We start from the raw sequence: 288358 nt of genomic DNA, 5'->3' as shown, positions 1-288358 counted from the left end.
CTTGTGTGGCTTGGCAATATTTTATTTATTTAACGAACTTTCAGCTAGGATTTCTTAGGGGTAGATAGAGATAAAAGTCCTAAAGTAGGATATGAATAATTTCAGCAAATACATTTAAATAGTAAGAAGAAAAAGAACATAACATCAGTATTTCGTAACTGTAGTTGTCAGCTGCGTATTTGTCAGCCGCATCACATCAGGCCCACAGCTGTTTGAGGACCACTCACTATGTACAAAACCTTGCGTTCAATGCTGAGAAACACCTGTGCCGTGTTCACGGAGTGCAAGGTTATGCTCACTTGCAACATGGTCCACCAAGAAGAGTCAACTTCAAATCACAATCATGGTAACACTTAATATGATGTGTGTGTGTGTGTTTGTGTTTTCCAGTTGGATTGCAAACTGCTATAGGGAGAAAATTCCATCTTCTGTGTTTGAGACCTGCTATCTCAAATACCAAGCATGGTACTTTACTTACACTAGAAAATGTTAGTGAAGTGAGATGGAGTTTCCACTGAGAATCGTCTAAAGGATTTTAGACTAGGACCCTAAGATCGGTAACAGTGTGCACATCTAAGACGCTTTGTGTCTCTACCTGTTTGAAGTGTCAACCTGCCCATGGCTTGGAAATGCTCAAACTAAGTTGAGTTCTGCTATTCATTGAAGTCTTTCAATGAGTTTATGTAGTTTTCTTAGGAATGGGTCCCTAGTGACTTTTTGCTATTATTTTTATTATCTGATCAGATTTATATTATTCCCTGGGGAAATTATTTTCTAGCTATCTGACACCTGCTCCTATGGTCTGTTTGCTCGTTGACTGTTTTGGGTGGTGCTTACTAAAAGGGAAATAATCTGTAGGGGAGAAGGTTGGCACATGGCTGAAAAATATGTCCTTGAGCTGTCCCTAGGATCTGAGGATTTCAGACGGTTTCTTCAAATCAGAGACCATTGGGAAAACTTTGCCTTTGATCAATCACCATCACAAAACTTTCTGGAGGCTTTTTCCTGTCTTATCTTTGTATCCCTGAGAACTGCTTTTATAGTTTCAAGAATGTAGAATCAGGTTTTGTCCAGCCCCTGATCAGGCCTTTGGTCAAACTCTGGAGACAGAGGGTTCACAGCATGACCATTTGAACCTTTGCAGTTCTGATGGGGTCCTTTCAGTCTAAAATTCTGCCTCTTCCAGGTCAAACACCTGTTTCCTTCATGTTTCCTCATGATGATGCTAACTGGTATATTTCTCTCTCTGAGGGGCAAAGTAGCACCAGGGAATTTCGATGGCCACTTCAGGGAGTTTTTGACTCCCCCCCAAAAATTATTAAATTGAGATTAGTTTAAAACAAAAAGCAAAGACACCCTCATGAGAAAGTTGTCTTGTTTGTCTAAAAGATTAATTTGTTTAACAGAGGAGACATACCCTTCTATATGGGTTTTTTACTTTGTTGTCTATTTCAGAAATTAATAAATGCTGGCTTTTTAGTTGTAAGTGTTAGTAAAGTTGTCAAGAGCCCAAGCTATGTCCAAATCAGTTATGCGCTACTCTCTTTTGTCTGTATGTGCATTAGGAAGTTTTTCTACATTTAAACTTTCTTTGCTTTTCTTGCAAAGGAAATATAATTGCTTTTGTATATTAATCTTCTATCTTGCAACCTTGCTGTAATTGCTTATTAGTTCAAGGAGTCTTTTTATTGATTCTTTATAATTTTTTTCTATATAGGCAATAATGACATATAATTTTGTGAGCAATAGTTTCATATTTTTATGAAGCTGACTCCCTCTTATTTTTTCTATTCCTCTTCTTTTTTTCTCCCTCCAGAAACATTAAAAACTAACAGATTTTACAAAATCATTCAGTTAAGTGCCCACTCAAGAATATAGCCTAAAATGTCCAAAGGACTGTGGTCTAAAATGTCCAAAAGAAAGGAAAAATTAGTTATTAAACTGTTTCTTTTTGCATTTGGTTTTGTATTTCTCTTTATACATATTTACATAGTAGCCTTTGTAACTGTAGTCACAAGATAAGAAGAAAAGACTTTAATTCTAAGATAAAAGATATGTTTTAGCATGATTCAAATACTTTAAAAATTAGTTTACTGATTCAGAATTATGTCACCACAGTAAATTTCTCATGATTTTACCTTCCTAAATATCCTACATTAGTTTGGTGAATTAAGTAGAGTATCAGTGTTTCCATGATTTGTTTAAATTTAAAAATTATATGTATAAAATTTTATTCAACTAAATGGAATGATAATGATGAATAATTTTTTAAAGGATTCATTTTATAAAATTCTTACAAACCTCCAAATCATACGATTTAATGTGTTAAATAAAATCAGTTATTTTCTTAACTAAATTTAAGACCTTAGACAAATGATTGTTAATCATAATAAGTAATAAATAATTTTTGGAAGCTTGTACAATTTCTAAATAAGCAACAGACACAAACACTCGTTAGCTGAACCTATTTTTAATTTACTCATGTCTTAAAAATGACAATAGATTAACAAAATACTGAAATATCCCTTATTTCTTTACTTTTTGTAATATTTCCTCTCGTGATTTTTCTGCTACCGTTGGTTAATCTAAAACTCTTGCCATGATCAATGTCAGATTTTTAGACTTTTGCTCTCTGAGAAACACTAGCAAAGCAAATACACTTAATCTTATTTATATTTCTTAAATTATTTTGCCTGCATTGTACTGCCTACATAGTCAAGAGGCCCCAGGATATTTGAAATACATAAACAAAGAAACAGGAAATAGTTAATGGCTGCTTCTGCAGCAGCTTAGTAAATTAGAATAATCAGATGCATCTTGGAGTAAACTCATGTGCACATAGCTGTAAACAGTAATCTCCATTCTTTTAAAAGTACAAATCATTTATTACAACAATTCATAACCATTCTCATCTCAAATTCTAGATGGGAATAAATCATAATGAGAGAATTTGTACTTTCTAATTAGAGTTGATTTTTAAAGCAGAGAAATGAAATGGTGAATTACTACGGAGAAAAAGTCTACAGTCATTTAATGGAAGAAAAAGAGAACTTAAGACATGTTCAAATCAAATAGAGATAAAAAGTTCCAGTCATTCAGGGAAATCCACAAAGCATATATCCTTTCTCCCAGAATCCCCCAGAATTTTGTATAATAGAGGTAAGACAGTACCATGAGTTGCTGTGGAAGAGGAATTTGATGGGTTGGTCACGCTTTGAAAAGGCCTCCATTTTGGGTGTGTGCCAGGTTTCTCTGAGCACCCAGTGCACACAATTACTGCATTTGCATGTGTAAATTGGGTAATGGTGTGCCTAACTATCAGATTTGTACGTGAAAATGCTATCAGCATATGCACTATTGGTTATGTGCCCACTAAAAAGAGGACTTTTAATGGGGTTGCATTAGTTGGGGAGCAAAATTTCTAAAAAGTTGAGACCAGGTTCTACATCCCCTGATCTAGTGTAGATGATGCCCCTATGGATAATTGGCACCCCCGATAATTACTTTGTTGTTATATATCCTCTCAAATTCTGTCTAGGGGAGGAAATTCATCAGAGGATCATTTGACCAACTCTAATTAGCACAGAGCAAAATTGTACCCAAGTTACTCTTGGCAGTGCCTATCTGAGCCAAATGAACAGACTGCAGCACAACCAACCCATTCATCTTGGCCATCTTAACAATCAACATGGCTCTATGCACAATTGACTTAGATTTTGTTTGCTGCTTTTCTCCCTAAGACACAATATTCCTCAAATATCTTTTTCGTCACATCCTTTTAGATTTCTGAAGACTTCAGTGTTTCTCATAAGAGTAACAGACAGAACTCTTGTCCCTATATCCTCCAAAATAGGTACTACATAGCGATAATTCTTTCACCCTACCTGAGTGGATTTCTTCCTTCTGGCAGCTTCCCTACTTATTTATTAGTACCCTAGAATGTAAAACACAGTGTGAGAATTTACCCAAGAAACACAGCAATCATATTTCCTAAATCAAAAATTGGTACACACGGTACAGATAGGAATAATGGAACTGAATATTTCAAATTGGAATTCGCTAAAAAATCTGGGAAGTTTGGCAGTTGTAGATAAAAGGTGCCTTATCCTGGGCAGCTCCCTTCTCTGATCTCACTTATTTCCTGTCTTCCTCCTCCAAAAAAAAAAAATAATAATAACCTCCACGTAAAACAAGTGTCATAATACATCCCCTGGGGACCCTGCTGTCTACAGTGACAATTTGTGCACAAATCGCTCATCCCAACTTGGAATTTACGCTCTTGATAGAATCTTTTGTCTAACTGACAGAAGCAAACTAATTATGTATCACTTTGTCATCTTTTCCCTCAGTTATCTTTCCAGTAGTCTTTCTCAAAGTTTGCTCTGAGTAACATTCAATAAGAAGTACTGGGCAAACTCATGAGAAATGTAGATACCATGTCTCATTCCAGACCTTCTGAATTGGAAATTGGGGGAGGGAGGCCGGGGAATCTGTAACTTAACAAGTTCCTGAGTTGAGTTTCGTGGACTGAAGTGTGCGTCTTGTGCAGTCTTATCTTAGTCTTGTTATTTGCCTCCTTTCATTTAATTGTCAGAGTCCTCGGTATTGAGTTGCAACCAAAAAAGGCACGTGTAACATACCCCGATACCCTGCCCTTTAATATGGACAGGTTCGTCATACTGGCTTGTAGTTATGAGAATGACTTCTTAGTGAGAAAATACAGCATGAATATTCACAATAAATGTCACAACATAAAACACATTTCTGTCCAGGGAGATCACTGCCTTACTCAATCTGCCTGCTTCGCCTACAGATATTTTCAAGAAATGGCAACCTGAAGGACCCAAGATCATCTCTACTTAAGGTTTGCCATGTAATGGGCATCTCTCAAGCAGTTATCTCTGCCCCAAGAATGCAGGCAGTAGGTAATAAGAATAGACTGATTTATGACCACTCAATATCAGAAAGGTGTAGCATTCCATTTCACAAATAGTATTCTGCTAGATTAGAAAATACCATAAACACATTGGAGAATCCTCAGCCCGAGAACCATAAACCACTGCATCCCCACCACCACATACACACACATTTTAATTTGGCTATCTGTTTTGGATTACATAAATAAAAACGAGCCTGTATTTTCTTTATAAAATAAATCAGTCTCTGTACATAGGAATCACTCATTAGATTGAGCATTAGGGCACATATAAAATTACATCCTTAAAAGACACAAAAACATTTCTTAACGATAAAGAAGCTGCTCACGGTGACCTTCCTGTTGAATAGTGGGGGGTCAGCACTGGCACTAAGTCATTTTGATTCACAGATGAGATCAACATATTCATATTTGTTTGCCAAATGTGTATTTTAATTTAAGCTTTCTCTGATTGATGCATGTAATTTATGCTGCCCAGAACTAAGGCATCATATTTTTCTTTTTTCCTAACTAACAGGGGGAGACTTTCTTGGAAACAGATAAAGGAAAGAGTCCAGTAATTTGTAGCAATGTGACTACAGCCACACATGTCCTAGAATTAATGTTCTTCATTAGGATGAGTAGGATCAGCTGTATGTATACATCAGGTTTTTAATTAACTCAGTCCCCACAACAGGATTCATGATTCAAACTGTTAGCATTTTTTCCTTAAATCACAAAATAAAAAAATTTGGGTGGCACATCTTTTTCACATGCAAAAAAAAAAAAAAAAGAGAGGGGCATACTCATAGAAATGAAAGGCTCTTTGTATTATACTGAGAGTGCTTAGAATATCTTTATAATCCTGTGTTAATCAGATAAAGGACAGCTTGGCATTGAATGATTCCAAAGAGATACTGAAAACTCAACCATTGTGACACGTTTCTCTCTCTATAATAGGTATGATTTCCGTTTCTTTGTAGTGATGTCTCTAAACTAACATTTGGAATTTGTTAGATATTTTTAACTGCCTTGTTCTTGCAAAACTGACCTGCTGATATTTTAATAAGACACTACCAATTTAAAGAAACTTCAATAAGGCAACATGAGGCGCTTAAGCGAGGGGTGAGGGGAGAAACTTTTTATAGCAGCTTCATTCTCTGAGATCATATTAACATAAATTTGACAGTTAATTTCCATATTGCAAAAAGGCTGCCCAGACTTATTTAATTAAACTTAGAGCAAATATGTTTCTTTATTTGCTAAGTACAGCTTTTATCTTAAAATATCCACTTCTAATTATGATACAGGACTGTGGTTTAGGGCAGGAGCACTGGGCAGTGAAAGGTGAGACCAGCACAGGAGGAGGGATATGCAGCTAAGGAGAGAGTCTGGCTGCTAACACAGGGCTCCTGGTCTCCATGATCCTGAAGAAATTCCATGAAAGATGCTGGTGATTTGTGAAAGTTACTTCTTTTCTTTACATTTTAAATGATAGGATGAATTTTTTTTTAAATTAAAGTTTACCGGAGCGACAATGGTTAGTAAAGTTACATAGGTTTCAAGTGTCCAATTCTGTAATACATCATCTATAAATCCCACTGTGTGTTCACCACCCAGAGTCAGTTCTCCTTCCATCACCATATATTGGATCCCCTTTACCCTCATCTATCAGCCTCCTCCATCCTTACTGTCTGGTAAACACTAAACTATTATCTGTGTCTATGAGTTTTTGTTTATTTGTTTGTCTTGTTCCTTTTTTGCTTTCCATTTTATATACCACATATCAATGAAATCATATGGTTCTTGACTTTTTCTGTCTGACTTATTTCACTTAGCATAATAATCTCAAGATCCATCCATGTGCCAACTTGGGATGAATTTGATAGACATTTTTTTTTTCTCAAATACATTTAAAATCTGTTCTTTAATAAATATTTGTTGAATATATGTCCAAACTATTCACCCAAAGAGCTAGCTCAAAGAATGTACATGAAAAGAACTGTGGAGAGATGAGCAAGGCCTTTGACATCAGGAGGCATTGAATCTATACTTTAGATCTGTTCCATAATGAACTGCAAATAATTTAACCTTTATGAACCTCAGGTTCCTTTTCTGCTAATCGAGATTAAGAATATTTTATAATTTTTGGTAAGGATGAAATATGATTCATTCATTCAATAAATATTTATGGGACACCCTGTTCATGCCAGTCCCAGTTCTATAGTGAACAATAGTGAGTTCAATAGTATGTTCAATAGTGAACACAATAATGTCCCTGCCTTCATGGAGCTTACATTCTAGTGGAGGAAACAAATCAATAAATGGATTCCATTATGTCAGACAGTCTTAAGTTCTATGAAGCAACACCACAGAATAAGAGGATAGAGGTGGTGGCAGTGGGGAGGTGATATTTAGATCAGAGGTGGGCAAATGTCTGTCTGAGAAAGTGACATTTGCTCAGAGTGAAATGAAGTGAGAAAACCTGAGATTTATGGGGAACGAGAGTTCCAGGTACAGGGAAACGTAAGCTCAAAATTCCTGAAGGGAAGCTGACTTAGCTTACTGAAGTTATAGCCAGGCCAGCAGAGGGTGAGACTCTAGTGGGAGGAAGTGAGGCTTCCCACGCCTGGCTCCGCGTTGACTTTCTCACCTCATTTCCTATCACCAATCCTCTTAGACCCCACAGCCCCAGAAGGCTTCAGTATGACTCTGAAGCTATTGAAGGACTGATGGCAGGGAAGTGACACGATCTGGTTTGTTTTTTACATGCCTCTGGCTGCTCTGTGGAGCATAGAGTGACGTAGTAAGGGAGCAGGAGAATAGGAAAGACATAGGAGATGAGTGCTGTTTTCTAGGAAAGATGGTGCATGAAAGAGATAAAAGTGCTCAGAGTCAGGATATATTTTGAAGGTTAGAACGGACAGAATTTACAAATGAAATGGTCCCATTCCTCTTTGACAAATTAAACAAATAAAGAATGTATTTACTCAAGGTCACTCTAGTGCAAAATAAACCAATAAGAAAGCCAAAAGTTTTCAGAAATAAATGCAGCAAACAAGCAAGCTTTCTCAAGAGAGACACCAGTATGGTTGGGTGTCACAAAGCTACAGTGGCATAAAGGCGATAGAAAGCCTCAGCCTTTGTTAACTGTGTTAAAATCCTGAAGTGCAATGAAAGATTTGGAAAATCCCTGCAGGGGTTCCTATGTAGGCTCATTGTTATGACTATGTGGGACTCCAAGATGAACAAACAAAAGCAACCACCTGAAAGTGGAGACAATCGCAGGAAATGCACATGGTGATGGAGTAATCTCCACCGCTCAGGTAGAAATAAGGTCAGACTAACTCAGTGGAACTTTCACACGAACAGAAGATAATCCTCCATGTCATAAATCTCAGGAAGACAAGACTGTGTATTCTTCTTCTGCAGCTCATTAGGGCCTACTTCCTGCTAGATGGTCATTTAACATTTGGTGGAATGAACAGCAGTGAAAAACTAAGACCTAAATACTAGCTCATAAAAACAACTTTCAAATGTCTAGCCTCTCCAAGCAACATTTTGGGTCACTATGAGACCTGAGGTAATTGTCATTTACCAGTTCCAGACACAAAATGTTTGTGGTCTTTTTATTCCTTTCAATAAAACAGCCTTCTGTCATATCACAGCCTGGGTGCTTATACAATTTGGAACTCTTGCCAATCAACTTGGATGCCTAGTTTCCACGTTTCTCAGTGTGGCCAAAAGCCAATGCAAGTGTCACTTACCCACAGAATAACTTGAACTCTACATACCATAAATATATCCAGGACATGGTTTCAACTTGAACAATCCTGGTCATTTGTCACAAATGAAGAGCAGGAAGTTGTAACCCTCAGGAGAGAAGATGAACTGGGAGGATTTCCTAAAGAGAAGTGAGTGTCTTCCCTTCATGACATGAGTAGGGTGGTCACGAATTTCACTGCCCTACCCATGCACTCAGGCTCATTGGCCTATCTTCTGACATGCTGGGAACAGACTGTTGAGGGGTATGTTTTTTGCTCCCTGTTCCCCAGCTGCTGATGTTCTTCTATATTGAGTTTTAACCTCCGGGAATACTTTGGCTTGTCCATCACACAGAGAACTGGCTGAGTAGTTTCCTGGGGCTTCCTAGTCCCCGGAGAAACTGGGAGGAATAAAGAGAGAGAATTTTCTTGAACAGTGTTGAGCCATTGTGTCTTGAAAGTACAGAAGATGATAGCAGAATATAAGAATTATCATATTCTGGGTAAACTGTACCTTTCATTTCTATAACAAACCACTTTACATTTGACAGAGTAATTTTATGTGCATTTACTTGATTGATAAAAAATAAGTAAATGCACATAAAATCACTCTGTCAAATGTAAAGTGGTTTGAAATGAGGAAAAAAAAATTCATAGACACAGACAATAGTTTAGTGGTTACCAGAGGGTAAGGCGGGAGGGAGGTGGTAGATTAGGATAAAAGGGATCAAATATATGGTGCTGGAAGGAGAACTGACTCTGGGTAGTGAGCACACAATGGGATTTATAGATGATGTAATACAGAATTGTACACCTGAAGTCTATGTAACTTTACTAACAATTGTCACCCCAATAAACCTTAATTTAAAAAAATTAAAGTGGTTTGTTATAGGAATGAAAGGTACTGTTTACCTAGATCACCCATTTACCTAAAAGTGGATGGGATACAAATTATTTCTGCAATTTTATAGATATAAAATGTGCTCATTTGGGTAAACTGACATGTCCAAGGTTACATAGCATGTGATGAGTGAGGACTCTGCTTTGGGTCCTCATAGTTGACTAGGTACAGAAACTTTGCGTCTATTTACTAAAATTACTGTATGAATTAAGGTTCTTAGTAGCCCAAATCACTTTGGGCTGATTTAAGCAGAAAGTCAATTTATTCAAAGGCTCTTGGGTGGCTCCCACAGTTGCCAAAAGGGCTGAGAAATGGTCCCATTTATGTCCCAAATCTTTGATGGGGCATAGACTTTTGTCCCCTCCATTAGTAGTCACACTCCTTGATCATTAAATATCCATTTAAGGAATGCTTCATTCACAGAAATATTTAACTATTACTCATGGGCTAACAGCCTAGCATAATCTATCTTTGCTCTTTCTTCTCTCAGTAGTACTTAGTGAACCTAAAAGCAGAGGAAGTCAATGATATGTCTTTTTCTTTTAAGTTCTGCATATCAATCCACAAAAAGCAGAAGATTAAGTACCATGAGATCTTATTTGAGTCTCAGATCAGCACTCACTGCCCATGTGACTTCAATTCTCAGATTCCTTACCTTTCCTATTCACCTCAGAGAGTTGACTGTTCATTCATTCAGGAAGTATTTATTGAGGCGTTGAGATAACTACTGTGAGAGTGATTTGTAGACTATAAAGTTCAATGACAATTATTGTTACCATACAATTTATTATTGAATCCTGGCACTTACTTGTAACTGTTTGTATTTCTGGTCTTTCCCCCTGAAATGCAAGATTCTTTACTATGGTCCATTCCTTTCTTTTCTTTTTTTTTTTTTCAGTTTTAATTTTTTTTTTTTTTTTTTTTTTTAGTTTCCGGTGCACAAAACAATGTAATAGTTAGACATTTTTCATTTATTTTTATTATGCAAGGAGAGTGCTAGACCATAGGAGTCTCAAGCTATGCTACCCACTGAAATCCCAAGTTGATCTCCACAAAGTGTAGCTCTGACCTTGATTCTCAGCTGTGAAAAACCATCTAACTTTTCCATTGCTCAGACTCACATCTGAATTCCTTAGACCTTCATTCAGAACCCTTCACAATCTGGCCTTAACTTACCTGTCTTTCTTCCCTTGCTCTCCTTCACCACCCTTCAACTTTCTCTGGCCAGATTACCATATTTTGCCATGTATAATGTGCACTCACATTTTTAGCCCAAACATTCAGGGAAAGAAAATCTTTTGTTTTTATTTTTTAATTTAAATTTGTTATATGGTGATGGAAAGAGAACTGACTCTGGGTGGTGAACACATCATGTGATATATATTGTGTTTCCCTGAAAATAAGACCTAGCCTGACAATCAGCTCTAATGCATCTTTTGGAGCAAAATTAATGTAAGACCCAGTCGTACTATATTATATTATACCCAATATTATATTGTATTGTATGGTATGGTATGGTATGGTATGGTATGGTATGGTATGGTATGGTATGGTATGGTATTGTATTATATTACATTACATTACATTACATTATATCATATTATATAAGACCCGGTCTTTATTTTACTTATAGTAAAATAAAGACCGGGTCTTATATTAATTTTTTCTCCAAAAGAGGCATTAGAGCTGATTGTCCAACTAGGTCTTATTTTTGGGGAAACATGGTAGATAATTACAGAATTGTACACCTGAAAAACTTTACTAACCATTGTCACCCCAATAAACTTTAATTTTTTAAAAAATTGTTTACATTTAGGTACTTGTTTTTTGTATTATAAAGGAATTATTTATTTTTTAACATATTATGGTACAAGAAATATTATGTGACAAACAATTACAAAACACAAGAACAGATACAAGGTACAAAAAATTTTTTGTACCAGTAACAAATGTACAATATTTACACATCATAGAAGTCCAAGAACTCTTTGTCGTTGCAAGTTCGTTGTAAGTTCAACAAAACCGATTAACATATTCCAGAGTATTATTTTGCATACATATATTGTTATTGATTTCTAGAGTTACACTTTTAAATCATAAGCAGAAATAAAAGAATTAAAAACATATAGATATGGAATTAGTACTGTCCATATATAATACACATCCTTAATTTCCCCTCAAAAATTTGAGCAAAAACGTGCACATAATAGATGCAAACTATGGTAACTTAAAAACCCCTCACCCCTGGAAATGCCCTGTGCTCTCCTGCCATCAAGCTTGTCCTACATGGGCTCTTTCTTTCCTGTGGAAACACCCCATCCTATTGAATCTCCACATTTCAAACAAAGCCCAGCTCAACTGCTAACTCCTAAATTACTCTAAGTAGGCACAATGTACTTGTCTTCCAAACAGCAATTTCTGTATCTATAATATTTTTACTATCGTGAAGTCATCATTCATTGGGTACCTTAGTCATCGCAGGGAGGTAAGTTTTCCTGGAAGTTGCATCTCCTGTGTCAGAATATCAGGGAGTCTGGGACAAACTCATGAGTGAGGAAGAGCAATATTATTTATACCTGGGTATTCTATAGATTTCTAGTCCTTAAAGATCATTGTATTTCTTATTATGACAGCCTTGTGGTGCATATTACTTACACTTCTCAGACATAAAAATTAAAAAGTGGGCTGCAATAAAATCAGGTAGTAGTGATGGAAACAAGACTAGAAGCCAGTTTCCTTTCAAAGTGAACTTGTTGCTCATATTCAGGTTTTGCCTGCATTTCTTTCTCCAAATCAGAAAAAACTAAAAATAGTAATAATTGCAGATAAATGAATGTCCATGGCTTGTCTGGTTTATAAGTGACTCTATTTCTCCAGCATTTCTTTCCTTCTTGACATGATATGTTATGTATTCTATCAGATTTCAAACTTTCCTTTGCTAAGGGCATTGACTCTGAGAAGCAGGTCAAATTTTATGAATGAAGAGAAACTTTCCAAACAGCAAGAGTACAGTATTTTGTTACACAAATGGCAGGTAGCATCAATCCTCATGATACAGGCAAGAGTGAGGTAGGAGTGGATCACAGAACACTTAGTGGGCTTTGTAAAAATTTTACTTTTATATTGATAAAAAGGGGATTATGAATCTCTCATATTCCTGTTCCTGGTCATCAGGGGAGAATTAATCCTTGATACTTATGACTAATGTAATAACATGCTACAGTAAATCTACCCTATGCCTAGAGCTAGTGCCCGGAGCCATTTTTGCAACTGAAAACTGGGTTATGTATTTCCTTTGTTTAAGAAAGTTAGACACTTCATTTTCAGTCATCAAAGCAGATATTATCAACCATGTATGGGGAGAGGATTATCATTGTGGAACTATGATTTAATATATGTTTCTAGTCACCCGTACTAGGGAATGTCGTCAGATATTTCTGAGAAAGCTCACACTGTCTTCGTAGGTTGATTAGACGAGCTTTCCTACATTGGAAACCTGACGACTTTCCAACAACTTGATTTCACAAATGGAAAAACAGCATCTGTTTTCCTGCAGCTTCACATATGGCGATCATTGTTGCTAAGACAAGCTGGAGCAGGTAGAGCGTGTGACAGTGCCCCTCTGGAGTGCCATAGTCTCCTGGGACCAGATAACACTGGTCTGCTGTGAGGGGCTCTGGCTCCCCAGGTAGTGGAAAGTGTATATTTAATCAACATATGCAAAGCATCCGTATGAACAGCAAATTACAGGAGAAAAATGATCAAATGTAATATTTAGAACTGTTCTATTTGCATTTGCAGTGGCTAATTTTGATAGGTGTACTTCATGCCATACTCTCCTAGTTTGAGTATTTAAAAAAAATAATCAAAAGGAATTGTTTTTACATTTCTTTTTCTGAGATTTCATTGGGAGCATATAAGAATGCAATGGACTTTTGTACGTTGATTTTGTAGCCAGCAACTTTATTGTATTCGTTGATTGTTTCTAATAGCTTTTTGGTGGAGTCTTCAGGATTTTCTGTATATAGCATCATGTCATCTGCAAAGAGTGATAATTTAACTTCTTCATTCCCAATTTGGATGGCTTTTATTTCTTTCTCTTGCCTGATTGCTCTGGCAAGGACTTCCAACACTATGTTGAAAAGCAGAGGTGATAGGGGACAGCCCTGTCGTGTTCCTGAACGTAGAGCAAAGGGCTTCAGTTTTTCACCATTGATTATGAGATTAGCTGAGGGGCTTGCCATATATGGCCTTTATTATGTTAAGGTAGTTTCCTTCTATGCCTATTTGATTACGTGTTTTAATCATAAATGGATATTGTATCTTGTCAAATGCTTTTTCTGTATCAATTGATATAATCATATGTTTTTTGTCCTTTATTTTGTTTATGTGATGTATCACATTGATGGATTTGCGGATGTTGAACAATCCTTGTGCCCCGGGGATGAACCCCACTTGGTCGTGATGAATAATCTTTTTAATGCATTGTTGTATTCGATTTGCTAGAATTTTGTTTAGGATTTTTGCATCTGTATTCATCAGAGATATTGGTCTATAGTTTTCTTTTTTGTGTGTTGTCCTTACCACGTTTTGCAATTGCAGCAAAAAGAATAAAACACCTAGGAATAAACTTAACCAAGGATGTGAAGGACCTATATGCTGAAAACTATAAGACATTTTTGAAAGAAATTGAAGAAGACACAAAGAAATGGAAAGACATTCCGTGCCCATAGATTGGAAGAATCACATAGTTAAAATGGCCATATTACCCAAAGCAATATACAAATTTAGTGCAATCCCCATCAAAATCCCAATGGCATTTTTTAAAGAAATAGAACTACAAATCATCAGATTTGTTTGGAACCACAAAAGACCCCGAATAGGCAAAGCAATCTTAAGAAAAAAGAACAATACTGGAGGTATCACACTCCCTGATTTTAGCTTGTACTACAGGGCTACAATAATCAAAACAGCATGGTATTGGCAGAAAAAACAGACACATAGACCAATGGAATAGAATTGAGAACCCAGAAATAAAACCACATAAATAAGGACAGATAATTTTTGACAAAGAAGCTAAAAACATACAATGGAGGAAAGACAGCCTCTTCAATAAATGGTGCTGGGAGAATTGGAAAGCCACGTGCAAAAGAATGAAACTGGACTGCTGTCACCATGTACCAAAATCAATTCAAAATGGATCAAAGACTTAAGCATAAGACCTGACACAATAAACTGCATAGAAGAAAACGTAGGTACTAAACTTACGGACCTTGGGTTCAAAGAGCATTTTATGAACTTGACTCCAAAGGCAATGGAAGTAAAACCTAAAATAAATGAATGGGTCTATATGAAACTTAAAAGCTTCTGCACAGCAAAAGAAACCATTGATAAAATAAAGAGGCAACCAACTGAATGGGAGAAAATTTTTGCAAACAGTGCCTCCGATAAGGGGCTAATATCCAAAATATACAAGGAACTCATGAAACTAAACAACAAAAAAAACAAACAACCCAATTGAAAAATGGGCAGAGGACCTGAAGAGACATTTCTCCAAAAAGGACATACAAATGGCAAATAGACATATGAAAAAATGCTCAACATCACTAATCATCAGAGAAATGCAAATAAAAACCACAATGAGATTTCACCTCACCCCAGTCAAAATGGCTATCACCAATAAGACAAATAGTAACAAGTGTTGGAGAGGCTGTGGAGAAAAAAGAACCCTCATACACTGTTGGTGGGAATGCAGACTGGTGTAGCCGTTATGGAAGGCAGTGTGGAGGTTCCTCAAAAAATTATGAATAGAATTACCATACGACCCAGCAATCCCTCTTCTGATTATCTAGCCAAAAATTCTGAAAACATTTATACATAAATGTTATACATATACATATACATATACATATACATAAAAAACGTGTGCTCCAATGTTCATTGCAGCTTTGTTTACAGTGGCCAAGACATGGAAACAACCAAAATGTCCTTCGAGAGATGAATGGATAAAGAAGTTGTGGTATATATACACATGGAATACTATTCGGCGGTAAGAAAAGATGATATAGGAACATTTGTGACAACTTGGATGGATCTTGAGAGTATAATGCTAAGTGAAATAAGTCAGACAGAAAAAGCAGAGAACCATATGATTTCACTGATATGTGGTATATAAACCAAAAACAACAAAAGAACAAGACAAACAAATGAGAAACAAAAACTCATAGACACAGACAATAGTTTAGTGGTTACCAGAGGGTAAAGGGGGTGGGGGGAGGGAGATGAGGGTAAGGGGGATCAAATATATGGTGATGGAAGGAGAACTGACTCTGGGTGGTGAACACACAATGGGATTTATAGATGATGTAATACAGAATTGTACACCTGAAATCTATGTAATTTTACTAACAATTGTCACCCCAATAAATTAAAAGAAACAAAAGAAAGGAGGGATTTGACTTAAAAGAAAAAAATGAAATGCAAAGAAGAAAAATGTTTTCTTACCTATGTTTGAAGAGCAGACCTATCCTGTAATAAAGAAAAGAATTAAGTGGAAAAAAAAAAAGAAGTGTCTGGACACTGATGGTAACCACTTTGAGCACCTCTTGTAATTGCAGAAGTCAAACGTGACTTGTATTCATCTTTTGTTATCGGTATATACTGAGTATTACAATTAATACAGTTTTTTCCTTTCTTAAAAAAAATAATAATCAGCCAGTGGCTTGCAGAGGGAAGGAGTTGAAATGTTTATATATATGCAGGAAGGGGGGTAGTACCTGTTATGAGAGAATACGACTTTGTTAGCAAGCAACGAAGTATGTAAAAAGAGAATCACTATTGGACCAAGATGGGAAAGCTGTTTTGCATATAAAACCAGACACCTCTAGAATTTCATTAAGGGCTGTCTGACCCTCTGGATGCTGATTGTGTTTTAAAATCTTTAATGAATACAATGGAAATAAGATTCCCTAATCCGTGGCCCATTTGGGGTAGTGGGATAGGGGGATGTCCTGAAACTGAACCACAAAACCCTTTTTTAGGATCAGTGTATGTGTTTGGAAAGCCAAGAGTTGGACAGCAGTAGAAATTAAATTCCAGCATATATCCATAGCCAGGTACGTTGCAAGCAAATGTTCTTTGTCTGAAATTGCCACGCCAGTGACCTGAACCCTGATTTGGAAGGACAACTCAATCAACTACAGAAGGAAGAGCTTCGGTGATTGTGGAGCAGTCTTGGACTTCTGAATATCATTGTCATTAAACAAATTGTCGTTTATCAGGAGCTATTTCTCCAGCAGATAATTATCACAGGCTCATAATGGATTAAAATTGGAAAATCTAAATGTGCTCAGTCTTTACTTATAAAATAAAAGCCAGGATTTCTGACTTGTCCATACTTTTTTTTTTGTTTAGATCAACTTTATTCTGCAAAATATCCAGTGAAATAGTGATAAGTTTGGAGCTTTTTGCACGGTTAAACAGTAACCTTCTTTTGGCATATGAGAATCAGGAAGATAAAGGGAAAAGGTAGAAATTAAAGGCACATTAGAAGAAGTATATCAGTTCAAAGGCTAAAAGGAGCATACAGGTTAAAAGATGTCGGGAAGAAGACAGCTGAGGCTACCGTTCCTTAGTAGAAGCTGCAAAATTAGATTACGACATGCAGATAAAAGGCAGAGCGCCTGTCTGGGGCTAAGTCTTACGATTTAGAAACGTATACACTTTACAACTTGTACCTTGGAAGTACACAACCTGAACAAAATTGGACATTGTACTTAATATGACTCTATGACTGTAGGATGCCCATGGATTTCATTCAGAAAAGGCAATTTTCAACGATTAAAAATTGAGTCTTCTACACATGTTTGTAAGTTGCAAAAGACATCTCCAAGCTTTGTCAACATCTTCTCAGATCATCCCTGAGCCTCTTGTGCTGGGAATTGTCCCTTCAACAAATTGGCCTCTTCATGCTAATGGCCCATCTTACTCCAGATATTACCCTGACCTTCCCATGCTTGGTCTAGGTGATTTCCCCATATCTGTATTATTGAGTTTTAGGCAAAGCATAGTTTAAGCTTTACTGTTCTCCTAACCAGCCTGAATTCTGACAGAAAGAATTGGAAGGTAATATATATGAATTCTATTTTCAACTCTGTACCAATGTAACCTTGCGAATTCAATTTCTTAATCTCTCTTGGCTTCATTCTTTTCAACAGTACAATGAGGAAATTTGGCGTGAGCAATGAAGCTCCTCAGAAACCCAGGAAGAGAATTGCTTCCATGCACTCTTTCAGCCATATTTTACTGAGGAAATTTTTATTTCTGTATAAATTTTTGTTTGAAAAAAGGCCTAGTCACCAAAAAAGAGTCGGCAATTTTCTGAACCAAATTCCATTTTAGAGACAAGAATTTAGTTCTTTATCCAATCATTTATTTGTTTTCATTATCAGTCTTCAATTGAAAATTGAGGAGCTGGCATCCTGCAACATTGCCTGATGAAAACGTCTGGGATCAAGGTGGATTGTACCCAACTTGAGAGCAAAGAATATACATTTTAGCGTCCTGCATTTATATTTTTATCATGGGCTAAGCTGTACTGTAGACACTTAACACAAGTCAATAAACACCTATCGAGTACCTGTTTTATAGCAACATCTTCTTGTTTCTGAGGATGCAAAGATAATTTAGGCCTTTTTTAACAGATCCAGCTGTTGAATGTTGGCAGCATAAAGAAATGAATATAACTAAAAGAAGACAGAAACCCCAGAGCAAAATTTTAGCAAAGTTGACATAAGATATAGATTGGCCACTCACTTAATTATGTAATATATTTTATTATTTAAGTTTCAATGAAAATTAAAGCCCTGATAAGACGGATTATACTAATTTTGCTTGAGGAAAAATTTCCTTTCTTGGCTTTTTCAAACTTAATCAAAGTCGTAAGTGTCTTATTCCACCCTGCAAGAGAATATGCTTCATGGCTGAGACTGTGACATAGTTCCTGACCCCTAACGACTCTCAAATTTTATGAATAAGAGGTCTGACAATTAAGTTGGTGAACTTGTTGCAATGATGTTGCTAACCTTTTTTGATATCAGAGGGATTATTCGTTACGAATTTGTACTAACTGGACACACAGTTAACCAAGTTTAATATTTGGAAGTGCTGAAAAGGCTGAGTGAAAAAGTTAGACGACCTGAACTTTTTGCCAACAATTCATGGCTTTTGCATCACGACAACGCACCAGCTCACACAGCACTGTCTGTGAAGGAATTTTTAGCCAGTAAACAACTGTATTGGAACACCCTCCCTATTCACCTGATCTGGCCCCTAGTGCCTTCTTTCTTTACCCAAAGATAAAAGAAATATTGAAAGGAAGACATTTGGATGCCATTCAGGACATCAAGGGTAATACAACAGCTCTAGTGGCCATTCCAGAAAAAGAGTTCCAAAATTGCTTTGAAGGGTGGACTAGGCGCTGGTGTCGGTGCATAGCTTCCCAAGGGGAGTACTTCGAAGGTGACCGTAGTGATATTCAGCAATGAGGTATATAGCACTTTTTCTAGGATGAGTTCACGAACATAATTGCCCAAGCTTAAGTTAGGGGGAAGTTTTGATATTTACTGTTCTTCAGGCTGCTGCACTATTTCCTCTTGAACTCAGAATTGAAGCACCCTCTAAACAACTAACTATCCAATGCCTGATGACCCATTCTGGTAGTTTTCGTATCACTAAGCATATTTCAAAGGAAAGCTTCTAAGCTTCTGACGATCTGACGGTCTATTTGTTCTGACTGTCTACTTGTTTCCCAGCCAAATGACTTCCAGAAACAGTACTGTGTGTGTACTGTTATAAAAGCCTCCAAAGCCAAACTATTGTTCAAATTCTGGTTCTTCCCTAGTTTCTTAATCTGAGTAGTAGAGATAATAATAGTACCTAACTGATCAGCTGTTTGAGGATATAACAGAAGTGAACCACTTAGAATGTTATTGAACTAAGAGAGCTCTATTAGCAGCAGCTACTATTATTATTATCTAAATATTTGTTAAGTGAGCTCCGTAAGAGATATGATGTCTTTATGGAAATTTTTTCATCACTGCCTTAGGAAACACATGGAAACAACTATGGGGCTCTCTGGGTGAAATGTGAACTTTCTAGAGTAGGAAAAAGCAAGGGCTTAGAAGTCAGTATGCTTGAGTACTGGCCCTTCTTCTACCACACCCAAGACTCACCAGAGATCTGCAAAACGCAGACTCCAAAAGCCCATCTTAAACCTCCCGAGACAGAATCTCTGGTGTTGGAGATTCATACACACAGCAGACTCTTGTGCACACTGAGCCATTCAGGGTTTGTGCCCCAGTTCTGCCATTTACCTGCTTCTAGCTTGTGACGTCGGGCCAGTTACTTGATCTCTTCAAATCTGTTTCCTCATCTACAAAATGTGGTTAATCGCTCCCAAAGACATGGAAGTTAAATGAGACAATAGAAAATGTTCAGCTGGTCTGGCACGGAGGAAATGTTTGCTACCTAATGGGAATCAGCTTCTTTCAGCTTTGTGCTTTGAATTAAATCATCAGAAAGCACATAAAAATATATAGGCAGCACTAATGTATGAATTGAGTTCCATAGAGAAGTGAGTGTCCAGATAACGATTTTTTCTCTTAAACATGAATCTTTCCTGTGGCGGGGTTGAAGGTGGGCTGGGGAGACACACATCCTTCTATAATAAACAAAATGCATTTACTGATGAGAGTGTGGTAAAGCCCTTGTTGTGTTACAGCAGAAAAACAAAAGTTTGAGTACCACTGCCCTAGATGGACTTGTATCCTTTTTGGGTTTTGGACAGTACCATCCAACTCTACTCTCTCTATTCCATCTTTGCTTTTGTCTTCCACTCTTAGGAACTTGGTACCTGATGAGAGTAACTCACTTCTCCCAGATTTCTGGTTCATTTGTCTCTTCCCTTTCTCTAATGTCTTTTGAGCTTGATTGAAATTTAAAATTTTGGACTATCTGTCTGATTTTATATTTATTTTAGGAATTTAAATATCAATTTATTTTATATAAGAATGAACGAAACAGATAAAAAAAGAAAGCCATAAAATGTATAGAAGATATATTTATGTTCCCTAACTAGGGAAGCTAAAATGAGAGTAAGAAGAATCAAAGCATTGATGGAAATGAATTTAGGTCAGAGCTCAATAGTCAAAGAAAAATGAAGCTTGTAATTTAATAATCAGGAGGAAATAAATACATCAGGACAAAAAGCTTTAACAGAGTTCAAAGTACCAAATAAAAGAAAAGGCAGTTGCTAATCAGACCATGCTTTTCTTATAACTATGATTATACCTAAACATTGCCAAATTTATAAATAAAAATTTAAAAATCTAGCTAATTATTTCTAATTACTCTGTTTTAAATTAGTTCCAGTTGTACAAAACAATGTAATAGTTAGACATTTATACCCCTCACAAAGAGATAACCCCCCCACCACCAATCTACTAAGTGATGCCAAGATGTATATCAACAAATAGCTAAATGATTGACTGAATGTTTTGGTTTTCATCTATATGTTGGGTGTCATGTAGATAAATACTCTGTCTAAAGAGTATCATATTAGTGAATTGAAAAGCAAAGGAGCAACTCACTGAACAAATGATGAAGGATTTTTAATCTTTGTTTTATCGATAAATAGCACGGAGAAATTTCCAAATCAAAACACCAGCATATACCTGTTAGCATCATTTCTAACTCTTGGTTGTGCTTTTTCTGCACTGATGAATCTTTCTTGAACTCTTACCATTCCTATCGCACTTCTATTTAAATCTTAATATTATTTGTTCATCAAACTCCCAATGCAGACGGCATAAGCAGCCACTTGTGCAGAGACTTACACACAAGGCTTCTGTAAAAATGGGGTTTCTTTTTGAGGGAAGCATAAATAGCAACACATTGTCTTAAATGTATTGACAAGGATGGCCCCCCCAAAAAATTACAGTATTTACATATACACGTGACTGCTTGAAGGATGGCTGGTCCCCCATCCAAACTGAATATACACAAGCATGACTACTAAGGCTAGCATCTCTATACTTGAAGGAGTGAGGTTTTCTTTTGGGGGAAAAGTTCTAGGAAAAATAGTGAACTTCCTCTTTTATTCTTCCTTGATGTCCATCTCCCACCCTTTCTAATCCTTTCTACCATCACAGCCTACTAGATGCACAATGTATAGAATGCCAGATGTCGCTCAGTGGGTGTCACCAGTGGAAGAGGGTGAGGGGTCGTCTCGTCACTTCTCATGGCTTGGTGTCATGCCCATATTTGTTTGGTACAGGGATACTGACGATCAACATACGTATTTCCATGTGAACTCTTTCCTACCAATTGAATCAGATGAAATGAATTTATTTTTTTTTTACTATATTTGAATATTGTTCTCAAAAAGAGACTATCTGGACACTTCACGGGCACAGAACTCCAAAACTAGAGATGTATTAGGCAACAATATGCAGAAAATCAGTTCCTAGTCCTCTGTGCCAATGGGTGATGCAGGCTGTCCCAGACTGTAGCTGGTAACAGCCTTTTGCGTCTGCCATTGATATGCTTTTGGATTTAGTTTTGCCAGACATTTTTCTTTTGATTTAGGCAAAAAGCGAAAATGTACTATTTCTTGAGCATACAGGAGTGATGCACATAAATAACAGGTTGAAGGAAGGAGGAGGATTCAAATTATATAATCGGGTCACTGTTACAAGTAAGCCATTTAATCTTAAATGTAGGGGAGCTAGAGAGGAAGCCAGTAGTTATTTGATACCTGTGTTATACCATGCATTTTACATTCAATATATAAGAAAATCCATAAGATAACCCTAGGTAATATTAACCCATTTTGTCGATGAGAAAACTGATCCTCAAAAAGGTCAATCAATTTTTCAGACCTTATGTCAATGAGGTGTTTATTCATTTTGTTTTGTTTTTGGACTATTGTTGTTTGCATTTATTACTTATCTACAAGGGGTTGAGCTCTATGCCTTTACTTCTCCATTCTTTCATCTTTCAAGTTCATAATTATCTCAAAGAAGGAAACCTCATGGTTTCCAAGGAGCAAAGTTGAAAACCACTATACGAGGGCATTCTACTTCCCTAATAAAAATATTTCTACCACTACTGGTAAGAATTTTTTAAGATTTAATTTTTTATTTCACAACCTCCTGACTATTTTGTAACTACCAATTTGTACTTCCATATGGAATATAGTTAATGGTATTATAATAGCTATATACAGTATTAGATGGGTACTAGACTTGTTGGGGTTTCACTTTGTGAGGTGTAAATGTCTAATTATGTTGTTCTGTACACCTGAAACTAACAAAAAAAGATTTAATTTTTTAGAGCAGTTTTAAATTGACAACAAAATTGAGAGGTAGGTACACAAATCTCCCTTATACCCCCTGCCCCAACATATGCACAGCCTTTCCCATTATCAACATCACTCTCTAGAATGGAACATTTTTTGCCAAGGATGACCCTACACGTCATAACTGCCCAATGTCTATAGTTTACCTGAAGGTTCACTGTTGTTGTACATTCTATGGGTTTGGGAAATGCATAATGACCTACATCCATCATTGTAATACCATACAGAATATTTTCCCCAACCTAAAACTTCTCTGTGCTCTGCTTATTCATCCCTCCCGACCACCACCCAGCAACCATTGATCTTTTCATCATCTCTATAGTTTTGCCTTTTCCAGAATGCCAAATAGCTGAGGTCATACAATATGTAGCCTTTTCAGATGGCTTTTTTCACTTAGTATATGCATTTACGATTTCTCCATGTCTTTTCCTGCTTGATGGCTCATTTCTTTTCAGTGCTGAATAATATTTCATGTTCTGGATGTACCACAGTTGGTTTATCCATTCACCTACTGAAAGACATCTTGGTTACTTCCAAGTTTTGGCAACTATGAATAAAGTTGCTATAAACATCCTTGTACAGGTTTTTGCATGGACATAAGTTTTCAGCTCCTTTGGGTTAATAACAAGGAACACCATTGCTGGATAATATGGCAAGAATACGTTTAGTTTTGTAAGAAACCACCAATTTGTGTTCCAAAGTGGCCTGAACTATTCATTCCCACCAGAAACGAATGAGAGTTCCTGTTGTTCATCCTCCCCAGCGCTTGCTGTTGACAGTGTTCTGGGTCCTGGCCATTCAAAAAGACGTTTAGTGGTATCTCATTGTTGTTTCAATTTTCATTTCCCCACTACCTCTACTCTGCTTGGATATGTATTTGCCTGATATATAAATGAATACACAATTTAAGTGTTTTTATTCTATGTGAGTCTCTTGTAAGAGATTATAATCGTTATAATCATTAATAAATATACTAATCTTTACTAAACAATGACCAGAAACTAATCCTGTGATTTAGTCCCTTCTTAATTCTCATTTTGCGTATGAGAACTTGGGGCAAAAAAGAATTCTCTCAACTTACAGTTTGCTTTTTAATCTCTAATATATTTTTACTCAATTAGCAAACTTTGTATTTGAAAAAGGGGGTTAAGCCTATTTACATTTTTTTACATGTAATTTATACATTTTTAATCAATTTTTAAATTTTCCAAGCCCTAAGTAATCTCTGCCTGCCACTCATGAGCTAGTTTTCATTTCAGTTTAGCCCATCGACTTCTCAGATCTGACTTTACTTATTTATTGTTAGATAACTTATTGCAGTACAGAGAGGGGTTAAGAACACGGATACATGTGAACTCAGTTAAATGAATGCAAGTGACAGAAGGAGCTATTTAGAATTACATGTTGCTGTGACAGCTCAGTCTTTACAAGACAACAAAAGAACCCTGTGTATTCTGGCTAATGGTAAAATTAAGGAGGAAAAGAAGAGAAAAATGGCATTAGATGCTTTTTAAAAAACTATACAAGAACACAAAACCAGAAAGCAAACACCTAGACCATGTCTTAGCAAGAGACATTGATGTGGATATGGCCAACATCCCATAAATAATCTAGAAAAACTGTACAGAGAGGTAAGCCTAAAGTTAGTCTGATGGGGTCACCATGCAGACAGAACTTGGAAATTAACGTACACGTGATATCATTTGTATCATAGGTTGGCAGGATCTAAGGCTAGAAGGGTTATACCAGTAATCCTGACACTATAACACATTCTATAAAATTATCCCAAACATTCTTACTATGATGCTTTAGTAATCCTATCATCAAAATTTCCAACCTCCTTCTCTCTCTATGGAGATCAGTTAGACCTGAAATGGGCTTTAGACATTAGAATTTGAACTGCAGCCTCTGCCACAGACACTAGTCCCACAGCTGGGTCATTTCTCAAGTTTTGAAAATATCTATTTCAGCTCATTCCCTTTTCTGTGTTTATTACTCTTCTATGTGGGAAACTGGACAAATCTGTAAAATAAACTTCAAGGTTTTTGCCTTTCTCCCTCTGCTTATTGCCACCATTTGTGTTCCTTCTGGAGCAAATACTTTTTTAATCTGAGCTGGAGTTAAAACAACTGGGAAACACTCAGAGCCTCTAAAAGTTATTGGCACTCTCCTTTTCCATCACATTCTTGTTCTTGTTTCGACTCTTCTGTAAGCAAGGAAATGAATCACTTCTCCAGAACTTTCACGTCTATAGTGCCCCCTTGTGCAATGTGATAAGGGCCAGGATGGCAGGAATTCAAGAGAAATAAAAAAGGCCCAAAGATGATTATTTTAGGGTTTTTGTTTCCAAATATAGAGAGGAGCCAAAATGCATTTTCACACAGCAGTTTTTTTTTTCTTTCTTTCATTGCCTATGTAAAGGAAAACACTTTGTTTTTAAAAGGGGGAAATCCACCTCTGAAATTATGGAATACTGACACAGCATCATTCATCTTGGCAAACGTTGACTGAGCAGATGATGGAGATCCACTTAACTTGGACTCAATCAAAGGTTTCGCTATTTTCATTTCACAGGCCAGATGTAGCTCATCATCGGTTGGAATCAATTCCAGAAGAGGTGTTAGAGTCTGTTGGTCCAAGAGAAAGTCTGATCCAGGCACCAAAAAGAGCCATGAGGAAAATGGATACTATCTCCACTGATGTCCCAACAATTTAATCCAATATTCAATTCAGTGGGATAACCTAGAAATGTTGCTATTTTAGTTAACTTATAAGTTATTAAATTCCCAGTCATTGTGAGCTCATCTCCCACGTCCTATTTCTGTGAATTCACTGTCATATCTCAATGGATAGGAAAACTGAATAAGTAATAAGTAGTGGGTTTCTGATAAATAAAAAGGCTAGAAACCAATGACATACTAGGGATGTGTTTCATTGGGCTACTGGACTCATCTGTGTTGACTTGAGTCTGAGCACCAAATGCTTTATCATTTGTTATCACAGCTCCTACGTTTCAAATGGAAACAAACGCTCAATTTATTGAATAGAACACAGTGAACCAATGTTATCTGACTGAAATACATTGAAAAAGTTTGGAATCTTTATATTAATCTTAATATACATTACAACAGAGATTTATTATTCCCATAAGATAACAATGGACACTGAATTTTGAATTTCTCTACATATCCTTCAAAAACCATGCAGATTGGGGGCAGCTCAGATAGAGCGCGAGCTCTCAATAACAAGGTTGATGGTTCAATTCCGATATGGCATGGTGGGCTGTGCCCCCTGCAATTAAAGATTGAAAACGACCACTGGACTTCGAGCTGAGCTGCGTCCTCCACAACTAGATTGAAGGACAACAACTTACAGCTGATGGGCCCTGGAGAAACATACTGTTCCCAAATATTCCCCAATTAAAATAAAAGATTTAAATAAGAAATTATGCAGATCAATAAGAAGAGCAAATAAGACCAACCACAACTCATGCCTACAGCATAACTAGGAAATAGAGAGTGCTGTAAACTTCAGTCTCTCTACATGTGGGGAAAATTTTCAGAAATCAGCAAATCAAGCTTGAAACATAACATTAGGTCAAGACAAGAGAATCTAGTGTAGTATTAGTAACAATTCAGACAATGTTATCTGGAGTTCATCCCCAGAAGGAAAGGATCCTAATAGGAGTGAGGAAATAACATCCCCCACCCCCACCCCCCCAAAAATCTGAGATGTTGTGAGTATCATCTACTGGTATTATGAGTTGAATTTTGTCCTCCCAAAAGATGTTGAAGTCTTGACTTCTAACACCTATAAATACGATCTCATTTGGAAATAGGATCTTTTAGATGATTAAGTTAAGATGTCATTAAGTTAGACCTTAATCCAATGGAACTAGTATAAAAAGGAGAAACTGGGATAAGACTAACACACAGGGAGAATGCCAGGTGAAGACTGGAATTATGCTGCCACAAGCCAAGAAACAGTCAGAAGCTAGGAAAGAGACCTTGAAAAGATCCTTCCCTAGTGATTCCAGACGTAGTATGGACCTGCTGATACCTTGATCTTGAAATTGTAGCCTCCAGAAATGTCAAACAGTAGCATTCTATTGTTTAAGTCACTCAGTTTGTGGCGCTTTTTTGTGGCAACCCTGGCAAACTAATACAACTGGAAATTAAAAGGCACATTTTTGAAAGTGTGCAGGAGCATGGCTAGTTGTGCTTCCTGGAGGGAAGGAGACAACTTGAAAAGGAGAGGAATCTTTTGGAGGCTTAGGGGATAAAGAGTAATAAATAAGTGAAACGCAGAAGATACAGGCTCTATGGAAACAAAAGAGTATCACATTGGAAGACACACAGACCCACTCCCCAAAGGTGCCATTTAGTAAAGAGTAAACCCTATACTATATAAACAAAAGAGTACATTCCGGAATTGTGAAATTGAGTCAGTTACTCAAACTTCTCACATATTACTGGTGAAACATAACACAATTTAAGTGAATAAAAAAATAATAGCCAATGTCCATATGCAGCTACTAAAAGAAGTAATCAGAAAGTGAAAATCGAAATCTTTCAGCTTATGAAAACACTCCTCAGTAATAAAAGCCATGAAGTTAAGGAAAACACAACACTCTAAAACAAATGAAAAATTGTTAAACAAATGTTGTTATAGAAAAAAATCATAAATCATAAACAAAACTCAGGTAAGAAATAAGCAAAAACAGAAATATGTGACATGAGAGTTTACTAAATTCAGGAAGGAATGAAAAGAAAAGAAAAGAAAAGAAAAGAAAAGAAAAGAAAAGAAAAGAAAAGAAAAGAAAAGAAAAGAAAATGAAGGAAAATAATTTCAAAATAAAGATGAATTAGAGACCATCAAAGGTGGAATGAACTTGGAGTGGCCGGATGGCTCAGTTGGTTAGAGCGCAAGCTCTGAGCAACAGGGTTGCTGGTTCAATTCCCACATGGCCAGTGAGCTGCACCCTCCACAACTAGATTGAAGAAAACAAGCTGCCGTTGAACTTCCTGAGGTGGCCAGGTGGCTCGGTTGGTTAGAGCGTGAGCTCTGAACAACAGTGTTGCTGGTTCAATTCCCGCATGGGATGGTGGTCTGCACCCCCTGCAACTAATATTGAACATGGTGACTGGACTTGGAGCTGAGCTGTGTCCTCCACAACTAGATTGAAGGACAATGACTGATGGGGTCCTGGAAAAACATACTGTTCCCCTATATTCCCCAATAAAAGAAAGAAGAAAGAAAAAAAAGATAGAATGAACTCACCAAAAGTATAATAAAGAACATTGACAAGAGGAAGAAAAACAACCGAGAAAATAAAAGCAAAATAAGAAATGCAACAACTAGGGCTATAACATACACAAAGTAGACACTCAATAAGTACTGACTGACTTAACATTTTGGATCATGAAATGATTCAAATGGTAGATGGGTCTTCCAAAGAAAAAAGTTCAGCCTCTTTGTTTTTTCCCAAGGCCCTTCAATCTTTCCCAAGAGATCAGACACACAGACTTAACCTTTATCAAAATCTAACCCCCAAGGTGAACCTGGAACAAAATGAGTTTGGGCAGCATGAAATTCTCTTCCTTGTTTTGTGTTCATTAAATTTTTTAAAAATGTAAGCTCTTTTATCAATTAAAATCCTGAGTGTTTTTGAGGAAATAAAAAAGGAAAGTGGTAAAAATGATTAGGAAGAAAGTGATTAGATAAAGGAGATAGGCAACAAAAATCTCACATATGTATCAATGTATTGTTGGAGCCCCTAAAGAAAAGAAAAAAAAAAACAGTAGAATGAATAAAACTGATATTTATAACTACAATCCAAAAAAAGGAAACTTTCCTATAATGGAAAAGGTCTGAATACACACAAACACACACACACACACACACACACACACAATTATCGATATGACTTATCATATTGATAAGTTTAAGATATTCCACCATATACCAGGGAAAATTGCCCATGAGTAACATTATACTCAATGGTGAAAAACTGAAAGCTTTTCCTCCAAGATCAGGAACAAAATCAGGATGCCCACTCTAGCTATTCCTATTCAACATAGGACTGGATGTCCTGGCCAGAGTAATTAGGCAAGAAGTAGAAATAAAAGATATTCAAATTGGGAAGGAAGAAGTAAAATTACCTCTGTTTGCTGATGACATGGTCTTGTATGTAGAAAATTTATAAGATTCCACCAAAAATAAACTGTTAGAACTAAGAAATACAGAAAACTTACAGGATTGCAAATTAAATACAAAAATCAGCTGAAATTCTGTACAGTAACAGTTAACTCTCCAAAAGGAAATTAAGAAATAAATCTGATTTTCAAAACCAACAACAACAAAAAATAGGAATAAACTTAATTAAGAAGGTAAAAGTCATATCTTGCAAACTACAAATCATTGATGGAAGAAATTAAAGAAGGCACAAATAAATGGAAAGACCTCCTGGGTTCTTGGATCAGAAGTTTTATGTTCTTTAAATGTTCATAATGCCCGAAGCAATCAACAGATTCAGTGCAATCCCTATCAAAATCATGATGGCAGTTTTTACAGAAACAGATAAAACAATCTTAAAATTCACATGGAACAACAAAAGACCCCCCAAAAGCCAAGCAATCTTGAAAAAATGAAGCTGAAGGCATCACATTTCCTGATTTCAAAATATACTCCAAAGCTACAATAATTAAAACAGTCTGTTATAGGCATAAAAATAGAAATATAAATCACAATAGTATAGAGAACCCAGAACAGAATGGAATAAAAAAGAGAGCACAGAAATAAACCCATGCATACATGGTCTATTGATCTTCAACAAGGCTGCCAAGAATATACAATGGGGAAAGGACAGTTCATTCAACAAATGGTGCTGGTAAAATTGCATATACACCTGCAAAAGAATGAAACTGGACCTTTATCTTACAACATATACAAAAATCAACTCAACATGGATTAAAGACTTAAATATAAGACCTGGAATTATAAAATTCCTAGAAGGAAACATAGGGAAAATTTTTTTTTATGACATTTGGCTTAGCAATGATTTTTAAATATGACACCAAAATCACAAGCAACAAAAGCAAAATTAGACAAGTGGGATTACATGAAATTAAAAAGCTTCTGCACAGCAAAGGAAACAATAGAGTTGAAGGCAATGGACAGAATGGGACAAAATACTTTTAAACCATATACCTGATAAGGGATTAATTTACAAAATATGCATGAAACTTCTACACTTCAATAGTAAATAATAATAATAAAACCTGATTAAAAAATGGGCAAAGGACTTGAATAGCCATTTCTCTAAAGAACATACACAGTCAACAGGTATATGAAAATGTACTCAACACCACTAATTAGCAGGGAAATGCAATCAAAACCACAATGAGATATCACTTCACACCTGTTAGAATGACTGTAATAACAGTAATTCAAAAAGATAGGTGGTGGTGAGAATGTGGAATAATTGAAATCTTTGTACACTGTTGATGAGAATGTAAAATGGTGCAGTCATTATAGAAAACAGTATGATGCGTCCTTAAAAAATTAGAAATAGAATTACATTATGATCCAGCAGTCCCCATTTTGGGAATATATACAAAAAAATTGAAATCAAGATCTTGAAGTAATGTCTGCATTCTCATGTTCATTGCAGCATTATTCCTAATAGCCTAGAGGTGGAAACAACATAATTGTCCATTCACAGATTAAGGGATGAAGAAAATGAGATATAGCTAGCTAGCTGATAGGTAGATAGATAGATAGATAGATAGATAGATAGATAGATAGATAGATAGACAGACAGACAGGTAGAGATAAATAGATAGAAAGAGATATATAGATACAAGTACACACACACAATGGACTATTTTTTACTTAAAAAAAAGAAGGGACTTCTACCTTATGTGACAACATAGATGGACTTGGTGGCGACATTATGCTAAGTGAAGTAAGCCAATGACAAAACGACAAGTAGTGCAGAATTCCACTTACATGTGATATCTAAAATAGTCAAAATCTTAGGCACAGAGTAGAATGTTAGTTGCCAAGGGGTGGGGGGAGGAAGAAATGGAGCGTTCTTATTCAATGGGTATAAAGTTTCAGTTATGCAAGACAAAGAAATTCTAGAGATCTGGTGTACAACATTATGTCCATAGTTAACAGTATTGTATTATGCACTTAAAAATTCAAGAGAGTAAGTTTTGTTAAGTGTTCTTACCATGATTTAAAGAAACCTAAAGAATATAAATAAGTCTTGAACAAATAAGAAGGCAAACCCTGTTCTTAAATATAAAGATTCAATATTCTAAAAGTGTCAATTATCCCTAAAATTAATTATTTTTAAAATGATATGCAATTCAAATAAAAATACCAACAGGATAATAATGTAAGGAAATAGGTAGACTAATTCTAAATAATTATATAAAAATACATATGCAAGAACAGCCAAGAAAACTCTAAAAACGTAAAAATAATGAGCAGGTAAACCAAACCTGGGACACATAAAATTATAAAGCAATGGAAAGGAAAACGATTTGATATTGGTGCATAAATAGATAAAATGATCAATAAAAACAGAAGAGAGTCCAGAAACATAGTATCTTTTTAAATGGAAGCAATATAAATGCCCAACAGCAGGCGAAGAGAAAATGTATTTTAATGTATTTATAAAATATAATAGTATACAGCAGTTCAAAGATGTACAACCAGAGCTATCCGAATTAACATAGGTATATCTAAAAAAAACTTGAGCGTGAAGACAAACAAATCAAGAATTAGATGATACAGGAGACCACCATTCATGCAAAATTTTAAGCACAAAAATAATGCCACATAATTTTGGATACGTACACACATAAATAGTAAAAATAGAAAAGTAAGGCCATGAAAGAGACACAATAGCCTTGGAGTATTGGGGATGGAGTGTACAGCTTTCAGTACCATTTTGACTCCTGTCAATGGTTCTGTTCTTTCTTTTGGTTTGTATATATCTGATAAATCTTTCTCTATGAATTAATTTTCAAATATTCATCCTTTTTGAAAACTTTCTCTTCTCAGTGATGTATAGCTAGACTTTGCACTTATGTTAAACCAATCTGATCATTTCTATCCAATGAAAAGGCAAAGACCATGCCGACACCCAGACCTCCACAGGGCACCTCCCTGCGCAGTTGCTCATGTCCTGTTGCCGCTGGGAGTCTCCCAGGAGCCAGATGGGGGGCCTTGGGATCACGTCCCACAGTCGGCTTTCTGAGGTCAGGAGGGCATTATCACATAATGCCTAGGATGCTGCTGGGGGATGGGATCAGGAAACTCCCACCCCACACTTGCGGGAAGACATGCTTTGAAAAAAATGTAGCATGAGGAAAAAATGTATTAGAATCCCAGCTTCACATTTAATCATAATACATAAGATTTGATGCAGCTCAAACCATGTCCTTATACAAAGTGTACATGTCCTTTTCCATAATATGGAAAGAATGATACATAGCATTATCTAATTTATCCACTCAGCACATATTTATTAATACTTAGTACTTGCAGGACGCAGGACACTGCACTAGCCACTAAGGTGACGTAACACTAAGACCGATTTGATGGTGACCTTCAGGAGTTTATAGCTGATCAGAGAGAGAAAGTGCACAAATACCTGACACCACCTTACGTTTGTATAGCACTGTTGAGTTCGTGAAGTGCTTTCCAATGTTTTATTCCAATTAATCTTCATCACACTCTATGAGTTAATTTTTTTTCTCTCAAGAGAAGTGAGTAACAAATAAATCATATGGCTGGTAAATTGCTGGGAGATTGAAGCCTATGTTGACCTCTCCTTAAATCTCAGTCCCACTCCCACGAGGCAGCAAGATGCCCCCTTTGCAGTGACAGGAGATGGCTCACCACACCCTAAACAGCCCTTTCTTGGCTTCCCCTCTATTCCCATGCTTTGCCATCCTCGTGGCTTCTGATTCCCCTACAATACCCTAACTCTTACTCATCTTCAAGCCCAACTGTGAAAAGCACCCAGATATCATAGGTGAGAATGAATTGCTACCCTCTCTGAATTTCAAAAGCTGTGTTGACACTTCTCATAGGCCATTGATTCAATTCCAGACAGAAGAGGATCAATTTTTATCCAGCATTACTAAATATCAGGCACACAATAATGCTGTGTGGTATTATTTTTTATCACGCTAAAGATAATTAAGAATAGTAATTTTAAATGTAGGTTCTAGAAAGAGTCTTCACAAGTTCTAGACCTGGCTTTGTTTACTAGCCATGTTATGTTCCCCTCAGTAAGATGGGATAATAAAACACCCAACTCCAAGGGTTTTTGTAAGAATGAAATTAAATAATGCAAATGAAATGTCTGATGTGCTCAACATATATTAGCTAGTATTAGTTATCATGAAGAAACTGAAGCTAATAAAAGTCAAGTAAAAGTTGTGTAACCCTCCCAAAGCTAGTAGGCTAGTAAATGGTAGAGACTGCATTGAAAACAAATCTAACTCCGGCTTTGGAGTCATGCTTCTTTCTTGAGAGCAATTGTACCTGAACTTTTAAGTTACATATATCAGTAAGGACAAAAGAGTATGTTCCCCAATACTTATTTCAAATTTTATCTGCCATACTCTAATAATGTATTACATTACATTATAAATAACACACAAAAATAGAAATCAAAGGAAGGTTATACCACCAGAAATACAAGTTATACTAAATTTTCTCTCACTTCAGATTATTCTTACTACTTCTATGTGACTGTTTGTCTAATTCTAGTTTGTACCCCTAACCCTAGTGTAAAATACAATATCTTGCCTGTAGCAGATGCTCAATAAATGTTGTGAATAAAAGAATATACTAACATTCTTACATATTTGAATACAAATGTGTTCAAAAGCAGCGTCCTTGAATTGATTTTTAATATATCTGCTAGCTTTCAGCTGCTAAAGGTCAAGCTTCAGTCATCTTCCTCAGAGCATTAGTTAAAAGAGAGAGTTTGCTATGTGGCATGAACAGCTGGTATCCCAAAAGGGACATTTGCAAAAAGCAGGAAGGTCTTCAAAGGCATACATATCCCATTCAAAATTGTTTGCTTAATTCTCCTATCTGGAATCCTACAGAAAATAAATGCCGTTGCTGTCTCTTTAAAAATCCCAGATCTGCTGGGGGAATTTGTGATTGTTTAATAGCCATGGCTCTCAATATTTTCCGATGAATGGAATAAACTATAGGTATAGGTCTTCAACCTGGAGGAGACTGCCTGTGGACTGGATGGAAGTGTGTGTGTTTTATTTCCTTCCCCACCAGATGAGAGGGTATAAAAGCAGTCACCTGTCAACGCACTCCAGCAATGAAATTCAGCAGCCTATTGTCCCAATCACTGCTCTCAATCACTCTAAACGGCCTCCAGAGGCCGTCATTATTATAGGACATGTTCCTAAGAGTAGATAAATGGAACTCCACCTGCCAGCCTGCATAGGGAAAGATGGACACTCTTGGCCAAAAATATGAAAGGGCCTGGAGCTTTATTGACATTTACATCAAAAATAGTTAGCAATGAAAGCAGCTGTTGTGGCGTGCTTTCACCACGACGTGTTTGGAATATGCTGTGAATTGAAATACAGACCTCCTGACAAGCAATTTACCTTCTGTCAGTCTCCATGTGCTTGCAGCATTACTGGGTACTCGCTGTGATAGGCCACTTAAAGCTGCACATGTGTACAGTTTGGATGAAAGATTAACTACAATTTGAGACAGGAAGTAACGAATTGTGGAGTGTCATTCATAATGGCCCGCATTGTCATCGGCAGGGTGACACCACAGCAAGAAGGTGCCTCTGTTGTGACTGCCTTATGGAATCAGATGTCATTCATTTTAATGAAGATCTGACTACAATTCTAATAAGCAGAGTACAAGACAGCTCAGGACTGGAAGCATTAATCTGCCTTGTTTGTTGACATTACAGTGACGACCCAAATGCCATTATGCAAGAAATTCTTTCAGAAGTGATTCAGTAGGAGCAATGGTAGGACAAGGTATAACGGCCCAGAACAAAGGATGGGCCAGGAGTTAATTTTTGGATTTAGTCTTCTCAGTTGATTTTGTACATTGAATCCCCCCTCCCTTGAAAAATTTCTACCAGAGGAAATATTGTGATGTCTCATTAGTCAAGTACTGACTGCTTTGTCTAAGCAAAATCTAACATTCCAGTTTCTTCAATGCAAAATTCTGTACCAAGTTTTGGTGGGACTTTCAGAAAGCAATGTAGCATTTCCTATGAAGAAGAGTAGATTAAATACTTAGCTGCTCTTTCCCTAAAACGGTTGACCAAACCATGCTATCTGCAGTTCTAGAAACAATATGTAGTCACATCTAAGAAATAAATAACTGGAGTCTTTCCTCCCTTGGTAAGGAATTCATCATTTTAAATCCAGTAAGCTGATCAACAGTGTAGGGTCAAAGGGCAACTGCGAAGGTTTCTATTTCTACAGAAATCAAGTGTCTTCTGAGTCATTATCAATTCTATGAATCATTACACATTTTTTCTGAAAGGACGACAGAAGGTTTCGTTTTCCTAAGTGTTGAGAAGTTTGTCTCTTCTCAGAACCTCTCTGATTTTGGAAGTTCCTTGGGGTAATAGCTGATGAGGAAATGATTCACAAATCAGATAGGGAGAAGGCATTTAGCAAATAATGCCTCAAATATCTAATGCGCTTGCTTTTATAATCGCGGGTGTACCCAGGATCCATGCAGTTGATCGTCAATCCTTGAGCTATTGTGGTATCTAATTCTTTGATTTTCACCTTCCTTTACCACTAGAATCACAAGCTGTGTGCATCTAACATTTCTACTTCTGCTTCAGATCCAAGCGTAGTCTAAAATTCTTAGTAAGCTTATGAATCTAGGCTTTCAGCCTCTTCATGCTAGCCAAACTGCTCTGGAAATCTAAAACTACCATCAAAATCAAGTAGTTGTGTTTTGACATTTTGTTAAAAAAAATAAAGAAGAAGAAGAAAGAAAGAAAAAGAAAAGGCAGCTATTATTACTGATGTCTGATGTATGCTGAAAGATTTAACTAAACTTCCTTCAGAAGCATATTCTTGTTAATAACTCCAAACATGTTCCTATGAGTATACATTTAGGCATGTATTTCAGAGACCACGAATTCATGGAATCATTTGTTGTGATTGTCTGTCGGGTGTTTGGTGGCTACTGCTGGCTCAGCACAGAAAATGTATGTGAAGCGAGTTCTAACCAGTCTATGTGTGTCAAAGCAGAGGCGGCGCTGCAGGTGACTTTCACTTACAGTGAAACTGCTTTAATCGAGACTTTTGGTAGCTTCCAGCCAACAAATAGCTGAAGGAGATCACGGGCAGCTGCCTAGCTGCTGGCAGGCACAGGGTTTAAGGCAGCCATGCAAATTAGCATGTTCTTGGAGCCCCTCCCAAAAAACAAACAGGCTACAAATACCACAGTTTCTATGAATGATTGATTTTTGCCTTGCTCAGGCCTACTCCTAATTCCTATTCCTATTGCTGCTGTAAAAATTTATTAAAGATTTAGTGGCTTAGAACCGTACAAATGTATGACCTTACAGTTCTGTAGGTCACAGTATAAAATGAAGCCTTACTGGCCCAAAGTCAAGGTGTCACCAGAATTATGTTCCTTCTGGAGGCTCTAGGGCAAAATTCATTCCTTGACTTTTCCAGTTTCTAGAGGCCACCTGTATACTTTGGCTTATTGTCCCTTCCTCCATCTTCAAAGCAAGCAATCCAACATGGCTCTCTAACTGTGACCCTCCTTCCTTCCTCCCTCTTTCCCTTATAAGGACACCTGTGATTACATTGGGATCACCTGGACAATCTCCCTATCCTAAAACTCTTAACACAATCACATCTGCAAAGTCCCCTTTGCTGCATAAATTAACATAGTCCCAGGCTCTAGAGATTAGGATGGGGACATCTTTGAGGGGCCATTACTCTGCCATCCACTCCTACTTTATAGAAATGCTCTCTGTGTTCATGACCTTTTTCTCCCTTACAAACTTCAGAGGTAGTCAGGGCAGGAAGAGCTATCACTCCCACACAGTCAGGGAGGAAACTGAAGCTCAGAAATGGGGGTGACTTGCCCAGCTCCATACTGCTTTAGGCAGAATTGTATGCCCAGAGTTGTGAAAAGGAGTGTAAAACACATCACTTTTTTTTTTAACACTCACGTTTGTACCTGTATAAACATACTCGTATTTTACACAGACACACAGAGAAGACTTGTTCCCATAGGATGATATTGCATTCTAGCCCTAGTTCTTCCCACGCCGGGCCCTCACAGTTTGATATCTTTGGTCTCTGAAGCTCGGTTTAACAGAGATCAAATCTTTCACTTCCATTTCTTTCAGAGACCAGCTTCTTTCTCTTCTTTCTCTTTCTTTCGTTCTTTCGTTCTTTCTTATTGGGGAAGGGGAACAGGACTTTATTGGGGAACAGTGTGTACTTCCAGGACTTTTTTTTTTCCAAGTCAAGTTGTTGTCCTTTTCAATCTTAGTTGTGGAGGGCGCAGCTCAGCTCCAGGTCCAGGTCCAGTTGTTGTTGCCGTTGCTAGTTGCAGGGAGCGCAGCCCACCATCCCTTGCGGGACTTGAGGAGTTGAACTGGCAGCCTTGTGGTTGAGAGCCCACTGGCCCATGTGGGAATCAACCCGGCAGCCTTCGGAGTTCGGAGCAGGGAGCTCCAACCGCCTGCGCCACCGGGCAGGCACTCACTTTCATTTCTTAAACCCTCTATCTGCTTTTCCTGTTAGGCCTATTCTCCCAGAAGCACCCATGCTCATAAATACCCTTCAGTTCAGACCAGTAAATATCTTAAAAACAAATATCATTTATGGACCACTGCATTAGGTTCAACTTTTCAGAAGACCAGAGGTAAACAGGCACAACATTACAATTCCAATCGTACAGTAGTGAGACCTGGATTCAAATCCCATTAAATTATTTTCTTTCTAGGTGACCTTGGCCAAATTGCTTTGTGCTTCTCTAAATCTGAATGCCCTTTTCTTCAAAAAGGTGATAATCTGGCACAGGTATTAATGATTAAAAAGGATGACGTATAGTAGTACTCTGCCGGTGTGTAATGTTTTACCTATGTTTGTTCCCTCTCTTTTTCTCTTATTGCCCAACAGAAACAGGACAACTGAATCACAGACCCTAATTAGGGCTATTTGCACATTAAAAGGGGGGGATTATGGGAGGCAATAGTTAACATTGGTAATAACTCTAAAAATTTGAAATCTCAAGTAATGTGGCAGGTGCAGATGTGTTTCTAAGTGAGCACCTTTCAACTATTTGTCAAATTTCATCACATGGGTGTAGATCCCAGATTGCAGGGAATAATAGCAATTATAATAAATTACATGGGACTGGGTAATACAAATCTTTTTCATTAAAACCAGAATGTTATTAAAGGGAAAATGAACTTGTCTTATCTTGTCCTATCTCCTTATCTCTTTCATTCCATCCAAAACTTATTCATTAGTGATTTGCCCATGCATTAATTTATTTGGTATTTCTTGAATAAGTACAGTGTGCCACTTGCATGAACCTAGGAATACTGTGATAATAAAACTACGTTCCTCCAAATTGGCACAGACAAGCAGTAACAACTGAGGGAAATGAGTACTATAATACAAGTATGCCAACATGCTTTAGGAGCAAAGGGGAAGGGCATCCATTCTAGTGTAAAGTAAGGGAGTCAGGGAGGTCTTCCTGGGAAAGAAGTATTTAATATGAGAGCTGAATAATAAGTAGGAATTACCCAGATAAGGTGAGAGAGAAGTGAGGGTATTCTAGGCAAGAGGAGAAGATATGCAAAGACGAAGAAGAGAGCACACGACATGTTTGGGGGACAACAAGATATTCATGTGACTAGAGAAGTTTATAAAAATGTTAGGAATTAGGAAATGTGCTATCCCTCTCTGCCTTCCCTACCTCAATATTCTCTTGAATGCCAAATGTGGATCCCCTCTCCCAAGAACTTCACATCCTTCCAAGGAAGACACAACTCCCCAAAATGCAACTGTTTTTCTCTCAGAGAAAATTCCCCGAACGTTATCCAACTATTCTAAATTTTTTCCTTCAGAAATACTGACCACTTTTCCAAATCTCTGTACCTATATTTTGAGGGAAATAGACTCATGCTTTAGACCCTACTACAGTGACTCCAACCTTATTCTACAAGACAAAAAAAATAGTATTGAAAAAATAATGCAGTGAGAGCCCATCATCTGGTCACAAACAGATCGAAAAAGAAAAGAAGACCCCAGTAATGGTACACACTGAAATCTGAGTCTTTTATGTGCTGGGGGACCAAAAGCAGGAAGAGCTGGAGTGCTATCTGCTTAAGGCCCATTGATTTGTATGATCTGTTTGTTGAGAGTATGAGAGCCAACAAACTGGAATACTCAAATACAAGGTCCCATCTGAATGCAACAGAGCCATATTAGATGAAGGTGTGGTGTACTCTGGGAGTTAGATGTCCTAGAGACTGGACATATGAATCAGCTTTCCAAAAACAGATCTGAGAATTAGATTTAATGAACCCCCAAATGGGCAGGAAATAAAACCACTGCACATCTAGCTAATCAATTTCCTACTGGTGAAGATCAGATCTGTATAGCTATCTCTGGTCTGAGTGAAAAAGAAAAAAAATTAAACACAAACACATACAAAACATAATAAACCAGAGGCAAGGGATTGAAAACAGCTATAGAATGAAGGGAATGTAAAGCTTCAGAGGAAGAAGGGAATTCCAACCGTGATTTACTATGGCTATTGGGGTAGGGGGATCACAAAACTGTTTGAAAACTCTGTAGGATATAAGAAGATATAGCCTTTGTGAAATGGGAACTCACACATGAAGAAGAAAGAGGAAAGTAAAGAGAATGAAATGGAAATGATATAAGCATGTTGAAGAAAAATATAATTAAACACATAAAATGACAATGAAAAGTACAGTAGACACTACATAAAATCAAATCAGCAATAAGCAGGACAAACTTAAGATTGTTCTTCAGAAACAAAAGGATAAAACAAATGAGAGACAAGTTGATGGTGGACCAGAAGCCCACCATTTGTTGTAGTTGTCTGGTGTATTCCTTACGCAGTAATGTAATAGCTTGAGTTACATTACTGCGTAAGGAATACACCAGACAACTATAACAAAAGCAAAAATTCAAAGACAACATTTCAGAGTTAAGTAGTCTGAATAATTACAATGATAAATTTCAGGTATTTGTCAAGTGGGGTGACATTCTTCTTTGAGGAGATCTTATGCTTTACCAGAATCCAGGCACCAACCCACACAATACTGGTGATAAACTTTATAATGTGTAATACAGGACTAGAGAGTTACAAAAAAGTTTGATAATTTAAAGGTCAAAGATATATTTATTGTTTTTCTTCAAGCATTAAGTTCTGTTAATAATTTATTAGTTTGGGTGGGAAGAGACACCATTAGTTTTTCCTCACTTCACTCTTTCCTCAGAATGTTTGAAGAAAAATGATAGAATGAGATACATCAGACAAATCCTAAACAAAAGGAAACTGATAGATTGATAATATCAGAACTAATAGAATTTAATATGATATAATAAAAGACATTTCACCAAGAAAATATGATGTAACCTGCATTCATTGCAACCTTGCCTCTCATATAGAAAGCAAAAATTGTCAAAATAACAAGGAAACATCAGCAAATCTACAACCATAGTTGTAGATTTTAATGTACATCAGGAGCCAAAATCAGTAAAGGTATAGATTTGAACACTCTAATTCATAAATTTAATTCAGTAGATTATTCTCAAGATACTGCTGCACTCCCAAAATAGAGATAATAGTTTTTTTCAAACAGAGCTGAAATAATCACAAAAATGAACCATGTATTAGGCCTCAAAGTGATGTCACAAAATTCTAAAACACTGGGAATCAATAATGAAAATATATTCTCCTAAGCCCCTATGTTTATAAACTAAAGCTAGTCTAAATAATTCAGAGTTGAGGGAAGCAATCATAATGGAAGTTTCAGATTCTATTAATTGGTCACAAAGGAAGATGAAACTCTGTCACTATGTCTGGGTATTTTAAAAGCCACTGCTTTCCTGAGTTTTAGTTTATTCTGCAGCTAAATACCTCTTTGCAAGGCCCGTTCTGTCCTCCAGCTTCTCTGAGGCCTGTGGGAGATCTGGAGAGTGTTTCTTTACAGCTCTGGTTGTCCTTCGTCCCTTCCAGCAGAGGTTTGCCCTATGTTTGTACCCAGATGAGTGTTCAGCACTAATCCAGGACCTTGTGAATCTCTGGAGCTCTTTCTCTGTGGCCCACTCCCCGCACCCTCTGCTTCTCTGCCCCAGCTGCCTCAGCCTCCCCTAACTCCAGCCTCTGTCTTCCTGACCCAGCCAGTGCCCTGCGGCATCACTGCCCTGAATGCTGGTCGGGAAAGTGCCTTTAGGCAGAAAGCCAGGGCAGCCATTCTCAGGAATCACAGTCCTGCACGGCTGTTGTGCAATGTCTGAAAACGGTCCCACACAGTTTTGTCGTTTTTCATTAATTACAGTAGGAAGGCAAGTCCAGTCCCAGTTATTCCCTCATAGCTAGAAGCAGCAGTGTGACCTATAATTTTAGCATTTCCCCCCATTCATTATTTGAATGTAAAAATGCACTTTGTGTTCGTCTTTTTCTTTGTCCCTTGTATTGCCCCCCACCCCCCGCCAGTTTCAAGATCATTTGAAATTTGATTGCTAGTTAAACCATAAGTCCAGGATGACAGAAATATTCAGAATCTAGACACTAAGCAAACTGAAAGTAAAGGAGATGATACCATTTAACTCATTTAAGAGGAGTACAGAGTGTTAACATCCACATAACCCCACTGGCCTAATTTCACCGCCACTCAGAAAAAGCATGGAAATTCTGGGAGAGCCTGACAGTATTTACTGGCCCCCACTATGTGATTCCTACCCCACGTCACCAGTGGCAGCAAGAGATAACCTTCACCCAGAAGTGATAACGTGCTCACATTTATCTTCACTGTTAGTTTTCATCTAGATAGCAACAAAAACACTTACATGGTCCCAGAACTAACTGAACCAAGTTAAGTTACTATAATTTGCATAGCTGTGTTCCTACAGTACATGGTCTTTTTGTTAATACTGCTCAACTCTCCCATGTGGGACAGATGCAATTTGCTTTTCTCATGCTGGGACACTGATCTATTAATGGGGTACATGTGGGTTGGAGGCCCACATGGGCCCCATGTGCTATGCTCCTGTCTCTGGGTACTCACACTAATGCAAGTTTCCCAGTGAGTGCCCCATAACTCACGTTCCTTAACCAGCCCTACTTACTTCCACTGCCTCTGAAGCCTCAAACAATTCACAGTTAGGAAACCCCCGAAGCTCTTTTCCCTCACCTCTGATTTCCACTGAACAAGAGGGACCAGTGTGGTGGGAGCCTTCACTGTAGGTAGGTCAGCAAATGTGAGGATGGCTAGCATTTCAGGTAGATCAGACCTTCCCTTTTGGTTGATTTATTACATGGCCAATGCTTCCATTAGATGAAAAAATGCTGTATGCTGATGAAGGAGTGAGTGTCCTTAGTCCTCTGGCTACAATCTAAACATAAGCTAGTCTCATCCCTTAGTTTCATGGAAACTACTTAAAGTAGGCAAGCATAAGCATGGTTATTCTAAGTTAAAAATAAGCAGGGAAAGAGAAGCTAAATGCTGGAGATGTTTTTGGTTCAGTTCATAATTTCTTGTATTACAAATTAAGCCCCAACTTGGTAACAGCAAAACCTTTCTGTTTTGCTTCTGTGTATTGTCTTTCATTTTATTTCCATTTTGGAGGTTTTAGGTTGAAGATGATTGAAACGTTAACAATTGCTATTTGTTGAATTTTGTAGGGACAGAGCCAGGAGTGCAGTTTCCAGGCTCTCGGCCTCATGTGGAAAAGTGCTGGCTCAGGTAGTAAATGGCCATCAGCTGTGGATAGTTGGCCATCAGCTGTAACCAGTGAGCCATTGGCCACTAATATAACTGCCATGGCTATGCTAGCAGCAAATGGGGGCTAGCAAGAAGATGGTGGCTGGCAAGGGCGGATTGCAGTTTGCATTGTGGAGTGCAGGTTGCGGATTGCAGAGAAGTGGACGTCAGGTTGCAGATAGTGTGGCTCCTGCTTCCTGTGTCTCCAACCCAGCTGCCAGTGAGACTATAGCGGTATGACTCCCCTATCTATGGCTCCGTAGGTGTTCCTTTTTGGCCTAGCCTAATGCTTCTTTGTTATGTGGGGAGCGGGACTAGAGGGCCCCGCAAGCCGCCCTGCCTAACAATAATATTTTGGCTTTTGACTAAAAGATTGAAATTGAACATACTACCTTCTATGCCCTATGTTATTTTCAATTTTTATGGAAGATCAGAATAATATGTACCCTGTATCTATTCGCTCTTTGTGGCAAACATGGAAGAAAAATTTATGCAGATAGAGCATTGTAAAGTATAATATCTACCAAAATGAAAAAAAAAGACAAAATTTACTTATTTACTTAGGAAAATGGCAAGTAAAATCTTCTAAATTGTATAGTTTTTGTTTTCCTGATGAGATTCCCAAAGAAACTGCATAATATCATTTGCAAATGTTTCCGTAAGAAGGAAAGTTTATGAAACAGATTTAAATATTTATGGATGTTAAAAATGAGGCATTAATTGGCAAATAACTTAATTAAAATGCTTTCTCAAGTAATTAGCAACAAATACTTCCCTATCTGTTTTGCATGCCATTTGTCTTGTTGTGTTTGTTAAACAGGCCTGTCAGTCAAACTTTGCTTCAGGTAATTTTTTTGCTCTGTGGGGAAAATCTTCAAAAATTACATCTGAATTTAAAATATTTTGATTATCATTTTTATCTAACAAATTCTCTTTTTCACTTCATCTTCTATATGTCCCAGTAAACCACCAACCAGGGAATTTAGGGCCTGAAGATGAAATTCTGCATCAAGGCATTACTGAGTTTCCAAAAACACTCTCCAGAGAACAAACGGAATCAATCTAGAATCAACAAACAGTGCAGTTAATTAATGAGAACACCATAAGGGAGCTTTTTTAAACAATGTTGACGGCTGCTGCCTCAGGACCAATAGCCCCAGAAGTTATTGCCGGTTTGAAAGAAGTGACTCTTAGGGTTCCCCCAAGGCACCTTTTGCTTACATTAGCTATTTACCACAACTTTTCCTTTTATTTGCACCCTAGGGGAAGTACACTTATTTCCTAAATTACTTTTTAAGTGACGCTTATTCCTGCCAGTAGCCTGAGGTACAGAGAGTGAAGGTACCACAGAGTAAACAAAGCAGAAACAAGTCTGAAAGAGCACAAAACAAGTCTGCAGAAAAATCCTTGTACGTAGGGTTGTTTTCCAAGCCACAAATCCTGAGATGGCTCATAATGTGTGGGGGCTTCTTCCTCAGGCCAGGGGGGTATAAAAAGGGGAGGGGGAAACTGGGGGGACGCCTCAGAGGCAGGTGGTGATGTTTATGTGAACAGTTAGGAAGATGAAAATACTTGTTTTGGGCAACAAACCTCATTAAAACTAAAGCGACTGAAAGATATTTAGACCTTATAATAAAGTCTTGCTACGTCACGGTGTTTAAATGCATCGATCCACAAAAACTTACTGTCTACAAATATAAGTTCCTCAAAAACAGGCACCTGTCTTTTGTTGGCTGAGTATCCCCAGCACCTGAAACAGTGCCTGGCTTATAACAAGCATTCAAAAAATACCCGGGGTTCCAAAAAAAGGTATACACACGACTTGTATTCATCTTTTGTTATTGGTATATATTGAGTATTACAATTTTAACACAGTTTTTTCCTTAAAGTAGGTATACATTTTTTTAGCACCCTCTGTACTTGTTGAATAAATGATTAAATGATTAATGATTAAAGTGAGTGGAAGGTGGTGGAAGAAAATCTTAACTCTGCCGTTGATTGCCCCAGCAACTGAGAGGCACCTAAAGAAACTCTTAGTTTTTACGATTAGCCATTTGCCATCAGTGTCTACTGCCTGGTACAAGAAATAAACCTATAAAGCTCAGTCATTCAGTAAGTTTTAGTATAGAACCTAGTAGATGTCATGTATTGTGGAAGACTTGGAGATAAATAGTCACATGACAGATTTGGTTTTCGTCCTGCATTTGTAGTCTGGTGGAAAAATCAGATCTTACTGTAATAATTATATCAATATATAGTTAAGGAAATGTGATAAGAGTCTTGAAAACAATACTGGGTTCTATGAAAGCACATAGGGACTTCGGCAGGTCAGAGTGGTCATATAACGCCTTTTTTTTTATAGGATGAAAATATTTTAAATGAAGAAGGGATGATTTAAGATGGGGATTTAGAGGTTTATAGAACTAGAATATTTATCTCTGCATCTTTTCTTGTGAATTGCAATTTCATCCAAACCTCTGAAATAGAGTTATTCAAGAGGTCAGCTACTTCACACACTGTTATGCAGTTCTAAAACTTTCAAAATTTGTACCCCCTCATAAAACTATTTTAGTAGAATAAGTAAGCATTAAACTCAGTAAATCTTAATTCCTTTTCCTATAGTTAGGATTTTAAAATATGTTGGCAAAAAAAGAAGATTAATGCTTTAATTAATAAATAACAAAATAAAGTTTCTAAACCTTTTTTTAAAGTTTAGGTTTCATATTAAGCACAATACTAGAAAAAAATAGGTATTTATTGACTGCTTTCTGTGCATCAAGAACAATGCTAGATTCATTTATTCATTTTTAATATTCAATTATATTTTAGTAGTTTTATTAAACTAAATTTTTTTATTTTAATTTCCAGGCAAGATTCCTGTTTTCATACTGTTAATTTTATTTATTTTTTAATGTAAGAAGGAATGAGATGAAAGATTACAAATCATGCTCTTGATTTTTTTTTTAATTTAAAGAAATATTTGGATACAGACACATAGAAAATGCCTGTACCCTTAGTTATATTTATAATTTTGTGCCCAATGCATAAAAGATGCTGGGCAATAAAGGTGATCCATTGTTGAAAAGGGTGAATTCTTGGTTTTTGTGGCTGTGTGTGTGTATGAGAGGGAGAGGGAGAGGGAAAAGGAGAGGGGGAGAGAGAGAGAGAGACAGACAGAGAGACAGAGAGAGAGACAGAGAGAGAAAATCCTAATGCTCATGCTTAATTCTTCCCCATTCTTTCATTATACAGATTTGCCACCTAATAAAATTGAATTTCATCACTGAATAAAGCTAACAGAGTTGATTAGGAACTATATTTTAAAAATTGATGGTGCCATGAGAGATGGATAAAACAAAAGGACCAAAATAATTGCAGCCTGGAGTTTTAGGCATAGTCCATGGTGGACATAGTCAAATGATAGCTTATACGGTAGGATAGCAAACTTCTAGCAGCAGAGTTGGGGAATAAATAAATTGCTCTATTTTACTTCACCTGTTATGCCTCTATTCAGAAACACATAAGTGCTTCTGTTTTGGTGAATGTGGCACTTCACTTCACATTGGTATTCACATGTCCTCCTGGTCTCTCCTACAAGTTTGGGAAATCCAGAGGGTAAGCAAGTTACCTAAAGTGACATACCTAAAGTGATGTGACATTCAGATCATACCGGAATCAAAGACAAAAATCAGTAAGAGCTGGAAAGCCACAGATCTCAATAGGATAATATATTAAAATAAGTGCTTTTAGAAATAAAAAACTTACCTACTTAGCCTCTAATCTAGTATGTACCATTCAATGGTCAAAAAACTAATGGCCATAGACAAATAATGAATATATCATGGAGAAGGAAACCAGGAGAAGAAAAGTGAAAAGCAAGGCATTTGAAAAGTAATTTTTAAGGTGACAATATTTAGGAAAAGCACTCAAGGAAGTATTGGCTGAAACAATCATTAAGACACCACAAATGATAGCTTTACATAAAATGAAGACTGTAGAATAATAGACAGGATATAACATATGTTAAGGAAATAAGGAAGAAAAGGGTTAGGAAATTATTTTTGGGCTCTTTCTTTCCATTTATATAAACCAGCTATTCCCTGGCAAATGGGAAGATTAATGTAATACTACCGAGCAATAAAAATGAACAAGAAGCAATGTTTCGACAGCAACAATAAAAGGTCATATTTCTGTGAAGCTAGTAATGGCTAAACACTGTTCTCTTCTCCCTCCAGAACAAACCACGATTCAAGGAATTGAATTAAGTAGTAGCAGACTTTCAAAGGAACCAAACTAGTAGTATTCAGCCATAGTATATCTTAGCACATAACATTTAGTCTAAATATAATGAAGCAATGTCGGACACCAGGGGTAATCTATTAAAAGAAAAAAGTAGAAATAGTAAATGCAGTAATCATAACCTCTATGAAAAGCAGATAATTTTTGGTAGTCTGTGTAAATGTTAGTCAATAAGTAGCATTAAAATCTTACAGTAGAAATTCCTGAGGAAGTTTCATATGGCCAGGAGAATAAATATAATGTAACTGCAATTCTGAAAAATCATTCCAGTTCTATATCATTCTACAGGTCCTTCTTGACTATGAATACTACATTTAAAAGCCTAGGGCTCTGGAACAAGGCTGGGTCATTCTGATATTATAGTCTGGGTTGTATTTTATCTAAACCCATAAGATTTCCTTTAGCTTTACAGCAAGATATGAGTGATGAGGGTTTGGAGCAAATTAGATTCCCAGATAGCCTCTTTCTTTATGGGAGACTTGCTCTTTTCTAGAATTCTACTGCTGGGGCTTGGCCAGAATTTAACCAAACTCCATGGTGGCAAGGACATCTGGGCATTTACCTCAATGTGTTCAACACGTTGTCAGATCGAGAGAGATATATGCATCACAGAATGGAAAGTTTTAGTATCACAGAGCTTTGGAAATACCTCCTAAGAAGAGAAGTGTCTGTTTGGATTAGATGGTTTCCAGTTAAACAGATGGGGTACCAGCCTCCTGGGTTTAAAACTGGCAGAACCTTTTAGGGCATTCAATAAAAGAATCAACAGTGTTTAAAGAGGAAGCAGAAACACTGGGGTCAAAAACATGACATATTTTTGCATGCCAGAAAAAAAGTTAACATAGCTACAAGTTAAATGTGCCAATAAACTTGATTCTTTGACAAAGTAAAATTATATAAATTAGTGAAAATGTTGACTTTTTTTAGATGTCAACATTTTCATCCTACAGTCACCCAATTTAGCATAAAAATTTCAATTTTATAGGAAAGTTTTAGTTCCTATGGTTTAGCATTAGGATTAGCCATGGAAAACATTGGTCTCTTTCTTCTATCATTCAACCAAGTCTCAAGCTATAAGTAAGACTCAACCAAGAGTGAGTTAAATTAATTTAATAATCATATATTGGATATTTAATATGCTCCAGGTCCTATGCTAGTTTCAAAAGGCAAATAACACTCATTCCCTACCTTCAAGGATTTACTATCCATAACATTAATTCTCCACTTTTTTCTTGTTTCCACATTCATCATATGGGCAAGACATCAAAAAGTGAATGCTAACCTAGAGGTCTGACTGTCTTAAGTTTCCAACGAACTATTGATCCTCATAATTTCCAGTCTTTTATTTGAATATCATTGACCTAGTAGAAGAAAGCTAATCTAGAATCTAGCAGATATAGCAAAGGCTTTTAGGTGCTATTTGGAAATCTAAAGCAAATACAGTTGAAGGAAGACAATAAGCTTTGTTGTGTGTGTTCTCTTAGATTCTTTTGGGATCTCCACATAGACTCTCCAGCATTCTATGTATGTGGAGTTCAAGAGAGAAACTTTCCTTAGAGGAACAGATTGCAGGATGATCCACATATGGATAGATGTTGAAGATATAAATACAGATAATCTTGTGTGTTTGAAGGGCATACAGAGGAGACAAAAATAACAAAGCAGTCTAAGAAGTGAATGTGTTGTGAAAGTCAAAGGATAAAAGTATTTCCATAAGAGAATTAAATGGTTTTAAATGCAAAAGAGGTCAAATAATACGAGACCTGACAAGAATGGATTGGGTAAGGGCAATTTAGGTCCAACTGGTGACTTTTGCCTGAGCAGATTCTATAGTGAGGTGAGGAAGAAGGCCAGATTTCAGACAGAAGTATAGAACAAAGGTGAGTTGTAAGGAACTGGTGGATTTAAAGACTTAACAATAAAAGACAAAAAAGGTGTAAAGTGAGAACTAGAAGAGTATTCACATTTAAGCAAGGAATTAAGCAGGGCAGTTATTTCTTGATTTGCTCGCGTTTGTTTGCTATTGTTATTTAATTAACTTTAACAGAATTATTAGATCTAGTTAAGAATGGGAGGTTGAAAATGGAAAACAGAAATCCAAGAAAAAAACTAAACACACTTTACACTCCCCTCCATTATAACAAAGGAAATTAAAGAAGAAAAAATGAAGAAAAAGACTTTATTTAAGCCAAATCTTTAGCAAAGACCTAATTTTGGATGAAAAAATGCAAGATATATCACATTTTGGAAGAAAAAATGTTTAACAGCTAAGTAGAAACTACTCCGCCAAAGAATTAAAATCCATCAAAAGCATACAGAAGTCCTTGACCTTTGTAGATCCAATAGCATTGCATTTTTATATATAAAGCAAAATGTGTTAAATATATAAGGAGAATTAAACAAAGCCATGGTAGTAATGGAACACTTTTAAAAACTCTTCTATATTTTGGATATTAGCCCCTTATCAGAGGTGTTTGCAAATATATTCTCCCATTCGGTTGGTTGTCTCTTTATTTTGTCAATGGTTTCTTTTGCTATGCAGAAGCTTTTTAGTTTGCTATAGTCCTATTCATTTATTTTAGCTTTTACTCTCCTTGCCTTTGAAGTCAAATTCATAAAATCCTCTTTGAATCTAAGGTCCATAAGTCGAGAACCATGTGCTTTCACTGATATGTGGGATATAGAACTCAAAGCAACAAGTGAACAAGACAAACAAATAAAGAAACAAAAACTCACAGACACAGACAATAGTTCAGTGGTTACCAGAGGGTAAGGGGGGAGCGGGGAGGTAGATAAGGGTAAACAGGATCCAATATATGGTGATGGAAGGAGAACTGACTCTGGGTAGCGAACACACAATGTGATATATAGATCATGTATTACAGAATTGTACACCTGAAATCTATGTAAATTTACTAACCATTGTCATCCCAATAAACTTTAATTAAAAAAAAAAACTTTTAGAATTTGGTAGGTCAAAAAAATCAACAAATAGGTAAAAATACAAATGATTTGAATAACAGTCTTGATTCTATATACAGATGTGACTCAGCTTATGCTGCGATTACGTCCTGATTAACTCATTATAAATTGAAAATACCCTATGTCAAAAATGCGTGTAGTACACCTAATCTACTAAACACCATAGTTTAGTCTAGTCTAACTTAAACATGCTCAGAACACTTACATTAGCCTACAACTGGGCAGTTATCTTGAGCTTCATCTCAAGAAGAATTACCTTCTTTGCACCAGAAGCAGAAGACAGAGATGAACGTTTTGTAGACATGATGGGATGCAAAAACACAAAACACAATATCCAAAAAATGCTGGAAACACGCAACACGGTAGAGTGTCAGTTGTTTGCCTTCATGATCACATGACTGCCTAGTAAGAGCAGCTCACTGCCACTGCCATTTCCCAAGAGAGTATCATACCACATATTTTTAGCCTGGGATAAAGTTTCTACTGGATACCTACTGCTTTTGCACCATCATTAACTCAAAAAATCATAAGTTGAACCATTTCATGTACCATAATTCAGGTACATGAAATATTACAAAATTTAATCGTGTACTAAAAAGTGAATCATCAGGAAATAAAGGAGTCATAAAAAGGAAATTCATAGAGCAAGAAATATAAATGGGTCACATAAATAAGAAACATGCTTAACCTTACTATTAATCAAAGATGTGCAAAATAAAAACAATGAGATAACTTATCTTCCCTATTAGACCTAACATGATTGAAAAATAATAATGTCTAGTGATGATGAGAATATGGGAAACTATCAAGTAATTTATATTATCAGTGTGAGTATAAATGGCACCGCTTTTTGGAGATAATTTAGCAATAAAACTAAATTTTAAATGTTTACACATTTTGGTCAACAGATTCCACTTCTAATAAGTTCTTTAGGAAATAGCAGTTTAAAGGTGCATCTTCAGGGTTGTTTCCTTCAATGATGTTTAAAGAGTCTTACATTGGTATCAATAAGAGTTTAAAAATAAAATGGCAGCGTTGCAAACATAAAAGAAAATAAATCAACCATTTATGTACTGAGAGGGAAAAATGATAATATATTGTTAAGTAAGGAAAGCAGGTTGAATGACAGACAGTAAATCAATAATAATTCCACTTATGTAAATTAAAACTTTACATATGTATGTAGTATGTAGCAGATAATTTTTTTAATTGAAGGAATCTACTTTTATTGGGGGAGGAATCGTTGCTTACGTGTCTCTTAGGCAAATATGGCGCTTTCTGTAATTCAATGAAGACTATGATCTCTTGGTAGACAAAGATGGTTGTAGCTTAGGTCATTAACTGCACAATATTCAGATATGCTCCAAGACCTGCCTCACCAAGGCCCGTGTCTGCGAACCCTTCTGAACAAAGTATTCACGAAGTGTTTTTTGAATGCTTCCTTCATGTCAGTTACTGTTCCGGTGATTTTGATACCACAGTGAACCCAAAATACAAAGCAATAGTAGAGCTTGCTAGGCAGTAGTAGAGTCTACTAGGGAGAAGCAATCAATAAATGAATAAACATATTAAATTAGTAATATTAAAGGCTATGAAATGAAATATTGCCAGGAGTGCAGGCGCAGGATAGGAGTATTGCTATTTTATACAAAGTACTCATTGAAGGCCTAGCAAGAAAAATTTTGAAGAGGCACATGAAACAGGTGAGCAAACAAGTCAGATGGATATCTGGGAACGAGGATTCCAGATTGACAGAACCACAGAGCCAAATACTCAGAATGTGTTACTTATACAACGGATATAAAGAGGCCAGTGAGGTTAGGATGAAACGAAGGCAGGAGACGTAATAGAAGATAAGAAATAGGAAGGCTCAGTCCTGTAGGATCTCCTAGGCCATTTTTAGAATTTTGGCTTTTACTCCGCAAAACAGAGGAAGTCATTGGAGGATGTGAGTAAAAGAGAACACGTGGCTAAGGTCTGCACTGAGGAACTGGGAATATTATTCAAAAGGCAACAGTTGTTTACATAGTGGCTTAGCCACATTTAGGAGGCTATCAAGAATGTCCTGTAAAAGACCACTACACAGAAGCAGAAAACAATAGCAATAGCTGACTTGTAAAATATTATTTTTTAATATGTGTGGAGAACGATTTTTACTCTTCCGTAGAATTTAATCTTTTGCAATGATCATGTTACCAGGTAAAATAATAAAGTTACAATAACTAGCAAAATATAGTAAAAGAAAAATGCAACATAGGAAAGAAGCAATTTATGATTGAAGTCACAGAAAAGAGTAAAGGAAATATATAATGAGTACAGAGGAAGGACTTGGTTTGAACAGGAGAAGAACACATCTTACTAAAAGACTGGAAGAAAGAAAAAACAGAAGCAGAAATAGATGTGTTTTCAGGCATATTGTGGGAGATTTGAGGAATTTCTATTAAGATTCCCTTAATCTTCTCTGTAACATATAAAAAAGGTTAATTTGCTTAGAGAAAGATTCTAGATGTTGGAATTGGGGACTTGAAGAGGTTGGCAAGCATCTGAAATAGCTGTAATGGGAAATGGTGCTAAGAAGGCAGCTGAAATTGAGAACCATAAAAATATAATGTCACTGTTGCTCACATTTATGTGGTTTCCTCCAGCAGCCCACTAGCATCTCAGAAACAGAAGTAGAGAAAGCAGATGTTTGAATTAAACCAAGTTTCTGAATTGCAGTATAACATGAAGCAGACTCTAGGAGACTTTCACTTATGGCCATGATGTACTAACAAGGACCGAATTTGCCCGTACACCTCAAACACGTAGACAAAATACATGAAACAACAATTTCAAACAGTTGATAACAGACAGCCCAAAACAATGATCCCAGAAAAGGAAACAAATAAGGTGAGAACCACAGTTGTCCAAGCTAACTGCTCATAGAAGTTTTCCAGACCTCAGTATAAAAGGAAAACCAATCAAAGCCCCAGAGGTCGGGCTGAGTAGAGGAGTCAGAGTTGGAAGTTCAGGAAGGCCAAGATCTCTAGAATTTGTTGAGAGAGATGGAACTCAGAGAAAGGAACTCCAGATAGAATTCTATGAGACGTTCAAGGAAGAAATAATGTCAATATTGTACAAACTTTTCCAAACACATGAAAAGGAAGAACACGTCTGAGCTCATCTTATGAAGCCAGCATTGCCCTGATACTAAACTCAAATAAAAATATTATGAGAACAACAATAAACCACTATAGACCAATATCCCTGTGAATATTTATGCAAAAATTCTCAACACAATACTGTTAATTTGAATCTATATAAAAAAGATAATATAATCAAGTGGAATTTATCTCAGGAATGCAAGGCTGGTTCATCATTCAAAAATCAATGCATTTAATTCACTATGTCACAGCTTATTTATTTGAATAGATACATGAAAAGCATAACTTGCACCATAAATGAAAATTAACTCCAAATGGGTCATAGATCTAAATATAAGAATCAGATCTAATCTAAAGTATAGCTAAACTAAACTAAACTTAATCTGAAATTATAGACATTTTAGAAAAACCAGAGACAAAAACCTTTGATTTAGGCAAAAATTTCTTAGGTAAATCACAATCCAAAAAAGAAAAGTTGATAAATTTGATTTTATGAACATTTTAACAACTTCAATTCTTGGAAACAATGAAAAATCATGGATGAGAATAATATATTTATAAACCACATTATCTGATTAAGAACTGGTGTCCAAAATACATAAAAATGCTTGAACACCAAAATGAAGACAACAATCTAATTTTTTAAAAAGACATTCCATGTTCACGGAATGGAAGAATCAACATAGTTAAAATGGCCACATACCCAATGCAATATTCAGACTTAATGCAATCCCCATCAAAATACCAATGGCATTTTTTGAAGAAATAGAACAAAAAATCAACAGATTTGTATAGAACCACAAAAGACCCCGAATAGCCAAAGCAATCTTAAGAATAAAGAACAATGCTGGAGGTATCACACTCCCTGACTTCAGCTTGTACTACAGGGCTACAATAATCAAAACAGTATGGTATTGGCAAAAAATAGACACACAGACCAATGGAATAGAATTGAGAACCCATAAATAAACCCACATGAATATGGACAGATAATTTTCGACAAAGAAGCCTAAAACATACAATAGAGAAAAGACAGCCTCTTCAATAAATGGTGCTTAGAGCATTGGAAAGCTGCATGCAAAAGAATGAAACTGGACTGCTATCTGTCACCATGTACCAAAATTAACTCAAAATGGATCAAAGACCTAAACACAAGACCTGAAACAATAAACTGTATAGAACATAGGTACTAAACTTATGGACTTTGGGTTCAAAGAGGATTTATGAATTTGACCCCAAAGGTAAGGGAAGTAAAAGCTAAAATAAATGAATGGGATTATATCAAACTTAAAAGCTTCTGCACAGCAAAAGAAAGCATCAACAAAATAAAGAGGCAACCAACTGAATGGGAGAAGATTTTTGCAAACAACACTTCCAATAAGGGGCTAATATACAAAATGTATTAGGAACTCAGACAACTTAACAACAACAACAAAAAAAACACCAAACAATCCAATTTAAAATTGGGCAGAGGACCTGAAGAGACGTTTCTCCAAAGAGGACATACAAATGGCCAACAGACATGAAAAAATGCTAAACATTACTAATCATCAGAGAAATGCAAATCAAAACCACAATGAGATATCACCTCACCCCAGTCAGGATGGCTACCATCAATAAGACAAATAGTAAAAAGTGTTGGAGAGGCTGTGGAGAAAAAGGAACACTCATACACTGTTGGTGGGAATGCAGACTGGTGCAGCCATTATGGAAGGCAGTATGGTGGTTCCTAAAAAATTAAGAATAGAATTACCATATGACCCAGCAGTCCCTCTCTTGGGTATCTACCAAACAAATCTGAAAACATTTATCCATAAAGACATATGTGCTTCAGTGTTGATTGCAGCTTTATTTATGGTGACCAAGACATGGAAACAACCAAAATGGCCTTTGATAGATGAATGGATAAAGAAGTTGTGGTATACATACACAATGGAATACTATTGTGCCATAAGAAAAGATGAAATAGCACCATTTGCAACAACATGAATGGATCTTGAGATTATAATGCTAAGTGAAATAAGTCAGATCACATGACAAAGTCAAGAACTATATGATTTCACTCATATGTGGTATATAAAACTGAATACAACAAAAGAACAAGACAAACAAATGAAGAAACAGAAACTCATAGAAACAGACAATAATTTAGTGGTTACGAGAGGGTAAGAGGGGAGAGGGTGGTAGATGAGGGTAAAGGAGATCCATATTTTGTGATGGAAAGAGAACTGACTCTGGGTGAACACACAATGTGATTTATAGATGATGTATTACAGAATTGTACACCTGAAATCTATGTAACTTTACTAACCATGTCAACCCAATAAACTTTAATTTTAAAAAATAAAAAGTCTCAACTCAAAAAAAAGGCAAAATATTTGAATAGATGCATTACCAAAGAAGAAACACAAAAGGTAAAAAAAGGTAAAAAATAAAAATACACAAGAAAAGATGTTTAACATCATTAGTTGTTAGGAAAATGCACATTAAAATCATGAGCTACCACCATACATCTATTAGAATGATTAAAATTTAAACAACAGCAGCAACAACAAATAGCGATACCAAGTAATGATAAGAATATAGAGCTCCTGGAACTCTCACTCATTGCTGCTGGGAATGCAACATGGTAGAGACACTTTGGAAAACAGTTTGACATTTTCTCATAAAGTTAAACATGTATTTACCATATGATCAGGAAATTCCAATTCCGTGTATTTTCCCAAGAGAAATGAACACTTATGCTCCTGCAAAAATCTTTAGGCAAATATAGCAGCTTTATTTATAAGCACTAAATCTGAGAACAACCCAAATGTTCTTCAATGAGTAGATAAACTGTGGTACAACCATACAGTTGCATATTACTCAGCAATAAAAAGGAAGAAACTACTGATATGATCAAGAAGATGGATGAATTTCAAAAGCATTATGCTAAATCCCAGAGGTATATATACTGTGTAACTCTATTTATATAATACTGTGAAAATGGAAAACTATAGAGACAGGTATCAGGGGGAAGGAAGAGGGTTGCCCTCAGGGCAAGAGGGAAGTTGTTAGTTGGCAGAATAGCTGTGTATCTGGTTTGTGGTGGTGACTACAGAACTATATGCACACACCGAAGCTCATAGAACTGTTACACTTCAACAAGTGAATTTTACTGTATATAAATTATAACTCAATAAAGCTGAAAAACAGTGACTGTGGAGATCATTATAAATAAGTGTAAACCTATTGGCCAATAGTTTTTATACTTGAAAAAAATTTAATTCACCTAATAAAAAAATACACCTCTTGACTATCACTGTCACTTCTGGGAATCTGTGAAGATATTCACAGATATTCACTAGCAACATGTGGAGATATAAGTATAAGCATGTCTATTATCTCATTGTTTGGATTAGGGAAAAATCACCAAATTAAAAAAATGCAGTAAAAAATAAAGGACTAAATGACAAACGTTAGAGGAATGGATAAATAAATGATGGTACTTAATTGTCTGACCTCGTGTGTGTTTGTGTCTGTATCCTATGTATAGTATATATACACTATATACTGTATATACACCTTCTGGAATACTGTGCTTTTAAGTTACAGAATAATATGTACAGTATGATCCCCTTTGGGGGTTAAAAATGAAAGAACAGAAACCAAATAGAGTTTATATGAATGAGTCAACACACCTTTATATTTGCCACAATGAGCTTTAATTTATTGGACTACTAGTAGCATCATGGTTAAGAGTGTGAATTATTGAACTAGATCTTTCAGTTCAAATGCTGGTTCTACTATTATGACTTATGTGACTTTAGACATATTACTTAACCTCTGTGTATCTCAATTTTCTCCTCTACAAAATGGGAATAATAATGTGTATAACTCAGAGAATTTTTGTGAGGTTTAGATGTATCAGTGCATCTAAAGATCCTAAGTACAGCAGTTGATATACAATAAACAATGTTTGCTGTTATTAGTAGTGAAAGCTGAGATTTCGCCTCATTCTAGAATCTGAAGTAGAAAGAGTTAAGACCATAATTGCTTCAACTAGATTATCACACTCTAAGCAAGTCTCTTTTTCTTTATTATTCAAGGGAAAGAAATAATCAAAAATCCATATATAGAGTTCTTCACCATGTCACTTTAAAAAATAAAACTCTAATAAAACCATCGTACTGAATTATCTTTTCACAAAAAGGGAAGAGTACTCTTGATTCATAATATAACCCTGTATATTAAGCCTGACATTTTTTCCGTTTTCTTCCCTCCTTCTCCAAAATTGTGCCCAGGTGCAGGAAAGGATTTGAGTTAGTGAAAGGGAATTCACCGCCATCTAAACTCCATATGGTCACAAGAGATACCAGAAAATGAAAGAAGTTTCAGTCAAAAAGACACTCGCAGTAAAACTGAATTTTTAAAGCTACATCTGTCATATTATTTGTGCCACATGAATCATTTGGTTGCAATGAAGACAAAAGGAACTCAGTGCTAGGACTGCAGGATATGTGTATATTCCGTTCTCTGTGTGTGTGTGTGTGTGTGTGCCTTTTTCATAGGACATATGTTATCCCACTCAGATTTCACCAAAGGTGAAGTTGGACCGTGTAATCAGATATAGTGTTACATAATCAAAATGCTGGGGTTTAGTCCTCATCTGAAGAAAAGCATTTGATTTGAACTTGGATTAGGCGGCTTTGTTGACATTTTCCTCCGACTGAAAAAAAAAAAAAAAAGATGTTTTTATCTTTTCCAAATTAGCTCTTCTTCTTTTTCCCTCCTCCCCTTGTTTGTGGCAGTCAACAACAAGAAGGGGAACTTTGTAGACAATAAATGTAGCCGAACCATGAAAAAAATAAAATGGAATCGCTCTGCGACTCGCTTGGTGTGTCTACAACAAGGCAGATCCTAGAGAGTTGGAATCATATCATCCTGAGCATCTGCACCACTCCTCCTTGGAGAGTGCATACTAATCATCTCTCTTCATGGTCAGTAACCACATAAGGACAATACCAGACGATGCCAGTGGTTTTGGTCCTGTAGCATTTATATGCTTCCCTGCAAAGATAGTCATGCCAGATAATATTTGTCAACCTTGTCCTTGGTCTTCTCTCTTGATTGAGGCAGATGTTTATTTTCCATCTGTACTATATGTCAGAGCAACTGCAGCCTTCATCTGGCAAAGGGTGCCAGTAATATTATGAGGCCATCACATAAGCTGCTGGAAAGATTACTCTGGTGAATAAAATCAGTTTATGGCTAAAAACATTTATTCTTCATTTTGATAAGCTCTTAACAAATGGAAATTTGCTTTCTTACACTTTTGCCAAGCATAGAACCATGTTTATTTCTCGCTATATGGGTCACGAAGGATTCCCAGCTGTTAGCTAGAGTCAGTTGTGCATTGCTGCACTCAACAACATCTGTTTCACAAAAACAGTATCCAGCTTTTAGCACTCAAATGGAGGTTATACCATATGCCGGCAGACCACTTAGTTTTTACCTTGGGAACCAACTTTACTCTAGTCAAGGTAACAGAGGAAAAACTGAATATTTAAATGTTACCCGGCTTCAGTCACATCTTCATGTGGGCTTGTCATTTCCAACTATATATAGTAAAGTTAGTTCCAAGCATATACCACAAGCTGTTCCTCTGTTTAATTATTAATGGGAAGAAAGTTTGTTAGCAAAACAGTTGAAATGTACTTTGCCATAGATGCTGATGTGGAAAATAGTGGCATTAGATGATTTTGCAAAGAGAGCATCCTGTTGCATTGTTAATATTATCTATGGACAAAAGCAAATTAGGCTAATAGCCCCTAAGTAATGGGTGACATTAAGGAAAACTACAGAATATCAAATATTTTCTGACATCACAAAATAGACTTCATAGCTTGACTTTTGTCTTGGTTCCCTTATCTTAGTCTATTATACTTTTTTAATTAGAAGATAAAACTTGTGACTTCAGTTTATTTTATGAGAAACTTAAACTTTAAAGAAACGTATATTCAAATGCATATTGGTTTTCAATTTGTACCCCTATTAGCTCAGTCCTTAAATCCCTACAAAAAAATAACTCACTTGATTCCTAGAAGCGTAAAAATAGTTTATTGACTGATAATCTAATGTGTCATCATAGAATTTTCTTCATGGGTAATAAATATTTTAAAAATAATACTAAAGAACATTGATATTCTATGTCTAGGTTTTCTAATTTCCTCAGATCCAAAAATGAAGACCTTTAGTCCTATTTGTCTGTAAGGCCCTATTCATGTGCTGTGACTCTACAATAGTACATAATGATTACTCAGAGAAATCTATGTTTTTTTCACCATGGGCAGAAATTTCAGTTTTTGAAAATTTCTTTGATGCTATGATAAAAGCAAATAGATTTTTTTTGAATCAAAATATTAATTATGAAGCAGGAGCATTTCAAGAAGGCCTCACCCGGACCTCAATTGGGGAACATCTTAAATCTCCTAATTTCATTTTCAAATCAAGTTAGAGATATGTCCATCTGGGAGCTGATTTCTGTAAGGACTCTAGAGCAACCAAGTTAGGAATGAGCAATGATGAGCAATGACCACACTAATTATTAGGTTATTCACATTTTCATCTGTGAACTTGTATAGAAGATTATAAATCCATTTTTGGATTAATCACACATTTAAAAGGGGTAAATAAGATGGGTTATTAGCATGTGCAAGTTTCTCCAATCCTTAACTTTGGTTTCCTTCTCCTTTAGACAACTGCCTGTTTTAAAAGCTAAGTCAAGGCCAATTCTGGGTAGAAACGTACATTTATCCAAGTTCATCTCTGGTGCCTCATGTAGCTGAGTTTCTCTCTCTTTTTCTTCAAACCTCCTGAAACTGTCTATCTTTTGAGTTATACCCAATGCATATTTCAACTATTTAGCAATACAACTTTTCTGAAACATTTGCTAATAAAATTCAAGTCCCCCTTATTATGAAAAGTAATTTTATTTTTACAGGTAAACTTGGGAAGGAGGAATAATGAGAATAAAAGTGAGAATGATAGTAAATGATTAATAACCTTGTCCACCATCTTGGCACTGCAATAGGTACCAAGGTGACCGGCGTGGCTTTTGGTTACCCACAACTTGACAGTTTTGGTTATAATAAATAGAAATCCTGACACAGTGGGATTTAATGGAGCCAAGGCAGGAAGAGCAGGTAGATCTTACAATGAACTCAAGCCAGAAACTAGAAAACAGAAATCACAGTCGTTCTCTCCATCTCTCTGAGGCCGTGAATCTTTGCTTTTCTCTGTAGCAGGGCAAGTGATATGCCCAAAGCACGTGACCATGTACTGCAGGAAATGGCTGTGCAAGCCTTGACTGTACACATCAGTCTCCAGTGCTCATGGCATTCTGATTCTAAATTCCAAGGAAGGAGAACCTGATTGGCCCAGTTGGATTTGTGTATTTAACACTGGGCTATTTGGCTGTGTCAGTGGAGGTGTGAACACATAAAAATAACATTGAGGGGAAGCTTGTCCCTTGATTAGGAGTTTTGAGGAGTAAATAGCTCTCAGAAATGAGGCTGTGAACCAACAATGCATTGCAATAACTGTCTGTTATACCACCCTTCCCTTGAGATGCTAATGAGTACTCAAGTGTCAAAATCCACCTTTGGAGACTCAGCTTCCTGTTGTGGTTGAGAATGTGGGCTCCACAGTCCCATCGCTGGGAAGGAAGGCTGGATCCAGCACTCTCCATAAAACTTAACCTCAGTGCCTCACTCTTCTGGCTTGTAAATTGGGGATTGCATCCCTCATGGGCTTCCTGTGAGTATTAAATGAGTCACAAAGCCCTTGGAATAGTGTCTAGTATGCAATAAGAGCTACATAAATGTGTATAAACGTTGCTTAGAAAAGATAACAAAAATAAAGGCACTATAGAAATATGAGGGGAATATGTATAAATGTTAGAAAATTTTATAAAATAAATTTTAGAAAAGAGAATAAAAATAGATAATAAAAATTAAAGCACTATAAAAATATAGAAAAATAACATAAATTACACAAGTATTTCTTGCCCTTCGATTCTAAATGATAGCTTTGCTGGGTAGAGTCATCTTGGTTGTACTTCCTTGCATTTCATCACGTTGAATATTTTGTGCCAGTCCCTCTGGCCTGCAAAATTTCTATTGAGAAATCAGATGGCAATCTTATGGGGGCTCCCTTATGAGTTATTAGTTGCCTTTCTCTCAGTGCTTTTGGGATTCTCTCTTTGTCTTTAACCTTTGCCATTCTAATTATTATGTGCCTTGATGTGGACCTGTTTGGGTTAATCTTTTTGGGACTCTGCACATCCTGGACTTGTATGTCTATTTACTTCACCAGATGAGGAAAGCTTTCAGTCATTATCTCTTCAAAGAGATTCTCAATCCCTTGCTTTCTCTCTTCTCCTTTTGGTATCCCTATGATACAAATGTTGTTGTGCTTGATGTTGTCCCAGAGGTCTCTTAAACTATCCTCATTTGGGGAGATTGTTTCTTCTTTTTATTGTTCTAATTTAGTATTTTCTGTTACCTTGTCTTCCAAATTGCTAATATCAATCCTCTCCTTCATCTAGTCTGCTGCTGATTCCTTCTAGTGCACCCTTCATTTCAGTTATTGTATTCTTCATTTCTGACTGGTTCTTTTTTATGGTTTCTATGTCCTTTTTTTTTTTTAATGCTTGCTGTCTCTTTATTGAAGTTCTCACTAAGTTCCTTGAGCACACTTATAACCAATGTTTTGAACTCTATCTCTACTAGGGTGCTTGCCTCCATTTTGTTTAGTTCTTTTTCTGGAGTTTTCTCCTGTTCTTTCAATTGGGGATGTATTTCTTTGTTGTTTTTTTTCATTTTGGCTGCCTCTCTGTGTTTGTTTCTATGTATTAGGTAGTTCTGCTACACCCCCCAGTCTTGTCCAGGTGGTCTTATGTAGTAGTGCCCTGTGGAGCCCAGTGGCACTGTCTACCTGGTCACCTGCTCCAGGTACTCCAGGAATATCCCTTGTGTGGGTTATGTATGCCCTCCTTTAATAGTTGAGCCTTAGTTGCTATTGGTACATCAGTGAGTGGGATTGACCCTCAGGCTGATTGGCTGTGCGGTATGGCCACATCCACAGTTTACATGTTGCTGTGTGGGGGACTTATCCCACTGAGTGGGATTTGCCCCAGCAGGCTCTGGTGCCTTTTGAGATGGCCCTTTGTGTGTGCCACTTGTGGGGCTAATTGAGTGGTGATCCACTATGGTCTGAAACCAACCTCAAGTATGTTGTTTCTGGGGCCTCTTGCAAGGGGCTCCAGTGCAGGCCCAACTCAGCCATTACCTGTGACCAGCTGGGGTCTACCTGATTAAGAGTTACAAGGCAATTCATGGTTGTTCACTGCCAGTACTAACCCAGGAGGTGCATGGGAGACGCCATGCTGCAAACTGAGGATGTGTGACACTGGTACCAGACATGGGGTAGCTCCACAAATTGCCACCTGCAAACTCCCTTAAGGTTCAGGCACTGATAAAGCCTCAATGCGGTTTGCAAGTTGAGTGAGACAGGTCTAAGGGAGTCACTAGAGTGGAAAGGATTGTAGTAACCAGGTTAATATAAATTCAAGTTTGGTGTCTGTGCTGAGCATGAAGCTACTTGGCAGAAGTCTGAGTACACCAAGGCTTGCCACTGTTCACCTGGGGTCTATCAGACTCTGATAGTTTTCCAAGAAAGAGTGCAATGTGGGTGGGGATGTCTGCTCACAAGAAAGTGCCTCTGGTGTTGGGCAAGTTGGGTGGGGTGGGGTCTCAGTGAATCAGTGGGGTAGGGCTGAGTAGCTCACCTGACCAATCAGATTCAGATTTGGCTGTAAGCTAGAGGGAGGGCTCAACACAGGAAAGGTGGTGCCAGCCTGCTGACTGCATGGGAGAAGAACCTCTTACAGGGAAAATGCCAACTGTCCTCCAGCCATTGTCCCAAGCCACACAATTCAGTCTGCTCCCCATATATCTCCTACAGCACACTTACTGTCCTTCTGCTGAAGCCCAAGGTGAGTGCCTTGGAGTGAGAGAATCTGTGTGTGGGCTGTTTAAGAGGACGTCTGGGTTTTCTGCAGCCTTACGTCCCACCCAGATGTTGTTCACAGTCAGATGTGGGGGCTCCTCTTCCTAGCACCAGTACTCTGGACTGGGGAGGCCGGTGTGGGGCTGGGGTCCCTTGCTCTACTGGGGGGAACCTCCACAGCTGAGATAGCCCTCCAGGTTCTCAACTGCCACACGGAGGTTTGGGATTAGCCAGTTTCCCATCTCTGCCCCTCCTACCAGTCTCGACTTTTTTTTTTTTTTTTTAAGAATCCTTATTTATAAAACTTTTGTTCAGCCAGACATCAAATGGTTCTTCAGCTTGACTGGTTTATAATTTAGTTGTAATTTTAATTTGTTCATGGAAGGAAGCAGGCACAGTGTTTATCTGTGCTGCCATCTTGGATCTTCCACGTACTTCTTATCTCATTGTAAATATGGCAGGATGGAACACTGTCTTTGTATTTGTTCTGAGGCATTCTTAGTACTCTATGGGCACTTGATAAATGTTAATAATAGTGAATGTCATCTAATTTAAACTTGCTGATCAAAAAATACACAAACCTTATGCCATTTAACAGAAAAACCCTCACTAAACAGCAATTTATTTGGTTATTTTCCCATTAACTAAATATTTTAAGATTTTATGAAAGAAAGAGGATGTTGTCCACCTCAAAGGGATTCTTTTGTTACCCAGATGTGATTGTGGAAAAGATGGAGAGATCAAGGGTGTGGTTTGCTGCTGACTAAAGAACTACATAGGGAATTTTTTTTTATTAGTTTCAGGTGTACAAAACAATGTAGTGGTTAGACATTTATACCCCTACCTAGGGTATTTTAATTAGGAAAAGTATATGATGTGGAGAGGGGATTGGGAGTGATGCTTACAGACAGAACAAAGGCTGTCTATGTCAGAGAGTGCAACTTAATAAGCATTACTCAAGTGCTTATATTGCAGTTGGCAAGTTAATAGGTAAATCTCTTTCTTTATTTGCAATATATTAAAATTATCTGTTAAGATGTCTGTCCTGCACACATGCCATAAAGTATTGGAGGGCTGAGACTGTGTCATTTTATCATTCTCACCCCCTTCTTCCCAATAAACTCAACATAGGAAATAGTCAATGAATGTGTATTGAGCTTAACTTTATGTAGAAGTTTATTATAATCCTAACCTAAGAAGCCTTGGAAGAAAGATATGCTGAAACATCAGCAACAGCCAGAGGGAATGAGGAGTAAGTGGGATCTAATTAACACTCATATCAGGTTTATTATTATTATTATTATTACTACTACTACTATTATTATTATTATTGCAATTAACAAGAAAGGAGTCTCATGAGGATGACAAAACCAAGTTTGATTGAGCAGCCAAACATATTATCCCATTGTGAGTTGAACACAGGAGCAGAAGTTCTAAAGTGATGTCCCTGTTCATCATCATATCATGATGACTGATGCTTGTCATGTCGGGCAGGATGCCAATCAAGGATCAGGATTTTAAGGGTCCCTTGGTAGAAAGTGGCATGAGCTAAAAAGTGTATCAGAGCCTCAGCCCAGCAAACTACTGTTCAAGTTCAAATCCCAGTCAAGGAAAAAGAACCAGAAAACATAGGAAGATTTCCAATCTGGACAAATACCACAGGATTTGGGAATGATCAAAATTGGTGAATTCATGGGTGACTGGGATTCACCCTGGCTTGACAGATACCAGGCTTACATGGGTAAAATAGCCTGCTAATATCCTGTCAACTCTGATTCTCACCTGCTCAAGAGCTAAGTGAATCAGGTTCTATCTACAGAAGACTGAGAGGAATTAAGGGAGGCAATGGCTAACACTGTGAAGATCACAGAGCTAGTATGGGTGTGGTTTCAGAGAAATTAATGCATAAAATCAGAGGTGACATTTATTCTTCTTTAAATGCAGGACAATGTGGAGAAACAATAAGAGAGCTCAAAACAGCCTGGCAGAGAGAGAACAGACAGTAGCTTGAAGACAAGATTGCTTTATATTGTGGCTCAACTATTGGTTAAACAGTGGCAGTGAGACATGGAGAAATGAGATGTTCACACCTTTGGTCCTGAGAGTAGATGACCACATGGCATTCATTGCCTCATGTTGAGATCTGGATGGCAATTTCATGACTAGGGTATAACTTAAGCAAGATAACACATGCTGTTTGATTCCCCTTCGGGTAATCTTACTAAACTTACGGTATCCATGATATAATTAACTTCCTCTATGAAAAAAAGCCTCAAATTCATAGTACATTTTAGCAATGTTATAAAGACAGATGAGCTCTTCAAATAAAATAAATTTCAATTAAAGATATGAGAAATGAACACATGGCTAAAGGGTTAATAGTCCTTATAGAAATGAAACTTTTCATGTTTCCAAAAAGTTGAGCCTCTTGGTTCTTGACTTAAATTAGTCCTCCTGTATTTCTACTGTTTACTGAATTCAAACAGTTTCAGGGAGGGAATATGATGTTCTCACAATTGTGTTTTAATATGTCAACTAGCAAGGCCATTCTCAAAGAAACCACTTAGTTATTACATATTCACTGTGTTGTATCGATTTAGTTTTTAAATTAACAATCAGCTGCAATCAAAACAAAGGATGACAAACAAAAGACAATCTGAAATAACAAGGCACACTTTCGAGGCTTTTGAAAAGAACTCAGGGAAACATCAGTCTTTAGCTGTTAATTGAAAATAACCTTACTTCCCCAAATAAAAAGAAACCGTAAATGTTTATCTTTGAGTTAGTGATAAAAAGTAACTTTTCAAGAAGTTCTAACAAAGTCACTTCCTTCCTTTTTACCCTCAATTATGATTGTGCAAAGCTCTGAGCTAGGATTGGGGTGCGTCATTGGCTTTCTTTGCATATTTTCAAAAATTAAGAAAAATTTCCAAATGTTCTGTGTGTGTGTGTGTGTGTGTGTGTAATTCTTCTTCCTGTTCTGTTTATTCCCAAAGTACTTAGAGATAGAATGACTATCTGATTCTTTGTAAAAATCAGGAAACTTTTGAAGAAAAGGGGATATTACTGAGAATTATTCTAAGACAGCTGGTATAATTGAGATACAGATACAGTAATACCTATTTAGAGAGAACTGAGCTCATCTCTCTCTTATCGTTAACTGCAAAATGGTTTATAAACTCCTTTGACAGCATTTTTGTTAAATTAAAAGTTTTTCTTCTCAGTCCCCATCTGAAAATTATATACAAAAAGAAATATCTTTAGGAGCCATGTGAGTTTTGTCCCATGACCATAAATACTGCTAAAAAAATAATGATAACAAACACATTCATGACCCTTGACACCATCACCTAGTCTTCCATTCATTTATTCATTCATGGGATAATTATTGAGAACTTACTGGACTTGGGAAAAATTAATTAGAATAATAAGTCTCATACGGTGAGCAGATAATTAGAAAATGTGGATGCAATGGCTGTTTTGAGGATGGTTCATTGTGCCATGGCAATATCTAGGAGGGGCACCACAGCCAGACATAGGGTGGGGAGTGTGTGGGGGATGGTTTCCCGGAGAAGCAAAACCTTAATTATGACTTCATATTCAAAAGAAAGGAGGTCTACAGGGATGGACTGTAAGATGGAGAAGGAAGGAGTAGGATTAAAAGGTTTTCAGGAAGAGAGAACAGCATGAATGCAGGCCCTGAAGACAGAGATCAGAGGAACTAAAGGCAGTTTGGTGTCACTGGAGTGCCAGTTTGGTGCCTGTGCCGTAGTGGGGATTGGGGAGGTGTAATGTAGAGGTAGCAGATCACTTGGGGCTGGAGAGGGAGACCAGTTTGAATCCCCAGACCTAAACCAGGCAAGAAATACCAGTGACTTGAATCAAGGAAGTGAGAATGAAAACATTAGACCTCCAGTTTGAGGGAACTTCCAAACACCATAGTGTAATCTTTACATTAGTTAGGATCAAGAATATTGGTTCCCAATTGTCTAGATTTTTAAAACCAGGTAGTTCTGCCTGTGAGTTCTAATGTGTATTCAGCTGCAATGACAAGTGTCTCACAGCCATAGCCCTGGTAATGATACCTAACAATGACATCCAGTGGGATGAAGCTGGTTCTTGTCCTCCATACCTGAGCCCCACACAAAGGGCCTCTCATCACATCAGGGGGTTCAAAGTCACCTGACCCCCCAGTTCAGGGTGATAGTTGTTCATTTCCTACCTCCACCTTTTGTATATTATTTTAAAAGAAAAGCAAATTTTGAGTAAAGCGAAAGTACTATCCTGAGTTGTCTAAAAATCCCTGGGGAGTTTTCAAAGTGCAGTTAAGAACCAAAATTTTTATTGACTACTTACTGGGTGCTGAGCGCTATGTTAGATACTGGAGATCAAATGGCATTACTAGTCCATTCTTACCCTTTGGGAACTCACAACCTGGTAGGGGGATTGCAGCAACATATCATCAGATCATGTACACGGAAGGGGTTGGATAATGTTGTGTAGAAGATTCAGAAAAATCCTTTCTTATGAAAGTGAAAATACTTTTGCTGAATTTTTTAGTATCAATTCCTCTTTCATTGGAATAGATAGAAGTATGTGTGTGCGTGCATAACTAGTAAAAGATATGATGAGGATTTTTCTGAAGAAAATTCTCATCCAAAGTTTTGCATAGAATTGGAGAAAATTTTTTCTCCTCCAAAATTCTATATAGAATTTATGCACGCCCTAAAACCCACCTATGGCATCCTTTGTAAGAATCTCTGTTTCACACTGGATTCGCAGAAGGTAGAGAACAGAGAAGGAATATCATCATAATCGTGTTTTATTCCCATCTCTAGCAGAAGGTCTGATAAAAAAATTAACAAATAGCAAATAGTAACAATAAAACTGAGATTTATCATTTAGCATTTGTTAACTGCTTACTAATTGCAAACTTTTTTCTAAGCAAAGTATAGCTCATTAAATTCACAGCAACGTTTGAGGTAGATTTTATTACCTCCCTTTTAGAGATGAAGAAACAGGTCAGACATGTTGTGTAACTTCCTGGTGTGAGCTAAGAAGTGATAAAGCAAAGATTCATACCCAGACATTCTGACATCAAACCAGTATGTTTCACAGAGAAGAAATAAATGAGTGAATTAAAATCCTTTCCAGGTGTCATACATAACCCTAGGAGATCAAGGTTTAAATTGTGTCTTTCTTTGAATTCTTCTTACATCGTTACCTAAACTTAGGAGATAGCAACTCAGATATCCTACAGTTCAAAGTCACAAGAAAAGAACGTATCCATTCTATAGCTAAGCAGCAAAATAGAAGAAAAAAAAGGAATGCCACAGAATCACAGTTTTCCTTATTCTGTAGATTATGAATACCAATAACTTCCCTACAGGTTTTCTCATTAATCCCTGGTTATTAAAAACAAAAAGTATGTCCTGTGATTACCACGTCAAAAGTTCTAAACACCTAAGATAAGCAAATCTTACCACGGATTTATTTTTGAAGCTGGATCACAGATTCTTCCAAATGAACTAACTAACATGTCCCCATAGAGAAATGTGCACTATTACTAGTTTGTGACTCCATCTTCCTTCTCAATTGGTACTTTTATTATAATTTGTTGCTGCTCTATTTTCCCCATTTTTAGTTCTCTATTGCTTTCATTTAATTTCTCCCTAACCTATAAGCGTGATGAGCTTTATATAAAGAAAGCAGGAAAGATATTAAAAATAAGAAGATTTTCCAGGTGGGTTCTCCCAAGCTCTCGGCTCTCTCGTTAAAATGAAGATTTTACGGTTACATCTGCATGGTTCTTGAAAGAAAGAAAGAAAGAAAGAAAGAGAGAGAGAGAGGGAGGGAGGGAGGGAGGGAGGGAGGGAGGGAGGGAGGGAGGGAGAGAGAGAGAGAGAGAGAGAGAGAAAGAAAGAACAAAAAGAAAAGAAAAAGGTGTATAAAGGGGAAAGATTATAAAAAGAGTTCAAGATATGTCATCACTCTTCAAGCACCGCCATCCAGATGTGCTGTGGCATGAGAATGGGATAGAGACCAAGGGCGAGATTGAATGGCACACTAGAGCAGAAACTCCAACTCTCTTTAATAAAAGCATCAAAAGCACCTGTCCTTCCCAAAGTGAAGATGGCCTTTCTTATAAATGTGCCCAGATGAAAGTATATATCCCATGTTTATATATTGTATTGTATTTTGTTGAGATTCAAACAGTTAACAAATTAAGGAAAGCACATAACTAAACATTGGTCTCTAAACAACCAACCTCTAGCTGAAATAGAACAAGGCAACAAGCGGGGAACGCCATTTTATTTAACGTTGCTGTAAAATTGCTCTAGGAGTTATATTTTTGTTAAAATTTTCTAATTTGTATATTTGCTAATTAGATAAATACTGTCCAAGATTCATCTATCTGTAAGTATGAACATCTGTACAGAATTGTCAAGTAAATGGGAAAGTGACGATGATTATGACACAGGCTCTGAGTGACTTCTGCTTTCAGATGAATGCTTCACATTATGTATTTTTTGGACTAAGAAAACTTAACCATATAAAATCAGCCCAGGATGTTTTAAAATCATCTTTCTTTTGGCCTCTTGTCTTGATCCACTTGCTATGGAATAAGGAAGACGGGAAAAAGTAGGTGTTAAAATTCTAAGTATTTAAAATTGAAAATTTCCTCATAGACTAGAAAGTTGATATTTTAAATTACATATAAACCATGTTGGATTAACCCAAGGTGTATTTCCAAAGCACATAATGTGTCTGGGAAAAAGCAAACTTGGTCCTGAATTAGTGTCATTGTGTTATATACAGAAAGTTGATCAATCGATATCCTGTAGAAAAGAGAACAGTTTTCTATTTATTAGCTTTTCCATGGGAATGAATTGAACCATTCCGAAGAAATTTTGTGTTGTGCTTATATCATTAAAAGACACGCTTACCTAACTAATTAAAGAGATCCTTCTCTATAAGACCTATATATTGCTAAGAGTGGAAACAAAATAGCCAGCTCTCAGAGCAAAGGCCTCAGTGGCAAAACCCACCAGAGAGGGACACTGAGCACCATCTATCCCCCAGGTGTCTTTTCATGTATGAGAGAGAGAAGCAAGACAAGACAGGAGCACCCAGTGTGGCTGAGACACACGTCAGGGGAGATGCTTGGTAAACAGGTCACCAGAAAAGCCAGGTCATTTCAATAGGTGACAGGTTACTTGGAATATGACACAAGATACTAGGACAGTGTCTAGGGAAACCTAAACTGAATTGGGACTGGTAAAGACCTAATGGGCTTTATTAAGTGATTCAGGAATCAGACAGCATCCCATCTAGTAACTAGAAGGGGCTCTCCAAAGGGTTTAAAAGGGAGGGGCAAGGGAGCTATTAACAAAAGACAAGAAGTTTATTTTTATACAAGGATACCTTTTTTGGAGGGGATTGCAAGGGTTTTTATCATACAGGTTGCCTCTTCTTTCTATGGGGGGGGGGGGACAGAGAGGGCCCCTGTGACAGATTACGTTATTTGTGTTGACCAGAAAATTCCAGACTGGTTGATTAAGATTATATTTTTGAGAGAGGTTGAAAGAGCAGGTCAGGTATAAAATCTAGGTTTGATGTCATGGGCTTTAGCAGAAGTGACGCTGTGTGGGGTCTGTGGTTTCTCTTTATGATGTAGGAAAAGACCTCTCTAAGAAATGGGATTGGAGCTGGCCCTATAGGGTAAGAGGCCAGCTATGCCAAGATCTTGTGCAAGAGCACACAGGCAGAAGGCAGAGCCGGTACCCAGACTGTGAGCTGGGAGGGTGCAGCAGGTTAGAGGAAAATCGGAAGGACTGAATGAGTGAGCACAGGTGAGTATTGATGCAATGAAGTCAGAAAGGGAGGCAAAAAATTAAAAGGCAATCTGTCCAGGCTGACAACAATTTTGAGAAACGATACACAGGTATGTAGAGTATGTCATCAGGCCTCCCTATCTCTCTCTAGGGACTCTAAGTTGAATTCAGCCCTCCCCATACAAAAACAGCTGCCAGTTAGCCGGGACCCAGTGTCTCCTACTTGCCAAGACAATGACGCAACTCACCTTTTACTACATGGTCTTCGTCTAATTTGCCTAGTTGGCTTCCTAAGCCCTTGCCTACCACTCTTGGCCCATCTAGCTTCAACCACTGTTTTGTCCTGCCTCTATGGTTCCAAACACTATCTGCTGGAAAGAAATATCTCTGCTCTTAGCCTAGGCTAGAAGGGATCAGGTAGCCAAGCCTGTCCATTCAGTTCCCTGCCAAGGAAAGCGGACTAGATAAAGGAAGACACCACCAACCCCACTCAGGTGTCCCCTGGTAACTGCTGGATGGAATAAAGAAGCTATGGGCAGGAAGAATGACCCCCATAGAACAGAATCCAGAGCCACATGGGAGTCCAGGGAGGGCAACAAATGCAAGTAGAGGCAAAGACCATGGTTGTGGCCAGGTATTATATCCTTATTCCTCCTCTCCATCTCCCAGAGGATGGCAGTTTTGCTTAGTGTATGAAGTCCCACATTCTTCCTGGTGAGGCAGCTGTTGGAAGTTCTTTCCACTGCTAGACTAGCCTGCAGGAACTATGTTATACTCATCTTTGTATCTTCAGTGGGGGGCACATAGTAGTTGCTCAAGTAATAGTTAAATAATTAGAGCTATGCAATGATTTGTGTTCAGTGATGTTCATCAGCATTATAGTGGAAAACTCAGAAATTGCCGTAACATCCAAAGATGAGGTCAATTTTGGTATAACCATAATGCTGAGAATTATACAATAAAAATTATGTTTTAGAAAACAAGCATTCCATAAAAAATAATTCATAATAGAGGGGCGAGAGAGAGATTTCCCCTCCAGATTTACTCTCAACTTTACTCCACAGGGTGATGTTAGAGCCGGGTTTGCCTGGGACAGTCCCAGTTTATACTGTGTTTCCCCGAAAATAAGACCAGCTGGACAATCAGCTCTAATGCATCTTTTGGGGCAAAAGTTAATATAAGACCCGATGTTATATTATATTATGTTAGATAAGACCCAGTCTTATAGTAAAATAAGACCGGGTCATATATTAATTTTTGCTCCAAAAGATGCATTAGAGCTGATTGTGCAGCTAGGTCTTATTTTTGGGGAAACAGGATACTTACTGTCTTGTCCTGGGTTTATTGGTATTATGAGTAATTCACTCCTTCTCACTCTCAAAAGTGTCCTTTTTCTTGCAATAGATTTTTAAAGTCACCCTTTATCTCTGCGTCCATCCAGATGTATAAGCGTGATCGCCTGGTCTCTTGCTCTTTGGCTTCTAGCTGGGTTGGGCCAGGAGGAGCACAGATATGTGATTAACAGTATAGGGGTGGCCAGAGAGGCACAAGAGTTTATTCTAGGCCTGTTGTGTCTCTCCACCAAAAGGCCAGGCAGCTGTGTCCCACAGCTTCTCCACCTCCAGGCCCCAGGACTTCTCCTCCCATTACCCCCTCAGGCTTCTGGGTAAAAACAAGTTTCTTGCTGTCCTCCCTGTCCCTTGTCGCTTCCCTACAACCAACCCGCAGCTCTGTAAAGTCTCTTTATGAAACTCTCCTCAAATTGCCCCAGTGTAGTGTGCTGTTTTCTGCAGGCAACCTGGTTGATTAATAGAGAAAGCAACAGAGAGAGAGACACACACACACACACAGAGAAAGAAAAAACGGTCACCAAAATGTCCTCGCCGATTATTTCTGTGGGTCAAAAATATAAGTGATACTCAAAAGGGGGACTTTGTTTCTGTTTTATTTTGGACTCTTTCAAATTATTTTCCATTTAGCATGTATTTAGTATTTAGAGAAATGATACAAAATAAGGTGTACATTTGTTTAACAAACTAATAAACTAATAACCTTCTCCTACCCTTAGAATCAGAGTTCATGTTCAAACTTGATTTATGTTCAAACTAAACTGTCCTGCTCATGAGCATATGTTCAGTTGAAAGAGCATTGTTACTATACTTGGAATTTATTCAACCATCAGGATGGCATTCTATGTCCATTAATTTATTTAATCCCTACTACAACAAAAGGTAGATGTTACTAATCCCATTCCGAGTATAGAAGAGAAAATGAAAGCTCAGAGAAATTATGTCACTCACCTAAGGCCATTTAGGTAAGAAGAGGCAAAGCCACGATTTAAACCCAAACTCTCAGTTACCACAGCATGCTTCCTCCCATAAATAGTATAGACACACACATAGACAAGTTAATTAAAGCATGGCATAAAATGCCTTTGAGAACAGACTGTTCTTTTGTTCTAAGAAAAACAATGAATTGGCCTTTTGATTATGCAAATATAAAGTAAGAAAAAATTCTATTTTCCCCATCTTTAGAGACTAGACCTTGGATAAGAGAACTATGTTCACGGGGACCTATTAGCAGTGATCCCAGAGCTTAGAGACATGATGACACCCAAGATTTAGGAAAAAAGCTGCCAGTAGACTACACTCGTAGAGAAGCCAGGCCTCTAAATTCCTAGAGTCCTATCTACTAGGTAATGTTTGCATGTTTTCTGCATTGTAATATCCATTTGTTATTCCCCAGTCTTCAGTACATCTAGTGAAGTATATAGTTTGTTCTCATTTAGCTCGAGGTGAATTAACTGTGATCTGTTTCCTCATTTAGGATAAAGTTGCTTACGGGGAGCAAGAGAAGGCCAGCAGGGGTGCGAAACTGTGGTCCAGAGCGAGACCACTGGCTGGGGGCAGATGACCTCCAGAACCAATGTACACATCCCCTGGGAGCATGTACACATCCCCTGGGATTCCCAAAGACATACTGGGTGACAACCATGGTGGAACACTGGGTTTCCTGTAGTCAAGCAAGATGGGGCCTCTTGCCATAGAAACTTGAGTATGTACACATCCCCTGGGATTCCCAAAGACATACTGGGTGACAACCATGGTGGAACACTGGGTTTCCTGTAGTCAAGCAAGATGGGGCCTCTTGCCATAGAAACTTGAGTATAAAACAGGAAATGTGACTTTTCAGTTTTTGATCAATTTTTAGGAGTATAGGATGCAAGACATGTATTTTTAATCTTGGCCAGTCTCCTAAATCAAAAGTTATGTATTACTTTAGTTTCTCTGACAATTCAGAATGGTAATGAGACTGGACCTTTATTCAGATGCCTGTTGGCAGTACATATTCATCTTTTAAATGTGAATGTTAATAAATTTGAAACTTACTTCCAAATTTTACCCACCTGTCTAAATTCCACTTATTGAATTGATTCTTTCCCAAATGAATTGAGGTACTCCCTTTTTGGAACTTTAAAGTATCATACAATTGTTATGTCTGTTTCTCTTCCAGCTCTCCTTAAATTTGTAAGGAGATTTATCCTACAAGATGCATTTTAAAAAGAATTCTGAAGCCAAATAAGCCTGAGATCTATTGTGTGTAATAACATCTTAGAAATTCACAATCTATATCAGTAAATTAAACACCTGAGCAGTCCTGACTTACACCTTTACACAACTTGTAGTCCTAGGTTTCCTTGATACACACCTATAAATACTGTTCTAGGATGTTCTATTGATTTGTCTCACTGTTGCAATACCAGTAAGGAAAAAAACAAACAAACAAACAAAAAATAGGTGGAATTATCGTTGCGTCATTACAAATGCTACTATCTTTTAGGAAAAATACCCCTACTACTGTTTATTTTCAAAATTGGCATGGCAATTTTGAGCATGATCTTGCTTACCAAAAATTGTAGAATAATTGTATTACATTCTAAAACTTCCCCCATTAGTATACTCATTATGTTCACCTGACTTTATGATTAATTTGGGGTAGAATTCACATATTAAATTGCAAATCTAATTCAGAAACTTTGTATTTCACTCAATTGTTCAACTCTATTTTACCATGTATTATAAGAAATTTCAGTTTTCCTCATCTTTTGTACACATTTTTAATTTACTCCTATTTTACATTTTGATTGTTGTTAGCAATAAAATTGTTTCCCATTATTTTTAGGTGATTATTGCTAATACACAGTAAATTCAATATGTTTGCTATTACTTTATAACTTGCCACATTATTGAACACTGATATTAATCTAATAGTTCTTTTATGTTTAACAAAAATAAAAATAATAAAGACATTTATCAGCTAATTTCCAGTATCTATTCCCATTGTATCTTTTTTTGTATTATAATGGATAGAATTTCCAGATCAAAATTTAACAATAGCATCCATAGTCAATATATTCGCTTTATGCTTAATTTATAGCACATGCTCTAGTGATTGTCTATGGGCAGGGAACTAGAGGCTAAGATGATAAGGCAGAGCTAATCTGCCGAGAAGTATTGTCCCTTTCCACAGCATCCGAACTGAGTTTGCTCCACAAAGTAGCAACATTACCTTTGCTAAGCAAATGGGAACTCATTATGAGATGACTGGGGGGGAAACCTGAAGAAATCAAATTTTCTGATTCTTCCAGCTACTGACAGATATTTGAAGTGCAATTACCAATATCCTCCATGTTTAAATCTGGGCATTAGATATAAACAAAACCACTATGGTTGTATTCAGTCTTACGAATAGTGCTGTGATAATTAAAAGTGTATGTCTTTTCATGTGTGTCATGTATGTGTAAGAGTATATTGGTAGGATAATAACTCATCACTGTTCCAATTCAGGTCTTTGGTTTTCATCACCTAAAGTCAATATAGGATATCCCTCCCACTGTCGTATCCTCAAAATCCTTGTTAAATTTGGCCTCCACAAAAATGTCGGAGTATTTTATTTTATTTTATTATTGTTCTTTTTTTTTTTTTTTTGCACCCATCTATTCTGCATCATTTTGCAGGAATTAGGGAAATTCCCTCTGCCCACAGCATTCTGCAAACCCAGGATAGGCCAAACAAGAGAGATGGCAATATTAAAATCCTTTTTGGGGCTAACGTTTAATTTCATTCAAGATTCAACCATGCTTATATTCTTACGACTATTTCTATGTACCCTTGAAGCAAATTTTTGCCCTGGGCTACATAATGCTGTGATTTTTAACTGTATGTGTCAACTTGACTGGGCTAAGGGAAGCTCAGATAACTGGTAAAACTTCATTTCTGCACGTGTCTGTGAGGGTGTTTCTGGAAGAGATTAGCATTTGAATCTGTAGACTGAGTAAGGAAGATGGCCCTCAAAAATGTGGGTAGGCATCATCCAACCTATGGAATAGAACAAAAAAGTAGATGAAAGGTAAATTTTGCTCTCTCCTTAAACTTGAACCTCCATCTTCTCCTGCCTTCAGACGTCAATGTTCCTGGTTCTTGGGTCTTCAGGTTTGGACCGGAACCACACCACAGCTTTCCTGGGTCTCCAGCTTGTAGACGGCAGATTGTGGGACCTCTCAGCCTCCGGAATAATGAGCCAATCCCTAATAATAAATCTCTTTTTACATATCTTTATATATCCTATTGGTTCTGTTTCTCTGGAGAACCCTGACTAATACAAATGCCTGTTTCTTTCATTGTTTTAATTGACCATACTTTCCAAATTTGTAGGAAGTGTGGATTTTTTAAGGTTGTCACATAGATAAAGTTTTATTATGATTAATCTTGTCATTCATTAAGCATCTATTGAATGCCTATTATGAGCTAGTGACTGTTGTAAGCATTAGAGTTATAGCTTGAAGTAAAAAAAAATAATTAGGGTTACCATCCTCGAACTCATTGTCATCTGCTTTTATAAGGTAAGTATTGTCCACATTTTTCAGATGAGAAAAAATGTAGCTCAGAGAAGGCAAGAACTAGTCCAGGATGACCCAACTAGGAGCAGTCACAGAGAAAATGGGACTCAGAGTTGACTATCGTTATACACGGAGATTCCTCAATGACATACAAATGCTTTTTATGCTGAAAATTAATGGTGAGACACAAGTTCAAACCAAACAGCATTTGGATCCCAGAGTATTTTATTTTAAATACAAATCTGCCTGATTAGATACCCTGATGAAATCTTTAAACACGCACCTGTTAATTGAGTTTATTGAAACCTCTTGAATTGGCATACTGAACTCTTCGTGATTCGAGACCAGGTCTTGCGTTGGCTCTGAGTTTCATGCTCTTCCTCCCACCAATACCTGTAGCTCCCTGCACACATCCTACTGTCACACACACAGTGCTTCTGCTCATGTCACTGCTCTGCCTGGAATGCCTGACCCATCTTTGCCTAAGTCTTGTTAGATTCAACAGAGGCAATACCTGCTTCAGAAAACTACTCACATCCCGGTCGTCCTCTGCACTGGACAAGTCAGGTTCACTCTCTCTGTGGGCCAGTAAGATTAGTGCCTATTTCTATCACTGCATTGAGATTGTTTTTATAAACAGGTGCTATTTGTGTGTCAGCTTGAGGTCAGTGGCTATGTCTTATTTTGTATTTCTGTTCTCTATCCCTAGCACAGTGCTTAGCATATAGGAAGAGTTTAATATACTTCTTTTAAATTAAAGAAACAGAAACAAAGATGTTTCAAAAATCAATTATTCAGACTTATTGTCTCTCTTTAGGAGTTCTGTTGCCACTTGTACACCAGGAATCACAACTGAAGTCTTAAGATATTATTATTTTACAACATATATTCCTAAAGTTTTTTTCCTCCAAATCAGGTCTTAAAATGTTTCCCTTGGAAAAATATTTGCTCTAAGTTGCAATGAAATTACCTTTCATAAAACAGAAAACTTTTTAAAGCCCTTGAATAAAGGGAAATGAATCTTTTGAATTCAATATTCATAATATTTCATGTTAGATAGTGATATTTAATTATTTAATTTCATCACAGCATGTTAATATTAAAAGAGTTACATTAGTGTTTAATGGACCCTAGGAAAATAAGAGTCTGTAAACAAAATTTATAAAACGTTTATATGTGTCATGCTTAGTCTTTGTATAACAAACTTCATCCTCAGAAAACTTCTAGTTAATGGTTTACAGATGAGGAAATTGAGTCTCAAAGAGGTTAAACAACTCTCTTAAAGAGTATTATTCTGCTTCTTTTCAGGAGCTAGATTTGGCAAAATAAATAAGCTTGTTCATAAATATCTTCTACTTCCTCAATCTTACCTCTGAAGCCCTCCATCCTGCACTCTAAGAACTTCCATCTTTTTCTTTTCACTAGGAACCTTATTATAGAGAAGGGCTAATTTATGCAACCAACTCTTACGAAATCAGAGAGGAAATACCACTTGTCATGATAGTTCCCTCTAAGAATGCCTTCGTGAATGACTGGCAGACCCACTATGATTCTAGAACTCTTAACGGCAGTCACGGAAAGTCCCTCTCAGATAACACACTCATTGAATCCTTCATGTAACACATGAAAGTTCTTTCTTTATGAGAAATATTCCATTTCCCCTATACAGAGCTCAAACATGACAAGCTTTACTCATCTGAAACATAGGGAAGAAAGAAAGAGCAACCCAAACTGCTTTGAACCTGTTCAGGGCCATACCAAACACAACACACAATGGAATTCATTCACTTTGCTGATGTGTAAACCTCCCTTCCTCACTTAGAGCACAGTTACTCCTGTTATGTGTATCTCTTGCTTTTAGCAGGTTTCTTTGGATTGTTTTGAAGTTCACTTCACATAAGTAGCAGAAAAATCACCAGAGACAAAAGTGGCCATGTCAGATATCCTGACAACCACAAGCCATGGAAGACACCAGGAAACTGCATATAAAATGTTAATATCGATTAGTGAAATACTAAGGAGAAGTCTGTCTAGGATCAACACACTAGACTGTCCTTCAACTTGAAATGCTCAAATAAGGGTGTTAGGAGAACAAGAACTTCTGACCAGTGTTCACTGCTTCATTCAGGTCCACCACTGGTGATCACGTGTCGAAATCGCGGTAAAGCTGTTTAAGACCAAATTTAAGGCAGATCTGGAACAACCCTGCAGTATTACAGGTAAGGAGTCACAGCAGATGACAAACAGATTTTAATTAAACAGGGAAGTAAATGGTCTCAAACTGAAGCTTGCAGGGAACCAAGCCTACACATTAACTTCACAGGCAAGTTGAACATGGTTTACTCTTCTCCTTTCTCAAGTTTGCTTAAGGCTAAATAGCTTTCCTCACCTGTTACTGTATGCAATAAGTGTGTTGTATTGTTTTAAAATAGCCGTTTTGTAGGGTGTACACATGGGTGTTTGAGTGCGTGTGTGGTTTAACTAATTTTTTCTGTGTGGCAAGGAACTACTATCATGATGAATTGATTTCATTTAACCAAATTAACTCTGTTAGTTACATGAAAGATTAGGCACTATTATACTGGTGTGCAGAGAGTTACACAGAAGTACAAAACGTACATTGAGGGCCAATTACACATGAAGAACTACTGATAATTATGAGAGCTGGTTAATATTTCTGAATTATTAAGTCTGACAGTATCATCTTGCTTTCTGTGTTGTTTGGTCTATTGATACCAGATGCTTAATGCATAGTAAAATGTGACAGTGCCGTAGAAGTTAATGCTATTCTGAAAATTAAAGAAAATTACTTTGTGCAACATGAGATGCAGCAGGCAGAAGCCAAACGTTAGAATTGGCTTTAAACAAAAGGGTGGCTGTAAGTCTGAAAGTGTAGTCAACTTCAAATAATGTTATACCTTATTTCCGCGTGCCGTGGAGAGGGCTGTGGTTGCTTTCCACCATGACAGCTGGTTAGAGATCGCCCCTTCTCCTACCACTGTTATGCTTGACGAAGGCCATGAAACAGTGACATCATAATACACCTTCCCTCAAATGCTGAAACTGCTATGTAGGCCTTCTGAGTTCCTGTTCCAATGTCATTGGAACTTTCCCACCAGCAAGGGCTTTATTTTGGGGTCATGGGTCATTTGCTATCAAGCTGATGATCAACACTCATTGACTGAGGGTGATGCTAAGCTTTTCATTATGTGAATCAGTTTCTACAAAACAGCATCACAGAGAAGTGAGAACCATGCACCGGACTAAATTGTTTTTTTCAGCAATAGTTATAAAATTCACTCAGTGACAAGGAAGAAAAGTTCACAAGGGCCAATTATCCATGATATATTGTAGATGATTATAAGAGTGGATTAATATTCTTGAATTATTAACTCTGACAATACTATCGTGTTTTTTTTTCCCTTCTTGTTTTTCTGATGATACCAGATGTTTAACGCAGGGCAAAATGTGAATGTGACTATAATGTGTGCTGTACTTGTGGCTAGAAAACACAAAAAGTACATGCTATCGTTTGAAAATAAAGACATACATACCATATAAGACAAAACGGATGTCTTCTTCAGGATTTTCACTCTCATTTAAAGTTGGTTAATCCACCATAGAAGGTATGGGTAAGAGGGAATTTTTATGACAAATGGGATTGCACTTCATCTCTTAGATAATAAAATGTGTCACTTTTGTTAATTGGTATTATTAGTTGCAGAGGTGATGAGATACCATGTACAGACTTTGCCCACATAAACCGAAATTTCAGTTTGTATCAACCCTGGTCAGTGAGATTTCTTAATGATAATAGCTAAGTAATGATATACAATAGTATGGTAAGAATATTACATGCATTAACTTAATCTTTATAATACCCCTGTGAGGTAGGAACTACCATTATCCTCATTTTACAGATGAAGAGTAGACATAAACATGTTGAGCAAATTGCCCAAGATTATATAGATATTACGAGTCAAAACTGAGATTTGAACCCAGGAGATCTGGTTTGCAGGCCACATTCTTCACATTCTTAAAATACTTATTAATTCCACCATGACCACAAGCCTGCCCCCAATACTCTCATTCTCCCCTTTCCCTTACCTTCAGCCTAACTGTTTGTTGTTTAGGAGACAAGTCGTGGCTCTAGCTAATGGAAAAAGGTAGAAAGCCTCTGTCTTCTTGCTAACAATATGGAGATGCAGCCGTTACCACAGGCATACATTTTTGCATGCTCTAATTCTTTAACAATTGTTTATACATTGTGGAATAAATGAGCTCTTTCAGATAAAACTGGATCTCTTATTTACCAAGCCTCTCAATTCTACCATTGTTCAACAGCTAGAAGCTTACTCAGTCATCAAATTTCAATTTTAAAAGAACCTAAGCAAACATAGAAACAGAAAATGCTGAGACCTGAGAGGTGTGTAAGTGGTGACAGGCCATAGTAGTTAGTCTTGCATAAATGACAACACTGGTTGTATCAGCATTTGTTTACCTTGAAACTATATATATATAGTTTCAAGGTAAACAAATGCTGATACATTTGTACAATTTATCCATATATACAATGGATATATATATATATATATATATATATATATATATATATATGTATATATATATGAATTCCAGCTTGTTTATATACAAGACAGTTAAATTTTATGGTCTTCTGCCACTTAATATTCTAGTTTCAAGTTCTGAAAAGTGTTTTTAGACAGAAAAACAAGATTTTATCTTAGCAAAATATTTTAAAGAAACTAATTGCTTTGCATTTATGAATATATACACATATGTATGTATATTCTTGTTCAAATTGCCTTTATGTAGTATACATTATTACAATTGTCACCAGAATTTCTTTTAGGAATAAAGATGTCTTTCCAAACAATGACATTCTTTAGGAGGGAAGGGAGTGGTGAATTACTACAAAGAAGGAAGGGACAATGTATACTGAAGGACAATTAGCAGTTCCTCTCAGAATGACACTCCTCACTCGCTCCCCTTGTGCAAATGGTTGGTAAAGTGCAGTAAAACTCAGGAATACTCCCTTCAAGGGGTTGTTCAGTGAATGTGAGCATTGAAGAACGAATGAGTTTCAGGCCACAATTCCAATGGTTCAGGCTAAGGCTATAAGACCTCCAAAGTTGAAGAGGGTAGGAGAATGAATGTATCTGAGAATTTGCAGAAATCTTGACGATGGCTTTGGATTCCTAAGGGCAGGGAATTATTATGTTGGAGGCAATTTCCACTCAACCAGAAGTGGTAGAGTGTCCCCCAGCTAGATGGAGTCTGGGTCTCATTATTAACGTTTGGAGGATAGACAAATGTTAATTTGTCTATGGTTTGCATAGACAGGAGTTTTTAGATTTGGAAGTTTTAGGGCCCATGAAAAGAGCAAGAAGGGCAAACTAATTATTAAAGTTCTATGAAGAGAAACACTAGGAAGAAAAGACTTCGGATATCTGAGATCTGTCTGTCTATGAGAACAATTTTATTTCCAATATATCTAATGATAGTAGAGTGGGAAGCAATCATTGATTTTGGGGGAGTGGTAGATTGGAATTCAACATAGCAGAGGTTCCCAATCCTGGTTGAACATTAAATTCACCCATGGAGCTTTTAAAAACATACTCATGCCTGGGCCAATTCGAAACTGGTTGAATAGAATTTTCTAGTACTGGGGGTGGGGCATTAGTATTCTTTGTGCTATATTCCAAGTATTGAGTTACTCTAACGTCTAGACAGTATTGAGAACAGTACCACATGTTTCAGTGGAACATATTAATTAGGCTTTCTGTTGATCATACTCTAGTTGCTTGAGCTTTATTTATTATTTATTGATTATGTATAATTGTAATATGGAGGATTAAAAAATTTACCCAGATTGAGAAAATTTCAAACACACTTTGGTTTGCTGAAACATTGCTTGCAGTGACTTGAATTTTATTTTAATTTTCATTGTTATTAAAGACCAAGAAGGTACATTATATAACAAGTTTATATATTTGGTTCTTTGATATAGTAAAGATTTCTTTTTGTAATGTAGGTATTGTCTTGTATATTTGGATGTTTCAATCGCTGGTAAAGTTAAAGAAGGCTCTAATTAGAAATTGCACAAGTGCAAAACAGTTTGAAAGTGGAATCTTCTAGAAGCTGATAATACAAGTAGTAGAATTTGCAATGAGAAAATATTTTCTTTAATTAGAAAAAATAAATTATAATTTCTTATTTTTATAAACTGTATTATCTAATGCATCATCTTACTAGTTGACAACATTGAGATAATATTATAATATTCAGATGTTTAATTTGTTTCTTCACCTACGAATCTTCAAGCATGTTGTAACCTGGATATGTTATTTTTAAAGTTTAGAGCTGGGTAAGGTGGGGTACATTTGATATACTAGAAATGAACATAAGGTACTCCCAATACTAGCAGATAAAATTGTTCTCAAACAGATAAACTACTAAAAGGGTGATCATTTAGAAAGATATCTCACAATCAAAGCCCCCAGAAAATCTTGTTAACTTTATCTTCAAAATATGTCCAGAATTGGACTACTTCTCACTTCAACTGCCAGGAAGCACACCTGAGAATCCCTATGCATTCTTACAAGGTATGCCGAGAGTGTGAGGTCCTGACCCCTCCTCACTCGGGATACCTAAGAGGTTGTGTTTGTGGTGAGCAACCTGAAGGGATGGGGCAGCGTCACCCTCAGGACTAAGAGCAGGTTTGCTTACTGCCTCTTACTATAAAAGAAAGAGATTTCCTAAGCTCAGTGTTCCTCAGCTGTGCACATGCCCACCAATTATGTAGCATTCATCTGAGCCCAACCATATTGCCTCCAAGGGACTTGGCAGGACAAGGGGAACTAACACAAACATGAAGCTCATGCTGCTTGTTATCCTATGAGTAATAAAGTCCTTTGTCTCTGACCCAAGAGTCTCATGTCTTTTGCCAGAATCTATGAACAAGCTACAGTTTAATGTATTACCTATAAGTTTGGTCAAAGGAAATCCCACATTCTTGTCACTCATCAAATATCACCTTAACCCAAGACACTATCATCTCTTACTTGGATGATTGCAATAATTCCCTCGTTGGTTTCCCTGCTCATGCCCCTTTGCTGTCTATTCTCAACACAATACTTGGAATGCTTCTTTTACATATAAGTCTGATTATGTCACTCTGTGCAAAACTCTTCAGTGGATTCTTATCTTACTCAGAATGAAATTCAAAGTTTTTACTATGAGCCAAAAGGCCCAACATTATCCCTCTTGACTTTATCTCTTATTACTTTCAGCCTTGTTCTAGCTGAACTGTCCTCTTTTCCACCAGGCACACTCCACGGTTCCTCAGTTTTTCACTAGGTTAGCTCCCTCACTCCTGCAGTTTTTACTCACTCTCTCTGGAAAGCCTTTGCTGCCCATTCTATATAAAATACCTACAACTCTACTTATCCCTCAACGTTTCGTGTTCTCCTTCCTTGTTTTGTTTTACTTCTTAGTCCTTATAACGCACTTATTTTGTTTGTTGTCTATTTCCCTCACTAAGATAAAAGATCTGTGAAGGAAGGGAATTTTTCACTTATGTATCTCCAGCATCTAGAACAGAACCTGATATGTAGTAGCAATACATATATGTCATATGAATGAATGAAGAGGTCTTGTGAAAGTAATCAATGAATAACTGAATACAAAAGATTAAAAAGTTTACTCACTATCCTAGCCTAGTTGAAGAAAAAGATGGACCCATGAATGGTAGATGATTACTTCTAGAATCTATTGCTGCATAACATACCATCCCAAAACTTAGTGGCATAAAAATATTATTTCTCATAGTTCTCTCATTTGACCGTCCTCAGCTGGACAGTTCTTAATTGGGGCCTTTCATACAGTTATGATCAGATAAAACATGTGACTCTAGTTATCTAACATGGGCTGGACATTCAAAGTGGCTTACTCACAAAACTGGCATGTGATGTTGACCCTTGGCTGGGAGCTCAGCTTAGACTGCAGCTAGAGTGCCTATTCATGGTAGCTGGGTTCTGAGGGGAGCATCCTAAAAGCCAGTTTCAAGAGTCAGGAAGAAGACACTGCCAGGCCTATGAAGAATGATATCTAGAACTAACAGGTGTGAGGTGGTAGCTCACTGAGGTTTGAATTTTCATTTCGCTGATGATTAGTGATGTTGAGCATCTTTTCATATGTCTATTGGCCATCTGTATGTCATCTTTGGAGAAATGTCTATTCAGGTCCTCTGCCCATTTTTTAATTGGACTGTTTGGTTATTTTGGTGTTGAGTTGTATGAGTTCTTTATAAATTTTAGATATTAAGCCCTTGTCAGATGTATCATTGGAGAATATCTTCTCTCATTCAGAAGAATGTTTTTTTGTTTTGTTGCTGGTTTCCTTCGCTGTGCAAAACCTTTTTAGTTTGATGTAGTTCCATTTGATTATTTTTTTTTTCTTTTGTTTCCCTTGCCCGAGGAGATATATCAGAAAAAAATATTACTAAGGGCAATGTCAGTTTATTGCCTTTGTTTTCTTGCAGGAGTTTTATGGTTTGGGATCTTACATTTAAGTTTTTAATCCATTTTGAGTTTATTCTTATATATGGAGTAAGAAGGTGGTTTAGCTTCATTTGCTTGCATGTACCTGTCCATTTTCCCAGCACCATTTATTCAATAGATTGTCTTTACACCATTGTATATTCTTGCCTCCTTTGTCATAGATTAAATTGTCATATAGACATGGGTTTATCTCTGAGCTCTCTATTCTGTTCCACTGATTTGTGTTTTTATGCCAATACCATGGTGTTTTGATTACTATGGCATTGTAGTATAGTTTGGTATCAGATAGCATGATACTTCCAACTTTGTTCTTCTTTCTCAAGATTGCTGTGGCTATTTAGGGTCGTTTATGATTCCACATATATATTTAGGATTATTTATTCTAGTTCAATGAAAAATGTCATTGGTATTTTGATAGGGAGTACATTGAATCTATAGATTGCTTTAGGTAGTATGAACATTTTAACTATGTTAATTCTTCCTATCCATGAGCATGGTATAAGCTTCCATTTATTTGTATCTTCTTCAATTTCTTTCTTCAATGTCTTATAATTTTCCAAGTACAGGTCTTTTACCTCCATGGTTAAATTTATTCCTATGTATTTTATTTTATTTCTGATGCAATTATAAATAGGATTGTTTTCTTAATTTCTCTTTCTCATAGATCATTATTGGTGTTTTAAAATTCAATGGATTTCTGAATGTTAGCTTTGTATTTTGCTACTTTACTGAATTCATTTATCAGTTCTAATTGTTTTTTGGTGGAATCTTTCAGGTTCTCTCTCTATAGTATTATGTCATCTGCAAATAATGATAGTTTTATTTCTTCCTTTCCAATTTGGATGCCTTTTATTTATTTTTCTTGTCTGATTATTGTGGCTAGGACTTCCAATACCATGTTGAATACAAGTGGTGAAAGTGGACATTCTTTTCTTATTCCTGATCTTACGAGAATGCTTTTAGCTTTCCCCCATTGAGTATGATGTTAGCTGTGGGTTTGTCATATATGGCCTTTATTATGTTGAGATATGTTTCCTCTATTCCAACTTTGCTGTGAGCTTTTATCATTAATGGATGCAGGATTTTGTCAGATTTTTTTGTGCATCTATTGATATAATCATATGATTTCTATCTTTCATTTTGTTAATGTAGTGTATCACATTAATTGTTTTGTGGATATTGTACCAACCTTGCATACCAGTAATGAATCCCACTTAATTGTGTTGTATGATCTTTTTAATGTGTTGCTGAATCCAATTTGCTAGTACTTTGTTGAGGTGTGGGCATGAGACCCCTCATTCTTCAGGGGGAAACTCTGTTGCCAAGGTATCACTCCTGATGCTCAATTACTATCCATGGATGTGTGGTCAGCCCATTTTGCATCTCCATGCCTCCTACTCGTCTCGACGTGGCCTCTTCTTTGTATCCTTACTTATAGGGGTTCTATTCAGCTAATCTTCATATGATTCTCAAGGTTGTTCTATAATTTAGTTGCAATTTTAATGTGGTTGTGGCAGGTGGTAGCCACAGTGTTTACTTATTGCACCATCTTTATTTGGGTTCTATTATTCTTAATCTTCTACAGATAAAAAATCAAAGCTATAAAAAAGCTATAAAAAAACCTATAACTTGTTAAAAGACATTTGGCTAGTGCTAAATGACGCTATTTGTTTTATTATTTCTTCACAGACTATCTCACTTTATATTTTATCATATTTGCGAATCCAATATGCAATGCTCAAGAAAATAAGAATTGACTACAAAACTATTTTACATCCAGAATGCCAGTGTTAACATTCAGTATGGTTTTCACTTTATATACATATTGAATGTAAATATATAATTTATATATAATATACATAACTCATATATAGATTATATAATTATTTATAAAATACCTATATTCATATATATTAAAAACTTAAAAATAATCTCTAAAAATCCCAAATTAAAGTTAGCTAATTAGAAATTTAACTTCATTTGTTGATGCTTTTTACCAAAAAAAGATTGAAAGAAAAAAATTCTGCTATCTCAACCTATAGTCTTGGGAAGATTGGCCAGCCTAATCTATTTAGTTTATACTCTGGTGATTTGGGGAGAAAAAACAGTTGTTTTACAGCAGTTGAATTTAACAAAACATTTAATTACACTAGTCAGTTATTAGTAGCAAAAATATGAAAGCTGTTGAAATTAATGGTATCAGTGCTTTTATAAGTCTTGACCTCCACGTGTTTGGGTAAGATGTGAGAAGCAGATCTGTACGATATTTGAAAGCTCTTTAGAATTCCTCTCCTGGTCAAGATGCTCTGATATTAGATTGGTGGTGAGAGGTAGGTGTTTTCCTTGACATAATGTATGCAATCAGAAAAGATTCATTATTCATAATTCTAGTTATGTCCTTTAAAAATATTAACGTTTTAGTAAGTTACTACAATGTCAAGGGGGCATTAACATAACTTTTATTACAACTAAGTGGAAAAATCTAATGATTTGCTGAGGATCTACACCATTATCCCCTACTGCCATTTCTTTGTTGAGTAACTCACTAAACTTACAGGAACACTCTAGTCGCCCATTTTACCTTTTAACTTTCAATGATACCCGTTACTTCTGATGAATTTCATAGACATAACTACTTGAAACAGCACTGTTTTAGTAGGATTTCTGCCTCCATATGGCTGAGATTTAAAATGAATACACCAACACATCTGTCAGATGCATCTCATTTTTTAATGAGACCTCAGACTGTTGTTACATATCTGTTTGCTTGTTTTGTTGTGTGGTATTACTTCTCTTATAAGTTCAGTAAACTGCCTATTTTCTTTTTCTCCTCTATTTTCTTTCATTTATTTCCATTAACTTGTCAAAATCTAATGCATCTCTCATGCCCTGAGCATGTGATGTGTATAAATACACATCATTATTTACCACCAGTTCCCCTCCCCATTCCCTCAAAATAACCACTGTTTACAAAAACTGACCACTTTTCAGTTATTGGGTGAAAAATTTAATTTAAGATGCTCAGAAGATTAATATTAAAATAAGATGTCACAGATAGATCTCATATATCTTTCATTTTATCCATGAATGTACAAAATATGTTTAAACAGCCAGTGATTCTAGCAGCAGTTCAAATATACAGTACATCATAAAGGCATGTAAAAACAGCACATTCTGGTTAAATCTACAGAGAATGAATGTGATTCAAAAATCATATTGGAAAGGATTTAAATCTCTTTCAGAAGAGTCTTCACCCACTCATCATCCAGTGTTTTGTGGAACCCAAGGAATAAATATATGAAAATCAATTGCTGTTCTTGCACAAATCATATAAATACTTTTTGCATGATCATCAACTACATGATATAAACAGTCTTTTCCCTTCCTGCCCTCGATCTTATTTGGCAGGGATCTACATTCTAACTGAAAAGGATCAGTCAGCCTAGCTGAAAATTATGCTTATTTTATTATTTCCCAATTACCGTCACTAGAAGACTTACACGAAGATGACTGTCATCACTTTCATGATTGGTGACCATGCCCTAGAAGACTGAAAGAATGATTCTTTCCAGAACTCATAAGAGATGTGCTATGTGATGTTTATTTAAATTTGGGTAGCTTTGCCCATTTTATAGGGAATATACTATGACTCTTTCACTTTGCCATTTTAGGTTCCTTCCCAATCACACTGACCTTGTTCTTTCTGTCTTAACTTCTTACCATGCTTAACTTACAAATTTACATCTGCACAAATAGCAAGAGAAGGCATCAAATTACTCTAGTACTTGTCCTTAGTAAATTTTTTTGCGTTATGGTCCTTCATGTAAGCCTTCGGGTACATATCACCAAAATTTGGGGCAGGGCAGGAGAATTTCAGTTGCTTTCTTGTGGCACACCAGAGGAATACCACCCAGCTCCCCCTTTAAAAAGGACCTTCTGCCCAACTGTGGGGAGTGGGGTCAGCGACTGACTCCAGGTCTCAGCTCCTTCAGGGTCCACCTCAGCTGCAGAGAGTATCTCACCCAAGAGCACCTCTTTCCCAAGCTATGTACACTCAGTGACTATGTGAGGTAGGGATATAAAGCCGTGGTCAATTTGACCCAACAAGGGACATTCTGATAGTCAATCTGTAACCCAGAGTTCCCAATGGGTTGACCAAGACTTTGTCGGTCTTGCATCACACTTGGACTTTTTCTTCTGCCCAAATCTGCTTCCTCCCTCTTCTTTCATAGGTGTTGGATTCATAATAAACATCTTGCACTCCAAACCATATTTCAGCATCTGCTTCTAGAGAGCTCAAGCTGTTTTAGCCAATTATTTTAGCTTTTTCTGTATCAGGACACTTGAAGACACTTCTCCTGTGACCCTTATATAGAAGACTGGGAACAAAAGTTGAGGACAAAGACGTCAACAATCTAGTATCAAAGAATTTGGGGACCTGGCTGCCTTTTTCCCAGTTTTGCTTCAGGTGACCAAACTGGTCTTATTACATCTAGCTATCACCTCAGGACTCCCTCATACTAGCCTTGTAAGCTGGAGGTGAGTGGGTCAGGGAAAAAGTGTCTGGCAGGATGGCTGCTCCGTTTCCATCCCCTCTATTACAGCAAAGAAGAGGGGAGCGTGCCCCCTACTCTAAACAGGGTTGGAAGAAAATCAATCCTAGAGATTTGGGATACCTACAAAGAGAATATCTCATAGCTCATTCCCCAACTGATCTACCACTGTGCTTCTGTAACAGGGCAGGGGCATGGGAAGAAAGAGAACAGGAAAACGGGCAAAATGAAACAGCTTGCACTAACATCCCTTGTTTTGACAAGAGTGTGTGAGTTTCTTGGTAGTCAAATTGACACAGCTGGAGTGCCCCACTTGGGCCATCTTATAAGTCCTCCATCCCATCTAAGAGGGTCAGTCACGTGGAGCAAGATCTACAGGAGCAAAATCTGTGGAGTAGATCACCTGGGAAGGGGGCTGAGAGGGCAGGGGTCCTCCCAGAATCCATCTTCTGCACCAGGAGTCGGGCAGCAAGGAGACCTTGTCCAGCCTCTTGGAGGGACACACACAAGAGCTGCATAGAAGGATGAGCAGGTAGATGTTTCCCACGCAGAGGGTACTAATGGCCCTTCTATGACATCCTGGTTAAGTGGAAGAGTGCAATTCCAGAGTCACATGATAAATGTATGCTTTCCAGTCCTGACCTTTTCCTGTCTCAACACTAGGGAGAAGTAAAGAACTGGAGGTGGGAGTGGGCTGCGGGAGGAGTAAAGAAGAGGTGCCCCAGGAGCAAGACTTGTCCCACCCATTCAGGTCCCTCAGTGGAAGCCTGGTGGCCCCTGGGGAGAGCAGAGGAAAGGAGCATAAAATTGTATGAGACCAAAGATTTAAATTGGATTAAACTGGTTTGGAATTTTTATGTCTTGAAGTGACACACAAACTATAAAGTTTGTGGCAGATGTTATTAAAAGACCTGAAAGAGTTTCACAACAGCACTGTTGAAGGTAATGATTAGAGAAAAATTAAACCATTTACTATTTGCACCTCATTGAATTACCACTCTTCAATAAGCTGGGTATATTTGCTTCAAAACGGTTGTTTCAAAATCTTTCCATGCCAGATGGAGATGAGTTTTCTTTGTACTGATCTGCTTTCAATGGGTTGGATTTCCTGTATTTTTCTTGTAACCTCCTTATCACAGGAAGATAGGCAATATTGAGAAATGAAAAAGAAAGTACCTTGAGACAAAATTACAATACATTATAGGCACTTAGAGTTGTTTAAAGGATTTCACGCAACTGACTGAGAGGTGTGAGGAAGAAGGCATCACAAATTGGCTGAACTCACATTTAATTGTCCTTCAGGGTATGGACTAAGTGTTGCCCACTGATCCTGCTTCACGACAGCCTCAAACATCAGAATGCTGGTAAACTTCATTACTGTTTCACATAACTTGCCCTCTACAATGACCACACCTGTGATCTGAATATCACTCAGACTACTTAACGTTTGAGAGCTCAGATTTTTAAAATGCCTTCTCAGTTTACTCCTTCTTTGCCTACCACCTCTCAGACTCTCGTTTCCTTTGAGCCTGTCCTTCTTCACTGGGTTCTAATCTCCCAACATCTCTTCATCTGACTCAAAAGCCTTCCTGCCTTGTCTAGAGTTGGTGGCCATTTCAGTACCTGCCCGGCTTCACGCAGAGAGGCAATCACAGAACAGAGACTAAAATGCAGTTGTTGTAATTAACAAAAGTAATGCCCCAAGGAAATCCAGGTTGTAGTTAAAGCTTGACTTTTCAAGTATGAATATCCCCAAAGAAATGCAGGTGTTGTGCCAGGAGGAAAGAAAGGTCCAAGATGCACAAGATACACCCTCAGGAAGCATCAGTTTCCCTCATAAGGGCAGGTGGAGCCAAAAAGTCATTTGAGCTAAGATATTTAAAATCCTGTTTTTATATTATGGTATTACATTTTTTCTTGATCTTGAAGTTAAAGCATGAAAAGAGCTATCGTGGTTTGAGCCAGCAGGTTCAAGGCCAACAGCAGACCATATGTAGAGTAAACTTTCTTCTCCGCGTTAAATAGAGGTGCTTTGGGAGGAAGGGTTATAAAGCATCATGTTAGGGGGAAGATGCGGACAGATTATGTGTAGAAGGGAGAAGAGGAAAATGAACTTGTGCATAAGAACAAGGAGGATCCCATAGGGCTTTGTGGGAAGCATTAAGAGTAATCTGGGTCTAAGGAAATTGACTCTAGGATAAACAGAACCTGAGATCAAGATGAAAGAAGAAAAGTGACTGTGTGAGTGACACAAACCTTTATCAGTTTCCTATTGCTGGTTTTACAAATTGACACAAGTTCAGTGACTTAAAACAATGCAAATTTATTACTATACCTTTATCTCACTGAATTAAAATCAGGATGTCGGCAAGACTGAGTTCCTTCTGGAGACTCTTGCAGAGAATCCATTATTTGCCTTTTCCAGCTTCGGGAGGCTGCCCACATTCCTTGGCTTATGACCCATTCAGTCTTCAAAGATAGTAATGACATCACCCCAACGTATGCTTCTGTTGTTATATCTCCTTCTCTGACTCTCCTGTTTCCCTCTTTCTCTTACAAGGACCCTTGTGGTTACACTGGGCCCATCTAAATAATCCATGATAATCTCTCCATCCTAAGATCCTTAATTATATCTGCAAAGTCCCTTTTGCCATGTAAGGTAATATATTCACAGGTTCCAGGAATCAGCACAGGAACATTTATGGAGGACCATTTTTCTGCCTACCACATAGACGAGTGAGAGTTGGAAGGTAGTCTGGATAAACACAAATTTTTATATTGGAAAAGTTTGAAGCATTCATTTGCTTCAGTACCGCAGTGGGGCTGGCAGGTCCAGAAATGTTAGGTCAGTTTTCCAAGGACACACATTTAATGAAAGAGCCAGGCCTTGAATTCATTTTACCCAGACTGCATGCCTCAGGTTTATAGTGTTGTATAAAGCATAGGAAAATGTTTGAGATCTGAAAAAAAAAAGGACTCTAATATGTGAAAAGAAAATCTAAAATAAAAATTAAGATGTTTTGATTAAATTTCAACAAAACATAAAATCACATCAAACTCATTATTTGTTAAATTCAGAATTCATAATAGTATAGTAATATTTTAAATAATTTATGTTTTACTTTATCATTTCTCAAGAATTCTTAAGAGGGCAAGATGATGGCTGATAAATAATATTCAATAAAAATTTAAATGAATTCCTTAAAGGAAATAATTTATAAAACAAAATTATACAATGCTTTCCATCTTTATAGCAAAATATTGTTTTTATAGAGAGCTGTGAGTGTATTTTAATGTATTTAATATGATGTGGTGGATACCCCAAAAGGAAGAGTGCCTAGGGCCTACCGTGGTCTTCCTACACACACAAAAGATACAGCCAATGTTCATGCCAAGCAAAGGCATCATGGGAATTTTACCATTGGGGAAACTCTCCTTAATGAAACCTTTGAGGCAGTACATCTGAGGGAACTCCAACTCCGTCAACTTCCTCCAGGGCATGGACAGTATTGTAAAAAAGGAAGTCACTCCAGCTGTCTAAACAAAGGAGGTCCTCCCTCATTTTTTCCCAGTGTTTTGACTTAGAACTTACCACAGAGAAAATGAGCAGTTCCCCTTCAATTCAATTTGTGTATTTCAGTAATTTCTAACTAAACAGTACTACATGTTCACAAAGGAATTTAAAATGCATTATCTCATGCAACCTTCACAATAATCCAGTAAGATAAGTATCATTAGTTCCACTGTACACATGGAAATACAGCCTCGAAAATGCTCCTGACTTGTTCAAGATGAAACATCTGGGAAATATCACAGGCAGAATTAAATACCAGGTTTTTTCCTGTTCTCCCACAATTGGTTGATCCTGTAAGTTTTTATAGCATCTCGAATTAGAGATACACTTTCAGAAATTTAGAATTAAAGGATATGGAAACGTGCAAAAAGGCAAGAAAAATAAATAATTAAATATGTGGGTAATGATTCTAGAAAAACTCCTTTTGTTACCATATCAAAATTTCATATATCAGTGAAATCATATGTTTCTTGACTTTTCTTGTCTAACTTATTTCACTTAGCATAATAATCTCAAGATCCATCCATGGTGAAAGCAACAAAGGAACAAGACAAACAAAGAAACAAAAACTCATAGACATAGACAATAGTTTAGTGGTTACCAGAGCGTAAGGGGGGAGAGAGGTGGTAGGTGAGGGTAAACGGGGTCAAATATATGGTGATAGAAGGAGAACTGACTCTGTGTGGTGAACACACAATGTGATATATAGATGATGTATTACAGAATTGGATACTTGAAACCTATGTAACTTTACTAACCATTGTTACCCCAATAAACTTTAATTAAAAAAAAATCCCAACAAAACACACACATACACAAACATCAAAAAAAAAATGTGTATTTTCTCAAGTTCCAAATCTTCTAGTCCAAACATGTAGATAAATACTATGTGATATAGAATATTAAGACAGATTTATACATAGGCTATTAAGACAGATTTATACATACTTAATTTGATGAGTGACTGTCCCAAGATTCTTCAAAGAACAATTATAAAATCCTAATCAATATATTTTCATGTTAGTTAAAGCAGGAAGGGAAGGTTTGGAAAGAAAGCACTGCCATAGACATAATATTTAAATACACACATACACACACACACACACACACACACACACACACATTTAACAGGATGTCAATCTTATTTTTTTTGTATTTGGATGCAAATAAAATTAGAGAAAATAGCTCTTTCACTGAATTAACTACAGCAACTGGAGGCCAAACTTGGAGAAGCCACAATATTATATATGAGGAGAAAAGTCAGGGGTGACTACTAAGTACTTAATTTAGGAGCTCACATGAGGAGATTGGCTCTAGCATTCTAAATAACTGGCTAAAAAAGGGAAAGACCTTAGGTACATTTGTAAAGTGCCAGATTGCATATGAGTTAGATTTTCTTCGTCTTTACCATTGGAACATGATTATTAAAGGAGATTGTGACAGTTTGTATTGATGTTTAACAAATAGTGACTCTTCTCACTTCCCACTGTGGGTGGTGTGCACTTCCTTGTGTCATTGGTGTTGGACTAAGCCATGTGGTTTCTTTGGGCCAATGGAATGTTAGAGAATACCGTGCAAGTAGAGGCCTTGAATGTTTTGTGGGGTTTGGTGACCCAGTGATCCTCCATGAAAAGAATGTGCCTAAGATCATTTCTGCCCCCAGCCTGAACTTCAAAGTGTGACACAGGAAGCTGTTCCCATGACCTAGGAGGTTCTGGTTCAAGGAGGGTGAGAGACACACGTCTCCCAAAGAGCAACCTGGGGTCTGGAATCTGGAGTCTAGCCTGGCTGACCCAGCTTGCAGCCAACCTGAAGACCTATGAACAAGATAATAGGTTTTAAGTCACTGAGTTTTGGGATAGAGTGTTTATGTAGCATTATAGTAACAAAGCTGATTAAGACAGAATAAATATATCCCTATTGAATACTGGAATTGAAGAGGAATGGGAACTCCTATTTTAATAGTATCTCTATAGGATTGTGTGTGTGTGCACGATTTGTTTATTAAAGAACACTTGCACATATTCAATAATCTATCATTATATACATGTTGTAGAAAGTTTGATGTATTGTTATTTTTAAAAAGTTTACCAAGTTGGTGTGCTTTTAAGAACTTATCTTTACCAAGATAAATATAAGGAAAGGTAAATGTGTTTTAAAAAGTAAAAACAAAAACAAAAACCAAACAACAAAACCCTATGCAGAGATTTTCTCTTTCAGGAAGATGAAGTAAACATACTTTTTCCTCTTCCTACTGCTACATAGAAGGAGCGTAAAAGAAAGTAGACTGGCTAGGGACTTTGGGACCCAAAGAATGACATGGTGCTAAGTTTTCTGTTTTTGTTGTTGTTGTTGTTGTTTATGATAACGTGGAAATGTCAACAGACACAGATCAAAAAAACACCCCCCAAAAAAGCCTTCTCTCTTGCCCTTGACCAAGAAAGGGGAAGCCTAGCAACACAGAACACTTTCGCAGAAATAAATGTAATAGTGACCAGAAAACCAATAGAAAGATCACAAAACTTAGAGATAGTTTTTTTGAAAAAATAAACAAAAGCATCAAATTATTAGCTAGTTTAAGAAAAATGTAGAGAAGACTCAAATAAATAAAATCAGAGATGAAAGAAGAATTACGACTGATAACACAGAAATACAAAGTATTATAAAAGCTTACTATGAACAACTATATGATGACAAATTGGATAACCTGGAAAAAAATGGATAAATTCCTTGAAATATACAACCTACCAAGAATGAATCATGAAGAAATAGAAAATTTTAACAGATCAATAAGGAGATTAAACACCTCCCAACAAATAAAAGCCCAGGACCTGATAGCTTTATTGGTGAATTTTGCCAAACATTTAAAGAATAATTGATACCACTACTTCTCAAACTCCTCCAAAAAAAAATTGAAGGAGTGGGACAACTTCCAAACTCATTTATGAGACCAGAATTACCCTGACACCAAAGCCAGACAAGGATACTACAAGAAAGGAAAATGACAGGCCAATATCCCTGATGAATATACATGTAAAAATCCCATAATCCTCATAGATGTAGACATAAAAATTATCAACAAAACAGTAGCAATGGAATTCAGCAATATAGAAAAAGAATTATGCACCATGACCACATGAGTTTTATTTCAGGAATGCATGGTGGTTTAATATTTGAAAATTGATCAATGTAATTCACCCATTAACAAGCTAAAGAAGGAAAATACATGATTATATCAATCTATGCAGAAAAAAGCATTTATCAGAGCCAATAAACTTTCATGATAAACCCTCAGAAAAACAGCAGTAGAGAGGAGCTTCCTCAATTTGATAAAGAGTATTTGCAAAGACTTACATATACTTATACGTATAATTAAATGTTTTTCTCCTAAGATCAGGAGCAAAGGAAGGATAGCCATTTCACCACCCTTACTAAACATAGTACTGCAAGTTCTACTCAATGCAGAAGGCTAAAAAGGAAATTAAAAAAAATACAGATTGAAAGGAATAAATAAAACTGCCTCTTCTTGCAGATAATATGACTGTCTAGGTACAAATCCCAAGGAATCACCTGCAAAAAAAAAACAAAACAAAACACACATACAAACAAAAACAAAACTCTCCTAGAACTAATAGGAATTTAGGACAGGGACTGCAATATAAATATTTAAAAATCAATTATATTTCTATATACTAGCAATAAACATGTGGAAACTAAAGTTAAAAATGTCCTACCATCTACAATCACTCAAAATAATGAAATAGTTGAGTACAAATCTAATAAACATGTACAGGATTGGTATGCTGAAAACTATAAAATGCTATGAGAGAAATCAATGGAAATGTAAAGTAATGGAAAAATGTATTCATGTATTGGAAGACCAAGACCAAACATAACAAAAATGTCAGTTTTCCCCAAATTGATATACACGTTTAACAGAATTCCTATAAAAATCCCAGCAATATTTTAGATATGGACAGGATTGTTTTAAAATTTATACTGAAAAGTAAAGAACTAGAATAACTAAGACAATTTTGAAAAAGAAGAACAAAGTATGAAGAATCAGTCTGTTTGATTTCAACTGTTTTTATAGCTACAGTGATTAAGGTGGTGTGGTACTGGGGAGGGAGAGACACATTGATCAACTGAACAGAATTAGATTCACACAAATAGAATTAGACCAATAAATAGACCCACACAAATACCCCAAACTGATTTTTGACAAAGATGCAAAAGCAATTCAATGAAGGAAAGGTAGCCTTTACAACAAATAGTGCTGGAGTAACTGGACATCTAAAAAAAAAAAAAACTGGGGAAGAAGGAGAAGGAGGAGAAGAACCTCAAAAAGAAATCATAAAAGTAAATCTTCAGAATTTAGGGTTAGGCAAAGCTTTTTTAGATTTGACACCATAAATACAATCCATAAAAAGAAAAATCGGACTTCATCAAAACTTAATCTTTTTATAGTTTTGCTCTGTGAATAACAGTGTTGAAAGGATGAAAGGACACACTATAAATGGGAAAAAAAGTTATTTGCAAAGTACATATCCAACAGTAGACTAGCATCTAGAATATAGAAAGTACTCTCAAAATTTAAGTAATGTAAAAGCAGAAGTAATCCAATTTAAAAAAATAGGCAAAAAAGTAAAGTGATGAAATGAAAGTATACAGAGGGCAAATGAAATTCCTTCTTGACAACCAGAAAGTGATAGTCACATTGAATGTTACTTTTCTTTGTTAACTGATCTCGAAAACTGAAGTATAGACATGGACATCTTACCATTAATTCTGTAAAATAACAACTTTTAAATCAATTAGAGTATATGAATATGGCACTGTGAGAACCAGTGATCTGGAGAAAACAATTACATGTCATGTTCACCATTTTTTTTTTTTAATTGACCAAAGTGCAAGATTTTACAAAAATGAGGAGGGAAAACAAATCATGCTTTATGATTTGCTTTTACAAAGTCTTAATGAAAATGTTTGGAAAAAATCCAGAATACTCCCTCAATTTCCTTGGCATACCTCACTTTCACAGTAATCAAGCATTCCCTTGATTATGTTCTGCCCTTAAAGCAGAATAACTTCCTCTGTTACTATAACCATATTAACAGTTATGCTCTAAACCTGTAGCTTTCCTTGAGTTCCTCTGGGAATGTTGGTTACTAGAGAGTTGGAGAAAGAGTTCGCCTTTACCAAGGAAATATCCAGCAATATCCTTTCAGTTCCGGTGTACAGAGAACTCATGGAGTTCATCAAGAACCTGGAAATTTTATCTTACATGTCATCAATGAGAAGTTAATTTACTCTTTGAAACCCTATCTTATGAAAAAAAGAATAGATACATTTTTTACCAAATTTTGAGAATATGTTTGGAATGGCCTGATTTAAAATATAGATTATATACTGTGCACAATCACACAAATGATATATGGGGCGTGAGGCAGCATGATTTTAAAGATTTCCATTAATTACATTGTATGTATTTTGGGGGAAAAAATGCCGTATGTTTTAAATGAAGAGGTGCTCCAAATGTTCATTAACTTTCTAATATGATTAATTTCAATATTCTTTTGGCCACAGTCATGAGAAATTATTATATATTAGACAAAAGGCAGGCTCAAAAATGAATACATTTTAGTTCCACATCATCAAAAGCCTAAAAACAAAAATGAGAATTTTAAGTGAGTCTAAAGGTCATCTGGGAAGGAGAATGTCCTGGGGAGGCATGTTGTGTCAAGGACCCCTGAGACATGACTGATGTACAATGTGAGCAATGGCTGACTACCATGGGACAAGCTTCTAGAGCAGCTGAAACTGCGGCCTAATCAGATGTCCATGTGACTGCAAATCCGGACAGGCTTGCCATGGGTAGTTAAAAGGCGCGCCTGAGGGAAATTTGGCTGCCACGCAGGAGAGACATGCCATGCATATTAAGAGCTCATGGACAGAGAAAACAAACAATGGTTTTAAATATGAGCCTCGAATCAAGGAATGTAATGTCAGTTCGGTATCTGAAATGTGTCATTATTGATAAATATTGAAAATAAAAGATCAGTGCTAAGTTTCCATGTGGAGGTCAATTAATGAGTTTTCAAAACCACTAAGATAGTAAGTAATAGAGAAAAAAACACAACAAATTTTTAAATGACATCAAGGTCAAAAACATTATATGACTATAGGGTGCATTAAAAGGAAACCAGTGTTTTATAAGCTGAGTCCCACTGCTTTCCTTGTATCACCCTTCTTTTTCTAAATCTTCACAGTTCCCATGGTGCATTTCTTTCACCCTAGATATTAATAGGTCACAAGTGTAGATGCCACAAATTGCAGGCACTGCTTGGTGATTGAGCTGCTTTCTCTATGGACTGTGCTTCACAAAGAGAATAGCATTTATATGTGCAAATGTATGTATGTATGAAAAGGTTTTACAAAGCTGAACGTTATTATAGCTCTATTTTTTATCAAAAAAATAATGCAACACAAAAAAAAAATACAAAGATGATTAAGGATCCTCTCAAGAAAGGCTGGACAATATGGCTAGATGAGAGATAGAGAAAGAGAGAGAGAGAGTGAGAGAGAGAGAGAAACAAGAGAAGATAAAACAGAGGAGAGGGGAGGGGAAGAGAGAAACTGCATTGTAGGTGCTGAATTGCAGTTTACAATTTTAAATAGAAACTAATAAGCTGACTTTTATATAAGATGAACCAGGTACAGATTTTGGTTCATGGTTGAAAGCTGCAATGGACATTCCTACCCCAAATATACTACTTTCTTTCTTCCAGTAGAAACCCTACACTCCCCCCACCACCATCTTTTTAATCTTTATAAAACTTCAATTTTTGTGATTATGGCAAAACTACCAATTACAGTCACACAACTATTCCCAGAGATGGAAACACGGCCGAAGGAACATCGACCATATTCACCCCTGAGGGATTTAAATTAGAGCAAAGACCCTTAGGTGCAGAGGGGGTGGTTCTCAGGTCCCTGAAGCTGAAAGCTACAGACACTAGGTCCTGTCTCTCATTTTGGCACGCTAATCTGTATTCTGAAAGTGAATCTCATTTTCTTGCTTAAGTATGGTTCCTTTTGTTTTCAATCAAAGGGTTCTAGACTGTATCTCTAGAATGTGGATGCAAGTATCACATCTAACTTCACTCACTATTATAGCCCAGGCTTGGCTCTGCACTGAGCTGTTGATACGCATTCAGCTATTCACCAAATGATGAAACAACATGGGTGAATAAGGACACCCCAACTCCTAAATATACTTCCTACCTTTAAGATATAAAGAGTAATTTACATCTTAAATCTAAACAATTGAAATAATTTTCATTACACATCTAAAATAATATAACAGAGATGAGTTGACTATTAATATGAAAAGTTGTATTTTAAAAGGCAAAAAATTTAGACAGAAATGTAAGAAAAATAACTTTTGTAGTTTCCATTTCATTGTCTATCTTATTGAAGTAAGTGCAATTTACACTCAATTCCTGGTTATCCTCATTAATGAATAACATTTTAACATATTTTTTTATTCTTACCTGTGCACATTATTGGATTATCTTATCTGCATGAATTATTTTGTTTTTTTTCACAGCCATCAATTCACTAAAATTTGTTGCTACTTTTAATTTTTTTGAGCTCTGTTATGGACTGAATCTTTGTGTCTCCCCACCCCAATTCATATGTTGAAATCTAATCCCTAATATGATGATATTTGAAGGTGGGGTCATTAGGAGGTGATTCGGTCATGAGGGTACAACCCTCATGAATGAGATTAATAGTGCCCTTATAAGAAGCCAGAGAGCCTCTTTCCACTGTGTGAGGATACGATGAGAATTTGGCAGTCTGCGAACCGGAAAAGGGCTCTCATAAGAATCTGACCATGCTGGTACTCTGATCCCAGACTTTCAGCCTGGAGAACTGTGAGAAGTAAACTTCTTTTAGTTATAAGCCATCCAGTCTATGGTACTTTGTTATAAGTACCATACTGACAAGGCAAACACATAGGCCGATAATTACCAAATTGGACACCTGTGCTTCTGAGAATCCATGAAGGTTTTCCAAAACCTTTGCAGGCAGTGAAAGATTTAAGAAAATCCATTTTCATATTCCCAACTTTTACTTTTTGCCACAATTGTTCTGCCTGAGGATTGGCCTGTGGTCAAGGCATCAATTTGGTTTATCTTTCTCATATCCCCTTCTCACAATGAAACTTCCCTCATATTACAAAAGAAAGGGTTCTGTTTCACCCACCTCAATTTTTATCAAAAACTGTCTGAAAGCTTCTTTGACCAGTTTCCCATAAACCTTTGATAAGGTTTTGTCTTTTCCTTTCTCATACATTTTTCTCCTCTGGACAAAGTGGACAGTTAGAAATGGGATATTCTGCATGTGTTGGAATATTCTAAAGTCAGATATATTTGTAGAGTTGGATTAAAGGAATAGGGACAATTTTCTTTTAATGACCTATAGTCTTCTATCTCCTTAATTCTTGTCAAAGGAAGACCCTGAGATGAAAGCAACGAAAGTGTGTCCATCGTAAATATTGGAGGGCACTGTAAGTTATTTTATCTATGTGAGAAATTCATAGAAAGGCTGTGTCCTATCTATCATCTATCTATCTATCACCTATCTCTCTATCTCAAAATTAAAACAGTTAAGAATGATAAAATAGCATGCTCTCTTTCCCCTCCTTATCTTGTTTCCTTTCAGAATAATTGAGTCCAAAAGCCAGTAGTTGGGGCAGAGTAAAATAACACAAAGGGGAATGTAGAAGTGCAAGTCCAGCACTGAGTGTCTAAGAGGCAAGAAGAAGGCATCTTCACAGTAGCGGGTATCAGAGCTGAGAGGTATGAGGAGGCTGTGGGAATGGGGCAATGCTGGTGTTGGTGATGGGGGTGGTTTACATTTAGGTGGGAATGACCAAATAAGTAAATACATTGAGGGAGATGGGATCCGAGTTTCTCACTGTCAGAGAAGAGACTTAGATATGCAGATACATTCATATGTATTATACATATTAAAATGTGCATTTTTAATTAAATTTGACAGTTTAGGTTTATCTATCAATTTCTGTAATATATTTAAGTTTCTCTATCAATAATGTGCCAATAATAATTGGCATGATAACATAATCCAGATGAAGAGAAAAAAACACTTAGGTCTTCTGGTCACAGAGAATATAAAAAATTAATTTCAATTTATATATGTATTTTTATAGCAGAAAGATGTAAAATGTTATCAATAAAAGACCTTCAAGCATAAAAATATGTTATGTTAGGATAACATTCTATGGAAGAAATGAAACGGAAATATAAGTTCAAGGAGAAAATGGAACACTATAAAATTTCTGGTTGTTAAAGAATTGCTTATTCATGGATTTTAAAAAAAATTGATGATTCTGGGCATTAAGTCACTATAGCATTTTTTTTATTAGTTTCAGGTGCGTGAGACAAAGTAATACTTAGACGTTTATCATTTATATCCCTCACACTGTGTGAAACCCCCTCCCCCCATCCACTATCCCTCTGACATTGCACAGAGCCATTACATTTCTACTGTCTCTATTCCTAATGCGGTACTCCACTTCTTGTAAGTATATACATACATACATACATATATATATACATATATATATGTATATATATATGTATATATATATATAATTATAGTTGGCATTCATTATTGTTCAGCTTCAGGTGTACAGCGCAGTGATCAGGCATCTACATCATCCCTGAGGTGGTCTCCCAAATGGGACACGTGTCCATCGGATACCGTACAAAATCTTTACAACATTATTGATTATGTTCCCCAAATTAATTTTCAAAACCCCGTGGCCATCTTGTGGTTACCGACTGTTTTCTAATCCCCTCAACTTCCCCCTTATCCCCACCCCACCCGCACATGTAGCAACCCTCAGTTTTTCCTCTATGTCTCCAAAACTATTTCTGATTAGTTCATTCACTTATTCTTTTCTTTAGATTCCGCATATAAGTGAGATCATATGGTACTTGTCTTTCTCTGTCTGACTTATTTCGCTTAACATAATGTTCTCTAGGTCCATCCATGTTGTTGCAAGTGGTAAGATTTCTTTCTTCTTTATGGCTGCATAATACTCCATTGTGTAAATGTACCACAGTTTCTTAATCCAGTCATCTACCGATGGGCATTTCGGTTGTTTCCATGTCTTGGCTATTGTGTATAGTGCTGCAATAGACATAGGAGGAGTGCATAAAGATTTTTGAATTGGAGTTTTGGATTTCTCCGGATAGATACCTAGGAGTGGAATTGCTGGATCATAAGGTAGTTCCATTTTCAGATTTTTGAGATACCTCTATACTGTTTTCCATAGTGGCTGCAACAATCTTCAATCCCACCAACAGTGCACAAGCAGTCCCTTTTCTCCACATCCGCGCCAGCACTTGTTGATTTCTCTGATTTCTCTGATGGTTAGTGAGGTCGAGCATTTCTTTATATGTCTGTTTGACATCAGTTTGTCCTTTTTAGAAAAATGTCTCTTCATGTCCTCTGCCCATTTTTTAATTGGGTTGTTTGTCTTTTTGGAGTTGAGTTGAGTGAGTTTTTTAATAAATTTGTGATATTAACCCCTTATCAGATATATCATTGGCAAATATCTTTTCGCATTCAGTAGGATCCCTTTTTGTTTTATTGATGGTTTCCTTTGCTGTGAAAAATCTTTTTAGTTTGATGTAATCCCACATGTTTATTTTTTATCTTATTTCCCTCGCGCGATGGGATATATCAGTAAAAATCTTACTCCGGGTAATGTCTGTGAAGTTTCTTCCTATATTTTCTTTTAGGAATTTTATGGTTTCAGATCTTACATTTAAATCTTTAAGTCACTTTGAATTTATTTTTGTATATGGTGTAAGGAGGTGGTCCAACTTCATTTTCTTGCATGTGTCTGTCAACGTTTCCCAGCACCATTTATTGAATAGACTGTCTTTACCCCACTGTACATTCTTGCTTCCATTGTCGTAGATTAAATGCCCATATAGGCATGGATTTATTTCTGGACTCTCTATTCTGTTCCATTGATCTATGTGTCTGTTTTTATGCCAGTACCATGCTGTTTTACAGTACCATACTACTGTAGCCTTGTAGTATAATTTGATGTCAGGTATTGATTGTTATACCTCCTACTTTGTTCTTATTTCTCAAGATTGCTGAGGCTGTCTGGGGTCTTTTATGGTCCCATATAAATTTTAGGGTTATATGTTCTATTTTTGTGAAAAACGTCGTTGGTAGTTTGATATGAATTGTGTTGAATATGTATATTGCTTATAATTTTCTAAGTACAGATCTTTTACTTCTTTGGTTAAATTTATTCCCAGGTATTTTATAGTCTTTGGAGCAATTGTAAATGGGATTGCTTTTTAAATTTCTCCTTCTGATGTTTTATTATTGGTATATACAAATGCAACTGATTTCTGAATATTAATTTTGTATCCTGCTACTTTACTAAATTCATCTATCAGCTCTAATAGTTTCTTCGTGGAGTCTTTAGGGTTCTCTACATATAGTATCATATCATCTGCATATAAGGACAATTTTACTTCCTCCTTACCAATTTGGATGCCTTTTATTTATTTTTCTTGTCTGATTGCTGTGGCTAGAACTTCCAGCACTATGTTGAGTAGAAGTGGAGAAAGTGCACAACCTTGCCTTGTTCCTGATCTTAGGGGGAATGGTTTTAGCTTTTCCCCATTGAGTATGATGTTAGCTGTGGGTTTATCACATATGGCCTTTATTATGTTGAGATATGATCCCTCTATTTTCACTTTCTTAAGGGTTTTTATCATAGATGGCTGCTGGATTTTATCAAATGTTTTTTCTGCATCTATCCATATGATCATGTGATTTTTATTTTTCATTTTGTTAATGTGGTGTATCACATGAATTGATTTGTGGATGTTGAACCACCCTTGCATACCAGGGATGAATCCCTCTTGATCATGGTGTATGATCTTTTTAATGTATTTCTGAATTCTGTTCACTAATATTTTGTTGAGGATTTTTGCGTCTATGTTCATGAGTGATATTGGCCTGTAGTTTTCTTTTTTTTTTTTTTTTTTTTTTTTGTGGTGTCTTGTCTGATTTTGGCATCAGGGTGATAGTGGCTTCGTAAAAAGTGTTTGGGAGTCTTCCCTCCTTCTATATTTTTTGGAAGAGCTTGAGGAGAATAGGTGATAATTCTTTGTTGAACATTTTATAAAATTCACCTGTAAAGCCATCTGGTCCAGGCTTTTGTTTGTTGGGATATTTTTGGTTACTGATTCAATTTCCCTGGTGGTAATCAGTCTATTCAGGTTTTCTGTTTCTCTTGAGTTAGCCTTGGAATGTTGTACACCTCTAGAAAATTGTCCATTTCTTCCAGATTGTCAAATTTGTTGGCATATAGTTGCTCATAGTAATTTCTTAAAATTTTTTGTATTTCTGTGGTGTCTGTTGTCATTTCTCCTCTTTCATTTCTGATTTTATTAATTTGGATCCTCTCCCTCTTTTTTTAAATGAGTCTGGTTAAAGGTTTGTCAATTTTGTTTATCTTCTCTAAGAACCAACTCTTGGATTCATTGATCTTTGGTATTGTTTTTCTGGTTTCTATTTCATTTATTTCTGCTCCGATCTTTATTATCTCCTTCCTTGTCCTCCCTTTGGGCTTATTTTGCTCTTCTTTACCCAGACCCCTTAAATGGGAAGATAAACTGTTGATTAGTGATGTTTCTTGTTTCTTTAGGTAGACCTGCAATGCTATGAATTTCCCTCTTAGGACTGCTTTCGCAGCATCCCATAGATTTTGGGTCGTCGTGTTTTCATTTTCGTTTGTCTCCAGATATCTTTTGATTTCTTCCTTGATCTCCTGCTTGACCCATTCATTATTTAGTAACATGTTATTCAGCCTCCATGAATTGGTGTGTCTTCCAGTTTTTTTTCCTGTAGTTCATTTCTAATGTCATAGCACTGTAGTCAGAGAAGACAATTGGTATGATTTCAAGTTTCTTAAATTTATCGAGATTTGTTTTGTGACCTAACATATGGTCTATCTTGGAAAATGTTCCATGTGCACTTGAGAAGAATGTGTATTCTGCAGCATTGGGGTGAAATGATCTGAAAATATCGATTAAATCCAAGTGGTCCAATGTATCATTTAAGGCTGTTGTTTCCATATTGATTTCTGTCTGGAGGACCTGTCCCTTGTTGTCAGAGGTGTGTTGAAGTCCCCTACTATGATAGTGTTGCTGTTGATCTCTGTCTTTATGTCAGTCAATATCTGTTTTATATATTTAGGTGCTCCTATGTTGGGTGCATAGATGTTTACTAGGGTTATGTCCTCTTGTTGGATCAATCCCTTTATTATTACATAGTGCCCATCTTTGTCTTTTAATGTTCTTCATTTTAAAGTCTATTTTGTCAAATGTAAGTATTGCAACTCCAGCTTTTTTCTCACTTCCATTTGCATGAAATATCTTACTCCAACCCTTCACTTTCAGCCTGTGTGTGTCTTTTGATCTGAGGTGAGTCTCTTGTATACAGCATATACAAGGGTCTTGGTTTCTTATCCACTCAGCCACCCTTTGTATCTTGATTAGAGCATTTAATCCGTTTACATTTAAAGTGATTATTGATAGGTACGTAGTTATTGCCAGTTTAAATTTGTAGTTAGATTGTTTTCATCTTTCTTCTATTTACAGAAGTCCTTTTAATATTTCTTGCAATGCTGGCTTGATGGTAATAAATTCCTTTAGCTTATTCTTTTCTGGGAAGCTCTTTATCTCTCCATCAACTTTAAATGGTAGCCTTGCTGGATAAAGCAATCTAGGTTGTAGGCCTTTGTTTTCCATCACTTTGAGTATCTACTGCCACTTCCTCCTGGCCTTCAATGTTTCTGTAGAAAAATCATTTGATAGTCTTATGGGAGTTCCCTTGTATGTAACCCTCTGTCTTTCTCTTGCTGCTTTTAGGATTCTCTCCTTGTCTTTAACCTTTGCCATTTTAACTATAAGGTGTCTTGGTGTGGACCTGTTTGGGTTTATCCTGGTTGGGGGCTCTCTGCACTTGCTGGGCTTATATGTTGGTTTCCTTCATCAGGTTAGGGAAGTTTTTGGACATTATTACTTCAAATATGTTCTCAATCCCTTGCTTCCTCTCTTCACCTTCTGGTATTCCTATGATGCGCATGTTGTTGCGCTTGATGTTATCCCAGAGGTCTCTTAAACCATCTTCATTGTTTTTTATTCTTTTTTCTTTCTGTTGTTGTGTTTGGGTGATCTCTGCTAACTTGTCTTCTAAGTCGCTGATTCAATCCTCTGTTTCATCTAACCTGCTGTTAATTCCTTCAAGTGAGTTATTTTTTTCGGTAATTGTGTTCTTTAGTTCTAACTGGTTGTTCGTTATGATTTCTATATCCTTCTTTAAACATTCTTATCATCAGTGTTCTGAACTCTGTCTCTGATAGATTGGTTATCTCTGTTTCATTTGGTTCCATTTATGGAGGTTTCTTCTGTTCTTTTATTTGGGACATGTTTCTTTGTTTCCCCATTCTGGCTGACTCTCTGTGTTTGCTTTGATGTATTAGGTAGATTTCCTAGGGTTCTTAGTTCTTCCTGGGTTATCTTATGTAGTATGTGTCTTTTATATTTGAGCTGCACCACTTCCTTCTTCTCCTCTGCGTGTGCTACAAAAGTGACTCTTGTGTTGTGTATATTGTCCTGTTAAAGAAGATCTTTAAATGCTTTTCCCTTGTGAGTAAGTGGGGTTAACTCCTATGCTAACTCCTATGAGCCAAGTTGTGAGACTTGTAGGTCACTAGTGGGTCAAACCCAGTAGTACTCCGGTTTGGTCTGGGGTTGGCCTCTGGGTATGTTGAATCTTGTGCCTCTTACTTACTATTAAGCTCTTAATAGTAAGTCCCTCTTAAGCTGGGACTTTGTAGGGCAACTTCAGAACAAAGCAAATCACCAAGCACAACAACAACAACAACAACAACAACAAAGAAAAAATCAAATACATTGACACGTAAAAACAACCGACAACCCCCACTCAACACAAGCAAAGATATCAAAGATATAAAGACAAAACAAAACGAAACGAAACGAAACGAAACGAAACAAAACAAAACAAAACAAAAAGCAGTGCCAGTCTTGGCTTAAGCCCACCAAGTAATCTCCAGGTTGTCCTCTGCTGTACCAAAGAGTCTCCTGCGTATTGTGCAGGCAGAGCCGGTCACCTGGTGCCCAGAGTGACGGTGGGACTAGAGATTTAGATGCGTGGGGCTGAGGGGTCTGGATGGTAGTTTTTACAAAGTCAGCACAGTCTGCCCTTGCCTGCACATATGCACACTGAGAGAAGCACCACAGCCCTGTGCCCAGTTCTCCTGAGTCTTAGGGCACTTAGGGTGTGTGTGTGTGTGTGTGTGTGTGTGTGTGTGTGTGAAATCACTGTAGCATTTAAATTATATTGAATAGATACATTGAAAAGAATATTGCAGTTTTTATATCAAATGTCGATAATTAAAATATGCCAAAAGACATATCTTTTGAAACTATTTTAACTTACGAAAAACTTCTACTATCAACTTAAAAGTAGGCAAAAAGGTAAAATAGTTTTTGAAAAACATATTATATGTACACAAGCAACCCCTAAAGGTAAATATTTTATCTATGTTTTACAACTAAAAAAATAGAAATGCCCAAAAAATTAATGTTCTCAACTTCATAATAGTAAGTGGTGAAACTGGGAGAGCCTTACTCTGACCCTCTAAATTTCTCACTGCACCTTCCTTCACTTCCCCAGATTTTTCTCACTCCACTTCACTTCCTGTTCAGATCCTATTTCCAACTGTTGGCACAAATGACCCCCACAGGTCCCCAGACCACCATAGGATGCCTGGTGCAGACTCACAAAGACAAGAGCGGTACAGAGGCCACAGTTTCCCCTATTCCTCCCCATGAGCCCCTCTCTCTTAGTCCACTTTGGCAGATGTGCTTGGCTTCATGATTTCTCTGCAAGCTCCAACATGTCCTCCTGCCAGTGCTTCAGGAACCTGGTTAGTGCTTCTTTCTCTGTTCTTCCAAGTTTCCCTTGTGCACCATCACTTTCCTAACTCCTCCCACAATTGTATAAAGTGTAATCCCTATAATTAATCTTTTATTCTCATAATATGCACGAGGGCTCTGCTTCTTGATGGGCACAATTATTGTTACCTAAAGTAATTTCAGAGTAACAGAATCTTAGTATGTATAGGAATCTGGAATTGGTTCTCTGATCTGGCTAGCAGGTAATTATAATCCTGTTGCCAGTGGTAAGTGAGGCAGTGGCAGGCCATGGCATACAGTGGAAAAACACTATTTAAAATATTACCTAAAACCACCAGGGAGGACTTTGCATGTCCATGTGATCAATTTAGTGGAAATAAGAGTAAAATTACCATGGATTGATTTGGATGTTTTTACATATGCTAGAGAACATGGAGGGGAAAAAATGAGATTGGGGTTTTAAATTTTTAACTCAAGGTTTTGGTAAGGAACCAAAAACCTTCTATGATACGTAATACCCCTGAAGGTGGCGTTTATCATCTATAGCCACAGAATTGAAATTTCTAAAAACCAAATTCAAAATTTAATCTTGTGGTTGGCTAAATTGCAATGCAAATTTAATTCATAGTTTGTCAGGGTCTCTTAGGGAATTAATTGGAAAAGAACAGAAACCCTGAAATTTGGGGGGAGAGCGTATGCATATATGTAAATTCCACTAAAACTAAGGATTTTGTACACTCAATTCGGCAGCATGTTTTGACAAAGCAAAATTTCTCCCATTTTCTCAGATCAGTCTCCACCTGTCTAAAGTAATTGTAAAAGATCTGTTACTTTCAGAGCTCTGCTGATTTTGCTTAGGACTTACTCCCATTCACCTCTCACTGCTTCTAGCTCTATAAACCCATTTAAATTTTAAATAGCTCCAGAGGTTCAGCTACAAAGTATGACCTACGAGGACATACCATACACAACAAAGGGTAGGGTTATTTTATAATTATTGTCGCTGGAAAAGGGGCCACATGTTAAACCTGACAAGTTCAGGAGGCTGAAAATACCACATAGGATGGCATGAACATAAAAATTCCTAAGTAAGGTGGGCCATGGTGGGAAGTCACAAGTAGCCTGTAGCTTCCTTGACAAATGTGAATCTCTACCTTGAGTGAGACCATCTATTGTCTTTTTGCACCTAAGATAATATCCTTGGAATGTCAGTAATCCCTTTTTCTGGACCAGAGCAGGAAACTACAAAATTTCTCATTACTATTCTTATCCTCTGATTACCACCATTGTGTGCTATAAAAAAATGAACTATTAACTATCCTGTACCCACCTATGTGAGAGAAGTACATGCCTCTCCAATTTACTTTTATCCAATCCCAGAAATTTCTCTGCTTTGCTTTCTCCCACCCTCTTAATCTATCACCCATGGATTTCATGTAACCCTCCACCTTTGATTCCACATATAAAATAAGATGCAAACCGCCATTTTGGGGAGCATTTTCTCAATCCATTGAGATTTTGATTCCTGTCAATTGTCGTCAGTTTGGCTCAAATAAACTCTTACAGAATGTTTTTTCATTGACATTATAAAGTACTTGTACTATCTGTGAAATGGTATAGTGTTATTTAAAAGTGGACTTGAATTAGTTGTAAATGGGAAACAAAATGTCAAAGATTTTTTGCATGTAATCTTATGTGCTGTACAATGTGACTTCTCACAAATTTGCAGAAAAGACTTCAGTGCCTGCTGGGTTTGGGTTTATTGCAGAAATAAGTGAAGGTACAGAGTCCTGCCTCCCGGTTACCAGTTGTCATAGTAGCCGCTGGCTGATGTTGTGTGTGTATACCTACCTTACTCATATTTTAATCCTGGCAAGCAGACAGTTAAGATTTTTTCAGAATCATTACAAATTAGTTTCTTCTTGCATTAGTTCAATGTTTGCACATAAATCAGAATATTCAAAATTTCTAGCATATCCATAGTTGCTATTAACAGCTGGGTGATTTTCAGCCATTCTTTTCCTTTTGTAGCTAATCTAACAATGGTTAGCTAATCTACAATGGTCCTAATCAGAGTAAATGTTTAAATTGATCTCCCAGAGGCTTTCCTGGTTGCAATATTGTAATAAAACTTTGACTCATAAATAATTTAAAGTTTTTTTTCTTTAACATAAGAATGATTTCATAAATATGGTTGTCGTATCACCTCAGAAACTGAGAGGCTAGTGTTACTACAGCTCTGCTAATGAAAGAGAGAACAACTCCAAGCTGAATGAATGCAAGAATCATTACCAACTGAGTTTGAGATATCCTCCTGGGCTGAGTCTTTTGTTTAGACTGCATTGCATCTCAACTTCTCCCTTTGTCTGTTTCCTTCACTTTCCCATCCCTGATGCTAATCCTGAGAGGCTGTCTTAATGTATTCCTGTGCTGGTGTCCCTTTCTGAGTCTGCTTCTCAGGACCTCTTCTATAACAGGTAGCAACAGCAAAAACTAGTGGGAGACGTGGTGTGGGTAGATTTTACTTCAGACCAGGGCTCTTTGTTGCATCTCTAATAACCAGCAAGGCCCAATTCAAAAAAAAAAAAAAAAAAGTTTTTGAGTCTATAAAATTTTCCCTTAGTGAGGGAATGGTTTTTATGTAAATGAAGGTTTACTAAATTCTTTGGGCTTTCTGTCCTCAGAAATCTGGGTCCAAGGGCTAATCAGGAAATGAAATGTTGGAAAAGCCAGTAAATCAGAGACAGAGAAAAAAATCTTGAATCTTAGCATGGGAAGTAGGATCAGACTGTGAGAATAAACTAAGGTTTACATTGGAACTGTGAATTTATAAGCCAGAGTATTCAAAACTCAAGTATGTATAAGTAATGCCAAGACTATTAAACAAGAAATGACAAAACTCTTGAATCTTTTCCCTCCTTTTGGAGATAATCAGAGCCATCTGTTTCACCATTTTTAAAGTTGCTTCAAAATAATTATATTCAGGTCTGACCTAAAAATTGTACTCTATTTAAGAAAAATTAAAATGTAACAACACTCTATTGTTGGGTCACTTTGTTCATTCAACAGCATTTTACTTAATAAGTGTTTTTGCGTGCCATGTCTATATGTGGAAACTGAATGCCAGGTCAACATTATAAAATGCCTTTACAAGAGAAAGAAAAACTAAAGAGGAAATAAGTGGAACTTTTTTAAGTTGTAAAGAAAGACAGAATAAGAGGAAGCATTTGTGATTTAAGATACTTTCAGTTGGGTTCAGGGCCGACATCTCAGGTGCCTCATATTTATTAATACTATGTGCCAATTAATAACTTTCAGGCTTATAGCATCTCAGGACTCGATTTATACTGTTATTGTTGTCTCGGCTGCAATCAGAATAGCAACCTTAAGAAAACAAGAAGGTGGCGCATTTTACATTTGAATCAGGCAGAAGCAATATATCAACATGCCAACACCTCAGCTGGGATAAGTTTGTCTGATAAATTCATTTGTATTTATACCTTGTGACAATGGAACAGAAAGTGCTCAAATGTGAAGGGAAAAAAAAGGAGAAGCTCCAGGTATTTCGATTGTCATATATTTACTCCTTACAATTTAATCCCTATAAACCTATAGGGAAGGTAGTCTTATAGTATTTTTCAGATGGAAAAACTGAGATTGGCCTCAGAGCTAGACAAGGGCTGAGGTAGGCCAAGGTACAACGCAGAGGCCCTACTTTCCCCACGGGGTAGCTCAGGTACGGATACCTCATGGTAAAAACAGGATCCATAACATGGAGGCTAGAGTGATTGAACAGAGATAGGAAAGGGTTAGTGAAAGAAAACTCGAAGGAAGGCATGATGGTACAATGAAAGGAGAGGTAACTTCACAGCAGAATATGGGAGCTGAATAGTTACGGGTGCCCTAAACTCTATGAGTCTTGGCTTTCTTTTATGTAAAAGGGAATAATAATACCTACATCAGAGACTGGTTTGGAAGATGAGATGAAATAATGTATGTAAAACATGAGGCACTACCCAACACTTAGCAGGTCCTCTCAATTCATGTTCCTTTTTCTTCTATTTTCTTTCTTTCCTCTGCTTCACAAGTTGGTCCAGGAATGGTCTTAATTCTAATAGAAGGGGATAGGAAATAAAAGTTGGTGAAAATAAAGCTCAGGAGGAAGAGAAGAAAGATAACAGCAGTCATTCTTTTTAATTATAGACGTGATTCTGTAGGGGGGGAAGAAACTTTCATCTACCCTTCTAGGTTCTTTTGACTGGTCTAATAAATCAACTGAGACGACAAGAGAATATAGTCAAATTTACATACAAATGTATGAGAACCACATATAAATGAGAGTCAAAGACCGCACATACATGAGACAGAAAGGTAAAATGAGGTATATATGATATCTTGAGACAAGGAATGAGTTAAGGTATTCAGAGGGGAGGTGGGTAAATCCCACAGGAAGATAATTAGAAGTTTTCCCTGCCATAGAGCTAGGTCGTAAAAACGTTCTTTCTGGTCATAACTTTTACTATTGGCAAGACCCCCAATTTAAATTCTTTAAGGAAGAAACAAAAGTTTCTCTTGAGCTTGTAGAGTCTCAGTTGCCTTCAGCTCAAAATAATCCCTATGCCAAAACGGCACATCTTGGGGAGTTCTGAAGCCTTCAACTCAGAATATAATCCATATTTTATGTTAAAAGTTGATAAACTTTAGTTAAAAAAATTTGATAGAACCTTTCAGACTTGAGTACTCAAATCTGATATTTGGAACTTCCCAATATTGCAAAAAAAAATGTGTGAAATTGTGCTTTGATATTTTCCATAGTGGTACTTTCAAGTGTTTCTCAACAAATGATCCCTGTAACCTACCCTTTCCCCAGCACATGATTTGCAACAGGATTGGAACCATATGGGTGCATATTCTTACATCCATCCATTGTCAAGCCACAGTCTCGCGTTGATTAACCTTTTTTCTTTCTCCTTTCCAATGTCAATCCTTCTAGTCCTCTCAGTCCCAGCTCTTTGAAGGAAGGGCCACCTCATTTATGGTTATGGCTTTAGTAGGCCACGTATACTGCTGTGGACATTATTTGCACTTAGCAGTTTGTTGTTGACCAAGTAGGTGAAGTTGGAGGTCTCAATCAAGTGTATCAGTATTTTCAAGGTCAGGAAAGAGATGTTGAAATATAGGGGGAAGATAGTCATTACCCAAGTTTTGGTGACTTCCAAACAGGCTCTTTAGAATCAAGAGAATACCGTGAGGGAGGAAAGCAGGGCCAGAATTCAAGCCCTATTCATTGATCAGACAGAAAGAGGATGACAGCTCAGATCAGCTGGTAGACGAGGGTCACCTGGGCTGGTGGGCGAGGCATCTGGATTTTCACAGCGCTTACTGAGACTCCAGTGTATTACCCTCTCCCTTTGCTCCTTCAGCTTTGAATTATTTTAGCTTGTATTTCTCTCTCTCCATGTGTCTCACAATCAGTATTTTCTGAAGACAGATGTTTAGGCCAGTTGCTATCTATACTGAACACACTTCCACATCTGGATACCTCAAATCTAAAGGCTACCCCATGACTCTTTTAGATCTGGCTGTTGACCCTGGTCTAATTAGTTGACCCTGGTCTAATTGTGTACCTTGTGGTCAAGGTACACAAGACACTAACACTGGTAAGTGATCCTGAAGGAACAATTTGTGGCTGGTTTCTGGGCAGTTGGACAGCTAGAATTTTAGAGTTGCTTTACCTACATGTCTTATGAACCCCTGTATTGGAAATAAGCTTGAGTTGCCAGCTTTAGCAAATAAAAGTATAGGATCCCCATTAATTTTGAATTTCATATAAACCACAAATGATATTGAATATAGTATTTTGTGGCATAGTATCCAGGCATAGTGTCCACATTATAAACAGCTAGAAAAGGATGAGGAGGCAAAGGGCCTGTCCATTCTTAAGGGCACTTTCCTGAAGTAATAGCTTACACTTAGTCTACTGATAAGAATTTAGTCATATGGTTACATCTAACTACAAGGAAGGCTGGGAAAGCAGTGTTTATAATGGACAGCCACATGCTCAGCTAAAAATTCCTGAGGGGGAAGGAGAATATAGATATGGAGAGTCAACTAGTCATCTCTGTTAGACAAGTGATGGGGACAAAGGCATGTGTATGAGGTAAAATAAATTGAACTAGATTGAATATAATGATGTTGTTATTGGGTTATAAAAGCAAAAAGGAATAAAAGATGTCTTTACATTTTATTTCAACCAGAACCAGGTCAGTTAACAGATGGAGACAGAAATGGGAAACACAAGAGAAACATATTCAAAATGTATTAATTGTGTACCGTAAAGTGTTCTACATAAGGTGCTACACAGATAGCATGGGTATATGACACAGTTGCTAACCAAATCTAGTTGGTAACACTGCAGTCTTCTTCCTTCCACTTCCAGAAGACAGTGATTAACAGCAGGGGTTGGCCATTATTGTTATGAAATGTTTAGCATGTGGTAAATGTTCAATAAGTTGATTAATACTTGATGGTTTTACCTGTATTTTCAAACAGATAATCAAACGGAAAATAAAAGTATAAAGATTGAGGCTTCTTGTAATAGATAGCAAGAGGGGCTTTGTGCAGTGGTTACAGAAATGCACAGTATGGGTACCATCCTGAAAATGGGCTCTGCTGGCCAAGGAGTGATGGAAACCCATTTGCTTTCTCTTGGAGGAGACAGAGTAGCTGTTGGCTCACGAAACCTTTTGGATTTCCTGGAAAATTGAATCTACAATAGGAGGAAAAAGAGGCAGTAGAAAGACCCCAGCATAAAAGTCAGAGATGAAGATACTCATAAACACTAGAGTTATAATCCGGCCCAGCCATTCACAGCTTTAAGGCCAAGGAGAGCAAAGCAGCAGTAATTGAGTTATGGAGCATTGACTGAGAGCCAGGTACATGCAAAGTACTTCCAGTGATGTTATCTCAACCCCAGGGTATGGGATCAGGAGGGTGCAGACATGGTTATGTAAGAGAGTTCTGGCCTTCTACTGCAGGAAAGACAAAAATAACTGAGACATAGTCGAGAAATGGGATGGGGTAAAAGTAGAGAAAGTGTTCTAAGTATGGAGGAGGGGAAGTTTAATTACAAAAGAAAAGTTAGCGTTAATTTCTAGAAGGAAGTGGGATTTGACCTAGGCCTTGAGAGGTAGGTAGAATTTTAGTACGTTTTTAGGGTAGAGAAGAAAAATTTTCAGGCAGAATGAATATCATAAACAAAGGTGTGAAAAGGCTGATTGTGAGGGACACATTGGTTCAACCTTTCGTGTATACGGAACTGCACCAGTCATGGGAGTTGTACCATAAAGAGAAATTGCAGAGGGCTTCTCATTGCAGGTCGGAGATTTATGACTTTATCACAAAGGCAACTATGAAGAATTTTGAACAGGGGAAAAGCAGGATAGGTCTGTGTTATAGGGAGGTGGCAACAGGGAGGATGGGCTGGAAAAGTCAAAGGTCACAGGTATGGAGGTCAGTGCTGAATTTATAATAGTTCAGAGAACTGCTGAAATACAATCTTGCATAAAAGAAAAACAGTTGTCTTGGAATAGCTTTGGTTACAATGGTATATTATTATTATTATTATTATTATTATTATTATTAGTTATCAAGTAACAGGGGTAAGTTACTTAACCTGAGTGTCCCTGTATGTTCTTTAAAATGCTGCAAAAAATTACATCACAAGTTTTTTGAGGAGAGTAAATAAACACATGTGAAGTCCCCGGTGCGTGGTGATTACTCAGGAAAAGGTATTTTAAAAGCTTCTCCCTTATTCTTTATAGGTACAACCTGTGGATATCATACCACTTCTATTTTGGCTCTTGGTGTTGTACTGGAATAGCGGGTTGTATCTGTCTTCTCTCTGCCCGGACTGTGTGCCTCATCTGGACTTCTGAGGGGTCAGGGCCCCGTCTCCGAATTCACCGACCTCTGGGAAGAGCCCTACACGCAGGAGGCTCTCGGCGAAAAGTGTCTCCGCAAGCAGGACCAGCAGGGTGCAAGAGGCCGGCGCCGAACAGCTCACCCTGCAGGTACCTGCCGCCCGCCGGGCTCCGTGGATCGTGCCTGCGAGATCCCCGGCGCCGGAGCGCGGCGGGTACCCCACCCTCTTCGTGGACAAGCAGGGTCCCTCCTGAGGCTAAGGGACGAGAAACCCAAGCCACACGCGCTTCCAACTCAGAACAGAAATTCCCCGTCCTGCAGGCCTTCCGAGGCCCGCTCTCGGGAAATCCCAACCCCTTCCCCCGCTTCGGCCCTTCTTCCCGCCCCGTTTTCCAGGAGCGGCCGGGCGGGAGGCGGTCGCCGAGCCGGGCGTGCGCGTGGGTGGAGGATGGGCCGGGGGCGGAGGGAGTCCGGGAACTTTGAGACCCAGCTTCGGGGGCCTGCGGTGACGTTCCCGGCAGTGCCGCGAGCAGGCCAGTCTCTCGGGCCGACCGAGGGCGCGCAGCCGGGAGACACCCCGCCAGGCTGCAGAGTCGCCGCGCACGCCGCTCGGAGAGAGACCCCGGGGCTGCTCGCCGCAGCCGCGCGCGAACCGGACGGCGGAATCCACGTGAACCGGCATGGACCACTTCTCACTGGAGCCGTTGTTGCTGCAGCTCCCCAGCTCCCCGGGCCTGGCCCTGGCCGCGCTCTTGCTGCTCCTGGTCCTGTGTCTGCGCGCCCGACGCACCAGGTAGGCGCCCCCGCGGCCTCCGGCTGCAGCCCCGCGGCCCGGGCCACGCATGCGCCCTGGGCCCCGCGGACCGCGCGCCACCCAGGTGGCCAAAGGCGTCCCTCCATGATTTCGAGCGCAGATAGTCAAAACTTGCTGGCGGGGACCCGCGTTGTGTGGAATCCCGTGGAAGGACGAGGGTGTTGTATGCTTCTTCCCCACACATACGCATACGTATTAAAAGCGTTGGGACCAAATTCGACTTGCTGCTCCTGTGCAGGTTGTAATAAGCCCTAGGTTTGTGTTGTACATGATGCATCACGCGTGGCCTCCAAACGGACACACTTTGGTGCGTTGTTCCAGCGAGTTGATGGTTTAGGGCCTAAAAGTCATACAGTGTTTCAGGAGGGAGACTTTTCTTACATTTCATTCATTTAAAAATGAAATGTTTCAGAAAAAAATGTATGGTATGAACAATAATTCTGGATGCCGCTCTGTGCCTCAGTTTACCTCACTGTACCTTATTTGGAAAAACGAAATAATACCTCATGGGTTTTTTGTGAGTACTAAATGAGTTTATGGTATGGATTTTATGCATTTGCTCTATTATTTTTATTAGAACAGAACAAAACAATAACAACAAAACTCAAGTGTGTCACTTCTTTGATTTGAAATGTGAAGTAGAACAGAAATTCAAAATAAAAGCATTCCCTTTGAAATGCTTTGAAATCACTCTATTTTCCTTGTCTTACTGGGTTATTTTTTCATATGATCAGGTTATTCATAGCTTTTAATAAACAAGCAGGTAAGTTTCAATGAGTAGTAATTGCTACTTTGTGATTAGATATCACATACCTCACATTCACAAACATACGGGTATGTGTGTGTAAGTATAAATACAGATTTATGTATATCTATAGATGTACAAATATGTATATATGTGTGTGACATAGGTTACTTCTCGATGGTTTGGGGAAAATGGCATCATTTTACTGCTTTCAAAAATCTGGACATTTCTAGAATGTTCATGGATGAATACTCTAGAAGGGAGCTTTTGCTTTTTTCCCCACATGAGTTTTCTGTGATCTTCCTGGGATATGCCAAGCTCTCTCCTAGGCTGCCTTTTCCAATAGCTGTGCTCTTACTTTAGAGCCCAAGATGAGGATTTAGGAGACTTTAACTTCAGTGTTTTTTTGATTCTAGGTAGATTCCACTTTCTAGCTTGTCTGCAGTGTCCACAGAGCAGTTCAGATGTAGGAGGTCTGACAATTAAGTGAGATAATTTGTTGCAATGATGTTGCTAACATTTTTTTGCTATAAGAGGGATTATTCATTATGAATTTGTACTAAGCGGACAAACATTTAACCAAGTTTACTATTTGGAAGCGCTGAAAAAACTGTGTGAAAAAGTTAGATGACCTGAACTTTTCATCAACAATTCACGGCTCTTGCATCACGACCATGCACCAGCACCTCAGCATTGTCTGTGAGGGAGTTTTTAGCCATCAAACAAATAACTGTATTGGAACACCCTCCCTGTTCACCTTATCTGGCCCCCAGTGACTTCTTTCTTTATCCGAAGATAAAGGAAATATTGAAAGGAAGACATTTGGATGACATTCAGGACATCAAGGGTAATACAACAACAGCTCTGATGGCTATTCCAGAAAAAGTTCCAAAAGTGCTTTGAAGGGTAGACTAAGCGCTGGTGTCAGTGCAGAGCTTCCCAAGGGGAGTACTTCGAAGGTGACCATAGTGATATTCAGCAATGAGGTATATAGCACTTTTTCTAGGGTAAGTTCAGGAACTTAATTGTCTGACCTCATATTTCTAGGTATGCCTTTAAAGAGAGCTGGTAGATAAGAAGGTTATCTGTTCTACTCCCGTCGTCTTACATGTAGGGCAACAGCAGGCAAGCTGACTAGGTCATTCAGGGTCATTGACGGTAATTGGGGTAAGAATGTAGAACTTGGGGTGCAATTGGTAAAGCAAAAGTGTTTTCTCTTCCAGCATACTCAGACTAGGCTTATCTTTCTCTGTACCACTAAAAAATGTTGTGCTAAGGGATTCATACATCAATTACCAGTTCCTTCCAAACAAGAAGACTGTTTAATGCTGCAAATCTACAGAGTACTGCATTCTAAAGAAGTTTTATTATACTGTCTCAGTATATTTATCTCAGGGCAAAGAAGGTTACATTCTTTATTGTTCCTATTTCTTATGTTTGCACATTTCACTCTAATGCTCTTGGAACATGCTCTATGATACCACCATTAAGAGAGGAAACTATAGTTAAGAGTTTCTTATATTTGTATAGATTTTTTTTATGCTTAGGCTAGTATGTTTGAATGTATGTTAATACAAATGTAGAAAATACATTTTTGGCAACTTTCTTTTTATACTTTACAATACATTTTAGATATCTCCCTGTATAGTACATTTTTGACACTTTTCTAGGTCAGGTTATTGAAATCATTATTTGTGATGACTCTAGAGAGATACACCACACACGCATGCACTCTCATACACACGGATATCTTTGGGCTTTTTTGGAAATATTTATGTAGGATCGTGGAATAGTTGTCAAAATGTATGTATGCTTTGCACTTTAATAGATGTTGCCAAAATATTGTAAGTCCCAATTTATGTTACTACTAATGACCTGTGTTAGTGCCAGTTTTTTCATAACCTGTCAATAGTAGTATAAATAATTTTAATTTCACCAATCTGATACATAACGAAAATAAAACTTCATTTTTATCCTAATTTTATTTATTTACTTTTGAGGGACTTTGAACATTATTAAAGAATGTTATTAAATGTTATTAAAGATAACTCTTTGTTTCTGGATCATTAATAATAAATGATTGTTAACCACTCACTTTTTGATCATTAATAGGAATTGTCACACTCTTTCATACCCACAACAGTTATTTTTCACTATTGTTATTAGTATTTGTTTAAGAGTTTCTGGATATATCTCTTGCTTAGAGAGCCCTTGTACTCTCCAACATTATAAAAAATGTTCACCATTGTTTTTAATCTAGTTTATTTTAAAAAGATTTTACACATACATATGTTAGATTTTTAATCTCATTCTATAACCATCCTTTGAACAGTTATGTCTGAAGTTTGTAATACAGATATTATAGGAATGCCAGATGTTCCAAAGTAAAAATTTAAATATTACCTACAAATTGGTAAAATGTTTTTAAAATAGGTAGAAATCAGTTTCAGAGGTCATTTGTTTCCTTTGGCTACATGCCATCTCATTCTCCCTCTTTTGATGGCAGCAGTTTGATTTCCTTTTGTGAAATTGTGTTTTTCCCTCTTAGACATGATCTGGTGAGATTGTCAACTGCAGAAGCCATTGCTGTGCTCCTCAGGAGAGATGACAGTGGCTTGGCCTACAATTGTAACTGTGGAGTTGATGGGAAGTGGTTTGAGTTGGGGTATATATTTGGTGGTAGAGTCAACAGGACTCACTAATGGGATAAAGGTGGTGTGTGAAGGAGAGAAGAGTCAAAAATGAAGCTTAGAAGTTAATTTTTTCGTTGTTTTATGTTTCTTGAAGGTTTGGGGGATGGAGGACATCAATAATTTTATTTGGAGACATGTTAGACAGGTAGTGAGACGTGTTTCTGGTGTGTAGGAGAGAGGTCCACGCAGGATATATAATTTGGGGCCACTTCAGTGGCCCCAAACTCATTCACATTTACAAATATGAAAATGGCACGTAAACCACGAGTGTACATTCAGTCACCTGGTGAGAGAGTTTGATGGAGAAGCAGAAGACCTGGGCCACTTTCTTTACTGAAGAGTCTGGCAGAGAAAGAAGAACCAGCAGAGGAACCTGAGAAGGAGAAACCAATGATAGGAAAAGAAACCCAAGTGAATGCAGTCTCCTGGAAACTAGATAGAGACATATTTCAACTATGGGGAGTTATCTGTGTGAGATGCTGCTGAGAAGTTCGGTTTGTTGAAGACAAAGAAATGACCATCGGAGTTGAAAAGATGCAGAATTGTTAAGAGCTATGCAGAGAGTTGGTAGGAATGAAAGCCTGTTTGAAGTGGATTGAAATGCTGTCCTACAATAACTTCTAAGATTTTAATATTCAGACTAGTGTATTGTTCTAGGATTATGTGTTATAGCTCTAGAGCCAATAGTTCCAGTAATTTTATTTAAAAGAATCTCTCCTGGTGAAATAATTATGAGGTCCTTAAAGATTTTTTTTATATTAGTTTCAGGTGTACAAAACAATGTAATAGTTTTGTAGATATTTACACCCCTCACAAAGTGATAACCTACTACCCCTCTGACATCGTATATAACTGTCACAATTCCATTGACTCTATTCCCTAGGCTGTACTCCGTATTCTGTGACAGTGCTCATTAGGGCTGCTTATTACAGTGAAACATTAGAAAAAACTTGATTTCTAAAAAAAATATATATATATATATTGGTTTAGTTAAAGAAATTCTAGCAATCCAAATAATAGAAAATTATGTAGCTATAAAACATAATGTAGAATATATGAAGACATGGAAAACAATATTCAAGATAAGCAATAAAAATTACAAAACAAAATATGTTTATATACATGGTGTTGATAGCCTCCAGCCAAAGACCACTAGGAACATACCTGCAGTTTATAAGTTGAGTTATTGCTTATTGCAATAAGAAAGAACACACACCATTCATCCTCAGTAAAAGACCATTAGAAAGGACCTAATGGTCTATAAATAATGGTCTATTTATAGGATTTGGGCTTGTGTTACATGATTTTGGGGGAGAGTTTGAGGAAGCAAAATTTTTCTCTGTTGGTAAAATACTGTCAGAAAGTGGGGGCTGTTCTATGATTGGACATCGTAATACGTCTCATCTGTAAAGCAAGAGGAATGGATTGAGGCTAACTCTGTAGTTGGTAAATTAGCAACAGACACTAATAGCAGTAAGGTTTGGGGGATATTTGGTCATTTTTTTGATTTGGAAAGTTCATGATTTTGTCAATATTTAGACATGGTCTTGTTTTTGTCTTTACCCATAATGGTCATGAAGTGGCTTTGTTTTGTGTTAATGTTGCACAACTGTTCAGTAGAAGAACAGACTGTCCTACCGGTGAGTGCCCAGAAAGCATCCCAATGGCAGGACTGGCTTTATCTTTCTCAAAAGTGTAAGAGACTGTAAGGATATACCTCAGACATTTTGGGGGTAAAATTTATATTCATTATCTATAATGAAATGTGCTGCTTTTGTGTACAATTCAATTGGTTTTCATAAATGTATGCACCGATGTAACTGCCAAGTCAAGATGTGGAATATTTTCCATATCAAGTCAAGATATGGAATGTTTTCATCAACCCAGAAAGTTTTATCATGCCTCTTTCTAGTCAGTCCCCATCCCTGAGCTCTGATTTAGTTTTGCCTATTCTAAAACTTCATATAGATGGGATTATGTAGTACCTACTTTTGTGTATAGCTTTCTTCACCATAAAGATTTTGAGATTCACACATGTTATTGCATGTATCAGTAATTTATTCAACTATTTCATTGCAGAGTAGTTTATATTTTATATATAAATTGTGATATATATATATATACATATAGATATATATGTATATACACACATATATCAACAGATTTGCGTGTGTGTATGCGCGTATACTACAGTTTAGTCATTCTGTTAATGGAAATTTAGTTGTTTCCAGTTTGGGACTATTATGAATAAAGCTTCTGTAAATATTCTTTCACAAGAGTTATTGTGAACATATATTTAGTTTTTTCTTGGAGCAAAACCTAGGAGACGGTTGATGGGTCATAGGATAAAAATTTTATACCCACAACCACTTTGGAAAGTTGTCACTTTTCCAATGTGATTGTACTATTTTTTACACTTCCACCAGTACTGTATGTGAGTTCCAGTTGCTCCACATCTTCACCCATATTTGATGTGGCCAGTCGTTGGGTATAAGCACTGTCTTTCTAGATTCTTCATTTTGTTGTCCTCCCCTGAAGAGTGCTGCATTTTGTTTTAGTGTGCAGATACATTTCTGGCTGATTATCTTGAACTTGTGGAAGCTTGGTTATACCCTTTGTAAAAATGAGTCTATGGAAAGCTCAAGATCAAGCTTTTCTTTGATAGGATTCTAACCCTAAACTCTTATTTCCCAACCAGTGGGCAGCAGCTGAAATCTCTGCTCAGTTCTTTCAGTCTTCCAGCAGCTCATTCCTTCTACAGGACTCTTTGAATCTCTCCTGCAGAGGCACACTTTCCGGGTTGGGGGGTGTTTATATGTTATTTTTTTCTAGAGTTTTCTCTTGATTTCCAGCCACTTCATTAGCACCAAACTCTGACACCTCAACCAGTAATATTGTAGGGTTTTGTATGAGTTCCAGCTGTCTCTCACCATGGGGACAGTGAGCCCTCAGGGGAAGTGCTGTCCACTGTGGGCCTAATTTGTTATGGGTTTGTTCTTTAATGGTTGACTCCCCTCCAGTATCTGCCTTCTTCTGCTTGTTCTTCAGTGTATTTAAATCATTTTTTTTTTTTTTACTTTATGTTTTGTTATTTGTGAAAATATTAGGTTAATTCAAGCTACTTCACCATTTCTGGGACCTAAACCCAGACTTTTTACAGTGGCTATGTCTAGATGATAAACTTTTGTGTGATGATACATTTTTATGCTTCTATATATTTTAAAATTGTCAACAAATATGTATTTTGTTTATAATACAGAAAGAATGATACATTTAAAATAAAATGTTGGGAAGTTCTAAAAGCTTGATCTTGAGCTTTCCTTAGACTCATTTTTATAAAGGGCAAAACTAAGCTTCCACAAGTTCAAGATAATCAGCCAGAAATTTATCTGCACACTAAAACAAAATGCAGCACTCTTCAGGGGAGGACAACAGAATGAAGAATCGAAAAAGACAGTGCTTATGCCCAATAGACTCGTCATATTACATTAAAATGTTTTGAATCTTTATTTCCTTTGGAAGAACCAGCCTCGTGGCTCAGTGGGTGGTAATAATAAGATTCTAACAGAAGATATGATTTGGGTGGTGCTAAGAAACCCAGTTCATTTTCAGCAAGTCATGTATAGTATGATACACTACTTTTGTCTAATACTTAGATACATGTTTTTTTAAATCACTGTTTACTACTAATAGACTTAAATATAGATATCTACTTTCCAAATTATTGTAGAAGACAACATATAAAAAGAGTCTATATAATAAGGCAGACTTGAGAACAGACATGTCTCTACTATTCTTTCCCTACCTCCCCAGCCCCTGCAAAACTGACAAAAATTAGTCCTACCAAAACAACATAAAATAAGAACGTAAGTGAAATAAAAAGTGGCACTAAATATGTTTGTTAAAGGAGACACTTAAAATAGAATTAAAAGATTTGTAATGGTTAGGGGGAAAGTGCTTACAGAAAACATGATGGGAAGGCAACAGTAACACAGACGTTTTAATCTTAAAGTACTAGACCCCAGAAGTCTGAAATGGGCCTACCTGGCCTCCATCAAGGGATTGGTGGGGCTTCATTCCTTTCGGTGGATCTAGGGCAGAATCCATTTCCTTCCCTCTTCCAGCTTCTAGAGGCCACCAGAATTCAAATCTCTTTTTCATACTCTGACATTCCTGCTGCTTTTTTATAAGGACCCCATTGAACCAACCCAGATAATCTAGGATAATCTTCCCATCTCAAGGTCCTTAATTTAGTCACATCTGCAGACACTTTTGCAATGTAAGGTACCATATTCACAGGTTTGAGGGAATAAGACATAGACATCTTTTGGGGGACATTATTCCTCCAACCACAGTACTCCTGCTGACTTCTCAAGATTTATGTCCATTTTACATGCAAGATATACTCACCCCATCCCAACATCCACAAGAGTCTCAACCCATTACAGTATCAAGTCAAAGTCCTACTAGCTCAAAAGTCCTAAATCTCATTAGATAAATTCTCTAAATCAGGTCTGAGAATCTGGTATGATCCATTTTGGGACAAAAATTCCCAAATACCTCATGGGTCTCCCATGTGTGTCACAGGGATTAACTCCATCAGACAACAGGCTCCTTCACAGAGTATGCTCTATCATACTCCTCACTTCCTGGATAATCTCATTTATATTCCTGGCTGCTTCAGATATGGCTGAGGAGAAATGTGAGTCATGTGCCTGATCTTGTCAATGGCTGACTAAGACTCTGTACATGGGAATGAGTATCTATGACTGAATACACCAGCCTTTTGATTCTTTCCTGGCACTAGCAAAACTTGTCCAGCCACATTTTTGGCCCTCTCTCCAGAGTACTCTTTCCTGACAATGAATCTCCCAGTTTTAGTGTCTTTTGCAGTCTGGATAGATTAGGTAGGATCAGAATTCCCCAAGTCATCAATCCTTGGTTCCTTTGTGCTCAACAGTTTTTCCCTTCATTTATATTTTTCCTCCTTACAGCAAGAAAAAAATTAGGCTGACCCTTCAACACTTTGCTTAAACATCTCCTCAGCTAAGTATCCAAGTTCATTGCTTGCCAATTTTGCTTTCCACATAACTGCGGGACATAACGCAGCTAAGCTTTCTGCAATTATATGACAGGGATTTTCTTTGCTCCAGTTTCCAGTAACATGTTCCTCATTTCATCTGAGCCCTCACCAGCAGTGCCTTTAAGGTTACTATTTCTACTTACAGTCAATTTGTGACAATGTAAGTATTCTTTAAAATGATAAATATGTTCCCTACCATACTCTTTACTCTTTCTGAGTCCCTACTAGGGGAGTTTTTAACATCCATATTTCTAGTCACTATCTCTTCAAGGCAATTTAGGGTTTTAATGTCACCTTCCTCAAAATTCTCCCAATATCTGCCCATTGCCCAATTCGCAAAACAGACACTTCCACATATTTTGGTATTGGGCACTCCGAGGTACCAAAATCTGTATGTTTTCTATTGCTGCTATAAAAAATTATCACAAATTTAGAGGTGTAAGACAACAGACTTATTCACTTACAGTTCTGGAGGTCAGAGTCTCACTGGACTTACGTCAAAGAGTCGGCAGGGCTAAGACTCTTCTGGAGGCTACAGCAGAAAAGACTAGATTTTGAGAACACAACTGAACTAGTGCTGGATGAACAAAGTCTTCAACTAGAAAAAGATCTCAAAGACTGAGCCCAGCAGAGAATGCCTCACCAAATGACATTTTCCAGGCTCCTGCAGAGAGAATCCCCTTTCTCAGCAGGAGATTCAAAGGGTACACAAACTCTGTGACTGCTGGCCAGTCTGACTAACCCAGCTGAGTCATCTTCCTGAACTAGAAAACGGAAATAACAGCTACCACACAGGTAAATGTGAGAAGCAACGTGCATGAGAAATGTGAATACATTTTGTAAAGTGTGAAATTTAGAAGACAGTTGGCTTGCCCCATCAGGTTTCCTTGGCACTTCCCAGAGACCCTTTTCTCCTAGTTGCTGTTTTAGGGAAAAAAGTGGGGTGGATGTCTTTTCCTCTTTCATCTCGTTTTCTCCAACACATGTCCCTACACCCCCAAAATGCTATAATTGGTTAAAAAAATAAGATTTAAATGCTGTTAAGATAAAGTTTAGCCAAAGTAAAAATTCAATGATTTTTTTAATTGTAAGATGTCAAGGTTATGTAGATATCAAGTAGTTTTAAAATGTTGACATCACTGGTTCACGTAAGTCAGTTATTTCCTCTTTCTAATTAATGACTCCCTGAAAAAAACCCTGGTGTTCTAGGTCCCTCACATTGTAACCACTGCCTAGAAAAAGAACTAGGTTGCTACCATTAGTGGATGTTTTCTTTCCTTCCCCTTTTCTTATAGCAAAATATAGGGAAAGGATGTGGGCAGCTGAAAGCCAAGTCATTTTCTTGTCAAGAGTATGCTGAATTTCACAGGTGAATTTTTGTGTTTTTACATGGGTTATAGGGAGATTGCCAGGCACATTTTGGCTCTTGATTAAATGAATCAATTACTTCATGGTGCTATACTTTCCTTTTTAAGCTGCAGAGTTTGAGTTGGTCTTGTTACCATTTGAGACAGATTCAGGCTTGCTTCGATGTTTCATTTTGCAACTTTAAAAAAAAAAGTGCCTGAAGATCAAGAAGATTCCTGTTGTATAATTCCAGGAACATGTGAGCCGTGAAAAACAAACACTTTGCTGTTTATTTTATGTGCTATTCAAAGTGACCATTTAATGGGTCATGAGACGTTCAGAACTGCTAATATTATCAACATTGAGGATTGCTCAATGCTGTAATCACATTTGGCTGATAAATTCTGGCTACCCCTTTAAATATATCATCTGTTTGCATAAGAGAAATCAATTCAGAATTTATGCTGGATCAGCATACATAAATCTCTTACCTCTATCAGAATAAAATCTTGGAGTGCTTACCTCAGTAATATGGGGCGATTTATGTATGTACAGTCATCCGTGGCTCAGTGTTTTCCAACAATAAAACCTTGTAGAAGGCAGTGTAGTGTAAAGCAGAGAGCATGGCTATGAAAAAGCCAACTAGACCTGAAGCCAAAATCTAGCTCCTCTCTCCCCACCCCCTCTCCACAATGTTGACTTTTGAGAGGAAGGTAAGGGAAGATGGCAATTATAAAAAACAAACAACAAAACAAAACCCTTAAATTCCATGGCTGACTTTTTTTTTTTTTTAATGAAAGGGTTTATTGGGCCATAAAGGATCAGGTTGAGGTGCATGAAGTCTAAAGTACCAGTAGCAAGTTAGGTGGAGAAGGCAACATGTCCGCCGTCCTTGAGTTGATGGCGCTCTTTTATACATCAGCTTTTGGGGAAGAAAGACAAAAGTTGTTTTGAAAGAATTTATATATGGGCTACAGATAAGGTGGGCGGGATAAGGTGAAGCGGGGCAGTTCTGGGATAGGTGCAGAGTCTGTAAGGAAGAAGTGTTTGCTTCTTTGGATTGGTTGTGGGCCACAGTCCAGGAAGTTCACTTGTAAGCAGGAAGTGGAGGCTCCTGGCTTTCGATGGCACCTGGCTATTCTCTTTTAGGTAATTGCAGAAATAGCCACCTGGAAGTGAATTCAAAGTTCCACTATTCACTGAGGAATGTAAGACCTGTAGTTGTTAACTGATTAACCCCTTGTCTCTTCCTTCCACCCTCTGGCTTGCTGTAATTTAATTTAGGACATCTCAGAATTTTCGTCTTGTCAAAATGAATGACGTTGAGGCCCTACTTTATGTCAGGCTCTGTGCTTAGGTCTTCTGCATGTGTTATCTCATTTAATCTTCATTGTGGTTCATGAGATAACTAATAGTAAGCTATTTTTCAGAAGAAGAGACAAACACAATAAGAGCTTACCTAGTTTGCCAAAGGTTGCAGAGCTCTCAGGTGTAGAACTGGGTTTTTGATTCAGGTCCCTTATGGCTATGGTAGACAGAATAAAGCCCCCTTAACTCTGAATTGTTCACACCTTAATGCCCAGAAGCTATGGATATGTTAGGTTACTTGGAAAAGGAAGATTATGGTTGCAAAATGGTGTGAAGGTTGATAAATCAGCTAACCTTAAGATGAGGGATTATCCTGAGGGCCTAGTGTAGTCATAAATTAAAACTGGAAGAGGGAGGACAAAGAGGAGGTCAATTAACCATTTCAGGCTTTGGAGATGGATCACGGAATCCAAAAACCAAAGAATGCGGGCAGCTTCATGAAGCTAAAAAGATGAGAAAATAGGATCCCCTCTAGAGCCTCCAGAAAGGAACCCAGTGAATACCTTGATTTTAGCAAGGGAGACCCATTTTGTGTCTTCTGGCCTACAGAACCATGATAATAAATTTATATTGGTTAAGCCACGCATTTATGGTGACTCGTTACAGTGACCATAGAAAACTAACACAATACCCATCGTCCCCATGCTCTTTGCATTAAATTGTACTGCTTCATGCAAGAAGAGTCAAAGGGTGGGAAAGACTGGGACTTCAATGACTTTGCTGGTTGCCCAGGAGGACCAGGATAGAGATTAACCATTTCTAAATCCTCATTGCTTTCCTCACTCTATTTAATATAATAATATGAGAATTTTGGGCCCCAAACTTCGCAGGTTATCATGGGCTATTCATCGATGTCTCTCTTGCTTATCCATCAATTCACAAGTAAGTTTTGAATGTTTGTGATATACCTGGTAATTCCACAAATCTTCAGAATATGTTTGAAAATAAGACAAAGGCTGTAGGCATTGAGACCCAAATGTGATTGGGTCAGATTTGTTATTTCCCCAACTTGGTTATTCCTCCTTACTGCCGCCAGGAGCCTGGAGGAGAAGGCTAAGGATGATTGAGGATTTTAAGAGATCTAGGGGAGTGGGGCGCTGTACTTCTCTGATTTCCCCCAAAATAGAAGTACTGAGCCATCCAGTGCAGAGGAAAGATTAACAGCTTCTTGTAAGAGAATATTTTTGGACTTTATCCGAAGTAAAATCCCATTGAAACTAGTTCAGGTTACTACTGTTCTTTGAAAGGCAAAGGACAAAATTATACGAAGCTAGCCTGCTGAATAAGAGAAGGTGACATCTATTATATCGTGCGTTTTTATAGCTGAAGTGCTCATTTTTATGGCTTTAACATTTTTCAACAGAAGTATTTGGGATGGGATCATTTTTTTTTTGTCTCTAGAAAAGTAGAAAGCATTAATTAAGTCTGTAATTGCTTAATAAGGAAATTAATAGAAATTTTAATAAAAGTGCAACCATAACAGGGTTTACATCATTGTCCTGTTTCCTCATAAATTTATCCTGAATAGTTGGTAGTAATGAAGAAGAAACTTTAGAAGCTTTAGTTTTAGCACCTAGCACAGTATCAGACACTGAGCAGGTTCTCAGTGAGTGTTTGTTATAAGAACGAAGGATGAATGAATGAATGAACAGCTTGGTGCAGTAATTGTTATTTATTTCCAATATGAATATTTTAGAGTTGCACATATTACTATAAAAATACACAAACTGCAAATAAAAATGATAAATCAAATGTCATCCATATCAAGTTTTTTGCTGCTTTAATTAAAAAGTGAAGATTTTATAAACAAGTGCTTACCTATCATGAATATTTATAAATGGAGAACATATTGGTGCAGTGATTATTCTTTATTGTAAACTCACTGAAAACATAGCGATTGGAGTGCAGTCAATTCCTAAAATTTCTGACTCTTAAAATTTAGAGTTTAAAAACATGTGTTGTTGACTTTCAGATCTAGGTATACTAGATTTGTACAAATGTGCTACTAACCCCCTCCCTGGCATAGCTGGGCATTGTGCTTTATTTAACAGATCAGAGCTCCTTTGTGAAAGCGCTGAGCCTGGTTTTGGTTAATCACATAGAATTGCATACATTTCGGCCCTTATATACTTAAAACAAATAATAGAAAATGATTACTCATAAATATTAAAGGAACTAGGTTTTCGGTTTGAAAATCAAAGTTGCCCTGGTGAAAGCATTGCTTTGTATTAGAATTGTGAACACAAAAACCACTTTATTCAAAGAAGACAAGTGCCTTGTTGTTCAGTCATACCCAGGGAGAATTTAGTGTCATAATATATTTCAGCAGTGCTGTCCTTTTGGGGGCAGGATGTACAAGGATTAACATCTTTGGAAAATGGACCGTTAACTGTTTTAGATTTAGGTAGTCCGACATTGTTGACTCTTTTTCTATAGTTTATGTATTGAGTATATAATGTTATAGAATTGTTTTAAACTTGTTATAATAATGAGAGCCAACACTTTTGAGCTCTTCCTATGTGCTTCCTAGACATAAAGGCAAGTACCTTATGTTCATTATTATGTGGAATTTATTGACTCCTCCCTCACAACAACTTCCTTACTTCATAGAGGTAAAAAGTAAGTCTTATTTAAATAATGTTTTCAAAGACATATAGTGTAGTTAGGATTCAAATAAAGTGTTTGACTTCAAGCCCAACCATTTAATATGGTTTTCTTCTTTTCTTCTTACTCTTTTTAAAATTTTCTTACAATGATGTTCTGACATTTGCAGTTATTTTTTACTAAAAATGAAAGTGTTAAGATTTAATACAACTTTTAAGCATTTCTAGTAGAAATTTAACTAAGATACTGTGTTTCCCCGAAAATAAGACCTAGCTGGACAATCAGCTTTAATGCGTCTTTTGGAGCAAAAATTGATATAAGACCCGGTCTTATTTTACTATAATATAAGATCGGGTCTTATATAATACCCGCAGTACCACTGTATAATATGATATGATATGATATGATATGATATGATTTAATATGAATATGATATAATATAATATATATTATAATATAATATCGGGTCTTATATTAATTTTTGCTCCAAAAGATGCATTAGAGCTGATTGTCCAGCTAGGTCTTATTTTTGAGGAAACAGTATGAATATATACATTTGGGCTTTAAAAGACTATGTATGTTAAGTCTAAAAAAAGCAGACAATAATAGTCTGCTATCTCCCTCTGATACTAGATTGTGTGAAAGTCACAGTTGATGGACAATGTGAGAAAATACCTCGTTTTCCTTATCCCATTTACTGGCTTTTGCACCTACTCAATGGCTCAGCAGAGGATTTGAGGTTAACTGTGTGCCCAGCCTGGCCTTTTTTCAGATACGATGGAGAACTGGACAGACGATGCAGAGCCTTGCCTCTTCTTTTTCTTTTTACGTACACAAAGCTGTACATATTTAATGCATACAATTTAATGTGTTTGGAGATAGTATACATCCATGAAACCCTCACCACAATGAATGCCATAAACATAGCATCACCTACAGTAGTTTCCTCCCACCCTCTTTATTTATGATAAGAACACAACATAATATCTATGCCCTCAGCAAAGTTTTAAGTATACACTACAGTATTATTAACTATAGACACTATTCTGTACAGTAGATCACTTTCTATAACTGAAACTTTGTATTCTTTGACCAGTACTTCTCTGTTTTCCCCTGCCCCCAGCCCCTGTTAACCACCATTCTATTCTTATTCTGAGTTTGACTATTTGAGATTCCTCATCTAAGCGGTATCATGTAGTATTTGTCCTCCTGTGTCTAGCTTTTTTCTTAGCTTGTCTTCCAGGTTCATCCATGTTGTTGCAAATAGTGCGACTTCCTTCTCTTTTTTTAAAGGACGAGTATTATTCTATTGTATGTGTATACCACATTTAAAAAAAATCTGTTTCTCCATTGATGGACATGTAGGTTGTTTCCATGTCTTGGCTATTGTGAAGAATGCTTCAGTGAACATGGGAGTGTAGATATCTCTTTGGGATCCTCATTTCAGCATTTTTGGATATATACCCTGAAGTGTAGTTGCTGGATCTTATGATAGTTCTGCTTTGAAATTTTTGAGGAACCTCCATACTGATTTCCATAGTGACTGCACCAATTTACATTCCCACCAACAGTGCACAAGGGTTCCTTTTTCTCCACATCCTTGCCAACACTTATCTCTTTTTATTTTTATAATAGCCTATATTTTTATAATAGGTGTGAGGTGATATCTCACTGTGCTTTTGATTTGCATTTCCCTGATAATTAGTGATGTTACACACCTTTTCACATACCTGTTAGCCATTTGTATGTCTTCTTTGGACAAAATTTCTGTTCACTTCCTTTGTCCATTTTTTAATCAGGTTTTTTTTTTTTTTACTCTTGAATTGTAGGAGTTCCCTATAGATTTTTGGATACTAGTGCTTTATGAGATATATGGTCTGCAGATATTTTCATTTTGTTGTTTCCTTTGCTGTGCAGAAGAGTTTTAGTTTGATATAGTTCCACTTGTTTTTTTGTTGTTGTTTTGTTTTTCATTTGTTTGTTTGTTTGTTTGTTTTGCTTTTGTTACCTGTGCTTTTAGTGTCAAATCCAAGAAATCATTGTCAAGGAGCTTTTCTTCTATGTTTTCATAGAGACTCTGTTTTCATAGAGACTCAGGAGACTCTGCCTAATGACACAGAAAGGATAGTGAGCAGGCTGAGAACTTTATGTTTCTGAAAACTTTTAGAATTTGATTTAAAATCACTGCTTTCGAAAGGAAAACCATGTTGAAGCAACCTGGAATCAGAGGGGAAGAATATTTTTACCCTCTGGGAATCAATTAAAGACAGTGTTTGTCTCCTTTTAACAATCCTTCCTAAATGTATTATACAAGCTGTTGCACCTTTGCTGCAGTTTCTGTTGCACTTAGAGAAGCAGCATTAAATATTGTGTGTGAAAATGTTACAGACAGTTCAAAGATTCCTTGGTGTAGCAAAGTGTCGTGGTTCCTGACATGTCTCTTGAATGCTTTTATATCTATACGGAACTTTTAATCTTGTTTTGGATTTTGAATGACCTTTTCCATGTGGATGAAGAATCTCCATACTGTATGTGGAATGTGTAACTTTGCCCTTATTTCTTTGCAGGCATGCACACATCCTTCACTATACATGCAGTGTATGTGTGTGTGAATATATAAATGTGTAAATATATGTGTGTATATATGTGTATATATTTAAAGCTACTTCTACCCTTTTTGCTTGTCAGTGTGTTGTACCATATGGTGTAGAATTTCATGCCAAAAGATAAAAATATTCCTAGAACATATGAAATCACCAGTCAGCTGAAGAAGGGTAAAGACTTCTGACCACAGCATTTGTGGCTGTGTTGCATGTACAGATGATAGAACATGGCTTAATCCCTCAATTCTAAAAACAGGACATATTTTGAAGTCACAGTGGCTCTTACTTTTTAAGAGAAAGAATCCAAAATAATGTCTTTGAAAATTTTATTTTTCTAAAGTAAAGGAATTGATTCAAATCAGTGTTTTCTTTCTAGGTGGAAATGCTCCATATTTATTTATAGAACGTTCCCCTCTTATTTCACTCTCTAGAATTACCATACAGGGAGGCCTTAGGGATGAAACCCACTTTACTGTAGGTAGATGAAGTCTTTGGTTGTAGATAACATGTCCAGTACTCAGTTTTTCTAACTCATTCTGTGGTTGGGATATTTCAGACAAACGAACGAACGAACGAACTAACAGGTGCATAAAATCAAATTCCACAACGTTTCTAGAGACCATGGAATAAAATCATAATAACCATGTAAGTCAAGGCTGTTTATACCCCAGAAATAAGCAATAACGGGTCTGCACATGGTCCACAATATGCCTTATTGTGTTACTCAGATTTTACTCACTTTAGGTCTCAAGTAGACCTGGTGTCCTTTGTGCAACATTGAATAGTGTTTTCCACTACTTAATTTAACAATAATGGGGGTGGGGACCCTCAGTAGTTAATTTCCTAGCCAAGAATGGAGTATACTTTTTACTAGGGAGATAAACTAATACAGAAAATAGAATAAGTGCCATTGTCATGAAATTTATGGGTAAAAGTTCTATAAATAGTACTTATATTATTTGACAAAGATACAATCTTAATTTTTCATCTCTTCACTAATTGTGATTCTTCTGTTGTATTTAGTCACCTTGCCTAATCTTTTTCTTTTTTTTTTGACAAAATTATCCTACCTGGGCTTGGTTTTTACAGGATGGGTCTATAATGGAATAATAGTCTTGCTAGACTGCTTCTTAGCAATGTCCCTCCTCATTTTATGATTTATGTTTGAACCCTGCTGTATTGCAATTGATGTCTTAGGCAGTAGTTGCCTTACCTGGAGACAAACATAGATCTCAAAAATGTTCAAGCCAAAGCCTTATTCCAGGAGCATCTATATATTTTATTTGTTCTTGTGCTTTTCTCTTTGTTCACTGGAGAGCTACTATAGAGCAATAATTTTAGTGTCAAATATAAGTTAATAAAATTGAGTAGGTAGGTAAAAATGTTCTTAATTACACTGCATTGGAAGATATATGCAAATTGCATTCCACTTTATAGGCAACTATAATATTTTTAAAGGGCTAGTCTTTCCTCTTTAGGAGCCAAAGTGACTGACTGAGGTTAGTTTCCTTAATCTGCTTTAGTGGGACTAAGATAACTCAATCACTCTTTGAAATTCTGCCTCTGTACTCTTAAAACAGTCATGTTTGAGAAGAAATTCTGGCCAAACAGAATCAAAAGCTGAACTTGTGTCTGTATTCGGACTTCAAAAATTATTACTGTCTTATAAAAAGGAACACATAACCAGAGTCTCAAACACTGTGTTTATATGATAGGGTAAGAGGGACTTTAAATATTTTAAGATGACTCAAATTGGTAGACTATTTCATGACCTATGTAACAAATTTAGAATAATACTAGGTTATTTAATTGCTTAAAATTGATCATTTGTCAACCACTTTGAACAATGACAGTTTTATAACTGTATTTATGATATACATACATTTCTTTTTAAATCCACTCCCTGCCCCTTCTGTAGAACCCATGATTATTTATAAGAGGAAAAATAAGGAAGAAACATGCAGGGACATTGTTTCTGTCTGTCACAGGGTGACTTTAGAAAAGGACGAGAATGTTGGCTGCATCCAAAGCATGCTTTCCCAGGGTCCCGGAAGCCTTGGTAAGGTCACGGAAAGAGGAATCCTTCACAGTGAGGGCTTTGCTTTTCCAACTGCTGTTTCCAAGTTTCCATTGGAATGCTACACTTATAACCAGGTCAAGAAAATAACTCAGAATACTTATCCTCAGTGAAAAAAAGAAAATCTAGGAGCATGATGTTTATGCAAAAAAGCAATAATGGAAATCCCACAGAGAATGGCATGATAACATTTCTCACTAACTTTCTCTGAGCCTTAGTGTTCTCGTAAATAAGGAAGTCAGATTAGATAATCACTTGGGAAATGATATGATTCTACAAGGACATTGCCATTCTCAAATCACCCCTGTCCCCAAACTATGTATATTTCAGCTTTACAGAATGCACCTGTTCTCATACACAGCATGCCTTCTTCTGATTCCATTGTAGGACAGTTTTTTATGCCCTAAAAGACCAGCATGAAAGCTCCATCTCTCTGGAGTTTTTTCAGCTCTTTCTCAGGCAGAGTTCATCATCTTCTCTCCTAGCCTCCCAGAGCACCTCAGAATTCACATCACAATGAATTATAATTATTAGTCAATATACATGGCCTTGGCTAGTGTGTCAGCAACTAGTATGAGAATCAGAGTGTGTTTTTTATTCATCTCAATGTCCTCAGCACCTAGATAAAAAGTATCTGGTGTACTAGGTAGTCAATAAGTAATGCATTAATAATTTTAAAAAGAACTGCCCTTAAATAGAGTCAGTGCTCATCATAATGTGGAAAATAAAGCCTGTGGACAATTTTTTAATAGTCATTATCGGTTCCCAAAATGCTGAGAAATCTGTCATACACAGTTGACTATAGGGAATATGAGTCCTGGCTCAGCATGAGTCAGAGCTAAGCCACTGACTGGAAATTCCTCTTAGATCACTTGTAAACTACAAGAGTACTTTCAGGGCCCAACTTAAGTGGATCACGAGATCATGAATCCCAGAGTTCAGGGCTATGAGAAACATCTCAATCTTGAAGACTGAGAGCAACACTGTTTCTGAGAATTAGAGAAAAAGAGTTCTTTGAATGGGGTTGGGTAAGGACATTTGGAAATCTAAGCATGTCCCTAGAACTCAGATCAGAGGCAAGAAGGCCATTTCGAAACACAAATTGGATGAAACCCTTGGTGCAAAAACAAAATAGAAGAGCACAGTGAGATATTTGACCATCCATATTGATATTTGTTCAGAATACTTCAGGTGACAGTCGGGCAGAATGGTTAAGGGCTAGGGCTTTAAAACTAGAGAGATAGGAAGGAGTTTGAATACTAGCTCTGCTACGTATTTGATGTAAGACTCTCCACAATTTATTTTATCTCTGAGGCTAGAAGTAGTTTTGGAGGCAGATGGATGAATTTGGAAAGGTTTCATTGCTCAGACCCTTGAAGGAAAGCAGGTATGCATTATTAAGTAAATACGTTATTAAACTCCTACAATATGGAAAACCTGGGAGGGGTGAAGAAAGCAGAATAAGATACCATTTCTGCCCGCAAGGAGTTTATAGCTGAGTTAGGACTCCGCTTTAAGTACATCCCAATCTTCAACTTCACACTTCCCTGTTCTATTAATTCAAGATTGCTTAACACCTGTACTTGTCAGTGTTTATATACTTAGTTTCTTTCGCATTACCAAGAGGTTAAGTAAGAAGATCCCTTAAGGCTGGATTTTGCAGCGGGGGGAGAAGTTGAGGCTACTAATTTCAACTGTTACTATTGATGTAAATTACCCAGCAATCACCAAGGCAAAAAAAAATGGACATTTCATCCCAATCCCTGTCTCTCAGATCCAGTAGTCTTCCCTTCATGTGTTCTTTTCAGTTCAATTCACCAAATATGTGTTGATTGCCTACTATATTTGTGCTTCTTTGCTGCTGGATATACAGAGATGATAGTCAGTGTCTGTCCTCATGGGCCCAAAATCTATAAAGAAGCATAAATAATCCAGCAGTTCCATTACACAATATCATAGGTCAATATAGAGATATCATAGTCAAGATAGAGATAAGCCACAGAAAAACAAGTGTTGATGGTAGGGCTAGATTAGAGAAATTCTTAGGAGTAGAAATTACTGGACTTGATATTAGGTTGCATGCAGATGGAAGAAAGGATGGGTGTAAGGATGATTCTTAGGCTTCTAGTCTGAGTGACTGTAGCTGGGTTATTCAACAAGATAGAAACTGTTTAGGAGGATTCGGTTTGGGGTAAGAAGATGAGCCCACTTTGTTGGACATGATGAGCGTGCAGTGTCTTTGTGATGCCCTGTTGTAGTATTGTCTTTGGCAATTGTAGACATGGATATTATGTTTTTTCTTCAATTTAACTTCATAATTTTTATCATGAGAAGGGCCAGAGTGATGAGTAAGTTAGTAGAAATAAATTGAGGGTAGGTTTTAGCTTGGGACAATTCTCCCAGATATCACATCTTCCCCAACATCCCATTTTACATATAAATGCCATCTGCCGTCCTTTCACAAGATGTGTCTTCTGGGCCAAAGTAATTGGATTAAGGGTAGGCATGTGACCCAAAACTCTTTCACTTGAATTTTTTCAAACTGCAGTTGATATGGAAGACCCCTTTCATTGATGATCCTGAAATGTGAGCCTGGAATTGACTAGCAGCCATAGGCCCCATCTTGAATGAAGGAGGTATACATTAGGAGAAAGTTTAACAGAAAAAAACAGAGAGGACAGCTGCAGATCTTCCTTATTCATTCATTTAACAAATATTTTTGAGTGTCAAATATGTGCCAGACATTGTTTTAGATGCTTAGAAAATACCAGTGAACAAAACAGACAAAAGTAATCTATAATTCAGGAGCTTATATTGGGGACGCACATTAAATAACAAAATAAATAAGTAAATTATCATGTTAGGAGTGAGTGCTGCAGAAAAAAATACAGCAGAATAAGAGGGATCTGGAAGTGGCACTGATTGTAATTTTATGTAGGTTAACTCTCATTGAGGAGGTAATATTTGAACAAAGAATTGAAGGAAGTGGGGAAGAGGTGACTGGAATTTCAGTGAAAAGAACATTCGCAGTCAGAAGGAACAACCAGTGCAAGGTCAGTAAGATGGGAGCATGCCTAATGCCTCTGGGGAACAGTAAGCAGGCCAGTGTTGTGGGAGTGAAGTCAGTGATGCATAACATTGTTGAAAATCAGGTCAGAGAATTAACAAGTAGCCAGATTGTGAAGGGCTTTGAAGACCATTGTAAGGCTTTGGCTTTTGTTCCTAGGAAATGGGGAGCCATCGGAGAGTTGGGAATAGCAGTGTCAGGTCATCTGATTCCCATTTTTAAATGACCACTCTGGCTGCAGGGTAGTGGGTAGGCTGGATGCTAGATACCGGTAGGAGATTAAGAAGTGATTGTGACTTGGGTCAGACAGGTTGTGGTGAGAAATAGTCAGAATCTGAATATGTTTTCAAGGTAGAGCTTTCTTCCTGAAAGAAGGACGTTAATAAGACTCTAAGATATGTGGCCTGAGCAGCTGGAGGATGGAATTGCTAGGGGCTGATGGGGAAAACTGTGGATGAGGCGTATTTGGGAGGGAAGATCAAAGGCTCAGTTATAGATGTGTTAAATTTGAGATTTCTAATTAGACAGCTAAATGAGCATGTCCTGTGGGCGGTCAGATATTTAAGTCTCAAGGTCAGGAGAGAGGTCTGGATTGGAGCTATACATTTTTTTGGTCATTGTCATATAGATAGAAAATTAAGACAATGAGACTAGATGAGATTAAGGGGATAGTGTAGACATGAAAGAGCAGAGGACAAAAACTGAGCCTTGGCACTCCACATTAAGAACACAGGCAGAGAGGACTAAAAAGGGACAATCAGAGGTAGAGGGAAACCTTGAGAGTGTGGTGTCCAAGTGAAGAAAGCGTGTCAAGGAAGAGAGACTGATGAACTGTGTTGAATGCTGCCGACCGGTCAAATAAGATGAGGAACAAGAAGTGACTTTCGAGTGTAGCAAGGTGGAGAGCATTGTTGATCGCAACAAAAGAAGTTTTTGAAATGCTGTTTAGAGGAGGCTTAATGGAAACTGGGAAGAGTGAGATTGGAGACGGTGACTTTAGATAAATGTTTCCAAAAGTTTTCTTGGAGAGGGAATCGGATATAGGGCAATATCTGGTAGGGGCATGTTTGAATGCAAATGGAAAACATCCTACAGAAAAAGAAAATGATGATGTAAACGAGAGGTGGGAATTTCCAGAAAGAATTTCTTGTACTAATGAGAGAGATGGGTGTATTAGTCTAGGTTCTCCAGAGAAACACAACCAATAGGGTGTGTGTGTGTGTGTGTGTGTGTGTGTGTGTGTGTGTGTATTAGGTTGGTACAAAAGTAATTGTGGTTTAAAAGGTTAAAAATAATTGCAAAAAGGCAATTACTTTTGCACCAACCTAATATTTGTTATAAGGAACTGGCTCACTTGATTATGGAGGCTTGCAAATTCAAAATTTGCAGAGTGGGCCATCAGGCTGAAGACCCAGGAAAAAGACAACATTGAAATTTAGGTCCATGGGCCATGTACTACAGAATTCTTTCCTGCTCAGAGGCAGTCAGCCATTGTATTCCATTTAGGCCTTTAGCTAAATGGATAAGGCCTACCAGCGTCATGGAGAGCAGTCTACCAATTTAAATGTTAATCTCAACCAAAGCCCCTCACAGAAACATGCAGAATAATGTTTCTCACATATCTGGGCACCATGGCCCACCCAAATTGAAACACAAAATGAACCGTGGCAGGTGGGATCTCATGTGCAAGAGGAGGGTTGGGTTAGACCACGGCATGGATTCTTCCTTCATAGAACAAGGTAGGAAGGCAGAGCCTGGGTGTGTAATACTGGTTGGTGAGTGGTTCTGGTGCTGAGAGTCTGCGAAAGATCCTTTCTCTCACAGGAACTGAAGTAATCTGAAGAAGTAGGAAGCAAGAGTGAATGTGGGGAGGAATCAGGAGTTTGAGCAACAATGGGAAGGAAAAGTTGAATTAGTTGTTCAGAAACATGGGCAAGTGAATGGCGTAGGGAAATGTGGCATGATTACTGACAGAATTAAGGCTCACTGGAGGTTTGGAGTCATTAATTTAAAGTGAGATTAGCAGGATTGTGTGTTTTTGTCCGGCCATGTTTCCTGCACAGGCTAAACGTGGAGAAGGCAGAGTGCCATACTAATGGAGTTAGGGTTTTGCCCGTGAGCTCCCTGTAGCGTGAGAGGGACGATAGTTGAAGGAGTAAGCTGTGGAGTGAGTATGGTGATTGACTATGGAATCCAAGCTGGAAAACAGGCAACAGAGGATATCAAGTGGGAGAGGGCCTCGGAAAGGTAGAGGGATAAAAATGGGGATATTCTGAGGGCATTAAGCCCCTGGTTCCTGTCACTCCTGGGGCCAGCTTCACTTCTGATTTTAGATATGTGAGCAAATTCCGCCTTAAGCCTAAGTACCTTGGGTTTCTGTCACTTGAACCTGAAAAAGACCTGTCAATTTGGGCAGAAACTATAAAGAAAAAAAGAGAATGACCTAACTGACAAAACTTCTACTTTCCCAACAAGTGATTCTTAACTCTCACACTGTATCAGAATTTTCAGAATTAAAACATATAAAATTTTTTAAAATGATGCTCAGATCCCAACCCTGAGATTCTGATTTAATTGGTGAGGATTGAGGAAGTTGTTTTCAAAACTCCCCAATGTTCAGCCTGGGTTGAGAATGATAGTTCTAACTCCAATGGCTTCAAATTATTTAGATGGTGCAAATTAATCTTGGAATTAAATGATCAGTTACTTTTTGGATTATTTCTGCATGCCACTGGGAGATTGATGGGGAAGGAAAGGTTCTCCAATTTCCCTGTGATAGCTTTTACAGATCTCAAGACCAGCCATGTGTGAAGTCTGAGGCCCACAATGGACTGTGGGTGACTCTGGTGTGCCTGACACTGTGTGACCGGAGATGTGGCTGCTGCTTTCTAGGATCTCATTTGTTTTTCATTTGTGTTATTGGGTTTTTGTGTACCTGGATTTTTCATTTGTGTTATTGTTTGTGTAGTGTTTATTGTGAGGAGTATATTGGCTTTAGATTTACGGTTTAGTAGTTTTTATTCTTTGCAGTAGCTGAACACTTTATTGCCAATTAAGGCTCCTTAAATAATTGGTTTGGAAAGTATGTTCCTTTTAATAGGCATTTATAATAGAGCAGTAGAGTTTACTAGGAAGAGCTTTGGTCTGTGTGTCAACAGAGCTGTGCTGGTGTTCCATTCCCACCCTATCCCAGCTCTGAAATCCAGGGCAAGTTCCTCACCCTATTTATCAACTATCTTGTCCATCTCACACTACAGGGAGCTCATGGGCAAAGCCATAACACCATTAATATGATGTGCTGCCTTCTCCACATTTAACCTATGCAGTGAACGGAACTCGAAGATGTTTCAGCTCCAAAACTCTGCTTTCAGCCATAGTTTTCTTTCCCCAAAATTATTTTTGAGATGTAGAAGTGGTTTTTGTCTTTTGGTTTGGTTTTATGATGCACTGTTGGTCTCACCTATGGTTTATGTGCTTGCCCTTTGTTATTGGAATATGGCATGGTACCAGGTGGAAAACATGAATGGGCTCAATGCCAGTCTGCTTTCCAATATGGCATTTAGGAATGCATTGCAGGGAAAAGTGAAGATGTCTATTCATAGAATATTAAATGATAAAGATGAAGTAAAGAAGAATGGTAAGAACACTGATTTTTGCTGGGACTTTGAAAAGGAGGGAGAGCAAGTTTCTGTGTTCTTTTGGGAAGACTCCAGGAAAGAGGTGATAATTGACCCAGTGTTTGCAGGATGAGTGGGGTCTCAATATTCAGGGGAGAAGAGGACTTTGTCTTGTGTGCTTGGCTGGATTGGTGGAATGAAGGTGGGCACATGGACCAAGACATGGAGTAGGGGTAGCGGGGATTATTTTTGGAGGATGGAGGGAGCAAATGCTTTGGACGAGCAGGAGAAAAGATGGGAAATACAGAAAATGTGGATGCTGAACCGCATACCAGCCGTTGACACTGTTGTAAAATGCAATAGGAAAGTAATTCTCACATTCGAGTATTAATATTTAATTAATTTTATAGAAAATTGAACAATTAAAATGTAACGGGGAATGGGAACTTAGGTGGTGGTAAAAAAGAACTTTAGAAAATTGGAATACAAAATGGGGTTTATACATCCCTTAGAAAACATGTAGAAGATAGTGTGAAGGTACTTTCTGGGCTCTCAGTTTTCATATACTGTATAAACTTTTGAACTAACATTGATATGCCTAAGAAAATGCTTATGCCAAGGAGTCTATCCTACCTCTTCTTTTACAGTTTTTCAGCTCTTAACCATTAAATCATACCATTGTCTCAAGTCACAAAAATCTCTTTGTGGGGGGATAGAAATAGTGAAGATTCCAAATGTTTGTTTGTCAAGACTAATTTAATCAAGGTACTGCACCACTCCCTCCCCTGCATTTCATTAAGGGATAAGATTCTAATAAATTTTGTTTTTTAAGTTTAATAATAAAATATCAAAATGTGTAATGCATTTAATTATTCTTCAAGTATCTGCTAATGATTATAATAATTTAATGATAATTTAACCCAGAAGAGAACATTTTTAGTAGAGCATGATGATCATGAGCATTAAAACAATATTTTCAATGTTATGCACATAATGGGGTCACCTATAAAAACTGGTGTGTAGCTAATAATCCTGTACTGCTGATGTCCTATAGGTAGCAGTCTGTTTTGGAAAGTCCACCAGGAATTAAAACCACTCAAAGGTAGTGGTTCTTTTATTGATGGATTGTTTTTATTTGGTTTGGCCTTTTTTTTTCTGCGTTTTTTTTTTTTTTTGTTAGTTTCAGATGTACAAAGCATTGTAATAGACATTTAAACCCCTCCTAAAGTGGTAACCCACCCCCAAGATACTACCCCTCTGACATCTTAATACAGCTGTTACAATGCCATAGACTATCTTCCCTATGTTGTACTCCATATCCCGTGACTATATCTACCTATATATTTAGTTATAGTTGACATTCAATATCAATTCTACTTCAGCTTCAGGTGTATAGCGCATTGGTCAGGCATCTACACAGCCTATGACGTGATCCCCCTAATAAGTCCAGTGCCCATCTGGCACCTTACGTGCTCTTTACAACATTGTTGATTCTATTCCTCATACTGTATTAACTACCAATTTGTATTGCTTAATACCATCACCTATTTCACCCTGACCCCAACCCCATTCCTATCTATCACCCTGATAGATGGGGTACCTATCTGGCACCATGCATAGTTGTTATAATAGTATTGACTATATTCCTTACCTATACCCTACATGCCCATGACTACTGTGTAACAACCAATTTGTACTTCTTAATCCCTTCCCATTTCACCCATCTTTAACCCCTCTCCCATCTTAAAGAAATCCCTCTAAGATTCCTTGTAATACTGGTTTGGTGGTGATTAATTCCTTCAGGTTTTTCTTGTCTGGGAAGCTCCTTATCTGTCCTTCAATTCTAAATGATAGCTTTGCTGGGTAGAATAATCTTGGTTGTATGTCGTGGCTTTTCATCACTTGGAATATTTCCTGCCACTCCCTTTTTGCCTGCAAAGTTTCTGTTGAGAAATCAGCTGACAGTCTTATGGGAGCTCCCTTGTATAGGTAACTAACTGCTTTCCTCTTGCTGCTTTTAAGTTTCTCTCTTTGTATTTAACCTTTGGGATTTGAATTATGGTGTGTCTTAGTGTTGGCCACTTTGGGTTTATCTTGTTTGGGACTCTCTGTGCTTCCTGGGCTTGAATGTCTGTTTCCTTCACCAGGTTAGGGAAGTTTTCCATCATTATTTCTTCAAATGGGTTTTCAATTCCTTGCTCTTTCTCTTCTCCTTCTGGTACCCCTATAATGTGAATGTTGGTATGCTGATGTTGTCCCAGAGGCCCCTTAAACTCTCCTCAAGTTTTTGGATTCTTTTTTCTTCATGCTATTCTGGTTGGATGTGTCCTGCTACTTTATCTTCTACATGGCTGGTTGGATCCTCTGTTTCATCTAATCTACTGTTGATTCCCTGTAATATATTCTTCATTTCTGTTATTGTATCCTTTATTTCTGACTGGTTCTTTTTCATGGTTTCCATCTCCATTTTTATGCTTCGTATCTCTCTGTTGAAGTTCTCCCTGAGATCACTGAGCATCCTTATAACCAGTGTTTGGAACTCTGTGTCTGATAGATTGTTTATCTCCATTTTGCTTAGTTCTTTTTCTGGAGCTTTGTTCTGTTATTTGGGACATGTTTCTTTGTTTTCCCATTTTGGCTGTCTCCGTGTGTGTGTGTGTGTGTGTGTGTGTGTGTGTGTGTGTGTGTGTGTGTTTTCTATGTATTAAGTAGGGCTGCTATGTCTTCTGGTCTTAGTAGAGTGGCCTTATGTAGTAGGTGCACTGTGGGGTTCAGTGGTACAGTCTTTCTGGTCACTTGAGACATGTACTCCAGATGTGTCCCTTGTGTGGGTTGTATTTGCCTTCCTCTTGTAGTTGAGCCTTGGTTGATAATTGCATATCAGTGGGAGGGACTGACCCTTGGGCTCACTGGTTGTGAGGACTGGCCGTGACTACAGTGGGAGGGTTGTCGTTCAGCGGCTGATCCTATAGAGCAGGATCTGCCTCAGCAGGACTCTGGTGCCTGCCCAATCCACCCCTTGGGTATGTCATACTTTGAGGGGGCTGGGTGATGCTCCAGCTCATTTTAAAGCTGGCTACTGGAGGCGTCAGCCCCAGAAACACCTTGCAGGGCATCCACTATAGGTCAAATTCAGCCACAGCCTGTGCCCCCCTTGGGGCCACCCGGCAGGAGCCAGAAAAAAATCTGCAGATGGCTGCCACCCGTGCTGTGCTTACAAGCACCTTTGAGAGGCCACGCTATGAACCAAGGCCAGCTGCTGCTAATGCCGGCTTAGGGCTGCTCAGCCAGAGGTACAGGACACGCTCAAGCCAGATGCTGCTTGTCTGGGTTCCACGAACCTTTGAGAGACCCTAGGAAAGTCTACAGCTTGAGCCAAGGCAGGCAGTCTGCACAAAAAAGCCACTGGGAGCAGCCTGGGTGTGCCTCAAGTTGGGCAGGATCGGGTCTTGTATCACTAGGGTATGGCGAGCAAATGGTGGAGACTCAGATACGGCAGCCGCCTACATCCGCACGTGGGGAAGAGGGAAGGTTCAACAAAGAAGCAATGGCCTCTGCCAGCTCCCCTGTCAAGGACAAAGCAGCCTCTCCAGTCCCCGTCCCAAGCCAAATAACTCAGTTTCCCACCATGTGTCCCTGACATCTTTCCAGCTGCTTCCCCAGCGCTGGAGCTCAGAGTGAGTGATGCTGTTGGTGGGTACATCCGCGCACAGTCCCTTTAAGAGGAGCGCTTGTGAGTGCAGCCGCACTGTCTCCGTCAGTCACAATCTCTGCTGGTTTTCACAACCAAAAATTATGGGGACTTCTTTCCCGGCACTGGAACCCTGGGCTGGGGTGGGGCTGGGACCTCTCGGTCCTCTGGAGGATGGGGGGGACCCCCTACACCTGAAATAACCCTCCCAATTTTTAATGGTCACAAGCGAGTGTGGGACCAGCCCGTTATGCATCTCTGCCCTTCCTACCGGTCTGGAGATGGCTTCTTCTGCGCACAGTTGCAAGGCCTCAGTTCAACTTGATTTTAGACGATTCTCAATAATGGTTCTTTTATAGATTAGTTGTAATTTTGATGTGGTTGTGAGAGAAGGTAAACACAACGTTTACGTACTGCACCATCTTGGTTGTCTGGTTTGGCCTTTGAAATGGTCAAATCAGGCGTTTGGTTATTCCTAAGTCAAACCAACCTTTGAAGTTAAACATAGCCACCTACCAGTTATCTACTCTTAGATAATCACTTAACTTCTCTGGGCCTCAGTTTTCTCCTAAGCAAATTGGGGATAATAAGACATACTGCATCGTTTTGACTTGAGGAGTAATGAGATAGTGATGTTAAATACTTAGTACAGTTTCAGGTACACAGAAGACTCAGTCAATGGTCTCTTTCTTGCTCTCATTATATATAAATAACAACTCAAGCTGACTGTAGATCAATCATTAAATTTAATGTGACTTTAAAAAGTAGCCTCACTTGGAAAATTATCACAGAAAAATATGCCTAAATTTGTTAAAAAATAAATGAAATATTAGAACTGCACCAGAAGAGCAAATTACAAAATAATTGCTCCTCTAAAGATAATGCCTTGTAGTTCACCTCCTGTAGTTTAGATTTTTGCATATTGTTTATAACTCTCTATCTAAATATCTGCCTGCCTACCTATTTATTAATGTAAGAAATACCTGAAACACATTTATTATTCACTAATAATTATAACAATGAATAATAAGTTGGGGAGGGAAGATGTTTTGGAGGAAAGAAAACTACGGAGTCTTTTGGTTAATTTTGGTTCATAAGATTAATGCACGCAGCAGTTATCAGAAAGCTGATTGGAGGGATTTGAACTTTTATGTGAATAATGGCCACCAAAAATGGTAACCTCTCAAAAAGGATATGAACTTTTAAAATAGACGCTTTTAATACTGTGCAGATTTGTGCTACAAGTATAACATATAGTTGGTAGCCCTGATCATTGCATCCTTTAGCCAAAGTTTCAAATGCATCCTGAAAACTTTAGTGAAGTAACCTATTTTCTTACCTATTTATTTTCTCAAACCAGTTCCACCCACGTATTGATAATTAATTATCTTAATTTCCTTACATGTAAATTATTAGCAATGTTATAGAAATTCTACAATTTGTTTGGTTAGCTGTTTGGTTAATATAAGGAAAATTGACCATCAAACCTATAACGGAAGAGGCGTCAAAAAAGAAAATCAATGTGATCGCTCATGAATAGGTGGGTTTATTCTCATATTCTGTCAAAAATAATTTTAATATATCCCAGGAACCCTTTTCAGATTCATGATGTACCTTGACAAATAATTCTCTTAGATAAAATTTCAACTTTAATTTTTTTTCTGCAAAAGGCTTTATTTGTTTCAATTAGTCCGTGGCACGACATTTATAATTTTATTGATACACTAAAAAAATCTACTATAGTAGATTTTGAGCTGTAAATAGGAGAACTACTGTACCGTGTGACTCTCCATAAGCTGACTGTGTGTGTTCGGTGCGATGATTTATAACAGTTTTTGCAAACTAGAGAAATTTTCACATTTGAAAATGTGGAAAGCAGCTCAGACTCTCAACTTTGGAAAGCCTGTCTTTCTCATTTCCTGCCTCCCTCATAAGCCCATCATTTCTCCTCACCATGGAATATGCATAGGAGTGAACGGTGAGAAGACAGTACTGTACACAGTTCACACAAGGTCTTGTTAAGAAGATGGGACTACATCTTCAACCATATGGAGTGCTGAAATTTTTGGGAACAAACCAAAATGGTAATCCGAAGTCTTATTTAGGAAACAAAACTTGTGTGACTAGAAATAGACCAACTCCTAAATATATTCTGGTTTATGTGCATTCTGGTATAAGCCACATGTCACTAAGCAGAGTTTTAGGTGGTCAGCAGAGGGCAGCTATATTTTCTTCCTAATGAATGTGTCCACCAGTCCGGGCATTGATTTACTCTTTTCTAGGTGATAATTTCAAGGTTTTTCTACCTAAGTGATAAATCTATACTTATATATACGTATTTTTAATATTGTCAATCTCTTTGAGGAAATGAGTGTTCATTTAAAGAACTTTTTGATTATGAATTATGACTTCAGAAATCTCATTTCTACATTGGACTTTTTAAAAGTATCATATGAAATATTCTCTGAAATATTGGTCTTCTCTTGGGTTTCAACAACTCAAAATAAAATTGTCAGTTCTTGTCAGAATTTTTATGTTGTTTTGCTGAAAATAATCCACGTTATCCATGTTATGCAACTGTGATAGAGTGGGTTCAAATCTCTAGACTTTCAAGCATCAGTAACTTTCTCACTAATTAACTGCTGCATCTTAATGCAAATGACTTAAGTACTCTGAGCTTCAGTGTCCTTCATAAACTAAAGATTTTTGTATTTCATGATCTTGGAGAATTATACCAGAGGCCTGAATTTCCATTTTCACAAAAATTTAACATCCTGTACTCATACTTTGATCATTTTTCATATTTTTTCTTGTAAACCATTTACCTGTAAGCTTCTTTGTTTTCTAGTTTATATAATTTGTCGTGTGGTTATTCTTTGTTGCTGGCTGTTCCTTTTATTTTTTCTGGTACATTTCTTGTGCAGTTGATAGAGGGGAACTTACTAGAATGTATTTTTATAAAATAATGTAAGGAATATAGATATTTAGCGATGTAAGTGATCATAAATAGCATCCAGCCCATGCAAGAAAAATACAGAAAGTGATGCAGGATTGGTCAGGGCCTTGATTTTGGTTTAGAGGGAGGATCTGTGAACTCAGAAATTAGCAGATTGACGAGCTCTCACATTTAATCCTGTCCACCCCCCATCCCCCAGCTGTGTCATCAGCAGTAATATTTCTACTCTGATGTATTCACTGGTTTGTGAAATTTAAGAAGCAATCTTTGATGCTGCCGAGAAACAACAAACAGTCCAGATTTCGGTAGCCAAGGGTCCAGTTCTCCCTCCATCATGGGGTTCAGAGCTGACCAGGCTGAGAAGGTCGCCTAAGAGTTATTTGTCTTCCCTCTCCTCCCTCTTCCCACACTGCAGCAGGACCCCGTTTGTACTTGGTGTACTTGTTGGTCAGCGTTTGTTTATCAGCAGACAGACCCTGCCTTGGGCTTGTCTTCCTCCAGACGGTCGTCAGACTGGCAGCATAATGTGATAGAAAGGGCAGGGGCCTAGGTCTCTGCCTTTAATCGGGTAGGTGATGTGGATCTCATAGTCTCACTGTTTTAAAATGTAGTTGTATTCTTTTGCAGGTATAATGTGATGCCTGGTATGGTACCATGGTGGGGGTGGGGGACGGAGGGCACACAAGGAAGCACCAGGTTGGTCAGGAGGCAGAGGGAGAAGGGGAAGAGCCTTTATTGTGCCTTCCATAGGATGGAATGCCAAGGCAGGGCAAGCATATTTTGTTTTTTGTTTTTTGTTTTTGTTTTTATTAGTTTCATGTGTACAAAACAATGTAATAGTTAAACATTTATCATTTATATCCCTCACACAGTGATAACCCCCTTGCCCCCACCTACTACCCCTCTGAGCAAGCAGATTTTGGATACACTAGTTTGAATGATTTGAGCAAGCTTTAGAGCAGGGGTATCAAAACTGCGGCCTGTGGGCCAACTGCGGTCCACGATCCATTGTTAATTGTCCTGCAGCAAATTCCAAAAATATATTTAGTTTACCCAAATAAACCAGGTGAGGCAATCCGTACTTCATCTCGAATGAGTGGCCCGGCTGTTTGCGTATTTTACCGCATATGGCCCTGGGTGAAAAACGTTGAAAAAAGTTTTGACACCCCTGCTCTTGAGCATAGGAGCTGTCCCTAGTTGTCCGGTACCTGGCCCTGGTGTGATTAGGGGAAGCGGTGGTCCCCCAGATTATGGGAGCCCAAGATAATGGACGTGGAGGTGTGGGCTCTGAACTGGTTGGTTTGCATATGAAAGGGATGCTTTTAAGTGAGTCATTTATTAGCTCTAGGAATTGACTAACCCTGGGTAATGCAGTCCCTCCAATGTCAGCAAAGCCTCAAGATGCCCAAGTATCAAAAATATAGAATAAAAAGACATGCTTAATGAATGTCTTACTTGGCCTTAGAATTTTTTATTTGAAATAATATGAGTAATTATATTATTACTAATGTAGTATTACTAATAGTACTAATACTACTGAAAACAGTACGATGGTCTACGCATTATTTCATTTGATTCTCACTAGGATGAGGAATGAGATACAAATTATTATATCCTCTTTACAGATTATTTGCGAAGTTCATACAATGAGTAATTGTGTCCACACTTCACCTGCTCTTTACACTTCAAAAAGAAAGAACAAATTTACATTTATTGAATCGCTACTATGTGTCAAATATCTTTTTAGGTGCTTTAGTATATTGTTATTGAATATTAAACAAAAAGATTTAAATATTCTCAACAACATTAAAAAAATATTATGCCCATTTTATAGATGAGAAAAACAAGGTTCAGAAAAGTTGTTTGAAGGCTACATACCCAATAAGTGGCAGAATTGTGATTGGAAGCAGCTGTGTCTTTTGGACCCAAGGTAGCAAATGAATTTTATCTCCAGCGTCAGCTTCAATGAGCTGATAGAGACTATCTGAATCAGTATGGAGAGAGTCTGAGGCTGTGTCTTGGCTCATTGGGAAAGAGTGGTCCTTTTAGTTGGTGACCTTTGTCACAGGAGTGAGGGGAGTGAGGCAGCACCCACGCATTTATTTCTCATCCTTAAAGTAAATTCTCTTTAATGTCCCTTTTAACTTCACAAACCTGTTATTCTGGTAGCCATGGGGATACGTAGTGTCTTAGCCTGCATTCCCCTGAAAGCAGAGCCTGAGACAGAGGCTTGTGTCGTGCCGGGCAGCCTGCGGGGTCTCTGGTCCCGCTCCCCACATAAAAACGCAGGACATGGTGAGGCCAAAAAGGAACACCCACGGAGCCATAGGTAGGGGAGTCATATCACTATATTCTTGCTGGCGGCATCCGCCTCTCTGCAATCTGCTCTTGCCAGCTCAGCCACCATCTTCTTGCTAGCCCCCATTTTTTTTTTTTTTTTTTTTGCTAGCGTAGCCACCGCAGTTATATTAGTGGCCAATGGCTTACGGGTTACAGCTGACAGCCAACTAGCCACAGCTGCTGGTCATCTGATCACAGTTGATGGCCATTTACTACCCGAGCCAGCACCTTTCTATGTGAGGCCGAGAGCCTGGAAACTGCTTTTTGGGGCTTTGTCCCCACACTTGTGTGCAGGTAGTTTGTTTGAGAATGTGACCCCCAGGGAGCAGGACCAAAGGATGGGGAAGGAGGGGAAGCCAATACAACAGAGTGTTATGGAGATAGATGCCACTTATATTCAGTCTGGTATGACCTCTTGAGAAGCTTCATGGAATGTATCTGAGAACTCCCCGTGTAGGAGGATCACAGGGGCAAGAAACATTTATGCGGAGACTCCCAGTCCGTATTGGAGTAGGGCATTGCCAGTTGGCACATGTGTGAGTGTTTGGGGGGAGGGGTTTGAGGTGTCCTCTGCTGAGCAGCACAGATTGGTCAAGTGCTGTTAAGATGCATTGGAGTGAAACTGGTAAGAGCCTGCCCTGAACTTGGTCATCTCACTAGTGGCCGGTGTGAGCAGTGGGGCTACAGGGTCTCGAAGTGGCACCCGAGAGGGCACTGGCCCCTGTTGGTCTCTGTAACTCCCATAGGCCTGGGGAGACTCCATGACCCTTGGAAACGCTATGTTTATGCTAGGAAAGTACTAATGGCACTTTGTCTTAAGTACTTCCTGAAGTTTTCCTCTCTGTTATTTTTCTGGCCAAGAGAAAGTTGGGATCATAAATATCCATCTGTGAATAAGAGAGCAAGTATGTTGGGCACTGGTAATTCTGTTTTGTCAGGCATCTTTTATGCTCTAGAGTCTAGACTCTAAACCCATAATCTCACTCAATCTAAACCACACTGTTGTGAAGGAGCTATTATTCCCCTGCCTTGCACAGGAGAAAACTGAATTGCCTAAGGCCACTCCTACAGAGCAGTTGAGCTGAAATTCAAATAAGCCTCCAGCTGATTCATAAGCCAGATCATTTCACTTTGTGGCTATCTGACAGGAGAGAGCAGGAAGGCCTTGGCGCTGGTTTGACCAGGGCTTGAGCTCTCACCCTGGGACTCTACACAATGTACTTGGTTTGGGGGCTCTGGCCCATCAGCACCGCTACGTGAGTCAACTGGAGACTGGCTGCTTTCCACGGTAAGTGCTGGAAATCCCCACTGTGTCTCTGAGCCCACGAATCTTTAAACCAAACTTGAAGCACAAACTGAAGTTGAAAGTCCCTAGAAACTTACCTTTTTTTCCCCCCAAGAAGTACCAGAAGGCCACATTTCCCCTAGTACTCAGAAACATAACGTTAGACAGCATATCAAAATGTTCAAAGAAAATTAGCATCAGCCTCTCACAGCGTCAGTTTTCTCATTTATGAACTAAGGATGTGGATTTCATGATCTCTAAGGTCCTTTCCAAGCTAAATTTTATGAGGCTCAGGCTACAATAAAGCTGATTCCAAGAAGACAGAGGGCAGGGGCATCGTTTCAACATTTTTGTTTCCCTACTATTTAACAAATAGTTAATCCTGACCCCGTGTTTGCCACACGCCAGCGGAACGCAAAGCTGAGAGGCCCCCTGTCTGCATTTCTTTCCTCCACTCCTTGATAGCTCTCCATCCTATCCCAGCACCTGCTATCTTAGCCAGCATTCCCCGGAAAGCAGAACCTGAGACGGAGGCTTGTATGCAGGTACTTTGTTTGAGAATGTGACCCCAGAGAGCAGGAGCAAAGGATGGGGAAAGAGGGAAAGCCAATACAACAGAACATTATGGAAGTAGCCACCATTTGTACTCAATCTGCTTCCCAAAAAAGCCCTGTGCTTGAAACAATGCTTGCACATTTAGTTGTATCTTAGTGTGAAGGATCTCACTCTTCACCTTAGTGTGAAGGATCTCACTCTTCAGATGTGGGGACAGAGCCAGGAGTACAGTTTCCAGGCTCTCGGCTTCGCGTGGAAAGGTGCTGGCTTGGGTAGCAGATGGCCATCAGCTATGGCCAGTTGGCCATCAGTTCTAACCAGTGAGCCATTGGCCACTAATATAACTGCCATGGCTACACTAGTAGTGGATGGTGGCTGAGCTAGCAAGCATGGATTGCAGTTAGCACAGCAGATTGCAGTTAGCAAGAAGGGTTGGTTGTTTGGTTGGTTGGTTGGCAGAGGAGCGGATGTTGGGTTGCGGATCGTGTGGCTCCTGCTTCCTGTGTCTTTAACCCAGCTGCCAGCGAGAATATAGTGGTATGACTCCCCTATCTATGGCTCCGCGGGTGTTCCTTTTTGGCCTCACCGTATCCTGCATTCTTATGTGGGGAGCAGGAGCAGAGACCCCGCGTGACACCCTGCATGACACCAGGTATATTTGCAAATTGAGATTTATACCTATTTGTGAAATGAAAGGAATTTCATCCATCAGCCAGCTTTATTTTTGAAGGACAGGGCTCTTTCGAGGCTCTAAAATCATCTCGTTGGACATAAAACCCAAATTGCCTGTTTGACGCATATTATAGACCAGGAAACAGTGCTTTCCACTTCGAACAAGTGGGGATAAAATGAGGAAAATGAGTGAAGAGTTGGACATGAAGTGAGCACAGGCGCTGCTGGTCAGACAGACAGTCCTTTCTCTGGCTGCTCCTGCAGACCCACCAGGTGTAAAGCACATAGTGTGGGCAAATGAGATGAATGCTTAGGGCAGGAGTCTGCAAACTATGTTCTGCAGGCCGAATCCAGCCCAAGCCCTGTGCCTCTTCTCATGTGGTATGTGAGCAAGGGATGGGAGAATACAGGTGAATGTTTGTAACTGATTTGATGTTTGGAAACACTAACTTTGAACTTTAGTCAAGTGACATGTTGAAAGCTCCCCAAAGAATTTCATTCCTTTTATTAGTAGGCTTGTACTATTTTTTTTTAAAGTGTACTTGATTGTTATTATATTTCAAATTTCATCAGTGAGAAGTATGTGGAAATTTTGTCCTCTCTTGTTATATAAATACCTCCTAATATAATTGATTTTGTCTCTTGGATCAGAAAGCTTAAAATATTTACTTTCCAGCTCCTTACAGAAAATATTTGCCAGCCCCGCATCAAGAGGAAAAGAAACCAGACAATAGGAAGATTATAGGGCTATGACAGAGGTTAAAAGGGAGACGGAGGAAAAATAATGCTACAAATAAAGTAGAAGAGGTAGAATGTCCTTTTTCTAATCATCATGTAAAGCACTTACATGGAATCTTTAAGGACTAGCCAACTTCTCCCTACCCCAGCAAAACATTCTCTTCTGTGTTAAAACAAACAAACACACACACACACACACACACACACACACACACACACACACACACACACACACGCCCGCCGCTGGCCTGCTATGAAGGTAGTGCAACTCTGAGCCCCAATCAAAGCCCTGTCATGAATTCACAGTATGATTTAGAGAGTTATTTCTCCTCTGGCCTCCCTACCATTGCCTAAAGTTGCAATCATTAAAACTGGTGGGTTTTCCCACTTCTTAGTCTCCTTAAACCTTTATCTCTGGTTTCCACGAGGCTGCTGTCATAACCCTTCACTGACTCCTGTTTTGTTCTGAACTCCTCTACATGCATAGGCCTTACCCAAGGTTTCGTCCTCAGCCCTCTGCCCTCCTTTCTTTACACTTTCCCTCCAAGTTCTCATTCCTTCTCCAGTGTGATCATGTCACTCCTTTTCATTGTCCTGACAAAGGTCAGACAACCGTCTGTGGCATGAAAGGCATTTATGTCTGTGTCTCTCTCCCTCCAGTCCTAAAAGATGAATGCATACTTCTCGCCATGCCTTCTTCTCATGCTTTAGTCTTGCCAAAGGCTTGCCCCCAATTCCAGGGCCTCTACTAACCTACTTTGTCTACTGAATCCTGTCTGCCCTCCTCTTACCTTTGCTGGACTAACTTCTAGTCCTTCATATCCCGCCTGCCCCACCACCCCCGCCGTCTGCCTTGACCCCTGCCTGTTAAACAAATTATGGTAAGAATTTAAATGTTGTTTTAAATTTAATCTATCAGATTATCTGTCTGAACATTTCAAATTACTGTCAGGACCATCATAACTCCAATGCAAAAACATTCCCAAACAGTGAGACCTCGTGCAGATCTTAAAAAACAACAACTGATCAATGTGATGCATCAAGTTCGCACAAATATTCAAATACTCAAATAAAAATCCTTCAATACTGAAAAAAGAGACCCTGCATCTTTTGGACAGGCTTTTTATAACTTAATCAAATCATGGTGTCACTCCGCTGCTTCAGACTGCAGGGCTTCCTGTTTTCCTCAGAAGAGAGAGCGCGTCCTAGCTGGGGCATCAGGGACCCCCTCCCATCCTCTGTCCCCCACGTAGGCACGGGGCACCAGCCACACTGGCCTCTTTGTTCCTCGGACGTGCCAAACTGGTTCCCATTTGCACCCTTGCGCTTTTGGCTGGAGTTCAGCCCCCACATTTCCATGACACACGCAAGCTTGTCATCCAAAGGACAGCTCAGAAAGACCTTTCCTTACCACCCTATCTAAAGCTGTTCTCTCACTTTTCAAATGAATCCATTTCCTTTCCTTTATAGATTTATCACAGTCTGAAGCTTTCCGTTCATGTATTTGTGTACTTATTCTTGTCTGTTTACAATTACTAGACTATTAGTTTCAGGACCGTAGAAATCTTGTCTATTTTGCCATCACAAGACCCCCTCGGTTGTCCTGTAACATATTCACTCCTCTAGGATGTCAGTCCAAAGGTCTGATCCATTCTCTGTAGGGGATGGGTTGCTTTCCCACAAAGTGAACATTAGTCTTTGGCGTGACAGGGTTACATGCTTGAGATTCAAAGAAATTATATGTACAGATGCTTAATATAGACAGGAAGGTTTCTTTGCAAAGCAGTGGGAGCTGATGCAATGCTAAATATTAGCATAGCACTTCAGATTTCAATAAGGCAAAACAATTATTCTGTCGGCTCTCAGTAAGTTAAAATCAAGAACAGCCCTAGGTGGTGGGTATTTGGCATTGTTTTTTGTTTTGAAAAATTACTATTTTTATCAGAAATTCCTGTCAGTCTTTTCAAATCTGAATTTATCATCTTCATTTTTAAAAGTGTTAACTATTGAAAGAGAACCATTGAATTCTGGTACATTCTAAACCAAAGTATTCCCTTTAAATCTTCAGTGGAAAATAACATTTCAAACAGTGGAAGACCTTAGTTATTCATATTTGACCTTTACTTTTTGTACACTCTGTTAAATTTTCCAGATTATTAATCGTGTATGTGTGCTATCTGTAGATTCTCTCAAATTTCATCTCACCCATTTAACATGTAGCAGAGGTAGTATACGCATAGTAAATTTACCAAAGCTTTCATAATCCCTGACTAGAAAACCTAAATCAAGGTATTCAGTAAGAAGATATTGACGGGTACCACTCATTCAAATGTAGAAATTTCTCAGATTTTACTTTCTTCATCTATTGCAAGAAAAGTAATAATAAAAGTTATAGATACATTAATCTATATCTGTGCGTGTGTGTGTGTGTGTGTGTGTGTGTGTGTGTGTGTGTGTATGGTCAAGGTTTCAGACTAAAATGTATATGTATGTGTATATATACATATATAAACTTATAACTATAGATATATATATAGTTTATATATATATAAGTTTATATACATATAAACTTATAACTAGAGAAAAAGACAATTTTGCAGTTTCCCTTCACATACTATAGTGTACAATTTCACACAGAGAACATTAGAAAAAATAAATCTCTCCTTGAGTTCCATTCTGTATCTCTTACCACCTACCTCAGTTCTACATAATATCCCATATGTCTTTCCTCATTACCAGCATATTTTAAAGTCATTAGAACTCGGTGGGTGGCAGAGATACATTGGAGAACAGCTCATAATTAATAAAACCCCTTGAGGAAATTTTAGAGTTTATCTTGATATATACATATACATACATATGTACACATACACACACATATACACACACACATGCACACACACACAGTTTATTTTAACAGAAAGTTGGACATGGCACTTAATTAGAAAGTATATCCCAAAGCATGTAGCCCTGCTTGTAAGTAAACTTTGCATACATAGTTTTGACATAATCTCAGCTGGGTACCATTCATGATCTATCTAGAGCTCTGATTTGTTTACAGGAGCTGGAAACTCATACTTAAAGATTTTTTTTTCTGGTATACATCATGGATCAGGTAGTGGCATCTGCTGGCAATGGGTGATATTGCTTTCTAATTCTATAGGCAGCCTAGCCTTTCATAACAGTACGTCCCTCGAAAGAAGATCATAGTGGTATTATTTTTAGCACAAACATATACCTGAAAAGATACACAACAAAACAGAGTGGCGATGACAATTTCCATAGTGGCTGGTATGTGACACACGGAAGGAAAAAAATGAACTTTTATTGTAAATTTACTGTGCCTAAGTGCTGGTGTGTCCTTTCATGTGCTATCAGAGCGGTTCAGAAACTGGCCCAGGTTCACAGGCTGGGGAAGGCAGAATTCAAGTAAACTTTGATCCTGCGGTAAATAGTTTGGATGACCTAGTTTTTGAGGCAAAATAGAGCAGGCTATTCAGAAAAGGATTTCAGTGGCAGTGAACACTCTCACATGCTGCCAGTTGTAGTGTATACTGCTTCCGGTTTTCTGAAGAACAGTTTTCCCATATGCATGGAAAGCCCTAAAAATGTGCATGCCATTTGACTAAGCAATTCCAATTCTGGTAATTTATCTTCAGGAAAGAATTATAGAAGTGCTTGAAGACTTATATGGTTATTTCATCTTTATACACACTATATCTTTTAGCATTTATTATATTCCATGAAAAATAATCTACATAACAACCAATAACAAAGGATTGTTAACATATAGTATATCCCTATAAAGGAATTACATTCACCCATTAAAATACATTGTACAGGAATATTTATTGACATGAAAAAAACGTTTATACCATATTATTAAGTTAAAAAGCTGGTTTTTGATGCTGTATGATGCCATTTTTCAAATAAAACTCTGTATATCTACATGTGAATTGTGTGGGCTCATAAAGAAGATATACCAAAATACGAACCGTGGTTATCTCTGAGAGATAAGATGATAGGTTACATTTATTTTCTTCTTTCCCTTATCTCTATTTTATAATTTTTCTTCTTTTATAATTTTTCTGGAACACACATCATTTAAAAATTTTAAAATAGTTTGTATCTTAAGGAAAGAGTTAAGAATATGGGAACAAGAAGTAATTTAGGGAGCCCAGAATAGAGAAAGACCCAGCGGGGATAGAACTCGAGAGGGACAAGTCCCTCCAGTGGGAAGTTAATGAGAAGTGACGTTAAGCAACAAGTACATCCAGCACTGGCCTAAGGATGGTATCCTGGCAGGTCATAAAAGGAGGGGCAAGAGGCCTCTGTACAGGTGCACAGGTAGCATCAGAGATGTTTAAAATGGCGATCATGGTGCTGGAGAGAAACTAGGCACCATGATATATAAATAATGTTTGTCCCAGAGAAATTGGAGGATCCAGAAGAGAACAAAAGACAGGAATTAGAGTTGGCTCTGAGAAGTATGTATAAACCCAGGGCAGACGTTTAACTCAGTATTAAGGTATTGAGCAACTGTCCTTCTTGGATAATGCTCCAGGCAAGCTTTTTTCCCCCTCCTGCCACTATACTAAAGATTTAGAGAATCATTTGTCTACATGGAGATGAAGTGTAATATCTAATGTACTGAATGTTGCTTAAGGCTACTAATGTACTTGAAACGAATTGGGAAGTATATAGGTAAAACCAGACCCACAGATGGAACCAATATCTATTTTTTTCCAGTCAATTTTTTGCATAGGAAGCAAAGATAATGACTAAATTCATTCCTTTGACTTCAAAATGCCCCTATATTGGGATCATTTGCAACATCTAGATATTTTAAACCCTGTGAATACTTTTGATGGTAAAGTTTTGGAGAGAAAAAGAATATTGGGCTTGGGTCAATAAACCCTGGTCCTGTTGTGCTGCCACGGCCAACTGAGAAAGTTACCTCAACTTTTTAGATCTCAGTTCCTTCATCTGTAAAATGAAATGAAACGAGGTAAAGACTGAGGGTTCTTTCAGCCCTGAAACTCCAAGACTCTCTGAACCTGAAACTTCACTCTTATTTTCATACCCGTATCATCTCTCATGTCTACTCACCCCCAACCCCCAAATATAAGAACCACAAAAGGGAAAATCGATCACAGAACGTCAGACTGAGGGAAGATCTGGCTCTTTTCTCTTTTTCTGGAGTATTCTTACAATCTGATTGTACCGCTACAAGGAGCATTTTATTTTAACTTTTGTTTATTCATTTACTCATTCATTCAAGAACCATTGAACTTCCTGTTTGGTCCCGGATATTGTGCTAAGTCTTAGGTAAACAAAATTTTGAAAGATACCTTTCCTGCTGCAAGAAACTTGCTACGTAGGGGAGGATTTTTCAATTCTCCTACTATATATTTCCCTAGAGATTCTGAACTTCCTCCCTCTTCTCTGAGTCTTTCTGCACACATTACTTCTAATAAGAAATATTATTAAGGGTGGGTGATGAGGGTAAGGGGGTCAAATATATGGTGATGGAAGGAGAACTAACTCTGGGTGGTGAACACACAATGGAATTTATAGATGATATAATACAGAATTGTACACCTGAAATCTATGTAAATTTACTAACAATTGTCACCCCAATAAATCTAATTTAAAAAAAAAAGAAATATTATGATGGAAGTTGATTGAATATATGGATAGTATGGTGGTAGAAAAGTACTGAAAACCACTGGCCTGGTGCAGGAGACAGGCCCATACAACAGGCAATTACAAATTGCTGTTGTACAATCTATAGCGGGATGATATTCTTTGGGCCATAGAAACATAGCCACGTGAACATACCTGACCCCATGTTTCCAACCCTGTTTCCAGGAGTTTTTTACATATCCAGCTCAGGGATCAATCAACAAGTATTATAGATCTATTTGCTCTAAAGGCTATCTAATTTTGTTCTGTTCCCACTGCCTCTTCCTTAATCCAGTTTTTCATCATCGTTTACCTGGATTATTATAGCACTTCCTAACTCATCTCCTTGTCCCCTTTGAGTCCATTTTCCACATTATAGCCAGAGTAATCTTTCTAAAACACAAATGTAATGATGTCTCTCTTGCTATAATACATTTAAAGTCTAAACCCTCAGTGCAAGGTAGGTTAACCTTCTCTGTGCATTCATCTCGGTGCCTCATTCACGATTGTGATCGCCTGCGTGGTTATCGTTCTCCTAGACTATGCAGAGAGCTCTCTGAAGACTACTTTATTCATCAATAAATGAATGAGCCTAGCACTATACCTGGCACAGAGTAAGTGCTTTGCAATATTTTTTAGATGAATGTAGGATGGCAGTGTGGAGGCTATATTTAACTGAAGTCATAGGCATAGATAAAATTTGGATACAGGAGGTGCCCAGTGAGGGTTTTGTTGAATGAATAAATAGATAATAGACAAATATAGATCATAGAACCCTGAGGAATACTGACATTTCACTGGGTGGTAGAGGAAGGTAAATCACTCTGTGAGAGTGATTGAAAAGAGAGAAAAGCCAGGAGAGAATGTGAGGGGGGTGCCAAGAAGCAGAGAATCTCCATAAATGCTTCTTTGTATCCCCAGGGCCCAGCACAGGGGCAGATGAATGAATGGATTAAATGAATGGTGTTTAGCAGATTCAGATTCTGTAGCAAAGTTAAATACCGGAGCGATTGAGCAGTGTTCATTGGGTTTGGCAATTAGGGGATCCTTGGAATCAACTGGATAATTGTTATAGTTTTAGTGGAGCATTTGGTGCAGAAGCCCAGGATGGAATAGGAGGTGAGGAAGGAGAGGTGGCAAATATAGACCACTCTTAGAAGGAAAGAGAAGGAGACATATTGGGCAATAACTGAAGTGTGACTCTAGGGGAAAGGGGAGTTTCTGTTAGTCTGTATTTAAAGGTGGGAGATATGATGATATATACACACCGAGTGGGAGAAGCTCCACCTCCTATCTCTCTGCTCACATGGAGCCATAGCCCCTTGGCAGATGCATTGGTCTGTCCTGGGTACAGGCTACTGAATGGATGGATGAATTGTGAGTTCTGGGAGCGCATCAAGGAGTCAAGAGCAGAGGTGAAAACTACCTCAACACTGGTCTTGCTGGCAAGACCTGAGGTACATCTCGTAGTCCCCAAAAGAGGAGTTTTGGTGAGAAGGGGCAAGCAGAGGTCCTGAAGTTGTAGAGGTGCTCTTCCTAAAGCGAAGGGCAGAGGGTCACTGCCCAGGCCATGACCTTAATTTTCCCCTTTCAAATTTTCAGCGTTGCTCATTGGGAGATTTAATACTTTCTTCTGCTCTATATTTTCTTTATAGTTCTCTAGTCGAGATGATGATGATGGTGATAATGATAATGGTGATAAGCCAGGTGCTGTGTTAAGTGCTTTTATAAGCACTAATTTAATCCAGCCAATAACTCAATGATATTGATAAAATTTTTATCCCCTTTTACTGATGAGTAAAGTCCTTCGAATAAATTAGTATTCTCTATTGATTTATAATAAAATCAATGATGATAAAGTGGAATTATGTTTATGAACTTTCTGTACTCGAATTTTAGGAATGGAGTCTTTCATAAAGTGAGGGTATGTACAGTATTGTAGATTTGTAAATGTAATTTGGGATTAAATACATTACACAAAAGGCAACTGGTAACAAGAGTATGTCAGACTGTCCATTTAATCTCTTTTGTGTCCTTAGTTACGATATAAACAAACGGTATTTAGAAAAAATATATAGCATTGAGTTGGGTACCTTTTCCAAAATTTTATATCTTAAGTCATGAAAAACTTAATTTTAAATTGTTTACTATCCTCTTTCTAATAATTTGTTTTTGAAATTAAAATATCTTTCCTGGCTAATGGGTAAAAATATTCTTACTCTTAATGCTTACTATAAAAATGTTGAAATAAATAGTAGTGGGAAGATAGCTCACATGTAAAACATAGTTACTGGTATTTTTTTTAAAGCACCAAAATATGAATGCATTTGGGATCAATACTTAAGTCTTCACAGTCATTGCAACCAACTGAAGACAAAATGTATTTTAATATATTCTATAAATGAGTGATAACACACAGAATGACAGTGTCGCTTGTGTTATTCCCTATGCAATTCTCAGAACTGATTTTTCTTGTGATAAAACAAAACGGGTTGGGGGGGGGGGGTGCGGAATGCATGCTCTTAAAGTAACCTTAAAGGCCTGCCTTTAAAAATAGACAACAGAAGCTACAGAAATCAACACTGGGGGATCTTAGCTGCATTATTAATCTACCTTTTTGTGTTGCAGAATTAAGACACACAGCAAACGTGAGAGTCTACGCTGCAGTTTTTAACAAAAGACCTTGGCTCTACTGACTTAAGAAAGGGATTTTAGTTTTGTCTCCTAAATGCCTATTTCTTTCTTTTTAATTTAACTTAGATTCAGCAAGAGAATTTTAATACATTTGAAAATTTTAGTGGCGAGAAATGCCCCTTAATATCAAATAGATTAAAAAATATGCATTGAATGGTTGACTCAGGGGCTTTCACTAAACTGGCCATGAATGCTGAAACCATCTGTTTTTCTGGACGTTGTCAGGGTGAGTGTGGCGGAGGCAGCTGTTTGAAAAGGGACGCTTTGGATGATGAACCAGCCCATTGTTTCTAAGCAATTCACTTGCATTCAGAGGCTCTATCCAAGCGTACTATAGAGTAATCAAAATCAAACTATTGTTTGTACCAATCATATTGATCTGAAAAGAACGTGGTGGGATGACCCCATTGTAAATGCAAATAGTTCTTCTGAGCAGCTGTATACTGGCCAATATGTACCTCAGTAGGAAACAGGCTTGGAAGAAGCTAGAGGGCTCTCTGCACCCTACTGGGGGAGGAAAAAAGATTATACCAGATTGAGCTGCAGTTTAAGGGGATGGGAGGGAATGAAGACACGGGACTGTTGGTATTAATGGTAATTGTCTCTCACAGAAAAATTGTCAACATTGGTGGCGAAGCTCTTTTTATATTAAAGCTTTCTGCAAACTAGAAATCTAGACTCTCCATAAAATTAGATAAGGACTAAAACTGTAGCACGAAAAGTGATTTGCTTTGGTTGCAAATGTCAAGTCCTGACTGGTTCTACAAATTAGAAATTGCACAATCTTGCCTTATCTGGAATTATCCATACACTGTTTAAAGTTTTATAATTTATTTACAATTCAGGAAAAATGTAGAAATAATCTTGATATTGCAATATTTGCATGAATATTAAAAAGGACATTTTTGCCTACGCAGAGAGCAAATGGAAGCACACAAGATGAAAATTATACTGTTCAGTTTTTTAATATAACCTGAATGCTATCTTTTATCCATTAACATTTAAGCTTTTTGGTTGTCCTTGTCACTTCATTGCATGCATGCTAATATCTTCTCATATAAAATTTAATCTGTTGAACTAAATGAAGGAATTAGTATCTGAAAGACATCTTTCATTAAGCAATTAACGAATCTCTCCAACAAATCTATGAAAGCATATGTGTTTATATTTAATAATTATTTGTATGATCAGCCAGTTATAATACAAGCATACATTTCCTTTTAATCATGATGTTACTTACTACACCTAAACTTACTGTCATTGTATTATAGAGTCCTAATAAAACTGCGTTTAAAACTGGTTATTTGCTAAAGAAGATATACATCTATAGTTTATCAACTTTCAAAATTCCTCGGTGGTTCAGGATAGAGCAGTAACAGTTCCCTCAAACAGAGCTATTTGGTTGTGGATGCAGTTTTGCAGTGAGACCCAGAAATAACAGGGTACAGTTAAAACAATTCATAGGTTTGTGGATTATGTTTAAAAGAAGACTCCACACCATATGTGCCAACCAACCTTTATTATCAAATACAGCGGCCATGATAATACTTGAATTGGAGTCTTTCTAAAGAAAATATCTGAGTTATCCACTTTGCTTAAAAAGTCATTTCCGAGCAACACTTTAATTAGCAGCCTGCTCTGTTTCTCCTTAATATATTTGGCTGTCTAGGTGTCCCTGTGAGTTTGACATGGGGTGGAGCCTATGAAACATTCTGCCATGGCAAATTCAGTCCATCACTAGATTAGCAGGTCTGTGTCATGTGAAAGAAAAATACTGAAATCAATTTTTTAATTAAATCTCTGATTTAGACTTGAATTACCTGTCTGGATGGAATGGCTATGAAATATCTGAAAATAAACTCCATTGGTTCAAACTTCTTAAGTGTTTTATGTATACAATTAACAGACAGACAATATTTCATTATCCTAACACTCAGTTGATTTCCCTTCTACTTTTAGGAGAATTGAGACCAATTACAATTTAAATAAACAATATGAAGGATTTATTCCGAAAGATATTTTCATATTATATTTCTAATGTAAGTGAATATTTGGTCAAATTTCCCATGCCTGTCTGTATAAATAACTATAGCTTTGGTAAGATATTGTAAATGATTACCTGAGAGGTGCATAATGACATGTCAGCCACCAAAGAGTAATTAAATACTGTTCATAATATCATACTTAACAATAGCTACTTTTATTGAATTTTTCTATGTGTCCATGGAAAGTTCAATTTGTTTATATGGAAAGAAACAATTTACTGATCTAAACTAATAAAATGAAAAATATATTAGTATGTGTTATGGGCTGAATTGTGTCCCCTCCGCTCCCCCAAATTCATATGTTGAAGCCCTAACACCCAGCACCTCGGAATGTGATGATGTTTAGAGATAGAGTCTTTAAAGAGGTAATTAGGGTTGGATGAGGTCATATGGATGGACACTAATCCAATCTGAGTGGTGTCCTCATGAGAAAAGAAATGTGGACAGTTAGAGAAACAGGAAAATCTTAACTGAAAATCTTGGCATGAGAAAGCTATGTGCAAAAATAGTCCCAAAAGAGCTCAACAGCCAAGGAAAGTCACAGTTTGCCAAGACCTTTTGGAGAGGCAAGACGATCTTTTGGGCTTTGTTGTCCTGGTGATGAAACATGGGTGTACCAATACAACCCTGAAACAAAGTGTCAAAGTGCACAATGGAAGTCAGCCAATTCTCCTTGACCAAAAAAGTCCGTCAGTCCAAATCAAGATTCAAAATGACGTTGCTACCCTTTTTTGATATCAGAGGAATATTGTAAAATCAATGCGAAGGGATGGATGCATGTGCACCCTTCCAACCTTATGAGCATGCATGTTGGCCATTTGCAATCCAAGGACAGGGGCTTCAGAAGAAACCAAACCTGCTGATACCTTTGAGGTAGGATGTTTGTGTTTTAGTACAGATAAGGAAGCAGAGGCTTAAAAAGGTTCAGTTTTGCCAAGGGGCCCACAACTAATAACTGGGAAACTTGCTTTTAAACCCATGTCAATATCTCTCCACAGCCTTTTTCTTAACCACCATGAAGTGTATCAATACCATTTGGAAAGAATTGCCACAATAAATATAGAACTATAAAGACTCTAAATTTTTAACCCTCATTAATAGGAACACTAGTTAAGAAAAATGATCTATTACCCAAGAACTTTGTTAATATAAGTTAATATTATTACATATTAAATATCTTACTTTTGGTACTTTTAGTTCTGTGAATGAATTTATTGGGGGAAAACTCCACTTATATTGATTCTCTAGCATGTAAATCTTAAACAAGATACATTAAATTTCTCCAGAGAAGCTAACAGCAAGAGTGTAGGTTTATAAGAAAAAGACGTTAGAGATAGAATATTGGAAACTAAATAATATAGGAAATTAATAACATTATTATTGTTTTTTAGAAGTAGCTTGGTGTTTTTTTGTTGTTTGTTTTAACTTTTATTTATTTCAAGTGTGTTTTTCCAGGACCCATCAGCTCTAAGTCAAGTAGTTGTTTCAATCTAGTTGTGGAGGGCGCAGCTCACAGTGGCCCATGTGGGCATCGATCTGGCAGCCTTGTTGTGAAGAGCACCGCGCTCTAACAAACTGAGCTCACTGACCGCCCCAATAGCATTATTTTTTAATGTGCTAAATGTGTACATAGGGAAGTCCACCTTTATATGGAAAGAAACAAGTTACTGCTCCATGCTAAAAAAATAATGATAAAATAAAACAACGGAAAATGTATTAGTATTTGAAGGCCATGTCATTTACTATTTTTCTTTTTTATTGAGCTGAACTGTAGGAGTATGATTCAGGGAGTGTTTAGAAGTTGAAGCCAAGAAAACAATAAAACTATCTATTGGATATTTGCTCACATGTCCTTGGTCATTTGGGGGCATATTTATGAAGAAACTATGGACATAGTGATGCATTTTCTACTTCTCTTCCATCTGATACCTTCATACTTGACAAAAAGAAAAGCATTCAGAAAACTCATAGACCTGCTCTTAATTTTTCAAACACGTAAAAAATGGTTACTTTAAGTTGTGCAGAAGTGTCTATTAGGTTGAAGGTTTGAGGTAGATCAAGGAAATGACAAAGGCGACCCCATGCCCTCACCAACAAATAGAACATTCAAAATAATACCAACAACATTGCAAAACAAGGAGCGAAAGTTAGATCTCTCTCATCTGTTCCTATGGAATTTTTAGCTCCTTGATCATGGGTCAGTGGTTGGCTTTTCCTAAATGATCTGCTTTTGGACTAAAAAAAGAATTCCGGAAATTCCACCCAGTACTCTGTAGTGTATTATGCCAGTTGTCCAGCTGACGTTAACGTAGAAGCTTGCAGCCATATTCTAATAATTGAAATGTCAATATTTAGAAGTATCTGGTACTTTCCATCACGGTTCTGAGTCCATCCTTTGTTGAAGACATAATTTCCAGCCTGTGATTTGTAGCAGAGCCTTCAGGGACACGTGAGAAGAAAGCAGAAACCATCTGCTGCTAAGAGTATCAAATGGCTGTGGTTCATGATTACAGTAACCAATATAGTATTAGAATATAGGAGAGTAAAATTTTCTGTTAGAGTATAAAACATAACTGTTTTGTAAGTATGTGACTATGTTTCTTTTGAGGGAAAGAACAGTAATGACATTGACAAATACTAGCCTTGAGATGTATTTATGTTAATAATATCTTACTATATAAAATTAACCTACTGAAAGCAGTTTTTTCTCTTTTGATTTGACAACTCTTTCCATGCAGCTTTTACGATTAATTAGTGTTGAACCAAATAAGAAATATAGAGCCTACTAAACAAATCGAACTATTTCTGGCATCCTTCTTTTTATATAATGAAAGAAAAAAAAATCTTTGTGATTGCCCAGTAGCCATCTGGGAAACTTCAGAGATATTTTAAATGTAAAAAGTAACTTCAATAAAAGGTTTTTTTTGGTTGATTTAGGGTCTACTCTTCAGAAGGCAAAATCAAGAGTTATTAGTAGAAATCTGGTCACTTGATTAAGGTGGGGCATAAGTGCCTGGGACGAAAGAATGGTGTTAGCCTAGCTATCTTAATCAAAATGGCCATACAATATTTTTAAATAAACATAGAAGAAGGAAACAAAATTATAACAAACCCTAGCATTCTTAGAAATAAGAAACGTTTTAAAATAATCAAGGATATACTTTATAAAGTAAGCAAAAAGCACAGAAAATTATTCTGATGATGTATAGATGGTTGTAAAGAAAAATTACCTTTTGCTACCTTTGATAAAGAGTAGACTGAATTCTACAAGACCAACCTGACATTTTAACCAAGAACAACATTCTAATATTTGACAGTATTCATGAATTGTTTTCTCTGATAAATAAACCCCTCAAATCTAAGAAAGTTTTGCTAACGTTTTAATGCATTTCAGTGCTTCTTTTTAGTCTTATTATTTCCAGTAATTATAAACCAAGGAAAATGAATTTTAAAAAAATTTCTACAATTTCCTATAAGTATTCAAAATATGTCTTCACTGTCCTCTTTCACAGGTGGAAAAGCCAGATACTATACTTGAGGGAAAAACCACTATGTTTCCTTTGATAAACAAAACACATCTTATTACCTTACATAGACAACCATTTCTCTACTATTCCCACTCCTAATATGGTTTTAATAACCTGTATTAATTATAATTTTTAACTGAACTAATGTCTATTTTCAGAACAACTGAGAAATAGGTAATAAAAAAAGATCTGTCACGTGCAAGAATTTTATCAGACTAACGAAGATTGTGAGCATAAACAGCATGACCGCGGCAGCTCTAAATATCCATTTTACACCTTCTTAAAGTGCCAAATACAAATGCATTCATCAATATAATTGAGAGGTAAAACCATTCCACAAACATAAAAATGAGAAGCAAAAATGCACATATTAAAAGCCAGTTTGGGATTAGTAGTTCAGTATTGTGTTAAGAAATATCCATGTCTATATTAAAAAATTATCTATGAATTAACGCAATGTAATATTTGTCCAGGGTATTAACATGAACTAAATATCTTGGAAATTAGATTTAAATTGACATAAGACAGAACATAATTTCTGTTGTCATAAAATATTTGTCAGAATCACAATTGAATTTAGGTGAACACATAATTTTCTAGTTTTTACCATCATAGATCTTATATGGGAATAATGGTAACCTGTCTGATCAGTAAATCAGCTTTAGAAGTTTAGGAAGTTTATATTAATTTGTCTCTGTTAATACTTACAAAATAGATTTCTGGGGTTTTAATTGGGATTGTGCTGAATCTATATAAATCAAGTTGGAAAGAATTGATGCCTTAACAATATTGAGTCTTCCAATCCATGAACATAGACTATCTCTCCATTTATTTAAATCTTTAGTTTCTTTTATGAGAGTTTTATAGTTTTTTGCATATAGATCCTGTAAATATTTTATTAGATTTTGGTACAACATTTAGATTTGTATCTAAATATTTCACTTTTTGGGTGCTATTGTACATAGTATTGTGTTTTTCATTTCAAACTCCAGTATTCATCGATGCTATATACCGTGTTTCCCCAAAAATAAGACTTAGCCGGACAATCAGCTCTAATGTGTCTTTTGGAGCAAAAATTAATATAAGACCCGGTATTATATTATATTACATTGTATGATATGATATGATATGATATGATATGATATGATATGATATTATGTTATATTAAAGACCTGGTCTTAAAATAAGACTGGGTCTTATGTTAATTTTTGCTCCAAAAGATGCATTAGAGCTGATTGTCCAGCTAGGTCTTATTTTCTGGGAAACACGATAGGAAAGCAATTGACTTTTGTGTATTAATCTTGTATCATATAACCTTGCTATAATTTGTTATTAGTTCAAGCATTTTTTTTCTTTGGTTTGCAGGGGTTTGTACATAGAAAATTATGTCGTCTACAAATAAAGACAGTTTTATTTTTTCCTTCTCTCCCAATCTGTGTACCTCTTATTTTCTTTTATTGTCTTCTTAGGCTAATTAGGATTGCCATTATGGTGTTATATAGGAGTGTGAGACAGGAGATACCCTGTCCTTGTTCTCTATCTTAGGGGAAAGCATTCAGTCCTACACCATTAAATATTATATTTTGTGGAGATGTTCTTTACAAAGATGAGAAAGTTCCCTGTATCTCCAGTTTCCTGAGAGTTTTTTTTTATCATCATCAGTATTGGATTTTGTCAAATGCTTTTTCTCCATCCATTAATATTGTCTTACGACTTTTCATCTTTAGCTTGTTGATGTGGTAGATTACATTAATTGATTCCCAAATGTTGAACCAGACTTGCAAACCTAGAATAAATCCCACTTAGTCATGGTGTATAATTCTACTTATACATTGCTGGATTTGATTTGTATATTCATAAGATATATTGGTCTGTAATTTTCCTTTCTCACAATGTATTGGTATTTGGTTTTGGTATTTGTGCCTGGCCTCATAGGATGAGTTAGGAAGTGTTCTGGAAGATTTGTGGAGAATGGAAATCATTTCTTCCTTAAATATTTAGAAGAATTCACCAATGCTATATCATCTGGGCCTGGTGCTTTCTTTTTGGAAGATTATGAATTATTGATTGGATTTCCTTAATAGATGTAGACCTATATAAATTATCAATTTTTTAATGAGATTTGGTAGTCTATTTCAAGGAATTGGTTCATTTCCTCTAAATTACCAAATTTGTGGGTGTAGAGTTGTTAACATTATCTTTTTAATGTCCACGGGAATGCTAGTGATGACCCCTTTTTCATTTCTGAGATTGGTAAATTGTGACTTCTCTCTTTTTTTGTAGTTATCCTGGCTAGCGGTTTATTAATGTTATTGATTTTTTCAATGTACCAGCATTTGGATTAGTTGCTTTACTCTTTTTTTTCTTTTATCTTATTTTTAATGTAATTCATTTATGCTATAAATTGTATTATTTCTTTTCATCTGCTTACTTTATGCCTAAATTGCTCTTCTTTCTCTAATTCCTTGAGGTAGAATGTTAGATTGTTGCTCAGTTTTTCTTTACAACATGTGCATTTAATGCTATAAACTTCCCTGTAACCACTACTTTTGCTGTATCCTACAAGTCTTAAATTGCATCTTCATTTTTACTTACTTCAAAATATTTGTAATTTCTCTCAGGACTTCCTTGATCCATAAGTTACATATGATCCATGTAGCATAGAAATATGTGGTTTAATTCCCGAATATGCCAGGACTTTCCAGCTATCTTTCTGTTACTGTTCTCTAGCTTAATTCCATGTGGTCTGAGAACACACTTTGTATGATTTCTTAACTTTTGGTTAAGGTGTATTTTATGGCCCAGAATGTGGTCTGTCTTGGGGAATGTCCAGTGTAAGCTTGAGAAGAATGCTTAATTAGCTGATGTTCCTTCTCCAGCGCTCTTCATTTCTCTACCTATATAGACCAAGTTTTTGATCTATATCATTTTCCTTTGCCTTGAAGAAAATATTTTAATGTTTCTTGTATGGCAGGTTGGCTGGTGATGCATTCCCACAGTTTTTGTTGTCTGAGGAAATCTTTATATCGCTTTTATTTTTCAAGGATAATTTTGGTCCATATAGATGTCTGGTTTTGGTATTTGAATGTAAGTTGTTTTTTTCAACAGTAAATATTTCAATCCACTCCCTTCTGGCTTGCATGAAGAGAAGTCTGCTGTAATTCTTACCCTTGGTTCTTTTTAGGTAGGAGTGTTCTTCCCCTCTGATTTCTTTCAGGACTTTCTCTTTGTCTGATTTTCTGCAGTTAGAATCTGATATGCCTAGGTGTGGATTTTCAGGATAACTGCATGATGCTCTTTGAGCTTCCTGCATCTGTAGAGTGGTGTTTGTCATTATTTTTGAAAATTCGTAGTCATTATTACATCAAATATTTTTGTTCTCTTTTCTTACGGTAGTCCAATTATACGAGTTCTGACAATTAAGTTCACGAACTTATCCTAGAACAAGTGCTACATAACTCATTGCTGAATATCACTACAATCACCTTCAAAGTACGCCCCTTGGGAAGCTATGCACCAACACTAGTGCCTAGTCCACCCTTCAAAGCAATTATGGAACTCTTTTTCTGGAATGGCCATCAGAGCTGTCATTGTATTACCCTTGATGTCCTGAATGTCATCAAAATGTATTCTTTTCAATATTTCCTTTAGCTTCGGGTGAAGAAAGAAGTCATTGGGGGCCAGATCAGGTGAGTAGGGAGGATGTCCCCATATAGTTATTTGTTTATTGGCTAAAAACTCCCTCACAGACAGTGCCGTGTGAGCTGGTGCATTGTCGTGATGGAGGAGCCATGAATTGTTGGCGAAAAGTTCAGGTCGTTTTTGTTTAACTTTTTTACACAGCCTTTTCAGCACTTCCAAATAGTAAACTTGGTTGTTTGCCCAGTTGGTACAAATTCATGATGAATAATCCTTCTGATTATCAAAAAACGTTAGCAACATCACTGCAACCAGTTCGCGATCTTAATTGTCAAACCTTGTATATATGCTACATATTTTGAAATTGTTTCACATTTTTTGGATGCTGTTTTCTGTTTTTTTCATTCTTCCTTTCTTTTGCATTACAGTTGGTAAATTGCGCTGAACTACCCTTAAGCTCACCGATGTCATCCTTGGCTTTGTCCAGTCTGTATATGAACCCTCTTCAAAAGCATTCTTTGTTTCTGTTACACTGTTTTTTGATTTGTAGTATTTCCTTTTGAGTCTGTCTTAAAGTTGTCATCTCTCTGTCTGCATTATACATCTGTTCTTACATGTTGTGTACTTTTTCCATTAGAGCCACTAATATATTCATCACAGTTATTTTAAGTTTCCTGTCTTATAGTTCCACAATCAGTGTCATAATTGGAGTCTAGTTCTGAAACTTGCTTTGTCTGTTCAGACTGTTTTTTACATGGATTATTAAGATCATTTTGCATAGTTTCAGCTTTTATAGTTATTTTTATGGTTCTGTACTATTGTGAAAAGTGAGGAGTGTGTGTGTGTGTGTGTGTGTGTGTGTAAATGTTCTGTTCAAGTAATGAAATACTTAGCATAGGAGACCCTGTGTTAATGTTTTCACTTTGCTTTGAGGTACCAAATAACATAAAACCATCTGAACATGTGTCTTTAAATTGGCTGTTATCTTTCAGCTTCTCTTTGATTTGGTTGTGGAACTTTCTTCCCTCAGATTGCCGTTGAGCTAGAATGCCTTTTATGGAATGTTCTCTCTTAACAGACCTTTTCTGTAACTGCATTATGAAGAACTTAGGCAATAGCAAAAGTTCCCTAGACATTTTGAAATTGAATTTCAATTGTTTTCCTGATTTTTTTAGAAGCATGTGATAATTTTCTGGAGTTTTTCTTAATGATAGTAATCATTATAATAACGCCATCTAATATTTACTGAATATTTGGTGTGTATCAGCTCCTTTGCATAGCACTTCATATATATATATGTTATGAGAGAATATAATTTCTTCTACTCAACAAATATAATAACTTAAACTTCAGATACATCCAGAAGAATAACAGTCTTTTACACATCAATATTGTTGATGTAAATTAGATCTTAGATTTTTTTCCACTGAGACAAGAGGCTAACAGAGTGTGGGGAAGGACCTTTTAAGACCTAGGCACTGCCCGCTCACTGACTGGGACCAAGTGAGTCCAATAATCTAAGAATTGTCCTCTGAAGAAGAGCTGCAGGTGCTGTCCACTGAAAGCACCCAGGGAATCTAAAAGTTACTTGTCCATTATACTTACTACCACCACTCTTGATAACTTGGTTGTGTGATATAAAAACTTCAAACAGCCCAGGCTTAGCAAAGGAACCAGCCTACTGCCTGGAGATGCTGGCAATGCTGGATAATTATAGTTTCCAAGTCCTCCCATAGAAAACTTAATGAGCTGTGTTTACTTCTTTCTGGCATTATAACGATTATGTATCCTTTTCTGTGCAGAGACAGTTCCTTGGGGATGGAGAGTTATGCATGCTCATTAACAGAAGAATATGTCCCACAGCAGGTACTGCATGCTAAACCCGAGAGCCTATTGTCCACATGAGTGACAAGCCTAACTTCTCCATTGTGGTGGCAAATGAGAGGATGAAGAGATAATGATAATAATGAAAGAGGTGATTGAAATGTTCTTGCTCCATATTTTGGTTCAATATTCAGATACATTTCAAATGAACCATACTTCTTCAAAGGTTGAAATCCAAGTGTGATTACATTTTTGCCTAATGTCTTGTGTTTTGAAATGGAAGATTCCTTTGGAATTCTGTCTTAGAATTGGCAAAGTCCTTTGCCCTGGCTTTGAACCTTGAGTATTGGTTTTAAGTGTTTCAGTCTAAAAAGACTTCAGATTGTTTTCATTGGTCTTTCTAGACTGACTTTTCCTGACTCTTCTGGCCAATATATTAGCATAATCTTTGCCTAAAGAAGTCTACTTAGTCAGCTATTCTCTACAGATTTTTTTCAGTTTAGAAAAATGAAATAGTGGGACATATGTGGTTACTTTGATGTTGGAATCTTCCTGATAATTATTCTTTTCAAGAATTCAGGTCTTTTATGTCATTTACAATTATGATCAATGTATGTATTATATGAAGACCTAATTCATGAGAATTATCATAAAAAGTGGGTCATTGGTTATATATACATTAAAAGATCTCAATTGAACAGGAAATCATTTGTGAGAAAAAAATAATTTAAGAAAAGCAATGAATGCTCAGAATTATGTCATTAGGAAACCTAGTCAGCAAAGAGAAGTGGTGTGTTATTATACACATAGTGTTTAAAAGAAATCAGAGGTGTGAAATTTACGCTCAAATTAAGTAAAATAAATTATAGGAGAATTTGTAATAGCATATTGTCTTCAAAGTAAAACTCCTGTGCAGGAGCTCCCCTGGGGAGACTGTAAGGGAACCAGGGAAGCAAGGCAGGGAAGGGAGGAAGACGAGGAAGTGGGCAGAGGTGGGGAGGAATGTCAGGCAGAATCTCCTGGAGAGTGGATTTCAGCCTAATCCTGCAGGACTCCAGAATCTGAAGTACCTTTATATATGATGAGGGTTCATACTCTCTCCCCCCAGAATCACTGGCTGACAGTCATAGGGTGTGTGGAAAAGCCATAGACCCTGAAGCCCTTCCCACATTCTGCACCTGCAGCAATGTGGCCCCAGCATCCTGAGAGTTGTCATCTGAACAGCTGCAGGCCTGGCCATCAAAAGTCCCAGATTATACTTTCAGAGTGTGAGGGACATGCGGGAATGGTAAAAAGGAACGGGAGGGGGTTTAACATTGTCTCCTATGCAGATGATGCTAAGTTACTTAAGAGTAATATGAAGAAAAAGTATAAAAATACGGTAAGGATATTTGAAATCTATGTTTCTCAGATTAAAGAAGAAATCAAGTCAGCTGTATCAGGAATCCTTGTTTGTTGCTTTATTCTTAATTGTATAACAAACAAAACCTGATATATTGAGTACCTGCTGTATGTCAGGAGCTGTACTGGGCACTGTAAGCGTATTAACTTTTTGATCCTCAGGGCAGTAAATATGGGTATTATTTCCCCCATTTTAGAGTGGGGAAGGCCCCTGCCAGGCACGGTGGTGTGCAAAAATGATTGCTGAATGAACAAATGAATGAATACGCCATATTGAGTCAAACATAGGCTGGCTATGAACTTGTATTCCATTTATCACATTAAAACACTGCTAGTAAGTGGCTCACTCAAGACACAAGTGTACATCTGTCTGACTCTAAAACCCCACGTGTTTTAATCTGTTCCCATATACTGCCTTTCCAAAACAAACAAACAAAAATTTTAACTCCTTTCATCTCTGTTTCTCAAACAATAATGGTAGCTCCCTGCATTTGTACAGCACCACAGAGTTCACACAACCTTTCATATTCGTTATCCCGTTTAACTTCACCACCACCTGTGAGGTATAACACCCTCTTTACAAATTAGGCAGTTGATGTTCAGAGAGGCCAAGTGACTTCCTCGAGGTGACAGAGCCAGAATAGAGTAGGGCTAAAGCCAAAGCCAGCTTTCCTGATTCCAATTCCAGTGTGCTTTCCAAAATAGGAAGTTGTTTTGATTGTTTCCTTTTTTTTTTGGTATTGAGAGTTTCCCCCGGGCATTCAAAATATTTGGTGGAGCTTGTATCATGAAAGGGTGATTTGTCAATCCATATTTTCTAAGCTGATATCTATGAAATTGCATTAAAATGAAGGATTTTTCTGATCCCCTAAGGTGCATATTCAGTCTCTGTAGTTTCTTGGATACATGTAGCTGGGGCATGGCCTATGGTTCATTTTAATCACTTCTGCAACACTTTTGCTAATTAAAAGATGAAAAGGTTAGGGAATATGAGAAACAATGGAGGATTTTTATTGGTTTTTGTTCTTTTAAAAATCACAGGGCTGAAAGAAGGTGTTTATTCTACATACTTGTTCCATAAAAGGTATATATATATTTGTATATATATATTTGTATATATATATTTAGTTTTACCTCAGGAAGGTAACACCTTAATTAAACTCCAGTGGGCCAGTTTAATTAAAAAATGTCAGTCAGATTCTCACAAGTGCACCAGATATCCATGAAACATACCGTCTGCTTCCTTTGTGACGACTCAGAAATCTCTGACCCAGTGCCCACCAAGGACTGTGTGTGTGGTGGTGGGCAGACCTCGTGAGTCGCTGTGCTGAAGGAAGAGTGCACCTTTGGTGGGCCAGGGGGCCAGGTCGTGACACAATAAAGAAGGGACACAAGGAAAATCATCAGGCCCCAGATTTTGAACATTTAGAGACTCTCTTCTCTATCACTGTACTGAATTAAAGGATTTGTCGTCATGTGTTCTATTCTCATCACCAAGAAAATGTCTACAAAATTATTCACTCTTTCATCCCTATTCCACTTCCTTACTTCTCTCCCCGTCTCCCTGCTGTCCTTTCTCTGATCTGGCAGGTCTCAGACCCCAGTTTTGTGTATATTTGAGAGCCTTTTAGTGACTACTTCAGCCTGATCCCAGATACCCCTGTCAGCAAGGAAGCCAGCTCCCTAAACCCTAGGACAAGAGTGGGGTGAGGGATTTCTGAATCACAATGCATTGAGGGTCTAGTGTCATCATTTCCTTTGCCATGTGCTTTAAATATATGCTTTCATTTAATACCCATTTTATTATTACCTCACTTTATACAGATGTAGAAAATGGAAGCTTAGAGAAATTCAGTGATTTTCCCCCAAATTATAAAGCAAGCATATGGAGAAGCTAGGAATTGACTTGCAGAGCTATCCATGACCTGAAAAGCTTCCAACTACACGTGCTTCTCAGCCATCTCTTCTTTATTTATGAAAGTGGCTTCATTGTTTTCATTTGATTACCTTCCATCTCCTACTTGCCTTTCCCCTCCTCCAGCACCTTTCCATGTTCATTATCAACAACCTGTTACATGGCCTTTCAAATCGTGTCTAAAAGCATATAATTGGAACAAACCTGCATGTGTACACACATGCACGTGTGAATAGGGATTTTGCTATTGTTAGGTGTTTTTTTCTTTTTTGATATGTTCTCTGCATCTTACATTTCATTTAAGAATACATCATGGAAAATTTTCTGGTCAACTGGTATAGCTCTAACCCACACTTCTTAAGGTATATAGTATACCATAGTACGGATGGTTCATAGTTTTTCTACTTTGTTTTTGTTTTTTATCTCTTTTTTTTGCCCAAGAAACAATTTTGCACTAAATACCTTTGTTTACATACGTTTTAATATTGGTGCTTTTATTTTTATGGGATAGATTTCCTAGAGGTGAGGATTTTAGTTTGAAGAGTTGTGCCTTTTTTATTTTAATAGATATCTCCAGATTGTCCAAGCAGTTTCTAGAACATGTGATTATGCCTTTTATCAAAATATCTATTAGACATACATAAGAACAGATACAAATGTGTTCCCAACTAAAATTTGATTTTCACAAACCCTGACTACCCCATGTCACATGTACAAACATTTCAGCTTTGGATTAGGTGCAGACTGGAATCCACAGAATCAAATTAAAAACAAATTGCCAGAGACCATGTGTACTTCTGGATGCCCCTACTGAATTTCTGGGTTACTTAAAACTCACAAAAGTTCTATAGATTTTACTTACTGGGCGTTTGGATAGCCAATTGTTACTAGCAAATCAATGTGGGCATTTGTTAATAGAAACTGTCCCTATGATGTCTCATTATAGAATTGTAAGACTTTAGAGCCAGAATGGTTGCTTTGATGGTTCCTCCATATACTGTATAGAATTTCCGTGAATCATGTCTTGATGGGATGACATGCTACCATGTCATCTCATGTAGTGCTTTGCTGAAAACCTATTTCTAAAATGTTGTTCAAAAGTGTTCCAATTTTTAAAGAAAATGAGACACTTATTTCAATTTACTTTTAAAGACCACTGATTCAGGCCTAATGATTGTATAGTTTATTAATCAAATGTATTTTACAGGAAGAAAAGCCAGCTACAATTTACTTACAATTGAGATTTTACTCTATTTTAACGTTATTTTAATGAGCTACAGATTTGAATGTGGGCTTTGTTCATCTGTTGCTTCCGCTCAATTGCAGTTTCACCCTAAGAAGACACAAGACAGATTGATCAGGCTTCCAGTCATTGTGAGGCTTAAATGAAGTGAACAGGGCCTTATGTTTCGAAACCAAATGAGAAAATTAAGGGAAAAAGAAAAAGAAGGAATAAACATTTTAAGTTCCCCTACTCCCCAAGAACTCTCTATACATCCTTTAAAATCATCTATTTGTTGTTCTTAAATTTGCTAACATAGTATCCCGGTTTTCCTAGGAAAGCATCAGAAGATGATATCATAAAAGTGAAAGTCGCAAACATTCCAGACAACTATTAGCATGTGTAAATGTCAGGGGAAAGCTACTGTCCCATCTATTTTTTGACACGTGACAATTTCAGTGCAGAAGTAAAGCATTTTAATTATGTTAGATTTCTTTAGCAGATAATATTATGTCCAAATTTAAAAGGCTGTTTATCATCTGATACTTGACTAAAAATCATTCCACATTTATATGATTTATTTAAATGAGAACAATATGTGTTTGAATTAAAATGATTTTTGTGGTTAATATAGCCATATTTTCAACACTGGGTATGTTTTTGGGGAACTTCACTGATGAGCCATGTAAGGTCTGGCAAGCACATATTGGACAGGTTTTGGCTGCTCTTGTTTTCAGTTTTCAAGGGCGGCCTAGAGAGGCCATAGCTCCCAAATGCAGTTTCCATTGTAGTTTTTATACACTGGCTATGCTGCCTAAGTTGAAAAAAGAACTTCACATCCAGAAAGCAGAACCTACATAGTGGTCTTCTTCAAGTTATGGGAAGCTTTGGTCAACATCGTTAAACAGGAAATTAATCACAGTTTCTAAACTTCCGTGAATCAACCTTCTGATAACAAGAAACCATTTATGCTCCCATTATGTTATCTTTTTTTAAATTGCAAATGGTTTATGTTTAATGCAAGTTTTGTAAGTTACCTTTTTAGGTAAGAAAAACTTCTAATTAACAATAATTATATTTTTATAAGCAAACATTCTTGGAGTAACCCAGATTCTGTGGACTTATTTGAGTAATACAATAAATGAAACCATTTGAGGTAGATAATAGAATGCAAATATGAAGTATTATTTTGTATATTAGATTATATACTCCAGGACAGTTGTAAATAATATATATTTTTTAAACTGCAAATTTCCATAGGAGAGCTCACTAAAAAATTCCTATGTCTAATGCTGTGTGTCACAAATATGAATCTTTTAGTCATCCTTTACCTACATTTGTGTGCTAGTTATGCTTAAAGTGAAACAAACCTGTTTAGTTTTCTCAGAGAGCTTGTTGCTTATTTTATTTGTTTCTTTCATATTGATGATAGGATAGATGTGGTAAGACCAAAAATATATATAAAATAAAATATAGAAACTAACCTATTGAAAAAAAGGAGTGGAGAAACAATATATCTATGTGATTCTGGCTGAGCAACGCTACAGAATTCACTTAGCGCTTTCTAACAGCCAGGACAGATGTTTATCTTGTACTTAAGCTAGTTTTGCAACTTGGTGAATGACAGTTGTTAGTATTTTCAGTGAAGGTGGGCTTTGTTTCGTTGTTTGTTAGTTAAAATTAATGTTGAAGTTTTAATGCATTTCCTATTAAAAACAAGAGCAGCCACAAAACAAATGTATGCAAGAAAGGTGAGATTGACTTTACAGGTAAAAAAAAAAACTTAACGAAGCGTTAAAAAACAAAATTAAACTGAGTAAATCTTATCTTATTAGGTTTATTCAAGGATTCATGAATTGGGCAGCATCTCATTTAACAAATAGAAAGCCCCTCTGAGGAACTGTACAAAATGAAAGACTTTTAAAGGCAGAGGGAGGCGGAACAAGGAAGTTATACTAGTGAAGAGCTGATTGTGACAGTCACCTTTCTTTAGGTGATGTAGGGGTCCATCAGGCAGATAACCTCACTAGTGCTGACCAGGTAATTTCAGATTGACTGGTTTAAGATTCCATTTGTGGCTGAAACTGTAAATTAGGTATTAAGTCTTGGTTTGGTAATGGTGGGGCTTAGCACAAGTGACTCCATTTAGAGCCTGTTGCCTTGTTTTTAACATAAGTAAGAATCAAATGTTTTTCTATACTTTGTCATTTGCAGTTATGTTATTAGATTTTGTATTTCTGTTTTGTTTTAAATAGTAGATTTTTGTTTAAAGAAAAAAATATTTATGTATTTAATTTTTGATAAATTTTTGCATGAAGAACAAAACCTATTTGTAAGTAATTTACAAATAGATTAAATTCAAAATATAACTGACTTTTAGCAAAGTCTGCTGAAAAATTTTGCTGAAAAATTATAACACTCCCATTATGCAGAGACCATCAATTATTAATTGTGATAAAATTTAAATAGTATGCACATACAACTTTATTATTACATAATCTAAAGGAATATTTTATCATAAGAGATCTATATTAGTTTAACAAATATCTTTTAAAATATGCACATGACATACACTTTGGTCTCACACAAAGATGTGTGAATTAAAATTATTTAATGACATGCAACCGGTCTTATAAAGAGCTTAATTTCCTTTTGATGGCATGTGTGTACAACCATTGTGTGGATGTTTTTGCATTGCTTTGGACATTAACATTTTCTCTGAATATTCTGTGTATCTAAGTAACCATGATTGTGGTTCATTTCACTTAATGGTCATTCATATAAAATAAAAGCTTTGAGAATATTATTATTTGCTTCAGCTAATACTAGTTATATTACTTTTTTATAGGACAGCTGATATTTTCACGTAACAGAGATTTTATCCAGTCTCTTGACTTTTTCATTTTATTGTATTGTTCCTTTCACTGAAAATACGCTCATAATAAGTTCAATGTGAAGTTTTCAGGCTCAGAGCTATAAGTCAATTTTCATGTAAACAATTGGCAACAACCGTCTTTGACATCATCCTTTTATTCATTCATCTTTGTATTCTGTTATGTAAATAACCATACCTGTGTGTTTTTAAAAATCACTATTTCTAATGGGCACATTAAAAAATCTTTAGGTATTCAATGCTTTTCTGCAAACAAATGTAAAGTGGGTGTATTGTGCCTTAGATTAAAGGCCAGTAAGGCAGACAAAAGAGACACCATTGCAAATTAAACCATAAAGGTCTGAAGTATTATTAAGAGGTTCACAGATACTATGTTCCAATCAGGCTCAATAAGGGCTGAATTCCTATTATGTTTCTTAAGCCTCCAAAAAGACATGGGAAGGGACCCAAAGTTAAAGTCGTCAAACAGAAAGCACTTACGCCAAGAGCACATGAATGTATGACTGGGTAATGGGCCTTTCATCTTTGAAATAAAAACAGTTCAGTTCAATTGGAACCGAAGTCTCCCCCTTTGAGAAAGTTTATTTTAATGAGTTTCCATTTTATGCGTGGGCTGCTCTTTAATCCTAGCTATTCCATTGAAGTCTTACCCAATGAAGACGCAAGACAGATTGTCCAAGCTTGCGGCTATTGTTAGAGGTTGATGAAGTGTATGGGGCCCTTATGGTTGATAACAGAACTAGATGGTCAAAGCCAATAAATAAAACTTTAACTCTGATTGTTGGGTGCTTTATGCTGAAAAGACTTCCATTAGCATGGATCTTTGGTTTTGAAGGACTTGTGAACCCAAAGGCAGCTTGTGGCTCTGTCACATAAACTAAGTCACTTAGACAAGCAGCAATCTGTCTTAGCTAATCTACTCAGTTTGGCTTTTCAGATTCTAGAGTTTTTAGAAATCAACACCGTTAATATCTTGACAATTAACAGTATGTGGACCTGCTACACTACTGATTTATCACAAAAGTGGTTTAAGGTGAGGTAGTTCTGCTTTGCTTTGTGGGGTCTTAAAAAACGTAAATTGTAGAATTAACAATCTGATATATATTAAGCAGTTGATATTTGAGGATGTGAGCGGAGGAGGATATTTTACGAAGTTAGTTGCAGAACCATCTCCAGTGTCATAAATGCTGGTTGCCCATGCAAGTGACATTCATGTGCTCTCTCCAAATTTTTGTTCTTCTAAATCCCATTTACTCCAATTTTTTGATGGATGTGGTCAGTTGTATTCTCATAGTTATCCTAAAACCCACCAAAACCATTAGTCATGAGCTGATGGATATGGTCAGTTGTATTCTCATAGTTGTCCTAAAACCCACCAAAACCATTAGTCATGAGCTGATGGATATGGTCAGTTGTATTCTCATAGTTGTCCTAAAACCTACCAAAACCATTAGTCATGAGCTGAAGTTCCTTAAAAATCTGCCCCAGTCACTTCCAAATTATATATCACTCATTTAGCACTTTAGAAGCCACTGCACCCCATGACTATTTAAGTCATGATTGTTGCAGTACAATATATAGAACCTTGATGACCTTGAAGGAGTAACCCCACTCTTCATTGTCTTGACACTGGAATCTAAGTTAGGTCCTTGGAGGAATCTACCTCATATTCGCCTTTCCAGCTACCTCGTGGGAAATCACCTCTGATATTTTTCAGGCAGGGATACAAATGGATTGTTAGCACACATCCTGCATCTGCCATTCTAAAAGGGACCTCGCATGCCTGGAATGGAACACTCTGTCCCCAGGAAGCTCCATCAAACTACCTCCCTACACCCCAAACAACTGCCTTTGGCTAACATCAGACCTAGAGGTGAACATAATGGCTGCATTATGGAAAAATAGAGGCAAGATCCTAGAATTGGGGCAGAATGGGATATTTTCTCCTCTACATTTTGTAGTAAAATCTATAAGAGTGAATAAAGTGACTAACAAGGATGAGAGAAGTTGGGGGCAATAAGGAAATGAAAGAAGGTGGGTTAGGAAGCCTCATAAGGAAAGGGCAGCATAAGTGTTGTTTGCTGATTTATATTAATTGTCCAGTGGGTGTCCTTTTATATCCATTTTCCCCTTTAAAGAATGTAGTATATAGTTTACAACAATGTTCACAGTTAGTGATTTCCCACCTCTTCCTCAATATGATTATTTATAGTTAGTTTACAGTCTCTTAGTATATTTCAGTGGTGTCAGACTTTTTAAAAAAAATCAAAACTTTTCCAGGGTTTTCTTTTTTCAGCAACGACAGTTTAAGTATTAAGTTGCTGTTTGTTGTTTCTTTGAGGAATAACAGAAATCCTACCAAAATTCAAGGTACGTATGTTGGAAAGAGACAAAGATGCTTCCGGAATTCTAGCCTGTAATTCATTGGTTGGAGACTTTGTGAGTCATTGGGGTCTCAGGTCTTTTATTGAAGTCCCTTTACTCCCTTATTCCTAGATTTGTTTTATTTAATGATTTGAATTCCCAAATAAGGAGCATGGGCAGCTTTATTCTTACATAGGGAGAAAGGATTCTACATCTTTTCTACAAGATATCTCTTCACTCTGCATTATTAAATTAAATATTTGTTTAAAATATGATTAAATGTTCAGTTTATCCTGTTAATTTTTTTTTAACCTTTAAAGAAAAATATCATCATTGCATGCAGCTATTTATCCTTAGAGTGACGGGACATCAGTTTTCATACAGTAGGTGACACAGAACTAGAAACGGGACACTGTCGTGTCCAGAGCTGTCTGTCATTGAGGAATGACCTTAGACTTCCAGATCAGTTCTGACAAGTCACTGACAGTTTGCAGGAGAAGCACATATGTGACAAAGGACAAAAAGAGGTTACATGTGTCAGCAAGAACCCTCCGATTGCTGCTAGGAGTCAAGTTACTGACAACTCTTGTATTTGGATATTCTTGTCCTTTGGCTATTCCTTGAAAGTGCTTTGGTCTCCCTCTTTCTCTTCTCTCTTTCTGGAATTCCAATTATTTGTATTGCTTAGACTGCTTTATATTGTCCCATAGGTCATTACAATGCTTTTTTTTTTTTTTTTTAAATCTTTTACCTGTATTTTCTTCCTTTTGGATAGTTTCTACTGCTATTTCTTCAAGTTGTTTGCTTTCTTCTTCTACAGTATCCAATCTGTAGATCTCATCCAGTATGGTTTTATTTCAGGTATTTTTTTTTCATCTCTAAAATTTCCATTTTTAGACCTCCCATTTCTTTTTTTTTAAGTTCATGTTTTCTTCTGTGTTCTTGAACAAATGAAGTGCATTTATATTTGCCATTTTAATATCTACGTCTGCTAATTTGAAATATTACCCATTTCTCTCTCTTATTTTGGGGGGCAGCTTCTATTGATTATTTTTTTTTTCTATATTTTCCTGCTTCTCTGCCTGCCTGATAGCTTTTACTGCATGCTGGAGATTGAGGATTTTATTTTGGATTCTGAATTTTGTTGTGTTTCTTTTAATAGTGTTGGACTTTCTTCTGACTTGCAGTTAAGCTGCTTGGTATCCGTGTGATTAATTCAAAACTTGCTTTTAAACTTTGTAATGTTAGGTACTGAAACATATCATTTGACAAGTCTCATACAATACACTGACAACTTTTGTTTGATGGTACTACTTAATAATTAATTCACTAATCAGCTCTCTATTTATCCATTTATCCAGAAATTTTATTGAATTTCTCTGATATGGTAAAGACTCATATGAACTCTCAAGTAGCTTATATTTAGGAGAGAAGATCAATATGGACATAATAGTTTTCAGGCAGTTATAAGCACTGGTAGAATTGTATGCAAAGTTCTATAGAATCTGCTAGTATCTTACTTCTTCCACATGTACATACAGATAGTCAATAAAAGTGTACTCTCATATACTGAATTTTCTTTTCTCTTTGATTATTCTCTTTTGGCCATACAATGTTTAAGAAAATTTTAGTATTGTAACAAAGATTCATATCCCAAGGAGAAAGAAGTGTATCTACTGTTATAATAATTCAAGCATTTATTCAACAAATGTATCTTGATTGGCTATAACGTACCAGTTCACAGCTGGAGCTGCAATGATGAGCAAAACAAAGTCCTTTTCAAAATGCAAATTGAAAATGCACGATCAAGTGGTGGTGATAATATATACCATATTACAAAATTATGACTTTAGATTTATCTCTCTGCGTTTAAAGTGACATGATGATTCTAGCATTGAGTTAATGGTACAAAAATTGCCCTTGGGCAGGCCAGCTTGTTCCCTGTTCTGAGCTCCAGATTATAAGTGCTGCTGAAAAAGGCTAGTTCCAGAGAAGTGTTTTAAAAAGGATTGCTGATGTATCTATATTTTTGTCTGTGAGAGTGCTATTTTTTGTAGCTACAAATTGGGTTTCTGTTTTTAGAGTTTTAGGATATGAATTTCAAGATTTTTAATTGCAAAAGAAAAGCCAGGCTAACAGCAACTACTACAAATGTTACTACTGCTGTTGCTACTGCTACTAGTTCTGATTTCCTGAATTGCCAACATCTGCCCATGCTCTGTGAAGTTCTTTACTTAATTTCTTTTCATCCTCAAAGGAATCCTATGAGATGTAGGATAATCATAGTACAGAACAGAAAAGTGAGGATGGCCATAAAATCATTTTTTTAAGTATTTATGAAAATGAGACATAGTCACCAAGACAGAAATAATTTTGAATCTGTATTATTGAAAGGACTATAATAAGACTATTAGAACATGCTACATTGCACATTGTAAATTGCAATTAGCATTGTTGATTTGATGACTGAGTAGATGGCTTTCTGAGCAAGCCTTATTTGGAAGATTTAAATCAAATTCTACATTGTTTTCTAGAAGGAGGGCACATTATAAGACTATGTGGAATTTAAAATAACTCTCACAAGAGTACCTTCTTGTATCTGCCTTACTGAATGGTAAATGCTCTACTTAGCCAGTTCTCCAAAGAAGTAACTAAAAGTTGAGTCAGAGAGAAGATTAGATTGGTCAGTAGAGATGCCCATGGCGATCCTTTTCTGCAGACCTTGGCTTCGTTCTCTAAGGCAGGGGCTCCTCTCCAAGAGGGACAGATGACAAGATCAACACGGGGAAAACGGCCTTCACTGACACTTTACCCTCTTTGTAGAGCCATCCTTTGCTCATTCCTAGAGAGGACGGCTGCCCTGCATTGACTGGTCCCAGAGCCGTGGGGCCACCAATCCAGAAATCATTTCCACTTAGCTGTGAAGTATGTAAAAACTGAGACCTGGTTTGCAGTGATTCTGCTGTTCAAGAAGTAGCAGATCTCTCGACATCTTTTATATGCATAAATTATATATACTTCTACAAATATATAATAAATATAATATAAATAAAAACATCTGTATTTTACAAAATGCTTTATATTTACATATTCATCTGTAACTCGACCACTGATTGATCCATTCATGACATTTATTGAGTGCCCACTATGGGCCAAGCACTGTGGTCCTGCAGTGACGTGTGAAGCCCGTTTCTGAATCTAAATATGCCAAGCGTCCTGATTGATGGACAAGGTGATAGCAAGATTCAGGAAAAAACAAGATTGCTCCTAACTAAGATTAGAGGAATTGGGAATATAAGAACGGCTCAAGACAGAAAGGGCCCAACACAGTGCCTGGCATACAGGCATTGCTTGAACAGAATTTACTCCACAAATGAATGATGAATGAACAAATGTAAAAGAAGTGGCATTTGACTGTGCCAATGAGTAGGTTGGAATTGAAACAATGCCAGAGCAAAGCCAACCATGTGAGAAGAGAGACAGAGAGAGAAAGAGAGAGAGAGAGAGAGAGAGAGAGAGAGAGAGAGAGAGAGAGAGAGAGAGAGAGATTTAAGGCAAGTTTAAGGAATGGTAAACAGCTTGGCCTAACCGGACTTCAGCGAGAAGTAGTGGTGTTTGAGTGATGGGTGTTTTAAAAGTAAGTTAGAGTCAAGTTAGGAGATGCCTCAGACCCCACTTTAAATAAGATGGGTTTTATCTGCACTGTGGGAAGTCATTGGGAGTTTTGGAGAGAGTCTGTTCATATCTGTGCTTTAGAAGTACTTAGCTGGTGATACTGGTAGGCTAGGAGGGGGTGGAGAGATTCCAGAATCAGAGCCTGGTTCTGAGACTATGCAATCAGTGAGACTGAATCTGCTGTGATTGTCTGTGGCTTGAACAACACCCTCAGAAAAATGAACTGAGCCCCATTGTTCTTATCCAAGAGCACTGTGTTTGATACGGCCTACAGAAAACTGTCAACCAAATACTGTGGTGAAATGTGAGGTGAAATATCTCATGAGAAAGAAAAATCAACATAGTGAAGCTAACTCAGAAATCGAATCCTTTGAGATCTGTTCAGCTTTATTTTTGAGTCTTAAGTTCTTTTGAGGAGAACACTTTTCTCAGTTGATAATTTCTTTTTTCTTCTTTGAAAAAGCCACACTTCGTTTATACCATTTATCCTTTTTCTTGTGCTTGTAACACAGTTATAGTTTCATGCAGACTAGTCCAAAGATATCTTTTAATATCTTCAAGAACTGCTTCATTCTTTGTGAAATACACAATCTAAATGATGAACATAGAAAACAGTCCAGTTTTTCATGAACAGCCTTATAGTTTCCAAAATTCTAGTCTCTTAATAATTTTCACCATTTCATTAATCTATTTATTTACATTCTAAGCAGTAATGAATGCATTATTTGAATGTGTGTGTGTGTGTGTATTCTACACACATATTTACAAATATCTTCAGGCTTTGTTTGAAGGAAAAGTTTATGTACATATTTTCGACTATCATTTTGCTATATGTGCTGTGATTTTAATAACTAATACTTTTAGTGTTGAATATTTAACAATCAGAATGCATATATTGTATCTACTTATATACATTCAAGAATGCAGACTATTGTTAAGCCATATTTGAAAAAAATAATGAATTTCTAATAAAACTTTAATTCAGAAAAGTAAGTAACAAGCTAAATTTTAAAAGTCATTAAAATACTGAATATAAAAATTATGGTATCGTTTTAGAAACTCCAGTTGAGCTCATGGTGATCAATGTGGAGGTATTATATTTCAATAACCACAAATTACGTTAGTCCTTCTAAACTTTTTTGCACATTCTGTTCTTAGTCTTCTTTTATTATTTTTTCTGTATGTTTTCATGAGTATTTTCATTTTATTATATGTCATCTTTTCAGTCACCTTCTTCTAGAAACTCTTCAGTATTCGGCATCAAATGGTTAAATGGGTGGCTATCACACACAGTATGTAAAGCAACAAACTGAGATGTCTAGGCTGCTTAGTAGCCTCTATACTTTAAAAACATGTTTTATTCTTACTTTTGTGGTTTTTCATTGGAGACTTCTTTCCTTAAAGATTTCACATACAACAAAATTGTGATAAAATTTTACAAAGTACCAAAGAAAAGTGGCGGGATATTAGCTGATTGTGACTATGGAATAAGGATGTCTTGTCACATAGGGTGACCAGGTAGCAGCTCTGGGGACAAAATGGGGAGCAGAAGGTGATGTCCTAGAATCTCCCAACTCAGTAAATTTAAGAGTAAAGCTGGTATTTCATTCAAATCTTTTATAATCCGAAGTGAAATACAGAGATGAGATAAAATTTACAGTCAGGACTCAGTGTTAGTTTAGATGAGATTTACACTCGATTGCCCAATATGTTATTCAATCCAGATGACTTGGTATTAAGATGAATTGACATACAATCGGACAAGCAAGGAAAGAGCAGTTCCTTTGCCTTTCTGCCTATAGCCGTTGCTCCCAGAGACCATTGTACATAGTTGGATGCTGGAAAAGAAACAACAGCAAACCTGACGGGATTAGAATTATGTAATTAGCATATCTGATTCCAAGCACAGTTTCCCTCTATCTTTCTTGCTCTCCTCACTGCCAGTCATATGCCCATGTATATCTATTTCGAGATATACTTTTGTAGTGAATTATTAAAAAATGGCCTCATCTCATTTCATATTTATATATATTGACTAATAAACCTTTTTCAGAAATCTAGAGTTCATGATTGGTCAGAACAGAGAGTTGCACTTTGAATTTTGGATTTTCAGTCTTCCGTAAAACAAGTTAGAAAAATGAGGAAAGAAAACCAAAACTAAATTAATAAAATGTTAATGTTTTGGTGAAATGGTTTCCTAGTGTAATTTGGGAATCACTATCCAATAGAGCCCTGCCTTGTTAGTGATTGGGCAACTCTTCATTTAAAATGACTGTTAATGCCATTCCCAGTGATTGACTTTTGATTGCAAGCTACCTTTGCAGTAGAGACTATTGAGTTCTTAAACAGCTATAGTCTGATTGAGTTTTGAGGTCTCTGTTCACTCAAAAGATAGGAAGAAGTTGCTCTTTGGTACCAAATAAGCACAACTCGGTTTACATTTCTGCCTAGGAATGAACTTTCATCTGGAGATGACATCAGAAAGCTGATTTACTAGTCAGTTATCGGGGGTGTTTGGCCTTGAATCTGACAAACATATTGAGACAGATAATAGACTCTGGAATTTGGGAAATAGTGTTGGCTTGGATATTCATTTTGTTGGCCTCCAGGGACCTCAAAACTAAATGAAAATGAACTCCATTAATGATGAAAGTATTATCTTAGTACAGCTCTCAGACTTTCATTTTCTCTCTTGAAGGCTTGTTTGGTACACACATATGTTGCATAGCATATGCAGTTCGAGTTATTCAGGTGTAGATTCTAAATGCATACTAATGTCTTATTGTTGAAAGCTGAATCACTCAGAGTTTCTAATACAAATTCTGATTCTGTGAGCTACTAGATGGCATTAAGTAGATGGATTGCTCAGTTCTGTTTTTGATAGCAATCTAAAGGCCTTGTTTTAAGAAAACATTTTTTCTGATAATAATCTTTGCTCTCATTTCTAAAGGGCTTACTATGTACCAATGAGGCATTACTATGACTGTGGTCCAAAGAGGTAAGACACAGGTGTAATGTGAATAGCTGAGACAGTTGCAACCCAGGTCTTCCTAGTAAAGCCTGTTGATGGTGGTGATGCTGGACAGCCTCTCTGTTAAGCAGAGAGGGGTTATTTTGATATTTTTGATATGTGATTAAATGGACCTAATTTCATCCTGTTAATAAACAACTAGAGCTGTTATTTAGGACGAGAACTTATATGTATTGTCCTGAGACAACTAAGATTTCTTGCTGCAACTCACTTATCAGAAACCAAATCAGTGAAGGAAACTTTCAGAATTGCTAAACTTTTGACAACTACTTCTCTTTCATTAGAATTAGGATGCTGATTACCTAAGTTGAAAAGATGAGAAGTTACATACCTAAATTACTAATAATCTCTCGTTAGTATACGAAAAGAATGATTATTTAGAGCACAACTATCTTCCTAGCGTAAGAGTAACAAAGAGCTCCTAAATTAAGACTTTTTCCCTATACTAATTATTGGCACATTTTCTCAGTCTCATAGTCAGTTTTACCATGAACTCTAGCTTCACCTTAACCTTTGCACTCTGAAATTTCCTTGAGTTAGGATCAAGTGTACAGCTCATTAGGGTATATACTTTTTTTCAAAGGATTCTACTGAATGTATTTTCAGTGAGAGATGTTATTATAAGCTTGTAATCTAGAATTTAATTAGGGGAGTTCTTAGCAGTGTTTCTTTTGTTAGCAAAGTATTTTCAAATAGATACGTAATAAAAGTTTTTATATAAATAAAAATATTTAAGGCTGATTTTAGACCTCCTAGGTTATAATAACCTGTTGGAATTCAGTTTAACATTACAGTGTTAAATGACCCAAATATCAAAGTGCCATGTTTCTGAATTTTATTCTTCTTGCTGAATCACTGTATTACCTTGATACTTTCTAGCATTTTTCAGTACAATTATTAAAACAGTTATAGTGGCTCTAAAGGAATGTAATTGGAAAAGAAAGATGGCCTGTACAGGATGAAATTCTTAATTAATCTTTCACTGTTAAATTGTTCAAAATTAATCAAGTATATTGCCTGTAAGAAGGCAACTACACTTTACATATCTCAGTATTATCATCACCAAGCCATATATTAAAAGTTAATTTCTGATTTAAAAGTGTACTTTAACTGCAAAACCATCAATCCTACATAATTCTATTACAAAAAAAATTAAAAAAACTTATATCACCAAAGAACATGATGGAGTACTTTGAGATGTGTGTGTGTGTGTGTGTGTGTGTGTGTGTGTGTGAGAGAGAGAGAGAGAGAGAGAGAGAGAGAGAGAGAGAGCTTTGCAACATCAAATTAGGATACACATTTTTTAAAAAAATATAACTAACCTGATGAAGCGAATATCATTCATTTACTCATTGATTCATTCATTTATTCAACACATGCATTGAATTAGGTTTCAAGCAGTGAGAATAATATCTATGAAATGCAGTAGCCATTTTCTGGTGTATAAGGACACAATAAACAACTTGATTCTAATCACATTTATAGATAAATGTATTATACCTGGGACTATTTGAGAAAATTATGGAAAGGTGGTTTCCCCCACCCAAATTGTTTTGAACTAGGCAGACTATATTCTCTACTAGTTCTCAGTGTTTTTACCACTTTAACACACCATAGTAACAAGACACAGCCCATCAGACACACTTGATCCCTAGGACCATACTTCTGAGATGGAGGGAGGAAGTCCCTTCCTTTGCTGGAGCTGGAGAGGAGTAAAGAAATCCATTGACTCTGCCCCATGCCTAGATTGAGAATCACCAATAAATGTGACCATGCTTAATCATCGAGCTGGCCACAGAGATAAATGCCTGAATATATCCAGAATATATCCAATGCCAGGTGCATGTGGTCTTAATACAGTCAGTAGAACCATGGTAAGTTTAGTGGAGTTTTTTCCCCCCATAAAATCAACTACTTGTTTGATTTAGTTAATTAAGTAGACATTTTTGTGTCTCCCAGACATAATCTATTGCAACATAAGTATATTATTTGGTTGGATATTTTGTTAAGGAGTGATTGTAATCAGGACCATTTTAAGATAAATACGAACAGATGTTCCTCAAAGCCAGAATAGCATGAAATACTGTATTTCATTGAATTCAACAGTCAAGAGTCAAGTCTAAATGCTTTGATGCTGGACACTCTCGATCTTATCAAAGGTGTGAAAAGCTGCCACCTGGCTGGCAGAGACTACAAGAAGCTATTTCAAAGAAGTGAGATGTGAAAAATGTGCTATTATTCTTAGACTCAGTGAAGTAGGATAATACCTTTTCCTGAAAATGCTCTATGTTCTGATACATACTCTATTCTTAAACTTACATGTAAAACACATAGGATGGTACACATCAAGAAAGACTTAGGTTACTCAGGTAAGGAGTATTATGTTAATCAAATGCATAACCTGCTGTGATGATTAAGAGCTATCTGTGGAACTTAACAGACATTCATCTACCAGATATGCCTTTTGATAGGGTGTCCTGAAATACCAGGTTTTATTGAAATTGGTTAAAATCTTTTCTGTATTGGGCTAGCCATATAATCCAGTGGGGTGATGCCTGAGTAGAATGGACGAGCTACTGAATGTCATAATCTGAGCAACTAAAAAAATATTTAAAAAATGTCTTCATGTTTAGGATTATGTCAGCCTTGCCTTTTCTTTAAAATAAAGGGGCTTCTCTGAAAGTTAATATAGCGTATCCCTAACAAGTTTGTGTACTTAGTCAGCTTCTTTGCTTTCTCCCCTGACTAGAAACATGGAAGGAGAAATGAAGAGAACAAAGGCTCACAGTGCAGGAAAACAAGCTATAAAATTTCTCTGGTTTGCTTAATCTCCTGTCACCTACAATATTAATTGTAGAAAACCACGTTGAGAAACCAGCGAACAAAAAGTTAAAGAATGAAGATGAGGTCCTTTCATAGTTAAAGTCACTCCTGTGATTTGAACTGTGACACTGGACATTCAATTAAAATCCTTCTTTAAAAAGGCGGATTATTGCATTAATTACTAGTTCAGTCTGCCCTAATGTTTCCAAAAATATGTACTCTTGCTGTAAACATAAGAGGACTAGATTAAAACAATCCAGTGTGTTTTCTCAATACTCATATATTCTCTTCCCTTTCTGAATGACAGAGCTAGTTGACCAGCTTCTGTTTCTATTACGCATTTTGGGACACGTTGCTTTCTCTTGTTCACCCTGTTAACTGTGAGGGTTTCTCATGCTTCATTCTTGAAATGGGAGTTTGTCCTGCTGGCCTATCTGCTACTTAGATTTTCCTGGTTTCATTTGTATGGTCTTAAATATGATTTAGAGGTGTCATCAAATTACATTTGCATTAAAGGAAAAAAGAAACAAGCAGGCAAGGGTCAGACAGTTTTATAAGAATAGTGGAGTATTAAGATGTGGGAGATTATTCTGTGTTTCTGTTGCACAGTTAAGCAATTCATGCAAATCAAGATAATTCGTCTTAGGTGATTGTTTTTCTCCTATTGTCTCCTATATGTCTTAGGTGATTGTTTTTCTCCTATTGAATAGGGGCTATCTTTTATTTTGCTCAAAAATGCATTCTTGCTTTATATTTTGGAACAGAACGGAAACATTTAAAAAAGATAGAATTGTGTCTTGTTGAGAGCAATGGGAGACAAAGCTCCCAGCCCTCCCCTCGGCCCCTTTCAGCCCATCTCCACCATGATGACATTGGTACAGACAGGGTTTGTCACCCATAAATTTATAGCTTATTCCAGTCTCTTCATAAATTGACTAAATTTTTTGAAAGAAAAAATACATATAGGTGTATAAAACCCAGTTACAGGTTGTGTTCTATTTAGCCCTTGATTGAAACGTATTGCTCCTCAGTATCTTTTAGCTATGAAAATTATAATATGGAACAGAGATTAGAATGAAATTATCATGGCTAGAAGGCATTTACTCAGTGGTGGCAGCCACATAAACCTGGTCCTGAGAATGATGATAATACATTAGGTTCTGCATGCCCGATATTATTGCCCTACATTATGTATGTTTCATTTATACTATTTCGCACACACCAGCAACGCTGACAGATAGGTAATTACTCTCTGCGCCAATGAACAGTTATCAGCACCACCGCTGTTTATTGCCAGAATGAAGTGCGTTTGTCAGTCAAGGTCACTTGTTTGTGTGTCCTCTTTAATAGTTCCTTCACAGTTGTTGAACTTTGCACGCTGTTCTTATTGCGGGGTTCCTGGAGGTTACTTTACTACATAACGCATTTCTTGGGTTATCAAAGTCACTTGTATTTATTACTTTAATTGATAAACAACTAAGTTGCAGGAAGCAGAACTGAGGATGTGAAAGAACATATTTTGCTAGTCAGCTGATCCCACTAGATACTCAGTAAAGAATGACCTCAAGAAGCATTCTACACACGCCCTCTTAACTGGTGATACTCCGCCAGCCCGAGCTAGTGAAATTTCTTTTATAACGTTAACCTTAATTTCAGCCACTGATAGATACAGACCCAATTTCATAACGACTGTAGTCTACTATAGACTTATCATTTGTTCCTTCTAGAAGTATTTTCCTTTGTTCATTTCTTATGCAGTGCAAAGGTTATTTCCATGCTTAGTATACTTATACCTATAATAGGCTAAATCCATTTGGATTGACTTTCAACCAGTCATGTTTATTTTTTTAGATATGTGCCATTAAGCCTCCTCTTTCCATAAAAAATGTTATCAGTCTAATGCTGGTTATCATCATTGTGTTAAAGCACTAGTCTTCTTCCAAAATGAACATTGCATGGTGCATTTTTGAGAGTAAAAATAAATTCAGTGCCATTCTGTCTATTCTATGCAGCCTGTAATTTCATCTGTTATAAAATAAAGAAAATGGTTGATCTTTTTATTTTTGTTTGTTAGCCATAGTGCTTTATTAGAAACTGGGATAACCTCTAGGATATAATAATTTATCCAGTCAAGATAACTGGAGCTATTTCCTTAAGCCTGTGATCAGCTTGAGTTTGTGTGTTGGGAGATTTATACTACCGTTGCTTATTACCAAAGAAACAGTTAAAAGGATTTATGGTAGTGCACATTATGTGTGTGTCTAGAATTTTTGTGTACTTAACTTCTCTCCTTGCCTATCTCTGTTTTTCCTCTCTTAACATTATTGTCAAATAGAGAGAATATCTATACCTACTATTAAATGCAAATTTTATTCAGGCACTTAAGCAAAATCACATTCATTCATTAAACCAATGATTCCTGTATTTGGAAAAAATACATCAGCGCATGGTAATATCTGTTTACAAGGGACTCTAGTTCTCCATCAGTGCAAAAGTTTACTATTTCATTATTAAAGGATTAAATTCTGGCAAAAGGTGCCTGGTGACCGTGAATGTTTTAGTTAATTTGATTATACCCATAAAAAAAGAATTTGATTCCATAGCAGCTACTGGGTCCTTTATGCCTGACAGTGTGGTTCCAATGTATTGCTGGTCTGATCTTGTCCTGGGAGGGACTGAAATTGCCATTTGGGCGAGGCATGGAGAAAGAGAGGAGCAAGTCGGCTCCCTCGTGCACCCAGGTTAACACCATGCCTCGACGTTTTCAAAACGCTTCCTTTTCTTAGTTCTTAGTTACCAGAGTGTTACAAAGAAAGGGTTTTGATCTCATGTAGATAGCATAGCATTAATTACCCTGACACTAATTAAACTGCATCAAACAAATACCACCGTGTTCCTCTGGGGGACAACAGAAGGCAGTTTAAAATAATTACTGGAGCTTCATGCATGTGTGAAGTTTTCATTACTCTTAGGACACAAGCAGAAGAGATTTGATATCATTAAAAATAGCCACCCTTTAGTGATTGTAACAACAACAGAAAAAAAGTGACTAAAAATTTCCTTGGAGCATATTGATGTCTAAATAGTAGCTTCAATCCTGGAGAATGGTAACTTTTCCTGAAGAATTGCAAGTCTGTGAAGCAGGAACAGGTGTGCCAGTTCACATTCTGGTATGGTATTAGCTTATGTTTGTCAGACCATTTCATTAACCACCCACTGCTATCACATATACATATACTTTGTTCTTTCTGAACCATGAAATGAAATGCATATATCTTCACTAATGCTTGCTATCAATGTAAATGAGAAAAAGAAGCTTATTACCAATCACCGCTGCTGTGAAGCCCACACCTCTGTACACTTACAGGTAATAAACATCTTTTCGTAAGTAGGACACAAGATTGATGGAGTTCTTCCTATAATAAGAAATGGCAGTCTTGTCCTACGTTTACCTTAATGGATGGCACTTCCCATACATATTTAGACACAATGCAAGGAAGGGATCCTTTTGAAGCAAGCTTCTTCTCTCCAAACTGGAAGTGGCCATTATGTTTGAGATCTTTTGTCATTATGGAGGTAAGCAAACCTTTCTGATCATAGATAATGGACCTTTTTTGCAACGGGGCGCGTGCACCCAGTCAGTAGCCACTAGTATACGGGTTGTAGATGGCCTCTGTAAGGACAGCTGTTAGAAGGGACTAGTGGAAAAATTGCTAACTCCCAGCTAAGTGAGTAGGGTAACTAATCGACAGAATCGCAGACAGTTGCAGTGACGGTGGAATTGCATGTTTGATCCATCTTTCATGTGCGTGTGTCCGTGTTCATGCATGGGTGCCTGTGAATGTGTGTGTGTGTGTGTGTGTGTGTGTGTGTGTGTGTGGTGGACTATTCGTATTTTCCCCTCCTGTCTCCTCTATAGATACACACATTGCCTCGTCCATGGTCTTTACTTCACAAGGTCACTCATCCTGTTTATTTCAGTGACGTATGAGCAATGTGATATCAAGTTGCCTGTGTTCTGGCACCAGGTGCCAGCCGTCCTCCCTGAAAGGTGTTGGGAATTAAAATGGGAGAGTGGGCATTTCCAGATTTATGCAACTCATATATCTTTCGGTGAATGACTCTTTGAATGTGATTATGGAGTGGTTCTGCGTATGCAGTATTGCACATTATAAGCCATTTATTTTTTTATTCCCCTCTGAAACAATAATTTAATGAGATTAAGTATTTTGAGGGTTTTACAGTGATTTTTTAAAATTAAAGTAATACCAGATATTTTAGGAAACCTATTTAGGAAAACAACACAGAATTAATTGTTTTAGAATTGTCACACTAAGCAGAACAATGGATCACAACTGACTGTAGAAGAATACAGTTTAATCCAGTTGTAGAAATTTGTAGGGTCCAGAAAATATGCAAAAAAAATATGCTTTTGTTGCTTTATAGCCAGATGGTTTGTCCTATTTTAAGCTGATAGTATCTTCATACATCTTTCTTGAATGTCATTGGCTTTAACTGGCAGACAGTGTCTACTATTAGAATTTTCCTTATTCCTGGATGAGCTATAAAGTATATTTTCAGAACATTTGGATGATCATACTGTACACCAAGAAAAATTTTTCATTACACTGAGCTCATACTCAAAAAAGTGTTTATATAATTCAAAAAAAAAAACACAAAAAAACTCTTAAAATGAACAGTTCTTTTGACATGATGTTGACAGAAGTCACTTTGATGTAGTTTAGAGTCATGAATTTTCTATCTGTTCCATTTTTCCTGGGGCTCCATCCACTCAGACATCCTGATCTGTCATTTTGCAACTCTTTGTGAAGGCCTTGACAGATAGAGGTTTTGACAAGCGCTGGACATCAGCAGCAATGCAGAATAAGCAGTGTATATTTCTCCAGGTAAAGTGACAAAATGTCTAAAAGCGTCAGAAGAACTGTGTGGTCTTCAATCATATCTAATATTATAAAGCAAGCTTCTATTTGTGTGCTGTGTTTTAGCATTGTGTGGTGGCGCAGATTTAAAATTCTGTCAGAATCGAAGATTTGAGACTTTTGCCTTATTTACGAGTACTTACAATAATAAGAACCTTAGGGTTACTAGAAAAATCCTTTAAATTCCTATTGAGTGAATGATGGGAATAATCACATAACGTGACAGGAGTCTTTCAAACTGTAACGTCATTATGTTTTGTGTGTGTGAGTGTGTGTGTTTGTGTCTGCAGTACTGATTTGAGTAATTCTGCTTGATGAAAAGATACTTTCTCATCCTTCTTCAGAGTTGATGGTTCAGAGTTCAGTTAAAGAGAACTTTCACTGGGCACTTAATTCGACTTATTGAGAGGGCATTAACTTTTCAGACGTGTCAGTCTTTCTTAGTTCTCTCCTCTATTAATGACTGTATAATAAATGTAAACATTGTCCTGCATATTGAATGTGTTGTCCTTTCTACATAATCACTTTGTGTCTGTATTCACTCAAGAAACAGCTGTTGAAAGTTGAGTGGGATGCAAAATGGCACAGCCTGAAGATGTTTGCGTTCATGCCGCTCACTCCTTTTTGATGTGATACCTACTGGCAGGGTGTGTGGTGAATTCAGCTTCTTTGACAGCTATCAGCGCTACTGACCAGTGGGCTCAGGTTTTCTAGTGAAGGGAAAGAGTAGGAAAGGATCCCATAGTTTAGTGTTTTTCCCCCTGCTGCTGGATCTAAAGCTTCTGCCAACAACCATCTAAATCAACACCATGCCAGTGTGCTCTGCAGACCAAAGGTCACCCCAACATCTGGCCTCCCTGTCTGCTTCTTTCAGGTTTGTCACTGGGCAGCATCTGCTTATGGATTCTTTTTCAACCTGTCTTTGATCTCTCTGACAGTAAAAAGAAGCTTCTATCACCCATCACGTGTTATGATTTAAAAAAAGAAAAACACATTAAAAAACATGGGACATTGGAAAACCAGTTGAATTTCATGTTTTCTACTCTTTTTATTTTTATATTTTAAGTTGGTCATTCTGTTTGACACGGAAATATAGAGTGAGATGATTCTACTCTTGTTTTCCAAAAATATTGTCACAATCAATAAGTCTAATATGTGAAGACATCTCGTCTAAGCGAGCCCTGTTTTGTGCCTTTTGGTCAGCCTTTAAAGAATAAAAAGTGAATAATGTAAACTGGTTCTGTTTTGGTGTGTGTTTATTTGGTATGAACTCTGAAGAATCAATGTTGATATCTGTTATCTGCTTTTCTGACATTTTAATCAGTGGTTAAGATGCGTTTTTCATCCACCAACTTGGAGCGTAGGGGACAGTTTGGGAATGCTGCATCATATCTGGATAAATATTGATGAATGTAATCAACATTAGCCTTTCTGAAAAGTGAAGCCCAATGGAGTGTCTGCCCCCAGCAGCAGGTGGTTAGGTAACATGCGGTTTACAAAGGCTAACTGTCTCCTGGACAGGCCACTCACTAAAGCATATCCATCTTCCCTTAGCTCAGTTCCTCTTTCAGTTCTTCAACCCTTCACCCTTCAGATGAACTCTGATGATCTCCACTCTGGAGTTCAAATTCAGCAAACACGTAACGTGTGCCTGTTCTGTGCCTGGCTCTATCCTTCATGCTGGGTACACAGATGTGGACAAGACAGACACACTCTCTATTCCTCAGAGTTTACAATATGGGTTGATAAGAGTAGGCTTAGAAATTTTCTTGTGAAAAAATGCAATGATTGAAATGTGTTTGGTTCTCCCCAAGAATTGGCCATCCGTTACTATATTTGTACATGAACATAATAGTTCACAGCTAGGACTGTAAGAGGATTTTAATTCTAGTCCAAATCAAATGCCATAACTTTCAGAAGGAAGTTATAATGTATTCTCTAGCACCTAGCACAGCCAGTCAATAACATTTGTGGAGAGAATTAGTGATTCTCTTCTATTTTCAGTCATTCTCCAAACAGATTAGTGATTTCCTTCTACTTACCTTCATCTTTCAGGAAACTAAAGGAACAGATGAAATCTTTTTTTTTTTTTTTTTAGTGTGATTTAACTTTGGCTAACTAAAACGAGAATTTGTTTTTACAGAACTTACCACAATTTCCAAAGCACTTTTACTAATTTGGCATCATTTGTTCACAAAATCCCAAAAACTTCGAAGAAACTCGAGGTTTAACTCTTAAGTCCATAGTAACTAGGAGAGCATTAGGACCAGGCATCTGCATATATTATTGTTATTATTAATTCTTAATTTCTCATTTTCATTCCATAAAAAGAGCTTGTTATGTCCATTAACAAATGTCTCTGAAAGTTCTTAAATAATCGATAAAATGTAAAAAGATGTGATATCTCTAAAGGAATGAGACTTTTTCATGGGAAAAGTCAATCTAAATATTTTATAGTCACAAGTCTGTGCTGAGATGCAACTTAAGGGAAGAAAGCTAACAAACCTAGGACTATTTCTCCTGAGTCATACATAGTCCAAGAAGAGTGAATCAGGGTACCCGGATTGCAGTTCCCTACTCTGCTAACCGGTTCAGTGATGTGAGTAAGTCATTTGAGCTGTTTGGTTTCCAGATTTCTGTGTTTCATCTGTAAACAAGGTCTCAGGGTTAGATGGCAAAAGTAATAATTTATATTCAATTTTGTGGGGTTTCTTTTGTGTGTATGTGTGCCATGTATAGAGTTTCCACATATTGTCTCCTTTAACCAAAACTTTTAATTCTAATATTTCAGAAATCAGTAATTTCACTTGAAAAGTTACATGTTTGTTATGTTAAATTAAGCCTTCGTCATGGGAATCGGGTTATAATGATTCTGTTTAACGACCTGATACCTGCTTTGGAAATAATCGGTCTATGAAACTTCAGTCACCTAAATGGTAAGTGCTAGTTATTGGTAAAGAATAATCATGACCCTATTAATAAGCCTGGTAGTGAGTCTTCTTTGTTCTGAATATTCAGAAGCATCAATTATTGTCTAATCAGTTATAAGAATTATAACTAAACATAATATTTACCATATACACTGAGATAATTTTGCAGTTTCTTTGACTGATATATTATTACCTCATTTGAAATACTCCAAAAAGAAATTACACATTGAAAACAAATGTTTTCTTTTAAAAACAGCCAGATCACAGAAGATAACCCTTTCTTAACAAACCTGTGAATTTACATATATTACTGTAGCCACTAGAGGGAGTCTGCATTATCACAAATGCCCAAGAAACCTATGAGAACAGGAAACAGGCTGTGTTAGTGTTGATAACACATCCATTGTCTGCCCATGAAATTATATGCATACAAAATATCATGGTAATCAAACTCAATTCCATTGGGTCCATTACTCCTACCCCCCAAAAAAGAAATTTTCCATCGTATTTTATTTTGTCCTTAAAAAAAAAAAAAGTGCGACTTTCAAGAGGCGATAACTTAAAATGCTTCCTCAAAATGATGGAGATTTAACAATCTGAAAGAGCATGAGGGATTAAAAAACATATATTAATGATAACGTGATCATTAATTTTCTTAAATCAGTTCGTTCTGGTGAAAGAAGTAATCCAGAAATGAAAATCTTCTATTTCTCCCTCAGCTTCTCCCCACATAGGCAGCAGCTGTGCTGGCTTTTTTCATCCTGACCTACTGATAATCATCACCCCTAACCTGCAGGGACTTCCTTCTAGGGTGAGAGGGTAATTGTGTCTCATGTCCGGTCAGTCCTTAGCCCCTCTTCTGAGACTACCAAACAAGTGGCTTTGTGTGTGTATTTTCGCAGAGCCAGTTTATAAATGAGGAACTGAACTGAAACCACCTGCTCATTTCACCTCAGCTACCAAAAAGCAGAGGAAGGGTAGGGACAGCCATTCTTTTCTCAGCATGGCTGGTCTCAGTCAGTGGTATAACTAAAGAGTTCAAATTTTCTAAATTTCCGGTTTCCAATAGGGTCCCTTGGGTTTTACTGAAATCCCTTACACATTATTGACATTTGTTTTGACTCATTTCTGGATTGTTTGCTTCTCATTACCCATGTATGCAGAAGTTGGCCAGAGAACCAGAACACAGTGAATAATTGCAAATGTAGGTGGTTATTACAAATACGTATTTATATTGAACTTTGTTCTCTCATTGAGATGTAGGTAGCTTTGATATCCTAGGAAATTGTTATATCCCTCACAGATAAAACCTGACTCAGAAGGTTTGGTGGAGTTGCCCAGCACAGTGCTTCTCAAACTACCTGTGGCGATGGACCAATTCTTTTATTCCTTTTCCAATTTGTTGTGGATCAATACTTCTGTAAAATACAATAAAAATAAATGACTAGAAAAGTGAAATAAAAAGCATTTGAAATACCACCTAATTTTTTATTATTATGTTCAACAGACATAAAACTACTGTGTGAAATTGCTGTAAGAGTTTCTGAGCACTTCCTTTCCTTCTCTGGGTCTCATTGCGGCCCAGCATGTCCTGGTCTGTAGACTGTATTTGAGCTGCAGTGACCTAACAGCATTCTCAGTTTTCACAGCGGTTCCACCCCTTCCTGACAATCCAATCAGATCGTCAATCCAATCAGCATTGCCTTCCAGGTTAATAAATGAAGAACAGCAGCTATAACAGAACTCCCTCATTCTCCTTTATCTGGACCAAGGGAGGAGTTGGAAGGTTTTGCTTCCTAGCTGAATATAAGGTAGTGATAAACAGAAAAAGAGCTGTATTAAAAATTAAGCAGAGTTGATGGCAGTGCCAGTTTAATGAAAATAAGGTTTCAAATGTTTGACCCTGAGGATATAATTAGAAGTTTGTTGAAGATATTTTCTAATCACCTCACACTACAAAAGGTTCAAAATTAAATTATTTTTGTCTTATGAATTTGGGGCAGGAATGAAGCAGTTAAAGGGGGGGTCTTCATGTTCATGAAATATTCAGTAGGTAAAGAATCTGGAGAGCTCAGTAAAATAATAGACCAAACACATTGCCTTATTTTTCTCTCTTTTTAGCTGCCCTTTTGAAATAGAGCCGAGGGTAATTTTGTCTCTAAAGCCTCAATGCACATTGAGGATAGAGTAACTAAAGAAACATACTGGTCTGGGAATGAAGAGTCCCAGCTATCATCTTGTCACTACTTACTAGCCATCTGGCCTGCAGCAAATCAGTTTAGACCTCAGTTTTTTCTTCTTAAAATGGGAAGGCTGTCGCCTCTTTGTGTTCATCACAGGATTACTGGGAGGACCAAGTTGATTAGTCAGTGGGCTTTGAAAACCATCAGGCATGTTATGCGCGCGCGGCATTACTGCTCATTTTTCTTCAACATGTATTTTCCTGAACTTTCTTAAAATATACATTCCACGTTCATTGTTAACCTATTCCATGTATATTTGATGGTCTTTTCTCACCCCACCCCCTGTTCGTCCATAACTTTACGTGTATAATGATTTTTATTCTTGTTTTAAGTGGTGGAGGAAAGAATCATTTAAATTTCATCTCTAAGACTTAGCCTCACTTGCGCAGTGATGCTAAGCATTGCTGTGGTGCTGAGCTTGCAGGTCTGGATAAAAGGAAGTACTGCCTCCGAAGGCTCAGTGCCCACACACGCATGTGCACACATGTGTACCTAAGCCCTTAACACTCAGCTGTCTCCCTGTAGCTGTGGTCAGTTCTTACAGTGTTTTGCCCTCAGAGGACACTGCATTAATGCTGACTGATTCAGTCCTTTGAGGTTGAGTCCAGATAGCTGCACTTTGTACCTTCGAGGATAAAATCATTTGAGGTATGTCAGAAATGACAGCCCTTTGGGTGTTCCCAGTAACTCTGTTATAAATGTGATCAGTACTGAGGAGTTGTGGGTGGGAAGGCACCCTGCCCTTCAAATTATGAGGCAGGGAGCTTGCTCTGGCCCTGTCCTTAGGGTGCCAGTCACTTGCTGCCTCTGCTCACAGGGAAGGGTTAGACCGGGAGAGCACTAGGGCCTGTCCAGTCTTAATGCTTCGATGATCCCAAGACTGCTGGTGCTAGAGACAGACCTGCATTGAAGTGGAAGGCAATTCTTTTGCCATTACCATTTTGTTGAATGTATTCCTTTCTACACCTATGTCTCAGACGTTTGGGAGTCATTGGTGAGCAGAAGCAAGTCAATTGCATTTAGATTTGAGAAGGATTCACGCGGCCAGCCATATTCTACCTGTAATCACCACCATCCCCCCACCCCAGTTGCCATCACAACCATCAGTTTATATTGGTGCCCCTTCATACATATGTTGGATGCATGTGCCAGTGGGGTCCCTGCTTTTCTGGCAGTCTGTATCCTTTGGCAGTGCCCAGGATTTAAAATAGGATGAGGTGGATGTCCATATTGGCTTCTTCTGTTTTTATTTCAGAGCTTTACGGAGAACTGAGAAGTCATTCTCTGCTGTGGTCACTAAGCCAACTTCAGTTCCCTAAGCTCTAACAGTTGAATTTGTGTTGATAAATGAGGAAATTTATACTTTTTTGGTAAAGGATACAACCTTCATAAACGTGTGTCAATTTATGCCTTTTGAAACATTTTAGACGCTATGGATGTTGATGTAGAATGTTTAAATAATACTTAAGCTATTTATATGTCTCTTCTCAGTATGGTTGCTAAACTGCTTCTACCCTCACCCCTGAACAGCGTGTACCCCGGGAGCTGCTCCATCCCTAAGCACTGCATTGTTCATAAAAGCAGAAGGGAGGGGAGAGTGGTGAATTTTGTACACAGTGACCCATGTGTAATCCCTTCATAGTGTGAGGGTTTGGTTCCATTTCTTACTGGAAGGCATAAAACTAATTGCTTATGTGCATGTTTAAACCACAAGAATGTCCTGGCAGAAAATGAACGCCTGGGGATATTTGTATCCACGTCCCACAGTGGAGTGAACAGGAGAAGTGGTTCCAGCGAAAGGAGAAACACAAGTGTGCCTTGAGAAATCTCTTCAATTTCCAAATTTTATAGGACAAGTCTCAAATATTTCTTCAATCGCACTCAATATATATATTATTGAAAATGCGTGTTACTCATTCAAGTTTGAGAATGAATAGTACATAAGGTTGTGTGTGTGTGTGTTTAACCAGAATTTTCTTTTTTTAAAAGATTTTTATTAAAATAGAGCTAACATACAACATTATGTTAATTTCAGGGGTACACCATAGATATTCAACATTTATGTACCTAAAGAAGTGATCACCATGGTAAGTCCAGCAACCGTCTGACACTGTGCCACTTTATCACAATATTATTGACTATATTCCCCATGCTGTATGTTACATCCCATGACTTATTTGTTTTATACTTGGAAATTTGGACCTCTTATTCCCCTTTACCATTTCCCCCTTTTTAAAAAATTTTTCAATTAGAGTGGACATTAAATATTATATTAATTTCAGGTGTACAGCATAGTGGTTAGACATTTGTATAATTTAAGAAATGATACCCCTGACTAGTAGTATCCACCTGGCACTTACATACTTATTATCATATTATTGAATACATTCCCTGTGCTTTACTTGACATCCCCTTGACTATTTTGTAACTACCAGTTTGTACTTTTTAATACCTTCACCTTTTTCACCCTGCCCCTCAATTGCCCTACCATCACCCCAATAAATCTAGGACCCATCTGACACCATACATAGTTATTACAATATTATTGACTATATTCCTTATGCTATCCACATAACTACTTTGTAACAACCAATTTGTGCTTCTTAATCCCTTCCCCTTTTCACTCATCCCCAATTCGCCTCCCATCTGGTAACCATCAATATGTTCTCTGTATCTATGAGTTTGTTTCTGTTTTGTTTATTTTGTTCTTTAGATTCCACATGTAAGCAAAATCACATTGCAGCTGCCTTTTTTTTTACACTCAACTCAGCACAGTACCCTCCAGGTCCATCCATGCCACCACAGGTGACAAAAACCCATTCCCTTCCATGGCCAAGCAATAGTCCATTGTATGTAGTACCATCTCTTTTTAATCCACTCTTCCATCTACAGACACCCAGGCTGCCTCCACATTTTGGTCGTTGTAAACAATGCTACAATGAACATACGAATGCACACATCCCCTTGAAGTAGCATTTGGGTTACTTCAAATAATTACCAGGAAGTGGGATTGCTGGATTCTTCTTTGCCACTTATTATAGCCTTTGCTTTAAAGTCTATTTTGTCTAGTATAACTATTGTTACCCCAGCCTTTTTTTTGTTTTTTCATTTCCATTTTCATGAAATAGATTTTTCCATCCCGTTACTTTCTGTCCACGTGTGTCTGTCAATCTGAAGTGAGTCTCTTGTAGACAGCATATGTAAGGATTTTGTTTTCTTATCCATTCAGCCACCCTATGTCGTTTGAGTTGAGCATTTAATCTATTTACATTAAAGTAATTGCTGATAAATATGTAGCTTTTGCCATTTTATTATTCATAATTTTGATATTTTTTTCCATCTCAAAGAAGTCCCTCTAAGATTCTTTGTAATACTGGTTTGATGGTGATGAGCTCCTTTAGAATTTTCTTGTCTAAGAAGCTCTTTATCTGTCCTTTGATTCTAACTGATTGCTTTTCTGAGTAGAGCAGTCTTGATTTTAGGTCCTTACTTTTCATCATGTTGAATATTTTCTGCCAATCACTTCTGGCCTGCAAAGTTTCTGCTGAGTAATCAGCTGGCAATCTTATGAGGGCTCCCTTGTAAGTTACTAGTTGCCTTTCTTCTGTTGTTTTCAGGATTCTCTCTTTGCCTTTAACCTTTGCCATTCTAATTATAATGTGTTAGGTGTGGGCATGTTTGGGTTCATCTTGTTTGGGACTCTCTGCACGTCCTGGATGTATATGTCTATTTCCTCCACCAGGCTAGGAAAGTTTTCAATCATTATTTCTTCAAATAGGTTCTCAATCCCTTGCTTTCTCTCTTGTGGTACCCCTATGATCCGAATGTTGTTATGCTTGCTGTTATCTCAGAGGTCTCTTAAACTAGACTTCAGATGATTCTCCAGGTTGATTGTTCTGTAATTTAGTTGTAATTTTAATGTGTTCACGGAAGGAAGCAGACACAGTATTTATGTACTCCACCATCTTGGGTCTCTTCCTTAACCAGAATTTTCTAAGCAGAAAAAAGGGGCATTACAAATTGCCAGGGCCTTATAGTTTCTTGACTTGAAATAGGCTACAAATACAGGTATCTCTATAACCTCCCCAAATGCACAATATCTGTGTTTGTTCAGTACTTTTTAAATAGAACATTTTATAATCATGAAAAATGTGATGGCATCAAGTGGTTGGTTTTATTTTCAAGAATATTTAGTGTTGGGGCATTATTTTAGAATTAGAGGAAAAAAGAGTATTACATCAAGACATATATCTTTTTATTTATATGGGGAATATATATTTTAATGTTTTAAGTACACAGCTACAATTTATTTGAAGCATTTTCCAAGAGTGGAGATGCCAGTTGAAACTCAGAATCAAATAATTCTTTTGTTAGACAATTAACCAGTTAGGGTTTGGGTATAATCAATAGAGACAATGGGTATTCAACCTGGACCGATTTCTTTAATAAATAATAGTGCAGAGGAGGGAATGTATTATGCTTTTTATGATTTTGAGGATAATATCTCTGGATATGTGTTTACCATGTTTCCCTGAAAATAAGACCTAGCCAGACAATCAGCTCTAAATGCCTCTTTTGGAGCAAAAATTAATATAAGACTAGGTCTTATTTTACTACAAGACCTGGTCTTTACTATTACATAAGACTGGGTCTTATTTTACTATAAGACTTATTTTACTATAAGACCCTGTCTTATATAAAATAAAACCGTGTCTTATCTTAATTTTTGCTCCAAAAGACGCATTAGAGCTGATTGTCTGGCTAGGTCTTATTTTCAGGGAAACGTGGTATAAGTGTCAGTATATAAGATAGGCCCTCGTAGCTTCTGTCAAAAAGCAGGGGCTACGTGTGTGGGTGCATTGTGAGGGAATTCAGTTCTTAATATGCCCCTCTCCTCTTTAAAGAAATCCTAGGGATAAGATGGACTTTCCAATTCAGTTATGAGTATTTTTAATTTATATAAGTATTTTCATCATTATTTCTTTAAATAATGAGCTCCAGTAGGACATCATAAACAGCTTATATTTTAAAGTTTGATGTCCACATGTGTTTGAGAGAATTTATCACAAAAAGTATGCAATATATTTGGAAACAAACAAGAATGTTTTAAAGGTAAGAAATGTATACACACAGCTACTTTGTAAAACCAATTTAACACAAGGAAAGAAATGAAAGGCTACTTAAACTTAATGACAAATATCTCAGAATTTACTTTTAAATCAACAATTTTTTAGCATCCGGCACCTAGAAAGCCAGAATCCTAGAAACTTGCACTTCAGCAAAAGGTAGACTCATGAAATCTTACTGGGAGGGGTGCATTTTAAAGCAAAGTGTAAGCTTCTTGTAGGTGTGTCTTTTTTCATTCAGTGTATCCTCAACATCTAACATTATATCTGGCTGTAGTCTACATGAAATAAATTTGTCACTAAATCAATAAGTGAATTTTTTTTTAAAAAAAAAAAAGGAAAGAAAGGGAGGGAGGAAAGAAAGAATGGAAAGAATGGAAAGAAAAGTTTCAGATAATGCTAATTTTAAGTGCTTTTTTACATATTAAGTGTAATCACTACAGCCACCCAACACTCTAAAGCTTTGCTAGGAGAGGTGATGGAGGTAGAAGAGTAGATGAGCTCTTGCAGGAGTGACTGCAGAACTGTCATAGGTGAAATGATCCAGTTTGAATTTGGGGTTTTATGTACAGACATCTGTGTTATCACCCTGGCTCTCACTGAGTCAATACATGAGTTTTATACGGACTGCAAGAGCTGAGAGCAGAGGGAACAATGGTTGACTATAGTTATGGGTACTAAATGTATTTGTCGGTATTGTGATATAGGATGAGAGAACTGCCAACCCAGGAGATAGCCAGGAAGGGGAAACGAGACCTGCAGGGTATTATGCCCACTGACCCAGCATGTCCTGTCTCCATGCCCACTGCTACCAGCTTTAGTTAGCCAGATTCCTCATATTGAAGAGAATCTTGCAGACAGCCTTAGGAAGATATACTGAAACGCGAGAAATATTTTATCTAGGGAAAAGACCTATCACGAATGAGTGAGGCTGTCATTATTTTTCCTTCCTTTCACAATGTTGAAAGCAGGTGGTGCTGTTTTTCCAGCTATACACAGAGTAACACACACTTGAAAAATACTTGAAAAAACTTCGAATTATCCAAGGAGTAATTTTTTTTAAAAAACCATTACATTTCTTGAGCATCTATAATATGCCACATACTTTTAGATGATACTGAATTGAGAGGGGGGTGGTTGTGTCTATTTTTTCAGTTGAGATATAATTCATACACCATAAAATTCACCTTTTAAAAGGGGTCAATTCATCAGTTTTTAGTGTATTCACAAGGCTGTGCAGTCATCACCATTATCTGACTCTGGAACATTTTCATTATCGCCCAGAAATACCCTGTTGGCAGTCATCCCCAATTCTCCCTCCCTTCATTTCTAGCTAATCATTAATATACTTTTTGCCTCTATGGACTTGCCTATTCTGGATATTTCATATAAATTGAATCATAGCACATGTGACCTTTGTGTCTGGCTTCTTGCACTTAGCATCATGTTTTCAAGGTCCATCCAAGTTGTAGCATAGATCAGTACTTCATTCCTGTTTATGGCTGAATAATATTCCACTGTGTGAATATACCTCATTTATTCATTCATCAGTTGATGGGTATTTGGCTTGCTTCCACTTTTTGGCTATTACGAATCATACTGATATGAATATTTGTGTATATGTTTTTGTGTGGATGTGTTTATTTCTCTTGGGTGTACACTTAGGAATGGAATTGCTGGATCATGTGATAATTTGGGGTTTAACGTTTTGAAGACTGGCCAGACTGTTTTCCACAGTAGCTGCACCATTTTACAGCCATCCTTGTGGTGTGAAGGGGTGTCTCATTGTGATTTTGATTTGCATTTCTCTAATGACCAATGATGTTGAGCGTCTTTTCATGTGCTTATTGGTCATTTGTGTATCTTCTTTGGAGAAATATCTAATTTTATTTGGTATTATTATGCATTTCTGAATTAATCAGGAGACAAAAGTTAAGGCAGGCTTTAATTCAATCCATCACCAAACATTTATTGAGCACCTTCTGTGTGCTTGCTGGCAATTGATTGGGAAGATGGTGTTCATAGGTGCTTTTGAGTGAGATCATCTCTGAACCTGGAAGACATTTTTTCAATTTTTAAAAAATTTATATTTCAATTAACAGTTGACATACAGTATTGTTAGTTTCGGGTGTACAACATAGTGATTAGACATTTATATAACTTACAAAGTGATCAACCCAATAAGTCTAATACCTGTCTGACACCATAAGAAATTTTTGAGTGCTGATTATGACCTTACAGGTTTCAAAAAATAAATATCTTTATTTTGTCTGAATTCTATAATAAATTCTAATTTAGCATTATTCCTGCGGCTTAGAGAGTCTATTAATTTATTTAATAAAATCTTACATAGTGTTTATTGTATACCAGGCATTATGGTAACTCCACTTATTGTAAATGTCAATCACATCCACAAATACCTTTACACCAACATTGAGACTAGTTGACCAAGCGTTTGGACACCTTAGCCCAGCCAAGTTGACACATAGTTAGCCATCACAATAATTTAGTAACTCACTCATGCTGTGCTTCTATTTTGGCCACAACTCAGTGCACCCTACTCATGTATTGAACCATCTATTCCAAACGCACATTAGTTATCTACCGTGTTTCCCTGAAAAGAAGATTTAACTGTAAAATAAGCCCTAGCATGGTTTTTCAGGATGACATCCCCTGAACATAAGCCCTAATGCATCTTTTGGATATAAAATTAATATAAGACCCAGTCTTATTTGGGGGGAAACACAGTATTGCCTATAATAAGTTACCCCTCCGTCCCAACTTGAGATACTTAAAACAACATTTATTATCTCACAGCTTCTGAGGGTCAGGATCTGTGAGTGTGAGTGGCTTAGCTAGCTGGTTTTGGCTCAGGGTCTCTCATGATGTGGCAGTCACAATATTGACTGGGGCGGCAGCCATCTCAAGATTTGACTGAGGCTGAAAAATCTGGTCACATGACTGTTAGCAGGCTTTCCTGGCTGTTAGCCAGAGGCTTTCAGCTGTTTACCAAGCAGGTCTTTGCAACACAGAAGCTTGCTTCCCCAGAAAACGTGGTCCCAGAAAGATAGAGAGAACCCAGTACAGAAACCACTAATCTTAGAAGTGACATACCTTCTCTTCTGTCGTATATTTATCACACAAACCTACCCTAGGCCAATGTGGAAGGGGACTACACAAGGGTGTGAATACCCTTGAGGTGATGACCCCTGAGGTCCATCATGGAGTCGGGCCACCACGAAAGGTGCACCCCTGTCTTTTCAGTTTCTGGAATGAATAACTGACCAAATGAGGAAACAGGTCCAGAGAACGTGAAGTAGTGTGGAAATTCTGATTGTATTTCCCACTAAAAATCATGTGCAAAAGGGAGGAGTAAGATTTTGTTTTCCTAAATTATTGGAAATGTTTTCATTGACAGTTTACTGTCTAATCAGTTATGTCCAGAAACATTTTAAAAACGATTTTAAGGGTCAGACTGACCCCTGATTTAGATTTTCTACAAACAGTTGGAATAATTTCCACTAAGGTGAGGGGGGTTGTGTGGGGTGGAAGTTGGGCCACAGGGAAGTAAGTTGGGCAAGGAAGAAGTTACAGGTGGACTGGACCTGGGAAGTGTTGACTGCAGTAGTACGGAGTTTAAATGGCATGAGTGCATTATGGGAAATAGGAATGGAGGGATGCTTAAGAAAATCTTACTTTCTCACAAATGTAACATAGCATTATTAAGTGTTGCTTCAAGTTTTAATTTCAATTTTAAAAGCTAGGGCAAAGTGAAAGAATAGAATGGTCAAGATCAGCTGTATCTTTTTATTGCCATATGATGTGCTTTATTGGAGCCATATTTCTGGCTAAAGTATCGGTAATTTGTGTCACTGGCAACTATCAACACTTTTATTTTCTGTGTTTTCAATTTTTGAAGGGCCCATGCTTTGTTTATTGTGAATTCTTATAAATCATAGAAACTTCTATTTTATTTATTTATTTATTTATTTATTTATTTATTTATTTATTTATTAGTTTCAGGTGCACAAGACAAGGTAACACTTAAGACGTTCATCATTTATATCCCTCACACTGTGGACCCCCCCTCCCCCATCCCCCATCCACTATCCCTCTGACATTGCACCGAGCCATCACATTATATATATAAAATTATAGTTGGCATTCATTATTGTTCAGCTTCAGGTGTACAGTACATTGATCAAGCATCTACATCTTCCCTGAGGTGGTCTCCCAAATGGGACACGTGTCCATCAGATACCTAAAAAAATCTTTACAACATTATTGATTACGTTCCCCAAATTATTTTTCAAAAACCCTGAGGCCATTTTGTGGTTACCGACTGTTTTCTAATCCCCTCACCTTTCCCCTTATCCCCACACCCCCCGCCCATCTAATAACCCTCAGTTTTCCCTCTTTGTCCCCAAAACTGTTTCTGATTAGTTCATTCACTTATTCTGAAACTTCTATTTTTTTAAATAAAACAATGCCCCAGTGCTGCAGGACATCTCACTTTTGATTTCATGTTTTTAATTTAAATAAAGCAGAAAATTTGGTACCTTCATTCTCCTGTCACAGCCCTGGGTTGGTTAGGTACTGTCACTTTTTTCTCTGATAAGAAGACAAGGGACTAGTCCAGCTTATCAGTGGGAATGGCCAAAAGGAACATATAAGGAAAATGAGAGTGTATTTGAAAGGGAGGCTCCACTGGTTAGACAGACTAAAATAGGCATATACAATTTTGGAGAGAAAAATGAAGGTGTGATGAAAGAAAAAGTTTAAAAGAGAAAGCGACAGAATGGCTGGGAAAAGAAGAGTTGGTTTTCTTTGATGGAGGATAAAATCTATATGGTGGGAGGGGAGTTAAGGAGAAAAGGTTCTGTATTTATTTTAAAATGAAAAATAAAATAAATAGTACTAGAAATTAGAAAGCAAGAAAAAGGTTGAAAAAGTGACAATTTCTATTGAAAAGAACAGAATCATTTCTTTTTTTTAATTAAAATTTATTGGGGTGACAATTGTTAGTAAAGTTACATCGATTTCAAGTGTACAATTCTGTAATACATTATCTATATCTCACATTGGTGTGCTCACCACCCAGAGTCAGTTCTCTTTCCATCACCGTATATTAGACCCCGTTTACCCTCTTCTAGAGAACCCCTCCACTTACCCTCTGGTAACCCCTAAACTATTGTCTGTCTATGAGTTTTTCTTCCTTCATTTGTTTGTCTTGTTCCATTGTTGTTTTCTGTTTTACATACCACATATCAGTGAAATCATATAGTTCTCTACTTTTCCTTCTGATTTATTTCACTTAGCATTATAATTTCAAGATCCATCCATGTTGTCACAAATGTTCCTATATCATCTTTTCTTACCACCGAATAGTATTCCATTGTGTATATATACCACAACTTCTTTATCCATTCATCTATCGAATGACATTTTGGTTGTTTCCATGTCTTGGCCACCGTAAACAAAGCTGCAATGAACATTGGAGCACACGTGTCTTTATGGATAAATGTTTTCAGATTTGTTTGGTAGATACCCAAGAGAGGGACTGCTGTGTCATATGGTAATTCCATTCTTATTTTTTCAGGAACCTCCACTCTGCTTTCCATAGCGGCTGCACCAGTCTACATTCCCGCCAACAGTGTATGAGGTGAACCATTTCTACTAGCACTCACTGTTGGAGCCTTTTGCTTAGAAGGGCTTTTTTAAGATTCATATGTAACTGAAAGCAGCAAAAAATATTTTTCAAAAGCAAGAAAATATTTGTGAAGGTTGTTTCCATCTAGCTCCATAGCACAAATCCCAGGGAAGGGTGTTTGTTGCATTTGATGGGCTCAGGGAGCCGCCTAAGGTGGTCAAGACTGACAGATGTTTGCCTCAGGTGGGGCCTGTATTTACAGCCTCACAACGTCTTCCTTTGACAAAGGGCTTCCTCATTGTTTCCTGTTTATCAGCCCTACTCACTGGCCAGTGAAGTAGTGATGATAGAAATCCCTGCCTATCGACTTCCATAAGTCAGTAAGCTCTATTCAAAGTAAAGACTGTTTTTGGTCAGCCTTTCATCCTTCAAGCTGGCTGTTGAATGAATGAGTAAGTGAATGAATGAATGAATGAATGAATGAATGAATGAAGAAAAATAGGCATTCTAGTTTGACTATATTAATGAAGTTGAATTTAAACAAACAGGGTATGAATCTTTCACAGGTCTATGAACATCAACTTTAAACTTCCTGCCCCCTAAAAACACAATATATATAAATACTGTCATATAAATGCAACTATATACATTCTTAATTGAGTCTGTTATCCAACTGCCATTATGCTGTCTTGCTTTTCAGAAACTGGCATCACAGTCTTTTTGCTTCTCTCTGTCTTTCTGACTCTCTCAGATAGATAGATGATAGATAGATAGATAGATAGATAGATAGATAGATAGATAGATAGATATAAAGTGGCCTTGAATATATATCACATTGTTGTTTAACAAAAGTATTAGGTTGATGCAAAAGTAATTGCAATTTTTGCAATTATTTTTAACCTTGTAAACCATAATTACTTTTGCACCAACCTAAGAGTTTCCTTAAGTTCTCTAAGAATTCTGAATTTTGGGGATACTGAAGGCCTATACATACAGACAAGCTCCCTTCTGAAACATCAGCTATCTTTGCACCCAGACCTCGTTCTCACCATGTATTCTGGACCTCAGAGCATGATTTTCCTCTTTACTTCTCTATGGATGGACTAGCCATCCTCAGGCGCAGCTATGTGATCACATACTGATGAAGACACTGTTTTGCTCTGTTCTGAATATCACCACATGTGCCCCATCTCTTGGCTTGTCCAAATATTCCAGAAAAAACTCGGTTTGGTTCAGTTGGGTGAGATGCCCAACCTGGACCAATCAACTGAAACCATCATTGGGTCCACATTGCACATGGCAGCTCCTGTGAGGATGGTGGAAGGAATGGTTACTGGATCCCATGGGTGTCCACTGCACCCTAACAAATGAGCCAGCATCTTATTTGTAACTAAGAAGTGGGTTTTGTTGTCACCAAAGGAGAGTTTGTTTTTGTTTTTGTTTTGTGGGGGAGGGGGAGCATTCTTTTTTTTTTAATCAGGATAAGGTACTTTTTTTTGTTCTAATGACTTCTGGGAATAAAGAATTAATGCTGAATAAATGCTGCTAGACTCGTAATCACAAGAATCCTAGATGTATCTCTAAGCAGAGGTTCAAGGTCTGACTCTTTTAGGGGCTTAGTGTAGTAGGGCAATTGATACACTCAACCTTGGTTCACGAAGGTAGCAGGCTTAAGGAATGGTATTCACTCACAACATACCTGAGCTTGGCTTCTCAAACAGCAGGAATTTGAGCATAGCCCTGGGTTACATGTGTGAGAGGTTTTGCCCATAGTCTCCAATACTGAGAGTGATATGAAAGACAAAATTGGGGTGAAGTGAGCAATACAAACGAGACATACAGAGCAGAGCCTCAGGCAGAGAAGGAGAATTGAGGTAGAAGACAAGAATTTGGAACTAGAGTTCCAAACCAGAGCAAAACTACCCAGATCGGAGAGTAGAAACAGAATTAGCTGGAATATGGCTCAGCCACAAGAAATCCTTCTAGGGTTCCTTTAAGCCTTGGGAGGGAATCATGAAAGGCAATGAGCTGATTCTGACACCACAATAATAATAACAATAATAAGAGCAGCTAACATTATTAAACACTGTGTACCAAAATGTATGCTAACTGCTTTTAACGAGGAGCTCATTTGGCAGACCAGATTTTATAGTTCGTTTATTTTAAAATGTGGATCCTAGGATACATTTCTATTGAAAGAAATAGGAGTGTGGTTCCTTCTTATGCATTCCTTTCAGCACATAACCTTTGGGAATATTTTGATGAATCCTTAATTTTCTGACATGCCATGATTTTAGATTAGATTTTTAATGTGATGGTGATAAAGCTTTTACAGCTTGTCCTCGTCAGTTGCTTGAAAATGTTCTGGTGAGCTGTTAGTCCTGTACTTGTATGTAATTGTCATTTTTCTGGCAATTGGCTAATACAATCATCAGGAAATCATTGCTTTTTTACCCATTAAAAATGTGCTATTTCCCTCATTTCTATGGTTTATCTATAAGAAGTGTAGTTCTTACTTGGTTGTTATTTAAATATTACTATTATCTCTATGACAACATATTCTCGTATATCATTTTGTTCAGCTTTAAAAAGGTTTAGTTTTTTTTCTTAGGATTTTTGATTGTCCGGTAAATGCATGAGACTGCTTTGTTCAGAATTTTAATGGCCAGTTAGGTAGGAAGTACCCCTTTTTGTTTTGAATATATGTTGCCATGAGTGTACGTTTTTTCTCTGTAACTCAAAATATTGTACATGGATTAGGCTTTTAACAAGCTTAATTCAAATCGTACATGTAAATATATTTTGTCTAGTGGGCTTTTTTAGTAACATGCCTGAGTTTTTGTGTTAGCATCATAATGTGCTGCCTTTTACATTAGAACAAAAGCCCCCAAATGTCGGATCATCAGCTGACAATACCAGTTTTGTCTCTTAATTAGAAAAGAGAATAAAGCTGTTTAGGGGTGTCAATAAAATGACAGATGCATCATTAGCAGACCGGGATGGTGGATCAGTTCTGTGCAAATACTTGGAATGGAATTAATAGGAATTTCTGCTAGCATATTTAAATTGCAAGCTTGGGGGAAGAAAGCAGTGTTTTAATGCCGTGAACTAAAAAAAACCAAATCGGGAGTGAACCACCATTTAAGACTGAATTAAGAGTGTAAGAGAAAGCAAGTTGCAACAGAGAATAATATATTACTGAGAATTTTATATATTATTAATATATCACAAATGAGCCATTATGGATATTATATGATTAATTCATTTAATAAATATTTATTGAGGGTCTACTACATCCCAGGTGGTAAATTTAATGAGAGAATACAAGCTCTGAGTCCAAACCCAATGTGACTGTCCCTTATAATTAGCAGGACAAAATTTCAATTCCACCATAAATCTCTGAAGAGGTTCTTTGAAGGTTTTGTATTGGATGGTTTTACACTCTGTACAACCCAGGTCACTCCATGCAATTCAAAGGAGAATTCCATTTAGTCCCTGTTTCCTGAATGGCTGGCACAGTTGCTTTAGCATGTAGGCAGGTACACATTGGGTGTGTCACACACAGATGTTCTATCATGTTATTCAGTGATCAGGAAGCACTTTACTCATGAGACTAAGCTGTGTGCTTCTTCAGTTATTATATTCCCAATGCTTAAAATAGTGCTGCCATAGAGTAGGTACCAGTAAATATTTATTAATGCATGGCTGAAAGAAGAGTGCATGTAAAACTGAAGATGAACAATAGACGAATTCGAGACATTTTAAGAAAAATGACCTATCATGCTAGAAGTCCTTCATTTTGTTTGAAATGTATTTGTTTGCTTATTCATTCTGTTGACACTTAGAACACCTAAGCGGTTCCATGTATTGTGATAGGACTGGGGAGGTGAGAAATGAAACGAACAACCCCTGCCCTCAGGAGCTCCCAGTTTAGCCTTTACATGCTGAGTGATTCTGGTCAGATTCGAGGTCTCCCTGTAATATATCACCCTATGATGTATAAAAATACAAACGTTACAGATCTCTAAGGCTTGGCCTTGGAACTATATAAAAATGCCATTTTTGTCTTTTGTAAATCTCTGCAGGAAAAATGTATCTGCCCTTAGTCAGAATCTAGATACATAATATTGTGGGTGACTGATTCTGAGATCACACCTGGAAATTTCAAGTGTGTCCTCTTAGGAACTGCCAAGTTTTCACTTCTTGCTCTCACACTCCCCGCTGCAACCACCTTTGTTCGAACAGTGTTGTATCTGGTGTATTGAACACCCAGAGGGAATTTTTAATTCTCCTTTCTCTGTATGACAGTATCATTTAGTGATAAATTATGTAACAATCTGTAATAAGTTTTGTCTCAATATTTTAGGTTTTTAAATTAATAGAGAAGAAATTTCAATTTAATAGATATTATTCAAAACCAGAAAATACTTCATGTATGAACTAAATTTTACATTTACCAAACAAAAATATTACATTTTGCAGTTTACACTGTTTCATTATTTAAAATTTGAAGCATAAATAAAAAACCCGGGGCTGGGGTGGAGGGTGCATCGAATGACAGAATTGTAACCCTGGTTCTGTTTCTTCACCATTACAATCCTTTGCTATCATTTTTATTTAGAATCTACTGTTTCAACAAAGGGCTATGTAGAACCACTGAGTCAGGAGACATGAATTACATTCAAAATGAGTTTATGCCTTTTTGAAACACTAAACTTACTCTTCAAATACATGTGTGTAGCTGAGTCTGGATGTCACAGAAGGGACAGCTGTATAACTGGTAGTTGTCCTAATTTAACTTTCTTTCAGAATACCATGTTCGTGAAGGAAAATGTAAGAAAAAATAGCTAATTTGTGTAAACCCAACAACTGCTTAGAATTTAGATCAACAAAAGATTTTGGGGATGAGAAATATTTTACCCCTAACAGTTAAAATTGTTGGCACATGGTACTAATAAAGAGCCAACCCGCTTTCAGTCATTTGGCCATTACTTTTCAGTTCTCTGCAGAGTTCCCAGGGCGGACCCCTCCCACCACTCTGCCCTTGGTCAGTACCTGGACTTGACCACCTGCCTCTACATGTGGGCCCAGGCCTATTTGAACATAAAAGCAGGGTTTTCCACAGGCAGACCTTAGGAGTGCTCGGTGGCCCGTACCCAGACCCCTGTCAAGGCCGTGATCTCTGTCTCTGGGACCCTTTGACTGGGCTGACATATATGTTCCCAGAGTGTGGGTCTCTGTCATTTCTCTGTCCTGGTGCAACCCTTGGACTTAATTGACACGCTAGACTTTGTAACTTGTCTGCCCTGACCTACTGTGCTGACCTGCCCATCTTTGCCTTCACTGATACTGATTTTCGTACCTTATGGTACTCGTCAGCTCGCCCCACTTTACTTTTGTCCATATTCTGGCCCTGGTCCCCTTGCTTCCGTGGCTTGTTTGATGGCCCGGCTTCATTATGACACAACCTATTTCCTTGGCTTTGGTGGTCAGCAATTAAGGAGTAGTAAATTGATAAATCAAGGTATGTTGGTGTCAATTTCTTCCCGTAGGTCCGCAGGTAGAGGTGGGTTACAGCATTGCTTTAAGCAGCTGAGAGCGCTGGGAAATGCCAGCTGACTGAGGCAAAGGACAATGAAAGCACCTGCCTGCCACCACCTCCTGTTCCCCATGTGCTGTTTCCCTGAACCAGTTGGTAGAGGCCTCCTGGGGCTTTCCTACGGCTTTTCCAATTTTTCCTCTCTCTTGCCTATTTTTCACATTGGTGCCAGCGGGATTTTTTAAATACTCCATCCTATTCTTAATAAACAATAGTAACAAAACTTTAAGTGACTTTGCCTTTGCAATCTGGTCTAGATGTTTCTAGCTGGTTTCTAGACATCAGACTGTTCTTTCTACCCTATCATCCGTTCCCCACCCATCCCCAACCAGTTTCTGCCCCTGTGCTTGGTTTGTGCTGATTCCTTTTCTTCCTTCTTCGACTCCATCTGTTAAAATTCTGCCTACTTTCCAAAGTGTCAACTCCTCTATTCCCCTCCCTACCCCATGTGGGCCCCTGCTGTCTCCTCTCTGGCCTTCAATGGACACCTCTGGATAGCAGCTACTACATTGTACAATAATGGTATGATTTTTTGTTGCCTTTCCATATCAGCTACAGATCTCCCAGAGGAGGCACTGTTTTCTTATATATATATGTATATATATATATATATATATATATATATATATATATGAATGAAACTCAGTGGACGGAAACTGTCATTGTGCAGAATATCATCTACTAATTACTATTCATTGTTAAGACCGCCAGCCATAAAAATCAAACAACAAAAAAAGAACACATTTAAATTGTGTTCATTGTGTAATGATATTGAGTCAGGGAAATTTGTGATAAAATTTACAAATATTGCTATCCTGAACATATTGTAATAGTTGAATAATTGTGTGTGTATTTATGTATATACATATATATGTATATATGTATTTGAATACTTGTAGGTAACTGTATATATAGTGAATCATTATATATAACTAGCTGTACATATAGTTGAATAGTTGTATATAGCTATATATTAAGTTGCACATAGCTGACTCATCAAAAATATCCTAATTCTCTGTAATCCAAAACAAAGATATTGCTTTACATTTCATTAATAGCACCTCAGGTGTATATGAATTTTAATTGATAGTGGGTCTGCTCAGAGCTAGATTGCTCTGAAAGATTCTTCTGTACACTACATAATGTAAACATCAGCTTGCTTAGTTCCTGCAGGGAAAAAAAATGCCATTTCACTTTATCTTTGCCTCTTTTCATGTAATAACAAGGTGAGGAAAGTAAGCTGGGACATCAATGCCATCACTTATTACCACCAATTTTTTAAAGTTATTACTCATTTATTCTTTCAGCAAACACATATCAAACACTTGCCATATGCCAGGCACCATACCACGCTCCAGGCAAACCAGGTCAAACAAGGTCGAAGGTATAGGGTGCTGACAGACAAGGAAATCTCCTCGATAGTACAGTGTGGCCCCTGCCAATGACAAAGGGGGCACTCTCAGCTTTGGAAACATAGGCTCCTTTGCAACATACAAAAGCACACAAGAGAAAAGTGGAAATGAATTTAAAATATCTGTATGCACATTATAGCTATAGTCAGTACTCAGCTATTAAATCCAGCAAAAATTCTATTGCTTTAATTAATTTCTTTGTGCCGATTCTTCCTAGGAAGCCTTAATTTTAACAAAGTTAATTAGATTGAAGATTAAAAATCCCATTAGTGTCGATCATTCACTTCTTGGCTCTGTCAACAAGGTGCTAAAACCTTGCTCAGTTCCAGAGGGGCAAAAAGGAGCCCCTGAAGCTAGCTCATTGGATCCTTCAGGACCAGATATTTTATGGCCTTTTTCAGACTGTAGATGGATATCAGATACCATCATCTCGTTTTATGGCATCTTTTCGTACTTTTTCAAACATCACTTATCTCAAATCCTTTAGACCTGTGGCTATTTATTTTCCACGAGTTCTATGGTACGTTTGCTAAGAAACTCTATTCCATCCACTCTGATTACCTAATTTGCAGGTTTGCAGGGCATGGATTTTTAATCAAGAACCTGTTTCCACTGTCACCTTGTCTGCCCATTTATTATGGTTAAAGACTCAATGGTGGCTAATATCTCACCCAGAACTGGAAAGAACACACAATTAATAGAATCATGAATTACTTGCAGGTCATAATTCTGTTCAAAACACTGGTTTGTTTGAGTTATGTTTCCTGGTTTGGCTTCCACACCCAACTTACAAAGGAAAGAATTGCAGAAATTCAAACATGTATTGTTAGCATTCACTCCCAGGAAGTGGCTGTAGCAGATAGAAGGGGGACACAAGCTGCAGGCACAAACATATTGTGTCATTCACAATGGAAAGTCTTCAGTGGGAGGGAACCCAGAGCTGGTCATAGAGGAGGTGGGAGCCTTCTTAAATCAAGTTCATACAGGGACATGGCAAGGGCTTTCCACTTCCTGTACAGAGTTAAAGGCTGAGAGGAATTTGATCAAGAGTTAAGATTAGAAAAACTGAGTAAACATTATGCAGAACCATATTTTCCAAGCAGATTCATCTAAAGCCAAGATGAGGGAAAATCACAACAGAGCACAGCCCCATAAAACTTGCCTGAGACACCACGGCTCACAAAAGGTGGAGAAATACCCAGAGACTGGAGCAAATGGGAGACTAGGTAGGTAGCTTGAAATTTCAAGGTTTTGGGTGGCAGGGTGGGCAGAAAAGGAGTGTGAAATGGTACATACCGTATTTCCCCCAAAATAAGACCTAGCCAGACAATCAGCTCTGATGCGTCTTTTGGAGCAAAAATTAATATTAGACCCAGTCTTATTTTACTATAACATAAGACCGGGTCTTTAATATAATATAATATTATAATGTAATGTAATGTAATATAATAAATACCGGTCTTATATTAATTTTTGCTCCAAAAGATGCATTAGAGCTGATTGTCTGGCTAGGTCTTATTTTCGGGAAATAGAGTAGAAGGCTCTGCACTTACAGGGTTATCAGAAGTGTTGGATTCACAGGGGGAAAGGCTAATACCTTTTTTTCCTTGAGCTACTGCATGTAAATCCCTACGGTTAGCACTATTATTATTACGTACATAACTTGAATCAGTGTGACTAGGAGGGACCACAGCAGACTGACACATGAAGTGCATAAAACAAAATAGAATTTCATTTAGAAATGGTCTCTTGCTATAATATTCTTGAAAACTAGGGCCGAGGGTGAGCTCTGTAAAGATGGTGTCCTGACAAGAACCTATTGATAGGTTTGGGTGGCCTCCACCTAGAGAACAGAAGGACCTACCTGTCACGAGCGACTGCGAGGCTCACAGTCTGTGCTGCAGTCTCTTCCTGCAAGTCAGGGGGACTAATCCACGAGACCCCCAGGGCACTGACTGAGGCCTCCGTGGTAGCCATGGCACGAGCGAAGAACAGAGCACACACTATCTTAAATGCCTTTCAACATGCTCTTTACTCAAACATCAACCATCAACACACCAAACAGTAAAGCATCAATCATCAATACAGCAAACAGTAAAGCACACAGAGTAATACAATAACTGGGTCAAATAGAGTAACGAGCCAGCCCCAAAGTCAATCAGAGTCCTGGTGGAGCGAGGAATGGTGGCTTGTCCGGGAGGTCGGTCCAGCAGAGGTTCTGTCCCAGCGGAACGGAGCAGAGTGGAGGGTTCTCGGAGCAGAGTGGCAGCGTGGTCACCTCTCAGTCGAGACCTGCTCTCTGGGCTGCAAAAGTCCTCAGTGCTTAGGCAATTCTGAGTGTCTTCCTGACATCACCTTATCAGGGCAGCTGGCTAGCGATCCTGACGTCCTCATATCTTCAGTAGCCGACCTTCGGGGTGTAGCTGGTTACACCTAATTACCAGGGCAACTGGGCAGCTCTCTGGTAATGTTCAAAAGGGAGTTACTCTTGCTCGTTCAACATGGAGTCACTCTTGCTCACATAAAATTCATTCTAACAGCTTCCAGGGGCACTCTATACACTATCCATGGCAGAAGAAAAGGGGGGTTTCTTCAGGTGAGTTGTGTTTCTCTTTGGGCTTCACGTTCATCATTAAAATAATGAAGGTGAGAAACCAACTTATTTCCGTGGTTCATTTTAATTCTAAAAATCTATGATCCTGAGTCTAAACAAGTATTATGTCTATTTCACTTATCATGACCTTTCCCTTTCCCCTTTTCTTTGGTGAAAAAAGCAAACAACAAACAAACAAAAACTCTTCAAATCTATGCCTATATATTTGAACCCAGCCCAAAACATAGCCCTGCTACTGTGGAATTCCTACTCAAGCCTGTAGGGCAAAATATTCTGTTTCTTAGAGCACAAATGTTAAGTCTTTAGCACCTCTTCGTGCCTCTTATCTCCTCACACACTCCCTATTCTGCTCAACCTCTACTGCCTATGAGTGTGCTTGAAAATGCTTCTCCATTTCTCTGTTCAGAAGCATCAGCCTCTACTCACCCCTTTTTGTCTACTCACACTTTTTGAATCACAGCTCAAGACAGGAGGAAGAGGGAAAGAGGTCTCAGAGTGACAACCTGCGAAGGGATCAACAGCACAGTCTTAACTCACTTAGTTAACCCCTCCCAACAAATGAGACAATTGTTTTTTGCTTTTTATTTTTTTCCTGCTCCCACACCAACTCATTATTTTCAGTCTAGTTGTGTAGGACGCAGCTCCCTGGCCTATGCTGGTATTATGAGCCTTGCGCTCCACCTGGTTGAGGCACTCAGTCACTGGCTGTCCTCCATCGTTTGGCTCATGGCAGCTCAGCTCCAGGTCGAGCTGTTGTTCACAATCTTAGTTGTAGAGGGCGCAGCTGACTTACCCATGTGGGAGTCGAACCGGTGACCTCGGCGTTAGGAGCACAATGCTCCAACTACCTGAGCCACTGAAATCGTTGTTTTAAGACATGAATTCTCTACTGAAAACTTTTGAACCTTTCAAGAAGCCAGCATCTTACCCTGCCCCATTCTCCATAATTCCAAGTGTCCTGTTCTGGAATGTTTTATTTTGTGTTAGGTCTTGAGCTGGTGGACGGCAGGGACAATGCTGCTAGAGAGGCTGAGTCTGGCGCTTTTATGTATTGCTTCTGAAATGGATGTTGTAATTTTGCTATTGTACCTCTTTTGCTTGTCATTATCTTGTTTAGCCTTGAACATGACAACTCTGTTCATACTTGACCGTCATAAAACCCAACTGAAAGAATGAATATTTTTGTAGGCAAGATTAAATACCAATTTTTGCATATCATCTAATATCTGCCAATCCAAGAGACATTAGTAAATAACAAATAGAAGGGGTTCACTAACTGATGATGGCCCTAGCTTTTGCTCATATTGGGTCTTTACCACAATATACACCTCATGTACTCACATTCAAAAGTCAGCTCATATGTGTTAAGAAATATAAATTTCAAGTCTGCATTCCTTAAGAGGCAGAACTGGGTCTTGCTGCCCCATCTGAAATGGTTGTCCGGCCCACATCTCTCCTCATTGATCTGAGTTACAACTCCTGAATAATTAAGGACATCTCAGGTTAAGGTTTGGAGGAATCTCAACTTTTTCTCTGCCATCTGCCCCCTAACACACACACACACACACACACACACACACACACACACACACACCATTCAATAATACAGTAAACAATTGAATAAACAAATAATTGGCAAGGTAGTAGGAATCATAGATAAGAAAGATGAAATACAGGATCTTTTCTCCCTGGTCAATAACCCATCAAGTCTGGTAGGCTGAGGGTGAGTGAGTATTTATGTGCTTTGAAGGAAAGGAGGAGAAGGAGGTGAAAAGAGGCAGAATAGGGTCAGAAAGGGATATTTGTTCTGCTTTGTACTTCATCTACCAACTGTGTTGTATCTATATTGTTTTCAAATTAGTGCAGGTAAAAGGAATTGCAGACCCAGAACAACTTAATCAGTTACCTCCATTCATTAATCAAGTCAGAAACAAGAGCCTCCAGCTCCAAGCTGCTGTAATTGCAGCTTGGAGAAAAGAATTTCTCATTAAAGTCTTGAACTCAGCTTGTCTCTTAGTTGCCTAAAATTAGAACGGTCAATCTTCTATAAAATCATATTATTAATCTGCTCATTATTTATTCAAAATAATTGAGTGCATACTATGTAATTCACTTTATACAAGTTCTATGGAATAAACACACAAGTAATAGAATGTCAACTCCTGTTTCAGCTTAAATGTCACCACTTCAGAGAAGCCTTCCCAGCCCACCTAGTCTAAGAGTAGCTCTTTGCCATGTGCAGTCATATTTGTCTTGCTTTGTTTTCTACGAAGCCTTGTCACTCACTATTTTCTTTTGATTAGTGATCCGTTTTCCCCTAGAAGAATTCAAGTTCCATAATAACAGAAACTTGAATCTTGTTCAATTCTTGTGATTAGTATAGGTATTTGATATACAGTATATGATATATAGTATATATAATATGCTATATTATATATGGTATGTGTATAATATGTTTGTATGTATATAATGTGTGTATATATACATACATACATATACCGGGGGTGCCAAAAAATGTATACAAGTGGACACTTTGGTCAGTGTTGCTCAAGCAATAGTTCATTGTAATCAGAAGGGTCTGGACACTGATAGTAACCACTTTGAGCACCTCTTGTAATGGGAGAAGTCAAACGTGACTGGTATTCACTTTTGTTATTGGTATATATTGAGTATTACAATTTTAATAGTTTTTTTCCTTTCTTAAAATGTGTATACATTTTTTGGCACCCTCTGTACATATGATTCATTTTTAAACAGTGCTTCACAGGATTAGCACAACTGTCAAGTCTAAAATCCGCACAGCAGGATGGCAGGTTGGTGACTTCCAGCCAGGAGTTGTAGTCTTGAGGCAGGCTTTCTACGTTCTCAGGGAAACTCAGTTTTGCTTTTAAGGCCTTTCAACCAATTGAAAGGCTCACACCTATTACTGATGGTAATCTTCATTTACAAAATATGTTCTCAGCAATACCTAGATTAGTGTTTGTTTCATCCAGTAACTTACTACGATAGCTTAGCCAAGTGACATATGGAACTAACCATCACACCTCTATATCTCTAGTATTAGAAAAGTGTTTGGCACATAGTGGATAGTCAGTAATTTCTGTTGGCTACCTATTAATTAATTCGTTGTATAGGCCTAACAAGATACCCTATAAGATACAGCCCTGTCCTCTCGTGCTTAGGATCTAGGTGGGAAGATACATCCCACCCAAGTTAATAATTAAGCCACAGCACTGGACAATGTACGATTCAAAGCTAAAACGAGTGATACTAACATAATTTTTAAAAAAGAAAAAAAAACATTAGGAATTCAGAGAAGGAAGATCCTTGTTATTGGGAAGAATGAGAAAAGACCTATTCAGGGGTCTGGTTGTCTATGTAAGGTTGTTATTTCATTGCCATTTTTCATTATGTGACAATACCTAGCAACCTGGTGGGGTGACCTCCCGTTGTCTTCTCTGGGTCTCTGGGCTGTCTGTCTTCAGTCACCTCTGCAGACACAAATGGCAAGGAACTGTTTTCATGGGAGGATGTGCCACTGGAGTTTGGTTCCTGCAGAATGACTGGCCTTTCTGCCTCCTTTGAGCTGTCGTCCTCTTGGATCTTGTGGGTCAGCTCTTAATTGGGTGAGGGAGGTAATTCATTTAAGCTGTTTTGTACTTAGTGACTTTAGTGTTATATTTCACTGACTCTAATAATGGTCATTTTATTAATTAGTTGGGCAGTCTTTTTATCTTGAGGAAAATAGTGGAAACCGACCTTTTCTTATTTGCATACTTATTCAGATTATCTCCTACAAAAATTATCCCTCTTGAGGAAGCTAGAAGACTTTAAGTGATTTAAAGGTAAATATGAACATTTAAGTGGAAGGAATAGAAAAGCTGAGGTATGCTCATCACTTTACCTTTACTGCTGGCTGCTTCTGATTTCCAGGTAAGGGAAAGTGTGTTCTGCGTATGAAACGGGGGACCCTGAGCTTATGGAGAGCCCATGTGGTACAGGGCACTGGGGTGTGGCCTTGGGCAAATCATGTTGTCATTGTGGGGACAACTTCAAAATGGAGTCAGAATAGCCCTTAAACAGTTTTAAGTCCTGAAATTGCTCACACAAAATCTTACATTTAATTCTAATTTGTGAAATAGGAAGTCAAAGCTGGAGGCCATAGTTGGCCAAGAAGTGTGTGTGTGTGTGTGTGTGTGTGTGTGTGTGTGTGTGTGTGTGTGTTAGTGTCCGAAGCCCACCAGCTGCAGCCTTCATTCTCTCCCCACAAGTGGACACTAGAAAATCCTTAAGGCATCAGAGTATAGTTTGTGAACCATAAACTTAATGAAACGGACAGGTGTCTTGGAAGATGCCTGCTTTGAATGATGCCTGCTATGGAATTCTATGAACAATTATGAATAAGGTAATTCATCACAAGTTTTTATAAAGCTATTTTTTCTTAATTAATAATTATATAAGAAACATGATGACATATCTTACTATAAAAAATTTAACTGATACAGGAGTATCTGGAGGAAAAATGTGAAAAGCCCCTCCACCTTACACCCTCTTTGCATTCCCACCAATCTCTGTCCCAAGCTCGATTGGGAATTTGATTTGATGTTTATTTTTGCATTATCTATGTGTGTGTGTTCATATATAGTATATAATATATGTATGTAACATATATATAATATATAATAACATATAATATTATATATATGCATACACATATACATATAAGGGGAGGTGGCATTTATATAAATTGGATGGTATTAGAGTTGTTTGTCATTCTGTAACTTACCTATTTCACTTAACCACATGCTTAGAAATCTTTGTGTATCAGTAAGATGTACCTAATTTTTTCTAAGGCTAATCATGTATGAGAATTCCCCTTTGCCCCATGCTATCAACAGCCATGGAAATTACCAATCTTAGAAATATTTCCTACCAGAAAGGCAAATCTGAAGTCTTCCTGTTGTTTTCGTTTATTTTCTCTGATGGCGTATTCATTTGAGCACTAAATATTGGCAAAGTAGGTTTTCCATTATCTGTTATGTGGAAGATCACCTGAGCTCTAAAACGAGGTGAACATTTTAACCATGGAATCTGTTTAACAGAGCCATTGATTGTTGTGTTTTATGTCTCTGACAAGAAATTTAGGCTCTGAAACCTGTGAAGCCATTTTCTTCTGGGATTCACATATATTTTCATGCACTCATAGTCATTAGTAGCCTTGGATAGAGAACATTTTATTAATTAGAGGAAACTTGTCATTCTTATGATGCAATGTAAATAGAATTTTAATTAATAAATGCAATAATTATGCATTTTGATGCATAATTGATTTTAATTGCCACTTGATTTTAATTGCCAGGTCTAGCAATTGTAAAGTCCCAGTATTCTCTTTTTAACCATTTTTTAATAAATTTACTTGTCAATTTAATAGAGGTTTTTTCCCTTTAAAAATGGTACTCAAGCTCTAACTTCTTATTTCATGTACTAGTATGTCAAGTAAGTTGCCAGACCAATCCATCATAAGACAGCACAGGTCTCCCAAGCAAATGCCAGTAAAAAAGGAATAGATTTAGAAAGATTAATAATCACTTTAATTTATAGCACTTTTTCTCCCAAAGATGCTTGGGAAGCATTGCAAACATTTGAACCAAAATGCAGTCTAAGCCACTAGGAAACAGACATGTAAACGTGCTAAAAAATAAAATAAAATAAAATATGAGCCTCACATAGTGGCCCTTCCTATTCAGAGATGACACATTCATATTATATAGTTATCAGTTCAACAAGTTTTTACTGCATTTTATTTGTTCTCCCCAAAGCCTTATTTTTGATAGATGATGCCTCAGATATACAGGGAGCGTCCTTTCAATAGCGTGTGAGTGATGAAAGGCAAAACAAAACAATTTATCAAATCACACTGCATACATCCCTATAAATTTGGAGAATGATGAATCTGTAGACCCATAGACCTTGGCATGTCATGGATTCATCAAAGTTAAAGCCCCAAACATCTCAAACACTGCTGGTGACAGGAGGGCTGATCTTACTTGGGGGAAAAAGTAATTACCCTCTGAAACTATTCCTATACCATGAGACTCTTTGGAAGATTGAGCAGTTGTCTGTCAAGTTTGAGTTCAGAGAGGTATAGAGAATTTGATATGAATATTTCAACAGAGGATGATGTCATCATATTCTTATGTAGCCAAGTTAAGTGCATTTATAAAAACAGTCAAAAACACTTACTATGTATTAGGCTATGTCTAGTATTTATAGCTGCTAATGAAAAGCCAAATAAAACACTTCTTTAGAATGTAAAAAAAAGGACTAGATATTCCTTCTGCCCCTATCCTGCTCCAAGGAACCAAAAGAGTTAGTTCTCCCATCACAGATATTTTACAAATAGGGATAAGAAGCCTATTGACCTAATTTCATTCCCTAATGAGAACGTGCCCACCTGATACCTAATTAGAGGTGAGTCTCATTCCTTGTAACATGGTGAGTAGACTAATGAATTATGCAGTGTGCTTTAGTGCAAAACTATCAGAAAAGAATTACTTTCCTTGTCTGCTTTAAGAGCTCAAGAGTTTTAAAGGTCACTATTGTCACTGAGTCCTGAAACATTTAAGTTGTTTCCTGGGAACATTAGGAGAGTGGTGACTTTTTAGGATCCTCCGAGTCGGTGGTCAAGATGGGAGAGGATCTGTCTTCTCCAGCTCCTGCCCTGGCCCTCTCTTGCCAGCATGCTCTGCGGAACCACACACTTTTCTACTGCAAGAGGGTTAATATGGTGGTCTTTGAGGGGATGTGTAATTCGGCCCAATTCCGAATTACTTACTTATGAGGAGACCCTCATTTCCAAAGCCTTTTTGTGTGTGTTTGTTTTCCAGTCTGTAAATCCATTAGTACAACTTAGCACATAGTGATAGGGCTTGGGGTTTTTTGTCCCTTCTATTTCCATAGTCATTCAAAGATTCCCCCCGCCTTTGAGAAAAATTAGCTATATTTAATGAAGGAAAATATTTTGAAAATCAACCAGAACCTTGACTTTGGTGGATAGCCCCTGCTCACATGAGAACCCTGGTTTCTTTCTATAATATCCTAGTAGCTAAAGTTGTTTGAGTGAGAAACTAGATGGCCTCAAAGGAATTAGAGTGGAAATACTCTCCTGTGAGGTTGTAAAAGACATTAGGAGTAGAACAAATTACCATTCTACAGGAGATACATTTTCATCTGAATGTCCCTGATTAAATAATAATATTACCTTAACACAACTGTGTTTTTTTAATAGTCAACAGTATTTGTTATTTGGTGATGTGCATAATATTTTAAGGCAGATAATGAGTATAGCAAACCAACTTGTCACGATGTTCAATAATAGTAATCATCAGTACATCAATGAAGAGGAAGCATCCAACCAAATAATTGGATACTAGACTATTTTTCTTTTCATTTCAGTCTTCTGGTTAGTTCTACTCATTCTCCTTCAGGTAAGTCACTTATAAGTTAGTTTCATCATCAAAATAACCATTGTGCAGAACGCAGACCCACTCTCCTATGTAATCATTTCAGATTTTCCTCCTTCCATTTGCATTTCCTCTGGAAGATAAGCCTTTTGGGTTATAGCCTTTATGTTAATAAAATGCATTTGTGATAACGTGAAAAAGTAGGCTCTCCTGGCAGTGTAAAATATATTTGTTTAGCCTGAGCCCAGTTAAATTTAATGACGCAAACCTAAAACCATGTTTTTAAAAGAGAATATTGGTATGTATGTGCATTGTGTATTCCATTACCTTTTTCACAGGACCCTGTTTCCTTCTTTCCCCTCAAGTCATAATTATATATTTCTAATTTATCTACTCCATTTAATTTCTTTTCCCTCAGTAGGCTGCAAGGTCTGTAAGGGGAGTTTCACCTCTGTATCCATAATGACAAGGACAGTGCCTGGCATGTGAGTAGGACTCACATATTTGAGAAATGTGTGAACTGAGCTAACTTGTGTGTGTTAGTGAGAGCTAATCTTTTAGGACGAGGCACTCATTAAAAAAATTGAAGAGATTGTATTAATTTTTTTAAGTTGTTTGAAAGGTGAAACAGTTTGTCTAGGTTAAAACCATTTGTCCAAACTCAGTTTGCCTAGTCTAGTTGGTATAGCTGGTGAAATATTGACATCCTCTTTTTTTAGACAGCCTACCCCCAAAGTGTCTGCCTTTTGATGTAAAATACCGCCTCCTCCCTGAAGCCTTTCTAGGTCACCTCATAAGAGCATGACCCTAATCTCCCAAACTCAAGAGTATTTGATACTTCATGCAGCCTTCATCTCCACCTCCTTTAATTACGTGATTTTATCACCCCTCTTCTTGATAATGAACTCCTAGGGGAGGGCAAAAATCATAGCTTTTCATCCACGTGTTATACATAGAGCCTCACCCAGTACCTATAACACAGTAGGCATTCAATTAATGTCCGCTGAATTAATAAATATTAATGTATGTCCGGCTGACAATAATGGACTAGCATCATTTTCATATATGACACATAGCAAATAATTATATAAATTGCCAGGGTCCAATTCACTGGCCAGCCGTGGTCTGGGTTCCTTTTTTATGATGATGCCAATGTGATTGGCAGGGACAAATTTTAATTCCATGCATAATCAAGCCAAATTGCGGTTGGCTTGGGTTCCTTTGGACAAACTAATTATGCCATTGTTCTGTCAGTATTTCAACTCTATATGCTGTCTCTATGTTTCTCATGCTTCAGTGGCTTTAGGACAGACAAGAATTTATAGATAAAGGACAGGTGCAACAGAGGGAACTCCCTCATGGCGATTACGGCTCAGCTCACTGCTTTGTACTCATCACGGGTCTCTCAAACATTTGCACACGCCCCCCGTAGGTCTGTGCACATAAAATGAATGTCAGTGAAACCTGGGTGAAAGGGCATCAACTTAATCGAATAATGGTTCTGGGGTGTGGCTTTCCTGTTGCCTTCAGCCTGCAGGCCAGGGGCCAGAGCCCACCTTCTGAGGCCCTGCCCCACTCAAATCCAGCTTCCCTGCTGTGCAATGTAGAGAGGTCTTTTACCTCTCCCAAGTCTCGGTTCCTCTCTGTGTAAAAAAGAATAATGATAAAATGTGCTTCAGAAGATGATTGTAAAGATTAAATGAGATAATCCATTCATAGCATTTAGCAGTGTCTGACATAAATGGGTTCTATAAATAATACCTATTATTATTATTAAAAATGAGCCAGAAGCAATAGCTGTGTGTGTGTGTGTGTGTGTGTGTGTGTGTGTGTGTGTGTGTGTGTTTCTGTGTAAGTATATAGTGCGGCCTGAAAAATAGTGGATCTTACTGTCTGGATTGTTCAAATTGTAGATAGGTCAGATCTCAAATACTGCCTCATAAACCCACCCAATACACACACACACGCGCGCAGACACACGTACACACACAGAGACACACACAGACATACACACATGCACAGACACACACACAGAGACACACACATACACACACATGCACACTCATACCCCACAGCTGACCTCAGGTGTGGACAGCGTGTGTGATCTGAGACACAGCAACGAGAAACAGTATAAGCAATCTTTTCCCTTCCGTGGCTGGGTGAATCCTGAAACTGCCCAGACGCAGTCTGTATTTCCAACCCTTCTGGAGGGGGCAGAGTGTGTCTGACCAGGGGGAACAGTGACAGGGACAGTGGTACTGAGAGCCAAGGAATGTTGGGCAGCTTAGGGAGAGAGATTGGGTGTCAGGGAGACAGGGAAGAGAGAAGAAGCATGGCACTGCCAGATTAGAGTGGACAGAAATGAAATGTTCGGTCCTCAGGATCTAGGGGGTGAAGCTGAGCTCAACCTCATCTCTTTGGAGTGAAACAGTCTCTGAAAAGGAAACACTTGGAACTGAGCAGTGAAAGGACGAAGAGAGCAGTCATCCATCCTGCTCCTTCCCCCATGCTGTCTACTAGACAAGACTCTGTGTTGTGTTATTCGTGGTTTAGATGCTGGTTGACACAGGGTAGGTGAGAGAGCTGGAGAAACCAAGTGTGAAGGGTCACTGTTGGAACTACCTAGCAAAAGTTTCCTTTGTATTTGCAACTTTCAGGAGCTAGAAGGGTTCCTTTGATATTTAATGCATCATTTAAAACAGTGTTTAGAGCAAGGAGGCCCCTCCACGAAAGAAGGCAAGTGAATCATGGCAAAACATATTTCAGGAGCTTTAGAGTCTGAATCAGAAATGACCACTATTGATTCAGCTCCTGCATGTTCCTTAGTGAGTTCCAGTTACTTATTCATTTGTACTGCTTTGTGCTGTTTTTTTTTTTTTTTTTTTTTTTTTTTTTTTTGTATTTAAGGGTCAAGCACTATGCTAAAAGCTAAGAAAAGAGATAAATAGAAGACACATCAGTAGGCATTCAGGAATAATTAGTTGCCCAAAGGTTTATCAGAAGAGGTTTGATTGAGTCTTACATAGTATCTAGAAGCTTACCAGGTGAATAAGAAAAGAAAAATTCTGGGGAAAGGGAAAAGCATGTTTCCAAAACTGCCTGTGTTTCAGAATTATTGAGTGTAGGAGTAGGATGAAGGGGAGGAAAAGAAGGAGGAGAAGATGAAGTCAGAGATGTTGGTAGCGACTAGGCGATGAGACTGGGGTCAAACAAACCGGATTTGAATCCCATTTTTACCGAATAGTAAGTAATATATTTGTGACCCTGGAAATCCCCTTCCAGATTTCATTTCTTTATCTACGACAATGAAAGGCACACATGTCTTGTAAGGTTGTAGTAGGATGTGTAGCCATGTGGGAGAAATTCTGGAAACAGAAAGTACTCCGTGTTTGACTATGATCATATCATTTAAATGCTATGCAAAGGAATTTGTGCTTCATTTTGTTTGTTCCAAGGAGCCAGTAAAGATTTAATCAGCGAAGTGGCATGATTTGCATTCACAGTCTGGTTGAATGGGAAGTATAGAACTGACTTCTGATTTGAGCAAATTGCTTAATGTCTCTAAGTCTTTGCTCATCTGTAAAATAGAGTCAGTAATAGAAGTTACCTTCTCACCTTATTGTGAAGATTAAATGAGATCATAACCAGTATTTAGCACTGTGCCTGCCCCAATTTATGTTAAGTTTTATTTTTATTCTGTTTATAGGTGTGAGGTTGAGGTAAGGAGACCAGCCCGCCGGGAGGTCTTTGTTAGGGTCTCATTGGAAGGCAGGTAGGGCCATGCCTTGTGAGTTGGGCTGGAGATATTTAAGAATGAAAATCAATGGGCCTGGAATTCATTGAATGTGGAAGTTTATCTTGCGGTTGATTTTCTTGCCTTCACCACATGCTTTTCCCCCCTAAGAATAAAAACTATAGTGAAATTTATTTTTATAAAGTGTGCATTTCATAATAAAGGCATACATTTCCAAAACAGCCAAGTCCACATTCCCTGATTGTCTCTATTAGTGAAATCATTGCAATTGAAGGGCACAGCTTAAAGGAAGAGGTTACTTTGAGTTCAGCAAAATTGGAACAAGTACTAGAGACCACAGTTGGATTTCACAAACAAACAGAAGTCCAGCAGGAGCTGTGACTTTCAATCTGTACCAGTTCTTCCCCCTTTACCCTGCACAAATTTAAATGTATTAAAAGGATTATTAATGACATTGAGCAGTTTAACAGAAATCAGTCTTAGCAATGCAAACCATCTGGAGATAGCTAAAATCCACTGCTCTGGCTCCACTATAACAGAAACACAGTTGAAATCATCTCTGGTTCTCAAAAAGAAAAGGACACAGAACTAAAACTGGCTTCCTTGCAAACAAGCAGTAACTCCTGTCAGAGTTCTTGAGCTGACAGAAAGGAACTTACCAGAACACTACAGTGGCCTGACGTGGAGGATTTGGCTGCCTTCTCCCAAACGTTTACAAAGTTCTGTTTCGTTCTTGTCAGAACTTTAATCCAGGAAAAACCTACCCCAACCCTCATGTTCAGGAAGCGCCACCCTCCCATTGCTCAGGACCGTGAGAATGCGTGCAAATCTCGGTGATCTTCTCTTCTTGTACCTAACAGCAAGGCTTTATCCTATATGCTTATGGGAAATCTCGTGTGTGCACTTTCAGGCCACTGTGTTTCTCTCTCAGGTAAGTTGGAGAGCTATAGGTCATCATACATCTTCTTTCATGTTTGCAGGCCTCTATGGAGTTTCTCCTCAATTTTCTGAAAATTTCCAACCTCTCAATTATTAGCTCTGTGAGTTTTCTCCTTACGTTTTTCAGGTTAAACTCTCTCCTTGTAGCAGTACAAAGCACTAAAATGATAGCCTTGATTATCGAGTGTCGCTCAGTGACGTGGAAGTACCCACTCCTTGGTTCCTGCGTTAGCCTAATCTGACACACAGAGAAAGGTGTGACAGGCCCCTCAGTTGCTCCTGTGATCCTTCATTGCTGGCAGTTATCCCCTTGTACGTTCCCTTCTCCTTGAGTGTTGGCTACACTTAGTGCCTTGCTTCTAACAAACCTGGAGCCATCCTGAACCTTGCCTGCATTCTTGACACACAGATACTGTGAGATAACAAGTGGTTGTTGTTTTAAACCTCTCAGGTTGAGGGTAATGTATTACCCAACAATGATGATGAATACAAAAGGCTAAGAGTACAGATCCTGGAAACATAATGTACAGATGATGAGCCTGCCTGTACCATGTTTTAGTAAGTGGCCATGGGCTGGTTATTTAACTTTTGTAAGCTTCATTTTCTAATCTTTGAAAAGGCCGTAAGAGTACTTTCCTCATAAAGATGGTTATTTGGGCGTTAATAGGAATAATGTACGTAAAGTGCTTGACAGACTACCTAGCTCGTAGTAAGTACTCAATGAATGTTGTTTCATTGTTACTACCATTTTCATTGTTTATCATTTTTAAATATTGAGTTTTGACTGGGGTCCTGTCCTTCACTCTCTTCCCTTTGGCTCTCCCTCGGTGAGTGTCACACTCTGGGACTTTATTGCCCATCTGTGTACTGATAACCACCAAGCGTCTACACCTCTTACAAACTCAAGATGTGTGTGTATTGTTATCTGTTGTATAACTCTCCCAGGCTGTCCTGCCCACAAGTATCTCAGCTCAAAAAGTCAGAGTTCGATTTCCCACCTTTCCTTCCAACTCCAAACTACCTGTTGTTCCTATATTTTCCTACTTGGGAGGAGTCATCATCTAAGAACCTTGTTCTGAGTAAGAATAGCCAAGATTGTGCTAATCTTTTCATGGCAAGCACACAGTGATCTATGTATCAGAATATTCATCATAATATGCTAAAAACTAGGAGCCATCTAAGCTTCCATCAATAGGAAATCAACTAAATGGCGCTCATCAGTAAATAATAACTAACATTTATTTAGTCATTGCTGTGGGATAAGTATACCCCTAAGAGCATTATATATATTGTGTCGCTTAAATCAGTTTAGCAACCCTGTTTATACTTACTCAGTGGAATATATGCAGTGCGTTTTTAGAGGGTACAGTAGGTATAGATTTACTGGTATGGAAAGATACTTGTGAAATATTGTAAAATGAGAAAAGAAAGTTATGAAAAATACATCATAGCACAATATTAAAACACACATCTATGCATAGATGTGAATATATATATATAATAAACAGTTTTTCATTTCAGGCACAGATTCAATATGCACAAATGTTCGGTTACCATGATTTCGTTAAATAACAATAGTTCCCCAACAACACAGTTCAAATTTCAGTTGGTACAGTATGTTACTGTGAAAAAGAAAGTACAAAGTTCACTGCTAGCTCTTCAATCCACAAATTACTATGTGGAATAACAGGTGCACATCAACGGCCAATCATATTACTTCTTTAAAAGTCTGTCGGTGATAGGTCAGTACACACCTATTATTCAGTACACTCAAGTGTGTAGTTCTGTAGCTTCTTTGTCTCCCAGTGATCAACCTCTGTGAAAAATTGGATACTTTAAAGAGGAAATTGACCAAAAACCATCAGCAAAGAAACAGAAAGTGATGATGCCGGCAGTAAGACTTTAACATAAGTAGAGTTACAGAAGAAATAGTTGACCCTGGGAATGGTGACACCGCTGCCATTTCAGAGACTAGATGTACAGCAGAGGGATTTAGTGAAGGGAACTTATCAACGTAAATGAGGGCAGTGGTCCTGATAGAAAGGATGCTCTCCCAGGAGATATGGTCATGCAAATAACTTCCTTCACATTAAAGGAACTCTAAGAGATATGTCACAACATTGAAAGCCCAAAGGATAAAATGTTGGAAGCTGATCCGTACTTAAAAAGGAATGCAACAATTTACCAAGGCATAGAAAAGATGTGCACTCCCGATAGTAAGTTACATGACAAGAAGAAGAAGGCAACCACTGTTCAAACTACTCTTGATAAGCTTTTTTATATTAAAAAAAATGTTACTTCTCGAATAAGAGATTCAAAGTTCCAGATATAAAACAAGTCTTGGGGATGTAATATATAGCATAAAAAATACATTCAGTAATATTGTGATAGCATGGTATGGTGTCAGATGGTTGCTGGACTTATGGTGATCACTTCTTTAGCATAGGGAATATAATTCATAATGTGGTGATACTCTGTAGAGTGCTAGGTAGGTACTATTGAATAGCTATGATGTATATCTGACACTAATATGATACTGTATGTCAGCTATATTTTAATGAAAATATTTTTTAAAAATGTTACTTCTCAGTGTTTCTACTGTTTTAAATTACAGTGTACTATGTAAATATTAGTTTTCCTATGTTCATTTCCTTATACATTTATAATGAACAGTAAGAGAGATTTTAATGCTTTAACAGAAACTTTTAAAGATCACAGAACCGTGATTTTATCCACTGATTATTAAAATTATTTTGCAACAGTTTTATAGTCCTGCACTACTGTGCAAAGCAAGGATTGCCTATATACATTAGTAAAAAACAAAACAAAACACTTAGGACTCACATTAAGATGCTAATAATATATATAGTCCTTTCCAACAATGGGGTCATGGAATAGTGCAAAGGTCCACCACATTACAAAAAATATTTACACTGCGTGTCAACTATAATAGAGATAGGAACAAATGTCAGAAGTATACCCAAGAGAAAGCCCCAAACCACTCCTGGAGAACTTGGGGAGAGCTTCAGGCTTTTTATACTCCACTATTGAAGCTTTTTCTCCAAGGAAAAATAGATCCGAATTGGCCACAGCATTTTATACTGGAAATTACCAAAATCTACAGCCCTCTTTCTAGAGAACCAGTGGCAGTTCTAGGCCTCACACACGAAAGAGGCAAAGCCAACAAGGTAATGTGAAAATACACTGAGTGTTTTGCCAAGGATTATTCAGATACTTGTTTTATCTGCTTCCTTCTGTTTTTGAAGTTGACCAAAGGGATCTCACATTGATTGGTCTTTGTTGTTGTTTTTCACACTGATTTTTGTAAAAAGTCAAAATCATGTAATCAAAATCTGCAGTAGCAAGGAGCACCCAGGCAGTTAGGGCCTGCTCTGGGCCCAGGGTTGTGACTGACACAAACGGCTCCTGTGCGTTACTGCTGTTGGTGCTCTGCCATCAGTTTTGAGAGTTCTCAAAGTTTCATGAGTTGATGGTTGCTTCAAATATAGTGATTTCCCCAATCACATTACAGCTGTGAGATCATCTTCTTATAAAACTGACAGCACCCAGCAAGGATACTCCTAACGTCCAAACGTGGAATTCAGAAACAAAAACTCTGTACTAGATGAAAGGCTTTTACAATTGGGCTTCCCACCCCTAGTGTCTTCAGTAAATTCTTGTTGGTTAAAATGGTTTTATCTTTGATTTTGGGACCTCATTTAGAACATGCCTTCCTACCTCCTACATTGAGATGCGGTGGTGAGTGAACAACTTCCCTGGTGTCCTGGAAGCCAGGTCTTCCCTTCCATCTCCTTCCCTGATGTTGACGCTCCAGGGTCTTTGTCCAGAAGGCAGCACAGTATATGTAGACAGCTTTTCCCAAAGTGCCCGTGAACCTGCCATGGGCAGGAGGCCATTGTGGGTGTGACATCAACATCCAATCATCTTGTGAGGAAGTTAACCCTTTGCAATTTGCTTTAAACCTTTTAAGTCAACAACCCATTCTACACTCCCTATAACACCTACTGAACTTCCTTTTAAACCAAGAACAGGCCCTGGGCTTGGCACTCTCAGAAGACCCGAACATCTAGCTAAAATTTAATAACAGTGTTTTGTTTGTTTTTATTTTTTTATAGCAGTAATTTACCTAAAATAAATGAGTCAATTTAAAGAAAGAAACTAAGAAAATAGTGTGAGCAGGTGTTTCATGGATATGGCTAAAAATTTTGCCAGTGGTGTTTGAACAACTAAAGTTTGGAAATATCAGTAATTTGGAAAAATCGTAGGCTAAGAGTCAAGAGGCCCAGATTTATATTTTGGGTCTTTGTAATTTTAAGATGGTTGTAAGTCATCCGCATATATATATATATATATATATATATATATATATATATATATATATCTTCATATTCTCCTCCGTTAATTTTCAAGTTAGATTATATGTGCTTCACAATAATAGCTATCATTGATAGAGCTCAATGTTCCTAAATATTTCATATACACCATAGGACCCTCACAACCACCCAATGAGGAGGCCTACTTTGCAGAAAATAGAGCCCACTGCAGAGATGTAGCCCAAAGAGTATACACTGAGTAGGTCGGACCTAATCAGATTCCAAATCCTGTGCTCTTAGCCACCAAGGTTGCCATCCTAGATTCTTGGGAAACATTGCAACATTTGTTTTAAATTCCAGAGTCTGAATATGGTCATCCACTTCTCCCTGATTATCTTCCAGTCATAACATTTTATCATGTGGCAATTGCTTCAGACTTCATCTGGACCTTGTGGGTTATGTAGTACAGCAGAGTAGCCTGCGAGAGAAAGGTCTCTCTATCTGCCGGCTGCACTACTGGCTGCAAAATGGAAGAATGAGCTGCATCTTCCTTGTGTTATCAGAGGGGAGAGAAACCATCTCAGAACCAGGCAGCTTTGGAACATTAAGGAACCACTGAAACACTCTTCAGGTAGTATTTTCCCAAAGCTCAGGTGACGGTGTACATGGTGGGTGGTCTCACCAGTTTTCCTCATCTCCTCTGTTCTTCCACCTCAAATACACCTTTATGTATTTTTATCATCTAAGACATCAACATTTGTAGTTACATTTTATACACCTAGTGAAAACTATATAAGCTTCCACAGGGTCATTGACCTTTTCTGAGCCAAACCCCACAGTGCTCTGTAGAAGATATGCCCAAGAACATTCTAGAATAAGGTAAATTTATTTACTTGTATGAAAAGCCCCCTGAAGACCAAACACAGAAAAGTTTCCACTGCTCTTAGTTTACATTTTGAATGATAAGTTTCTCAGAAGATCCAAATTAAAAAATAAATTTCAAAGCTATTATCATTTAAACTTTAAAAAATCTTTGCCAGGCTGTATTAGAAAATGATTTTACCTGTGGCATAAAGAATTAAATATTTCTATGTATGAATGACCTATGACTTTGTTTCTAATTATTTTTAGGACAGTAAGGCAGTTTATAGTAAAACATCTAGTTATACCTGTTTGCTTCATTTTATTATTAGGGACAGATACACAATTTGAAGAAACTTGACCCGTATCAAGCATCCAACGTGTATGTTTCTTCGGAGAGTAGTATTATTAGAAAGAAGCCTCTGTTAACTTATGTCCTTGTTTATTTTGAAGTTAAATAAACTGTAAGGTAGGTTTATTTTCAACTTATGAACAGATTCTAGAGCATGTGGGCATGGAAGGCTGATGCTAATGATTACTGGCATTAAAGCATCGTTCATACTATGTTGTTTAACCTCAGATCGCTTTGTGAAGACTGACAATTGATAGTTTTAGAGTATGGCATCTACTGATCACTTGACTCTCCCATATCTCATTCAATAGAAATTGAAATATGCATTTTGGAGAGTTAAATTTTAAGAAAAGATGTATAGTATCTTCTAGATCAAATATGGGGAAAGTATTCCCACACTTCTTATTAAACTGTCTTTAACATATCCTTCTTGTGACATGAATATTATTATATCACAAGAAAAATAATTATTACAACCTAATGCCCACCTCCATCAACAATGAATTTTCATAGGGAAAATCCTGTCTTGTATTCTTCCTTGTGTCTTGTCACCTAAAGCAGTGCCTGACACTGAGTACAGAGTGAGTACAGAGTAATTGTTTGAACTAATGAATTGATTGATCCATTCATTAGTGGGTGACCCAGCTAATTCAGTAGCCAAGATTCCTTTGAAATCATTGGCATCTGAAAGGAGCTAAATGGCCAGATAAAGAGATTTCATGATCTTCTGTGCCTTGGAGGCCAAATTGAGGTGGCAGATTTTTAGGAATGAAAGCATGCATATTAGTATAAAACAAATATATGTCCTAGTGATTTATATGAATGTTGATAGTTAAATGTTGTCACAACAATTTATTCTAAACTGTTCTATAGCTAGCTATAGTTTGGATATAAAACAAAATGTTAAAATCTTGCTGATTCTCCCAGGGATGGGTCACTTCGAATGTGTCATCACCACATGCCTTAGCTACACTGTGCAACAGTGGCTCTTTTTCTCTTGCCTTCATCTGAGAAAGAACCTGAGGAATTCTGAAATGTTAAAATAATGGTTTCCAACCGACACCAAATAAATCATCATCTCTGCAGTTGGAGAGCAGTATAGTCAAAAAAAAAATTTCCTGCTTGGTAATTCTGTGGTGAATCAAAATTTGGAAAAAAATACTAGTAGGAAGGGATCATTCAAGAATATAGACACTGGGTATAGAGTAGGATAATTGGTTGTGATGCATTAGTGAGACTTGAAATGAACTTAGTTGTTTCAAAGAACATTTTCAAAAATAAAATAGAAGAGAAAATATCAGAGTGCCTCTCACACACTAAGAGTAAATATTGTTTCATGACTTTTAGTTATATCTGCATAGTCATGTATCCGTACATGTATATGTGTATTATATCGTACTATGCACATTAGATCAAAAGTGTCTGCAAAGCATTGGTCTAGGATGACGGTATATCAACACTTTTATTTCGCAATCAGTTTGAGGTCTGCAAAGTGCCACATAGTTCATTATTCAAAACAAATCTCTTCTTGTTTGACTCTTATATCAGTCATCTCTGTCTAGGTTACACTGCAGTAACAAATAACTCAGTGGCTTACAACTGAAATATTTATTTCTTGTTAAATCTATATGTTCGCCATAAGTCATTGTCTTCATTACAGTTTCCAGATTTAAAGAAAATCGTCAATGTGGGATATTTTTTTGTTTGAAGAAATAGGAAGAGAACATAGTGGAGCCATGTGATGGCTTATAAAGCTGCTGCTAGGAAGGGGCATGCACCATTGCTCACAGTTCATTGGCTGAAGAAAGTCACATGACTAAGCCTGGCCTCAATGGGCGTCAATGAATAAAGCTCCCACAGACAAGAACAGTGAATATTTTTGCACACTACTACAATTTACCACAGCTCTTAAGCTATTTTCTTAAAAAATTCTGTTTAAGGAATATCAAATCCTCATATTCCCTGTTTGTAGAGCCTTACTGTGGTTTTGGTAAGAATTAATTTGTCTGAGCCCTTGGAGGTAAATACTGCTGGTTCTAGTCTCTAAGAACTTTGGTGTCACAAATTCATTTCTACACTTTACTGTCACTTTGGTACAAGCAATGTATCTCTCTGAGTTCGTGGTATTGAAAGCTTTAAAACTTTCTGACACTCAGGTATCCTCATTTTTTCTTTTGCTTCAGATGCCTAATTTTTGGCCCTGGGTTATAGTTTTTATCAACCAGAGGTGATTAAAAAGAATATTTAAACTAGACTAAGATGCAATTTAAGAAGTTTCTAGTGATACCTCTCAGAATCTGGAGATGCAGAAAGATACTGATGGGTTGTAGAATTTGAAACCCTTTAGCTACCACACTCTGGCTGGTATCAAGTGGCTCATTTTGTTTCCAGAGAATTAATGCTGTTTCCAAAAATTAGCTCTCATATGGCTCATTCAGGTAACCAGTGTTGAATATGGAAATTAGATTTTTGTTCATACAAGTTTATTACATTAGAGTTTATGAATCACAGTGGCTAGGTGCCAGACTCCCTTTCAAGCTAAGCAGCCTCTTTGCTATGTTATTCCAGCTGAGTCTTTTATTTGAAGTGTTTCTTCATCTTGGCTCATTTAGCCACAAACAGAAGTTGCCCTATGGGAGATAGCATCTTATGTTTATTTACTTTATAGGATTACCACCTCTGGACTCATTGCAAGTGCAAAACATATCAGGAAAGAGAGAAATTTGATTTCAGAAAATCAGGGCTCCCTTAACCCTGTCATATATACCTGATTTTCCTTGGACAGTGTGCTGCAGAGCAATCAAGTCATGGGGAGTCAGGAAGCCTGGTGCCTCATCGTTTTTGCTGCTTTGTTGCTGTGTGATGTTGGGCTGGTTGTTTTACTTCTCTGGTTCTCTTTTCTTCTTTGTAAAACACATGTTGAGTCTCCCAAAGCTCTTTCAGTTTCAGGACCCTGTTCTGCTTATGGAATTATGCAGAAGTCATATAGATTGTTCATGTAGAAATAGTATGAAAATGGACAATAACACCTAAGTTTAAACCTATGCTTAAGTTCTGTTAAGTCGTTGAAATGACAAGGTCCCCTTCCAATCACCATATGTTGAAGTCCACCGGCCCCACTCACACATGCACAGCTTTATTTTCAAATGTGTAAGGAAGCTAAGGATCATGGGATATTGAGAAAAGAAAGCTTCCATTATGAAAGAGAGAAACCATAACAAAGACACAGAAAAAACAGGGACAGAGATGGGGGGAAAGAACTGTGTTTAACACTCTTAGATAAGAAATTGCATTCATAAAACAAGGATGGAATGCAGTTTGTGTAAGGAATAATCAAGCGCACAAAAGAACTCTTGGAAAGTCGAAATCTAACAGTAGAAATAAAACAATCTATGATAGGAATAAAATCAAGAAGGTCTCTCATTAAATGGAACAAAAGAAAAAGTGATGGAAAATAGAAGAGCTGTATGAAAATTACAGGACCATATGTCTGACCATATTGAGAGAAATTTCAGAGAGTACCCAAAGAGATTGATAAGAATTAGTGATGAGTACACAGAAAACAAGGCAACAGAAAAGCAAGCAATTGAACACTACCTAAATAGTGATTATGGCATAAACGACAAAAACTGATTTCACAAAACAAGTGGGAAGATGCGCACATAAGAGGGAGTAGCCTAAGCAAAATACACTGTAAGAATTATGTTTAAAATATGTAAAAGGTTATCTTTAATAGAATTTGCAAACCTTGAGGATTTCTGCATGTGAATGTGATGCCATGTCTTCTGTGTTTCATGTTCTGATATTAATGATGATGGATTAATGATGAAGTAGTCATACATTCCTTTGATGCAATGACTTAAAATTACCAGCTATAGCTAGGAACCAATCTTTGGAAAAGAATAGTATGTTCCCTTTTGAAAAGCCCTCTAACTCATGACAAGATCAAAACATTGCTTCTCTCTGTGCCATGTGCTGTGTTACAAATGTAGAGATACTAATGTGCTATGTTAATTATTTATCCAATATTAAAATATGGTTATCGGGGTGGCCGGATGGCTCAGTTGGTTAGAACACGAGCTATGAACAACAGGGTTGCTGGTTCAATTCCCATATGGGCCAGTGAGCTGCGCCCTCCACCTAGATTGAAGGACAACTACTTGGAGCTGACGGGCCCTGGAGAAACACACTGTTCCCCAATATTCCCCAATAAAATTTATTTTTAAAAAATATGGTTATCAATTATTACATTATGAAGCAGATGTAACATATGGTTCTCAGGCTTTATTTAGCTTCTCACCTCAGCAAACCAGAGTACACTTTAATTCCTTTTCCTATAGTTCTGACGAGCTGTGTTTGATTATTTTAGTGCTATCCTTTAAAGTTTGGAACTGTTTCTTTTTTTTCCTCCAGATTTTATTGGGGAATGGGAACAGGACTTTATTGGGGAACAGTGTGTATTTCTGGGACGTTAGTGGGAAACTGTGTATTTCCAGAACTTTATTGGGGAACAGTGTGTTTTTGCCAGGACCCATCAGCTCCAAGTCAAGCTGTCCTTTCAGTCTTAGTTTGGAGGGTATAGTTCAGCTCCAGGTCCAGTTGCCGTTGTTCAATCTTAGTTGCACGGGGCGCTGCCCACCATCCCTTGCGGGAGTCAAACCAGCAACCTTGTGGTTGAGAGCATGCACTCCAACCAATTGAGCCATCCAGCCATCGGGAGCGCAGTGGCAGCTCGTTGTCTTCAATCTAGTTGCGGAGGGCGCAGCTCACTGGCCCATGTGGGAATCGAATCAGCAGCCCTGTGGCCCAGAGCTCGTGCTCTAACCACCTGAGCCACCCATCCACCCCTGGAACTGTCTCTTTATTGGCTTGGATTGATGAACTATCATTTGATAACTTTGCGTTTTTATATTGTTGGCATTGATCTCTGTATTGTCATTACCAAGGCTTTCTGGGCTAGTCCTCTGTTATAATTTAGTTTCCACAAAATGTGGGTTCTGATTTTTGATTAAACATTCAAAATCAAATGATTTAATCAAATGCAAGAAATGATGAGTTAATGGAATTGATATCTCTTCCATGGAGTCCAATCAAATCCTGTCTGTAAAATAAATTAGCAACCGATCATCTCAGAAATTACAAATTCAGTTGCATGGTTTTCTATTTTAATTAAGGAGTTGAAATAACTTTCAATTATGAATTGATTTCTCTCTTTTAGAAGTGTTTAGGCTGTTTAACATTGACTGGCTTTCTCCTAAGGTCTAGTTCTCTTCTGAGCTACTTTTGTTCCTTGGAGAGTGTTCGCACAGAGAATACAAAGCATGTAAAGTTATAGTTACTTTCAAAGTGAGAAGGTGTTTCTGGTTTCCCATTCCCTGACCAGCAAATCACTTATGGTAACCCTAAACTAAAATCTAAATTAGGCAAGTATGGGAAGTATGAAAGTAAATGGAAAATTTATTTAATTCTCCCATGAGGAAAGTACAGTGGTATGTACATTTTACAGGTAAGGAACCCAGGGTTAAATAAATTGGCCAGAGTTGCCAGACCAGTGGAAGTTGGCAGGTCCTGGGATCTAAGTCACACAAGTAGCAAAACTAATCAGGAGGCTATTGCAGCACAGCATGTGACAACTGATGAGAGCTTGAACTATGCCCTATTTACTCAGACTCAAGTTCATAAAGAAATCTACTCCAGTGTGAGGTCTGCTTGAAACTCAATTAAATTTTAAATGATAGCTTTTTAAAAATATGTGTTGACATTATTTCCATGGTACCAACCTGGGGATCTCTTTCAGTTTTAAGGGAAAAAAAAAAACACCTCAATCATAGACTTCTCTGAGTAAAATACTACATGAATGTGGTTTGGCTTCTTATCCAAAGAAGCGTTTACAAATCACTCCCTTGATCAAGTGAATCTGCTAATGGAATTAGCTTAGAAGTCACCTTCTATAGACAAAGCTTTGTTTGTATCACGCAATTGCCGAGATGAACTGACTGCTAAAGATTCAACTGGAAAATGGCTCGCAGAGTTATGCTCTGGGGTTTGGAGATATATTTTGTCATGTTCATACTAGTTTTGCTCTGATTCCATGCTAGTGATGGAGAATGTTATAATCATTCAGCATTACTTGGTTTACATTGCCATAACATTTAATGTGTTGAGAAAAAGTGCTTGAACAGTGCATATCTCTGCTACCAGGAAATTAAATGAAGTTTTAAGTCAACTGCCATCCTGATAGAGCCAAAAAATTTCAAGAGTAAAGGCCTCATTTATAACCCGCAAAGTTGACAGACCTTTCTAGAGTGGTACCAAAGTTGCCAAAGAGCAGATCATTGAATCGTTGAGAGACTGAAAAGTGACATTTGTATCCAGGGATTGTTTATGAGACAGAGGTTGTGTGAACACCATATGCCAATCACACAGCATCAGTGGATTGCACAGTTATAGGACTTGGGGGAACAAGGGGAGGGAATGAAGGTTAAGCCAGGGTACAATGGAGATTACTTGTGGTCATGAATTATATCACTTTTCTAGACAGAGTTGGATTATGTTCATTATGAAAAGAGATTACAGTAAGTCTGATTTCTTCCAGTAAACAGATATTAAGCAGTTCATTTATGTTCAACATATGAATTGAGAGTCCTAAAGAATATGTGATTTATCATATACATGGAGGGAAAAATGAACCCGTTCCCTAACTACACAAGACACCCTGGGATTGTGTGAGTAAGTCCTATGTTTTGTGAGACAGACCTATGTTATAATTAGTGCTATCTACCCAGTAAAGTCCCTCAGCTAAATCCTCTACTTTTTTTCAACTACCACTGACAAGACTGTGTGGTGTGTATAACAGACTTTTACTGAATGTTTTGAGATTTTAAAAAAGGCCCCGTGGCTCCGGGGCCCGCAAACAACTTCTTAGGGTTGAAGATTGGTCATGTCTGTTTCTAGAAGTTCCTCCCCTCCCAGTTAGTCCTGCATTGTCCTTCTCACAGAGTTTCAGCTTACCGTGAGGTGGCCTTACTATTTTATCCCCTGTCCTTCCACTTCCTTTCTTCGTTTCTCTTGCTTCTTAACCCTAAACCCCCAAATTTATGTTTGTATCTTGTGCAGAGAAATTTCATTATCTTTTACACCAGGTTGTGCCCAGAGAACCGTATCATAACCAAAAATACCCAGTGAAGCGTTCTTATAAATGAAGGTAGTTCTTTCCCTGAGAAGGTCAGCTCTTTGCATAGAGTCTTTGCTGTCTCACCTGAAGTTATCACGTCCATGTATATCCGAGCATCTAAGAACCTCATTTAGCCAATAATTGAAAGAATGGAGAGATTTTTCCTTCAAACCTGAGCAACTCCATGAAAGATAGAGACGAGCAAGGAGGGTTGACAAATGAAAACATTCAGGCAGAGAATGGGCAAGCAAAACCACTTAGTGCAACTGTTTAGAAGATCTGAATATCAGGGAAAACTAATCCTGCTCTGTGTGCCAGCTACTTTCAAATACTCTAGCCTGAACTGTAAACCTCTAAGGTGTATATTAGTATTCTCTTTTTCAGATAAACTGAGCACCTACATAGCTAGTGTACTGGATTTATGTGCAGAAATGTAACTTTATTTCTCTAAACTGAACTCAAATTTCTCATGAGTCCTTATTTCTTCTGATGGCAGAAAGCACTGAGTATTTCCAGTGAGAAGTAGTTCAGTCACTTCTAGTTTAAAACTTAGTCTCCTTTGTGTAAATATTAAATGAGATTTTAGATTTTCCTTTCCCCTTCTTTTCTGTTGACCTGGTGAGTCCTGTCGTGCAGATGTTTACGTTGGTCATTTTTGGCTTCCCAGGGTACCTCCTGGCTAAGGTTTTCAGCGTGGTCCTCCAAGGTTGCGTCTGCTACTGAAGTGCCCGAATGGGTTTGAACTCCCACCTCATTTCCCGGCGAATCAATGCATGTGGTTCTGTGTTTTCTTGGCCCCACCAGGGATCTCACCGAGGATGCTGGTAGCCAAGAGTCAGCCATATCCTCCATCCGCTCTTCCTCTTTTGGGATCTTCCATCCATTGGAAGAGGTCCCCTCATCCCAGTATCCCAAAGAGCATGTTGATTCTCAATTATCAAGATTCATGGGGACATTTTTCAGTATCCTCATGCCCACACTGGAGCCCAGGAAGAGTGGAGGAATAGAGAGTGTTTGAGGAATACAGTTCTAAGGGGTACTAGGAGGCAAATTCCATTTTACAGTTAAGTCAAGCTTCCAAAGTCAAGGAAAAGTTAAGCACAGCAGATGCAGGAGTTCTTTGCTCAACAATAAACTTTGTTCAAATGGCCAGTATTAGAATCAGGCACTGCCATGCTCATCATCTGTGTAGTTTCTGAAATTAAAAACTTTTAATCAACACACACTTTTATTTTTCCTGAATTGGTATGCATGTATAAAGGTTTCTCACCACTTACTTCTGAGGTTGTTGAAATAACCTGGACTCCTAGCCTAGAATGACCAAAGGAAAAATAGAAAGGAAGAAATTGCTTTTACAAGGGTATTTTGCTGTGGAAAGGGCTGGGCTTTTAATGTCTACGGGAACAATGTGTGATAGGTCCCTAGCCAAATCTCTTACCTCTTTATTTAACTAAAGGTGTAGCATAAAGACGAACTTCACTTATTATTAGAGACCAAATATTTTGTGTTAACCCATGCTTTTCAACTTTAGATGCTTCTTTTTAACCAAAGAAAAATGTCTTAAATGTCTTTTCTATTTTATAGCCATTTTATGTACTTAGATTGTTCTCCACTGCTTGCTTCCATATAAATTTGGGCCGTACCTGACACTGCATAAACTTCAAGACATGTCCCACAACTTGTATGGAAGAAATTGTGAGCAGTGATGCAGTGGTTTATGCATAGAACTTGGATTTAATCCCTGAGAACCTTTGTAAAATCTAATTTGTATAATTTTTGAGATGTGTCCTTGTAGTCTCTCAAATAGTGAAGAGGATATTTGAGAAAGTGTATATTGTTTGAGTGGTATTAAGAGGAGTATGAACCATAGTTCTCGTTTATTTGTTTGTTTGTTATTTTTTGTTTTAGGTACTCATCATTGCTTCAGGACCTATCTCTTTTAAGCTTTGGAACTTGATCACTCCCAACAAACATTGGGCACCTTATCCCTTCACTCAGCCCTGGGAAATGGGTATTTAATTTTCGAAGTCATAGAGCGTGAGAGAGACAAATCACAGTATTTGTAGTGTCCCAGGTGTCAGTAGGCCTTTCTGGATCATTACGTTGATGTCTTTTCTCCCTAAATAATTTTTACGAATATATTCATAAAGACAGATTTCTGTTATCTGTCTTCAATGGGTCATAAGTTGAACTAGCACTATATTTTTTCCTGAAAATATGCAAAGTTGTGACATGTGCTTAATAGTTTTAAGCTTATTGCTGCCAAAATGAGCACAGCTGTAAGAAATGATGACCCTCTCGTCTTTCTAACAATACAATGGCTTCCTATTGTGTTGCCCTAACTCTGACCATTAAGTTACCAATCCCCTGGATTTCTGAGCTTCATTTTCTTCCCTCACCCCTCACAGAACCCTGTGAAGAATGCATTTTCTAACCAAATGACAACATAGAAGATGAAATTAGTTGCATTAAATTAGAATATGACAAAAAGCCTTTGAAAATCTTTGTCACAATACAACATTAACCAAAACAGAGTAAAAGTAGACCAAGGAAGAGAGTTAATATGTTGAAAGATCATGTTGTAAACTAGATCACCTGAAAATTTTGAAAGGGTCATTGATTGATAACCTGCATACTATGGCAGTTGCTAGCTTGGGGATTCTACTCTACAATCATATGTACAAGCTCTTATTTAATTTTTGGCTGTAAAAGTAACTGTTAACAATATTTTCTTGGCACATTCTTTTATAACATTTCTCAAAAAAGTGAGTCTCCATTGCTAACAGTTGCATTTAAGAAAATACGCGGGAAGGGGTGAAGAATAAGGTACACATTTCTATGCAATGTTTCTTGTCTCCCTATTTCTGAGTGTATGTATTTAAATAGCAGCATACATTTTGCAAATTAGTATAAAGATAAATTGTCTTCTAAAAACAGAAAGCAAAGTTTTGATACCTACTTCCTTTTATTTCTATCACACCTTGGACTTCTTTTGGTTTAGTTTCCCCCCCCCCCCCTGAAAGATCTGGTGTTTGTTGTTTAAGTCTAATTCCACCATGTTGGGTTATGGGAAAATAAAAGCTTCTGATAGCGTTCATCTAGCTACAAAAAGTATGATCATACAAGAGTATGATCATAATCTTGATCTTTGATTAGATCTGAGCTAGTAATATCTTGTGATTAATCAAACTGCGTTGCCGTCCAGGTACTATGTCATCTGCACAGATGGGACAGAGAATCATCAGAGTTCTCTTGAATATGTGTTTTAATCTCTTCTAGGATAAAATAGCTTTGAATTTTTTTTTCCTTTAAATCAGATTGAGTTCACCAAATAAATGACTAGGAAGAAATTTTGAATTCGTTTTGCTAGGCCTAGAGATCAGAAAAGAAGAAACTTGTTTTCTTAATTCAGAATGTTTCATTGAACATGCTGCATATGTTTAATAACCGCTTGTAAATTTAACAAATATTTCTATTCATTTGTAGTTTAAATGAAAATCATCATAAAAGAACATAACAAAATATACTTTGTGGGAATGATGTTGAGGTTTTTGTTCTTAACAACATAAAACATTTTTCAAGATTATTAATTGCCTATTGAATGTCAACAGTAATTGAAAAATTTTAAAAATAAAAAAAAATTTAAAGATTATTAATGACTCCTTTTCTAATGACGTAATTCCAGTCAAATCAACATCTGATAACAAGGAGCTTTCCTATGGCCACTGAACTATTAATAACGACCTGACATCCAACACCCAGAGTACAGCAAGAGCTCTCAGACACAAAATATTGACAGAATGCGTCTGTCATTTCAACCAGCCATTTGGCCCTTACAAGCCATAATTTCTTTAAAAAGTTGCTCACCAAAAGTCTGAATTGAACTGTCTACCCAGAACCACACATAGTAGAGTCTCAATAAATATATTTCTATGATGAGATAGGAGTCATTGAATAAAAGAATTGAAAAAAGCTGTGCAGTTCATCCAATGCACTTCTAGACTGGATTAATAACCCACATGTATTAAAATAAGAATGATTTAATTTATTTTCTTTTATCCTTTTTTTTTTTCCTTATAGGAGACCTGGTGAGCCTCCATTGATAAAAGGCTGGCTTCCTTACTTTGGACAGGCCCTGAAATTACAGAAAGATCCCATAGGTTTCATGAAAACTCTTCAAAAGCAACATGGGGACACTTTCACTCTTCTCCTTGGAGGTAAGCTGCACTTCATATATCATAATTTCTCACTTGTTCTTTAATGTCATTATATTTTTCTCTAGGCAAAATATAGAGTATTTGTATATTATTGTTTTATTTGTAGAGCTAATACAAAAGAAAACTATATTTTTTAATATAGTGATCCTCACATTAAAAAAATTAATTACAGAACACTCTTGAGGATACCTAAGGAACCCCACTCTCCTGCCACTGTCGCTTTGGTTTGGTTTGCCTTGGTTTCATGAATGGTTTTTAAAATGCTGGAATGTATTATTAATGGACTTCATTTTGTGGAGCAGTTTTAGGTTTATACAAAATTGATCAGATAGTACTGAGAGTTCCCATATGTCCCCTGTTTCCTTGATCATAGTTTCCCCATTATTAACATGTTATATCAACATTTCTTACAACTGATGAGCCAATATTGCTACATTATTAAACATCTGGGGTTTGCATTAGGGTCCACTCTTTGTGTTGTGCGGTTCTTTGAGTTTCGACAAATGCATAATGTCATTTATCCATCACTACAGTATCAGACAGAATAGTCTTCACCGCCCTAAAAATCCCGTGTTCCACATATTCATTCCTCTTCCCTTCCATCGGAGCCCCTAGCAACCACCAATCTAGAATGTATTTTTAATTTGAAATGTCATTATCCTTCTACCTTCAATAAAATGTTTGCAAAACAAGAGAGAAAAGAAAAAAATACACACACAGCAAGTTTACTACATACCCCAACTTCATAGGGCTAAGAAAAGAAGCAGGAATGTTGTTAGTTCATCCTCCTTTAAGGCTCATGCTGTCCAGATGTGTCACTATCTATTGCTACATAACAAACATCCCACAAATTTAGTGCCTTAAAACAACAACTGATGTTGCCTGAATGACTTGTGTGGCTTGAGTCATCTAGCTGCTGACGGGGCTTGATGGTCCATGGTGGCCTTATTAACACTCCTGGCTGGACCTCCCTGACAATATGCTTTTTCATCCTCAAGAAGACATCCTTCCATGTCAGCTAATGTTTCAAGAGAGTAAGAGGAAAAGTTGCAAGGCCTCTTGAGACCTAGGCTCAGTCAGATGTTACGAAATCTCACTTCCAGCACATTCCATCAGTCACAGCAAGACAAAGGACAGCCTGGATTCACAGGTAGGGAAATAGACTCCACCTCTTCCTGGGTGGAGTGGCAGAGTCACATTGCAAAGGAACACATGTAGAAATAGAGCAAGAATTTATCATGGCCATCTTTGCAAACAATCTTCCTCATCAGTTTATTACCTGGATTAGCTATTCCTTTTCTTGACTTTCGTTTATCCTGTCCGTGCTCTGAAAGACCGATCTCCTCAAACTAGATTATCCACACACTCCTTCACCCTCTGATTTCCTGTTGAGTGTACTGCTGAGAATGCAGGAAGAGGCCATGTTCCATTCTGGCATCTCTCACCGGGCTCTGGTAACACGGTTTAATTTCCTTCCTAAGAAAATTGAAGGCATCAGGTATGATCTCACTCAGATCCCCACACACCTACCAAATGTGCCATCTCTCACAACTGTCCTTACCACCTTTTCTCCAATTTCAAAGACGATTCAAGACAATCCATTTACCTGTCTCTGTGACCCTTACTTCCTGCTTCCTTTAGGCTGACATTTTATTATTTATTCCTCTCATGCATGTATCTTCATTTTTTTTCTCTTTTGGGTCCTTAACCTTAGGTTATATCAATGCTTAAGCTTCTCCTGTATTTTCCTTCTAGTTATAATATTATACTTTTTACTTCTTTTTTCTTCTCTTTGACATCCAGAGTTTTCAAGAGAGTTACCTGTATTTGCTGCCTCTAGTTGCTTATCTCCTAGAGTCCTCCGAAGCATAACCAGCTTCTGCCTTGCTGAGGTCAATAATGGGTCCTCACCTGACTAGACCTCTGTGCCTGGCTTGACAATGCTGATCTCCTATTTCTTCTTGAAACCCTCTATTCCTTCACTCTCTTGATGCTGCAGCGTCTGGTTCTTTCATCGATTTTGGGTATTCCTCATCTGGGTCATCGTTCTACATGCTTCTTTTCTTTGCTCAGCCCCCTTCATTTTCCTCTAACCAGACTTAGGATTTTATGTTCCTTTCTTAAAGAATTTAGGTAATTTCTTCTTACTGTAATTACTTTGTTGATTATCAAAAGCTACCTTTTGTATGTAGAGTTACTTCACTTCAGCACTACCATTTTAATGTAATTAGGAAACAAAGTGACCCAACTGGATGAAATTGTCAGCATAGTTGAGTTCTCACATAAGTAGGCTGTATTTGCTTCATCACAACTTCCTCCTTTGCCTGGCAGCTGGCAAGTCTCTTCCAAAAGTAGTTGTGCACTGTGATTTTAGAAAAATTGAAAAAAAAATTATATGTCTTAGAAAGAGAGAAATTGTAGTATATAACATAACCCTTACAAGGGTTCCCAAGATCTGGGCTCCACCTCTCCAGCCTCATCTCTTGCTACTGCTTGCCGTGTGCTTAATGCACCATTAATGCACCCAATTGTTTGAAATTTCCTCCTCACACACCATGGCCTTTGGTGCCTCTGTGTTTTCTCTTGTGTTTTTTTTTCTCCCTGCTGGAATATTGTACTTCTCTTTTTAAGTCGTCCTCAAAAGATGACTGACATGGACTCATCTTCTGAGACCATAGTCATATATTACTTTCTCCCAAAAGACTTCACTGACCATTCCCCTCCCCATGTTATATTGATGCTTCTTCTCCAGGCTCCTGTTACTCCCAGTATCACTTCTGTCATAGCATTTAAGAAATTGTGAATTTAATGCTAATTTACTTGTCTATTTCCCTTCATTATTTTCTAGCTCCTCTATTGCCAACATTTAGTCCAGAGCTTGGCACTGATTGAGTCACAATAAATATTTGATCAGAATTTCCCAGTACCTTAAAGCTGATGAAATACTATAGTACAAAAAAAGGTCTTAGCTGGTACTTATATTCTAAGTGGTTTCATAATATAAAGCTATAATCTTCACTTTAACAAACAGTCATTCTTACTTAAAAAAAATTAAACCTTAAGTTCTAATGAATGAGTAGATACAGCAAATTATTGGAATTTTTAGTTTTCCTTTTTAAATACATTACACAGAAGTAACCTATGATGATTAAGCAGAAACTTGGGGCAGAATTGAATAATTGTATTCACTTTTCAAAAAACAACTAATTTTTGCTGATACTTGATATCTTAGTCTTAGGCACTGAGAAGCTTGCTGAATTTCTAATGTCTAAATCATTTGACCATGGTTATATGTTTGAACTCAGCAGTAGACAACCACAGTTAAATATGTATACTGCTTCTCTTTGGCTTCTTACTAGAGTTTGAATAAATTCCTTTCAAGATATCCTATTAATGTGTATGGTTCTAATCATCCATATGTGAAATAGCTCATTTGAAAAATGTGAAGTGAGGAACACAGAGTCTTCCACCCTTGTCCCATAACATGATTGCAGTGAGTGTATGTTCTTACATGATGAGCAAATGATTGTCATCCCAAAAGGGCTCAAGGGCATGGATGTCATCTTAATAAAGAAATTTAAAAGTACATCTTTTCATGAGAAACCACGTAAATTCATGACCTGTTGCAGAAAATAGTTCTCTAACTGGTTTTGTGTGGTGGTTCAGCCGAATCATTTTCCCTAGATGTCATCCCAGTGAAGCACCATTGAACGTCATTGTCAACAGCCAGTGAAATCTCTCTAATAAGAGGGAGACTATGTAATGTGGTCATCCTCATAAAAGAAAAAGTTAGTTCATATTCCGCTCCTCCAACTAATATTTTCAACTTGAGATTTAAAAAAAAATTCTATTGAAGAACCAGCTATACATGGAGATTAAAAGCTTATAGTTGTGGAAAATTTCTTTAATATTCAAATTTATCTCATATTTGTTGACTGGACATTTCTATTCCAAAGAGTCAAATAGTTGTCCTGAATTCCCATGGGTATGTGTCTGTAAAGTACCAACTATCTGAAATGAAAACATCAAAGTTCAATTTATAATAGTCCAGATGTCAAACTTCTTATATATATATGAGATGTCCATGTGGAAGACCTAATTTGTTTTCTTTAACATTTACTGACATACTTTGCATCATGTAGCTTCATTTGCTGAAGGAAGCAGTTTTGAAGGAAGTGAGAAGGCTGGTGAGTTAGTAAAGGATTGTGTACAGGTTACATAGGAATGTTCGAGTTAGTATCTTAAGGCCCTTAAGCTCCTAAAAAGGGAAGAGAATGAAATTATTGGCAAAGAAGACATTAAAAATCTTGACCCTATTTCAAATTCAAATTTACTGCTGAAAAGGATGAATATAAGTGTGTGTATGTGTGTGTGTATATATATACATATATATCAGATATATATATATACATCAGATATATGAGATATATATATATATATATGTATATATATATATATATATCAGAAGTCAGCCCCATTTTGACATTTATATTTTAGACAAATGCAAACTCCGAAATTCTTTCAATCAATATTTTATATCAACTGCTGACAGCATTCTTTTTTCATTTGAAAACATGGCAAAGGATATTGTTTCTGCCTGTGATCTTTGTGAAATAGGAAACTTGCCTGTTGACACTTGGCATTCATTTACATAAAATCACACTGGAGGAAAAGTTAATTTTGCTCCAAGGATACATGGCCTTCAGAATAACTTTTCAGATCTCCTTTGTTAAGAAATTTAAATTCAGTTTATGAATGTATACGTGTTTTCCTAACTGTCTGATTAAAGATTACAAAGAACTCTGGTTTTGCATCGCACATTAGCAGATGGTAGACAGATGGTTTAAATTAATATTAATTTTGGAAAACTTAGCTTAAATTGTTTATACTGAAGATTAGAAGTTGGAAAGCCAGCTAACATCTCCAGGGTTATTAGTACTTCCAAACCCACTTGAAAAGCAAAATCCAGAAAATCAAAACATCTACTTTTAAAGCAATCCACATCTTACTCAGAAAGACAGTAGATAAAACACAATGCCTTGATGTGGAAGAAAATTAAAATAAGAATGAGAAAGAGAAAATACAGATCCTACAATGTAAAGAGCCTTGAGACGAATGAGAATTTTACCTGTAAACAGATTGCTCTAAACTGAACAGTAATGATTTTTAAAACAAAGAGCCTATATGCAGTAACTGCTTGTTTTTATAATTATTAATAATGGTTACAAACCAAAATCAGTTTTTCCACATTTAGCTTATATTCCTTTTATTTGAAATTAACTTTATAGTTTCTTCCACTATCCTCACCCCCAAAGAGAGATAGAAAAAGAAAAAGAGAAGGAATATACAGGTGACCAAAAAAACGTATACACATTTTAAGAAAGGAAAAGACTGTATTAAAATTGTAATACTCAATATATACCGATAACAAAAGACGATACAAGTCACGTTTGACTTCTGCAATTACAAGAGGTGCTCAAAGTGGTTACCATCAGCGTCCAGACTCTTCTGATTATGGCGAACTACTGTTGAGCAACATTGACCAAAGTGTTAACATTTCTTAAAACGTGTGTATATTTTATTGATGAATTAAAGACAAAAACTCTAACGTGCATACAGCTTCTCCTTCAGCAGGCCAGTGGTCAGTAGCTTGTGCTGTCATGACTGAATACAGTTTTGCCTTTCCACTTAGATTTTGATGAATGTAGAAAGTGCATAGGAAAAATTAAAGATATTCTCTAAAAGTTGTGTTTTACAAACTGAACGTTTTATACATTCTCTGAACTTTAGTGACACATTTAAAATAACTCTAAAGATATTGAGTAAAATCCTTTCATGTAGTGAAAGAGGAAAAATTTGACACACCCACCACCTGTAAAAATACACAGTTTTGCCTGAAATTGTCATTTGCAAAATAAGAGAATTAACTATTTTTTTCAATTATTTGTCAGACATATGCTGGAAATTGTAATTAATTAAGATTCTATGGGAAAGCAGGTGTCATAAAATATGCCCAAATGCAGTTGAGTCCTTTTTCCTCTCCCCAGGGGGCGGGAAAACATGAATTTATTTTGTAGATACAGCTTTGGGATCAGGCCAGAATAAGTAGTCATTTCTAGCTTTACCCTCGTTCCTAGATTGGCCCACTTTATTAAAGTTTTGTGATGCTATTGTAGTTATCATAAATAACAAATAAGAAGTTATTCATCTAAGAAAGCTACCCGCAAATACATGCACACACACAGAGGAATGATGAGGTGAAGAGGAAAGTGTAGATGATCTTAAATAATTCATGTCTAATTATATATTGTTTTTCTAGAGCACAATAAATAGGCATTAAAGTGTAGCAGCATCTAAACGTCATGTGTGTTCTTGGAAAGGAAAGACATAGTAGGTGCTATTATTGAATACTGTCTCCATCATACGTATAATTAGAAGGAGTATAATTAAATCAGTACTCTAGTGGGAGAAAAATTCGCACTTTGTTCGGAAAGGAAAGTGCATGGGGAGTGGGTGACTTCTTGCCACTATACAGGCAGCAAGATCTTGGCCCTTCACCTCTCTGGACTTTCTTCAGCTTTTTAAACTGTAAATGCCTGAGGAGGGGGCAAAGAAAGAGGAGGAGCTAGGAACTCTCACAGGTTCCTGCTGGTTTTGAGAGGCAGACTATAGGATGACTGTTCCTCAATGTGCCTTCTTATAAGAAACACTTGAGGCCCTTGTCAAAAATAGAAACTTGTAGGGTCCCACTGCCAACCCTTATGAATCAGAGGCAGGAGTCAGTATTTTTAACCAGTACCCTAAGTCTTTCAATCGGGTAAGGTTGGACAACACTGATATATGAGAAGATCAAATGTCACCACCTCTAAGAACACTTTCTGATAACTCCTGAAAGCAGAGTGAAGCAAATTCCACTCTCTATATCACTATCCATATGCTACAATGTTTTTTTTGCATCTTTATGCCTCAAGAGGAAAGAGATCCAACCAAGTGTCTATATCTCAATAAATTTTGAATGAATACATGAATGAATGAATGAATGAATGAATGAATGAATGAATGAATGAACAGTTTCTAATTGGGAATCCTATTTCAGTTACAAATCAGAACGTGACCTTGGACATTTTACTAAATCTCCTTGAGCCACTATTTTCTCATCTATAAAAATGAAAATGCTGGCATTTGTGGTTTGTTATTAGAGTTGAATTAGGCATTCATTTGTGAGTACCTACTTCATACCACATCTTCATTTATTTGAGTTAAAATGATTATATCCAACTAAAGCTACCAAGTATGAAAAAGCTCTTCATGAAGTGTAAATAAATAATCAATAATGGAATGTCATCTGAACAATTTGATTTGTTTGTTTGTGTTTTGTTTGTGTTAACGGAGAAGAAGTATGAAAAGTGTTTAAGTCAGGGGATTGTGAGAATATTTAAAGGGTAATTTAGATATTTGGGTACTTAGTTAAAATAAAAATTTGAAGAGTACACTATCTTTTAAAAAGTCATTAAGAATTTCAGGATTTTTAACTTCAAGCTTCTAGAGTTTTTCCCACCCTTTTCCATTTTAAAAAGAAACATGTATGAATGAAACGGATTTTTATTGAGCTTTGCACCTTTCCAGATAGCAGTTATTAAGATCTTTGTAATTTTAATTAAAATTGTTTCAAATTGTGGGGGTGGGCTGTTTGTTTTGCTACCAAATGAGCTCATCTTCTCATTTCTTTTAGGAAAGTACATAACGTTTATTCTGGATCCTTACCAGTACCCATTCGTGATGAAAAATCACAAATTAAGCTTTAAAATGTTTAGTAAGAATATAATAAGGAAAGCATTTTCCATCCGCAAGTTCATGACCAGTGAGCTCAACAATGAACTTCGTGACTGCTATCAACTTTTACAAGGGAAATCGTTGGACATTCTGATGGACAACATGATGCGGAATCTACAGGAAGTCTTTGAACAGCAACTATTTAAAACCACAAATTGGGACGTGACACACCTGTTGACATTCTGCACCTCAGCTGTATTTGAGGCTACATTTACAACCATATATGGCAAATTCCTTGGTGCTGATAGGAAAAAACTTATCACTGAACTTAAAGAAGATTTTTTAAAATTCGATAACAAATTCGCACATTTAATATCAGACGTACCTATTGAGCTTCTAGGAAACACCAAGTCTATTCAGAAGAAACTCATAAAATGCTTGACATCAGAAAAGTTAGCTAAAATACAGGGATGGTCAGAAGTTGTTCAAATGAGGCAAGGTATCCTGGAGAAATACTATACATCCAAGGACGTTGAAATAGGAGGTAAGAAATTTCTGAAGGATTACTTATTTAAAACAGAATAATTTACATTAGACCTTTGAAATAAAAAGACAAAATGGCGACCTTGAAAATTTTTATGCTCTTTCTAATTGGCTAATGATAAAATGTTTTACTCTGAAACAACCCTCTGTGGTAATTGATTTTTTTTTTTTTTTTTTTTTTTTTGCTGAGGTGGTAAAACAAGATACTTAATGGTGATAATGAGAGAGAGTATAACTAAGCTGCATTTACTCCTCTTATCTCATCCCCCACCTCCCCACATCCCCCCCACACACACACACATTACATTTTAAACTATTCTCATTAAGCAGAAAATTAGACTTCAGAAGCCTATTGGTCCTCATTAGCATGCACTGATCCTTGGCTGGGTCTGTGTCCTAACATCTTTTAATTAGCACACTGCAAATCTAATCAGTGTAATAAATGCTATTAATCTTCCTTTTCACTTATTTTCTCCCAGCACATCATTTAGGCTTTCTCTGGGCCTCTGTGGCGAACACTATTCCAGCTATGTTCTGGGCGATGTATTACCTTCTACGGCACCCAGAAGCTATGGCAGTGCTGCGTGATGAAATTGACCATTTGCTGCAGTCAACAGGTCAAAAGCAAGGGTCTGGATTTTCCATCCACCTCACCAGAGAACAATTGGACAGCCTGGTCTACCTAGGTAATTTATTTTTATCTGTTATGAAGAAAAGAAGGTTACTTCTCTGCAAACTCAGTTTATCACTCAAAGCTGTTTACCAAGAGGTGGAGGACACAGCTGCCTAATTGACATAATAACACCCATTTACATCAATTATAAATTATGTAGTTTATAGCTGTAGATACTTTCATTGCATGTAAACATGAAGGCCTAGGCAATTAACTATGCAAGGTATGCAAAAGGCTAGACCAAAGCTTTGCAATTATTTGAAGAAAAAAAAGTTTCTGCCTATTAAGTCGTTTGATTTTGAGCATCTGTTGGAGTGCTAATGCTTTCCAAACACTGCTGCTCTGTCTTGACAGGAAAAGTATTTGGGGCTTGAAAAAGAAAGTATTTCAGAAATGCAACTTATGTACAAAATGTATTTATTCTACCCTAAAATGGTGTCTGTATTTTTATGCAGAGATAAGGATGTTTTATACAGCTTGGAGTGTATGATTCTCAAAAATGTAATACAAGTGATTTCCACTGGAAGTTCATGATTTAAACACGCTTCGGGGGAAAGGGAAGAAAAAGGAAGGGAGGGAAGAAAGGAAAAGAAAAAGCAACAACTACAAATTACTCCATGTGAAATGTCAATGTTTTGTAAAATATTCACTGACTCATGAGATACACCCATGGTCACTATTTTAAGTACATTTTTGGTCCAGAGTGACTAAGTTTTTTTTCTGTTTCTAACACCTTTGTATGCCAGTGACGTGAGCTTTTGATGACAGTGGATTGCATTCTCCTTTAGTGGTTTTGATAAGACCACTATCTTTATGTGGTGAACTTTACTTCTTAGAGTTAAATTTCATATCAATACATTATTCTCCATTCCTTCTATATTGCCTTTTCATCTTATGGTATCCTTTACTATACAATATACCAAGTTCCTTTGGACTTGGTAGGAGTAAGTCTTGATGTATCTCTGTTGCTTCACTTCTTTGACAATTTAGGTATTTTAGCCCATATTGGCCTCCATTTTTTTATCTTTTAAATATCTTCCAGATTTTTTGGTGGGACCTTCTGGGTGCAAAGGCCCTACCGGTGTTGCTCAGTGCTGACCACCAGTTGGCCTTAAGAAGAATGGCCTAAGAGATTGTTCCCACTGGTTAGGATAAAACCCATCAGAGGCGATAGCAGGAAGCTTACCTTGTAATGGCAGTTGGATAGCTTGTTCAGTCAATTAGGAAAAATGTATAGTTTGCTGCTTTTGCCATATATTATCAAAGTAACTTTATATTTGCATGGAGAAAGAAAATAATCCCAATGCTATTAAAATGCAATTTTTTTCTTTTGAGAATTAGTGGGGGACAAATGCACAAAATTTGCATAAAGTTCTGGGTAGTTGCCTTTACAGGGATACATGGAATTTTCTGAGCAGGAGATTTATGGTTCTGTGAAGATGAAGGTTGCATTTCCCATATAGTCAAGTAATTTCAATTGCATTTTATGAATCAGATGATTTATACTGGAAAGTAGAGCAAATAAACTTCAAGGAATATGTGGGGTTTTTCTTTTTTCCATAGACAGTTATTATTCTTAAAAATTTGGTTTAAATTCATCAACTTTCCTTTTACTCTCAACCTCATTGCTGAAAGAAAAGATCATTTTAAAATTGTGGTATTAAAGCAGAAAAGTTTTAATATATTTGATCAGAAAACATGGTGAATTCCAGAGCTATAATTTGGGTCCATTTAAGTCCATAGCTGGAGCTAGAGATTTTCATCCTTGGCGCTCTCATAAATTTACAGCTCACTTACCATCAACAAATAAACAACAACAATCCCACAATCCACCTGGGTAGAGGCAGTGCCTTCTGACATCTAGAAGGTGGACCTCTGTTCATCTCTACCTTTGTTACCAGCAGAGGCCAAGTAACGTTCATTATGAGAAGTTAATCTTCTAGAAAATAGTGTGCATTTTTTCTTTCACCAGATAGACTGTTTTATGCAGAGTGAAGCAAATTTTTATGACTCAGTAACACAACAGATAACCTCTGCATCTAGTCACAGCTCAACCGTATTTCTGTACATCAAAAGAACGTGAACTATATGTGCGGAAGGCAACATTTACAGAATTAAATACTTACCGTGTACACATGGTGTGAGTGTATGTACTTCCTCTTCTCATCTCCTTAAGAAAACAGTTCTAGGTATTCTAAGTACAATTTCTTTTTAAAGAGATAGCTTGAATTTTTATTTTTATAAGCAAAAAGATCACAAGGATGAAATGAATATTGCATTTTGTTTTGTTTTGTTTTGTTTTAACCAGGTCAGAGAATTTTGTTAGTAGTACAGCAAAGAGAAAATAATTTTTTTTTAGAGAGAGAGATGTTGTATGTCAGCATACATTTATTATCCAGCAAGGTTGAAAAGGAAAGTTAGAAAGCTATAGAAAAGGGTGTCTTATTCCTGAGCAAAAATGATTGCTCTTGTTTAGAGTGATCGTAGAAGACAGCCCAATGAGGCATATATGGTGCGAGTCATTGGGCATATCTTATTGACATTCCTGGCTCAATTCTGTAGGCCTCGAATCTATCACATTTCCTCTGACATCAATATACACTTAATGTCAGCAAAAGTTAAAATGTGTAACATAGATTTGGCTTTTAAATATCAAGCCCAAAGCAATCATCTGTTGTAAGAGGTTGTAATGGATTTATGCTTTTATCCAATGCTCTCAAAAATCTTTCTTTAAAACCATTCTACCCTTTTCTGTTAAAGAAAAACACAACTTTATGTTTTTGTATATTTATGTGACTTGTAAGGATTCTGCTCATCATGACCTCACTAAAATGTTATATCAATTTAGTAAAGGTCTCCACAATTAAATTTAAATTAAAAATAAGTTAATAAATACAATGAGGTTCAGATAACTGTTACTTGGGGCCTAGATCTCAGTAGGAAGGGTTGTTGATAGAACAGAAGTTTGCAAAACTCTGAGAGAAAAGGAACAGATAACACAATGAGAGGAAAATCTCAAAGTTGAAATTTTGATAAATGGAAAACTAATAATCTTGAGTCCTACTTCTTCAAGGTTTACACAAATAATATACATAAATAATAAAAGTATAGGTTCAATAAATTTTATCTGTTGTTATCACCAAAATGATATTTAACTTCAATGCCATCCCTAGAATGTTTATATTGTTTTCTTCATTTTCAAGTATTTGTGAACCAAGCTGGTATAAATTCAAGTCTATCTTACCCCACAGGAGGACTCTTTTTGAGTAGTACATATAGAAAGAGCAACTGTATTCTAAGAAGAACATAAGGCAGAGTGGAGTATAACTCCTGAGCCACTCAGGTGAATTGCAGGCACCCAACTTTGTTCAATTACTTATTCTGAAAATGAAAAGTTGCACATATGGTCCAAGTGAGGGATAAAAGGAGGTGCTGTAAAGCTAGGGTTCTGTAAAATTTGTAATACTTTTTGGAAAGAGGAGATCATATATTCTAGTAACTCTAGAATTAAGAGCTTAGAGTGGTTCTCCAGCTACATTCTAGAAAAGACTTCTAGCCCCATTTTTTTGTGAGCAGTTGGGGTTGGGGTGGAGAAACAGAAAGGAATAATTAGTTGGAAAAAATAGTCTTTAATAACAAATAATAATGATTATTCAATATAATTCATATTAAATCTATTGATTTCAATAGTTCAGAGAAATTTTATTGACTTTATTGTTTCATGTGATCTTCACCAGGTTACAAAGGGACTAGGGCAGCTATTATTTTGTCATTATTTTTACAGATGAGAAAATTCTCAGGGTGCTAAATCACTCGCCTAAGGTCATAGAGGTAAAGGAGAGAGCTGGACTTTAATTTGGGTTTTCTGTGCACACACAGCCTTTCCCTCAGACCTGTCTGATACCAGAATCATTAGAGTCCATTTTCATTGTGCAAACTGAGAGGGGAAAGGGATTCTCTGTATCTCGATTCAACAAAGCCAGGCATGCTATGCTCATGGACGAGATCTGAAAATCTGAGCTAGATGATGATTGAGGTAACTGTATTTTTAATTTCAGGATGAGACAGTAAGAATGACAATATTAATGATCATTATTTTGCTATGTGGCATGCACTGTGCTAACTGCTTTATATATACTGTGTTTCCCCGAAAATAAGACCTAGCCGGACAATCAGCTGTAATGCATCTTTTGGAGCAAAAATTAATATAAGACCCGGTTTTATTTTACTATAAGACTCAGTGTTATATAATATAATATAATATAATGTAATATAATATAATATAAGATCCAGTGTTATATTAATTTTTGCTCCAAAAGACGCATTAGAGCTGATTGTCTGGCTAGGTCTTATTTTTGGGGAAACACGGTATTAATTTATTTCATCCTCAAGTATTATTATCTTCATTTAAGTATTGGGTAACAAGGTTCAGAACGATTAGTTAACCACCCCACATCATACAACTAGATAGTGGCAGAGCCAGGAATTGATGCCAGGTCTGTCTAAGTTCAGTGCAAACATAAACACTGTCACCTCAGGGGAAAATGCTCTAGAGATGTACCAGAGACCTTGACCACTGTGTTTTACAATATGTGTCACTAATTCTCAAATGTAGTTGGGTTTGAGCATGATATTGGGGCTAGAGGTTCACATCAAAATTTTGTGGGTTTTCTTTTTTAAGTAAAAATAAACTTTTCAATTTAGAATAGGTTTAGATTTAGGGACAAGTGACAAAGATCATAGAGTTCCCATATACACCTGACACACAGTTTCCCTTGTTTTAACATCTTAGTGTGCTATATTTGGCACAGTTGTGAGTATTGTTTTGAAAAAGCTCATTTAATATTATAAAACAATTGTGTGTTTGACAAATTAGAAGGATACATAGTTTAGACAACAGTAAAGTTGAACAAAATCCTCTCTTCTAGGGGGTGGATATACAAGAGGTATAAATTCTACATCCTGCTAGAAGCTTCTAGCTTCTAGCTAGAAGAGAGAGTCATCTACCATAAAGGAGTGCACCAGAAATTAGATAGTGAGATTTTTATACATAATATAAGGAAACATTGATTCAAAAGGGAAAAACACTGATTTGGATGTTTACCAAATTTTCAGCTCAACACAAAGCTGAGAGAGTTAGATAATATAATGAATGCTGGAAGCAGGAGTTGAAAGGATTGAAAAGGAAACTTCATGAGGATGCATATTATTGTACTTATGTCTAAAAATCAACTGCAGAAGAATAGGATACGGAAACGTACAGCTGAGCAGAAAAGGGTTTGACGTGATGCTTCTCAGCCTGGATTCCTCACTGGGATCATCTGCAGAGCGTCAGAAAATACTCATTCCTGCTCCCACCCACTGGGGTTCTGCTTTCATTGGCCTGAAGTGCAGGCTGATGGCTTGAAAATCTGGCCAAGATTTAAAACTACTAATTTAAAGGTTTTAGTTAATGCAGTGATTCTGATTCCATTCATCTGGGATGGAACATTTATTATTATTATTATTATTATTAATATTATTTTTATTATGAAACCGTCTCAGGTGATTCTAATAGACAGCCAGTGCTGATAACCTCTGGGATATCAAAAGCTTAAGAGAAGCCATTGGTGTTATTATTTCAAAAATCTGTTGCTCCTCTGCCTCCGATAAAATATTAATAGAAGTATGGTATCTAGAGCAGAAAAAATAGTTCCTCCCTTCTTTTCCACCTGAAGTACTTTTCCACCCAGTTCTGTCTCATTTTAGGGGCACACTGACTAATTGAACTCATTTAGGATATCAAAAGACTAAAGGGAATATCACCTCTGACATACAATTTTAAAATGACATCATCGTTGTCTTTAAATATTTTTAAAGGGTTGTTATGTGGAAGATGAATTAGAATTTTTTTTTGCCTTTGTGTTTTCTAAAGGGTAGAAGTTAAAGAGAGGAAAACTTCAGCTCAGTACAAAAAGTAACTTGCTCCTAAAATGGACTTTCTGAATGCCATCGTTGGAGTTATTCGATCAGAAATTGTACAACTTCACTAGGTGCTTGGGCAGCATTCCTTTTATATGTACCTTCCAACTTTGAACTACTTAGATTGCAGTGTCCTTGAAGGCCAAATCCACATGCTGTGTTCTCTTCTTCCACCAGGACCAGTGGCCCAGTGCCCTCAGCGGAGTATTACCTGAATAAACGTTCATCGACTGTATGAACGTTGAACTTACATTTTTATATTTTAGCAGTAACCCAAAGGCCATGGGTGCAATGCAGAAAGTAGGCATCCATTCCAATTCAGATTTATTTTTAACTTTACTTAAAATATACAATTGTTGAGACAAAACTTAATTATTTTACTTCATAGTATCTAATCATTACAATTTCAGATTTACGTTCTCACCTGTCTTGAAGGCAGTTATGTAAAAAAGTGCACAAATCTGGACCCTCGCTCCATTTCTCCTCGCCTGCTAGAGCACACTACCTTCAGGTCCCCTTCTCCCCGTTTCTTATCTACCATCTTCCAAACCCACCCAGGTGCTCGTTTCACTCCAGCCATCTCTGCCATCCACTGATCACCATGGCTAATCAGATAGTATGACAGTCTGCACCAATCATGAAGATGACCCAAATTAACAGCCTGGCCATGTCACAGTACATTCATTCCACATATACAGACATGGCCTAAGTGTGAGGCAGAAACTTGGATGTACTTATTTGTGTTTGCATTGTAACATGCATTATTGATAGTCCTATGCTGCTTCAGTGCTTTAAATCTGCAAATGACAATCATCTGTCAATTACTACAGCCAGAATTGAGATCTGAGGGTAAAAGAGAAAGTGTGTGTGCCCTTTTTCTACCAGCGTTTCCTTTCATTTGCCCTTTTCCTTCACAGTTACCTTATAAAGCATCTTAGCTCAACACATTGCCCAGCTTTTGGCGTACAACGGATAGTGAATCAGAATATTTTTATATCCTAAAGAGAAACAAATCTTCCCTAGCCAGGTGAAGAAGGTAATGCAGGCCCTGAATTGTAAGCTGGTTGTGGGGATTTGGTAATCCACTTTCCTCCTGTAATACTGGACAGTAAAGCTCAGTTCTTAATAAAACACAGGCAGCCTTATCTTAATCACCATTGCAATTGGCACCTTGCAGTGCCTGGTGTAAACTATCCCCCAAATATTTGCATTCTTGATAGCCATTTTTCTGCAGTGCATTTAATAAATAGAGGGTCCTATTACCTGCAAAATGTTAGTATAAATTAACAATCCATTAGGCACAATAAGTTTTATAAAACATTTACAGATAGAAATCATGTTTAATTAAAATTAACTTGCATGTGAAAGCCAAGTGCACTAATGATCACAATGACCTTTTATTACCTGCAGTCCCTTGTTTTGGCTGGAATGATTGACAGCTTGCTGTTTGGCTACCATGTTGAATTTCAGCTGACAAGACTTTTCATTTTAACTCAATTTGCCCGCCTATCACAAGCTGGTGGCAGGCCAGACCCAAGTCACCCAGCTTTGCCTCAGCAGCTTGCTCTAGTTCTCATTAGTACGCATTTATTCAGTGGAAATTGGAAGACAAATGCTTGAAGGCATGTGAACTAAGTATAGCAAATTAGGTTTAAAGACTGAATATTTATAAGTATATGGAAAGTCTTTTTTTTTTTTTTTTTTTTTTAATTCTAGAGCGAATTGAGAACTGAGTGCTAGCTTTGGCATAAAAGAAATAAAGATAGATGGGGGAAGGAAGATTCTAAGAATAACAATACTATAAGCTTTTTCTTTCCATTTTGGCAATATGTTAAAATCTCTCTGACAACACCTTATCAAATACCAACCTGGCCGCTCTTTGGTGGAATGCTTGCACGATGAAGTTTAGCACCTCGTGTGTGAGAAGGGGGAAAAATGAGGGTCATGTTCAATTGTTGCTTGGTTATCCCTTGGTATGTTTTAAATTGCCTTGTTTGTTCGGCACTAGCACAGAAACAGATGTTGCTGTACCGTGTAGGATAATTTACTGTACCTCCTGGTGCAGCATGGAAGTCCTCCCAGGGCCCAGCTGGTCTGTCAGTGGCACTGGCTGGTATCTGCCCAACTATGACAACTACAAGTAGAAGCTGCAGTTTGTTTTCTGTGTGTTATTTTTTTAGTGTGCAGTTGTCATGCTTCTCAACATATAGCTCTGCCTGTATTCTTACGGGGCTGGTGGAAAAGCTGCTGGCTTTTGTGTCTGTACGTGGCAACACAGAGCCACAGAAGCCCCACTCCACTCTCCATGGCTAATAATAATGAAGCTCATTACTTTTGTCGTCTAATGATTATCGGCATGATCGCTCAGAGTGAGAGCCAACCTCATCTTGCACACATAACTGGTACTGGAAGGTAAAACAGATTTGTCATTTACGATCTGACCACTAAGCCACACTTTGTGCTCCATTATTGTGATTAACTTCTGCATAAGATATGCTTGTCCAGTTGTCATTTGTGATACTGCAATGGGCGCAAGCTGCCATGCTTCCCGTGAGCAGGTCAGCCCATCAGATGTGACTGTGTTATTTGGACTGTTAGATGCCTACCCTGTCACAGCAGCCACCCCACAATTATGTTGTTTTTGTAGTTCTTCTTCCCACACCTCTACTGGACTTGTTGGGTGAACAGCACTGCGACATATGTCAGCTACCATTTCACACCACACGCTAAAATGATGCTATGCTGCTCTTGACCCAGCAGAGCCCGCAGCAGTACAGGGAAGCTGGCCCTTGCTTTTCCCCGTAGAAATGTTGGTCTCTGGTGTCCTGCCAGCTAAAATCCGGCGTGTCAGGTGCCTTGTGGCTATTTGCAGTAGAGTCCATGTTCCAAAACCAAAGTTCTTTCCTGGCCTTATCACCAACAAACCGATTTGACTCTGCCTGATTATAATAACGAAGGCAGTCCAAAAGAATATGCACAGCTTCACTGTATGTCACATTGAATCACCACACTGGCCACACAGAGTTGGCCACAGCCTCATTTCTTTAGACAAATGCACACTTAAGGAGAAACCTCCTGGGAGAAGGCACCCAAAGCTACTTGATATCACTATGCAAGCTGTGCATAGATTTAAATTTGAGTGAAATAGCATTTGTTTTTACTTTGTGGCTGATGCAAGCTCTCACTGACCAGTCTGCCTCTGTAATCTAATAAGTGGGTACCTACTATGTTTCAGAGTTTTGCTGAACATTAGGAAACCGGGCTCTGTGTGTGTGTCTGTGTCTGTGTCTGTGTGTGTGTGTGTGAAAGAGAGACAGAGAGAGAGAGATTCTACATTGCAAGCCATAAACACAACCATTTGTTACCATGTGAAGGGGGAAAAACACTCAATTTGGAGCTCTTTTTCACATTGCTGATTAGAAAGAATCAAGCTTTATGTTCTAGGACCCATTCACGCTGGTGGAAACATAGTCAGTTTTGATTATGAAGGCAGAGACGCAGACCTCGACAGGAGCTGCGTGCTATCAGAATGATTTATGCAAATTATGCATATTATTCCCAAAGGAATTCCTCCTCAAACTGCCAGGATAAATTGCCGGAAATTAGCCATAAAATCTGTCGTGCTAGGAGCAAAAGGTGAAGGCCACTGGGAAAGCAAGGACATTTCAGCTTCTGGAATTTTCCATGTTATGATGGTGGCTGTTATTTTCACTGGATGCTGTGGGAAATAGGGTTTTCTTTTGAATCCTATAAAAGTAGTTTCCCTTTAAAATTTTTCCAGCACATGCTGACTCACATTTTATTTACAGCTAGCATAAAAGAAATTAAGTGCTCAGCTGTCTCAGAAAGCACTACTACAATTACTTTACTATTAACTGCCTAAATGGTTATGAAATGCCTGAGCCTGGTGTTAAAGGTATAGCTGTTTTGAAGGGTGGTGACATAACCCACCAGCAGCGGACTTTAACTGGGATATGGTTTTAATTTGCAATGGGTATACCCGTAACACAGCATTGCCCTCTTGCAAACCATTCCTTCCTGCGAAAATCCTAATTAATCACTGCCTGCCCAAGCACTGCAGTGTTGTTGCCTTCTGTCTGTGAAATGCCCCCAAGCTGTGTTGAGGCCAGGCCAGCGCTGTCTCATCCGCCCCCTCTTTTCTCTGGCCATGCAAAGCTACCATGGCCTCCATCTTGGTGCTCGGTGGATCTGATTAGGAAAGGGTTTCCTTTTCAATCAAAGCTATTGGTGATGAGCTTTAATGGCAAATGGCGGGCACTCCTCGGGAGCAGTCAGATTTTAAGAAGCTGTTGCTTGTTACCTTCAGAGAGCACCATTCTCGAAGCTTTACGACTATGCTCATTTTCAAGCATCATTCGTTATGTTGAAGAGGATTTGACTCTACCTTCAGAGACCGCGGACTACTTTCTGCGCAAGGGAGACCTGATAGCCATCTTTCCTGCAGTCTTGCACCAGGACCCTGAAGTCTTTGAAGCTCCAGAGGTAACCAAACATTAATTAAGCTGGTCATTGCTACTCCTTAGATACTCCTTAGATACTCTCCCTCATGATCTCTCTGTCTCTTCCTTTTGCTGCCTTGCTCCAAATGGGATCTGAGATGGCTTCGTGGCTTCTGTGTTTCCTTCCAATGGGAAAATTTTCCTGTTTATTGAAGTGTTTCCTAAGGATCTCTCTTTCAAAGTTTTTGTGACCTATGAGTAGAAACACAGTGATGAGACTCAATGCTAGGGTCTTCAAATGAAATGGACATTGTACCTTGACCATGATTACTTTTAGGACAAAATTATGTTTCTCTTGGCAGAGAATTATTGAAAACCATAGAGGCCAAACTATTGACAGACAGCTTAGAGAATAAATAAGGATGAATATTTTGCTAAGTGTTTCCAGAACGGGGTTGAAATCCCAAAGTCAAATACCATCATGGCCATAGTTAAGTCCATATACTTTTTCACCTCTTACTAAAGATATGTGCCCTTCTTGATCAATTAGGATGGCATTATGAACTTGAGATTGTAAAGCTGCTGCTCACAAGTGACGCTCTGAGGGTAATTGTGTCATCTCCTTGTATTTTTTTTCCAACGCTGGAGTTAATGAATATCAAAGACTGGAAATTAATCTACCCTGGCTCATCTCTTAATACCATTTCAGAGGTTCACCACCTGCATGCAAATTGAATGCAGTCATATTCTGCCTGTGCTTCTCATGAAGTAACGCTGTTGCTGCAGTGGGTTTTGTATATAAAATGCCATTTTTCAAAGAGAAACTTCTGTGCTCTTTTTGAGCAGTTCAAAAGCTGAACCACTTTCAAACCCAGTTTCTCAGTGAGATGTCTTGTAGCCAGGCTAGATTAAAAAATTGTTGAATTTTGGAAACTAATAAGAAGAGGACAGACTTCAAATCCAATGAGTTAATTTGTATTGATTTCATCAGCAAGGCGCAAAATGTTTTAGGTGAGGGGAGAATGTACTAATGGTTTCTGTGTATTTCAAAACAGGCATTAAATGAATGATGATAGTAAGTCAGAAGTAGGGTCTTAGTGAGTAAATGAACATTTTGCAGACAACAAGATTTATTTCCACATTTGTAAATATCAAAATTTTCACACATAGTAGGTCGTCAATAAGGAGGGCAAAATAACTAATATTTGAAAACTATTTTTTAATTTTCAGTTTTATTTCTAATTACAATTTTTAATTTAACATTATTGCATGATTATTCCACTAGTCATTAAGTTTACTATTCATGTCACAATAGTAAAATAAATATTAAAGTTATCAACAAATACTCAATACAGTTTGCCAAATCACTGTTGTTTTTATGGTACTCTTCTTTGGGCTCTTCCTATTGTCCACCCTTGACCCTGCCCCCGTGATGGAAAAGACCATGAATTAGACTTTTAGAAATTTAAAAATCAAAGTTAAATGTTGAACGTGTGCTGATTTATATTTATATTCTAATATTTCTGTGGAATACTAAATAGCGGTACCCAAATGTTACATAATAAATTGACCAATCTTAAGAGGAATCAGAAAGATTTGCCTCATACCAAATCTGGGAAGCCAAAAAAAATCACAATATTGTGAGTAACGAGTCTAACTTCAGCTCTAACTTAAGTTGATGAGCACTCTGTATTATTTCCTAGACTTAACATTAGCCAGTTACACCCAACTAATGTTAAAATGAGCTAGCTAATTTTTTACCACAGTATTGTTTCCTTGAAATTAGTTGCTAATTATATTTCAGATGCTAATTATAGTTCAGAACCATTTTTACATGATTTGGCAAGGTCCTATGTAACCATTTATTCTATAAACATTTCCTTGAAATTACTTGTGGAATGCTAATTATAGTTCAGTACCATTTTTACATGATTTGGCAAGGTCTTATGTAACCATTCATTCTATAAACATTCTATAAACTTAGGGTAGCAGTAAGATACTGTAGATTCTCATATAACAGATGCCCATCCAAATGCAACCATGCACTGGCAGTAAAAAAGGGAATTCTGTCCTTGGCCATTTATTAGTAGATCCCTGGCCCAGGAGCTCATCAGAGGTACATAGTCCCCACTTCCCGTCTTTTGTATACTACAGATCTTGAATGGGGACACCAAGCCTTAGAGAAAAAAAAATAGGCAATAGTTGTTGGATCAAAAACATGAGGAAAACTAACTCCAGATGTAAGTAGAGTTATTCTTGGGCCCCTAGAGACTACAGAGCCTTAACAGAGCATAGCTTCTCTCAACCCAACAAGGCATGGTTTCAGGATATTCAGAACTCAGAGACTCTCAAATACTCCATTTCCAAAAAGGACACAGTTCCTTCACTCATCTATCCATTCCTGAACGTCCCTCCTTGTGCACTCAGGTGGCTCCAGATTACCCCCAAGAATCACCCTCAATCACCTCTGCTTTGACAGTGCCCCTGATTCTCACCTTATTCCTCAATGTACCACTGTCCCCTCTATGGCCTGTGTGTACCTTCTATTTATTTATTATGATGCATACCACATGGTATTTTGCAATTACTTATTTACTTGTCTGTGCCCCCATTGCTGTAAGCTCAGAAGGGGAAATGCCCTACCACTGCTTCTTCTGCCTCCTCAGTGCCTAACACACAGGAGGGTGTCCACAGAAGGTGAATAAATACGGAGGTGCTGGGATAGATGATTGTACTGAAAGTGAAAATACACTCCAGGTAAAATTTTAAATCACCACAGATACTGCACATTCAAATATGTACTGGGCTTAACTGCATCAAATAGATGAAGTGGCTTGTGTATAAATATAGCAATACTAGCAGGAGTGGTGAGAACTATGGCAAAACTTTGGCTATTTCTGAACTAATCCTCAGCTCTTACAAGCATGTAGACCTGGTATGGCCAAGTTATGTTTTGTTTTGTTTTGTTTTTAACTCATAAAACAGATTTCAGGGTGATGCTTAGAATTTTTTAATGTTTGGAAAAATAAAGCTTAAAACACAATGTGGGCTAAACAAAAAGTGTTTGGGGACCTAACTGGGTCTCTAAGCTACCACCAACATGTGACCTCCATGTTAGGAATTATTTTCCTGAGTATTGGTTGCTTAGTTTATTGTAATGTAGTTGGCCAGGTAGCTTCTGCCTGTGGGGGGTGGTGGGGGGGGGGAATTGGCAAGTAAAATTTATAACAATGAGAGAGCAAAGGAAACACCCCTTCCCAATACTTTCCTCCTCTATCTGTATCAGCCTAAATGCTGTCCCAGGGAAAGTCTAGATAAATTAACTAAGAATGGAAAGCTTTTTAGAGTTTTCTGACGGCTTCGTCAAATTTATGTCTATTACCATCCAGAATTCAAGCACTGACTCTCAAAGAATCAGTAAATGGTGATGATTTCTTTTTTGCCAAAATACAAAACTGGAGCTATGGAAAAGACCAAATCTATTGGGTGTTTTTTCTATGGCTAGAGTGGCTGAAGTATAAAGGGAGGCCTGGGGAGGTCCCCATGGAAAAAAAAAAGGCAATCATTTAAGATGGTAACACATTATCATAACCATGTAGCCTCCAAAAGTAGGGAAACAACAAAGTTATTACAAAGCCATCAGAGCACTCCCTAAAGCTCTGAACTTGACAGGCCTTACTTTACTTCACGCAAGTCTTCCCTCTCTACTTCTCAGAGGAATAGGGATTGTAAAGTGATAAATGAATTTGAAAGCCCTTGGAAAAAAATTCTAAATCACTACAAAAATTGTTATATCAATATTATTTTTATTATTATCACTGTTCTTAGAATATACTCGTCATGACAAATGAAGAATACTCTAAATAAATTTTTGTCTGTATCTCAACCTGGAATAAAGATTGTGCCCCCAGTATATTTCAAAGCAACAAATGTATAGTGAGCATCTAACTATCCCAAAAGCATTCTGATGGGCAAAATGGGTAACACAGAAATGAAAAAAAAAGGCCTCTTCCTTAAGAGCATATAGCCAAGCCTTATCGCCTGGCTATGTTCTCATATCCAGGTGTTTCATCATGGGAGGATTTCTGCCATACCAGTAAACCGGCACTTCATACCAGCTATGGTGGAACCAGCTGGTAAACCAGCACTCTGAAAAGCCCTGATTTTATCAGTTTTCATGGTATAAATATTTTCACCCTGGCTGATTTCATGTTACCACCACGAAGACCCCGAACACAGTTGAGAAGAGATGTGCACTCTCTCGTGAGCTAGTTAGTACGAGCTGACTACAGCCCTCCACTCCTTGGAACCCAAGTCATGGAGATACAAAGAAACTTCTGTCATTTGTCATCTTGCTCCCAGGAGGACTGACTGTAAACCAGAGAAAATAGTGCAGCCCCTCAGTCATCCATTCAAAACATTGAGAGTGTTTATTCCTAGGAAGTCACACCTTTTGTCTAATCTAGATTCCTACACCCAAATGACGAATTGAGTGAATACAACACCTGGTCATACTATATGTCACCTACCTCAGCAAGACCATGTTTTATGCTTTTCTAACTTCAATGCTTCGCATACTTTTTTTTAAAAAATCTGTTGAACTGAACTAAACATAATATTTGGAGAACACAAGTTAGGTTGTTATATGATGTTCCTCAGTTACTTATACCAAAAATTCTCTATCCAGAAAATTGAATCATCTATCCAGTCTTGATTTCTAGTGCTAAATATTATACCATTTTCCTGTTGTAAACACTGAATATTCATCTACTCTTCATTCTCTCCATGTTTATTTACTCATTCAATATCAGCTTTTTTTCAAAAACTTGAAGATTGTTTTTAAAATATACTTTATTGTCATGTATTTCTTCATTAATTCGACAAACATACATGGACCCTCTACTATGTGCATAGCAGTCTGGTGGATGCTTTAAAAACACAGAGGTAAATAAGACAGTGTGACAACTCCAATCTCCAGGGATTTCCTGGCTCTGCCATCTCCTGTGGGTTAGCTCTGTCTTCAGCCTGGTGGCAAGAAAGCTGCGACAGTTGGAGGCATCATATTCACAAAGAACGAGGTCTGGAGGAAAAGGGGAGATGAACCTTTATCGCTGTTTCTTTTTCTTCCTTCACAAGCAGATAACTTCTCCCAGATATGCCCCCAGACTTCTCCCCCGTAGCACTGACGAGCGTGACTCATACACCCTGTCCTACATCAGTGAGAAGCCAGAGCAGTGTGATAACCACGATTGGAGCCTAGACAAACCTCGTACAGAAGAAAGATGAGGAGGAGTCAACCACAAACCATCATTAGAGGAGGAGTGGGAAATTTCAGTGTCTTACCCTTTCTCCTATGATTCCGCTATTCTCATCCACTTAATAATAGTACATTTACTCGATCGTCTTCAATAAAGAAGTACCAAGCTATTATGGTTACTACAAAGCATTTAAGTCGACCTGATGACTCTCATGTTTAACTTGTTCCAAAGGATTGTGTTTATCGTGAGTTTCCCAACTCTTTGTTCTATGACACTGTGACCCCAGAATCTCAGGGGTAAGACTATTATACTCCCTTCTCTTTTTGTCTAAAACCAGACTATATCCCTAGCAGCTGCCATATGCCCTTCCTAATATTGGTTTCTGCTCTGGTTCTCCATACCCTGGCAATGGAAAACAAGCTGGAAATACATTTCCACTCAAAAATATTCCCATGCCTATGTGCCCTTGGACTTGGATGAGAGTCACAGAGACAAAGAAGTTGGTCTCTTCTTGTTTCATAATATAACCAACTAAATAGGAATTTCTAAGATGTTTATTTAAGGAAATTGAATAGAATGTGACAGAAAACTAAAAGTGTGACATGGCTGATTGACCAGAAATTTGAGGGAACTGAAAGTAACCACTAACCGAAGGTCATGGAAGTAGGAGAGTATTATGGGTATTATCACTATGGCCTCTCAGAGGGCAGCACCTTTTCTTTCACAAAGAAGAACACGAAAGCCATGACCATTTCTGGCTTAACTTATGAAATCAGGACGTTATGCAGTCATAATCCAGGCTAAGTTTTCCTTTTGTATTTTCTGGCTTAAACCATAGAGCTGCAGCGAGACCACATCTAACAAATCATTTCATGGCAAAATTGACTTAAAATGATTGGGCCTAGACCAGGAGCTCTTAGGGAGAGCGCTCTTCTCCTCAGATTAGTCAGTGAGCCGGAGGGAGTAGTAGTATTGACTCAGGGAAACAGTCCAGGGCCACGTTAACAGACAAAAGTCACCAGAAAAGAGTGCCATATAGTAACTCAATCTCCAGGAACAAAGCGCATGTCAACAGAGTGCCTGTATTCATTACTACAGGGATGAACAGGTGATTTTAGTTTCACACTGGTTAGGACCTATTCAGATATATCCCAGAACTGTCTGTGGAAAAATACACTTGTGTTCTAATGCAGACTAATTTTGCCATCATGATTGCAGCAACGTTGCAAGTTGGAAGGGACTAGAAACTACCCAAAGTGTGTTTTCTAAGTTTGAGTATTTATCAAAATAAGTATCCCAGGTAAAAGACGATAAATCCAGCACTTTTAAAAGAAATGATTTTGCTGACATTAATACTGGGGTTGAGTGAGAAAATTAGATTATCTGTGAAGGATTCAGAATCTAGCCACGTATTGTAGGGTTTTCTCTGTAACCTGAAATGCTTTCAGTCTGACCTGCTTCTTTGCCTTTGACTTCATGTAGTCTATATCAAAGTTGCGTGCTGAGCAGGTCAAATGCTAATAAGCATCGAATACAGGAAATACTTGGTCGTTTTCATGTGTGCCATGTGTATTAATTTAATCAATGGTTTAATTCACCATGGGCCGAAATAAGGTCACTCAGTCTCCTCTCGGAAACTCAAGTGACAGTAAATTAACATGGTGGGCCAAACAACCTAGATGAATCAGTCCCATCATTTTCTGTAGCAAGTAATATAACTTATTTATGAAAACATGTCAAAAACTACTGCTGCTCTGGAGTTAACCCAAAGAGAGTTCATTGTAATAGAACTGCCATAGAAGAAATTCAGTACAACATCAAAAACAAGACCAATTTTGTGGCTTAGTGCCTCTCTAGGGCTTTATGTGAATTTTGTTATTTTATGTTGATGTAATCCAAATATAAGCATTGAATCCTAAGCTCATAGTTCTCATCCATCAGTAACTGACTGGGAAGGAATAGAAAAAAGCCTACTGGAGATTCTCAGTTAGGCAGCTCCTACTCAATATTCCATAGTCACAATGGTGGAAGCCCTTACCTCTCCCCCAACATTGGTCTATCAAGTGCCGGTAAGTGAGGACCCATCTTAGAGAACAAAAATAGATATACTGCCTCTGTACTTAGAGAACTCAGCACAGGAGAGAAATGTGAATTGGAAAGAAAAATCATAGCGGTGTTTGGATTTCACTTTGATATGGGAGGAGTCATTTCGTATAGAAATGTGCTATTTGAGTTTTTTGATAGTTCATACGTGATCTGCACTTAGTCACATTTTACTCGTTTTACTTTCTGGTGTTGGCTGGCCTAAAGGGGCTTTTTAAGACAGGCAGGGGGAGCTGACAACTCTGTGGATCTAAACTCAAACTATTTCATGCAAATTTTTCATTTTAACACTCTCTATTTCTTCTTCACAGGAGTTTAGATTTGACCGTTTTGTAGAAAATGGTAAGAAGAAAACCACCTTTTTCAAAAGAGGGAAAAAGCTGAAGTTTTACCTACTGCCCTTTGGATTGGGAGCCAGCAAATGCCCAGGCCGGTTTTTGGCAGTTATTGAAATAAAGCAATTGCTCATTATACTTTTAACTTATTTTGATTTAGAGATAGTGGACGACAAACCTATACAACTAGACAAGGGCCGCTTCTTATTTGGTACTCAGTACCCAGATTCTGATGTTTTATTTAGATACAAAGTCAAATCTTAAAGAAGCTAAAAAGAAAGAAATCTATCAAAACCAACCTAAATGTCCTCAGCTCAGTTTTGATTTTGACTTCTGCAAATGTAATTGCTTTGCTCTGTTATTTAAAAAGTGCCAATTTTTTATTTGATCTGAGATCGATCCAGTTTGTACTTGATCACAAAACCCAGTAGAAAATAAAACAGAATGGGGGCATGAAAATGGACATCAAAATCAACACAATAATAAACTTAAAATAGCTTTTTTAAGTTTCTACCTATCTTCACCTGTCATAGTAAATAGACAGTAATAGACTTAACACTGTGGGATTTTTTTTTTCAAGTCACTCAAATTCTTCTCTCATATATAAATACACACTTTATGCACTACTGGAAATGGACGCATTCTAACAACTTCCAAATTCTCAGAGAAGAGGGAAATTAAATTTCCGTGAGATAGACGGGGTGAAAATGTTCCCTTCGCATATAATATTAATAATATCTGTATTGCTAGGGTGTGTTTGCCTTAAATGAGTTTTGCAGTAGATTAAATACTTCAACTTCACTTCAATATTTAATCATCCATAAATGCTCTTTATTACTTTGTATACTATGACTCAATAGAACACAATTTCTTGTTCTATAAGACCACTCAGATTCAAGTTAGATACTGATAAGGTTTAACGCATAAGAACACACAAAACCTATTATATATTCAGCAGTTGCCCTAAACGTTAGTATTAGGTTTATTGTAGAAGCAAATGTTGAAATCATTCCAGGATTGATTGCAGCATTTGGCTTTAGTGTAAACTTTAAGGGTTCTGCCAGTATTGCAATTAAGTCTTTCCTAAATGCTTTTCTTTATATAAACTGAGAAACTAAATACCAATATTTGTTTTTAACACCTGACCTTTTAGACTTGGAGTTTATTTGTATTGTCCTGAATTACAACGTTATATAATTATTATACTTAATAATTATACCTAATTGCTAAGCTTAATTTCATACACCACAATGCAGCATTGTGTCCATGATTGAAAGATTTCTAACATCAGATTCCAAGTGATTGGCATCTGACATAACTGATAATGTTTCTATATAAACAGGCAAAGCAGGTGGTGAAACCCAGGTAATTCATGCTGCACTAATTAGAACTCTCACGCTTCAGAAATGTGCTATTGTTTTAAAAAGGAAATTAATTTTAAAAATAACATTATAAAATACTTACCTTACTAAGTACATAGATTTGCTAGCGTTTATTTTCTCCTTCCTGAAGTACATGCTCTAAATATTCCTTAGAAAAGGTCTGCTGGTCTAACCTCTATTTTTGCTTAGTTGAAGATGTTTTCATTTTTGCTCTTGGTCTGAAATCATGATCTTACTAGGTGCACACGTATAAGTTGAGAGTTATTTCTTCACAGGACTTTGAAGATATTTCATGTTCCTAAGGCTGCCATTGTTATTATCAGTCAGTTTAATTACTCAGTAGGTGACCTGCGTCTTCTTTCTGACAGCTTTAACCTGTTGTCTTTGCTTTGATGTTCTAAGTTTCTTTCTATTTTTCACGCTTTGATACTTGAGTCAGAATGTGTGTTTTTCATCAAGTATGGAATATTTTCAGCTGTTATCTCTTTGAATATTACCTCTCTCAGGTTCTGTATTAGATCCTTTCACTCTATACTCCATGTTGTTTGATCTTTACTCCCCATATTTTGTATTTTTAATTTATATTCTAAGTAAATTCTTTAGCTCTCTCTCTCTTCTAGTTTCTTCTCTGTATCTACAAGTAATTGGCTCTTTAACTCATCCACTAGGTTTGTTTCTTCCTTCCTTTAATTTTAATCTCTGGTTCAGAGGCTGAGTAATCATACTCCTTCTACCTTTTAGTTCATAGTACATAATTATAATTGGTCCAAACAAGGCTCCTCTGGCTTTATTTACTTATTCTATTTTATTCCTAACCCGCACTATCATACTTCTCCCCATCGTAGGCAAACATTCTAAAGTGTTTGATGTTTATCTTTTTATAAAATATATATTATCATCGTGGGCGCATTTTTTAAATTTACATAAATGTATTTTCTATAAATCTGATCCTTCTTAATTTTCTTACAAAGCTCTACGTTTTTACAGATATATCCATATTGCTTTATATACGAGGTCAAACAATTACGTTTGTGAACTCATCCTAGAAAAAGTGGTACATACTTCATTGCTGAATATCATTATGGTCACCTTCCAAGTACTCCCCTTGGGAAGTTATGCACCAATATCAGCATGTAGTCAACCCTTCAAAGCAATTTTGGAACTCTTTCTGGAATGGTCATCAGAGCTGTTGTCTTATTACCCTTGATGTGCTGAATGTCATCAAAATGTCTTCCTTTCAATATTTCCTTTATCTTTGGGTAAAGAAAGAAGTCATTGGGGACCAGATCAGGTGAGCAGGGAGGGTGTTCCAATGGCTAAAACCGCTCCCACAGACAGTGCCGTGGAACTGGTGCATTGTCGTGATGCAAGTGCCATAGATTGTTGGCAAAAAATTCAGGTCATTTTCGTCTAAGTTTTTCATGCAGCCTTTTCAGCACTTCCAAATAGTAAACTTGTTTAACCGTGTGTCCAGTTGGTACAAATTTATAATGAATAATCCCTCTGATATCAAAAAGAGGTTAGCAACATCGTTGCAATAAGTGCTCGAACTTAATTGTCAGACCTCGTATATTTATTACTCATTATAGCACAGTATACCATAATGTGTACCCACTGTGTTCTAATGATTTATCCAGGAAACTGTTAATGCAACAGTTAATTTGAGGGAGAGGCCAAAGGAGAACGTAAAACTACCCCCGCTTATTCTCCCACTACTGTGCCCACCCATCCTGCACCCTGGCTGCTTCAAACCCCATCCTCAACCCCAGTACTGGGCACACACACGCACGCGCGCCCATGTAGGGCCCTGTGCTTTATCTCCTGCCTTCCACAAAGCATAGTCCATTCACTTTGTACCAGGACATCTAGTTTGTCATACTGCCTGAAGTGGAAACCTCCAGATTCTTAAATTCATCTTAGTAATACACTTTTGTGATGTTACAGCAGAGAGAACACAGGAAATTATTCCATTGTACTTCCTGCTTAATTTATAATTAGAAGGAGGTAGGAATTTAGAATAGAAAGTAATAAAATGGTTGAGAAAATATTATACAAAAGCAGTGGACAGTAGAATCAATGCTAGAGAATCTTATGACAGACTGAAATCTAGTAATTAAAGTGTGTTTATGAATAGAACATGTCATGGTGAAATAAGTTAAAAGACATGGATTCTAACTGTGACATAACTGGTTTCTCATCAGCAAGTCACTTTGCTTCTCAGTGCGTCCATTTCCTTATGTGCAAAATAAAAATAATAAGGCCTATTCAACACCAAGTTTCATTATGAGGATTAAACATAGTAAGATGAGTGAACTTATTTTTAAAGTATAATGCAATATGTAAACATAAAATTGTAAAGGAGATACTTACACTATGTTGTGCCTTTTAAAAACTGTTCTTGTGTATTTGTAAAAGGGAATAATTTTTGTCATTAGTTAATTCATTTTTTCAACTAAACATTTATTGAGTATTTCCTCTCTTCTATTATGCACTGGATTACCCTTCCTCAAGAACACACATACACAGCTAATTTATTATAAATGTAGTTACAAGTAATAAATTCATTTCTTTAAAACTATTCTAAAATTCTGACTCATCTCTAGTTCTAATTAACTTCCATCATTCATTCCAAAGTAATGTTCTGTAATGAAAAATTATGATGTGCATACTTACAATAAAACATATACATCAGGTATATGTTTGTATGTTTATATGATTTACATGATTATATGGGAAAAATAACCAAAACCAAATACAGTTATAGAGGCTCCAGAATTTTTTTAAAACTGTATTTTATGTATCATAAAAAAAAACTTTTCGTTTGTACAGTCTCCCCTAAGTTTCAAATTAAAGGAAATGAATAACTAATAATGCTGTTTCATATCGATGACCAATAGTAAAGAACCATTCAAGTAGCAAAAACCAAACACCCTGAAGGTGTTAAGATAAAAGGTATGTATCACTCAATAAGGCATGCTGATAAACAACCCACATGGGAACTTTTATCTTCCTCCTTTGGCTTTCCTGGCACACTTGAATGTATTTCTCAATTTCATCATTAAGTTTTGGGTCAAAAGTCTAAGGCAAAAGAGCTTCCCTACTCAAAATTTGCGTCATTACTTCTGTTTATTTTCTCATAAAAAATAATTTGGGTACCTGTTCCTATAAGCATCTTCTAATACAACAGTGAAATCTTAAAACCAATTTCAAAGATCAAAGCTAAATATTATCTAGGGTTTGATCTTAGTATAAAATAATGTCAATAATTATGAAACTAGAATTATATGCCCGTAGAATATGCACTGTTTTAACCTATTAAATTATCCAATGTTGCAAACTATTATTTACTTGAACTGCATTATTAGGTATTCATATTCACATACTCAATTAAGAAAAAGTTAGCAAGCCAAGATTACATTCCCTGTAGCATTATTTTAAATTATAATGAGCGATCAAATAAAACGCTGGTATTTCTCTAAAGCAGTTATTACTTTATAGCATTAGTCTAAATCAGTGATCACTGATGTTTGAACTTTTTAACTTAAATGTTTATTCTGTTTATAATACCTTCTTGAGTAAATTTAACTCATAAAAAAAACTCTACTGCATAATTTTAAATAGGAAATAATTTGGCAAAACTTACATTTAAAAATATTTTTTAGACAGAGGAATGCTGTATATTATAAAAACTGTTGTCCTGAATCATTTGTTTAATATGATCTTTTGATTTTAAAATGTTATATATGTGGATTTATGAAGAAGCAAATTGTCTTTAAAAGATTTTAGGTGAGAAAAATGATGTGTAAATCTATTTTATTTTATTTTATTTACAACAAGAACTCAATAAATCAACTTTTAAAGCACAGGTGAACGATCATGTCTTTTTTCCCTCTGAGGAACATGTTAGATTTGACTACAAGTAGCAAATTATTTGGGGGAAAAAATTGTACTGTCTTACTGTAGTATCTTCCATTCTCATTTCCCCGCCACACACACATATACATATATTCTTATTTTCTGATACCCTCCCTAAAAGTACATTAATTATTACATTTAGAGTATTTTTCAATATATTTTTGCTTATTTATGTGTGAAGTAAATACAGATCCAAGAAATGTCAGTGACCAGTAAATTTCTTAGTAAATTTATTTTAACCAGGCTGACCCTGCTAGGCTACAGTTTTAACAATTGTTAATATTCTGTGGAGAGATGTATAAGGACAATAAGAAATAGGGGAGAGATTACATTAGATCTGGTCTTTGTCTTTTGCAGATCACTTTACCACACGTAATGGATGAAACAATAATATTTGGACAGTATTCTATTTATTCATAAAGCTGAAATCCAAACTGTAGAAACGGTAGAAAAACATGTGTGTAGAAAAAAATGACATGTGGCTCTTTCAGTAAGTATACATACAGCATTGCACTGGGACACTTAGCTTTTCCAAGAAACACTCCCATGAGTCAATAAGGTTTTACAGGAACTTGCCTTAGACTCTGAAGGTATTTATTTGTGTGCATTTGGACAAGTCAGTTCAGTATTGTTTAACAATCAGGATAAATTATTCATTAAATGGCAGTCTATGAAATAATCATCTTTGTTTTCAATTTTACTCTAAAAAAACATTTATTGAGTAAATAGAAATTTTGCAGAACTTTCTGGAATTAGCCATGATCATGTGAGTAATAATGTGCATTTTCTATTCACGATATAGCTGGATAGAAAAAAATACTCAGTGGTTATGCTAGATAATTTTAAGTGTTTGATACAGTTTATCGTTAATGATTTGAGGTACACTTTGTGTTCTCAATTCCTAAATGTATTAATTTTTATAAGGAGAACCTGATATATTGCAGATTACACAGAAAGTGTTTAGAGAAAGACTCATGACGCATTTTATTTCCCTTATAACATTTTGTGCTCATAGGAGAAACTCGAGGAATATAAATAATAGGTAAAGGTACTAATACCTAATGATTCATCATTGAGTCAAATTTAAACACAAGCATAAAGCGCATATTAGTTGGAGATTTTTGTTTGTTTTCAAGAGAACATTTACTCCATATAACTTTTATTTCTAAGAAGTAGACATTGTAGTTAACATAAATGTATGTCGCTACTACCTGAAAACCCATATTTTTTAGGAATTGCTTTAGGAATTGCTCTTATGTTTAAATGAAATGTACTTTCATTCTCATAACTTCTAAGAACTGGCCAATATATTTAAAGTTTTATAAACGCTTTGTTTTATACTTTAAGTGGAATTTTAAAAAAGTATTTGCAATCACTTTTTAATTTGTTTATGAACCTAAAAGCTTACA

General features: G+C 37.3%; 1 protein-coding gene across 1 annotated transcript; it reads left to right on the top strand.

Moving 5' to 3' along the window:
* The first annotated feature begins 118349 nt into the window (after positions 1-118349).
* Positions 118350-286899, top strand: CYP7B1 (cytochrome P450 family 7 subfamily B member 1). The gene is made up of 6 exons (XM_081069920.1): positions 118350-118738; positions 254410-254546; positions 262279-262863; positions 263342-263548; positions 273824-273999; positions 281629-286899. Exons 1-6 carry the CDS (start codon positions 118626-118628, stop codon positions 281914-281916), a joined length of 1506 nt encoding a protein of 501 aa, XP_080926046.1. The 5' UTR covers positions 118350-118625; the 3' UTR covers positions 281917-286899.
* Positions 286900-288358: the final 1459 nt, after the last annotated feature.

The sequence above is a fragment of the Rhinolophus hipposideros genome, assembly GCF_964194185.1.
Source record: "Rhinolophus hipposideros genome assembly, chromosome: 13".
In the NCBI taxonomy this organism is placed as follows: Eukaryota; Metazoa; Chordata; class Mammalia; order Chiroptera; family Rhinolophidae; genus Rhinolophus; species Rhinolophus hipposideros.
The sequence above is the reverse complement of the archived record's forward strand: the minus strand, read 5'-3'. Positions and strand labels throughout refer to the sequence as shown.

Coding starts and splice junctions, on each gene's coding strand:
- CYP7B1 (XM_081069920.1), top strand. CDS start 118,626: ATGGACCACTTCTCACTGGAGCCGTTGTTGCTGCAGCTCCCCAGCTCC. Junction 118,739..254,409: donor CTGCGCGCCCGACGCACCAG/GTAGGCGCCCCC, acceptor TTTTCCTTATAG/GAGACCTGGTGAGCCTCCAT. Junction 274,000..281,628: donor AAGTCTTTGAAGCTCCAGAG/GTAACCAAACAT, acceptor TCTTCTTCACAG/GAGTTTAGATTTGACCGTTT.